The following is a 247,358-nucleotide window of genomic DNA, read 5'->3' as shown; positions in this document are numbered from 1 at the left end:
TAGGGGCTTGCTTCTTCTCTTTTGATTGATCAGCGTTTCCAGGAGGCGGGAGCCCAGTCCAACGGTTTCAGGCGGCAGTTGGACTTCTGTCCCTGAGCTTCAAGTTCGGCTCCGGGCTCGGTGGAGTGTTGTCTGGCGCCCACCTCCCCGCAGCTAGCTGAGGAGCTGGGGACGAAGGACGGGCGCAGGGGGACCCTCCTGAGGAGGGCCTGGGACAGTAGCTGCAGCCGAAAGTCGGGACGGAGACCGACTAAGGCGAGTGGCAGGCCGGTGGGAGAACCCCTCAAAAAGCTGGAGAAGACAGGTGCTGTAGCAATAGGAACAACAGCTCCCGTTCACCGAACCCTTTCGGGGTGCCGCGTTGTGTGCGTCATCTCATTGACTCCTGCTAAATAATCCTGCGAGGGAGCTGATTACTCCGCTGGTTAACCTCTGAGGCTCACTTGTCTCACGTCCCCCGGCGAGAATGGTCACTGCCGGGACTCTGACCTCGTTCTAGTGAGAGTCTAGCATTCGAGCTACACTATGATTAAGTAGGGTTGATCTTGTAGATGTGTGTGTGTGTGGGAGGGGGGGTCCTGATGTGATCACGTGGCCCTGGTTTACCTCATCCACAATTGAGGGGTTTTTGTTTGTTTTTGTTTTGGACTTGAATCTGATCCTGAAGGTTCACTCCGTTCATATTTTCAAGTCCTCAAACTTTGGGGCAAATGCATTTGCCTTCTAGGAAAGGGTATTTTAAAAATCGTCCTCATAATATCTTTGCCACACTGAACCAAGCCAGTTTTAAGTGCTTTACATGTACATCTAATGGAATTCTTGTAGCAAGCCCTATTGGACATTTACTGCTATTATTCTCACTTCACAGATAAATGAATTGAGGTTGGGAGAAGAAATTGATTTTCCCAAGATCTCACCAGGAGTAATTGTCAGAGCTGGAATTTGAACTAGGCCTGTTGCAGTCTGACTCCAGAGCCTAAACTCCTAACTCTTGGTATATACTGCCTCCCATCCCAACAGCTACAGGGTGCAGAGTGTAGGCGCACATGGTCCTGGGAAATCCTCATAGCCACCCCAGGAATAGGAATGGTGACAACACCCATTGGAGCAGACAACCAAAGCTCATAGTGCTGAAGACACTCATATCAGCTCATATAGCTGGTCTATGGCTAAGCAAGGAGTAGAATGAATATCACATAACCTTCTGAATCTGAAGTCACATTCTTAATCTTAACACTAGTCTCTTCCCATTTGACAGATGAAGAAACTGAGGTCCTGAGGAGAAATCAGAGCTGGAATTCAGACCCAGGTCTATCAGACCCAAGAGATTACCCCTCTGAACCACGTTGCCTCTAAGAAGTAACTGTCTGGTAGATCCTGACTTGGATCAGGTTAAGGAGTCCGCTTACACCAGCCAAACTTGTCTACAAACAATGAATTCATCTGGTCCCAACTTTGGCTCTAAAGGTTGTGGGCAGTGTATTTCACAGCCCCAGAACTTTGGGGGGCTTCTCACTGAGAGGCTCTAATCATAAACGTTACAATTTATTGAGCCATTTTTATGAGCTGGGTAAGCTGGAAAGCATTCTGCATGCATCATCCCACTGAATCCCTATAGTAATTCTAGAACATAATGACTGTTACCGTCGACGCCATTTTACAGGTGAGGAAACTGAGACCGGGGAGGGATGTAACATTCCTATGTTTACTGAGCTAGTGAAAGGTGGGGCCTAGATGGGAAGCCAGAGAACCTGATTTTAGAGCCCTCAAATATAGCTACCTAGCATACGCAGGCATAAGAAGGTGGAGTGAGGGACTCTGAGCTCTGGCAAGATGGACTAGGAAGGGTTATCGGCTTGGTTCTGGGGGTTGGACTGATGAGGAGAGTCAAATGAGGGGAGGGGAGAAATAACTGTTGCTTGTTGAGCACTGCCCCATGCCAGACCCTGTGTTAACTAAGCTGCAATGTATGTTGAGAAGCAGGGAGCTTTGTGCTTAAGAAACTTGACACTGGATCCAAATTGCCTGGATTCCTATCCTGGACCTGTTACTTGCTAGTTGTGAGACCTTTAGCAAGTTACTTAACCTCTCTTGGCCTCAATTTCTTCATCTGTAAAATGGGGATAATGACAGTAAACACCTTTCAGGACTGTTGAGAAGATTCAATGAACTAATAGAACGGTGACATCTCTTTTTATCTCCAGTGTCCTGAAACTGAGTTGCTTGCAATCACCATTACCCCTCCTTGACTTTGGCATAAACACTGAAAATTGAGGCCATTTGTGGAAAATCCTGGGGGAAGTGTGTTCCCAGGAGAGACAGCAAGTACAAAGGCCCTGAGACAGGCATGACCTTAGTACGTTTGAGATATACCAAGAAGTCTGGCTAGAGCTAGGCAGATTACTAAGACTCAGGAGCGCAGTTCAGCTGCACAGGTGTTAGATGTAAAAACAACCCTCTACTCTATGCTTGTTAGAGCATAACTTTTCCCCAAGCTTTGATGTCTGGAGAAACGCAAGGCCATGATTACTTTTGAGGTTTCAGGATCCAAGGCTGCTCAGGAATTTAGAGATGACACTTAGAACTCAAACCTTCTTGCTCTCCATCCAGGGCTTGTGTGTGGGGGCTCAGGAGACTTGCATTCACTCAAATATCTACTAAACTCCCAACAATGTATACCATCTGGGCTGAGTCCCGGAGAAGACTCAGCCCCTTTGAAATCTTCAGATTCAAAGATGTAACCTTCTAGAAAGGAATAATTCGACCTCAAAACATATCCTTCAAGAACCAAGTGAAAAGTGTAGCAACTAAAGCCCAGAAGGGACACTTAAGCCAGGCATGGGAGAGGGAGAAGGATGAACAAAGACTTTCCAGAGAAGGTGGTGGCACCAGAGTATATATATATTTTTGGGAGCACCTGTTAATGTCCTTGGTACAAAGTATATCATGGCAAGCAAGAAGAGACCAAATGTATGTGTACTTGGGCTGCCATAATAAAATTCCACAGATGGGGTAGTTTAAACGGCAGAAATTTATTTCTCACAGTTCTGGAGGCTGGAAGTCCAAGATCAAGTGGCCAGCAGAGTTGGTTTCTCCTGAGGCCTCTTTCCTTCTCACTGGGCCCTCACATGGCCTTTGCCCTGTGCATGCACACTCCTGTATCTATTCCTCTTCTTATAAGGGGCCATAGGCTGAACGTTTGTGTCAATTCATATACTGAATCCTAATCCCCACTGTGCTGATATTTGGAGAAGGGGCCTTCAGGGGATGATTAGGTCATAAGGGTGGAGCCTTTATGAATAGCATTAGCGCCCTTATAAAAAGGCCCCAGAGAACTCCCTTGCCCTTTCCACCATGTGATGTTACAGTAAGAAAACAGCTATCTATGAACCAGAAAGTAGGTTCTCACCAGATACCAAATCTGCCAATGCCTTCATCTGGGACATCCCAGCCTCCAGAACTGTGAGCTTGAGAAAAGTAGATTTCCATTGTTTATAAGCTGCCCAGTCCATGGTGTTCTACTATGCAGCCTGAGCGGACTAAGACATAAGGACACTAGTCCTATTGGACTAGGGGCCTCCCTACTCTTATTACCTCATTTAACCTTAATTCCCTCCTTAAAGGCCCTACCTCCAAATACAGCCACATTGTGGGTTAAGGCTTCCACATATGAATTTTGGAGGGGACACGGTTTAGTCCATCACACAGAATATCTTCCATTGGCCGGCTCACAGTCTGGTAGGGAGATGCGTATTATTTACTTCAGAGGGAGGGAACAGAGCAGAATGGTTAAGATGTTAGCTCTGGAACCAGACTGACAGGTTTGAGACCTGCCTGTACCACTCCTCAACTGTGTGAACTGGAGCAAGTTTCTTCTCCTTTCTGTGCCTCGAGAGAATCAAATGAACAGACACCCATGAAGTTCTTAGAACAGCCCCGGGCGCAGAGCAAGGGCTGATTAAATGTTGGCTATGGTTATTAGTTGCAAGTAAAACTTAAAACTATGCTACGTGCTCTGAAGAAAAATCACGAGATAGATACTTTAAGAAAGGAAAACAGAACTCTTAACCTGGCCAGGGTTTTCCGAAAGGCTTCCTGGAAGAAGTGATGCTTGTGCTAAGATTTTACGAATAATTACTAACCTGACTAGGAGAGGGGTGAGTCCTCCAGGCAGTAGGAAAATAGGTTCCAGAGCTCTGGGGTGGGAGGAAGCATAGCCCTGAAGTCCACTGTTGTTGGAGTGGAGACAGCAAAGTGAGGGGGAGCAGGGGAGAGTGAGGCTGGATGTGGTGGGCAGGGCCTGGCCTAGTAGGCCGTACTCAGGAGCGCTGGCATTTCCTAAGATCCATGCAAAGTCACAGGAAGAGGTATTTTTTACAGAGAAGAGTTTAACAAACCCTTCCTGGGAACCCTACGAGCACGGCCATGTGAACAAGCTTGAACCGGCCTGCTACAGACACATGGCCCAGTGAGAGCCATTACCCCAGCCACCTACACCAACTGCCAGCCAGCCATACACGTGAGGGGAACCACCTGAGACCAAACAGCCTCCAGCCACCCCACTAGCTGACTGCAGCTGCAAGAGTCAACCCAGGGGAGACCCACAGAAGAACTGCCTGGCTGGGCTCAGCGCAAATGGTCCCAAAGAATCGGGAGCTAAAAAATAATCATTTTAAGTCACTGTGTTTGGGGTGGTTAAAAAAGCTAACTGACATACCCCAGACCAGAGTAGTTTCTAGGCAACAAATATCACTTGCCTTGGTTCTGGATCTTGAAAATTGAAAAATTCGAGGGCACCTGGGTGGCTCAGTCTGTTAAGCGTCTGCCTTCGGCATCAGGTCGTGTTCCTGGGGTCCTGGGATGGAGCCCGCATCAGGCTCCCTGCTCGGCGGGGAGCCTGCTTCTCCTCCCTCTGCCCTCCTCCTGCTCCTCGTGCTCGGGCTCTCTCTCTCAAATAAAATCTTAAAAAAGAAAAAAAAAGTTGAAAAATTCCTTCCGTTTACAGACTTGTTCAATTTTCTGAATGAATTTATATGAGATGAACTTTAATGCCAGGGATCTTTTGATCATTTTTTCCCCCCAGCAGGACTGGAAGTAGCTCTTCAAAAAACAAAAAAGCAAAAAAAACCCCACTTGCTCTGTTTTGCATCTTTCTATTTCCATTTGCCGAGCATCTGAAAAGGCAGTCAGTTAAGGAAGAAATTATTCTATTTCATATTTTCAACACATCTCTTACTTGGGTTAAATGGTGTGTTCCTAGCTGGGCTCAAGAAGGTGCTGGAGGTGGCCAGCTACAATGTGGAAAAGAGTAACAGCCACCTGCTGGTCACAGCCCAGGGGAAACGGGAACAAAGCCCTGGACTCTGGAGAGAAGCCACTAATTTGCAATGTCCGTCTAGCGCCCCCTACTGACAAGACCTAACCTCATGCCCACTGACAAATACTGGAATTAAGACGCAATAAATGGATAACTGGCCCAGTGAGTGATGGGGTCCCCAAATACTAATAAAAATGACAGCGAGGACAATGGCTAACATTGAATTCTCAGTGCCTTTTGTGTCATTTATCTCTGAATCATCCGGGGAAGGTTTATGGGGAGAGAAGATAGTGGTCCTTTCTGCTCCCAGTGTCTGTTCATCTTTCCCTAGGCTCAGAGCCCAAGTCCGCTCTGAGTAGCCAACTTTTCCCCTGGCAGGCCAGGCCCGTTGGGTGGCGCTGAATCCATCTCTGTCCCAAGGCAGGCATGTGCCCCAGGGACTGTCAGTCTGAGCTCTCTCCAACCCCCACACATGGTGATGGAACAATGGACAATGGGAAATAATCCAGAGGAGGGGCCTTGCCACTTCTGGAAACTCAGACATCCAGACAGGATGTGGATGTGGTGTTGAAACGGCTTGCTTCTCTTCTCTGCTCGTTTTAAAATTTTATTTTTACATTTTATTTTTCTCCCTAGCACTTATTTCCTCTGACACGTGTATTTCCCTTCTTGGTTTTCTTGATCTCCTCTTTCAAAAGGTAAGCTTTTTTTTTTTTTTAAAGATTTTATTTATTTATTTGAGTGAAAGAGAACGAGAGACAGAGACCACGAGAGGGAAGAGGGCAGAGGGAGAAGCAGACCCCCTGCTGAGCAGGGAGCCCGATGTGGGAACTCTATCCCGGGACTCCAGGATCATGACCTGAGCCAAGGCAGTCGCTTAACCAACTGAGCCACCCAGGCGCCCAAAAGGTAAGCTTTTATAAAGGGGGAGATTGAGGTCTGATTTGTTCCCTGCTGAGTCCCCAGATCTAGACCAGTGCCCAGTGTGTGCCCATGTTAGGCAAGCAATAAATATTTGAATGTTGGAATGAGTCATGTTACTGGAAAGATTCACAATTTTACCACTCAGGACAGGGGCAGATGCAACTGCCCTCATCAACAGAGGTTCCTGGGCCCCTAGTCCCTGGGGCTTAAGGGATCAGTGACATTGTCTGCATAAGATTGGTTCCCACCAGAATGGCTCAGTCAGTTAAGCGTCTGTCTTCAGCTCAGGTGGTGATCCCATGGTCCTGGGATGGAGCACCACTTCGGGCTCCCTGCTCAGTGGGGAGTCTGCTTCTCCATCTGCCCCTCCCCCCAACTCATGCTCTCCCTCTCTCTCTCAAAAATCTTTTTTTTTTTAAAGATTTTATTTATTTATATGAGAGAGAGAGAATGAGAGAGAGCACATGAGAGGGGGGAGGGTCAGAGGGAGAAGCAGACTCCCCGTGGAGCAGGGAGCTCGTCAAAAATCTTAAAAGATTGGTTCTCGCTGGATCTGGAAAATTTGGTTCTTATAATTCTGCAGCACCTTGAACACCCAGGACTTTACATCATCATTCTGGAAGAATTTATGTAACAATGTAAGCTTTTTCATTTAAGAGAGGTTAACCCACATTGGACTCTTGGCGCTCACCCCTAACTCAGGATAAGCAAGGCCACACTGGGGAGCCAGTGACTTCAGCGGCCAGATTTTTCTGAAGATTGTTATTGCCTCCAGGTCTCCACTCTTCTGGGAAGCCTGTTCCCTGCTGTCTGCTCTGTCTCTGATACAGGACTCTGAGCTCAGTTCTGAGGGGACGACAACTAAAAATTCATTTCCCTACAATGTGTTAAGCCGTTTGGGTTAATACCGGTAAAAGATTTTTTGACAAATTCAGTGAGTTGGTCCTTTGATACCATGAACATTTCATGAGTTGGTTTCTAGTGAATTGCCCTGTGTCCTTATTTGCACTTCCGTCCTCAGCCATGTGTAATTTCTTTCTACAATCCAAATTGGAAGACATTTTGAAATTATGCCATCAGATAAAATATTTCAAATAATGACATTGGTCAGGTAGGTACTCTGAAAAAATCATGACGCAAGTGTGAGTATAACTTATTTTTAAACTATTCATTAGTTTTCAAAGTGGATCATCATTCCTGAATTAAGGAAAATCACTCCTAAAAATAAAGGACATTTCCCGTGCATACACAAACTTTGCCCTTTTTTTCTCCTTTTTTAGAGTTCTACAAATATAGAAACATACATTTAGTTTTTCTCAAACTTAAAAAAAATTTTTTTTATTTATTTGAGAGAGAGTGAGCACGAGTAGGGGAGGGTCAGAGGGAGAAGCCAGCTCCCCACTGAGCAAGGAACCCAATGCGGGGCTCGATCCCAGGACCCCAGGATCATGACCTGAGCCAAAGGCAGACGCTTAATGGACTGAGCCACCCAGGTGCCCCTAAACTTTTTATTTTGGAAGAATTTAAGATTTGCGGAAAAGTTACAAAGACAGTACAGAGAATTCTTGTATACCCGTCACCCAGGTTCCCCCAATGTTAACGTACTACATAGCCATGGTACAATAATCAAGAGCAAGAAATTAATATTGGTGCAAACCATTAACTAAACTCTAGACTTCATTTGGATCATGCTAGTTTTCCCACTAATATATTTTGTCTTCCAGGCTCCAATCTAGGATACCATGTTGCATTTAGCATACATTCAGTTTTGAGCCTTGCATTTTTCTCAGTGAACAATGTATCTTGGAAATGGTTTCATTTCAGCAAATGTAAATGTGGCTCCCTTTAAACGTAGCTGCATAGTATTCCATGGTGTGCAAATGAATTATATAACTCCTTCTCTTCTGACATGATTTAGGCTGTTTCCCAGGTATGGATTTTTAGTTATTCGTGTACATAGGTCTTTGCACACGCTTGTTAGTGCATTTGCAGAATAGATTCCCAGAGGGACAATCAGGAGGTCGAAGGGGTGAGAGTGTTACATTTTAGTGACTAAGGCAACCTGCCCTCATGTAAGGAGTATAAACAACAGTGGTTGTAGTCAGAGGTGTGTGTCTGCTTGATTGCTAGTACAGTTTATTCTTTCCATTCTATAAATCTTAGATGGGTCAAAGAGAGACTGACCCAGTGGGGCAGGAGAGGGAGATAAGCCTGGGCAGGGGGCAAGGAGACAGGCCATAAGAGCCCCTCAGTGCTAGGCAGAGGTGCTGGATGTTGTCCTGAGGGCACTGCGGAGCCATGGAGGGTTAGAGGCTGGATGAAGCCATGGACAGATGTGGTCATGTAGAGATGTGGTAGGAAGAGCCATCAAATGGCTACCTCTCCCTTGAATGGTCCTGAGAGCCTCACCTGGCCCTCATCTCTCTGTTTCCCTCTCACCTACAGGAGCAGGCATTTGAGTGGAGGGGTGGGGGCAGACATACCTGTTCTGCTAGGTGAGGTCTGCCTTGACCAGGCCACAGTGCTGCCAGTCCGGCTGAGTGAGCCACATTCTGCGTGTATGTGACCAGATGGAGCCAAGGAAGGCAGTGACAGATCTGGGCCAGAGGTGGAAGCCAGCCTCCCTGCCCTCCCAGAGGCCAGCTCAAGCCCCAGGCCCCAGCATTTGGGAAGGCCTGATCTGTTTTCACTACTCAGGTAAAATTCGAAAATGTTTAGCAGAATCATTCTTTCCTCAGTGCACATCTCATATCCCACAGTGACATTTTGATTAACATTTATTTATTGGTTTGGGAGGACAACAATAATCATCATAGAAAATTCGGAAAAACCAAAATGCCCAAGGAATGAAATAAAAATCCCCTGCACATATCTCCTCTTCCTTCATAACCAATGACAACCTTGGGGGACTTTGTTTTACAATTTTAATGCTAATGTGCACATATTTATATTTTTATCAGAAAAGTAATCATAGGGGCACTTGGGTGGCTCAGTCTGTTAAGCGTCTGCCTTCGGCTCAGGTCATGATCCCACGGTCCTGGGTTCGAGCCCCACATCGGGCTCCCTGCTCAGTGGAGAGTCTGCTTCTCCCTCTCCCTCTGCCCCTCCCCCTGCTTGTGCTCTCTCACTCTCTCTGTCAAATAAATAAATAAAATCTGAAAAAAAGAAAAGCAATCATACTTAGCATGCTCTTTTGTAATCTTTTTGCATTGAGTAATTTACCAAGTATTTTCCCATGACAAATACTCTTTTGCACTGTGATTTTTAAGGGAAAACCTGATTTTATGAATACCAATCTCCATTAATTCCACAAACACTCTTTAAAGACCCTCAGATAAAAAGTATCATTAACTCTAATGTACGCTGAGCCCTTGGGTTGAACATCCCTCAGCAAAAGCACGAAGCATATTCAAGTGTGACTTTACTGTTTAAAGTACAAGTATGGGAGTCACCTTGGTGAGTCAGCCTCTGTACATTAGGTATGGTGGAGCCCAGACATTTGCAATTGGAACTCACGCAGCCTCAGTGGATGGTATTTCTGCACTTGATTCTGATTACACAGAATTGAGAAAATTCCTGATTCACAATAAAAAGTTCTGTTAGTTTCTGAGCTCTTAGAATGAATGGGGTCCTATGCCCCAAGGTGGGAACTGTTAGAATCCCCATTTCACAGAGGGGCACACTAAGGCTCAGAGAGAGTAGTGGGGCTTGTGAGAAGCTGGTGAGGCCTCTTTGCCTCCTTCAGAGACTCTGAGTCACAGACGAGGTCACTGTGAACTTGCTCATGAGGACACACCTGAATGTAAAAGCAGATTAGGCCAGGGGCACCTGGGTGGCTCAGTTGGTTAAGCTACTGCCTTCAGCTCAGGTCATGATCCTGGAGTCCCAGGATCGAGTCCCACGTCGGGCTCCCTGCTCAGCAGGGAGTCTGCTTCTCCCTCTGACCCTCCCCCATCTCATGCTCTCTCTCCCTCTCTCTCTCATTCTTTCTCTCAAATAAATAAATAAGATCTTAAAAAAAATAAAAGATTAGGCCAGAATCCCCCCTTTCCTTGACACGTTTACAAGGCAGTCAAATACGTGCACAGGATCAGGGAGATTTTCATTCCAGAGCCTGCAGGAAAGCCAGTTAAGTCAGTTAACTGGGAGCAGCTCTTGTGTGTTAAAATTGGTGTGTAGGGGCGCCTGACTGGCGCAGTCCGTTAAGGTGTCCGACTCCTGATTTCGGCTCAAGTCATGATCTCAGGGTGGTGGGATCAAGCCCCGAGTCGGGCTCTTTGCTCAGCACAAGTCTGCTTGTCCCTCTCCCTCTGCTCCTCCCCCTGCTCACTCGTGCTCTCTCCCTCTCAAATAAATAAATAAAATCTTTTAAAGAATAAAAATAAATAAATAAATAATGGTGTGTATCACATCTACATGATGTTTTAAAATTCTGGCTTGCAGAGTAAACTATATGTTGTTCAGTACTTTAGAAACCACTTTTCTTGTTTTTGAAAAATAATAGATAATCTTTATACAAAATTTTTCAAACATAAAGATACATATGGAGTCCTTCATGGGGAATATATATATATATGATTTTTATAAAAATGCGATCAGTTACGTATCCCGTTCTGCTCCTTGCCTTGTTTACTTAACAACAGATCAAGATGATCTTTTTTTTTTTAAAGGAAAGGTTTTTATTTATTTTTATTATTTTTTAAAAAGATTTATTTATTTGACAGAGAGAGATAGCGAGAGAAGGAACACAAGCAGGGGGAGTGGGAGAGGGAGAAGCAGGCTTCCCGCAGGGTCCCCCCAGGACCCTGGGATCATGACCTGAGCCGAAGGCAGACGCTTAACGACTGAGCCACCCAGGCGCCCTCCATTTCTAAATTTTTATAATCTTTAAGCAGAAGGGTTATGAATGATTTTGGTGTTTTTTTTTAAGTATTCTTTTTTTTCCCATTTCCATTTTTTAAAACATTATTCTAAAAACATTGGCCCATTTCTTTAAAAAGAAAAGACCAGCCCTGAAAATGTATCTACAGGAATAAAAGTACTGCATGTGGTTTGCAAGTTTTTCTACTCTGCATCTCTTGGGAGATTTCTCCATGTTAGAACAGTACTTTTTACTACTGTGTGGTATTCTAGACTACAGACATAGCATAGCTAACTTAACTGGTCCCCTACAGAGGCTCATTTGGGTCACTGTAATGAATATCCTTATATATACTTTTCAATTATTTATACCATTATGACATCTTTTTGTATTGGCTCACATAGTTCTATCTTCTTCTTCAACAGCCACAGGGAATCCAGGCCAGGGATAGAACATGAGCTGTACAACCCACTCCCTGCTGAGGGATGTTTCCAATTCTTCATCCTAACAAAAAACCTCTTTGACCATTACAGATTTTTAAAAGTATATTTTAAGGGACCCTTGGGTGACTCAGTCGGTTAAGTGCCTGCCTTTGGCTCAGGTCATGATCCCACGGTCTTGGGATGGAGCCCTACGTCGGGCTCCCTGCTCAGCGGGGAGCCTGCTTCTCCCTCTCGTCCCCACTCGTGCTCTCTCTATCTCTGTCTCTCTCTCTCTCAAATAAATAAATAAAATCTTTAAAAAAATAAACAAAAGTATATTTTTAAAAAGCTGAAATCTGGCACCTGGGTGGCTCAGTCGTTAAGCGTCTGCCTTCGGCTCGGGTCATGATCCCAGGTCCTGGGATCGAGCCCCGCATCGGGCTCCCTGCTCAGCGGGAAGCCTGCTTCTCTCGCTCTCCCACTCCCCCTGCTTGTGTTCCCTCTCTCGCTGTGTCTCTCTCTGTCAAATAAATAAATAAATCTTAAAAAAAAAAAAATTAAAAAAAAAAAAAGCTGAAATCTAAATTCAGCTTTTGCAGACCATCTGCAGACCAGTGGAGTAAATGGGGACCCTGAGAAACGTCATTTGGTGGGAAAGGAAGCCAGGCCCTCTTGGCAGGGCCTAATTGCTATAAAATGGACGGAGGTTGGCCTGCTTGAGGGAGGACAACAGTGAGGATGAGATTCCTAGAGTGCTTGCTGTCATGCATCCCTTAGAGAACTTGCTGGAAGCTACAGCCCCTAGGAGGAGGTTATCTGCCACCTGTACCAGCCCAACTGTACTCTAATTTTCCTTTGATGGATCACCCCCACTTCCCAACACCATCCTTAGCAGTGGTAATAATTCAGGTACCCTCCTTTCCCCACCAAAGGATGGGCCTAGAGTCTAAACTAAAGATAGTGAGATTGAATCCTCGACCTTGGCTCAAGCTGTTGGGAGAGAGGCCTCTCTTGCTGCTCCGTGGCTTAGCTATCAAGACGCAAGTCTGGTGTTGCCAGGGGAATCCTGCCTGAGAAGGAAGCAGGTTTCCTGGAAACTTAGATGGAACTCCCAGATCTAGACGTGCCTGAAGCCAGCAATATTGACTCAGTTACATGAGCCAAGAATTCCATGTTATGTTTCAGTCAGTGCCAGTTGGGTTTCTGCCACTTCCATTCTTGTTCATTTGCCTTTGCCCCAGAAGAAAACAAATTGATTCATTCAACCAGTATTTATTGAATATCGATGCTCCTCCCTCTGCTGGGTGATGCTGGGGACAATAAAGTGACCATGACAGAGTTTGTCCCTCCCCTCATGGCAATCTCTGTCAACCAGAGAATAAACAATCACAAACTACTTAGCAAAAATGGCAGCACTTGCCATGAAGGAGGTGCTCGGGGAGCTACAACAGAGGCATTGGTGATTTGGGTAGTGGGATCCGGGAAGGGTCCCCTGAGAAAAGGACTTTAAGTTGACACTGAAAGATGCGCCAGGAATCAGCAGAGTGAAATGAGGTCAAGGGCTAAGGGTCCCTGTACACATGTCCAAGGGTTTCAGGGCACCCCCAAGTCTCAGCAGGGCTCAGAAAGTTGGTAAAAGAGAGAAGGAAGAGGTAAAAGAGAGGAAGGAGGGAAGGTTGAGGGAGGTGGGAAGGGGAGAGGTGAGGCAGCCATCCAGACCACAGCCGGAGGAAACAGGAACGGGAGAAGGAGGAGGAGGCCGAGGCGTGCACGTGGCCTTCCCTCCTTGTTCCTCACAACGTGGTGTAGAAATACATGGCTATCAGCATCACAGGGAGCTGGATGAGGAGGCAGTCAGGTGAGGGGCGCTCCAGCCCCACACCCACATCCCCCCCTCGCCCATAGGCTTCCCGCCTCTCACCGTCCACATCAGGATGGCAAACCCAAACCACGAGATACCCCACGTGTAGCTGTCGATGGCATGGCCGATGTGCTCGAAGCAGCCCTGGGTGGGGGGGAAATGGGGGTTTGAGGAAATGCCCAGTAGGGCTAGCACTGAGGGAGAGTCACTGCGTGCCCTTTGGAAGGTCACTTCCTTTCCCTCAGCCACGCAATGGGGATTGTGGCAGTGTCTACCCCCAGAATGGTTTTTGGGGAGCCAGGGGTGTGATGTTGAACCCAGGCCCCACGCAAGTAGGTACTACCCTGGCGGTGGCTATGACAGTCTGAGGGCAATTTTGTGCAGAGCTGGCTTTCCATGCTGCCCACAAGTTCCAAGGGTTTGAAATCTGCCTTTAGGTGCGGTGCAGTTTTGATACGTCCCCATTTAGGAAGGAGGCCAAGTGGGGCCTGAGCCTCACAACAGAGTCGCCTTCAGGTAGACCCCTGCCTCGACTTGGAAGCACCCACAAACTAAGGTTGAGGGTGCGCGTCCTGGAGTCAGGCAGGACTGAGTTGGGGGCCATCTCTGCCATTTGTTCGCTGTTAGGGCCTGGGAATGATTCTGGCTCTCTGAGCCTCAGTTTGCCCATCTGTGAGGTGACAATCTTGACAGCACTGGCCTCTGAAAGTGGTCGTGGGGAGTCCACGAAATGACGCATGTGTGCACTCTGCCCGGAGCTGGGCTTCAGAAATGGCCGTCGGGCTCTGATAGCCGTCGTGGTCGGTGCAGGTCCCCTCTCCGTGACACCTGATCTAAGACGTGTGGCTGAAGGGCCCCTAGGCAGCCGAAAGCAGCCAGAGGGACTGTTGGAACTGGTTTTCCTCCCAGTCTAACCTCCTCTGGTTTCTCTCTCTGCCTCTGCACTCACTGGTTAAAGCTCCTGAAATCCAGTCCCAGCTCCATCGCTCACTAGACAGTGAACTCAGTTTCATCATCCTTAAAATGGGCTCATTAATCATATTGCACCTCACAGGCCGTGGTGGGAATTAAATAAGACAAAGACTTAAAGCCCTTAGAAGAGTGCCGGGCACCACGTAAGGGCTCAATGCACGTGGTTACTATGGTTGTGGTGCTACCGCTGTGATTCCTGTTGCTCTTCTTCCCAGACGACCTGAGAAAAGTGGCAGGTGCCAGCTCAGACCCTGGGCCTCCCACTGACTTGCGGAGGGAGCAGGGACAGGTGGCAAGAGAGTTGAGAGAGCCGGAGAGACGGGAGAGAAAGAAAAAAGCCAGAGAGGGGAGGAGGAGAAGAAAGTGGGAGGCAGGACGAGACAGAAGGACCAGGGGGGCCAGACCGATGCACAGACAGGGGAGCGGCAGGGAGGGGACACACCTTGGTGAACAGGTAGTCTGTGTGGCCCAGGCGGCAGCCTTCTGCACTGAGGGGGATGAAGTTGCCAGTCCGCCGACAGCACAGTGGGGGCCAGGGGAACACCACCTCCGGGGTGGCTGCCCGGAAGGCTGATGTGAAGTTCACCCAGTCCATGGGCCCGGATGTGCCACAGCACTCTTGCTGGAGAGAAGGGGCGGAGGGGGGCGGGGATCAGGCAGGCTCTGGCTCAGAGAGGACAGCCACTCGCCTGAGGTCCCAGAGTGAGGAAGGGGCCGACTTCCCATGTCCTGGGCCTCGAAGTGGGGGGCGGGCAGTGTCTGTGCGTGTGAACAGGGAGCAGAAGATATTTGTCCCAGCACCAAGAGGCTGATGGGGGGTTTGAGTCAAACCCACACTTGTGACTCATTTTAAAATTCTTTTGAATTAGCTGTCAACAAAATCTGAGGTAAATGACGCCAAAAAAAGGATTTCTGGCTTTTTTCTGGCCCCTGTGGGTGTACAATTAGTGGCCCTGAATGATGAAAACATCGGCTCCTTCACATATGAGTTCCAATCCTGGCTAGTGGTATGACTTGAAACCAATTGGGACCTCACTTCCCCTTGGGTCCTCAATATTCTTCTCTTCTGCCATATCACGTTGGGTTTAATTAAGAATGTGGCTTCTGGGGCGCCGGGGTGGTGCAGTCAGTTGGGCGTCTGACTCTTGGTTTCTGTTCCGGTCATGATGGGTGGTGATCTCGGGGTCGTGGGGTCGGGCCCCATGTTGGGCTCCACACTTGGCACGGAGTCTGCTTGAGACTCTCTCTCCCTCTCCCTCTGCCCTTCCCCACCCCCTGTGCACGTGCATGTTCTCTCTCTCTTTCACTCAAATAAATAAGTGAATCTTAAAAAAAATAATAATAATAATGTGGCTTCTGGAAGCTGGTGGCCTGGGTTTGAATCCTTCTGGTTCTGTGACCTACCAGCTGTGTGACTTTATGTAAGCCACTCAAACTCTTACCTTGGTTTCTTGATGGCTAAAAAGCTGATCTCCCTTATGGGGTGGTTGTAAGGATTAAATAAGCTTTAAAAGTGCTTCCAACAGTACTAAACAAAAGTTAGTGCTCATTAAATGTTCATTATTATGATTAAGAAGGTATCTGTAATGGTTAAGAGCAGGGTCTCTGGATCCAGGCTGTCAGACTTTGATCCCAGCTTACCAACCATGTGACATTGGGCAAGTGATGTTCCCTTTTCCGTTTTCTGGGCCTGTCTACTCATCTGGAAAATGGCCATGACCAGCCCCACCCCCCAGAAGAACCACAGGAGTGGGTATCATCTACCAGTGGGCATAATGGGAGGCCCCTATCTACTTCTGTGGTCAGAGCCCCAGGTCCTCCAGCCCTCCCTACCCCCTCACCACCTCATCTCCTCATCCCCCCGCCCCGTTGTCTACCTCAATCATGACACGGTCCCAGAGGCGAGTCAGTTCCTGGCCCTGGTCTGTGTCTGCACTGTAGAAGGTCAGCATCTGCTTGGTAATCAGGGATGGGTTGGACACCATCTGCGGAGGTCCAGGAAGAACAGGGTCCAGTGGGGCCGTGGGGGAGGGGAGGTCAACCTCCACTCCATCCCCAGACTCAGACCCAGACCCTTGCCACTCTTGCCCCAAGTCATGCCCCTCCCCTGGCCTCTGCCCAGCTCACATAGTCGCGATGAGTGTAGGACGTGATGCAAGAGGCGCACTCAAAGATGTAGATGATGAGCATGAGCACCAGGTACTGGGGAGAGATGGAGGGAGAGACAGGGACCGCCCAGTCAGGGAGAAGCCTGCGGGGTCACACCCCCTCAAGGAAGGGTAGGACAATGTAAATGGTAGCATCTATGTGGTGGGTGTACACATTGTTCCCTGTTCAAGTCTTTCACCTTTTCTGTATGTTTGAAATTTTTTTATAACAAAATGTTAGGGAAAAAATGAAATCAACAAAATATGTAAAGTATTGCCTGAAATTACTATTGGTCTGGACGCAGTAAAATAAATAACTACTATAGGGGGAAAAAAAAAAAAGACATTCTTGAGACAACCAGAGACATTTGAACACAGACTAGGTACTGCAACATAGACATGAAGGAACTTGGGTGAATTTTGTAGGGCTTAACGGTGGCATGGTTGTTATGCATAAAAACAACAAAAAAGCTCTTTCCTCGCCCCTCACCCTCTCCCTTAAAGCAACAGGGGGTGGAATGTGGATACGCCAACACCTCTGCCAAAAGATAAGATGATGGAGCACAACATGCCCCACTGCTCTCAACAATGTCCTTATCACTCAGAGAAATGTGCACTCAAGTATCTATAGGTAAATGACTGGGTGTCTGGAATGCACTTCAAACACCCCAGAAAGAACAATGTGGGTAGGCAGAAGGGTGGAGCCGAGGGGACCAAGCTGGCCAGGCTGTGCTGTGGTCGATATTGTTGAAACCAAGTGACAGGTACGCAGGGTTCATGCCATTCACTCCACTCTATGTTTGAAATTTCCCATAATAATTTTTTTTTAATTCTGTGTCTTAGTTAATGACAAACTAATAGGGGAGACAGACACAGACACAAACCTTTTTTTTTTTTAACTAGTTGGCTGAGCTTTTAGGGCTTTGGTTAAACTGTTATGTCAGAGAATTACATGCAGGAAAGAAAGCAAAAGAGAAGGAAAAGACCCTTCCTAAGGCTCCATCTTACTCACAGTAAAGCCAAAGTCCTTATCAAGGCTGGCAAGACTTGACTGATAGGCCCACCTACCCTTTCCTGCCCTCATCCTCCATGCCCACCGCCCATGGTACCCCCCTTCTCTCCGCCCTCATTGCCTCTCCCTCATCCCCACTTGGCTCTTGGCTCTTGGCTCTTGGCTCCGGCCACACTGGACTCCCGGCTCCCTCTTGCTGTTCCCTCCCCCAGGAATGCTCTTCCTGCAGACACAAGGCACACTCCCTCACCTCCCCCAGGCCTCCCCTCCCACTTCCCCAGCTCCAAATCTCCCTTCCCTCCTCACTGTCCACTGTCGCCCCCATTGGGGGTATCCTCGCCTTAGGGCAAGGGCTTTTCTGTTTTCTCTCTAGATAGCCCCAGTGCCTAGTGCGGGATTTGGCCCATGGTTCTTGCTCCATCAACATTTGTTGATTAAATAAGCAGCTGCTCCCGGGTATCTAAGAGGCCCTCAACTATGGAGGACGCACAATGTTGGCTCTATGTCGGGGGACCGGGATCAGAACTCCTGCCTTCCCTATCACCTGGGCTGTTGGCTTCTTTGAGACCCAGTTTTCCTGTCTGGTAAATGGGCAGAGAAGCACTAATTCCAGAGAGCTGCTGGGGACATTGAGAGAGCTCATTTTCTGAACTGCTGAGCCTAGTGCCAGGCACATGAGCGGTCCTTGGGAAGCGTGGGTTCTTGCTGTGGTGGTTATCACTGGCAGAAATGAAGAGCAAGGGGGTGCTTGGGTGGCTCAGCCGTTAGGCCTCTGCCTTCGGCTCGGGTCATGGTCCCGGGGTCCTGGGATCGAGCCCCACACTGGGCTCCCTGCTCCGCGGGAAGCCTGCTTCTCCCTCTCCCACTCCCCCTGCTTGTGTTCCTGCTCTTGCTAACTCTCTCTCTGTCAAATAAATAAATAAAATCTTAAAAAAAAAAAAAAAAAGAAAAGAAAAAGAAATGAAGAGCAAGGCTCAAGCTGAACTGCTCAGGCTTAAATCTTGACTCCCGTCACCCACTCGCTGTGCAACCCCAGGTGACTTCACTTCGCTGAGCCTGTTTCAACTCTGTCAAATGGGCTCACCATGATGACGGTATCTCCTGGTGGGCTGTGAGAGTAAATGCACCCATGCATGTAAAGCATTTAGAATGTAATGAGCACTCCTGAAATGGCAGCTGTACTATTATTATTGTTGTTGTTGTTGTTTTGACAGAGCTCATGTGCACAGACTCTGGGGACCAACTAGCTGAGGTTCGCGACTCAGTCCTGCCACTCAAGAGCCGTCCTCCAGGGCAGAGCGCCCTTCCCTTCCTCTCTGTGCCCCAGTTTTCTCTGTAGACTGAGGGTAACAGCTGAGCCTGCCTTACTGGGTTATGGGAAGATGAAATAGAGTGACTGCCACGAGGCCCGAGTGTGGCACACGCTGGACACACACTCGCAGCTGTGCCGGCCGTGCTTGCAGTGACTCTGCGGTGACCATCTCTGTGCCCGCCCAGCCCCATGCCCTCCTCCTAGGGCCTCACCGTGAGGATCATGGACCGGCGGCGGCACAGTGCTGCGCCCACCCCAAAGCTGGCCACCACGAAGAAGGAGAAGCCGCAGAAGATGGCGATCCAGGCACCGGCGAAGACATCATCCTTGCCGGAGACGCCCATCAGTGGGTACACACGGTACTGGTCGGCTGTCACCCACACCGTCTCGGCAAACAGGGCCAGGCCCGACAGCTGGGCAGGGCAGCAGGTTAGAGAGGGCACAGCAGCCAGGGCCGCGGGACTCTCCCTGAGCAAGTTCCCCTCCTGAGCCTCCGCCGCCCTCTGTAAGGTGGGCACGTCCGAGGGACAAGGACGTCACCTTCCATGAGCAGGGACGGGGCTGGGCAGCGGCCAGAAGGGAAGGGCTGCCCAGCTAGATCCCTGCCCCCACCCACGGCCCAGCTGCCCGACACTTCAAGGATACCAGGAGATGCCACATGAGAAGCCCAGAGCGCATGACTGGAACAGAGGAGACGCTCCCTCGGTCACCCTGCCTTCCCTCAAACAGTGTTGTTATTCCCGAGCGGAGGAGTCTGGCCAGGGCCAGAGCAACTACAAATGCATCAACCCTTTGATCCAGCGATGCTGCTTGCAGAAATCAATCCTACCCATGCAGGAAAATCACAAACCCACAAGGTCATTCTCCGCACCTCCGTGTCAAAGGCACCACCATGCCGCACAAGGCAGTGCTCTGCAGGGGTGGAAAAGGGCGGGGAGGCTCTCTGAGGACTCACATGGAGTGGCCTCCAGACTATGGGAGCGGGAGAAACAGAGGAGCACAGAACAGGATGCAGAATGAGCTACATTTGGGACAAAAAGGGAAGAAAATAGGTTCCTATTTGTATGTGCTTAAAGAAATGTTGGAGAAACTAAAAATCTAGGTACCTATAGGGATGAGAGATGGGGAGCAGGGAGAGGGGAAGGCTTCTCAGTGGATACCTTTGACCCCAATCAAGCTAACCCTCATAGGGCACATAGTGTGTGCGCGCCCCGCATTAGTCCTAGTAACAGCTTTCTGTGTGATGATCCTTGTTACCCGCTGCAGGGCACTATTCCTGCTAAGGCCAATACAGACAGTAACCACACGTGCCAGACTCTGGTCTGAGCCCATGAATCCAATAACTCATCCTCTCGGCATTCCTATTTTCTCTCCACCTACAGATGAGAAAACCGAGGCCCAGAGAGGTTACGTTGCTGGCCCCAGGTCCCACAGTAGAAAGAGGCAGCGTTGGGGTTTGAACCCAGGCTGTCTGGCTCCAGAGCCATGTACAGGTATCATATTTTAAAAAATTAACTATTAATGAAATACTATGGTTAGTATTCATCATTATGGGAGTCCTGGGCCCTCGTCCCCACCCCCAGGCCTGGGCTGTCCCCTCCTCCCCACCCACCCACTGGGCTCCCAGCACCGGGGGAGGTCTCACCAGAATAATGATGTTGCCCACCACCAGCAGGCCCACCACAACCGGAGACCCTTTCTCCGCCTCTGTTGCTGCAGATGCCATGGTCCTGCCTGGGACACGTGAGCAGGAATGAGGCCAGGCAGAGGCCAGGATGGGAGGGCAGCCCCAGCCAGGCCCACCACCCTCCCTCCACACCCCAGCTGCCAGTGGATGCTCCCAGCTCTCTGCTGGGCCCAGACTGGTACTGAACGAAACCTCCCACAACCCTAATGGGCCATCTTACAGAAGAGGGAACCAAGGCTCAGGCAGGGCAGTTACTGGCCAGAGCTCAGTGCTGGGCTCCCTGCACCTCAGAGCTTCCCAGTTTCCCCTGCTCATCCAGACCCCCCGGAGCCCCTCCTCACCTTCTCTTTCCGAAGCCTCTGTGGCCAGGCCTTCCCACGGTGGCTCCCTATATATGCCCAGGCCCCTCCTTGGGCCAGTCTCCAGGAAGGGGGAAGGGTGTCTGGAGGAGGAGATAAGAGGTCAAGCAGGCCGACCAGCATGGAAGAAGAGTTTTATGAGCACCAACCACCCCCAACCCCAGTGATTTATAGACCTGAAATTCAAGATTGTGCTAATGTCTGGCTGCATGAGCAGGGTGATGTGCCCAAGGCTTCCGGCTCCCAGGCTGCCGCGGTGGTGGAGGAGGAGGCTGGGGTTGGGAGGGTGAGTGTACCACTTCATCTCTCTCCTTTGGACGTGGGCCTTCCTGGGAGCAGGGGAGAGATCCAAGTTGGATCCACATGTGAATCCTGAATCCCAGAACTGCGTCCTGTGCTGGCGGCTCCACATCTCAGGCTGGGAGCCCAGGGGGAGGTCCAGACAGAGACCCCAGCGGGCTAGGTCAGAGCTGGACCTAGACAAGGAGGTGGGGAGGAGATGAAGGGGCAGGAGGAAGGGCAGCTCAGAAGGCTGATTATATGGCCATAGGCTGAGGGGAGACAGTGGCTTGAGATGGGTGGGTGAGGGGAGTTCCAGATGAGTGTATAAGGGGGGGATGAAGAGAGTGTGCTAGAAAAAAGAGAGAGGGCACACGGAATGGCCTTAGTGGGAGAAAAGTACCCCCCCACACACCCATGCACACAGACAAAGCAGGGCCACAGTGAGGAGCCATAGGTGGAAATGTCTTCAGGCTGCAGAATCAGAGACCAAGGTTGAAATCCCAGTTCTGCCTCCTCTGGGCTGCGTAACTTGGTATGTATGTTTGCCCATCTGTAGAATGGGTATCATCGGCCGACTCGCCCCAGTAGCAGTGGGAACTGAGCGCAGGGATATGTGCAAAGGATGTCCTCTGGCTTGGAGTACAGCAAGAGGCCAGGCGGCACCAGCAATGCTCCCAGGGGCCCACTTTTCCTCCGATGGTGCCCCCTAGTGTCACAAGGCTGGTTCCTCAGGTGAAAATGGCTTGGGGCACCCGGTCCTTCCCCAGAACTTCTCAAGAACCAAGGCACTGACTGTGTTTTCTCTCTGAGCTGTAGCTCCCTTGGTGCATGTGAAATGGGCAAACAAATGGAACTTAAAATTTCAGTGTTAAGACAATGGCTTGGTAATAAAACACATGAGATGTGTTCCGATTAAAATTAAAATGAGTAATTTTTTAGCCAATCCACTTTAGATTTAAGATAGTTTTTCTCTGTTGATTTACATTTATATTAAGGAGTAATAAGAACATTTAAGTAATAACGTACATGACCTGTCAAGTACATTTTATGAGCTTTAGCTAAAATAACTTGGTAATAATAGGGCCATGCTAACAATATGAAATACTTTTATTTTCAAATAGTTGGTAACTGTTAGTAGTTGGAAGTTATATAAAATGTCTCAGCCTTTTGGCAAGATCAAGTGTAAAATGCCTGGTAAAAGCAAAAAGTTATCATCAATGGGGCATTACTGTCACCAGTCATAAAAGGGGTCCATTTTGTTCTAGTGTGATGTCAAAGCCTTTTTAAAAAAAATTTTAAATAGATTTTACTTATTTGAGAGAGACAGAGAGAGAGAGGGAGAGCACTGAGGGAGAGGGAGAAGCAGGCTTCCCGCTGAGCAGGGAGCCTGATGTGGGGCTCGATCCCAGGACCCTGGGATCATGACCTGAGCCGAAGGCAGATGCTTAACGACTGAGCCACCCAGGTACCCTGTTCTAGTGTGATATCAAACATTAATTTTCACTATTCTTTCTTCTCATTATATAAGCCAGTCTTCAAACAATACATGTTGAAGTGCTAATTACTTCCTTTAAAAAAATCACAATGCTGGGGTGCCTGGGTGGCTCAGTCAGTTAGGTGTCCGACTTTTGATTTTGTCTCAGGTCATGATCTTGGGGTCGTGGGATCGAGCCCCCCACCCACCTGTGTGTGCTCTTTCTCTCTAAAAAAATTTTTTTTTAAAAAGTCACAATGCCAAGATCTCCTAAAGAGGACTCTTGCCTATCCACGATTATCCTGTGATCCAGTCATTTGTCCCTGGGAATCCCCCCATTTCTGTCTACCAAATGCTCTGAATGTATTCATATTAGTCCCAAGCTGGAAACCACCCAAATGCTCCTTCCCAGTAGAATGGGTAAGTACATTATGGTACATGCATACAAGGGATACTATTCAGCAATAAAAGGCAATGAACTATTGGTACTTGCAACTACAGGGATGAATTAAACAAAACAAAACAAAACAAAAGCATTACATTAAATGAAAAAAGCCACATTCAAAAGACTGTAAATGTATGATTCTAGATATGAAGTTTGAAAACAGGCAAAACCAATCTAGGGGGATAAAAGTCAGGGCAGTGGTTACCCTTGGGGGCATTGTGACTAGAAGGGACAGGGAGGGGATTTCTCTTTCCTGGTTTGGACACTGGTTACATGGGCTGCTCAGATTGTGAAAATTTGTCTAGCTGTACAGATACGGTAAGTGCATTTCTCTGTGAATATGTATATATTCTTAATTACAATGTGTTCTAAAGAGGGTGAAACCTTTTCAAAGAGACGTATTTGATGTGTCAAAGGGGTGTTTTCCAAAGGGTGCACAAGAGCTGATTTTAGGCTGTTTATGGACTTGAAATGGTATGAACCTACGTAACTGATATCTAATGGGAAAATGATCTAGTTCTAATCCTCTAATCTCGATGGTGCCATTGAGAAAGGCTCAGTGGTCTGATGCTGTGTCCTAAACATCTCTCTCACCTTGCTTAGAGCAGGTCTCGGCAGCCTCAGTGTGTGAGTAGAATTGAATAATATATTTTCATTGTATTTATTTTCAAGACAAGACCAGAGACAACTTTATTACTACATTTGGGTCTCATCATCCTCCACAACCTTTGCACTGTCTTCTTCTTCAGATCTCAGGTGTCACTGCTTGAGTTAATTCCATACCCTCAGATCATTATTCCCCACAAGATATCTCTTGTTTTAAATTTAACTTATTCCCTTATATCCCCATATCTCAATCACTTTTGGTGCCCTCTACTGGTAAACACTCTAATATGTCCGCATGTATCTTTTTTTTTTATTATGTTATGTTAATCATCATACAATACATCATTAGTTTTTGTCGTTGTTGTTGTTAAAGATTTTATTTATTTATTTGATAGAGAGACACAGCGAGAGAGGGAACACAAGCAGGGGGAGTGGGAGAGGGAGAAGCAGGCTTCCCACGGAGCGGGGAACCTGATGCAGGGCTCGATCCCAGGACCCTGGGATAGTGACCAGAGCCAAAGGCAGACGCTTAACGACTGAGCCACCCAGGCGCTCCTACATCATTAGTTTTTGATGTAGTATTCCATGATTCATTGTTTGTGTATAACACCCAGTGCTCCATGCAGAACGTGCCCTCTTTAATACCCATCACCAGGCTAACCCATCCCCCCACCCCCCTCCCCTCTAGAATTATCAGATTGTTTTTCAGAGTCCATAGTCTCTCATGGTTCGTCTACCCCTCCGATTTCCCCCCCTTCATTCTTCCCCTCCTGCTATCTTCTTCTTTTTCTTTTTTAACATATAATGTATTATTTGTTTCAGAGGTACAGGTCTGTGAGTCAACAGTCTTACACAATTCACAGAGCTCACCATAGCACATACCCTCCCCAATGCCTATCACCCAGCCACCCCATCCCTCCCACCCCCCACCACTCCAGCAATCCTCAGTTTGTTTCCTAAGATTAAGAATTCCTCATATCAGTGAGGTCATATGATACATGTCTTTCTCTGATTGACTTATTTCACTCAGCATAATACCCTCCAGTTCCATCCACATCGTTGCAAATGGCAAGATTTCATTCCTTTTCATGGCTGCATAATATTCCATTGTATATATATATACCACATCTTCTTTATCCATTCATCTGTTGATGGGCATCTTGGCTTTTTCCACAGTTTGGCTATTGTGGACATTGCTGCTATAAACATCAGGGTGCATATACCCCTTCGGATCCCTACATTTGTATCTTTGGGGTAAATACCCAGTAGTGTAATTGCTGGATCATATGGTAGCTCTATTTTCAACTTTCTAAGGAACCTCCATACTGTTTTCCAGAGTGGCTGCACCAGCTTGCATTCCCACCAACAGCGTAGGAGGTCTCCCCTTTCTCCACATCCCCACCAACATCTGTCATTTCCTGACTTGTTAATTTTAGCCATTCTGACTGGTGTGAGGTGATATCTCATTGAGGTTTTGATTTGAATTTCCCTGATGCCGAGCGATGTTGAGCACTTTTTCATGTGTCTGTTGGCCATTTGGATGTCTTCTTTGGAAAAATGTCTGTTCAGGTCTTCTGCCCATTTCTTGATTGGATCATTTGTTCTTTGGGTGTTGAGTTTAAGAAGTTCTTTATAGATTTTGGATACTAGCCCTTTATCTTATATGTCATTTGCAAGTATCTTCTCCCATTCTGTCAGTTGTCTTTTGGTTTTGTTGACTGTTTCTTTTGCTGTGCAAAAGCTTTTTATCTTAAGTCCCAATAATTCATTTTTGCCCTTGCTTCCCTTGCCTTTGGTGATGTTTCTAGGAAGAGGTTGCTGCAGCTGAGGTCGAAGAGGTTGCTGCCTGTGTTCTCCTTTAGGATTTTGATGGACTCCTGTCTCTCATTTAGGTCTTTCAACCATTTTGAGTCTATTTTTGTGTGTGGTGTAAGGAAATGGTCCAGTTTCATTCTTCTGCATGTGGCTGTCCAATTTTCCCAATACCATTTGTTGAAAAGACTGTCTTTTTTCCATTGGACATTCTTTCCTGCTTTGTCAAAGATTAGTTGACCATAGAGTTGAGGGTCCATTTCTGGGCTCTCTATTCTGTTCCATTGATCTATGGGTCTGTTTTTGTGCCAGTACCATACTGTCTTGATGATGACAGCTTTGTAATAGAGCTTGAAGTCCAGAATTGTGATGCCACCAGCTTTGCTTTTCTTTTTCAACATTCCTCTGGCTATTCGGGGTCTTTTCTGGTTCCATACAAATTTTAGGATTATTTGTTCCATTTCTTTGAAAAAAGTGGATGGTATTTTGATAGGGATTGCATTGAATGTGTAGATTGCTCTAGGTAGCATTGATGACTTCACAATATTTGTTCTTACAATCCATGAACATGGAACGTTTTTCCATTTCTTTGTGTCTTCCTCAATTTCTTTCATGAGTATTCTATAGTTTTCTGAGTACAGATTCTTTGCCTCTTTGGTTAGATCTATTCCTAGGTATCTTATGGTTTTGGGTGCAATTGTAAATGGGATGGACTCCTTAATTTCTCTTCCTTCTGTCTTGTTGTTGGTGTATAGGAATGCCACTGATTTCTGTGCATTGATTTTATATTCTGCCACTTCACTGAATTCTTGTATGAGTTCTAGCAGTTTTGAGGTGGAGTCTTTTAGGTTTTCCACATAAAGTATCATATCATCTGAAAAGAATGAGAGTTTGACTCCTTCTTTGCCAATTTGGATGCCTTTTATTTCTTTTTGGTGTCTGATTGCTGTGGCTAGGACTTCTAATACTATGTTGAATAGCAGTGGCGATAGTGGACATCCCTGCCGTGTTCCTGACCTTAGAGGGAAAGCTCTCAGTTTTTCCCCATTGAGAATGATATTCGCTGTGGGTTTTTCATAGATGGCTTTTATGATACTGAGGTATGTACCCTCTATCCCTATACTCTGAAGAGTTTTGATCAAGAAAGGATGCTGTACTTTGTCAAATGCTTTTTCTGCATCTATTGAGAGGATCATATGGTTCTGGTTCTTTCTTTGACTAATGTATTGTATCACATTGATTGATTTGCGGATGTTGAACCAACCTTGCAGCCTAGGGATAAATCCCACTTGGTCGTGGTGAATAATCCTTTTAATGTACTGTTGGATCCTATTGGCTAGTATTTTGGTGAGAATTTTTGCATCCATGTTCATCAAGGATATTGGTCTGTAATTCTCCTTTTTGGTGGGGTCTTTGTCTGGCTTGGGGATCAAGGTAATGGTGGCCTCATAAAACGAGTTTGGAAGCTTTCCTTCCATTTCTATTTTTGGAACAGTTTCAGAAGAATAGGTATTAATTCTTTTTTAAATGTTGTAGAATTCCCCTGGGAAGCCATCTGGCCCTGGGCTTTTTTTTGTTGGGAGATTTTTGATGACTGCTTCAATTTCCTTAGTGGTTATAGGTCTGTTCAGGTTTTCTATTTCTTCCTGGTTCAGTTTTGGTAGTTGATACATCTCTAGGAATGCATCCATTTCCTCCAGATTATCTAATTTGCTGGCATATAGTTGCTCATAATATGTTCTTATAATTCTTTGTATTTCTTTGGTGTTGGTTGTGATCTCTCCTCTTTCATTCATGATTTTATTTATTTGGGTCCTTTCTCTTTTCTTTTTGATAAGTCTGGCCAGGGGTTTATCAATCTTGTTAATTCTTTCAAAGAACCAGCTCCTAGTTTCGTTCTGTTCTACTGTTCTTTTGGTTTCTATTTCATTGATTTCTGCTCTGATCTTTATTATTTCTCTTCTCCTGCTGGGTTTAGGCTTTATGTGCTGTTCTTTCTCCAGCTCCTTTAGGTATAGGGTTAGGTTGTGTATTTGAGACCCTTCTTGTTTCTTGAGAAAGGCTTGTATTGCTATATACTTTCCTCTTAGGACTGCCTTTGCTGCATCCCAAAGATTTTGAACAGTTGTGTTTTCATTTTCATTGGTTTCCATGAATTTTTTAAATTCTTTAATTTCCTGGTTGACCCATTCATTCTTTAGTAGGATGCTCTTTAGCCTCCATGTATTTGAGTTCTTTCTGACTTTCCTCTTGTGACTGAGTTCTAGTTTCAAAGCATTGTGGTCTGAAAATATGCAGGGAATGATCCTAATCTTTTGGTACTGGTTGAGACCTGATTTGTGAGCTAGGATGTGATCTATTCTGGAGAATGTTCCATGGGCACTAGAGAAGAATATGTATTCTGTTGCTTTGGGATGGAATGTTCTGAATATATCTGTGAAGTCCATTTGGTCCAGTGTGTCATTTAAAGTCTTTATTTCCTTGTTGATCTTTTGCTTAGATGATCTGTCCATTTCAGTGAGGGGGGTGTTAAAGTCCCCCACTATTATTGTATTGTTGTTGATGTGTTTCTTTGCTTTTGTTATTAATTGCCTTATATAATTGGCTGCTCCCATGTTAGGGGCATAGATATTTACAATTGTTAGATCTTTTTGTTGGATAGACCCTTTAGGATATAGTGTCCTTCCTCATCTCTTATTACAGTCTTTGGTTTAAAATCTAATTTGTCTGATATAAGAATTGCCACCCCAGCTTTCTTTTGGTGTCCATTAGCATGGTAAATAGTTTTCCACCCCCCTCACTTTCAATCTGGGGGTGTCTTTGGGTCTAAAATGAGTCTCTTGCAGACAGCATATTGATGGGTCTTGTTTTTTTATCCAGTCTGATAGCCTGTGTCTTTTGCATTTAGCCCATTTACCCTCAGGGTAACTATTGAAAGGTATGAATTTAGTGCCATTGTATTGCCAGTAAGGTGACTGTTACTGTATATTGTCTGTGTTCCTTTCTGGTCTATGTTGCTTTTAGGCTCTCTCTTTGCTTAGAGGACCCCTTTCAATATTTCTTGTAGGGCTGGTTTTGTGTTTGCAGATTCCTTTAGTTTTTGTTTGTCCTGGAAGCTTTTTATCTCTCCTTCTATTTTCAATGACAGCCTAGCTGGATATAGTATTCTTGGCTGCATATTTTTCTCATTTAGTGCTCTGAATATATCCTGCCAGTCCTTTCTGGCCTGCCAGGTCTCTGTGGATAGGTCTGTTGCCAATCTAATGTTTCCTACCATTGTAGGTTACAGATCTCTTCTCCTGAGCTGCTTTCAGGATTTTCTCTTTGTCTCTGAGACTCGTAAGTTTTACTATTAGATGTTGGGGTTTTGACCTATTTTTATTGATTTTGAGGGGGTTTCTCTGTGCTTCCTGAATTTTGATGCCTGTTTCCTTCCCCAAATTGGGGAAGTTCTCTGCTATAATTTGCTCCAATATACCTTCTGCTCCCCTCTCTTTCTTCTTCTTCTGGGATCCCAATTATTCTAATGTTTCGTCTTATGGTATCGCTTATCTCTAGAATTCTGCCCTCATGATCCAGTAGTTGTTTATCTCTCTTTTTCTCAGCTTCTTTATTTTCCATCATTTGGTCTTCTATATCACTAATTCTCTCTTCTGCCTCATTTATCCTAGCAGTTAGAGCCTCCATTTTGGATTGCACCTCATTAATAGCCTTTTTTATTTTGACTTGGTTAGATTTTAGTTCTTTTATTTCTCCAGAAAGGGTTTCTCTAATAACTTCCATGCTTTTTTCAAGCCCAGCTAGTTATCTTTAAAATCATCATTCTGAACTCTAGTTCTGACATCTTACTAATGTCCATATTGATTAGGTCCCTGGCAGTCGGTACTGCCTCTTATTCTTTTTGTTGAGGTGATTTTTTCTGTCTTGTCATTTTGTCTTCCAGAAAGTGGTCGCTTTTCTGTTCAGAGAGTTGTTGCTATTCTTCGATCTCCTGTTGAGTTCGTAGGTGTTCAGAATAGTTTGATCCCTATCCAGCTGAATTCCTGGGACCAGATGAAATCCAGGTCTCCTACCCACATGTATCTTTTCAGTTGGGTGTGCTCTTGTAAAATGGATACCATTGTTTTCTGTGCATGTATTTTCTTTTTTGTTGTTGTTAAGATTTATTTATTTATTCTTGGGTGGGGGGGAAGAAGGAGAGAATCTCAAGCAGATGTGGGGCTTGACCTCATGACCCTGAGATCAGGACCTGAGAGGAAACCAAGAGTGGAACGGTAACCAGTTAACTGACTGCACCACCCAGGTGCCCCACATGAGTATTTTCTGATTTACACACCCATGACTGTGTTCATTCTTTTCTCGCTTGGCACAGATTTTAGGATCCACCCACTACTCTGGACACATTTGAGTCTGCAGCTTCTCATGGTTGCTTGGGGCACCCCTGATATGCCCCCTCCACAATTTACTGTCTCGTCCCCAGTGAAGACCCTCAGGCTCCTTCTGACCCCCTCTGCCCCCCAACACCACTGTAAATAGTGCTGTTGTGAGAGCATCCACATGCATGGCCCTCAGACATTTCAAGATCTCTTTCCAGGGAGAATTGCTGGGTCATGAATATGTATGTGCCAGGTTGCTTTCCACAATGCTTGTCCCTTCCACACTCCCAACTGAGTTCGTGAGGGTTCCTGTACCCTTCCATCACTACTTGCACTTGGCACTATCCAGCTTTCTAGCTTTTGTCAGAGTAATTCCGTGTAAAGTGATACCTACCATGATTTTAATTCTCAGTTCTTTTTATTTTTTAAAGATTTTATTTATTTATTTGACAGAAACAGACACAGCGAGAGAGGGAACACAAGCAGGGGCTGTGGGAGAGGGAGAAGCAGGCTTCTGGCGGAGCAGGGAGCCCAATGCGGGGCTCGATCCCAGGACCCTGGGATCATGACCTGAGCCGAAGGCAGATGCTTAACTGACTGAGCCACCCAGGCACCCTCTCAGTTCTCTTATTACTAATGACTTTGAGCATCTTTTCAAATGTGTGCGAGTCTTGGGTTCCCACTCTCATGCATGCTTTCATATTTTTAATATAACATGCATATATTCATCAATATATAGAATAGTTCTAGATTTTCAGGTAAATTCTATATAAAGTGTATCTTACATATCTTCATGCAATTGACTTTTCTTACCTCAACATTAAGCTTTTGAAATTTATTCATCACATACTGTAGCTCTAGCTCATCCATTTTTTGCAAGAATACTTCATAGGTTAAGTTTCTTTTCCAAATTCATTTTGGCAAAGACATTGGGGAACAATGGCAGCACAGAGGTACGCAGGCCTAGCGACCATCTGAAGCCCGAAATTTGGGGACTAAGGTAATGAGCAAATTTAAATCTCAGATGCTCCTTGGCTCAGCTGAGTAGTGGAGGGCCTGAAAGGCATGGGTGGGCACGGGAGAGCTTCCAAAAAAGGGGGACTTTGGAGCTGGGTGGGGCCAGTGTGAAGTGTGGGATGAGGAGGAGAGAGAGAAGGCATGGGGAGACTAGGACGTGGTGTGAGGTGGTGAAGCAAGGAGGAAGGTGCTAGAGTGGCGTAGTCAAAAGGGCTTTTTAGTTTTTTCTCAAATTCATTGAGCACCAAGTACGTGATCGGGCCAGAACTAAGCCTCAAGGACACAGTGCACATGATGTTTCTCAGGCCCAGCCCTGTGTGGGGCCGTTCTGAGAAAACAGCGATGATCAGGACAGCTCAGTTCCTGCCCTCACAGGTTCACAGGAGAAAAGGGAGACAGACATTCAGCAGAGAATGACAGCCCAGCATGGTCAGGGAGATGCCGAAGGAACCCAGGCACTGAGAGAGGAAGCACAGGTCAGAGTTCAGGGCCACAGCAGGGAAAACAAAGGGTGAGCCCCATGGAGGCAGCTGACCCAGCCTGAGGTGTAGAGGAAGGCCTCCTGAAGGAAGGGGTGTTGGAGAAGGAGACTGAGGCCAGCTGGTAAAAGGCAGGAAAGAACATTCCTGACAGAAGACACATGGTATATACATACAATGGAATATGATTCAGCCTTCAAAAAGCAGATCCTGTGATATGAGACAACATGGAGGAATCTTGAAGACATGATGCTAAGTGAAATAAGCCAGTCTCAAAAGGACAAATAGTACACCATTCCACTTATATGAGGTATCTATAATAGTGAAACCCATTACAGCAGAGAACAGAATGGTGGCTGCCAGTGCTGGGGGATAGAGGAAATGGGGAATTGCTGATCCATAGGTGCAAAGTTTCAGTTATGCAAGACGCAGAAGTTCTAGAGATCTGCTGCACAACATTGTGTCTATAGTTAACGATATTGTATTATGGGCTAAAAATCTGTTAAAAGAGTAGATCTCCTGTTAGGTGTTCCTACAATAATAATAATAATAAAATACATTTAGAAGGAATATTTCCTCATTATGTCCACAATCTCGAAAGGAGAACAATGTGCTGAAAGCAGCTAATATTTAGAGAGCATTTCCAACACACCGGGCACTGTTCTGAACACCCCACATACAGCATCAGGCACAAGTCTATGCACCTAACATGTAGCATCTCATTTAATCTGTAAAACGGCCCTATGAAGGTGTCATTAATTTCATTTTATAGATGAGGAAACTGAGAGTGGTCAAGCAACTTGCTCAGAGTCTCACAGCTAGTAAGTGGTAGAGCCTGAATTTGAACCCAGGCAGTTTGGCTCCAGTGTCTGTCCCTTTAACCACGACACTGTACTGCTTCTCTGTGTGTATACTGCCTTTGCCAGATTATTTTCCTTTTTTTGGTTTTTTAATCAGAAGAATATATTCATGTATTAATTGTACAATTTGAAAAGCTTAAGAACATCAGATTGATAAGGCATGATCTTTAAGTACTATTACTAATGGAGAAAAGCAAGGTTCAGAACATCAGGAATAGCAGGCTATGATGGTGGACAGGCAGGTAGGAGGGAAGGTCTCCTTGCAAATGTATAAACTATCTTCAGAAGGAGACGCAAGAAACCAGTAATGGCAGTCCCTCCTCATGGCTAGAAAAGCTGAGGAAGAAACATATTTTTCCTGCATAGTTTTTGCACCTTTGAAAAGGTAAAGAGTGATATATCCAATGGTGAAATAGTTTTTCTATTCTCTTTCCCCCAAAGAACACTGATTTTGAAAACCACCCATGGACAAGAGCAGCTCTGTGGGAATCTGGGAGTCCAGCAGAGAAGTTCCCTCACACGACTGGCGCAAAACCCCCAAGACTGAATGCGTTGAAGAGAAACTCTACACAACTAGGAGTCAGGAAGCAGCTGGGAGAATGGCAGCTGGGGTCTTGGAAAGCACCAAAGGCACTTGGATCCTACTAATCACATTGCAGACATCAGGGAGACTGCCCGTGCCTTGCCTGTGGATCCCCTCAACAAATCCTAGGGCATCCCAGTGCTCTGCATGCCTCACCCATACACCCAGGCCCATTTGGTGGCTGACTCCCTGTGGATGCCTCTGAGGACTGTGAGAGTAAGTTTTTGAAGGTGGCTAGTGAGCATGTGCAGAAAGCCGGTTGACTCATTGGGACTGGGAGAAGGCACGCAAACTTGAGCAATCAGCACAACCCAAGGGAAAGCAAATGGGAGGCAGTCAGAGCTTGGTCTGGCTTTGCAGGATCAAGAGGAGGCATATCATCTTAAAAAGCGCCACACCCCCCAAGGATACACCCACCAAGGGGTATCCATAGAAAAGGTCTGAGAAAGCCTCAGAATCCCTAACAAAGCTGATGGAAGGTATTTCTCGCTTGAAGCCAGTCAGTAAGACTGGATAAGGTGACTGCTTCTACAAATGTGAACATGACGCAAGACTTCAAGGAACATGAAAAATCAAGGAAACAGAATCCTACTGAAGGAACACAATAATTTTCCAGTAACTGACCCAAAGAAAGGATATCTGTGATTTGCTTGATAAGGATAAGGAATTCAAAATAGTTGTTTAGGGGTGCCTGGGTGGCTTAGTTGGTTAAACACCTGCCTTTGGCTCAGGTCATGATCTCAGGGTCCTGGGATTGAGCCGGGCTCCCTGCTCAGTGGGGTGTCTGCTTCTACCTCTCCCTCTGCTCCTCCCTGCCTCACTCATTCTCTCTTTCTCTCTCAAATAAACAAAATAGTTGCTTAAAGGAAGCTCAGTGAGCTATAAGAAAACACAGAAGGACAATTCAATAAATCAGGGAAAAATATACACAAAACCAGAAATTTAACAGAGAGATAGAAGTCATTAAAAAGTACCAAAAATAAATTCTGGAGCTGAAGAATACAAAGAATGAAATGAAAAATGCAATACAGAGCATCAACAACAGACTGGATCAAGTGGAATAAAGAATGACAAAGAGTGAAAAAAGCCTGAGTGAACGATGGGATACCATAAAGATAAACCATGCATCAGTAGAGTCCCTGAAAGGGGAGAAAGGGAGAAAGGGGGATAAGCTATATTTACATCAGACAAAATAGCCTTTAAGTAAAAAACTGTAATGAGACGATGATGGTCATTATATAACAATAAAGGGGTCAATTCACCAATAGAATATAAAAATTGTAAACATACATGCACTCAGTATTGCAGCACCTAAATATATTAAGCATGTACTAACAGATCTGAAGGGAGAAATGGACAATACAATAATAGTAGGGGACTTCAATTCCTCACCTTCGACAATGGATAGATCGTCCCGATAGAAAATCCATAAGGAAAACACCAAATGGAACTAGCAGATATATACAGAACCTACCATCCAATAGCAGCAGAATACACATTCTTCACAGGGGCACACAGAACATTCTCCAGGATAGATTCTCTGTTAGGCCACAAAACAAGTCTTAGAAAATTTAAGAAGACTGAAATCATAACAAGTATCTTTTCTGACCACAATGTTATAAAAGTAGAAATTGATTACCAAAAAAACCCTGGAAAATTCACAAATATGTGGATATTAAACAACATGCTCCTGAACAACCAATGGGTCAAACAAGAAATCACAAGAAAAATTTAAAAAAATAACTTGAGAAAAATGAAAATGGAAATAAAACATACCAAAACTTATGGGAGGCAGCAGAAACATCTAAGAGGGAAGTTTATAGAGATAAATGCCTACATTCAGAAAAAAGAAAAATCTTGGGGCGCCTGGGTGGCTCTGTTGGTTAAGCACCTGCCTTCAGCTCAGGTCATGATCCCCAGGTCCTGGGTTTGAGCCCCACTCAGGCTCCTGCTCAGTGGGAAGTCTGCTTCTCCCTCTCCCTCTGCTGCTCCCCCTGCTCGTGCTCTCTCTCTGACAAATGAATAAATGAAATCTTTTTTTTAAAATTAATTTATTTATTTGACAGAGACAGCGAGAGCAGGAACACAAGCAGGGGGAGTGGGAGAGGGAGAAGCAGGCTTCCCGCCGAGCAGGGAGCCTGATGTGGGACTTGATCCCAGGACTCCGGGATCATGACCTGAGCCGAAGGCAGCCGCTCAACGACTGAGCCACCCAGGTGCCCCGAATAAATGAAATCTTGAAAAAAGAAAAATCTTAAACAACCAGCATTTACACATCAAGGAACTAAAAAAAATAAAGAAACTAATCCCAAAGTTAGTAGAAGGAAGGAAATAACAAAGATCAGAGCAGAAATAAAAAGGATACCAGAAAAACAATAGAAAAATCAACAAAACTAAGAACTTTTTAAAAAAAAGATAAAATTGACAAAACTTTAGGTAGACTAAGAAAACAAGAAGACTGAAATAAAAAAATGGAAAAGGAGACTTTACAACTGATAATACAGAAATACAAAGGACTATAAAAGCCTACTATGAACAATTGTATACCACCATATTGAACAACCTAGAAGAAATGGGTAAGTTCCTAGAAACAGACAACCTACCCACACTGAATCATGAAGACATGGAAAATCTGAACAGACTGATTACAAGTAAGGAGACTGAATCAGTAATAAGAAACCTCCCACCAAAGAAAAGTCCAGGACCAGATGGTTTCACTGATGAATTCTAGGAAACAGTTAAAGAACTAATACCAATCCTTCTCAAACTCTTCCAAAAAATTAAAGAGAAGGGAATATTCTCAAATTCAGTTTACAAAGCCAGCACTTGATACCAAAGCCAGGTAAGTACACTAGAAGAAAAGCAGACTACAGACTAATATCCCTGATGAATGTAGATGCAAAAGTCTCAACAAAATATTAGCAAACTGAATTCAACAGCGCATTAAAAGGACCATACACTATGATCGAGTGGGATTTAGCCCTGGGATGCATGGATGACTCAATACATGTAAATCAACAAATGTGATACACCACATAAACAAAATAAAAAGAGAACAACGATGGGATCATCCCAATACATTTTTTCACAAAAATGGAGAAAACAATCCTAAAATTGGTATAGAACCAAAAAAGAACAAGGATAGCCAAAGTCATACTGAAAAAGAATACAGCTGAAGGCATCACACTTCCTGATTTCAAACTCTATCAGAAAGCTATAATAATCAAAACAGCATGGTATTGGCATAAAAACAGATATACAGGTCAATGAAACAGAACAGATAGCCTAGAAATAAACCTGTGCATATACTGTCAATTAATTTTTGACAAAGGAGCCAACAATTTATCATGAGGAAAGGACAATCTCTTCAATGAATGGTGCTGGGCAAACTGGATAGCAACATGCAAAAGCGTTAAACTAGAACCCTATCTTACACCATACACATGATCTCAAGTGGATTAAAGACGTGAACATGAGATGTGAAACTGTAAAAATTCCTGGAAGAGAACACAGCGGTAAGTTTCTTGACATTAATCTTGGCAATGATTTTTGGGACTGGACACCAAAAGCAAAGGCAACAATAGCAGAAATAAATAAGTGGGACTGCATCGAACCAAAAGGCTTCTTCACAGCAAAGGAAACCATCAACAAAATAAAAAGGAAACCTATGAGACAGGAGAAAATATTTGCAAATCACATATTTGGTAAGGGGTTAAATTCCAAAACATGTAACGAACTTGTATTACTCCATAGCAAAAACAAAGAACTGCCACAAAAACCCAATTTAAAAATGGTTAAAAGACCTGAACAGATATTTTTTCCAAAGAAGACACACAAATGGCCAAAGGTACATGAAAAGGTGATCAACATCACTCATCAACAGGGACATACAAATCGAAGCCAGCGTGAGATAACACCTCACACCTGTTAGAATGGCTATTATTAAAAAGACAAGAAATAACCAATGCTGGTAAGGATGTAGAGAAAAGGGAACCCTGCGCACTGTTGGTGGAAATGGAAACTGGTACAGCCACTGTGGAAACAGTATTAAAGTTCCTTAAGAAATTAAAAATAGAACTACCATATGATCCCAGCAACCTCACTTCTGGGTATATATATCCAAAGGAAATTAAATCACCATCTTGAACAGGTATCTGTATTCCCATGTTCACTGTAGCATTATTCAGAATAGCCAAGGTATGGAAACAACCTAAGTGTCCACAGACAGGTAAATGGATAAAGAAAATGTGGTGTGTGTGCACGCACACAGAGAGGAATATCAGCCAGCCTTTAAGAAGAAGTAAGCCTTCCATTTGTGACAACATGGGTGATTCTGGAGGGCACTGTGCTAATTCAAATAAACCAGAAAAAAGAAAGACAAGTACTGCATGGCATCACCAAAAAAGCTCAGAGGAGCAGAGAGAATGGCAGTTGTCAAGGGCTGATGGGGGTGGTTGGCTGGGAATGGGGAGATGTTGGTCCAAGGGTCCAAACTTCCAGTTAGAAGGTGAATAAAGTTCTGGGATTCTAATTTACAGCATAGTGACTATAGTTGACAATACTGCCTGAAAGTTGCTAAGAGTAAATTTTATATATTCTCGCCACACGAATACACACACATGCAAAGGTAATTATGTGAGGTGATGGATGTATTAACCATCCTTATTATGGTAATCATTTCACAATACATACGTGAATCAAATCATATTGTATACCTTAAACTTATACACTATATGTCAATTTTATCTCAATAAAGCTGGGAAAAAAGGTTACCTGAGCTTGATTTCAGAGTTCAGGGTGTTCAACTGGTTCTGGCAGTGAGACAGCCCCTCCAACTGGGGGGTGGGGGAGGGAGTGGCAGTGGAGCTTATGGTACTTTCCAGCACTGTCCTGGACACCTCTACCCCGGCTCCAGCTTCCTGCTGTGCAGAAGCTATGCTAATGGTGGGCTCTTGCTCCTGGAGCATATAATAGTATGTTCTTGACATAAAGAGTTCCAGCAGGTACCTCCCGATTCCTCAACTTCTCAATTGTAGGGGAGGTAGCTGGGCCCTGTGGCATGCCTGTTCTTGAGTATTTTCTTGAGGGTCATTTCTGCAAACCCAGGCTACAGCCCGCTTCTCCAGATCTTCCAACTGTTAACCACTTTCGGAAGTCATCAATATTTCAGTATTCAGTATACTATCTCTAAAAAATAATAGCTTAAAACACAACCTCAGTATCATCATCACACCTAAAAAATTAACAATAATTCCTTAACATAATAAAATATTCAGTCAGTGTTTAAATTCCCAACTGTCTCATAAATGCTATTAAAACAGTTTGCTTCAAGGGCGCCTGGGTGGCTCAGCGGGTTAAGCATCTGCCTTCGGCTCAGGTCATGATCTCAGGGTCCTAGGATCAAGCCCTGCATTGGGCTCCCTGCTCAGCCACCCTCTCCTATGCTCTCTCTCAAATAAATAAATAAAATCTTTAAAAAAAAAAAGTTTGCTTCACAATGTCCACAATAGCCGAACTATGGAAAGAGCCCAGATGTCCCTCAACAGATGAATGGATAAAGAAGATGTGGCATATATACAATGGAATACTACACAGCCATCAAAAAATGAAATCTTGCCAACGACGTGGATGGAACTAGAGGGTATTATGCTAAGTGAAATAAGTCAATCAGAGAAAGACAATTATCATATGATCTCATTCATATGTGGAATTTAAGAAACAAAAAGGATCATAGCAGAAGGGAGGGAAAAATAAAACAAGACGAAATCAGAGAGGGAGACAAATCATAAAAGAATCACAGGAAACAAACTGAGGGTTGCTGGAGTGGAGGGGGTTGGGGGGATGGGGTAACTGGGTGATGGGCATTAAGGAGGGCACTTGCTGTAATGAGCAATGAGTATTATATAAGACTGATGAATCACTAAACTCTACCTCTGAAACTAGTAACACATTTGTTAATTGAATTTAACTTAAATGTTAAGTGAATTTAACTTAATTGAACTTAAAAATAATTAAAAAAAAAAGTTTGCTTCATTTAGGATCCAAATATTTACCTTTTTTTAAAAGATTTTATTTATTTGGGAGAGAGCATGAGCAGGGGGAGAGAGAAGCAGGCTCCGCATGGAGCAGGGAGCCCAATACAGGGCTCAATCCTAGGACCCTGGAATCATGACCTGAACTGAAGGCAGACATTTAACTGACTGAGCCACCCAGGCAACCCCCAAATATATACCTCTTAAATCTCTTTTAATCTATATGGTCTTCCCCTAATACCCTCCCTCCTTTTTTCCTGCATTTAGAGTGCATTTATTGAAGAAAATGGGTCATTTTTCTTGTAGAGTTTTCCAGAATCTAGTTTTTTCCAATTGCTTCCTATGATGCAATTTAACATATTCCACTGTCCTCTATTAATTCCTGTGAATCAGAAGTTGAATCTAGAAGCCTGATCAGATTCAGGTTTATTTTGGCAAAACTTTTCATGAGTGGTTATGAGTACTTCCGTCTGGAGGCACATACTATTCAGCTGTCTCTCTTTAGTGATATTTGCCGCCACTGACATCACCTTTAGATTCATTAGGGGTTGCAAAATGCTTATGTTTTAATTCTTTATTTTCTTCTTCGTTAGCTGGAATACCAGGGTTTTGTTTAGAGAGACGTGTTTAATTGTAAAGTTTGGCACACTCCAGCACCAGGTATGGCCTTAAGTCGAAGCAGCAGGATTTGAATATTACGCAGCGACCCCCATTCAGCCTCACACGGCGAAGAGGATCAAAAAGGCGACCATCAAACAGAAGAGCCCCATGGCCTCAGACAGGGCAAAGCCCAGAATGGCAAAGGAGAGCTGCTGCTTGAGACGGGCTCCTGGCACAGCCAATAATCAAGCTGCCAAACACTGTTCCAATGCCAGCCCCCCTGAACCAGCCATACCAGCTGTGGCAGCCCCAGGAGCCACCACCAGTCTGGAACGTGCGTCAGGCCACCTGGCATGGGGAACTGCTGCAGGATGGCTGTTTAGATGGGATCTCTGGCCTACTCAAGAAGGAGGCAGACATAGGCCTGATTAGACCCCCCAGTACAACAGTGGATCAGAGCCGGAAGGATGAGTACTGCCCCAGGGGTCTGCATTTTCAGTCTGCACTCCCACTGCCCCGCGCCCCTGCTCCCGCCACAGTGCTTGCCCTGCTCAAGGTGACTGGAATACCAGATTCTTTTTTTAAGATTTTATTTATTGGAGCGCCTGGGTGGCTCAGTCAGTTAAGCCGCTGCCTTCGGCTCAGGTCATGATCCCGGGGTCCTGGGATCGAGCCCCGCATCGGGCTCCCTGTTCAGCAGGAAGCCTGCTTCTCCCTCTCCCTCTGCCTGCCTCTCTGCCTACTTGTTCTCTCTCTCTGTCAAATAAATGAATAAAATCTTAAAAAAAAAAAAGATTTTATTTATTTATCTGAGAGAGAGAGAGAGAGCACATGAGCAGGGGGCGAGGGAGAGGCAGAGAATCTCAAGCAGACTCTGTGCTGAGACTGTAACCTGAGCCAAAGCCCAGAATCAGACATTTAACCAACTGAACCACCCAGGCACCCCCAGATACTTTTTTCAAGGTAATGTAAAAACCTATTGCAAAGCTACATTGAAGCCTGTAAAATGTTGGCTCACGTTGAATATAACGAAATACAGATGTGATACTAGGTCCAACTTCACTAGATCCAAATTCCTCCTATTAAGTCTCTACTTCCTATGACTTGGGAGGTTTCCGTTTTCTGCACTGAACCCTGATACAGATGCACTAAAAGGACACCCACACCCCCACAAAACAGCAGATGGCTGCAAGTGGCGGTGTCCTCACTCATAAAACAGGGGTCATAACAAAATCTATGGCTTGAGTTGTTAGAAGGCCAGAGAATAGGCAGGTAAGGTGCTCAGCACGGTAGCTTCAGAGTAGTTTTATAGCCTGCAGCTATACCCTAAGGGGGAGTGAGGAAGAAAGTCCTGTGCTCAACTGAAACAGGAGAGGTAGATGAGAACTGGTCTTGTAGCAGTCTCCTGCAAGAGACAGAGGTGGATGAGAAACTGCCTCACAGCGGCTCTTTACAAGACCGCCCATCTCCCTTCGTTGCAGGAGGAAACCCCAGGCCTTCTGCCAAAGTTCAGGCCAGACCACAGCTAAGTTTTCCCTACGTGGCTTATGGGGAGATGTGTAAGGCTGTCACGGTGCCATGGCAGAACCATTCATCCTAGAGCCCCCCCCGACAGGTCACTTGCCAATGACGAAAAGGGAAAACATCTTTCTGGAGGAGATAGCTGGTGGCCATCACCGTCCCCAGGGATCAGACTTGGCCATCACTATTGGGGCAACCAGGCATCATGTACCTCCTGACAGGAAGCAATAAGGAAGATACACAAGAAGGATTCTTGTAAAAAGTACTTAACCTGTACCTAATCAGGCCTTTAGAGCAAACTTCCAGTTTTTAAGAACTACAGATTGGGACACCTGGGTGGCTTAGTTGGTTAAGTGTCTGCCTTCGGCTCAGGTCATGATCCCGGAGTCCTGGGATCGAGTCCCACATCAGGCTCCCTGCTCAGCGGGGAGCCTGCTTCTCCCTCTGCCTGCCGCTACCCCTGCTGTGCACTCATTCTTGCTCTCTCAAGTAAATAAATAAATAAAATCTTAAAACACACACACACACACACACACTATAGAAGATGGCAGAAGCACCTAAATGACACCGTGAGAAAGCAATTAGGCAAATCTGGAGTGCGGGACACTACAGGACAGTTGGCCTGGCCTCTTAAAAAAACCCATCTTCTAAGAGCAGGTGGGGTGGAGCAGGGAGGCTACTGTAGAATTTAAAAAACACTAGAGACCTAAAAAACCAACGCAGAACTTGAACCTTGATTGGATCTTGGTACAGAACACAGCCAACAGTATAGAAGACTTTTGGGGCACAATTTGGGAAATCTGAGTATCAGACATTAGGGAATTAATGTTAGTCTTTCTTAGAAGTGATAATGGTATGAAGGAACACGTCATTTTTCAGAGATACAGACTTAAGTATTTAGGAGTGAAGTGTCAAGATGTCTGGAAACTACAGTTGACTCTTGAACGAGACATGTTTGAATTGCATGGGTCCACTTACCCACAGATGTTTCCCAATACACACACATGCAGTGCTATAAATGTATTTTCTCTTATGATTTTCTTAATAACATTTTCTTTTCTCTAGCTTACCTTATTATAAGAATAGTATATAATACATATAACATAGAAAATAACCGTTTTTTTTTTTTTTTTAAAGATTTTATTTATTTATTTGAGAGAGAGCACATGAGAGGGGGGAGGGTCAGAGGGAGAAGCAGACTCCCTGCCGAGCAGGGAGCCCGATGCGGGACTTGATCCAGGGACTCCAGGATCATGACCTGAGCCGAAGGCAGTCGCTTAACCAACTGAGCCACCCAGGCGCCCGAAAATAACCGACTGTTAATCAACTGTTATCAGTAAGGCTTCCACTCAGCAGTAGAAGCTACTAGTGGTTAAGTTTGTGGGGAGCCAAGTTATATGCGGATTTTTTTTAAATTTATGGATGGTTGGTGCCCCTAACTCTCACTTTGCTCAAGGGCCAACTGTACTTTTAAATGGTTTAGTAAAAAACACGTGTACACACCAAGTAAATATGACACAATATTAACAATTGTTAAACCGAGGTGGTGGGCTAACAGCAATTGTACTCATTGTCCACTTTTTCTGAACGCTTGAGATTTTCTGTAATAAAATGTTTAAGAGGGAATGTGCATTTTTAAAAATCTCTGCCGTCATAGAAATTACCTTCTGGTGTGTGTCGGGGCAATGATCAAGAGTGAATTAAGTAAAATACAGGGCATATTAGTGGTCAAGTACTTAAGAAACAAAAGGAGTGAAGGGCGGCAAACGTGTGTATGGGAGCTGAGATGGTAGGTCGAGGGGTCAGGGAAGGCCTGAGTTATATTTGAGGAAGACCTAAAGAGAGAGCCAAGTGGGTCTCTGGTGGAAAGGCATTCCAGGCAGGGCGAAGAGCAAATGCAAAGGTCTCCAGGTTGCAGACAGCCTGATGCATGTCGACGCTTCATTTGCTCACCCAGTTCCTGTCACCTTGAAAGGCCAGCATGGCAGGAACTGTGGGAGCAAACAAGAAGTGGTAGATCAGAGAGGAAACAGGAGAGCCCTATCAAATCTTTACCAAATCGAATACATATAATGTACATATTTGTAAATACTTGTAGATATATGGGCAGTCTCTGCAGGGGAATGCCCGGAAAACTGCTAATGGTGGCAGCCTCTGGGCAGAACTGGGCATCTGGGATCTGAGTAAGTTCCCTACATCTTTTCACTCGACTTCCTGTTTTATTTGAAATTTTCACCATGTTGAAGTTCTTTCTTATAGCCAACACATGACATAAGCTTCCACAGTTCCTCAAAGTCCCTGGGCATGCATGAGGGTCCTCTGCTTAGAGCCCTTCCTCCTCATAGGCAGATATTTCAGAAGATCCCTCCCCAGGGCCACTGTCCTTCAATACAAGAATCATCTCTCTGCTCATCTGAATGTGCTCTGGATAAGTCTGTCTCTCAACCATTTGAGTGGTCTTGAGGAAACACCAATCCAGCCACAACCTGATGCTCTAGCTAGTTATGCTGACTAGTCTGGTGGATGATACTCTGGACTATCATTGTGTGGCAATTTCTCTGGGAGCAGCAAGAAAATTTGGCCTACTTAAATGACTTTCCAATCATCACCATAACATTTAAGAGGTGGCCCAGAACAGAGGGAAATATTACACATTGTGCAGAAAACTGCTTATTAGGGACTCCCGGGTGGCTCACTCGGTTAAGCATCTGCCTTCACCTCAGGTCATGATCCCAGGGTCCTGGGATCGAGCCCCGCATCCGGTTCTCTGCTCAGTGGGGAACCTGCTTCTCCTTCTTCCTCTGCCTGCCCCTCGCCTACTTGTGCTGTCAAATTAATAAATCTTAAAAAAAAAAAAAAACCCTGTTTATTAGATATTAAAAATTTATCATTAATTTCTTAGATGTAATAATGGTAGTGTAATTATGTGTAAAATAAACCTGTGACTCTAAGAGACACATATACTTACTTATTTCTGGATAACATATGATCCCTAGGATTTACTTTAAAATCACCTAGAGGGGGAGGGGAATAATTAGAGGTGAAACTGACTGGTCATTTGTTGGTAACTGTTCAAGCTAGGTAATGGGTATATAGGAATTTTTATTATACTATTTTCATGTGGTTCAAAAATTACATAAGAAAAGTTTTTTGAAATTGTATAGATAATAAAGGGGAACATACAGATAAATTTTAGCACATCCAAGGGCTTGAGGCTATTCTGTATCACTCACTCTATTGTCTGGTATAGAGAAGGTGGTCAGTTTAATAACAAAACTTAAACAAAACAGAAAAAACCAGTCACCTTGAAGCCCCTCTTACTGGTCAAGGTATTAATTCCCACCACAGCTTCTTGCCCTATCACCTAGCTCTTTTACACATACGCAGTCTTACACTTTTCCAACAAGTATTTATTATTAGTTAAGCCATGATTCAGAATCCCAGGGCGGGGATCACCATGCACCCACGTCCCCCTTCACCTCCCTGGGAGAAGGAGGGAGGACAGAGGAGAGGTGGGTAAAGCCAGTTCAGATCTTCCCAGGAAATGTGCCTTCTGCCCGCCGGTCGTCCCAGGCTGACACCTGTGGAAAGACAGCCAGTGTTACCCCGTTCCTCTGTGGGGAAACCAGATGGGTGAACTCTGTCTTCCTCACTTTGCCCACCTGTTCAGTCGGTCAACAAGGAAGCCCAGTACTGCCACTGTTCCAGGAGTGGGGGAATCAGTAGTGACCCAGAAAGACAAGAATTACTGTCCAGAATGAACTGAGCCACTGAGGGGGTAGGGGGCTGGGGGGGGGTGCGGAGTAACAGGCAGAAAAATTCCACTTCACTGCAGGGCTGTCCCTGGGGAGACGTAGGACAGAGATTCAAGAGTGTGTGGCTGTGCCCTGTTTCAGGAACCCCAGAGTCAACACTCAATGATGTATGGCAGAAGAAAGGAAAGAAGAAATACTAGGCAGCTGTGAGGGGGGAAAAAAAAAAAAAGAGGCTGATCTATGCTCTGGCATGAATAGATCTCCAAGATATACAGTCAAGTGCAAAAAGATGCAAAACTGAATAGAGTGTGATCCTACTGTTGATCACAGATGTATGCATACATATAAACAATGACGGAAAGGCCCATATCCAACTGTTAACACTCCCCAGAAGTAACACTCTGCAACTTGTGGACCTTCCTATAGGCAGCCAGAGGCATATCCATTTAGACACACCCACTCACATTTATATGCCATATATTAGAGGCAGTGGACAAAAGCATGGATAAGGAAGACTGACTCTGAACCCCCACCCCATCACTTCCTAGCTGTGTGACCTTGGGCAAATTTCTCAACCTTTCAGGGCCTGAGTTTTTAATCATGCAAAATGAGGATAGTGATAATAGTATCCATCTCATCCCGTATTTTAGCATGTTTGCCCTCATAGGATATAAAGTGCTTACAAAGCAGCTGGCCCACGGTTAAGTGCCCATTTACACACATATATACAGACATGCACACACACATACCATATCACGAGTTCTACTCTGAAAAACATATACATAAATTGGGCCACACTATATAGATTGTCCTGCAACTTGCCTTTTCCCCAAGTCTTAGAGTGCTTTCTGTATTCTGTCACATAGGTCAAGATAAATGTGCCATCATTTGGGGTGCCTGGGTGGCTCAATCGTTGAGCGTCTGCCTTCGGCTCAGGTCATGGTCCCAGGGTCCTGGGATCGAGCCCCGCATCGGGCTCCCTGCTCAGCGGGAAGCCTGCTTCTCCCTCTCCCACTCCTCCTACTTGTGTTCCCTCTCTCTGTCAAATAAATAAATAAAATCTTAAAAAAAAAAAAATGTACCATCATTTATCTAACTTGGGTTGTTTCTGAATGCTCATTACAAACAATTCTGCTATGGACACATCCTTGTATACAAGCATCTTTGTAGGATGACCACGTGTAAAACTGCCAAATCTGCAGAGCTTTTTTTCCATTTTGAAAGATCCTGCCAAAATGACCTCAATTTATAATACCACTAACATTTAGCACAGTCAACCTTTATAATTCTTGCACCAGACTGCAAGGTAGAAATGAGCATCTCTCTGCTGTTTAAGCTGTGTTGTCCTGATGATTTGAATGGGGGATGGACATCTTTTCAAAAATGCCTGGGTTCCCCTGGATTCCCTCGCACTGGACTTGTACTGTCCATAGTCCACAGTTTTCTATGTGTGAATTTCTCATTCGCTGGGTTTACCTCTCTCTCTCTCTTTTTTTTTTTTTTTAAAGATTTTATTTATTTATTTGACAGAGACACAACGAGAGTTGGGGAGGGAGAAGCAGGCTTCCCACCGAGCAGGGAGCCCGATGCGGGGCTTGATCCCAGGACCCCGGGACCATGACCTGAACCGAAGGCAGACGCTTAACGACTGAGCCACCCAGGTGCCCCGGGGAAAATATTTCTTGCAGTGGAATTGTACACTGAAGTGTCATTTAAAAAAGCGAAAAAAAGGGGCGCCTGCGTGGCTCAGTCAGTTAAGCGTCTGACTCTTGGTTTTAGCTCAGGTCATGATCCCAGGGTCCTGGGATCAAGCCTCACATCAGGCTCCCTGCTAGAAGCTAAGCAGGGAGTTGGGTTTCTCCCTCTGCCCCACCCCTGCTCATGTTCTCGCTCTCTCAAATAAATAAATAAAATCTTAAAATTTTTATTCTTACTTCACCAAGTTTTTGAAATAAAGAAGCCAGGGCAGCCAGTATAAAGGGGGCTTTGCAGAATACATTTATAAGCCCTAACAAAGGGGACATTGCCAGCACCTGAGGGTAGGAACCACACAATCTGATGCTCCCAAGGCGAGGGCAGACCCAGGTCACAGAGAATGGGGTATAGGGCCAGCACGGGGACTGGAAGCATGCTTCCTGGCCCCCTGTCTAGCACAAACCTGATGCAGGCTCTGAGGGTGGAGGAGGGATGCTATGTACTTACAACATCAGCTTACTCAAGGTCATCCAGGGATAAGGGGAAATCCTTGAAGGGCACAGGGCACTCAAAGACACTTGAGACAGTGTGGCTGGAGAGCGGGGAGGAAAACCAGGCAAGCTGAGGGAGACTGCATTAACGCAATCTGTTCTCAAGAAATAAGCCCCGAAGGCATACATCAAGGATGTTTCAAATATACTGAAAAAACTAGAACATCATCTCCATCAAAAGGGAATCAGTTAAATAAAAGCATATGAAACTTACTAAAACAAGTAAGGCAGACCTATACGCATTATTATAAGAAAGGCTTCAAGACACATTGATTAGGTCAAAGTAGTCAAAGACCATATAGTATGACCCACCCATACACAGAAAGCTCCCCAGGTCTCTATGATTATTTTATACAGAGAAGAAGGTAATCAGCTAACAGTAGTTACCTCAGGGAAGGGGGGCTGGGGAGCACAAGAGGGCTCCTACTTTTATTTTACTGTACTGCTTACTTTTTTTTTTTTTAAGACTTATTTATTTGAAAGAGAGCTAGACAGAGCAAGAGAGCCCATCTGAATGGGAGGAGGGGGAAAGGGAGAGAAAGAATCTCTAGCAGATACCCCGCTGAGCGCAATTCTGGGCTCCATCTCATGACCCTGAGATCATGACCTGACCCGAAATCAAGTGTTAGATGCTTAACTGACTGAGCCACCCAGGCACCCCTGTTTTTTGTTTTTTAAATGAGTACTATGACCTGTAATAGTATCATTATTTTGGGCGCCTTGGTGGCTCAGTTGGTTAAGCGATTGCCTTCGGCTCAAGTCATGATCCTGGAGTCCTGGGATCGAGTCCCACATTGGGCTCCCAGCTCAGCGGCGAGCCTGCTTCTCCCTCTGATCTTCTCCCCTCTCATGCTGTTTCTCTCTCTCTCTAATACATAAATAAGTAAAATCTTAAAAAAAAACCCAGTATATTTTGATTCTAAGACACAAGGGCTTTTTATTTTAACATCTCTGAAATTAGCATGCTGGTTACATTCACTTCCAGCATTTTAAAAAAAGATTTGACCATCTCTCCATGTTTCTTGCAGTCAATGGGATTTTTACTTTGAAGAAACAGTACAATATTAAACATAAATTCTTTATTTGAAAAAGTGTATGACAGAGTATTAAATGGTGACAAAAGGTCTGGTCAGATCAGGGCTAAACAGACTAACTGCCTTATTGGGTCTGAGTCTTCTAGAGATGCACACTGAAGTAGGTAGGGATGAAAAGACATGCTTGGGATTTGCTTCAGAACACTTCAGCAAAGAAGAAAAGGGGACAGATGAAGGGAATGTGGAACAATCTTGAAACTATTCAATTTGGGTAGTGGGTATAATTGGGGGTCACTGAATTATTCTATTTTTATGTATAATTTGAAAATGTGCATAATAAAAAGGCAGAGAATTGCACAAGATGGTGAGCCCCACAGGGACGGGGAGCCAGCACTGTGTATCTATTTGTGGAGTTCACGGGCAAGAGGGATGTGCCGAGGAGAGGGCCCTGGTCGCCCTGGCTGAGAGCCCTGACAGGTTGAGAGTACCGGTGAACAGAGAGAAGGGAGGCAATTCCAGAAAGAAGACAAGGCCGAGTCCCATGGATGGCGCGATGCCCTGTCCTCCCTCTGCCTCTCCCAGATGAGCCCCCTCCAAGCTACCATACTTCTCTCTGCTAAGACCCCACCCCAGCGTCCCAAGGGCCCCAGGAGGTGGCACGTACCCAGGATATGGGGCAGAGGGACTTGTACACACGACGGTACCATTCGCACACGGAGACATCACCCCCTTTAGCAGTCATTGCCTTCTCACAGCGGTGGAAGTCTGTGGAGAGAGCAGTTCAGGGTCAGCCCGGGCCAAGGGCTAGAACACATTTTTTATCAAAACTCACAGAAATTGTCTTTACTTCACAACCAGTTACATACACACATACACCCACAAAACAAGTGTCACAAGGAATGTCTATTCCTACAGATGTACTGAAAAGGGCTAGACAGGCCTTGCTAAGTTGATTTTGCAACCCCTAGACAACTGTTTGACTTGAAAATTTTGGGGTCTGGAATGAGGGGGCAACATGAGGGGCATGTATGAAGTCCAAAACCAGGGCAAGGGAAGGGGAAGATGATCTTGGGGCTAAGATGCTGGCATCCTACAGAGGAGGACAGGAGGAGGATAATCTGGTTTTTTTAAGTAGGCAATTAATTAAAAAAAAGAAAATTACTCCAGGTATTCCACTCCTGGGCACATTCTCTACACAGAAAAGCATTCGCATGGACATCAAATTACATTTAAGAGAACGTTTATAGCATAGTCATTCATAAAAGCCCCAAACTGGAAAGCACACAAGTGTCTGGGAATACATGATGGAAAACTGTACACAATGAAAATGAGCAAACTACACGCCACAGCAAGGATGAATCTTCAAAACTGCTGAATGAAGAAACCCAAACAAAAGACAATATATACGATATTTGTCAAGGTCATCAAGAGGCGAACCTAAAAGCAGTGATAAAACCAAAATGTGATTGCCTTAAGCCGGCAGGGTAGCATCTCTGGTGCAGAGAGTAGGATGTTGTGTTTACGACAGGGCATGCAGTAGGCAAAGAAGCTCAGAATGCTGACAGGATCTAATTTTCTATCCAGGTTATAGTTACACAGGGGATTCACTTAAGTATTATTCATTTAGCTGTACGTTATATTTTATGTATTTCCTGTATGTATGTTAACATCTGTCTCATACACACACAAATAAATCTTAAAAAAATATATATATATATCATTGTAGGAATCAAAGTTTGTGACCCTGGCCCAGATCTTGGATCTTGAACACAGCTGTGATGAGGGGCATGAGCCTGGCAAAGTAGGATGTTCAGACGGAAAAAAGAGGCCTAGGATGTACAGATCCCCTAGGAGCAGGCAATAGGTAAACACCTTGAAGTGTAGGACCAGGAAAAGGTTCCGCATCCCTTCGCACCCCCGTGCCCTGCTTACCCAGGTAGTTCTGCCAGCAGTTCCTGGTCTGGTTCTGGTTGGGGAAGCGGCTGTCAAAAGGGGCAGTCTGGTAGTTCTTGATTTTGGTCTTGATGTCTTCTGCCATGGTGCTGATTCTTGGAGGCAAAGAGAGTGGATGTTGGCAAAAGTTCTTGGGGGCCTGGGCACGGGGATGTCAGCCCACCCAGACACAGGAGAATGGAGTAGGTAGGTGTGAACAAGCCACCACTTTCTCCCTCTCAATATATACACACAGAGGTGAAGGGTGGGGCAAACCCACACATCTAAGTGTGGCAGTTACAGCAGGGCTTGGTGGAGGGGGGTTACTACTTAGCAAAATCAGGTCTTATTCATTCCAAAATAACACCAGCTAACATTCACTGGTGCTTAGTCGAGGCCAAGCACTGTTCTACACTTTACTCCTGCAGCCACTCTAAAAGGTAGGAACTACTGCTATCACTGTTTCAGACAAGGGACCGGGCGTCTAAGTGACTTCCCAAGGTCATACAAGTAGAGGAACTGCACCCCATCATCGACAGAACCTACACTGCAGAGGTTCTTCATCTCTTTGGTGCCATGAACTCCTCAGGGGTCTAATGACTCTCTCTCAGAATATTTTTAAATGCATTAAAAAAAACTGCAGAGGATCACAAAGAACACCAGTTGTATGTAGCTGAGGGCTTACTGACTACCACAATTTTGAAGTAATCAAAAGTGGAAATGTATTCTGTGACATCTGCAACCATAATGTGATATGAGATGACCTGTGATTTTGATTGCTAATATTACTAAGGTTGTTGCCTCCAGTCCTAACTGAAGGAAATGCTACATTTCAATTACAGATTAAGAAAAATACAGATGTAATTTTTTCCCCATTCAAGTCCTTAGCACACCTTGCATTCTATTGATTTTGCAGACCCAGAGTTAAAAACCTGTTATAAAGTCTTTTAGGAGGTGACACGCAGTTTTCACCAGGGAATGTGAAACTGCCTCTATCCTAGAGAATTCGAAGAATAATGGGGTTACAAAGAAGTGATCAGGCCAGTGTTAAATTCAAGAGATCCAAGATAGTGATGGGGATCTGGGGAACCACAGCGTTGTATCTGGGGGAAAAGCACAGAGGGGCGTGGGGAGGGGGACGTAGAATACCAGCGCTGGGACCCAGATTTGTTCGGAGCAGTTGTTTTGCGGGGGGGGGGGGGGGGGGGGTGTTCATAGATGACTCTGAGGCCTCTCCAAAGTCCAAGCGGGAGGGAGGACCAGAAACTAGGGAGCCAGGCTGCGACCCGGGCAAGCCACGGGAGGCCACGCCTGCGGTCTGGTGATTGAGGGCACTACAGTCCAAACTACAGAATCCAAACCCTGGACACTGGCTGAGCAGCTTAATATCGCTGAGCTTCAGCTGCGCCACTGTCAAAAAGGGATCATTACAGGCCCTACCTCATAGGGCTGGAGGGAAAACAAAATGAATTAATAAAGTCACTTGAAATGTTACCTGGCATTAAAGAAGAGCTACATAATCGTTAGCTAGACGACTACTAACAGAACAGAACCCCAGGGACCAGGGAGGCCGGACGCCGCGGGCTACAAACGCACTTCGTTCTCGGGGAAACTAGAGTCCGGTTCCTCAATTCCCCAGGATAGGGTCCCAGCTACCCAAGCCCTCGACACTCACCTAAACACACCACAGCAACACCTCGCAGCTCAATGTGACCCTCAGCAAGAACGCCAGAGTCGGACCGGAAGCGGAATTAAGACCGGCCGGAAGTGAGGAGAGGCCGAGTAAATGAGAGTCTTCCGCATGGCTAGAGCGCCCTCGTGGAGGCCGTCCGCCAAGCCATTAAGGCCACGCCCATCCGGGCGAACCCCGAACTCCTATTGGGCTGAATGCCTGTTCATCATCACTCTCGGCCCAATCGTGAGCTTGCGTGGCACTTCGAAGGTCCAGTGGGGGCTTGAGACGCTGGTTACCGGTTCTCATCACCCTCCTGTTTTCACCTAGGGAAAAGAGTTTTGTTTCTTGGGGCTAGTTGTGGAGTGGGCCTGGGGAAAATATCCCAGCAGAAGTATGCGTATTCATGCAAGAATTACTTATTGAACGCTTACCCTGTGCCAGGTACTTCTGTAAGGCTTGGGGAAGCATCACTGAACAAAACACAAGAATCCTTACCCTCTTTATGCTTATTACGGTATCAATTGTTAGGGGTTTGAAATCGAACCAGTTTTTCTCCCAGGGTCATTTGCCACATTATAAGGAATACCCAGACTCCACGTCCCTGTTCATTATCTTCTTTCCCCAGGCCTCAGAAGGCACAAATTAACACAGATTTGGGTTCCTGAGGACTCAAACCAAAGTCCTGCATCATAGGAGGGGTTAAGAATAAAAGCTTGGGTCTGGCAGAAATTAATCCATCTCGGAAAGTGACACATCTATGCTTCTAGTCACAGAGGTAGCTCTGACTCTCATACCCCACAGCTGATCTGTCAAGAAATCCTGTTGGCTCTGCCTTAGCAATATATCCAGAATTTTCTCCGACATCTGGTTCAAGTCACAGGCACCTCTAGCCTGGGCTATTGCAGTAGTCCCCTCCCTGGCCTCCTGGCTTCCCCACTGCCCTCCACAATCATCCACTCAGCCAGAGGGGACCCTGTTAACACCTCAGTCAGATCACTTCCCTTTGGCCTAGAACCCTCCCCTTGGGTCTTGTCTGACTCTCTCAGTCAAAAGCCAAAGTCCTTACAAATGACCTACACAGTTTTGTCTCTCTTATACCCTCATTTCCTATCCTTCCTATCTTTCCTCCCACTGTCCCAGCCACACTGGCCTCCTCCTACTTAAACATGCAGGCTGACTTTCCTCTAAGGGCCTTTGCACTTGCTGTCCCCTTGACCTGCAATGCTCTTCCTGAAGCTGGCTCCCTCCCTCACCTCCTTCAGGTCACCTTGGTTAGTCCTTCCCAGACCAGATATTTAAAATGGGCATCTCGGGGCGCCTGGGTGGCTCAGTCGTTAAGCGTCTGCCTTCGGCTCAGGTCATGATCCCAAGGTCCTGGGATCAAGCCCTGCATCGGGCTCCCTGCTCAGCGGGAAGCCTGCTTCTCCCTCTCCCCCTGCTTGTGTTCCCTCTCTCGCTGTCTCTCTGTGTCAAATAAATAAATAAAATCTTTAAAAAAATAAAAAAATAAAAAATAAAATGGGCATCTTGTCAGTCCATGGGAGGACCATTCTTTTTTAGGGGCTCAGTGGTTCCCAGAATGGGGTAGGGTCTCCTTGGGGTCTAGATCGTAGTTCTATCACCCTCAGCTTGGAGTGGGAAGACAGGAGGTGGTTTGGGGGATCAAACCCTAGGCCTAATTTTCCTTAGGAAAAGCACCGGAAGGACACACATAAACTGTTTTTTGGAGTCTTGAGTCCTCTCTTCAGGAGGGACACGGTAGGTAAACTGAAAGTTAGTGATTGGGTCTGATTCCTTTACAAGTCCCAGCACAGGCAGGCACATACTAGGCCCTGTAGGGACTGAGACGATTCCTTTGAGAGAGCTTGTTTGGAGGTTCTAGCAGGGGAGCGCAGCTACTCGTATACCCTTGACCGAAGAACGGTCCTCCTCTATCGGGGAAGGTCGTCCTCTTCGACCGAGCGCGCAGCTTCGGGAGGGACGCACATGGAGCGGTGAGGGAGGAAGGGGACACCCGCCTAGCCAGCCAGATCAGCCGAATCAACCCTGGCGATCAATGGGGTGACAGATGTCGCAGCCAGATCGCCCTCACATCCTGAGACGATTCCTTTGAAAGTCCCATCACACAGTGAGCACACAAGTAGGTCCCCTAAGGGTCTGGGTGTGTCTTAGGGTCACACAGGCGGGGGGTGGCGGTGGCGGTGGGATGTGAGTGTGGTGGTGCACACTTAGAGTCCCTATTCGGTTTAGTCAGTATCCGTGGGAAGGATGCAGGCAGCACTCACGACTAGTTTGATGGGATATTTTTATTGGGTCGCTCCTCCCGGTCCACCCCCAGCGCAGTCCGGATAGGCCAGGCCGGGCACGCGGCCCCCGAAACGGTACGTGTACTTGCGCCCACCGCTCTTGCGCACGATGTCGCGACGGTAGTAGTAGCGCAGGCCTCGGCTCAGTTTCTCGTAGTTCATGCCGGGTTTCCTCTTGCGCTCACCCCACAGCCGCGCCACCTAGGACAGAGGCCCGGCTTAGTCTGAGAGGGCAGGAGGGGGCGGGGCTTGGCCACTGACGGGCGGGGCGGGGGGTGCGGTTTCGGGTACGATCTGGACGCGAGTTCGTCCAGGTAACTCCCGGCGGGGTTGAGAGGAGTACGAGCTGGGGGCGGGGCCAACTACTAGGCATACAGAATGGCCCGGCTAAATTGAACGGGAGGAGACCGGGGCGGGATTTGGCGCGCCTGGGAGGCTCCCCCACCTCTCTGGGGTCACACAGCTGGAACTCGCGGCTGTTGCCAGTCCAGCGGATGCAGTTGCTACGCTCCCCGTCTCGGAGAAGTTCCAGGAGGAACTGCCACAGCTGAATGGGACCTGCAGAGTGCAGACAGGTGAACACTCAGGCTTCCTAGCCCCAGACCATGTCCCTTCGACGACCCAGCTGTCGGGGCTCCCTCGCTTCGAAGGTCCAGGGGTCCAGGTCCTCCCAACTCGGGGCCCAGAAGTCCAGATCCCCTCCTCCTCGGGGCCCAAAGAGTCCGGATCCCTCCATATAAGAAACCCAAGAATCGGCCTCAGGGACCCACGCAGCCGAGGCCCCCAGCTCGGAAACTTAGAGGAGTTTGGCTGCCACACCTTGGTGACCCAGGCATCCAGACCCTCACCTCTTTCCTCTCACCTAATCCAGGAGCCTAGGTTCTGGTCTCCTGCTCCCTATTAGACTACCAGTGTCTCAGTCCTCTTCTCCCTCAGGACCCACCCTCACCGCCTTTCTCGGGCTCTTAGGTAACTAAGCCCCGCACCTTCCCTGCCAATTTCCCGGGTCCCGCCCTAACGCGCCTAGACCCCGCCTCACTGGAGTCTGGTGGGGCGGACTTCTCACCTCGGTGGTTATTTTTGGGGTAACAAGCCAAGGTTACGCCGCCCGACTGCTGGCTTGGTTCGGAGGACGTGGTGAGATCTGAAGTCTGGTACCCCTTTGAAGAGGTGGTGCAGTCCGTTTGCAGCCCCGAGACCCAGGAGGTGGTATAGTCTGAGCCCGCAGGCCCACCCAACGAAATGGTAGAGTCCGCGCTCGGCTCCCCGCGGAGGCCCTTGCCCCAGTAGGTGGGGCCGTCGAGGCCAATAGAACAGTCCCAGTTGGTGGAGCTGGCGGCGGCCTGGGCGCAGGACCACGAGTTGGTCCCTCCCCCGGAGATGGTACAGTTCTGGCCCGCAGCCCCCGCAGCACCAGCTAAGGGGGCGGGACCCAGGCCGGGAGGGGCGGGGCCCAGGGCCTGGAAGACGCCGCTCCAAGGGTCCGAGCCGGTGCACTCCAAGTCTGTCCAGTCTCCCGACCACCGAAGAGCCTGAGGGGCGGGCTCTGTGAGGAGTAACAGACCCCAAGTGAGGGGAGCACAGGTGTCCCGGTCCCCGGCCCCCTCAGGGGTTCTTGGGAATCTAAGCTCTCAGCCCTGGCGCCCTGGGCTCCCGGATCTAGGCCATGCCATCTCGAGGACACAGGGGTTCCCGTCCTAGCCCCGTTCCCCTCAAAGATCAAAGAGTTTAAACCTCTAGCTACGGTGGAGGACCCTAGTCCCCTCCTTACCCCGCCTCTGCGCACACACTCACCCGCCCCCCATGGAGCTTCTGGGTGCGGTAACGCGGAGCCCCAGTCCGGCTGTGGGAGCCCTGTGAGGGATAAGAACGAGCAGAGTTTAGGGAAGGGTGTGAGCAATGACTAGAGACGCCCCCTCGACCACTCACCCAGCAGTCTTTATTTGTCAGGGACTGAGTTATTGCCCCCAGCCCCTACTCACTCACACCTAGAACTCAGGACCCTGGCCTCGTCCTCTTTCAACCTCAGGACTTCAAGCCAGCAGCCCTCTCCCCCTTCAGCCTCAGGAGTCCAGGCACGCCCCCTTCCTCCCTCAGACCCAGGAGCCCAGCCTCTCACCTTCCTCAGCTCCCAGGAGTCCCAGCCCACAGTCACCTTTCCAGCGTGTCTCCGCTATCAGCGTGTCTCCGGGGAGCGCCAGTTCGGGGAAATAGAAGCCGAGTTCAGCTCCTTCTGCAGGCAATGAGGCGGGTAGGGCCGGGTCGGGGTCAGCGGAGGCCCCCACCTGTGCACCCTCCCCTCACAAGGACTCAGCCCCAGCAGCCTACCCAGCCCTGACAGCCTGTTCCCTGGGGGCACTTCCTGTGGAGACGCTTCATCCCAGTTCCAGATGTCCATGGATGCTCCTTGTGAATGTTCTGGACAGGGGAAAAAAAGGGGGTAAGGGGTGAGCTGGTGACACTTAGGGACCCTGGAGTCTGGGCCCCAGCTCTTGCTTCCCTCAGACCCAGGAGTCCGGGCCTTTTGCTCCCTCCTTCCCCAGGACCCTGGAATCTTGGCCTCCAGTGTCCCTTTTCTCAGACTAGGAGTAAGGGACCTCAGCCCTCCCCTCCCTCAGACCCAGGAGTCCAGGGCCCCAGACATTCAGTCCCCAGTTCATGGCTCACCTCTGGCGGGTTTCTCTGTCCCCGGCCAGGGGTCTCAGCCCCATTTCATACCATGTACCCCCTCCCCTGGGGGCCTGGGCAGGGGGGAATTTTCCGAGACGTCAGAGCCGGGGGTCGCAGCCGGGTCGAGTTGCAGGGCCCGGGGCGGGGCCAAGCGCCCCCCGCCCACCCCCCCCACCCCTCAGGGATGGCCGCCTGCCTCCTGATAGCTACAACTGTCCTGCTGCAGGGGTGGCTTGGACTTGGGACAGGAGCTTGGGGAACGGCGGGCTGTGAGAGACCCGGGGTGCGGAGGCGTGTTTACGGGGTGATGGGGGTGGAGCGGGGGGGTTGGGTGGCCAGGTTTTCCGTCTTGGGGACTTGATCCTACGACATGGGGGGTAGGGGGGAGGGCCTGGGGTCAGCTGGGCTGCGCCAGGCTTATCTGCAACAGGAAGGGGGATTTCCGGCCAGACCCCAGGTCCGCCAACGTCACAATCTGTGGGGGGACTGCGAGGCGGGGTGGAGGAATATGGTTGGGGGAGGCCAACCCAGGATCCCCTTTGAGGGCTTTGAGGACGTTCTGGGGCTGCTCTTGAGGAGTGTCAATCATGATAACACATCAACAATGTAAACAATAACCAGAGTAATTCTAATAGCTAACAGTTATTGAGGGCTCACTGCATGCCACCAACTGTACCAGGGGCCTTCATTTAATCCTTTTCTGAGGTAAGTACTAGTCTTCGTTTTATGAAAAGGGAAATTGAAGCGGACTTCCTTTCACTTCTCTTCATCTCCAGAATCCTATGCTGTAATAGTTTGAGACAAATGGGGGAAATTTGAGTATGAACTGAATATGAGGTATAGAATTATTCATTTTCTGAGATATGATTATGGTCTGAAAGATGTCTCTATAAGGAAATGAACACATATTCAGGGGTGAAGTATTACTTGTTTCAAATGATTCAGCAAAAAAAAACCCAACCCACCTGTATACGTGTAACATGTACATACATGCAATAGTTGGGACATAATTATACTAAAAAGTTATTTATCCAAAACTTCAAATATAACCTAGGTCTCCTGTTTTTTTTTTTTAAGTTTTGTTTATTTATTGGAGAGAGAGAGAGAGAATGCGAGCAGGGGGAGGGGCAGAGGAAGAGGGGGAGAGAGAAGCAGAATCCCCGCTGAGCGCTGAGCACAGAGCCCAAGTGGGGGCTCGATCTCACAACCCTGAGACCATGACCTGAGCCAAAATCAAGAGTTGATGCTTAACTGACTGAGCCACCCAGGTGCCCCTGTCCTGTAATTTTATTTCCTAAATCTGGTAACCCTAAACCTAGGTAGCTTGGCTTAGAGCCTGTGGTTGTACCCATCCTGCTGTATGTATTAGTAAGTATTTACCATTAAAAAGAACCTCTTTGATATGGGCATTTTCCAGTATTCACCCTGCCTGACCATTAACCACCTGCCATTCTGGGGGTGGGAGGACGGGGGTGTGGGCACTGCTCTTCTGTTCATGTTACATTAGGGAAACTGGGCCTTAGGAGGGAGAGGCACTTAATGGGTCACAGAGTGGGCAAGTGGGGAGTGCTGGGATTGACCTCAGCATTGGGGGAGCAAAGAGCCCCCAGGCATCACTGCTCCACCATCCATCCAACCCAGGGGCCTGCAGGGTATCCTGCTGATCCCCACCAGGCCCCAGGCCTCCTCTCCCTGAGCTGGCCTTTCTCCTGTGTGTGTGTCTGTCCATGGCTCTCTGCCCAAGTTAGTGTCCCTGGCTCTGGGTCTCTGTTGCACCAGGCCTGACTCCAGTGAGGCCTTGTGAGGCCATGTCACCCTCCCCATCTCTCTCCCTACTTCCTTATCTCTCCGTCCCCATTTCTCTCTTTGGGTTTTCTCCCCATGTCCCTTCCCATTGTACTGCCTTCACCTGCAGTTCTCACCTCTCCATCTTTGTCTCCCTCCCCATCTCTCCATCTCGGGCTTGCTACATCTCTTCATCTCTGTCCATCCGTCTCTCAACCCCGCCGTTGAGCTTTCTCTCCCTTTCCTCAGGAGGACTTAAGTGCACACATTTAAAAGCTTCCTTTCGGAGATAAACCGTAAGAGACTCTTAATCATAGGAAACAAACTGAAGGGTTGCTGGAGTGGAGGGGGGCTGGAGGTATGGAGTAACTGAGTGATAGACATTAAGAAGGGCACATGATGTTATGAGCCCTGGGTGTTATATAAGACTGATGAATCACTGACCTCTACCTCTGAAACCAATAATATATTATATGTTAATTAATTGAATTTAAATTAAAACAAACAAAAGGTTCTTTCCAGCAATCATTCCCTCTTCCCATCTCCTCCCTTGTCCTGTGACTGAAGTGAGCAGGGGGGGGTCAGAGCAGGAAGGGCTAGTGATGTGGGGGTAGGGATTGAGGGTCTTGGGGCTGGGTAGTCTAGCCCGGGTGGCAGGGGGCTGAAGGGCACTTCCTGTGAGGGAGGGAGGCCCTCACCCTTCTAACCAGACTGGAAAATGTGACGTCAGAGAGGGAGCAGTAAGGGAGGAAGGCGGGAACAGAGGAAATTTGACACCTCTCCCAGGCGACCAGCTTCCCAGAGGTCTTGGCATTGTTTCCTTCTTCCTCCCATGCCCCCTCTCAACCCAGGGTTCTGCTGGCTCTGCCCCTGGGAGACCCTCATCCCCTCCCCACGCTTGAACCACGCAGTCTCTCTCCTCTGCTTGGTACCTGCCCCTGCCTCCTTCAGGCCTCTAGTCCACAGCATGGCTGTGTCAGGGCTCTTTCTAAAGTGCAAATCTGATGCCAATCCCCTGTTTGAACTTGGTTCCAGCTTCTCAGGGCTTACTGCTGCCTTCAGGGTAAAGTCTAAGCTCTTAGTGTAGTGTTCAAGATCCTGCTTGGACACTTCTTCAGACAGGCAATGTCAAGCTTAGGACTGGGAAAAGAGAGGCAGGAGAGATCCATAGATGCAGAGAGAGAATAGAGACTCAGAGACAAGAAACAGAGGGGCACTCACAGAGACACTCACAAGGAAACAGACACAGAGAAGCACTCAAGGGAGTCCACACAGACATAAGGCAAAAGAATGCGGCTGGGGTTTGGCAGAGTGAAGAAACTGGGAAACAGTCTCAGAGATGCAGAGGGTGAGAACTGCAGAGACTGGGAGAGAATAACAAGAAGAGCATGAGACAGACTCAGAAGTGGCCAGTTCCTTCAGGAAGCCCTCCCCGACTCCCAGGTCAGCACCCTGGGCTCCGCATCCCAACTCTGACCACTCCGTGTGGCAACGGGCCTATCTGCCGCCATAGGACCATGAGCTCTGAGGGAACAGAATCCAGGACTGTTTCAGTCACCATGCCCCCAGTACTGGTGAGGCCTTCGGTGACTTTGCTGCATGGATGAAAGCCTGGAAAGCTGTGACCTCCAGAAGGGCAGGGCCCAGAAGACTCCCTACCTTGGTACTGAGAATACAGGCTGGAGTCAGAAGATAACTGGACTGAGTCTCGGCTAGGTTTTGGCCTAGCTATAGCCTCTGCTTTCTCCTCTGTGGAATGGGCTGCACTCAGCATGCACGTAAAAGAGGCTTCAGGAAGATGTGATGGGCGCACAGTAGGGATGGAAAAATGCCCATCTGCATGTTTGTCTAGGTAAACTTTTAAAGCCCCACACTATTTACTATTCCCAGATTGGGGGATGTCAAGTCCTGCTCCCCAAAGAGTGCTTCCAAGCCCAGCCAGGGACGGAAATAACGTAAATTTATTGAAACTGGTTTTGGAGAAGGTGGGTGGGTGGATAGTTGGGGATCTTCCAAAGATCTGGGAGAAGAGCCAGCGCCCGGCCAGGAGGGAGCGGGTGCCTGGCCACAGACCCTATCTCAGGCCCAGTTTCTTCTTCTCCTTCTGCTTCTTGCGTACCACATCCAGGTTCCGGTCCTTCCACATACTCTTGCGCAGCTTGATGGGGCGTGAGCCCACATACTTCCCTGTGGGAATGGAGGATTCAAGGTCAGACAAGGTCAGGCTTAGGCCTGATGCTGGTCAAACCCACGGTCCCTGAGAGAGGCCTCACCCACCGTTCATCTCACGCATGGCGCGCACGTAGTCGCTGGGGTCCTTAAAGCTGACAAAGCCATAGCCCTTGGTCTTGCCTGTGCGCTTGTCTCGGATCACCTTAGCCTTAAGGAAGGATGGGAAGCGGCTGAAGGCGCGTGCCAAGATGTCATCATTTACTTCATTGCCCAAATCCCCACAGAAGATCCGGAAGTCATCTGGGGTTGGGAAAGAGGAGGTCAGAAGATACAGAAGTCTGGCCCTGTGTCTGCCTTATTTAAATAGCCCCCCTGCTCTGGAGGCATCCCCCAAACCCTCCTCCCTCTGTATCCCCAGCAGTCTCAGGCTGGGGCCCTCTCCATAATAACAGCCAACATCTGTATGGTATTTACCCTGTGCTAGGCTCTTGGCTAAGTACTTGCGAGGTTTTAACACATCTGGAACTCCCAATGGCCCTTTTACCCCAAGGCACAGAGAAGTCATGTTACCTGCCCAAAGTTACTCAACCAGGTAGTGGCTGAGCTAGGACAAGAACTTAGGCACCTGGCTCCAGAGTCTTCACTTTTAACTACCTGCACTGCCTTTCCACACCCCAGGGCCATCTCGCCCATTGCCATAATGAAGGCTCCTCTGTCCTAGCCCTGGCCTCTCCTCTGAGCCCCTGGCATCCCTTGGTCTCCTGGACAGCTCCCCATGGATATCCCCAAAGCTCCTGACACCCGTTTGCTTTCTCTGCAAAGCCTACCCTAATTCCCCGAAACATGAACACGCTGTCTGATCCCTCTCCAAGGCTGACCTCAGCTGCCATTCCTGAGCATATCCCCTGGGCTGGGCCTGAGCCAGACCAAACACACTCAAGCCCAAAGCATCCCTTCCCTGACAAGGCACATGCTATTATTATCCCCTTGCTGGAGTGAGGAAAGGAGGATAGAAAGGCTAAGTGACTTGTCCAAGGTCACAGAACTAGGGTCTACAGCCTGCACTGACCACATCTAGGCTGACACTGCCATGCCCTGGCTTGGGGTAGGTAGACGTCAGGTCTGCTTCCTCAGCCAGCACTGTGGCTGCCCCACAGCCTCTGTGGTGATTAACGACACTCTCCCGGAACAAGTTAGACCGCCCTCAGAGGAAATGGTCTGGTAAACTCAGAGGGAGGGGTCCTCTACAAAACAACTGGGCTGGACACTTCAAAAAACTGCTATACACAAGACAAAGCGGTAGGAGGGAGACCATTCTTATTAAAAGATAATCTAGAGGGCACCTGGGTGGCTCAGTTGGTTAAGCGACTGCCTTCGGCTCAGGTCATGATCCTGGAGTCCCGGGATCGAGTCCCACATTGGGCTCCCTGCTCAGCGGGGAGTCTGCTTCTCCCTCTGACCCTCCCCCATCTCATGCTCTCTCTCACATAAATAAAATCTTTAAAAAAAAAGATAATCTAGAGACTGAAAACTGCATGCATCCTGATTCACAGGAAAAGATGGCTGTAACAGATGGTTTAGGGACAACTGGGAAAACTTAAAGGGAATATGAGATACCACAGAATGACCATTCATTTTCTTAGGAATGTTAATGATATTATGATATAAAAGAGACTGTCACTTTTCTTTTTCTTTTTTTTTTAAGATTTTATTTATTTATTTGACAGAGAGAGACACAGCGAGAAAGGGAACACAAGCAGGAGGAGTGGGAGAGGGAGAAGCAGGCTTCCCGCGGAGCAGGGAGCCCGATGCGGGGCTCGATCCCAGGACCCTGGGATCATGACCTGAGCTGAAGGCAGACGCTTAACGACTGAGCCACCCAGGCGCCCCTAGACTGTCACTTTTCTTAGGAGATGAATGTGGAGGTATTTAGGAGGGAAGTGATAACTTCATTTATAACTTGCTCCAAATGACTGAGCAAAATCCAGAAAAACCATACATACACATAGAAGGATAAAGTGAATACAGCAAAATGTCAATTGCTGAATCTAGGTGCTGGATATATATGGCTGTTCTCTGTGCAATTCAGTGTTAAAAAAATTTTTTTTAAGATTATATTTATTTATTTGACAGAGAAAGAGCACACCACACACAAGCAGGGGGAGTGGCAGGCAGAGGGAGAGGGAGAAGTCGACACCCCACTGAGCAGAGAGCCCGATGTGGGGCTGGATCCCAGGACCCTGGGATCATGACCTGAGCCAAAGGCAGATGCTTAACTGACAGAGCCACCCAGGCGCCCCCAGTGTTTAAAATTTTTCATAAGAAGCTGAGAGAAAAAAAATGCTCTTTTACCTTTAGCAAGCCAGGCCTCTCATGAATAAAACAGAGTTCAGAAAGTCCTAGGTGCCAATTGCCTCTACCACATTCTGTTCAGTGGTTAGGTGAGGGCCTGCCCCTCAGAGCCATAGTCTAGCCCTCCACCATGTAGGCAAATAACAGGGCCTGCCCTATAGAGAGGCGGCAGTTGTGGAGTGACCTGGTTTACCTTCCCTGTGTCTGCCCCAAGGAGGAGACCTTGGTGCGTCCTTGACTGAGCAATGCCTGGCCCTGCACTTGGGCCCCCTTACCTGCATCCCACTCCAGCAGGCTGGGGTCCTCCCAGCTGCTCCCAGCTGCTGTGCGAATGCACCGTTTCAATTTCTCTGGCTTTCCTTTCTTTTTGTCCTCACCCAAGGGCTCTGGGACCTGTAGAGGAAGGGGGATGGGGGGCAAAGGTCTTGGACCCATGTGTCCCTTTCAGGCTCCCCCACCTGCCTATGCCCCTCACTCTCCTGCTTCCATAATTAAAGAACTGGATGTACTTCTGAATGTGAGGTATCTGTGTCTGCCTCCTTCTCTCCCATGTCCTCCCAGCCCCTCCAATTTCCTGGGTCCCTCCTCCCTCCATCAGTAGAGGGCTACATGTGTTTCTGGATGTGGAAGGCCATGCGTTCTTGTCTGCCCTCCCCGCCCTTTCTACCTGCCTTCCCCCCGACTGCTATGCTCCCTGCTTACCTCAAGAGCCATGAGGCCAGGGGGTGGCTCAGGCCGTGGGGGCCGGGGTCGTGGACGCAGGGACAGGAGCTCAGGAATGCGCAGTGGGGGCAGTAGGCCTCGTACAACTTCCAGTGGGAGGGGCAGGGGTTCAGGCTCAGGCAAAGGCATGGCCAGGGCCAATGGCAGGCTGGGCCCAATGACCGCAGGGCCAGTGGGGGCACCTCCTGCCCCAACAGCCACCGCTGCGCTAGCCTCCTCCAGCCCGGCTGCTGCCGCCACCACTGCCTCTTCCTTCTCTTTCAGGCCCAACCCCAGGCCCAGCCCCAGCTCTCGAGGTGTTGCTGGCTCCTCCTGTGGGCAAGGGGAGACAAAGAAGAGCGCCCTTTCAGAGGCTCAGACCTTACTCTCATCCTGTACAACAAAGCAAGGGCCTGAGGCCAGAGAACAGACGAGACACCTAGACAGAGAAAGGAGTCTCTAGTCAGAAACAGACACAGGGACGAAGATACCAGGACAGAAAAATAGAGAGGGACAATCAAAAGAAAAATAGAAATATAGGGACAGAAACAACCCACGGCCTGTGTTTCTCTCTCTACTTTCCTCACAAAAAGAAACAAAAACAGATTAGGCACAAAAAGAAATAGAGGCTGAGACAGAGTCCGAGAGTGAGAAGGCAGACTTAGACATGGCCCATCAAGCCAGGATTGAGCATCTCCCCACCCTTCACACCTCTGTCCATGAGCTCCCTGTCCACACTTACCAGGGGAGGTCTCAGGGCAGCCATGGAGCCCAGGGGGGGCCCTGGGGCCCGAGCCATCGGTGGCAGCATCATAGGTGGTCCGGGGGGGCCAGGCAGAGGGGGGCCCACAAGGGCCTGGTGAGGGGGCCGCAGGGCCATAGGGCGGGGACCACCTGCTGCAGAAGAAAGAGCAGAATCTGTCAGGGTGTTAGTGGGGGAGTTGGAGGGCTTAGGGGGGAAGTTATGTGGCAGAGATGATGACCCTGGCCCCCTCACCTGCTCTCTGTAGCACGTGGGGGACGAAGGCCGGACGCAGGATAGGGGCCCTCTGGGGGGCCACAGCTGTGGGAGAGAGAGATGGGGGTGTGTGTCATGGGGGACCGGGGCACTTGAGGTGAGGTGTGTGTGTGTGGGTACTCTCAGCATCCAAGAGATCCTGGAGAAGAGTCTGGGGAACCTTCTGGGAGATAGAGATACAGGAGTCTTTACATTTGTTCATTCAGCAAAAATTTACCACTGAGCATCTCCTCTGGGTCTGTCCCTTTCCTGGACAATACTAGGGACACACTGAAAGACCCAAGGCTCTCAGGGAGCTCCTGGTCCCGGACAGGAGGGAACAGACCCATCATCAGAGAGTGACAGCCCAGAGTGATCAGGGCCAGGATGGGGTAAAGCCCAGGCAGGGTGATTGGAACTAGGAGGGGGAAGCCTGGGGAGTTGGGGGAGCCCAAAGGAGCCCTCTGACCTAGCCAGGGTGGCTAGAGGCTTCCTGGAGAAACAGACCTGTGAGCTGAAACCTAAAGGATAATAAAGACCCAACTGCCTTTGGTCAGGCAAAGGGTGACTAGAAAGACAACTGGCAAGGGGCACATTTACAAATAAAATTTTTTCCCAGTTCAGCTTAGTATAATTTTAATAGCAGAAGTTGAAATTTGGAGAGCATCATAAGAGAATGGTCAAAAGGTCAGTAGGCGTCCAAGCACAGCATTGTTGGCTGGACCATGGATGTCCTCCTGAGGACAGCAGGGAGCCACAGCAGGGCTGGAAGCTGGGCAGTGTGACCAGGTCAGATGTGCATTTTGATCAAGACCATACTAAAGAATAAAAGATGTTGAGATTTCTCAGACATCAGATAAAAAAAGTATAACAGGAATTAAGTAACACAACCAGCAACTTTGATCTAATAGAGATTGTACCAGAACTTTACAGAACATGTATTCTTTTCATACATATAAGGAAGTAGTGTCACAAAAATTGACCGTGTATAAAGGTCACCTTGACAACAAAAAGTAAGAATGACCTGTGGAGAGGACAGATCTTAGTTAACTTGATTCTGATTTAGTTAATAGGCTTTGGAAGATTATAGTTGGGTGACAGTGAGCAGGGGAGAAAAGGGAGGTCAACAAGAACACTGTGGGCATATTCTAGTAATGCTTAGGGCTCCTGAGGAGTATATGGGGGATCTCTCTGTAAGGGGCCAGGTGATGTAGGGTCTTGACTGCCAGATGAGGAGCTTGGTGCTTATTTGATGGTTTATTTATCCCATCAACAGATAGTACATAATGCTTACAATGTGGCAGGCACCAAGACTTTTGTCCCTCATGGAGCTTGTATTTTAGAGGAAATAAAAGGTGATAACCATAATGAGTAAATTGCATAGCTTGTTACAAGGCATTAAGTGCTATGGAGAAACACAGCAAAGAGTAGGGATTAGGAGTAATGATAAGGGGGTTGGTTTGCAATGATAAGTGAAGCCTTACTAAGGCCAAACTGACAAGTATATGATGAGGTTTGTGCTTTAGAAAGATGGTAATGTCAGAGCGGGGATGAAATGAAGTGGCTGAGTTAGCGCAATGATGTCGGCAAGATGCTGCAGTAGTCAAAACAAGAGTGCTTGGTCAAATGTGGGGTTCCCGGCCCAGACCTACCTGCTCGACGCAGGAACATAGCTTCTCGAGCCTCTGGACTGTCCAGGTGACTCCGATCACCAGGGCCAAAGCCAACTGTTGGAATGGGAAGAGACAAGGATGGTGGGAGGAGCGTCCCAGGCATCCCTTTTTATCACCCTGCCTGATCCCCTGGCTCCCTCTCCTCCACCACTCCTTGCTTACCTGGACCCACAAAAGGAGGGCCACCCACCATGGGAGGAACCACTGTGGCTGCAGCAGCTGCCCGGGCCTCCAGAGTCTGTTGGACCTGTTGGGGAGGAAATTGGGGTGAGTGCCCCCAAGGTGCCCTGGCTGGCTTACCCTGGGAGGCCAAGGGTTTCATTCTTTGCATTCTGTGTGGGGCTGGCTATCTGTTAACCTTAAGTCTAAGTTAAAATGTCACTTTTCAGGGAGGCTTTTGGGATCATACTAGTGAAAGCTGTCCTTAGCCCCTCCCAGTAGCAACTTTTCTTGTTATCCTGTTTCATCTTCCTCAATGCATTTAACACTATCTGAAGTTATGTCCTGCCTGTCCTTCTCATCTCCCATGCCTCCACCCTGGTCCAAGCCATCATTAACTCTTGCCTAGATGATTATGGTAGCCTCTTCTTCAGTCTCCTTGACTCTGCCTTAACCCCCTTCAGTCTGTTCTCCAAACACAGCCATAGTTAGTTAATATCTAAGTTGGACCATATTACCGCTCTGCTCAAAATCCTTCAGCAACATCCCATCTCAGAGGAAAAACCAAGGTCTTTATGGTGGCCCACAAGGCACTATCAGGTCTGGTCTCTATCACCTCTCTGTCCTCATCTCCTCCCACTCTCCCTCTTGCACGCTCTACTCTAGCCACACTGTTCTCTCTGCTGTTCCTTGAACATGTCAGGTATGCACCTGTGTCGTGGCTCTTGCACTGGCAGTTCTCTCTGATGGGAATGCTCTTCCCCTAGATATCTCCATGGTTCCCTCCATCATGTCCTTTATATCTTTGCTTAACTGCCACCTCCTCAGAAAGGCTTTCCCTGACCACGCTGATAAACCTCTGCCTTTCTTACTTTAGTTTGACCTGTCTTTCCCCAGTAAAATGTAAACCCCAAAAAGGTAGCGATTGTTTTTCTCTATATTATATTTCTCTATACTGTTATGTGCTTAATGCCTAGAATAGTGCCTGATGCATAGAAGGCACCCAATGATTACTGACAGAATAAACAAGTTTCATTTACTTCTTTTCCTTTTAGTAGTCTCTCTCCACTAGTCATACATAGCTTACTATTAAGCAGGTCAATGTGACTAATGAGATTGAGGAACTATTTAACTTAAATGTAAATTTTAAATAGATACAGAATATCTTTATCATTACAGAAAGTTCTACCAGACAACATGCTCTAGAATATAAGCTCCCAAAGGGCAGAAATATTGTTTGCTTAGTCGTTACTGTGTTCTCAGTGCCTGACACATAAAACATTTGTCATGCTAATCGATAAGTCAACATGTCAATAGCTCTCTGTATACAAACACTGCGTTCAAGGCACTGTGCTCTCTTATTTATATGCCTTAGCTCAGCCGTACCTGCTGGTAAGTGTTGGTTGCGATAATTGGGCGGATCACAGGAGCTGCTGGAACCTGCATCGCTTCTACCGTGGGGACCGTGGGCACCGCAGGCACAGCAGTTGGGATGCCGGTTACCGGAGCCCCCAGAACTTCCTGCTCAAACCTAAGGAGGCAAAACCGACACAACAGCTCAGGACCTCGCATTAATTCTGAAACGCTGGGTATACTGCGATAGCTCCTTCACCCCTTCTTACTCCCACCCCCACAATCCCAAAAGTCCCATTTCCCCATGACAGAGCCGCGTCGGGCTAATTTCGGCCTGGAGAATCCAGGGCTCGGTGGCTCTGACTCTGGGACGGCTTTTTATTGCGGGCCTTACAATGCCATCTCCGCCTCCATCTCCTTCAAGCGTTCCTCCCCGCTCTTGCCCGGCATGCCGGCGCCAGGGCCCGGAACCACAGGTCCTCCTGCACCCGGGAGTCCCGGGGCTGGCCCCGCCCCGGCCATCGCTGCTGCCGTCGCTGTCGCCACTTCCACCGCCTCGGCTCAGCGGCCTCCGCCAGTTCCGCGGTCTACTCTCTAATCTTGTCGGGGTTGGCGCCCGTGAATGACGTATCAGTGAAAGCGACGGGCGCTGGTCCATGACATCATACGGAGCGAGGCCAATGAGAATCTGGCCACACCTGGAGGGCCCACCCCGAGGAAGAATATAGACCAATCAGAGTGTCGGAAAAAGGAACCAATGAGGAGCCTGGTTCTAAGTATGTGCAGCTAAGTGAGGCGGCCACGCCTTCATTGGAGGAATAAGGGCTGATGAGAGCGCTGTAAAGTCGTTGGCCCGGTCCCTAAAGAGAAAACTGGACTTTTGAGAGCTCAGAAAAGTTCGGAGGCTCCGCCTGTGCCACTGAGGCTCCTTCCGGAAGTGTTAAAGCCCACTGAGGTCCACATCAGCCCGGGGCTGGGCGAGGCTAGAGAGTGGTGAATGCCGTGGCCTTGCAGTCGGTAGAGACACACTACCGGACAGCGACTTCCGGGAAGACAAGGGTCAGGATGTGGGAAGCGCAGAGGGGGCACCTGACCCAGGCTTTCTGGGGAAGGTGACGTCTGAAGATTTGCTAGATGAAAATGGAGATGTTCTGGGTGGGAAGAATAGTTCGTGTAAAGGCCGAGAGAGTGGTAAAATGCGTCACCTCATAGTCACGTGTGTGTAGGTTTGGTCGCTGTATCCTTTCTTGGGACACAGCTGATCCTTTTTGTAGTCTTCAATGTGTTTTTTTACGAATATTTAAAATACACAACACTAGGGGCGCCTGGGTGGCTCAGTGGGTTAAGCCTTTGCCTTCGGCTCAGGTCGTGATCCCAGGGTCCTGGGATCGAGCTCCCCATCTGCTCCCTGCTCAGCGGAGAGCCGACTTCTCCCTCTCCCTCTGCCTGCTGCTCCCCCTGCTTGTGCTCGCCTGCACTCTCTCTGTCAAATAAAATCTTAAAAAAGAAAAATAAATAAAATACACATTAGAAAAGAATGTAACAAACCTCCAGGTACCTCTCAGCAATTACTAATATTCTACCCTTTTTGTTTCACCTATACCTCTCATTATTATTATTACTATTATTATTTCCTGGAGTATATTAAAGCAAATTCCAGACATTAATAAATTCACCCATAAATGCTTCATGATAGATCTCTAACAGATAAGGACTATTTAAGAGAAAAGAGCATTTTCATACCCAAGAAAATTAATTTCTGGTTCGTTCCCGGGTTCGGCACCACAAAAACAAAAACAAATAAAAAACGAAAAGAAAAAAAGAATATTAATTTCTTAGTATCGTCTAACATCCAGACTGTTAAAATTTCCCTGCCTCAAAATGTCTTTGTATAAAATCAGGCTACAAATAAGGTATGCACGTTGCATTTGGTTTTTTGGTGGGTCTTTTTTTTTTTCCCGTCAAAACTTACTTTTACTGGCTGTCTTGGTTTCTTGAAGTCCCAGGTCTAAATCAGCAGTAATGAATGCTTTGTTAAAATACTGGCTTTTGGGGTGCCTGGGTGGCTAAGTTGGTTAAGCATCTGCCTTGGGCTCTTTATTACATCATTTTTGTCAGTATGGACTCACGGATATTTTATACTTTGGGTTATAATTCAATACTACTTTAGTTATTTTGTTGCCGAAATTGTTCCAGCATTTAAAATCTTCAGTCTTTTTTAATCTATAAATTTCCCTCCCCCGACTTTTTCTTCCTTCCTTCCTCCCTCCCTTTCCTTCTTTTCCCCCTCATCCCCACCTTTTTTGCCTTCTATTTGTTGAAGAAACCGGACCAGTTGTCCTATAGGATATCTTACATTTTGGGTTTAACTAATTATATTGTTTCATTTGTTCCTCACTGCCCTCTCCCCCTTTCTTATATAGTGTATTGACAGCTAGAAGCTTGATTAGATTTAGGTTTTATTTGGTGAGAGAATACGTCCTCCAAAGTGCTATTGTAATGTATCTTACTGTATTCTATCAGGAGCACATGATGTCTAGTTGTCTTCCTTTGGTGCCCTAAGACCGATCAGTGTCATCCTGCTCCATCTTAAGATGCCCAATCAACCTTTCCACTACTAGCTTTAGCAGCCCTTGATCATTATTTACCTGCATCTACTACTTTGTTGATATATGTAAAACAGTGGTTTTCAAATTTTATTATTCCCTGTAATGATCAGTTATTCTTTCATAAATAACTTCCCCCTTATCAAGAATTTGGTCACTTGTTCAGATACAGGAAAGACATGCTTGATTCTTTCCCTATTTTATGAAAAAAAAAAAATCAAAACGACTTGGTTCCTAGCACCCTTCAAAGGTGACCAGTGAGGTACTGTATGAACACTAATATGAACTTACATTTTCGAACATATTTCATTGCTTCAAATCATTGCAGTCGCTCTAGCTGCTGCTCAGAATGTCCCACCTTTGGCCAGTGGCAGCCACTTCAGACTGACTCCTGAGTCCTTCTGACTCAAACTCACTAGTCTTGGAGGACTTCCTTGCTTTCTGGCACATGATGCCTCATACTCATTTGCCAATTTCCTGTCCCAGACCTGGAATCAGCTGTTTCCCCAAAGATCCCTGGTTCCATCTAGTAAAAAATGGCATTTAGAGTCCACAATCTGGGGTTGGTTGCTCATTATTACTGGGTTATCATATTTAGACCTTTTCTGTGGTCTGAGCTAGGGAAATACATATTTTCTAGAAAGAGAAAAACCCACAAGTTCAGTCTGCTATTTCTTTTTTTTTAAAGATTTTATTTATTTATTTGACAGAGAGAGAGGCAGCGAGAGAGGGAACACAAGCAAGGGGAGTGTGAGAGGGAGAAGCAGGCTTCCTGCTGAGCAGGGAGCCTGATGCGGGGCTCGATCCCAGGACCCTGGGATCATGACCTGAGCTGAAGGCAGATGCTTAACGACTGAGCCACCCAGGCGCCCCTTCAGTCTGCTATTTCTAAGTCAAATGAAAGATTACAGGGTTAAAGTTAAAGTTTACTCCTTTGATTTGATACTTCATTTACGTTAAAAATTTTGGTCCTCAGCAGGGCACCTGGGTGGCTCAGCCAGTTAAACATCCGACTCTTGATCTCAGCTCAGGTCTTGACCTCAGTGTCGTGAGTTCAAGCCCCTCATTGGGCTCCACGCTGGGCATGGAGCCTACTTTAAAAAAAACTTGGTTCCCAGTAACATTAGCACAAATACTTATTTGCTTTAGTCAAGGATATAATTTCAAAATACATAATGTAGGTCTCAAAAATGTAAACTCTATATTTTTATCAAAATAAAAACCAGTGTTACTACAAACAAGACTAATACATGCAGTTTAAGATTGTATTGCAGTTCTTTTTCCCTTAGGATGCATGTACCACTGGAGGCATCAAGTGAAAGTACTATTTTATTTACTTTATTTTTAAGGATTTTGTTTATTTATTTGGCAGGGAGAGAGAGAGAGCAGCAGAGGGAGAGGGAAAAGCAGACTTCCCATTGAGCAGGGAGCCCAATGTGGGACTCAATCCCAGGACTCCAGGATCATGACCTGAGCTGAAGGCAGATGCTTAACCGACTGAGCCACCCAGGCGCCTTGAAAGTACTATTTTAATCTAACCTGGAATACTTCTTATCTGAATCAGTTGTGCCACCAACTTGATATAGTTAGGTTCGTTTGTTTGTTTTCAATTTTTAGGGATTTTTCTCACTTTTTTAAATTATGAAAAATTAGATGTTTCCACAGTGCAAAGTATGAAACAGTGTATATTCAGATGTTTAGCTTCCATCCCTGTCCCTTTTACCTTATTCTCTTCTCAACTATCTCAAAGTGGCAGACATTATCCTTAATACTTCAATATGCATCCTCTAAGAATAGTCTCCCACCTAAACACAATGCCATTATCCCAGCAAAGACATTTAACAAAGACACAGTAATATTCTCTAACATGTTTCCCATTCCCAATTTTCAAATTTCCTGTTGTCCCCAAAATGTACTTTCACTGAAAAAAATTCCATGGTTCAATCAAGACCCACCTTGCATTTGTCATGTCTCTTTTAATCTAAAGCAGTCCCCACCTGAGCCCCATTGACCTTTTGAAGAAAAGTCTAGTTGTTTTGTATATGGACCCCCAACTTGTATTTCACCCAGTATATCTTTGGGGTAGAATCCAAAAGTGGGATTGTTTAGGCAAAGAGTAAATGCGTATGTAGCTTTGCTGGAGATTGTCCCATAGGTGTTCCACATTGCCTGTCCACTGATGCACCAAGTGTTGTTTTCCCACAGCCTTGTCAACAGTGAGCTTCCAAAATTTTGGGTTTCCTTTTTTGCAGTCTGATAGGTGGAAAATGTATCAAAGTAGGATTTTAATTTGCTTTTATTATATTGAATTGGAGGGTATTTTCTGAGAATTGTCCGTTTACTTTGCCAACTCTTCTATGGACTTTGAATTCTTCTTTTCCACTTTGACATACACACGTGTGCGTCTGCACACACACATCCCTTTATGATATAAATTGCAAATTCCGCCCCCAATTTATCATTTTTTTATTTTGCTTTTTTTTTTGCCATGCAAAAGTTCTTTAAAAATTTTTATTTATTTATTTATTTAGAGTGTGTGCAAGCAGGGGGAGGGGCAGAGGGAGAGGGAGAAAGAGAATCCCAAACAGACTGTGCTGAGCAGGAGCCCAAGGCGGGGCTCAGTCCTACAAACCCGAGATCATGACTTGAGTAGAAACGAAGAGTCAGCCACTCAATTGACTGAGCCACCCAGGCACCCTGCAAAAGCTTATTTTTATGTTCTCATCAATAATTCCCCTACTGCATCTGGATTTTGAATCATATTTAGGAAAGTTTGCCCAACTTCTGGTTTATAGAGAACTTCACCTTCATGGAGCTCACATTCTGTTTGGAGGACAACAAAGGATAAATAAAATAGAACACAAAGTATGTTAAAAGATGTACTATAGAGAAAAATTAAGCAGGGAGGGGGGACAAGGACCCCCATGTTCAGTCTTGGCTAGGAGCCAAGATGAAGAGACGAGGGGAACACTAAGGTGGCACATGGGAAAGGAGATACGGTAAAGACATAAAGATGTCAAATCTCCCAGGCACCTAGGTGGCTTAGTTGGTTAAGCGACTGCCTTTGGCTCAGGTCATGATGCTGGAGTCCCGGGATTGAGTCCCGCATCGGGCTCCCTGCTCGGCAGGGAGTCTGCTTCTCCCTCTGACCCTCCTCCCTCTCATGCTCTCTGTCTCTCATTCTCTCTCTCTCTCAAATAAATAAATAAAATCTTAAAAAAAAAAAAAAGATGTCAAATCTCCCTCATTTGTAAAGTTATTGTAAACCCAACAAAACTCCCATCCGTGTTTGTATTTTTTCTGGAACCAGGCAGGCTGGGTATAAAGTTCATTTGCTAAGTTCAATTAGCAAGAAGAGACAGGGAAACCTCAAGAAATTAGAGCAAAACAGCAACCAGCCATTTTAGATACTAAAACACAAAACCTTTATAATTAGAACACTCCCAAAATTTTGGAAGCTCACTGTTGACAAGGCTGTGGGAAAACAACACTTGGTGCATCAGTGGACAGGCAATGTGGAACACCTATGGGACAATCTCCAGCAAAGCTACATACGCATTTACTCTTTGCCTAAACAATCCCACTTTTGGATTCTACCCCAAAGATATACTGGGTGAAATACAAGTTGGGGGTCCATATACAAAACAACTAGACTTTTCTTCAAAAGGTCAATGGGGCTCAGGTGGGGACTGCTTTAGATTAAAAGAGACATGACAAATGCAAGGTGGGTCTTGATTGAACCATGGAATTTTTTTCAGTGAAAGTACATTTTGGGGACAACAGGAAATTTGAAAATTGGGAATGGGAAACATGTTAGAGAATATTACTGTGTCTTTGTTAAATGTCTTTGCTGGGATAATGGCATTGTGTTTAGGTGGGAGACTATTCTTAGAGGATGCATATTGAAGTATTAAGGATAATGTCTGCCACTTTGAGATAGTTGAGAAGAGAATAAGGTAAAAGGGACAGGGATGGAAGCTAAACATCTGAATATACACTGTTTCATACTTTGCACTGTGGAAACATCTAATTTTTTGTAATTTAAAAAAGAAAAATCCTGGGCGCCTGGGTGGCTCAGTTGGTTAAGCGACTGCCTTCGGCTCAGGTCATGATCCTGGAGTCCCAGGATCGAGTCCCACATCGGGCTCCCTGCTCAGCGGGGGTCTGCTTCTCCCTCTGACCCTCTTCCCTCTCGTGCTCTCTGTCTCTCATCCTCTCTCTCTCAAATAAATAAATAAAATCTTTAAAAAAATAAAAATTAAAAATTAAAAAATTAAAAATTAAAAAAAAAAAGAAAAAGAAAAATCCCTATGAGAGTCAGACAGACAATAGACTTGGAGAGAATCCAGATACAGCCTGGTTAATCATGGACATTTAGCATATGAAGATGTGGCATCTCAAATCACCTGAAGTTTTACTTTATATAGGTGGGTAAGGTTTTACTTTATAAGTTGAAGAATAATTCACAGTGAAGTGCACAGACCTGAGTATAGCTAGATGAGTTGACACCTATCCCTACTACCTTCAACACGTAATCCATTTCCAACTCTAGAAAGTTCCCCTGACTCCTCCCTTGGTTGATCCCTGCTACCCACCTCTAGAGGCAACCACTGCTCTGAGAATTTTAAGAAATGCTGTTGGGATATATGTAAAATAAGACAAAATTGGATCCACTTGGATAAATTCCAAATGACTTCAGAGATTTTTTTTTTAAGATTTTATTTATTTATTTGAGAGAGAGAAAGAGAGAGAGAGAGAGCACATGACAGGGGGGAGGGTCAAAGGGAGAAGCAGACTCAGGAGCCCGATGAGGGACTCGATCCTGGGACTCCAGGATCATGAGCTGAGCCGAAGGCAGTCGCTTAACCAACTGAGCCACCCAGGTGCCCCAACTTCAGAGATTTAAATACAAAAAAGGAAACTACATAAAAACTAGAAGACCCCCCCCCCCGCCACTGAACACCCCCACCTCCTCAACCCTCACACCGGCATTTTGAGCTCAGGACCATTGCCTGAGCTCTAGCCTCCTTCCCACTCCAGCCCCGCACAAGGCCTCCTCAGATGCCCACGTGCGTCCCTCTCATTACCTTTACAGGGTGTGTGTAGCCTTCTATCTAAAGTTGCACCTCCTACAGCCTGCTTTATTTTTCTCCAGAGCTGTTATCTTCCAACATACCACATATTTTGCTCACTTAACTTGTCAGGGGTCTGCTTCCCTGTCCTAGAACAACTTCCTGAAGGCTGGGACTTTTGTCCATTTTGTTCAGTGCTGGATCCTCAGTGTTTAGAGCAGGTGCTCAATGACTTTTTGCTGAGGGTGAGAGTGATGAGAGGAGTTTCAGGGGGACCTAGGGTGGGGTCCAGAATACCCCATTCTCTTGGCTTTGATGGGATGAAAGGACAGGTCCAAGGCAGTTGAGAAGAACAGAAATGCCTGTGAGGAGGACAGCAAGTGTGGGTAGAGACAATGGGTTGACACATCCAGGTGATACTGTCTTCCAAAGGTCTCATGGAGGGGTGAATATGAAGCTCCTGACTCCTGTTGGAGGCCCCTTTTCATCTGCACAGTTGCTGCAGGGCGCCTTGGGCCTGGACCCAGCGCAGCCGCCACTGGGGCAGGGACAGGCCCTGGCAGAGCTCCTCGGACAGGGCGGCTTGGCCTGGCTGCTCCCACCTGGGGAAGGGAAGCGTCACAGGAAGGCTTGGACCTCTAGACACTCGGCCTCCCCCCCAACACCATGGCCTACTTGTCACCAGCTGCCCTCCCTCCGCCGCCCGAGTTCTGCCCGGTCCACCCAGCTCAGCACCCTGCCCCACCATCATATGCCTCTCTCACCAGTCCTCCACAACCCCCTGTAGCTTGGGGATTCGCTCCAGTGCTTTTTTCAGCAGGTTCTCCAGCTGCTTCAGAGCCTGCCCCAGATTGTCTTTTTGCTCCTTCTCCTGGGATGCCCGGATCTGCAGCAGCTCTGCAGGTGAGAAACCCAGGAGGCAGTGTTGAGTCCTCAGGCTCCCTGGTGCCTCATGGCCAGTAAGTCCCCAAGTCTCTAGTCACCTAGTCGTGACCTCAGCATCTCTCCCAAACCTCTCCCTCCTCCCAGGTCCTCATCTCGGAGGCAAGCCCACCATCCCCCCGGCCTCATCCTGGATACCTTCCTCCCTCCTCGACAGACTATCAATCTCCTTGGCCAATCCTTCCCCTTCTTCCCCCCTTCCCTACTTCTCCCTCAGCCTCCCTCCTAGGCTCCAGGCCTCAGCCTCCCATTCTGGTCCATTCTCTACATGGCAGCCAGAGTGATCTTTCTAAAGCATAAACCTGATCCTTTCCCTCTCCTACATGGAACCCTCCAAGGCTCCCCAGTGCCCCCAAGACAGAGTCTGAGCTCCTCAGCCTAGTACTTGAAAGTTTGCGCTATGTGGCCTCTGCTTACTACCAAAACCTCGCCTATCCCTCTGGGCCCACTCGAGACACCATCTTTCCTCCTGGAAGCCCTTCCCAGTGTTCATTGCTAGGCTTCCCAGTGTTCAACCCAAGGCTTCCTCCTTAGACTGCTACAGCCCTTCACTCCAGCAGTGTTTCCCCCTGGAGACATGACTGGGTCTAGTCCCTCTCCACAGGCCCCAAACAGGTCCATCTCAGAGCAAGTACAGATCAGCAGTGTAGTCAGAGCCCCTGGGCCTGAATCCTGGCTCCATTCCATCCTTGCCTCCAACCTCAGGCGTGACACTTGCCCTTTCTTCAGCCACTCCTGCGGTCGGGTGTAACATGGGGCAGGGGGCAGACTGGGGCATGCTGGAGTGGGACCTACAAGGCTTGTTGACAGGTTGAAGGTTGCGGGGGGGTGGCAGTTAGGGTGCTGGGAGGAAATAAGAATGACTCCTGGCTGGCCGGCTTTAGTAAGGAAAGTGGGGTCATTTATTGAGGGAAGGAAACGAGGCTGAAGAAAAACAAAACTGCTTTTCCGAACAGAGGGAACTATGTTCTGTTACATGTTAAAGCCCAAGATGCCCATGGGGTGGGATGATGCTGTGTCATGTCTTGGGCTGTTTCCACACATAGCTCCCTGCTCATTGGAGAGGGCAAGGCAGGAGCCCAAAACTCAAAGGCTCAAAAATGGTCTCTTCCTGCTTTGCTGATGGCGCCCCAAGTCATTTCTCATCAATACACCTCTTCTACCTATTTATCCTTTGATTCTGTGCTCTTTGCTTCTACCACTGGGATCCCTGGGGATGGGCAGCTCTGGCCTCTCTCCTCATTGAGCTCTCGGGGCCAGTAGCTGGTAGGTGCCTAGCAAGTCCTTCCTGAGGGAATCTAGCAATGAACAACTTTTCTGAGTTTCAGTTTCTTCATCTGTAAGTTGGGTCTTAATAATCCCTACCTTTGGGGGCACCTGGGTGGCTCAGTTGGTTAAGCATCTGGCTCTTGATTTTGGTTCAGGGCATGATCTTAGGGTTGTGAGACTGAGCCCCATGTTGGCCTCTGTGCTGGGCATGGAGCCTGCTTAAGATTCTCTCTCTCCCCCTCTCCTCCGCCCTGCTCCTCCCTCTCTCTCAAAAACAACAATAACAACAACAACAAAACATCCTACCCTCATTGTAAGGACTGAAAGAGACTGCACATGTGCAGATGAAATGATCGTAATCACACCAGAGACACGTAGCGCTTACTGAATGCTGTGCATTGTTCAGTGCCCTGTTTGGGTAACCGGACTGAGTCTTCCCAGCAACTCTATAAGGTACTATGATTATGCTTACTCCACTGAGGAGGAAACGGGAGGCACTGGGAGATCGCAAAGCAGGGAAGAGGTAGGGCTGAGAGGAGTTTAACTCCACAGCCTAGCTTGCCTTTTTTAAAAAATTAATTAATTAGGGGCGCCTGGGTGGCTCAGTCGTTAAGCGTCTGCCTTCGGCTCAGGTCATGAACTCAGGGTCCTGGGATCGAGCCCCGCATCGGGCTCCCTGCTCCGCGGGAGGCCTGCTTCTCCCTCTCCCCCTGCTTGTGCTCCCTCTCTTGCTGTCTCTCTCTCTGTCAAATAAATAAATAAAATAAAATCTTAAAAAATAAATAAATAAATTTGTTTGTTTGACAGAGAGAGACAGCAAGAGAGGGAACACAAGCAGGGGGAGTGGGAGAGGAAGAAGCAGGCCTCCCGCGGAGCAGGGAGCCCGATGCGGGGCTCGATCCCAGGACCCTGGGATCATGACCTGAGCCGAAGGCAGACGCTTAACGACTGACTGCTCAGGCGCCCCACAGCCTAGCTTTTAACTACTCACATATCCTACTGGATGGTGATACATGAGTACTTGGCAATTTAATGGGCAGGATCACCTGGTTAGGAGTACAGACACGTGTCAGATTGCCAGATTAAATGTCAGATTTAAATCCTAGCACTCCTACCTGGGCAGCCAGCAAGGCCTCCCATCTTAGTTCCTGCCTCTGTAAAAGGGGCAAATGGCAGCACTAACCCCATGGGGCTGCTGTGCAGATGAAACCAGTTAGCATGCTTAAAGCACTCAGTGCACAGTAGGCACTGTGTCAGCAATGGGTGTTTGGGATTTTTTCTGGAGGCTGATGACCCTGGGAATGGGCAGGGATGCCAGCTGTGAAGGCAGGGCAGGCCTTACCTTGGGTGGATGGTCCTGGTGGCAGGCTGGTCTTCACGTGGTGCAGATCCCAGCACCGGAGACTCCACTGGTCCTGGAGGAATAGAAGGTCCTGACGAAGAGAAGCGGCCTTTGGGAGGAGCAGTTCCGGAGCCTGGAGGGAGGGGGAAGGATGGTCACTTCGGGCGGGAGGAGGGGTGGGAAGACAGGTCCTAGGGGAGAGGCACTCACCTTCCCTGCAGGCAGCCCCAGTGTGTGGCTCAGCGCTATGAGGCTGGAGCCCCTCGGGGATGCAGGATGCAGCTGGTGGATGGATGGCAGGACCGTGGGCAGGGGCTGCAATCTGGAGGGATAGTCCAGGTTGGGTGGGGTACTTGGAGGGAGGCTTGGATTCCAGAGGTTCTGGGGGCTGAGAGGTGGCCTCAGGAGGCCCAGGAACTTGGAGGTGGGTCTGGGGACTAGGATTCCAGAGTGGGACGGAGACCTGAGGGTGAGGTCTGGCAGCTTGGGAACACGGGAGGCCTGGGATTATTTTTTTGGTGTGGAATCAGGGAGTGATAGTCACCCACGGGAGGGGACTTAGAGGTGGCTCCAGTCTTACCCTCCGGGGCTGTGCCGAAGCAGGGTGCCCAACAGAAGGTGGGGCAGATGCCGGGCTTCCTCCTCTAGACAGCGAAGCAGCTCCTGGCTCTGGGGTGCCACCGCCTCAGATGTGGGGACGAGTTTTCGCTGAACCAGAGCCAGCACCTGTGGGGAAGGAAAGGGATGGGAGGGGCAGCCTGGAGCCACCTGGCCCCATCTCTAGGAGCCCCAGCCCTACCCAAACCTTGCCCCAACTTCTCTCTCACCTCTGCAGGGCTCCGGCACAGGCGCGTCTTGCTGGCTGAGTTGCCCTTGATGAGAAGGCGGACCTGTTCCTGTGTCTCCTCCTGGGCAACCATGAGGCCACTGAGATAGGCGCCTTTTACTTCCCACCTCCCAGCCTCTGGCCCTGCCCTCCCCTTTGTACAGGTCCTGCTTCCTCTTGGGAGACTCACCCTGGGCCTCTCCTCACCACCAGAGGCCCAGTTTTAGATCCTAAGCCTCCCAGCCTCTCTCTGGCCCTCCATCAGGCACTGCCACTTCCCCCAAGGCCGGCCTCTCACCACCAGCTGGCGCCAGTGCAGGATCCGTTGCTGTTTGGCCTGTAGCTCCTGCAGCATAAGCTGCCGCCGCCCAGTCACCTCCTCCAGCTCCTGGCTCTGGGCACGCAGGGCCTTGAGCTCTGCCCACAGGCCACAGCCCCGGAGCCCCAGCATCAAGGCCTGCCTGGGGCACAGCAGAAGAGAACCAGGGAGAGGAAGATGACTAAGACTCCTAGCGGAGGAGGGAGATCAGATCTGTAAGGATGCACAAGGAGCCACAAACACAGGGAGACAAACCAGGAGAGCAGGGAGGCAGAGCTGGGAGCCACAGGGGCAGGAAAAGTCTAATATTCTGAGACCTCTGGGAAAGAGATGGCCTAGAGTCCTCTGCTGAGGGAGCCCCCTCACCTCTCGCTGGATCCCAGGGCACATTTCTTCACCTCCTCCATCAGGCCTTGGAGGCGCCGGGTCAGGATTTGATGCTCCTTCAGAAGGGGGCCCCGCTGGGCAACCAGCACACCCACGGCCCTCCACCCCTCCTGGGGCAGGAGTACAAAGTCAGGGTGGGCATCACCCCTGGGGGTGAGGGGATCAAGCAGGCCTCGGGATGGGAAGGGGATGAGGGATGGAGTCCTGGGAAGGATGCCTGGGGGTCACCTGGATGAGATGCACCATAGATGGCAGGGCCTGGCTGGAGTCTGACTGGTCTGGTACCTGGGACCTGGGGGTGGGGTAAAACCACTGAGGGAGGAGCCCTCCCCCCTCGCCCGGGCTCTTGGGGGTGGCCAATGTCAGCCCACCTGCCAGACTGGTCACTGGGTTTCAGTTCCACTCCCATCAGCAGGTGACTGTGCCTGGTCCTGAGTCTGTTCCGGCTTACCCATCCACCCGCCCTGCCCCGCCCTTAGAAGCACGCCACTCCATACCTGGCTATCTCCGTATCTCGGAGTCCATCCAGACTGCACAGGGACCGAATCTCTGCCTCCCGCTCTGCAGCCAAGTGCTCCAAGGAGGCCAGGACGTGGCCCGGAGGGTGGTTTGTCAGCAGTGTCTGGTGGGGGGAAGGGTGAAGTAGGGCCAGATTGGGGGCAGTGCTCTGAGCTGGGATCCATGGTGATGAGGTAGGGATCAAGAGTTAGGTCCTGGCACCCTGAGTTTTGCTCATGGGGCAGAAGGTGTGGTCCCCCTCACCTCCACTGAGCTAAGCCACTGCCGGTAGGAAGCTCCAAAGTAGTCATCTTGAGGGGTTCTGTGGGGTTGGGGAAGGGGACAGAGAATATTACAAGACACATCAACTCTCCCTCTACTGATCACCACTACCCTATAAGGTGGGGGGCTATCACTGCCCCCATTTTAAGGATGAGGAAACCAAGTCTATCTATGCCTGTTAGACTTCAGTTCCCCGCTTACACCAACTAGCTGGCCTTAGGGCCTTTCACATGTGCTCTTTGTCTAGAATACTGTCTTAACCTTTCACCCTGGCTAAGCCTCCTCACCGGAGAACCTGTCCTCCCTGACTGCTTAGGTGAGGAAGGTGTCTCCTCTGGGTACCTGGAGTCTCTCAGACTTCCCCACCCCCAACAGCCCTAACCACCCGGGTTGCCACTGTCTGTGATAGATTTGTCTCTTCCTTGTCCTAGCCTGGGAGCCCTGTCAGGGCAAGGCCTGGGGCTGACATAGTCCAGAGGCTGAGTGTCTGAGGAATTAACAGAAAGTAACTCCCCACTCAAAGCCCAGGTTCTTGGCAGGGTCTATGGAGCCTGGATGACACTCACGGGATGCTGCCTCCCTTGGACTGAGGAATTAGGAGTTTCTGCAAGAACTGGGTCCGGAGGGTGTAAGCTGTTCGGACATCACCCTGGGAAGAAGAGGATGGGGCATGAGGGGAACCCACAGGTCCACCTGACCTGACTCCCCACTCCTTTCCCCACAGCCCAGGACTCTTACCAGGACCACAGGCTCCAGGCCCAGGGCTGCTGATGTCAAGGGTCCAAAGGTTATATCTACTTTGGCCTTCCTGGAGAGAGAAACAGAGTTGGGGCGGGAGTCCCCGGGAAAAGGGAGCTAGAACAGATGTCTGTGTCTCCTCCTGCTGTAAGGCTAGTCACTGAGCCTGGATCTCAGGGGCCACCTCTAAAATCAGGCCACTGACCTTTCCTGGCTGTATTAGCTTCCTCACTGGCCTCTGCTCTTTGCCCCCTGCAGTCTGTTTTCCATCTAGTAGTCAATGATCCTGTTAAAACCTCAGACAGATCATGTCACCTTGCTGCCTAAAACCCTCGAAAACAATGTGATGTTTTCCCATCACACTCAGAATAGTAACAATTGGTATTAGGTATCTTCTAAGCACTCTGCATGATTTAACTCAATTATCATACCTACCCTATAAAGTAGGTTTAATATTATCCCCATTCCATAGAGCTTATGCACTGAGGCACAAAGAGGCCAAGTAGTTTGCCCAAGGTCACAGAGCTGTAAGTGGCCAGGCTAAGGCATGAACCCAGCCTTTGAGTAAAAATCTGATGCCTCCATGGCACTCTGTCCACCTCTCTGACGTCACCTCCTCGTGCCCTCCCTTTTGCCTGTGTAACTAAAGCTAAACTGGCCTCCTGGCTGTTCTTCCCATATGCCAAACTCGGCACCTCGGCTCTTGCTGTCCCTCTCCATGGAGATTCCTCCCCCAACTCAAATGTTACCTCCTCAGAGATGCCTTCTCTGACCACCCTCCCTGGAGTAGCATCTCTTTCGCCGTTACTATCATATCACCTTTTTATCATAGCACTTATCTCTCCCTGCAATTATACTAGTTTATCATCTGGCTCCTCTGCATCAGAGTGTAAGCTCCAGGAGGGCAGGGACTTGTCCCTTATTTACTGTTCTTTCCCCAGCACATTCCCTAGATATACAGTTGGCAACATTCTAAGCACTGGAAATATAAGTGGCTGAGATAAGAAAACTTTCTGACCTCACGGACTTTAAATCCTAAGGAGTGGAGCTCAGAATTTTGGAACCCAAGAAGGGTCAGGGTGGAGCACTGAGGTCTCTAAGGAAAATGTCTGCCTGCCCCGCCTGGTGAAGGCTGGTCCCTGGGCACCTGAGGCCCACCTCTCTATGTCCTGCAGACGTCTCAGCTGATTCTGCAGCTGCTGCATGGGATCTTGCAGCCCACGCTGCTGTCTTTGCATGGCCCCAGCTTGGGCCCGGAGGAGGAGAGCACGACGCTGGGTGTCTTGAATGCTCTGAAGGGCTTGCTCCAGGGCCATGTCTGGAGGAGAAACATGTGGCTATCAGCTGTTCCCCTACCCCCACTCTGTTGCTCATCTTCCCAGCCCCATAGGTCACCCTGAGCCTCGGTCTCTTGCTCCATCAGCTCCAGGCTCTGGTCTAACTCCTGGATCTCTGCCCGCAGGCGAGCAACAGTGGCTTCCAGCTCCAGCTTCCGACGGGCCTGGCGAGATCAGGTACAGAGTCAGATGCATGGCCTGGCTGGGTCTTGGCCTGGCCTGGCCTGACTGCTCTTTGTGGAGCACTGATCTCCTTGCCTGCACAGGTAGGTGACAGAGGGTTTATCGTAAGCAGTTTCTGTGTCTGATTCTCTAGGCCTAGAAGAACACTAGGGTACCATCTGGCCTCCTCCTTCCTCCTGGGATTGCCTCCCCTATCCTCCTAAATTGTTTCCTGTCTCTGACTGATGACACTACACCTCTGCCCCAGTTCTCACCTCCCCACTGAGCCCCACATCTAGGGGTCCCAAGGTCTTCTGGAAGCCTCCCCCTAGATGTCACCAGGGCCCCTTGCATATAATAGGTCCTACAATGGCTTCAGTATATCTCCCAAACCAGTCCCTTCTCCCATCTCCCCTCATCAGGTTGGATGCCTCATATCCATGTCCCCTCAACACCCAGCTCATGCCTGTCTCCCCTGGACTGTAAGCCCTGTGAGTGTGGGGATCAGGGCTGTCTTGTGACCCAGTGTCCCCAGCATCCCATAGCACAAGGCTGGGCCTAGAGCAGAAATCTACAAGTCCTCTTTTTGGATGAAAGAAAATATTGTAGGGGCGCCTGGGTGGCTCAGTTGGTTAAGCGACTGCTTTCGGCTCAGGTCATGATCCTGCAGTCCCTGGATCGAGTCCCGCATCGGGCTCCCTGCTCGGCAGGGAGTCTGCTTCTCCCTCTGACCCTCCCCCCTCTCATGTGCTCTCTTTCTCTCATTCTCTCTGTCTCAAATAAATAAATAAAATCTTTAAAAAAAAAAAAGAAAATATTGTAAGACATGCTTCTCACCTCTCGACTGTCCTGGTGGCCATACCTGAGGAAATGACAGGGGATGACAGGGACTGTCAGAGTTAGGGGATGACAGGGACTTCCAGGGGGATGACAGGAGGTGTGAGGCTGTGGGTGAAAACACAGCTGGATGGGACTAGGGTAAATAGGAAGGAAGAGCTTTTAGAACCAGTTACCAGAGTAGGTTTCCCCGGATCTTCTTGACACTCCTACAGTGGAGAGGCAGAAGGAAGAGGTGTTACTGTGGGGCTTGCCTGTGTCCCCTCCCCTGTCACAGCCTCCCTCATGTGGCCAGGCTCACCTCTGGCTGTGCACATGCCGCAAAACATAGGCCCAGATGTCGGCCCCCTGGCCCAGACACAGTCTGTGGGGAGAGTGTGTAAAGGTATGCCTTGGGTATCACACAGGGTGGTGGATCATCCTTATTCGAAGGGTGGTTGTGGTGGGTAAAGTCTTTACCAGGGAATTCTCACTTCTGGGGGGAAAGAGGGTCCATACTTTCTGGGGTGAGATATTCCCTCCTGGGGAGTTCTCGGTCACTGAACTGTGGGCTTCTCACTGGGTGTAGGGAAATTCTCATTCCCTGGTGGGGCGATTCCTTTCTCCTGGGAGAGGGCTATCTCTAGTCACTTCCAGAGGAGGGGGTGGGGAGTATACTGCCAGGAAGTGCTCTCATTACCAGATGGGGGTCATCACTCCTATAGATTCAACCTCCAATGGGGTGGTCTTTGGTGACTCGAGTCTCTGCACTGGTTAGGGTGGGTGGGGGTGGTAGGGTGTCGCAGAGACAGTCTCACTCCAAAGATCTTACTTCCACACAGGAAGCGGGCTTCGTTAACTCTCAGAGGATCCTCACTGGTGCCTCGGCCGGCCCTCACTCTGGGCGGTCTCACGGGGTAGGGGGTGGGAGTGTGGGGGTCACCGCCCAGGGGGGTCTTCACTCAACCCCGGATCCTCCTCCTGGACATACTACTGGGTGTGTGGGGGGGGCCGCCCTTAATGGTCATTCTCCCTGAGGCAGAGGAAGGCGGGTCTTCAGTGATCTCACCCCCAGAGACTATCTCCAGGGTTGGGAGTGCTCACACTTAGAGCGTCCCTCACCTGCGCAGCGTCGACTCCGGGGCTCGGGCTGCGACCGGCGCCCCCATCTCTTCCGTCGCCCAGCAACCCAGTTCCCGCGCTTCCTGCATTAACTCCATGAGAACTCGGAGCGTCTTCCCGCACCCTCTTCAAGTGTGGCGCCCGCCTCTGACGTCACGAGCGCGCCGGCAGTGACGCCATCGGTTGCCAGGCGGACTGGGGCCTCGCGGCTCCTCAGCGCGGCTGAGCCGTCCGGTGTCTCTCGCTCTGACGAGGGTGGGTCGCTTTGAGTGAAGATGAAAGGCGTGTGGAGAAACGGTGAGGCCCGTTCGCTTTCCTCGTCCTCCCGCTCACCACCAAGTGTCCCCTAAGAGGCAGAAGGTCCCAAATGCCTTCCTTGATGTTCTTGACAAAATGGGACTTTCATCCTAGGAGGCCAGGTGCTCTTTGATTTCAGAAACAGGGTGTTTCAGGTCTGAGTGAGGAATAGGGGGCGATAGCATGACCCTGATATCTCCCCGTCATGCATTCTTCCAGGTATTCGTTCGTCTTTACTATTCCATAACATTCGTGAGCCGACCCTGCCCCGGGGACACAGCGGTGGACGAGACAGCCCCAGTCTCCATGCTACGGAGCTCAGGTTCAGTGGGGGACTTAGACACATCACCATCATCAGGTAGGGATGGTAGAAAATAAGCAGCAGGAGCGGGGCCGGGGCAGTTTGGGACACACGGAATGTGAGGGGTCTGTGGGCTGCCCCAGAAAGCACTGGATACTGGGCCAGGAGTTCTGGAGAGCCTCAGACAGGGCCCTGAGAAATGGCAACATTCAGGGACATTTCACTGAACGTGCTTGCCTAGGTCACCACGCTGTCCTCAGTGTCTAGTCCAAAGCCTGACTCTCTAAGTAGTTATTCAAAAAGCACATGAGGGGAGAGGTGGTGGGGTGAGAATAAAGCTGGGGACTGAGGGAGGGGGATGGAGCAGGATGACGTACGGGGGTCGAGGGCAATGGTGGCCCATATAGGGCTGTGGAGCTGGGAGGAGACAAGTGGGTCAGGAGGTTGATTGGCTGTAGAGGGTGGGGCATCCAGCCTGAGGTCCAGGGCTCTGGGCTGGGGATTAGGTGGAGCAGACCTTGAAATGCGGATGTGAGAGAAGGGACAATTTGGGGGGAGATGCTGATAACAATGTGGGGCCCTGTGGGTGTGAGGAGTCAAAGGGACATCCAAGGGTTGGCTCAGTCTCTGGCCCAGGGACAAAGCGACCATGGGATCACCATTAAGATACCAAATTTGGGGGAGAAGCTGAGTCCAGCTTCAAGTGTTTCATAAGGGCTGAGAAGCAGAAGAGGGTGCCAAGGGCTGATGTAATCCAGGTGGGTTTCCTGGAAGAAAGAGCAGCTGCTACTCCACAGTGCCTAATTCTCAAAAGGTGCCATTTTGCTCAAACATTGCTATCCTTCTGCCTTTTGTGGGTGTTTTGCTATTAAAAAACAAAATCAATTAGACAGCATGTCTGCCATTGGTCTTTGAGCCTTTCAAGGGGCTTTAAAAAGTACTGGCTGTTAAGAGAATGAAAAGACAAATCACAGACTGGCAGAAATATTTGCAAAACACATACCTGATGATGGACTTGTATGTAAAATATACAAAGAACTCTTAAAACCCAACCATAAGAAAACAAAGAATCTACTTAAAAATGGACAAAACTTATGAACAGATATCTCACTGAAGAAGATGTACAGATGGCAAATAAGCATGAAAAGTTGCTAACCATCATGTCATTAAGGAATTGCAAATTCAAACAACAATGGTATGCCTCAACACACCTATTAGAATGTCCAAAATCCAAAAAATGACACCAAATGCTGTTGAGGCTGTGGAACAACAAGAACTCTCCTTCATTGCTGGTGGGAATGCAAAATGATACAGCCGCTTTGGAAGACAATCTGAAAAGGCAATAGACTCTATGATCACAAATATATAGCATTCTAGAAAAGGCCAAACTATAGAGACCAGTAAAAAGATCAGTGGTTGCCAGAGGATCATGAGGTGGGGGGTAGGGAAGGAAAGGTGAAACTATTTTGTATGATACTGTAATGGTGGCTACATCACATTATGCATTTGTAAAAAGCCAGAGAACTGTACAACACAGAGTGAGCCTTAATGTAAAGTATGGATTCTAGATAGTAATGTTTCACTGTTGGTCATCAGTTGTAACAAAGGTACCATACTCCTGCAAGGTGGTAATAATAGGGGAAAATGTGTGTGGAGGGAAAGGAAGTATATGGGAATTTTCTTTACTTTTTGTTTAACTTGCTGTAAGCATTAAGCTGTTCATGAAAAATAAAGTCTATTAAAAAAATAATGGTTGAAAGTTGGAATATTATTTAATGAAACATCTATAACCATAACCTAATGACAACTAATCAGATGCACCTTGAATGAAGCTATAACATAAAAGGATTCTCGGGGCGCCTGGGTTGCTCAGTCATTAAGCGTCTGCCTTCGGCTCAGGTCGTGGTCCCAGGGTCCTGGGATCGAGCTCCACATCGGGCTCCCTGTTCTGCGTGAAGCCTGCTTCTCCCTCTCCCACTCCCCCTGCTTGTGTTCCCTCTCTCGCCGTGTCTTTCTCTGTCAAATAAATAAATAAAATCTTAAAAAAAAAAAAAAAAGGATTCTGTATGTTTTGGAAGAAAGGCTAAAGCCAAATAAGAGATGGCTACTATCAGTTGCCCCTCCAACTCTAAAAATAAATAAATAAAAGCCACGCAGAGGTTATTAGACACATGCATTCAAGGTGCCTCTGCTCTCCCCAGCAGCCACTGACAGATCTTCTCACCACTCTCCTCCAGTCTCTGTGCTGTGGCTTTGTAATGTATCAGCTTGAGCAGGCTGAATGAACTGTATCTTAGAATTACCTTCTCCATATGCTTTCAGTTAGGATGCACCAATAGAGATTCTTGGGCAGGATTTGGAGGCAGAAGCGAAACAACTGCCATTTTGTAGATCACACAGGTTGTAGCCGGCTGGCTGCTAGCTCATCAGGTTTGCATAGGGCAGGGGCAGCAGCGGGCCAGCAATTGTTTCACCTTTTCCTGCGGCTTCTTCTCAACTGCTCCAACTCCTGGGCTGGGTGTGTCTTTGGCTCCATGATGAAGGATGCCAGCTTCTCCCGTGGATGCTCTTACCACCAAGGGCAGAGGCCAGCTTGTACCAGCTTGTCCTAGCTTCGCCCCACTTTACATCTGTCTTCCTTCCTAACTGCCTGCCCTGTGCACTTCGAGTGCCAGCATCAGACACCGAGACCACAATGTTGGGAACTGCTTCATAACTGCAACTGCATAAGGTTAAATCCCAGTTCATCTGTTTATCTCTCTATCTATCTATCATCTATCTATCTATCTATCTATCTATCTATCTATCTATCTATCTATCTATCTATCTATCTATCTATCTATCATCTCCCCTAGTGGTTCAGCCTCTCAGATGGAACCCTGATCCACTCTGTAACCAGGGACTCTTGGTGTCTGTGGAGTTATTGTTACCCTCAAGCTGCTGTTCATGGAGGAAGTTGGAGTGACTCTCCTCTTCCTCTCCTACATAGAAGAGGATGTTTTCTTCTCCATTCCCCAAAAGGTTGATGCAAAAATGTGAGATTGGCATCTTACTCACAGAGAGAAGTGGAAGTCATATTTGTATCCCCCACCCTGTTCAGTCTGTTCAATATACAAATGACAAAATGATTATCATCCCCAAACTGAGATAGTTAACCCGTGTTCTGCTCCTGATCCCTATTTGACAAGCTTCAAGCTCCCACATTAATGCCTGTAATTTGCTGCTTATAAGGTGTTCAAGGACCAGAATCCTCCAGGGGCTTGTTAGAAATGCAGAATCCCTTGCCCCTCCACTCCTGGACTTACTGAATCAAAACATGCATTTTGACCAAATCTGTCAGGGATTTGTATGCATATTAAAGCTTAAGTGCCATCTACAGGACATTACTTTGGGGGGATAAAACCTTTATTACCATTAATACCCAGAGATGGATTCTTATCATTGGCTTCTTGGATATAGAGTTTTAAAATTTGTGATGAATATCTGGCACATTTTAGACCATCCTGTCTCTAATTTCCTCATAACAGTTGGCTTTTTTATGACGGTGTCAACTGAAACATCAACTGGGCCAGCTGAGAGACCCAGAAGTTGAGTCTTAGAAAGTGAAGAGCTGGAAAGATTCGGCAGAAGTCACTAAGGTTACTGAAACACCCAAAGCAAGAACTCTGTACCAAGTATGTCCACACATACTGAGTAAAAGTATGAAATACACACAGGATTGATATACAGTAACATGAGTTTGGTGGTTTCTTTCCGGGATGGAGGGAAGAGGGAACAGAGAAGGGGGGAAGGGTTTAATTTGCACCTACAACATTTTATTTCTTTTTCAGAGAGAGACACAGCAAGAGAGGGGACACAAGCAGGGGCAGAGGGAGAGGGAGAACCGGACTACCCGCTGACAGGTGCAAGTATAGGAAAATGTCTACATCTGTGAAATGTGGGTGGCACGTGGGGTTCTGTTAGACTTGTTTCGCACAGTCTGTAGATTTGAAACCATTATCGAAATTAAGAAATTAAAAGTTAAAAAAAAGTGGGGGGAACATTCTAGGTGTCCTGTGGGTGGTGAATCAGAGGAGGAGACAGGCCAGGGCAGGGAACTGGGGCAGGTGATGACAGAGTTGAGGCTTAGCAGGGGCTGGTGGGAGAGATGATCAGGCTGAGTGGAAGACACTTACCCATAGGCCAAGCCCTTTCCAGAGAGGAAAGCAGTGTTCTCATTGGGACATTACCTGTCAAGGCTCCCTCCCTCCCACCTCTGGGATTGTCTTCCTGCTGTGCCCTCTACCTCCATCACCCTTCTTCATTATCTTCAATGGCTACCTCCTCCTCATTTTTTAGGTCTTATCTCAGATGTGCCCTCCTATGCAAGCCTTCTCTGACTGCCCCCCACCCACCCAGGTTGGTTGGATTAACTTCTCTGGATTCTCACGGCTGAGCCCAGTTGATGATGACAAATCCCAAAAACCCAAGGTAGTGTTTTTCCTCCCAGACAAGAAATAATCTTGGCTCATGTGATTTGGAAAGTGTCCTGGTTTCTTCTGATTCAGGTGAGGTCTGATCCAGCAGCTCAAACACTGGAAGGCAATTTTATTATGAGCAAAGGCTCTGCAGCCTGGCTCATTGGGTTTGAATCCTCATTCCATCATTCAGGCTAAACGATCTAGGGCAAGTCTCTCAATCTCTGCAGTCTCAGTTTCCTCATTTATGAATTGACAAAAATAATACCTGTTTTTAGTGTTGTTGTGGGGTCTAAATGAGACAATATGCATAAGCTCCTTGAGCAGTGCCTGCACACAGTTGAATGCTCAGTGACTATTGTGATGGGGATGATGGTGATGATGGTGGTGATGTCACTGGGGACCCAGTTTCTGGCTCCCCTTCCCAGCACTTGCTTCTTTTTTGGCTCCTCTTTCATCCTAGCAGTTCCAGGCTCTTCTGCCTGGTTGTAGAATGACTTACCCTGCACCATTTGAAGGGGAGAAAGATGTGGTTTTAGAGGGTGACATGGAAGAGGGGGGGCTGCTTCTTTTTACAAAGCTCCAGAAACCATTTTTCCAAGTCTCATTTGCTCAGACAGGGTCACATGCCCACTCTGAACCAGCCTGTAGCCAGAACGTGACTCCCAAACAGAATGACCACTACACTATACCTCCCCAGACTTGTTTCTCTCCCACTTCCCCAGATCACACAAGGGCAGCTCTGTGATTCCAGCTCCTGAGGCCAAAATTCCCTCTTTTTCTTACACCTATATCATGCATCAGCAATTCCTGTTTACCTTTAAAATTCATCAATGCTTTTCCCTTCTTCCCCACTCATCACCTCCCATCTGGAAAATCACAGGAGTCTCCCTGCTGTCACCTGTTCACCATAGTCTGCTCCCCTCCAGGGTCCTAGGGAGCCTATTAACACCTGAGTCAGCACATGTCACTTATCTGTTCAATGTCTCTGTTCATGTCACTCGGAGTAAAGTACACTCGCTTTGATCTTGCCTATGTTACCTCCCTGATTTCATCTCTAACTGGTCCCTACCTTACTTCACTTCAGCTATTCTGACCTCCTTAAAATAGCTCAGAAATATCGGATGGGCTCCTCGCTTGAGGCCTTTGCACTAGCGGTTCCATCTGCCTGAGACTTTCACCCCAGATACGTGTCTGGTTTCCTCTCTTAAGTCCTGCAAGCCTTTGCTAAAAAGTCAGATCCTAATTGGGGCATTACCTGCCTATCTATTTAAAACTATAGCCCCTCACCCATCTCCAATACTTCTGATCACCCTTGCCGTGCTTTACTTTTTTCCCCACAGTACTCTTAATATTTTTCTTACTTAAGCTTATCATCTTTCACACACCACCAGAATGGCAATGCAGGAGATGCACAATAAAACTTTGCTGAAGGAAAGAATAAGTGAAAGAACAACTCACAGTCCCATCTGGTGTGAGCCTGTCTTCTCCACTGGACTGCAGATGTCCTGAGGACAGTGATGGGATCTATGTTGGTCACTGTTGTGTCCCCAGCATCACCCAGTGCAGAGCCAGGCATAGAGGGGGTTGGAAGTCCTAAAGATAGACAGCCTGCAAAAGATGTCTACAAAAGATTCCTGTGAGCAGATCTTTGTCAGATGGAAGGTAAAGAACACGTGTTGCATTTCCTCTTCAGGAGAGCTGGAAAGCACCTATAAGAGTTCTTATAGGGAGGAGGAGAGAACCCCACCTGCTTTGGAGAGTGGGAGATGTGTGACATTACTCACTGCCACATTGGCCTCCTTTTTGTTCTTTGAATCTCCAACCTCATTCCATGAGCCGCTCTCATACTTGGGCTTCCATGTCTCAGCTCAAAGAACATCTTAGAAAGGCTTTCTTTTTCTTTTCTTTCTTTCTTTCTTTCTTTCTTTCTTTCTTTCTTTCTTTCTTTCTTTCTTTCTTTCTTTCTTTCTTTCTTTCTTTCTTTTTTAAGATTTATTTATTGAGAGAGAGCGGCAGGCAGAGGGAGAAGCAGACTCCCCACTGAGCAGGGAGCCCGATGTGGGGCTCGATCCCAGGGCCCTGGGATCATGACCCAAGCTGAAGGCAGAGACTCAGACGGAGCCACCCAGGCGCCCCTTAGAAAGGCTTTCTGTGGCAAAGCCAGCTAGGTGTCTATAGACTACCCAGTCTGAGACTACATTTTCCAGAGGCCCCTGCAACCAGTTGAGGCCATGAAACTAGTTCTGTCCAGTGGACTGAGAGTAAGAGGTGTGTGTCACTTAGGGCCAAAGCTTTATTTAAAAAAAAATTCCCCCTGGCTTACTGAGGTATAATTGACAAAAAAATGTAAGCTATTTAAAATGTACGACATGGTTATTTGATAAACATATACATTGTGAAATTATTACCACAATCAAGTTAATTAATACATCCATTACCTCACATAGTTACCTTTTTTTCCTTTTTTGGTGAGAACATGGAAGATATACTCTCTTAGCTTATTTTAAGTATATGATACAGTATTATTCACCATAGTCACCATGTTATACATTAGATCCTAAGATCTTACTCATCTTATAACTGAGTGTATCCCTTTAACAGCCTGTCCCTGTTTCCCCCAGCCCCTGGCAACCATCATTCTACTTTCTGTTTCTGTGAGTTTGGCTTTTTTAGATTGCATGTATAAGTGATACCACACAATATTTTTCTTTATCTGACTTATCTCGTTAGCATAATGGCCTCAAGGTCTATTTGTGTTGTTGCAAATGGCAGGATTTCATGTTTCTCATTGTTTCATAATATCTCTTTATATACATATATACACCAAATCCTCTCTATCCCTTCATCCATTGGTGCACCCTTGGGTTGTTTCTGTATTTGGGTACTGTGAATAATGCTGCTGTAATTATGAGAATACTGATGTCTCTGAGACAGTAATTTTTTTCCCCTTTGGATATATTCCCAGAAGCAGGATTGCTAGACCATGTGGTAGTTCTACTTTTAATTTTTTGAGGAACGCCCATATTATATTTCATAGTGGCTGTACCAATTTACATTCCCATCCAAGGGTGTATAAGGATTCACTTTTGGGCTGAGGATTTTAAGAAGCAAGTGGGGGTTCTCCAGTCTCTTATCTTCTGGAGTCCTTCAAAGGACTCTGAGCATTTTAGGAGATGGAATCACCAAGTGGAAGGAGCCTGGATCCCTAACTTAATACGTGGGCAACCAGAAATGCCCACTTTGGGAGGTTCTGTGAATGTGAAATAAACAATTTTGTGTACTACTGAAATGGTGGGCTTTATTTGTTACAGCCACTAGCATGACTCTAAACAATATACTTCTAGACCTCATTGTCCACTAGCTCAGTGTACCTCAAACTATTTGTGGTTGTGGAGTAGGACTCATTTTTTGATATCTCCAATCTGTCATGTACTGATTCTTTTGGTCTGTATCCTGTCCAACACAACAAGTCTATGGATTATATTCTTGGATGTCATGGCCATGTCAAATTTCTGTAAGTTTTGAAGTGCTTATTGGTAATTCTGCACTTCTCTTGTTGCAGACCATTAACAATAGTGGACCAGTAGTGGTACTACTTTAGCTTATTTATAAATGAAATATTACCCTGTTTTATTTCTCTCCTTATCATTTACCACTCCCTGTAATTATCTTGTTTATTTAGAGGTCTATTTGTTTATGGTATTCTTCCCAGTAGAATGTAAGCTCCTTCAGAAAGGAGTTGTGCTTATCTTGCTCTGTTGAGTTTCTAGCTCCTAGTACAGTGCCTGGTACATTGTATGTGCTCAGAAATTCTGTGTTGAATAATGAATAAATGACAAACTTTGGTGGTGAGGGGGAGAAGAGGCAACCATACCTGTTATAGAAGTTCTCTACAATTGTAACTTGACCTGAATTCCTATCAGTTCACTGACAGCTGCTTGACTCCCTGGCTTTCTGGTAGACTGTAAGTAACCGAGCTAAGGTCTGGCCTCTTACAACCCTCCTCTCTAAGTTTCCCCTACTAGAGATTAGACCACACTGGACTGTCACTGCCTGGTGATATGTCTGTATTCACCTAGTTTATAAGTCCTGAGGGGGGTGTGGTTGAATCTGAAGTGGTAACTGCTATATCCCCAGCATCATAGCATAGCCAAGGCCCTTGGTATGAATAGATTTATGGCATGAATGCATGATGTGAACAGGAGGGGAGACTGTCCTGAGGAAACAGTGCCCTACCCTAGCTCCACAGCCCTATCTCCTGGCAGGGTCCCAGGGTTGATCTTGAACTCTGGGCCAGTGGACTGCCCAACTGACCCCTTTTTTGCCCCATCAACTACCTCAAGATGCTGGCTCAGGCTGTCAACATTTAGCAGTCCAGACATGTAGAAAAGGTGTCCCATTTGGCCCAAATGGATACTTAGAGTCAAAGTAAGTAACACTGTTGTATATATTTGGTAGTTTGCTGAAAAGGTTAACGAGCAAGTAAGTCCATCATGAGGAAAATCAAGACGGTGAGTGTGACGAGGCTTCCCAAAACAATCCCCAAGACTGCAATGTAATAGACTTGGTGGGAGGTCTCGGCTGCCAAGGCTCGGTTATTCCATCTGTTGCTGTGCCTTGTCTGATTAGAGGGGAGAGGCAGGACAGGAATAGTTGGGCTTCAGTGGGTTATTGTAATGGGTGAGCTATAGAACTGTAAGGACACAGGGCAGGGACTTGAACCCATGGGAGGGACAAAAGAAAGAATTTGAGCCAAGGTCAAGGCCAGGATGAAAAGGGAGTAGAGGAGGAGAGGATTGGCATGACGCAGATTCCCACCTGAACAGAGAAGATCAGGGCTACAATGCCTATGGGAAAACACAGGAGGAAGGCGCAAATCGACAGGCACATGTGGTCTTTGGGGGGCTTGTCCTGCAAAATTTCAAATGCCTGTGGGCAGGGAGTGGGTCATGGCTCAGTATGGCTTTTGGACTGTGCTGTCCCCTCTGACTCATTTTCATGATAACTTGGCCCCTATAAATTCTTTGTTGACCTCCTTTAAAACCCCTACTGACTTCCCCTAATTCCTACCATGTCCCCTCTAACCTCTCATTATTCCCTTTAATACCCCTTTTACCCTGGATCTCCCAGCCCCCTCCACCCCTATGCTCTATAATCCCTGCCTGTTCCTAGTAACCCTTTCCCTGTCTCCTATAACCTCCTCCTTGTCTTCTAGAACTGCCTTGCAGGTCCCTACAGCATGTCTCCCTTGGCCCCTAACACCGCCCCTTCAAAAGCCCTTGCTGACTCTAATGACTCTCACTGGCCTCCCTGGAACCACAACTGAGCCACTATCGCACTTGGTTCCTATAACACCCTCATGGTCCCCGAAAGCAGCCTTTTTGCCCCTATAAAACACCTACTAAGAAGACCCTACTCAACACTTGAACACTCTCGCTTTCCATCTATAAAACCTTGTTCCCTCGTAAAGCTCTCACCCTATGAAACTGTGTATGTCTACAATACCTCTCTCCTGATCTCATTTGTAATATCCCTCACTTTCTCCCCATGAACCTGTCATGGTCTGTTATGAGCCTTACTGTTCCCCCATAAACTTCTCCCTTCCCTTTCTCCCCACCCATGGCCTCTCTGTTGGCTCCTCTAAGACCTTCTTTGACCAACTCTAAATTCTAAGTCCTCTCCATGTCCCCTTGTAGCCTCTTCTCTGTCCCCTTATAAAGGCCTGCTCTTTCTCCCTCTACCGCCTTCTCGCTACCTCTGAAACCAGAGTCCTGACCCTCTGAACCCCTCTTTCCTCCACTCACAGCAGCCTCCCCGTTCTCCTAAACCCGTGTTCCCTCTAAATAGTTCTTCTTGTAACACCCTCTCTGCCTCCTCCTGAGACCCTTCTTGCCCCCTCATTCAGCCGCTACTCACGCTCTCTTCCGCCCACCCTATCCCCCCATAAATTCCCTCCCTGCCCCTTCAAACACTCCCATTACGGCATCTGGGTCTGGGTACAAGGAGCCTCTCCCTCATTCCAACCAACTAGGGGTTACCGTAGAGACCATGCAGGCCCCGCCTCCTATCCTGTCTTTCTATTACTATTGGCTGGTTGAAGTTGCATGTAATAGGGTGGGGGAATCCAATACTCACATGGCTGCTGATTGGTCTGAAGGAGTTCAAGCTCTTCCTACTCTGTCAGGTGATTGGTCAATTCCAGGAGTTGTTTTTTATTAGTTTCGAAGGTGGTTTATATGTTTTGGATACAAGTCTTTTCTCAGATATGTGATTCGCAAGTGTTTTCTCTGGGTCTGTAGCTTATCTTTTTAATTTTTTAACAGTGTCATATGCAGAGCAAAGTTTTAAATTTGCATTAAACCCAAATTAATTTTTTTTCTTTTATGGACGTGCTTTTGTTGTCATGTCTAAGAATTTCTCTCTGCTTAATCCAGTGTCAGGAAGATTTTCTCCTATGTTTTCTTCCAAACGTGTGATAGATTTACATTTTACACTTAAATCTGTAATCCATATTGAGTTCATTATTGCATAAGAGGTGAGGTTTTCTTTTTTTTTTCTTTTTAAGATTTTATTTACTTGAGAGAGAGAGAGAGAGCAAGCGAGAGGGAGGGGCAGAAAAAATCTGAAGCTGACTCTGCACTGAGCACAGAGCCTGACCTGGGGCTAGATCACATAACTGTCATGACCTGAGCCGAAACCAAGAGTCTGATGCTTAACCGACTGAGCCACCCAGGTGACTGGAGGTGAGATTTTAGATGAGATGATGATGATGATTTTCATTTGTTTTTTTCAATTAATTAACACCATTAAAAAACCCTAGGGGCGCCTGGGTGGCTCAGTGGGTTGGTGTGGGACTCTTGGTTTCAGCTAAGGTGGTGATCTCAGCGTGGTGAGATGGAGCCCCCCAGTGGGACTCTAGCTCAGAGTCAGCTTGAGTTTCCCTCTCCTTCTCCCCATCCCTGCTCTGCACGCTCTCTCTCAAATAAATAAATAAATCTTAAACAAACAAACAAACAAAAAACAACTCTGGGGCGCCTGGTTGGCTCAGGTCATGATCTCAGGGTCCTGGGATAAAGCCCTGCCTCAGGAGCTGGGGCTCAGCTCTCCCTCTCCCTCAGTGCCCCCCCCGCCCCCCCCCCCCGGCCCCACGTTGTTTTTTTCTCTTACTCTTTCTCTCTCAAATAAATACATTAAAAAAAAATCTTAAACAAACAAAACAACACCCTATTCTTTCTATGATAAATTGCATTGACCTTTTGAAAATAAATTGGCCGTATCTGTATAGGTCTCTTTCTGCGCCGTTTATTCTGTTCTGTTGATCAATGTGTCTGTCCCTTAGCAAATACCACACTGTCTTTTTTTTTTTTTTTAAGATTTTATTTATTTATTTGAGAGAGAGAATGAGAGACAGAGAGCATGAGAGGGAGGAGGGTCAGAGGGAGAAGCAGACTCCCTGCCGAGCAGGGAGCCCGATGCGGGACTCGATCCAGGGACTCCAGGATCATGACCCGAGCCGAAGGCAGTCGCTTAACCAACTGAGCCACCCAGGCGCCCCCCACACTGTCTTTTAATGTAGATTTACAGTGATTCTGAAAGTCAGGTAATATGAGTACTCCAACTTTGTCGGTCTTTTTCGGAATTGTTTGACTATGTGTAGATCTACAAGTCTTTTAATAGGAATTGCATTAACGTTTCAGATCAATTCCGGGAGAGACGTGGAACCTCCTTTTCACCAGCATGGGAAGCCTCCCCATTTATTTAGGCCTTTTATTTCCTTCATTAGCAGCTGTAGTGTAAACACACAGCTGATACACATAATTATTTAGATTTACACCCAATTACTTGCTTTGTGAGAGCTATTGCAAATGGTATTATGATTATTATTTTTGATAGCTGTTATTTTATTTATTTTTATTTATTTATTATTTTGTATAGAAGTATAATTAACATACAGTGTTATATTAGTTTCAGGTGCACAATGTAATGATTCAGCAATTCTATATATTACTCAGTGCTCATCAAGATCAGTGTACTCTTAATCCCCTTTATCTATTTATTTAAATGAATTTGATTTCTGATTGTTCATTGCTAGCATAAGAAAACACATTGGATTTTTGTGTGTTGATATTACAAACTGTGATCTTGCTAAACTCATTTTATCAAAGAGGCTGAAAGTAAAAGGATGGAAAAAGATATATTATTCTAGAGTGATATTAATATCAGATGAAGTATATTTCAAAGAGTAATACTGGGGGGGTGCCTGGCTGGCTCAGTCAGTGGAGCATGTGACTCTTGATCTCAGGGTGGTAAGTTCAGGCCCCATGTTGGATGTAGAGACTACTTAAAAATAAAAAATAAAAAAATCTTATAAAAAAACCCCAAAGAGTAATACCAGGGAAAAAGAAATTTATTTCTTAATAATAAAGGGGTCAACTAATCAAGAGGACACAATAGTTCTACGTGTTTATACACCTAATAACAGAGCTTCAAAATATATAAAGGAAAAAACTTTAGAAAAATCTAAGCCTAAGTCAGCCTGCACTTATGGGAAATGCCTCACTGTCAAGGAAAACTAACATACACTAATTACAGCCTTCCAAATCCCTTCCCTTAGAAAATAGGACCTGATAGCCTTTATGAAAATCCCAGACCTCCTAGCCAATCATACCCTGTTTCCACATTTCTTCTTCTCTATAAAGGTCACTGTTGCCTAAAATCACTTGAGAAGGGTTTTCTCCTTCTTGAGAAGCACTGTATTCCCCCAACCCATGGATTGTCTCCCCTTGAATAAAGGACATAAAAGTCATTACTAGATTGTATTATTTTTGTCACTTGACACTAAAGTAGAAAATCTGTAGGGATACAGAAGACTTGAACAACACCATCAACCAACTTGACTGAATTGACATTTATAGAACATTCTACCCCCAAACAGCAGGCTACACATTATTTCCAAGTGCACCCAGAACAATTATTGAAATGGATCGGCTTCTTGACCATGAAACAAGTCTCAATAAATTTAAAAGAGCTCAAGTTATACAGTGTTCTCTGTGATATAAATGGAATTAAATTAGAAATCCATAACAGAAATATAGCTGAAAGATCTCCAGATATTTGGAAACTATTTGTATTTTAAAATTTCCTACAGTTCAAAAAAGAAATCAAAAGAAAAATGAAAAAGCATTTTGAACCGAATATAAGTGAAGACACAAAATGTAAAAATATGTGGGAGGTTGTCAAAGCAGAAGTTAAGGGGAAATTTATAACAATAAATGTCTGTTTTAGAAAAGAACAGTGTCTTAGTCCACTCAGGTTGCTATAACAAAATGCCATAGACTGGGTAGGTTATAAACAACAGAAATGTATTTCTCACAGTTCTAGAGACGGGGAAGTCCAAGATCAAGGTACTGGCAGATTCAGTATCTGGTGAGAGTGCCACCTTCCTCATAGACAATAGTCTTCTTAGCGTAATTTTATGGTGGATGTGGCAAGGGATTTCTCTCAGGCCTCTTTTATATTGGCACTAATCCCATACATGAGGGTTCTGCCCTCATTAGCTAATCACCTCCCAAAGGCTCTACTTCTAAGTTAGGGTTGAGGCTTAAGTGAATTTTGTTGAGATACAAACATCCAGTCTATAGCAAGCCATCTAAAATTAATGATGTCTGCTTCCTCTTTAAATATCTGGAAAAAAAGAAGAGAAAATTACCCTAAAAGTAAGCACAAGAGTCTTTTCAACAAATGGTGCTGGAAAAACTGGATATCCACATTGTAAAAGAATGATATTCAACTCTTACCTTATACCATCTATCAAAATTAACTCAAAGTGGATCAAAGACCTAAAAATAAGACCTAAAACTATAAAATTCTTAGAAGAAAACGTAGAGAAAACTTCATGACATCAGATATGTCAGTGGTTTCTTGGATATGACACCAAAACCAAAAATAAATAAATGGACTCTATCAAAATGAAAAAGTTCTATGCATCAAAGGACATGAAAGAATGAATAGGCAACCTATGGAATGGGAGAAGATATTTGCTAATCATATATCTGATAAGGGGTTAATATCTAGAATATATAAAGAACTCCTAGTACTTAACAAAAACAAAAATAACCTGATTTAAAAATGGGCAAAGGACTTGAATAGACATTTCTTCAAATAAGGTATGCAAATGACCAGTAAGCATATGAAAAGATGCTCGACATCACTAATCATTAGGGAAATGACAATCAAAATCACAACGAGATATCACCTCATACCCATCAAGATAGCTACTATTAAAAAAAAAGCAAAAGGGCGCCTGGGTGGCTCAGTCGGTTAAGCGACTGCCTTCGGCTCAGGTCATGATCCTGGAGTCCCGGGATCGAGTCCCGCATCGGGCTCCCTGCTCGGTGGGGAGTCTGCTTCTCCCTCTGACCCTCCTCCCTCTCATGCTCTCTGTCTCTCATTCTCTCTGTCTCAAATAAATAAATAAAACCTTTAAAAAAAAAAGCAAAAAATGACAAGTGTAAACAAGGTAGTGCAGAGAAATTGGAACATCTGTGCACTGTTGGTGGGAATACAAACTGGTATAGCTGCTATGGAAAAATAGGTGGTGGTTCCTTAAAAATAAAAAATAGAATTACCATACGAAGCAGCAATTCCACTTTTGGGTATATATCCAAAAGAATTGAAAACAGGGTCTGTAAGAGGTATTTGTACATCCATGTTCACAACAGCATTATTCACAATAGTCAAAAAGTGATACTAACCCAAGTGTCCATTGATGGATGAATGGATAAATAAAATGTGATAGAGTTTCTTAAGGTTTGCTTCCCTCTTTCTTTTTTTCCCCTTCCCATATGTTCATCCGTTTTGTTTCTTAATTTCCACATGTGAGTGAAATCATATGGTATTTGTCTTTCTCCAACTGACTTATTTCACTTAGCATAATACACTCTAGCTCCATCCATGTCATTGCAAATGGCAAGATTTTATTATTTTTGATGGCTGAGTGGTATTCCATTGTATATATATATATACCACATCTTCTTTATCCATTCATAAGTTGATGGACACTTGGGCTCTTTCCATAGTTTGGCTGTTGTTGATAATGCTGTTATAAACATTGGGGTGCATGTACCCCTTTGAATCTGCATTTTTGTATCCTTTGGGTAAATACCTAGTAGTGCAACTGCTGGGTCTTAGGGTATTCTGTTTTTAACTTTTTGAGGAATCTCCATACTCTTTCCCAGAGTGGCTGCACCAGTTTGCATTCCTACCAACAGTGTAAGACAGATCACTAAATTCTCCTCCTGAAACCAATATTACACTATATGTTAACTAACTAGAATTTAAGTAAAAATTCGAAAAAGAAAAAAAACGTGATAGATATCTTAAAAAAGAAGGAAATTCTGATATATACTATAACATGGATGGACCTTGTGTACATTATGCTAAGAAAAATAAGTGTCGGGCGCCTGGGTGGCTCAGATGGTTAAGCGTCTGCCTTCGGCTCAGGTCATGATCTCAGGGTCCTGGGATCGAGTCCCGCATCGGGTTCCCTGCTCAGTGCAGAGCCTGCTTCTCCCTCTCCCTCTGCCACTCCCTCTGCTTGTGCTCTTCTGTCTATCTCTCTGTCAAATAAATAAATAAAATCTTAAAAAAAAAAGGGGGGGGGGCGCCTGAGTGGCTCAGTTGGTTAAGCGACTGCCTTCGGCTCAGGTCATGATCCCAGAGTCCTGGGATCGAGTCCCGCATCGGGCTCCCTGCTCTGCGGGGAGCCTGCTTCTCCCTCTCCCACTCCCCCTGCTTGTGTTCCCTCTCTCGCTGTGTCTCTCTCTGTCAAATAAATAAAATCTTTAAAAAAAAAAAAAAAGAAAAAGAAGTGTCACAAAAAGACAGACACTATATGATCCCACTTATATAAGGAATCCTAGAGTAGTCAAATTCATAGAGACAGAAAGTAGAATGGTGGTTGTCAAGGGCTGGGAGGAGGAAGGGGATGGGGAGTTGTGTTTATTTCATTTTATTTTTTTTTAAAGATTTAATTTATTTATTTGACAGAGAGAGACACAGCAAGAGAGGGAACACAAACAGGGGGAGTGAGAGAGGGAGAAGTAGGCTCTCCGCTGAGCAGGGAGCCCAATGCGGGGCTCGATCCCAGGACCCTGGGATCATGACCTGAGCCGAAGGCAGACGCTTAACTGACTGAGCCACCCAGGTACCTTGAGAGTTATGTTTAATGGGTATAGAGTTTTAGTTTTACAAGATGAAAAGACTTCTGGAGATTGGTTGAAATATGAAATGTACTTTACAATACTGAACTTTAAAGATTTTAGGATGGTAAATTTTGTATTATGTGTATTTCACTACAGTTTTTAAAATGCCATTTACAATAGTGTCAAAAATAGTAAATACTTTAGGATAAATCTGACCAAAGGCATGCAAGATTTGTACATTGGAAACTACAAAACATTGCAAAGAGATTTTATTTTTATTTTTATTTATTTTTATTTTTTTAAAAAGATTTTATTTATTTATTTGACAGAGAGATAGAGAAAGAGCACAAGTAGGCAGAGAAGCAGGGAGAGGGAGAAGCAGGGAGAGGGAGAAGCAGGCTCTCAGCTGAGCAAGGAGCCTGATGTGGGGCTCGATCCCAGGACCCTGGGATCATGACCTGAGCTGAAGGCCGACGCTTAACCATCTGAGCCACCCAGGCGCCCCCCCCCTTTTTTTTTTAAATGCAAAGAGATTTTAAAGAAGGCTTGAGTAAATGGGAAGAGGTACCACATTCACAGATTGGAAGACACAAAATATTGTTAAGATGTCAATCCTCGAATTGACTTATAGAGTCCATGCAGTCCCAATGCAGGCTTTTTCTTGTAAAAGAAATTTCCAGGCTTATCCATAAATTCAGATGGAAATAAAAAAGAACTGGAACAGTCAAAACAACTTTGAAAAGGAAGAGATGGGAGAACTCATACCCTTTCACTTCAAGGCCTGTTATAAGGCAGAAATTAAGACAGTGTGGGATTAGCTTCAAGAAAGACAAATAGATCAATGGAAAAGGGCAGCCTATTCTTAGTTCAGAGATAGATCTTTTTTTTTTTAAAGATTTTATTTATTATTTATTTGACAGAGAGAGACACAGTGAGAGCGGGAACACAAGCAGGGGGAGTGGGAGAGGGAGAAGCAGGCTCTCTGCAGAGCAGGGAGCCCGATGCGGGACTCGATCCCAGGACTCTGGGATCATGACCTGAGCTGAAGGCAGTCGCTTAACCAACTGAGCCACCCAGGTGCCCTCAGAGATAGATCTTAACATATGTTGGCATTTGGGGTTTTTAAAATGCGCAAAAGCAATAGAGTGGAGAAGGCCAGTGTTTTCAACAAATGTCCTGGGAATAGTTGGGTATCCATATACGGAAGAATACACTTAGATGCATATGTTGTGCCAACTAAAAATGACCTCAACATGGATCCTAGATTAAATATAAAACCACAACCATAAAACTTCTAGAAGAGAACATAAGAGAAAACGAGTTAAGCAAAGATTTCTGAGATTCAACAACAAAAGCATGATGTGTTAAAAAAAAAAAAAAGGCAAAATTGGCCTCACAAAGTTAAAACTGCTCTTCAAGAGACATTGTTAAGGGGCATCTGGGTGGTGCAGTCATTAAGCGTCCAACTCTTGGTTTTTGGCTCAGGTTGTGATCTCAGAGTCATGAGATTGAGCCCCGTGTTGGGCTCCGCACTCAGCACGGGGTCTGCTTGAGATTCTCTATCTCTCTCCTTTTGCCCTTCCCATTTGTGCCCTCTCTCTCAAATAAGCAAGTAAATGAATATTTTTAAAAAGACACTGCTAAGAGAATTAAAAGAAAATATGGTAAAGGACTTGATTCCAAAATAGATCACAAACTCTCAAAACTCAATAATAAAACAAACCAATAGAAATGGGCAAAAGATTTGAACAAAAACTTTATCAAATAGGTAAAGGTGCTCACTATCATTAGCCATTAGGGAAATGCATATTAAAATCACAAAGAGACACCACTACATACCTACATTCTAATTATGGCTAAAATTAAAAAGAGTAATCATACCAAGTGTTGGCAAAGATTTGGAACTCTCATACTTGGCTGATAGGAATGTAAAATGGTACAACCACTTTGGAAAAACACTTCGGCAGTTTCATAAAAGCTAAACATACATCTACCATATGAGTCAGCCATCCCACTCCTTGGTATTTATCTAAAAGGAATGAAAGCATATATATCCATACAAAAACTTGTATATGAATGTTCACAGCAGCCTTGTGTGTGTGTGTGTGTGTGTGTAACTTCCTGGAAGTGTCCTAAAAGACAGATCCACTTTCCCTTCCTCTATCTCACTGCCTTGGATGCACGTATGATGGCTTTAGCAGCCATTTTGGGCTTTGTGGATGAGTGCCCCAGATTAGGGAACAGGAACAGATGGATGGAAGGAGCCCTACCTTGACATTTTGAGAGGCCTTCAGGCCAGTCCTAATCACCAAACTCCACACTTCTGTGTGAGAGGGAAATGCCCTCTACCTTGTTGAAAGTGCATGTGTGGTTTCCCACCTTGCCCCTGCTCTATTACTCGCTGCTGAACCTCAACCTAATTAATAGTTCACCTCACTGTTCTTCTGGTGCATGAGTCTGGGTCATCATTAAAAGAAAAAAGCCACCTATTTTACCAGAAAATGAGTTTATTCAGGAATAGCAGGGGAATTGTAATTCAGGACAAGCAAACTATGACGAATCTTAGGCCAGTCCTGAGAACAGGGGACAAGGGCTTACTTTTATAAGAGAAAGGGGGAAGCTGGGAAGGGCTGTTTCCCTGAGTTCTCATTGGCTGGGCTGCTGGGGGTGCTAGGAGCGAGTCTCCCTCCCGCTGGGATATGTAAAGCAAGCTTCTTCCTGTTGGGGAATGAATATTTGCTTCTTATGGCAAGTGGTAGTGGGTGACAGCCTTCTCTTTAGGGCTTCCTGACTCCATTTAAAATAAGGTTTCTTTTATTTATTTTCACATCAGCATCATTTTTTTTTGAACATTTAATTTATTTGTCAGAGAGAGCGAGAGAGCACAGCAGGGGGAGCGGCAGGCAGAGGGAGAAGCAGGCTCCCGCTGAGCAAGGAGGCTGATACAGGCCTGGATGGATAGCAGGACCCTGGGATCCTGACCTGAGCCAAAGGCAGACGCTTAACCAACCGAGCCACGCAGCGTCCATTCACGTCAGCCTCACAAAGTGTAGGGTTAACAGTCAAAACCAGCCAAAAGCCCTTGCAGCTCTGAAGTCTCGGGTATTTGCTCTGACTTGTAGGGAAAGCGCCGCACCCCCTGCCCTTGCTGCCCTGAGAGGCGCTCCGTGTCCAGCCCAGGCATATTTGGGCAGGGGCAAAGCTGGCTGTGCCGAGGAGGTTTCGGCCTTTGTAATGGAGAGGGAAGAAATGGAAGCCAGAGGCTTTACCACCTTTGCCCTGGGGGAGGGGGCAGCTGTGTCTGTCACGTCAGTTGCGTCAATTGCGTTTTAAGGACAGGCACTTACTACAACACAGTGTTGTTAACTATAGTCACCATGTTATATATTAGACCCTCAGATATTATTCATCTTATAACTGAAAGCTTGTACTCTTTTCCCAGACTGTCTTCGTATCTTCTTTATTCATTCATCTATTGTTGGACACTTGGGTTGTTTCCAATCTTGGCTATTGTGAATAATGCTGCAGTGATCACAGGTTGCAGATATCTCATTGATTTTATTTCCTTTGGATATGTACCCAGAAATGGGATTGCTGGATCATATGGTAGTTCTAGTTTTAATTTTTTGAGGAATCTTCATACTGTTTTCTATAGTGGCTGTCAAAATTTCCATTCCCACCAGGAGTGCAAAGGGTTCACTTTTGGGTAGAGAATTTTAAGAAGGTAGTGGAGGTTCTGCCTCAATTCAAAATACTGAGTCCTTAGAAGATGGTGGAATCACCAAGTGGGAGGAGCCTGGATCCTTGACTTAGTATGTGGGCCACCGGAGATGCCCACATTGGGAGGATCTGTGAGCATGAAATAGAGTTCTGTTGTGTGAGCTATGGAATTGGTGGGGTTTGTTATAGCTGCTAGCATGACCCTCAACAATATACCTTCTAGAATTCACTGTCTACTAGCCTAGTGCATCTCAAACTATTTGTGGTTGTGGAATAGGAGTGCCTATTTTTTGATATCTCCAATCTGTCATGGATAGATTTTTGGTCCATACCCTGTTGAACAAGACAAGTTTATTGATCATATACTTGGATGTCTTGGCAATGCCAAATTGCTGTTAAGTTTCACAGTACCTACTAGCAATCTCTACACTAATTTTGCAGATCATTAAGAGTTGGTTATGGGGTGCCTGGGTGGCTCAGTCGTTAAGCGTCTGCCTTCGGCTCAGGTCATGATCCCAGGGTCCTGGGATTGAGCCCCGCATCGGGCTCCCTGCTCGGCGGGAAGCCTGCTTCTCCCTCTCCCACTCCCCCTGCTTGTGTTCCCTCTCTCGCTGTGTCTCTCTCTGTCAAATAAATAAAATCTTAAAAAAAAAAGAAAAGAGTTGGTTATAATAGTAAGGTCAATCAGAAAGGGGTCTTATCTTGCTGTGTTGAGATCCTAGTTCCTGGCTCCTAATACAGTGCCTGTTACATCTTAGGTGATCAGAGTGTATTTGTTGACTTATGAATAAATCACAAGCATTACAGGTGGTGGTTTGAGGTGGGGAGGAGGCACCATACCTGGTATAAAAACTGTGTACACTCATAACCTGACCTGAGTTCTATCCAGTTCACCGACAGTGGCTCAACTCCCTGGTTTTCTGGTAGACCACAAGTACTCCAGGGCAGTTCTGCCCTCTTAAATTTCCACTACTTTGTTTTCCCCTATTAGAGATTGGACTACTCTGGACTGTCACTGTCTAGTGATATGTGTGTCTTCCACCCTGGTTTATAAATTCTGAGAGGGTGTGGAAGGACCTGAAGTTGTCACTGTTAGGTCCCCAGAATGAGGCAGCACAGCCAAGGCCTTTGACAGCATAGATTTAGGGCATGAATGCATGAATGTGGGCAGAGGGAGGCTACCCTGGGGAACCAGTGCCCCATCCTGTATCCCATGGCCCACATGCCTTGGCAGGATCCCAGTGTTGGTCTTGGGCTCGGTCCAATAGGTTCTCTTGAGCGACCACTTCCTTCCCCCATCAACAACCTCAAGTTGCTGGCTCAGGCTGTCACTACTTGGCAGTCCAGACATTGAGGAGCAGTTGTCCTGGGTTTGGCCCAAATGGATACTTAGAGCCAAGGTGACTGACACTATTGTATATATTTGGTGGTTTGTTCATGAGCTGAAGAGGTTACCGAGCAAATATGGTCATTATGATCACAATCCAGGTGTTGAGTATACCGAGGCATCCCAAAGAAATTGCTATGATTGAGAGTACGAAGGTTGTCTCAGAGGTCTCAGCTGCCAAGTCTGGTTCATTCCTATAGTTGTGGCGCCTTGTCTGGGTTTGAGGGGAGAAGGGAAATGGGAATAGATGGGCTTAAAGGGTTATTGAATGGGAGACAGGACTGTAAGGAACCAGGGTGGGAGCCTGAACCAACAGGAGGTTATATCATGGATGTAATTGGTTCAGGTTCAGGACCAGGGTGGAGAGGGAGGAGAGGGCAGGATTGATTTGACACAGATTCCCACCTGGGAAGAGTAGTACATGGCTGCACTGCCTAAGGGACAGCACAGCAAGTAGGCCAGGATCGACAGCACGAGGTAGTCATTCGGGGGCTCATCAGACATAATTTCAAATGCCTGGGGGCAGGGGATAGGTTATGACTCAGAATGACTTCAGGACTCTACTATCCTCTCTGACCACCTCCCGTTTCATGCTAATACATCTCTCCTTGGCTTTTATAACTCTTCATTGACCCCCTTTAAAACTCATACTGACTCTCTCTAATTCCTACCATGTCCCCTCTAACCTCTCATTATTCCCTTTAATACCTGCTTCTACCCTGGATCTCCCAGCCCCCTCTACCCCTATGCTCTATAATCCCTGCCTGTTCCTAGTAACCCTTTCCCTGTCTCCTATAAACTCCTCCTTGTCTTCTAGAACTGCCTTGCAGGTCCCTATAGCATGTCTCACTTGGCCCCTAACACCACCCCTACAAAAGCCCTTGCTGACTCTGATGACTCTCACTGGCCTCCCTGGAACCACAACTGAGCCACTATCACACTTGGTTCCTATAACACCCTCATGGTCCCCGAAAGCAGCCTTTTTGCCCCTATAAAACACCTACTAAGAAGACCCTACTCAACACTTGAACACTCTCACTTTCCATCCATAAAACCTTGTTCCCTCATAAAGCTCTCACCTTGTGAAACTGCATGTCTACAATACCTCTCTCCTGATCTCATTTGTAATATCCCTCACTTTCTCCCCATGAACCTGTCATGGTCTGTTATGAGCCTTACTGTTCACCCATAAACTCCCTTCCCCTTCCCCCAACCCATGGCTCCTCTAAAACCTTCTTTGACCAACTCTAAATTCTAAGTCCTCTCCATGTCCCCTTGTAGCCTCTTCTCTGTCCCCTTATAAAGACCTGCTCTTTCGCCCTCTACCACCTTCTCCCTACCTCTGAAACCAGCTCCTGACCCTCTGAACCCCTCTTTCTTCTACTCACAGCAGCCTCCCCATTCTCCTAAACCTGTGTTCCCTCTAAATAGTTCTTGTAACACCCTCTCTGCCTCCGCCTCAGACCCTTCTTGCCCCCTCATTCTGCCGCTACTCACGCTCTCTTCCGCCCACCCTATCCCCCCATAAATTCCTTCCCTGCCCCTTCAGACATCTCATTAGGGCATCTGGATCAGTCACTACCAAGGCTACCTGGAGCCTCTGCTTCACTCCAACAGGCAGGAATTACCATAGAGACCACGCGGGTTCCGCCTCCTATTCTATCTATTACTATTGGCTGATTGAGGTTGCATGTAATAGGGTGGGGAATCCAATACTGACATGGCTGCTGATTGGTCTGAAGGAGTTCAAGCTCTTCCTACTCTCTCAGGTGATTGGTCAAGTCAAACCGGGGCACGCCTTGTGGGGCTCGGGGGAAGCACCACTTGGAGCAAGAATAATGTAGGCTTAGGAGTCTTGGGTTGCTTCTAGCACCTTGAGAGTGGTCGTTTAACAGCTTGGAGTCAGGTTCTTTAGCAATAGGGGGAAATTGCGAGAATTAACATCTTTTCATGTGCATATTTGCAACTGGTACATCCTCTTTGGTGAAGTGTCAGTTCAAATCTATCTTTTCATTTTAAAAAATTGGTTTGTTGTCATTACAGTAAAATAGGGGGTCACTTACATATTTTGGATACAAGTCTTAGTCAGATGTGTGATATACAAATATTTGCTCTGGCTCTGTAGCTTATCTTTTCATTTTTGAACAGTGTCATTTGGAGAGCAAAGGTTTTTAATTTGAATTGAGTCTTTATTTTTTTACTTTTATGAATGTACTTTTGGTGTCATGTCTAAGAAATCTGCTTAATCCAGGGTCAGGAAGATATTCTCTTAATGTTTGATAGATTTACATTTTACATTTAGATCTATGATCCATATTGAGTTAATATTTATATAATATGAGAGGTTTTAGCAGAGATTATGTTTTGCATATGGTGGTCTCATTAATCTAACACCATTGGAAAAAAACCCTATTCTTTCTTCTATAAACTGCATTTGGATTTCTTTTTATAATAAATTGACCATATTCATGTGGATCTCTTTCTACACTCCTTATTCTGTTTTGTTGATCTAGTGTCTATCCATTTGCAAATACCACACTGTTTTATTAATGTAGCTTTACAGTGATTCTGAAAATCGGGTAACATGAATACTCCAACTTTGTTAGTCTTTTTTGGAATTGTTTGACTATGTGTAGATCTACAAGTCTTTTAATAGGAATTGCATTAACGTTTCAGATCAATTCCGGGAGAGACGTGGAACCTCCTTTTCACCAGCATGGAAAGCCTCCCCATTTATTTAGGCCTTTTATTTCCTTCATCAGCAGCTGTAGTTTAAACACACAGCTGATACACATAATTATTTAGATTTACACCCAATTACTTGCTTTGTGAGAGCTATTGCAAATGGCATTATGATTATCATTTTTTGATAGCTGTTATTTTATTTATTTATTATTTTGTATAGAAGTATAATTAACATACAGTGTTATATTAGTTTCAGGTGCACAATGTAATGATTCAGCAATTCTTTTTTTTTTTTTTTAAAGATTTTATTTATTTTTTTGACAGAGAGAGACATAGCGAGAGCAGGAACACAAGCAGGGGGAGTGGGAGAGGGAGAAGCAGGCTTCCTGCAGAGCAGAGAGCCCAATGTGGGACTCGATCCCAGGACCCCGGGATCATGACCTGAGCCGAAGGCAGACGCTTAACGACTGAGCCACCCAGGCGCCCTGATTCAGCAATTCTATATATTACTCAGTTCTCATCAAGATCAGTGTACTCTTAATCCCCTTTATCTATTTATTTAAATGAATTTGATTTCTGATTGTTCATTGCTAGCATAAGAAAACACATTGGATTTTTATGTCCTGATATTGCAACCTGTGATCTTCCTAAACTCATTTTATCAATCCTAGGAGGGGTTTTGTTTTTGTTTTTGTTTTCTGTTTTTTTTTTAATAGATTCCTTGGGATTTTCTACAAAGACAATCATGTCATCTACAAATAAGGGTAGTTTTATTTCTTCCTTCAAATCCCTATGACCTTTCTGGAATAGGAGTGTGTGGAATAGGACATGCTTGCCTTGTTGCTAATTTTAGAGAGAAAGCCTTCCCCTTCACAATTACATATGATGTTAGCTATAGGTTTTCTGTAGATGTCCTTTATCAGGATGAAGATGTTCCCTATTAGTCCTGGTGTGTTGAATTTTTATTGTGAATAGATATTGAATACTCCCAAGTGCCTTTTCTGCATCAGTTGATGATGTGGTTTTCCTTCTTGAGATGGTTAATATAGTGGATTGTATTGATAGATTTTCTTTTTTTTTTAAGATTTTATTAATTTATTTGAGAGAGAGAGAATGAGAGAGAGAGAGAGAGAGAGCATGAGGGGGGGAGGGTCAGAGGGAGAAGCAGACTCCCTGCTGAGCAGGGAGCCCGATGCAGGACTCGATCCCGGGACTCCAGGATCATGACCTGAGCCGAAGGCAGTTGCTTAACCAACTGAGCCACCCAGGCGCCCTGTATTGATAGATTTTCTAATATTGAGCCAGCTTTGCATTCCTGGAAGAAACCCCAGTTGGTGATGGTGTATATTCTATTTATATACTTTGTAATAGTCCCTTATTTTCCCTTTAGTGTCTCAGGGGCCTGTAGAGGTAGTCTCTCCTTCTTTTCTGATATTGGTCATCGTGTCTTCTCTTATTTTGTCAGTCTTACGAGAGGTTTATCAATTTTATCTGTCATTTTCAAGAACCAGCTTTTGGTTTCATTGATTTTCTCCATGGTTTCATTGTTTTTCCCTTGTCAATTTCATTGATTTTTTTTCACTTTTCTCTCTTCTTTCTTCAGTTTGTTTTCGTGGGGAGGGCATTATTTTGCTCTTATTTTTCTAGTGTCTTAAGTTGGAAGGTGAGATCGTTAATTTGAGACATTTCTTATTTTCTAATATGAGCGTTTGAGGTTGTACATTTCCTTTTAAGCACTGCTTTAGCTGCACCCCACATATTTTGATATGTTATATGCTTCAATTTTGATCAGTTAAAAGCATTTTCTAATTGCCCTTGATGGATGAATTACTTGCTTGCATGTTTTTCCCCCAGGTGTTGGGAAGTTTTCCTATTATCTTTCTGCTGTTGGTCCCTACTTTACTTTTATTATGGTCAACATGTTAGTTTTCTATTTCTGTGTAACAAATCACCATACACTCAGTGACTTTAAAAATAGCCATTCATTATCACACTCTTCTATAGGTGAGAAATCCAGAAACTGTATGGCCGAGTTCTCTGCTCAGGTTTTCACAAGACTGAAATGAATGTGTCTGCTGAAATGTGTTCTCATGTGGAGCTCTGGATGCTCCTCCAAGCTCGTGTGGTTGTGGCAGAAATCAGTTCTTTGCGGTTTTGGGACTGAGGCCATTGTCTTTTCCTTGTTGGCTATCAGCTAAGGTCTATTCTCAGTTCCTAAAGTCACATGCATACCTTGCTGTGTGGTCCTGTTCATCTCAAAGCTATCAAGGGAGAATCTCCCTCCATCAAAGTCTCTCTCACACTTTGAGTCTCTGACTTCCTCTGTCTCTGACCTCTAGACCCAGATAAAGGCCTTATGTGTTTAGGTTAGGTCCATTCAGATAATGTCTCTTAGAGTCAGCTGTGCCATATAACCTAACTTCATCACAGGAGAGATATATCATCATATTGACAGTCAGGGATTATATAGGATTATACCCCAGGAGCAGGAATATTGGTGGGGGGCGTATTAGAAATCTCATACCACAGTCAGATAATATAACTTTGTATGGTTTGCTTTGTGTGATTTCATATGCTTTTTATAATTTTAATTCTTGGAAATTTGTTAAAGTTTTTTAATGAGCAAGGATATGTTCTATCTTGATGAAGTTCCATGTGCACTTGAAAAGAATATGTATCTGCTGGGGCGCCTGGTGGCTCAGTCGGTTAAGCGTCCTACTCTTGATTTCAGCTCAGTTCATGATCTCAGGGTTGTGAGATCAGCACTGCATCGGGCCCCACACTGGGCGTGGAGCCTACTTAAGATTCTCTCTCTTCCTCTGCCCCTCCCCATCCCTACTTGCATGCGTGGGCGCTCTCTCTCTCTCTTAAAAAAAAAAAAAAGAGTATGTATCTGCCTTCTTTAGATAGAGTATTCTATAAATAACAGTTAGATATAGTTGGTTGATGGTGTTCAGATTTTATATATCCTAACTAATTTTCTGTTTATTTGTCCTATTAGTTATTGAGAGAGGAATGCAAAGTCTTCAACTATAATTGTGACTTTGTCTATTTCTCCTTTTGTCTTATCATGTTTAGAATGTATTTTGGCATTCTGTTGTCAGTGCTCATACTTTTAGGATTCTTATATCTTCCTAAAATTGTCTTTTTAATCATTATTTAATGTCTTTCTTTGTCCTTGTTAATTATCCTTGCCCTGACATCTACTTTGTCTGATAGTAATATAACCACTCATCTTTATTTTGGTGATGTTTTTATTTGGTAGTGTTTACATGTCTTTTTTCCACATTCTTTTTATTTAAAAGATTTTATTTATGTATTTGAGAGAGAGAAAGAAAGAGAGCGCACAAGTGGGGGGAGGGGCAGAAGGAGAGGGAGAAACAGACTCCCCCCTGGAGCAGGGAGCCAGATGCAGGTCTGGATCTCAGGACCCTGAGAACATGACCTGAGCCGAAGGCAGGTGCTTAACTGACTGAGCCACCCAGGTGCCTGATAGGTATGTACTGTTAAGAAAAAGAAAAACAAGTCATGGTATGTTGATACGTATGGCACTTGAAACGCTGTTGAATTTTAACTTTTAAAAGTTTATGTTTAATTTTAAACATGATAGTTTGTACTGTGCCAACATCAGTGCAGAGTGAAGAGAGCACCATGTATAACCCCTGTCGCAACTACTCAGCTCTGCTGTTGTAGCATGAAAACAGCCATAGATAATAAGCCAGTACATAAATGAATGAATGTGGCTGTGTTCCAGTCAGACTGCACATATTTGAGTGTACAATTTGATGAGTTTTGACCTATGTAGACACTTGTGAAACCATGACCACAGTCCAGATAATGAACACATCCATAACCCCAAAAAGTTTCCTCAAGCCTCTTTGAAATCCCCTTTTCCTGGGGAACCCTCCTACACTGTTGGTAGGAATGCAAGCTGGTGCAGCCACTCTGGAAAACAGTATGGAGAGTCCTCAAAAGTTGAAAATAGAGCTACCATACGATCCAGCAATTGCACTACTGGGTATTTACCCCAAAGATACAAATGAAGTGATCCGAAGGGACATGTGCACTCCAGTGTTTTTAGCAGCAATGTCCACAATAGCCAAACTACAGAAAGAACCTAGATGTCCATCAACAGATGAATGGATAAAGAAGATGTGGTGTATATATACAATGGAATATTATGCAGCCTTTAAAAAATGAAAATTTGCCATTTACAACGACGTGGATGGAACTAGAGGGTATTATGTTAAGCGAAATAAGTCAGTCAGAGAAAGACAATTATCATATGATTGTACTGATATGTGGAATTTGAGAAATAAGGCAGATGATCATAGGGAAAGGAGGGAAAAATGAAACAAGATGAAACCGGAGAGGGAGACAAACCATAAGAGACTCTTAATCTCAGGGAACAAACAGAGGGTTGCTGGAGTGGTGGGAGGTGGGAGGGATGGGGTGGGTGGCTGGATGATGGACATTGGGGAGGGTATGTGCTATGGTGAGTGCTGTGAATTGTGTAAGACTGATGAATCACAGACCTGTACCCCTGAAACAAATAATACATTATATGTTAATAAAAAGAAAAAAAAAAGAAATCCCCTTTTCCCTGTCCCCAACACTCCCTGTCCCCCTAACCCCTACCATCGCTAGGAAACCACTGATCTGCTTTCTGTAATTATAGATTAGTTTACATTTTCTAGAATTTTACATAAATGGAATCATATACTCTCTTTTGTTTTTTTTCACTCAACAATTACTGTGAGATTCATCCATGTTGTTGTGTGTATCAGTAATTCATTCCTGTTTATTGCTGCTTAATGTTTATTTGTATGAAAATACCAATTTGTTTATAAATTTACCTATTGATGAACATTGGGTTATTTCTAGTTTTTGTCTGCTACAAAGAAACCTTCTATAAACATTCACACACAAGTTTTTGTGTGAATGTAAGTTTCATTTCTCAGATAGAAATATCCAACAGACCACTTCTTGGGTTGCATATTTAGTTTTTTTTTTTTTAAGATTCTTTATTTGGGGGGGTGCAGAGAGAGTCCCAAACAGACTCCGTGCTGAGTGCAGAGCCAGTCACAGGGCTCGATCTCATGACCCTGAGATCACGACCTGAGCCAAAACCAAGAGTTGGACACCTAACTGACTGCACCACCCAGGCACCCTGCATATTTAGTTTTATAAGTAACTGCTAAATTTTTTTTCCAGACTAGACGTGCCATCTTACACTGCCACCAGCAATGTATGAGGGATCAGGTTTCTCTGTACCCTTGCTGGTATGTGATATTACCACTACTTTTTGTAAATCTGAGCTACTCTGGCAGATTTGTAGTGATATCACATTGTGGTTTTAATTTGCTTTACCTTGATGGCTAATGATGCTTAACATCTTTTTATGTGTTTACTTGCCATCTGTATATCTTCTTTGGTAGAAGGATGGGCATGTTTTTGTCCATTTTCTAATTGGATTTTAAAAATATTTGGTTTGGGTACGTGGGTGGCTCAGTTGGTTAAGCGACTGCCTTCAGCTCAGGTCATGATCCTGGAGTCCCGGGATCGAGTCCCGCATCGGGCTCCCTGCTCGGCGGGGAGTCTGCTTCTCCCTCTGACCCTCTCCCCTTTCATGCTCTCTCTCACTCTCCCTCTCTCAAATAAATAAATAAAATCTTAAAAAAATAAAATATTTGGTTTTGGTGCACTTTTTATATTTTTAATACAATATTGTCAGATATCTCCAAACATAGTTATATTGGGAGTTAGGGTTTCAATATATCAATTTTGTAGAACTACCTTACGATCCAGGACTCACACCACTGGGTATTTACCCCCAAAGACAAAAACTCTAATTTAAAGGGCTCCATGCACATCTGTGTTTTTTGCAGCATTATTTACAATAACCAAATTATGGAAGCAACCCAAGTGCTTATTGATAGATAAATGGATAAAGAAATAAAGAAGATGTGGTATATATATAGCACACACACATATACTGGAATATTATTCAGCCATAAAAAAATGAAATCTTGCCATTTGCAACAACGTGGATGGAGCTAGAGAGTATTGTGCTAGGTGAAATAAGTCAGAGAAAGACAAATACCGTATGATTTCACTCATATGTGGAATTTAAGAAACAAAACAAATGAGCAAAGAAAAAAAAAAGAGAGAGAGAGACAAACCAAGAAACAGATTCTGAACTATAGAGAACAAACTGGTGATTAGCAGAGGAGAGGTGGATGGGGGGATGAGTGAAATAGGTGATGGGGATTAAGAGTACCCTTACCATGATGATCACTGAGTCATGTATAGAATTGTTGAATCACTGTATTGTACACCTGTAACTAATATAACACTATATGTTAACTATGCTGCAATTAAAAAAAATTAATAAAGAAAGGTATCAGTTTTGGAGGGACACAATTCAGTCCATAGCAATGCTCAAGTTCACTACTCATCAGAGAAACACAAATTAAAGCAATAAGGAGCTATCACTTCTCACTCATCAAATTGACAGGAATTCATAGGATTGATGATATCGTGTGCTGCCAAGGAGGCAAAGAGTGATTCTTTCATACACTGGGGCTGGGAGTGTGATTTGATGAAGCCTTTGCAGAAGTCATCGTGGTGTTAGCCATTGAAGCGTCCAAAGCCCTTTATGCTTCAACCCTGCAATCCCACTTCTTGTACTCTATCCTAGAGAAGTACTTGCTCATGTGAACAGAGAAGCAAGCTCATGGATTTCTTTGCAGAATTGTTTGTGGCAGCCAGAAGATAGGAATAATCTTTAGATCAACAGGAAGGTCCTGATAGTAAAATTGGCAATCCCTGATGTAGCCCACCAGGCAGTTATTTTAAAAAGGGAGAGAAGGGGATGCCTGGGTGGCTCAGTTGGTTAAGTGTCTGCCTTTGGCTCAGGTCATGATTCCAGGGTCCTGGGATCAAGCCCTGCATCAGGCTCCTTGCTCAGCGGGGAGCCTGTTTCTCCCTCTGTCTCTGCTCATGCTCTCTCTCTCACAAATAAATAAATAGAATCTTAAAAAAAAAAAAAGGAGAGAAGGTTAGGGTAGGGGTTATCTTTTGTGGGTAAGTGACGGAAGAGGGCACAGAGGTCTTCTAGTCTGTGTCTTGTTTCAGGAGCAGGTTACTTAGATGTGTGTTTTGTGAAAGTTTGTGGAAGTTCATTGGTATACACATAAGAGTTGTACACTTATGCCCTTCAATAAAAACATTTTTAAAATTAGAGACCCAGTGTACTTTGATTTAAATGAGACTCAGATTCTCAAACTCTTCATTTAAATAAGAAATCCAGTTCTATCATGGGTTATTGGAGAGTGTTTTTTGAGTGGGGAAGTATTGTTTTTCTCTTTTGAATCTACACATCCATGGGTTTCATGCTAGTAATCTCCTTCCGATTTAACAAAGAAAATTCAAAAGTATGTCTTTCTTCCAGAAAATAAGGACATCAGTTTAAGTATTGTCACAAGGATGATACAATAAATGAGTCATCAGAATTGAAGACTGTAAGAATCACAATAATAGGACATGGTAATAATGTCACAGTCTTAGTGTCCTAAAGTTTGTTAAGTTTTCAAGGGTCAGAAATAAAATTTGCCAAGCTAGTTCATGGTGTAGAAAAATTTGCTCTCCTGCAGCTGCTTATTCTAGTGATACTCTCCTTGTCCTGCTCAGGATATCCTTATCCTCACAGGACACAGAAGGGCCTGCAGGTTCATTCCAGGGGCTGGAATCCCATGAGCTATCATTGAAGGAGGAAAGGCAGGTCTGAGAACATGGGAATGTACCCTTTGGACCAGAAGAGGACAGAGGGAGATTATGTAGAAGTGGAATACAGGGCATTCAGTGTTGAAGATCTTCAGTACTAACAGGGAAGGATAATCACTAGGTGCTTACCACCTAGTGGTAAGCAGAAAAACCGTGTGATGTCAATGTGTGTAGATGCAATGCACAGAAAGGTAACTAGAAAGAGTTACGACAAAATATTGACAGCAAATACCTTCAAGAGGGGGAAAATGATATCTTGACCAGCCATGAGGTGAGCTCCTCCATACTCTTTGTATTACTTGATTCTTTATGAGGATGTATTTATGTGAATGTTGTGTAAATTAAAAATCCCAAATAAAGAAATAAACAGGTTTCAAGACCCAAGGGAAAAAGAGAATTGAAAAGTTACCTGACCTGGGGTGCCTGGGTGGGTCAGTTGGTTAAACGTCTGCCTTCGACTCAGGTCATGATCTCAGGGTCCTGGGATCGAGCCCCAAGTTGGGCTCCCTGCTGGCAGGGAACCTGCTTCTCTCTCTCCTCCCTGCTCATGCTTTCTCTCACTACCTCTCTCTCTCAAATAAATAAATAAAATCTTAAAAAAAAAAGTTACCTTACCTACTTGACTGTGGGGAATTCTTCTGGAGAAATGGAAACAATTAGTGAAGAGCCACATAGATAACTGAGCAAATAAAACAAACAGTAGAGGAAGATGAGGATGAGCAGGAGGACGAGGGACAGGAGGGGCAGAATGTGGAGGAGAAGGCGATGGAGGAGAGGGAGAGGAAAAAGAAAAGGAAGAAAAATCTGAAGGATTGCAGGTAAATGGGTTCCTTGGCTGCTGAGTTAAAATATTAGTCCAGCAAGAGTATGTAATCAACATCATGGCCCAATAATGGAGCAGACTTATACAGGCATAATGAAATGCAAAGCCTATAATTTGAGTTAAAAATTGTGATCTTTAGTAGTGGGGAGAGAGAAGAGTGGGTAAAATTGTTAAATCTGCATGTTTCATTATAGTAATTCAACTGATGATGTTTCAAGATACAGGACTATAAATTTTGTTTGGTTTTATATTTACGTGGTGGTAAAAACCATATGAATGCCTGAGAGTGGAATACAGGTTAGGAGGAGTCAGAGAGCTAAAATGGAGAAGATTGCCTGGCTTTCAAAGTTTCCTAGCACAATGTGACTTTTTTGGACCTGGCTGTTCATGCTGACATCTGACTCCACATGGCTTTGCAGCTGAATGTGACAGGCCCAGCTTTCTGGGCTGGTCTGGGGAGGGACAGGGTTGACTGACCCTCTAGACCCACTAACACAGCAGACAACCCAGCATAATCCCCTCTCCAGATACACTCATAACATGGAGCATTGTCCCATAGGCACGTGTAATCCACATAGATACCCAGGGTCATGGAGGAGACACAGCATCATGTCAGCTAAGATTAAGGTTAACTCTGGACTAAGACCTTTCTTTGTTGTTTCCTTCACTCATTATTTCCTATAAACTGCCCAACAAGATGGGTCTGTCTGTTGGGCATGAATTTCAAGTAACAACCCCAGATGTCTGAGAAATGTAACTCTGCTTTCCTGCATCTTCACTGGTTAGGGTGGTTTGAGTTATGGAATAGATAGACCAGACACATGATGGCGCAACACATATTTTCTGCTCAACCATGGGAGGCAGTTGGGGAAAGAGTGACTGTTCCTAGAGTAGTTCAGAGACCAAGGCTGTTGGGAGTTCTTCCTCTCTATGACATGTGGCCTTCAAATCACCATGTGTGTCACTTGGCCAGTCAGCTAGGGGAGGAAGAGTATGGAAGAGAGTGCCCATGGGGTATTTAAAGACCAGGGTGGTTTGTGGCAATCACTTCTGATCATATTCCATAGAGCCAAAGACAGTCTCATGGCCACACAGGGGAACCTAGGACATGTGGCTGAGTAGTGCTCCCAGGAAGAAAAATTTAGCTTTGTTAGAGTTAGCAGTCTTTTCCACAGCTACTCAACTTCTTTTTCTTTTAATCCCCATTCTCCTGGCTATGGAAACTTAATTCTGCTAAATCTAGGGTTTCTGGGTCCGAATTTGGGTTTGTTCATGAAGTTAAGGTACCAGTAAGAATCCCTGGGTGTTTGTTGTCCATGGTGTCAGCCTAGATTTCTGTTTTCCTTCATTCTCGATGGCTCCCGTGTTATCCCTGGCTCCCCTCTGATAGTCACTCCCACCCTGGCACTTGGCATTCCTGTAGCCTCCACCTCCTTTTCACCAAGCTGAGATATGGGCTATCCTACTCGGCTGTCTAAGGCCGTTTCTTCCTAGACCTCCACACCATGCAGCATATTTTCTTTGTGATCTTGGAGCCTCTGTAGGACTTATTTGTGAGGAGGTAATGCAAGTGGTATCTGGGATCTTTGACACCTCACCCCTTCCTGAGACACAGGCCTCAGGGACCTCCTTAGGGATATACTTGCATCTAATCTCTCTTTCTCCACTTCCCCTATTCCATGAATAGGGACCATTTACCTTTGATTGGGAGAGAGGTGGTCTTCATCAGCTCTTCCACTAAATCTATTGTTTATTTCTTGAAGTCTTTCCATTTCCCCCCTAACAGTTTGATTTGGGGATCTCAAAAGCTGGAAATTTCTGTTTTCCTAGAAAAAGCAGGGATAGGAAACACAGCCCCAGCAAAACACAGATGCTAGCTCAGAAACACACACACACATGCATACACATGAAAAGCCGGAACATTCCCTTCATTTTTATTGGTTTAAATAAATATTTTTCTGAAAGAGCAGCCCAGTATCAAGGAGCTAAGCACATCCAGGGCATGAAAGTGAGGACCCCCAAGGTGGATGAAGATGGTTCTGGAGGCCAAGAGGATGAAGTAGTATGATGTCCTTAGGCTAGTGGGTTGCTTGGATGTTGAGTTCCTTGGCTGATAGGTTTCTTGGCTAGAAGATGTCTCAGCTGTTGGCTTCTTGCATGGTGGCTGATTTGGCTGGTTAGTGTCTTGGTGGGTGGGTCCTATTTGGGGTGGACCCATGGACTACTTGGCCTGACTTTCACATAAATAGGACATAGGCATAAATGATGCCTAAACCGATGAGTATGGCGAATACATCCAGCCAACCAGTTCGACCTGAGTTGATGTAAGCCTCTTCCCATTGGCTGTTCTTGTTGGCCTGCGAGGTCTGTAGGGACGGGAGCTTTAGATGTGGGCTCCTGAGTCCAGCCTTGTGACACCCTTGGGGAAGGGCTGGAGACCAATGGTCACTGAGGGGAAACCCCTACCCGGGTCCCAGGACGGAAGCAGGTGCAAGGGGCTGGTAGAGGGCAGGATGGGCCATGGCACAGGTATTGTTTTACCTTGTAACTGAAGAATACAGCTATTAATCCCAGGGGAGGGAAAAGAATTACAGCCAGGATGGTCAAACATAGGTAATTCGGGGCATAAAATGCCAGTTCTTCAGGTGTCTGTGTTTCCTCTGGCGGCTTCTCAGGGGCCCCTGCAGCGGGTGGGGCCCCTGCAGCGGGTGGGGCCCCTGCAGCGGGTGGGGCCCCTGCAGCGGGTGGAGCCCCTGCAGCCGGTGGAGCCCCTGCAGCCGGTGGAGCCCCTGCAGCCGGTGGAGCCCCTGCAGCCGGCGGGTCCCCTGCAGCCGGTGGGGCCTCTGCAGCCGGTGGGGCGCCTGCATCGGCTGGGGCGGGTTTTGGGGGCATGATCTTTCCACCCAAACAAAGACAGATCCCGAGTGTCTTGAAAACAGAGAGCCAAACCCACTATACCTCCCCTTGTTCTAACCCAAGACTCCAACGGTTAAAGGCACTTCTTCACAATGGAGAAACCAGCACCTCAAGTCCTGATTGGCTGTCTGCATAAGGGGGCGTGGTCACACGGTTCCCTCGTTCTCCGGGACTCTGAGCTTGGAGCCAGGTTCCATCCTCTATCAGGACATTGACTCCACCCGCCCTGATAGGGATTGGTTGGGAGCCATTGTAAGATCTGATCCTGGCTCCTCCTTGCTGCAGACCCCTATCTGCATGCCTCACAGGAGGGCTGTACCAGAGTCGCCTCTCAGAGAATGGTGGGAGAGAGGAAGTAGACAAGCTCAGTAAGAAAACGAGGAGATTTACAATCAGGAAGGAAGGAAAAGGAATAATGTCAATAATAGATTGTAAAATATTGAATTAGAAAAGAATTCTTTAGAGGCGCCTGGGTGGCTCAGTTGGTTAAGCGACTGCCTTCGGCTCAGGTCATGATCCTGGAGTCCCAGGATCGAGTCCCGCATCGGGCTCCCTGCTCGGCGGGGAGCCTGCTTCTCCCTCTGACCCTCTTCCCTCTCGTGCTCTCTGTCTCTCATTCTCTCTCTCTCAAATAAATAAATAAAATCTTAAAAAAAAAAAAAAGAAAAGAATTCTTTAGTCCATACTGACCAAAAGAGAGAGAAAGAAGGTGAAAAATAGGAAGGTGTTTTTTTTTTTTTTTTTTAAGATTTTATTTATTTGACAGAGAGAGACACAGCGAGAAAGGGAACACAAGCAGGGGAGTGGGAGAGGGAGAAGCAGGCTCCCCGCTGAGCAGAGAGCCCGATGCGGGGCTTGGTCCCAGGACCCTGGGATCTTGACCTGAGCCGAAGGCAGACACTTAACGACTGAGCCACCCAGGCACCCTAGAAGGTCTTTCTTAAAGTAGAATGCCATCTAATAAGTGTAGATGGAATGATGGAAATGGGAAATCACCATGGTGGTAGGCAGAATTCTAAGATGGCCCCAAGAGTCCTGCTCCCTGGTGTACACACACCTTTTCCCTGTTATTCATTCAAGTATTAATCTATGTGCTGCTGTGGAGGGATTTGGTACTTGTAGTTAAGTTCCCCAATCAGTTAAATTTAAGACAGGGAAAATATCCTCCATGGGACAACTGTAATCCAGTGAGTTCTTAAAAAGGACTGGGTCTTACTGGCAAAAATGATTCAAGGCATGTGATGGAGTGCAGTCAAGGGAGATTCTCCATTGCTATCTTGAAGATGGAGGAGGCCACATGTCAAGGAATGCAGGCAGCCCCTAGCTGAAGTGGCTCCCAACTGACAGCCAGCAAGGAAACAGGACCTATTTTATATCTTTAAGAGCAAGGATCTGAATTCTGTCATAACTGTATTTGTTTGGAAGAGGATCCTAGCTCCAAATGAGAATACAGACTGGCCAACACCTACCTGGATTTTGGCCTTGTGAGATTCTGAGTGTTCTAGAGAACCTAGACATTCTGATCTACAGAACTGTGAGTTAATAACTAAGTCTGAGGGCATTTGTTATGCATGATTAGAAAACTAGCAGCTATTTCTTTCTTTCTTTTTTTTTTTACTAGCAGCTATTTCAAGCACCATAGTAATTACTGACTCAGGGAAGAACTATCAATGGATGCTAATGCCACTGGGTTTTAGCTGATAGTTCCCTTTGCTGGTTGTTTTAGGGGAGTGGAGGATGTGAGGAGCCAATCTGTAGAGACTTGTAAGTGGGTAGGAGATGACACAGTGTAGTCCCCAAATATAGATTCCAAGGTGATTTGTCAAGGACACAACTGTATTGAAGCACAGGCGTGGACCTAGAAGCACCAAGAACAGCAGAAAGGGACATACTCCAGGGGTCAGGAAAGTCTTCAGGGACTGTCTTCGTGTGCATAGTCTTTCAACCTCCGCTTGCCACAGAAGAAGGGCCCTTGGGCCTGGAATACTTTTTGACCAAGAGCTAAAAAGCCCACACAGCCTTCAGGGTTCATCACCTCCTGTGGGAATATCTTTCTCTATTTCAGGCTCATTGTGTATTCCTTTGTTCCGCTTAAGTGCCTGTGCCCTGAGGCCCAACCCCAGCTTTTAGTATTTCAGACTCCATGAAGGAGGGATCAGGGTCTTTCTGCTGTGGTGCAAGAGGAGTTCATAAAGGCCGATTGCACCTGCTACCCAGACACCCACTGTTGGAGCTGATCCTGCTCTGTCTCTTCTTTATGTGAGTAAAAGTGTCTCATCCAGTGCTGGACTGTGTTGTATCTTCCTTGGCAACTCTGAGACCAAGATGCAGTGTGCAGAAGTGTTTGGACTTCTATTTCTAGTGGTTGGCATTGTGATGATCTTTGCTACCCTCCACGTATTTGGAGTCCCTCCTTGTATTGGTAGCTAGTGCGTGGTGTTCTGCTTGACAGAATGAATAATTAGCTCAGAGCATTTTAAGGGGCAAGGTGGATATTCCAGAGCAAAACATATGAGGTGAGGGGAGACAGAACTCATGGTTGGGTGGGATGAAGAATGCAGATTGGTTTCTGGCAGGTCCCATGGATGGTGGGAACCTTGGATTGGGGGTAAGGTCCTCTTGACTAGTGAATCTTTTGTCTGAGGTGGCTTTGATATGGTACCTTGTCTGGGTTCTGTATTTCTGAGCTCAGGTATCCCTCATCAGGTGAATCCTTTGACTGCAGTGCTCTTTAGCTGGTGGGTCCCTTGGCTGGAGGGTCACCTAACAAACAAGAGACTGAATGAACATAGAAGGTGTATTTATGTGCATGTAATAGCAGATAAACTCAGGAAAAGCATTTGACCTGAATAAGTCCTTGCTGTGTGTTTCTTGATCTATTGGGAGATGATGATGGAAAGAATGTGTGGCTTTATAGAATGAATTGAGAGTACTATTCAGGATCTCCATGAAGGTAACAAAGCCGGGACATCTTCCACCTTCAGTGCTCATTTCTGGGCAGAAATAAATATAGGAGTGGGGAATGGGTTGTATATTCTGGAGGTTAGGTCTTGGGCAGTGGTGACAGTGCCCAGTCTTCATAGTGTTGACAACAGCTGGGATTCCCAAGGGGAAGGTTATGATGACTAAAGACAGTGGACAGATTTGATGAATATTCCCTCTCTACTGTGTATCTCTTGTTTCCTGTTCTTTTTCTTCTTTCATTCTCTCTTTTACTTTTTTAAAATTTATTTGGTCCTCCTTTCCATGCATAGAAGCTTTCTTGGCTTGAGCAGTTGTGTTTCAATTTCCAGAAAGTAAAGTATTTGGCCGAGTCCTTAGGTAGGAAGGGACAAGCTACCTCTTTCTGAGTCCTAGTCAGCTACAAGTCTGAAGACATCACTTGCTTTTCCATGATTGAGATAGTCAAGTTCTGCCCCTATCTTTAAACTCCAGACTGGTCCATCAAACAGACATGCTGACTACTCACCTAAGTATGCCTAGATGACCTGCTTTCTGGTTGATTTTGTCTTCAGGGGGCAAGTCTGGAAAGGTGTGGGTCCCCAGGAAGCTTCCTCCAGCACCCTTGGTACCAGCTTCCCAGAGTGCCCCATGGCTCTGGGGAGTGGGAGAGGAAGGGAGATACCTGGGCCAGTGTTGGGAGAGAGCCAGGAAAAGTCTCTGCAAAGAGAGCATGGACAAACTTCTCAAACTTGAGATGTATCCTCTGGATTTAAGGGCAGGGAGGTGTTAATACCTTCGGTGAGGGCAATTTCAAAGGATCAGTGGGGCAGGTGCCATAATGTGGGACCCAAATGGTTTACAAGAAGAGGGGAGTGTAGGCAGAGTGTAGATAACACTTTCCAAAACTTTGGAGGTAAAAAAGAAAGGAGGGGCTGAGAAGAATGTGGGTTCTAATTTCTGGGGCACTAGGGGGTCAATGCCTGATTTCAGAGAGCCATGGATTGAGTATGAGGTGTGGAAGTAGAAATGATACAGACATTTGCTTCAAGAAGTTTGTTGATGAAGGGCCAAGAAAGGCAGGACTGGAATAGGAGCAGGGGAGTGAGAGTGAGATATATATATATATATTTAAGATGGGCGAGACTTGGGCATATTCTACTGGATGGAGATGCTGAAAAGATAGTAGCATGGTCCCATGTTCTGGCTCTCCTTTTGTCTCTGGAATTATGGATGAACCCACAAACAAAGATTCATAGTTTGAGGAGGTGGAGGGGTTACGGGAAGTGGGGTTTTTTTTTTGGTTTCATTTTTGGTGGGAAAGATGAGATAGACAACGTTGCCAGTGAGAGAGAGGATGGCGATGTGGGAGAGATGGTTTAGTGGGGCTGAGGACATTCATTTGTTGGCCCTGTAGCCTCAATATCAAAACAGGACCTGACACAAAGTAATTGCCCAATAAATGTGGACTGAATCAACATGCCTGGGCCTTGGAACCAGACTACGTAGGTTTGAATCTCTGCCATGCTACTAACTAGCTATGTTGCCATGTGCAAGTCACTTAATCTCTCTGGGCATGTTTTCTCATCTTTAAAATAGGGATAATAATGGTTTCTCCCTCATTTAATTATGAGGATAAGTAAATTAATGTATGTAAAATGCCTGGCACATAGTGAGTATTATATAAGATGGTGATGATGGTGGTGGTGGTGGTGAAGGAGGAGAAGGGGAGGAGGTAGGCAGAGGAGGAGGGGGAGGAGAAGAAGAAGAATGGGTAGGATTCAGAGCATGTGGGAACCATCCCTCACCCTCTTCATGTCGGGAAGTAGGGATGGAATGTGTGTGGATGCAGGCAAGATATTTATGAACCCTAGGCCTTAATCATAGATGGTTTCATTGCAAGGAAAAGACACCCCCAAAACTAGCTTAAGAAGGGAAACTTCTTGTAGGGTTACTGGGCCCTCTCAGAGGCATCTAAGGAGAGGATATTCAGTATAGCAGGCATATCAGTCAGAGTTCAGTCAGGACGACAGACACCATAGGTATTTGCAACAGAGGGGATTTGAAACAGAGGGTTGGCCACACAGGGATAGGAATCCTGTTAAGAGCGAAAGGTAAAGACTAAGGTAACTCCACTCCTACTCCTAGAGCTGGGAGGACAAAACAAAGAGGTGGTATTACAGGACTTAGAGAAGGGGGAGCTGCGTGGCTGATGCTCAGACCTCTGAAGATAAGGTACATCCTAATGAGTAGGTATTAGGACCACAAGCGGGTGAAGCCCTGCAGTTCCTCCAGTCTCCAGTGTGGGGCACTGCTGGCAGGTGAGGGCGCACAGGATAGCCCTTACTGACCGGCAGGGGAGCGTGACCCAACTAAGCGCTGACGATGACTCTAAAACATCAGTGCTCAAACTCTTTGGTTTCAGGACCCCTTTCACTCTTACACTTTTTGAGAACTCCCCAAAAACTTTCACTTAGGTGAGTTGTATCTATTGGTATTTTCTATATCGGGATTAAAGTTAGAAAAATTAAATATTTATTAATTTTGAAATAACAGTAAACAACCTTTGCATACTAATACAAATAACAGTGTTGTCATGAAAATCACTATATTTTCCAAAACATTTGTGAGTGGAGTGGCATTGTTTTACATTTTTGCAAATTTCTTTAATGTCTGGCTGAATAGAAGATAACTGGATTCTCATACCTGATTCTGCACTCAGTCTGTTGCTGTGTATCACACATCATGTCGCTCTTGGAAAACTCTGTATACTCATAAGAAAATGAGAGTGAAAAAAGCAAATTAACATCTGTGTAAGGAAAACCCCAGTAATTCCTTCTGTTTGCCTTCTTTACCATTCACACAGAATACTCCCCTTCTGACACTTCTGATCACCAAATGTGTAGGGATTTTTCTGACAGCAAGCAATTCTGTGGCACTAGCTGGATGTCCAATAATTTAATTCTGACACTGTCTACCTGAACATAGTCTCAGATCTCACAGGTTAAGGGCTCAATCCCTGAAGACTGCTACTTCTTTTCACATGCCAACTGCAAGTAGTAGGTACCCAGGTTACCCACAACTTCTGCCTGACTTGGCTACAAATTGGAGGTTCTTATGACCTCTTCCCCCTTAGGATCTCTGCACATAAAACTATACAACATGAGTGAAATATATTAGAGAAGACCTAAATACGAGGAAGGATTAGATCATGTTCATGGATTGGAGACCATATGGTAAAGATGTCAACTCTCCCAATTGATCTATAGAACCATTTTTTTTTTTTTGGTGGACACTGTTAAGCTAATTCTAAAATGTATATGGAATTCCAAAGCCCTAAGAAGAGCCAGGGCAATCTTGAGGAAGAAAAACAAAGTTGGAAGACTTACAGTAACAAATAGCCAGTCTTATTAGAATTTTATGTAACTAAAACATTGTGGTATTGGTGTAAGGATAGACATGTTGGCTAATGCAACAGAGTCTAGAAACAGACCCACATATATGTGAGCATTTGATTTATAGTAAAGGTGGCACTGTAGCTTAGTAGGTAGGGGATGTAATTTTCAATAAATGGTTCAGGGTGAATTGCATATCCATATGGAAATCATTTATTTTTTTAATTAAAAAAATATTTATTTGAGAAAGAGCACAAGCAGGGGGAGGGGCAGAGACAGAGGGAGAAGCAGGCTCCCTACTCGGGGCTCGATGTGGGGCTCGATCCCAGGACCCTAAGATCATGACCTGAGCTGAAGGCAGATGCTTAACTGACTGAGCCCCCAGACACCCCTGGAAATAATTTAATCTAGACCCAACCTCACATTATCTACAGAAATAAATTCCGGAATGATCACAGATCCGAATGTGGAATATAAAACAGTTGAACTTCTAGAAGATAGCGTAGAAGACAATTTCATGGTTTCAGACAAAGCACAGATATCCTAAATAGGACACAAAACTAAACATGAGAAAAAGGTTGATAAATTGGACTACATTAAAGTGAATAACTTCTATTCTTCTCAAAATACCATTACGAGAATAAAAAAGGAAAGTCCCAGCATAGGAAAATAATACTTGTGCTATTTATAAATGGCCAATGACTTATACCTTAAAAAACATGTAGAATATCTATACCTTAAAAACAGAAAGGTATTGGGCACCTGGGTGGCTCAGTTGGTTAAGCGACTGCCTTCGGCTCAGGTCATGATCCTGGAGTCCCTGGATCGAGTCCTGCATCGGGCTCCCTGCTCGGCAGGGAGCCTGCTTCTCCCTCTGACCCTCCCCCCTCTCATGTGCTCTCTCTCTCTCTCATTCTCTCTGTCTCAAATAAATAAATAAAATCTTTAAAAAAACAAACAAACAAAGGTATTTGGGGTGCTTGGCTGGCTCAGTCAGTGGAGTGTGCGACTCTTAATCTCAGGGTCCTGAGTTCAAGCCCCACATTGGGCGTAGACCTTACTTAAAAAAGATATTCAACAATTAGACAAAAAACTCAAGTTTTTGAATGAGCAAAGGATTTCAATAGACATTTCTCCAAAGAAGATACACAAATGGCCAATAAGCACATGAAAAGATGTTCAACATTATCAGTCATTGGAGAAATGCAAATCAGAACCACAATGAGATATCACTTCACATCCACTAGGATGGCTATAATAATGCCTTTTTTTTTTTTTTTAAGAAAAATAACAAGTGTAGGTAAGGGTGTGGAAAAATTAGGACCCTTATTCATTGCTGGTGGGAATGTGAAATGGTGTAGCTGCTTCTTTTAAAATGTAGGTTTTAGGGGTGCCTGGGTGGCTCAGTCTGTTAAGCGTCTGCCTTCAGCTCAAGTCATGATGCTGGGGTCCTGGGATATAGCCCCACGTCGGGTTCCCTGCTGAGCAGGGAACCTGCTTCTCCTTCTCCCTCTGCCACTCCCCCTGCTTGTGCTCTCTCTCCGTCAAATAAATAAATAAAATCTTTTAAAAATAAATAAAATGTAGGCTTTATTATTATTCAGGTATGGCAAAGCCAGCAGGTCAGGGCATGACTGCCATTGAAAAGATAGATGGTTATTCATAGTTCCAAAGAGGAGGGGGCACACCACACCACGCAGGGCAACAGGAGAAGTGCCAAGGTCAGCCAGGAGACAGAGGAGGTGAGGGGAAAACATGGGCAAAAGCCTTTCTTGTCTTTTTGGCAGGGCAAGCAGGCTAAAGATTGACTTGTTTGAATAATTTCGGTGGGCTCTGGATGTAGAGGCTGTCTCTAGCCATCTGGTACCTGGCCCCAGGTAACTAGTGTGAGGGATAATGGTCTGGAGTGTAAAAGCCCTGTGAGAGCCCACTAAAGGGCGTGGTTTGGGATAGGCTCTGGATTGGTTGGTTTACATATAAAAGGCATGCTCCCAGGGGAGTCATTTGCGGTCTCCAGGAATTAGCTAGCTCTGGGAGAAGAAGTTTTCCAGGGTCAGCAAGGCCCCGAGACGTCAAAGCATCAAAATAAAAAGACATGCTTAATACACTGCTGCAGAGAAGCAGTTTGGCAGTTCCTTAAACAACTAAACATAGAGTTATCAGATGAACCAGCAATTGCATCCTAGGTATATACCCAGGAGAAATGAAAACAAAACATTCATATCAGTATTATTCATAAGAGCCAAAAAGTGAAAACAACCCAAATGTCTATGAACACATTAATGGGTAAACAAAATGTGGTATTATCCATATGATGGAATATTACTCAGCCATAAAAAGGAATGAAGTATTGTTCTGTGTTATAATATGAATGAACCTTGAAAACATGCTAAGTGAAAGAAGTCAGACACACAAGACCACATAGTACATGACTGCATTGACATGAAATGTCCAGAACAGACAAATCCATAGAGACAGAAAGTGGATTAGCATTTGCCAGGGGGTGGGGGCAGAAATGGGAATGACTACTAATAGTTATGAGATTCCTTTCTGGGGTGATGAAAATGTTCTGGAATTAGACAGTGGTGATGGCTGCACAATCTTGTGAATATACTAAAATCCACTGAATTATCCACTTCAAAATGGTGAATTTTATGGTATGTGAATTATATCAATATATACATATATAACCCAAAAGGTAGACAACATAATTACAAAATGGGCAAAAGAGTAGAATAGCTGATATACAAAAGAAAATATAGGAGCGCTTGGCTGGCTCAGTTGGTAGAGCCAATTGATCTCGGGGTTGTAAGTTCGAGCCCCATGTTGGGTATAGAGATTGCTTAAAATTAAAAAAAAAATCTTTTAAAAAAGCAAGAATATAGAAGCTTCAGTTCCACTAAGAGGGCGAAGCCCCATTCCTCCCAGGTCTTCCCTCTGACGTCTAAAATCCCTGGACATTACCCAACAAATAAGGATAGGAAGACTCTGAAAGGGGTACTAGAGGAAAAGGACAGCCTAGTGATGTCAGAAATGGAAGAACCATACAGTGTTGAGTCTCCTGGGTTTATTCCTCCCCATATATCTTGCACAGGATGCCTCCGACCCAGAACTGCCAACAAGAACAGACATAAAGAGCACCAAAGAAAAGCTGTTTCCCGTAGCCAAAGGACAGAGAAAAGGGGGGCCTACCAACAGGAAATGTTTTTGGCAATACCTGCACTACTCCACCCAAACACCAACAGAAGATACCCCTCCCCCTCAACACACACACTCAATTCCCCATGGTTTTATTGGAGCTGAGTGGGGAACCTTCCATCCCTCACCTGGCCCAAGCAGATGACAACACCCTGATTGTCCAGCAGGGGCAGTATCTGTGGGCCCAAGCAGGGAGATGCTATCACATTCCCCCACCCAGGAGGCAATGAGAAGTAGGCTTGCACCACTAAGATTTAACTTCCTCCTCACTCCTCTGTCAGCAGGGCTAGTGAAGAGCTGAGACTTCACGGGTACAAATTTCCAGTTAGAAGGTAAATAAGTTCTGGGGATCTAATGTACAACATAGTGATTATATATTATATTTATATTATATATTATATTATCTCTCTCTCTCTCTATTATGTGCTTGAAAGTTGCTGAAAGAGTGGATCTTAACTGTTCTCATCAGAAAAAAACATAGTAATTATGTGACCTAATGAAGGTGTCAGCCTTTGGCTCATGTTATGATCTCGGAGTCCTGTGATCGAGTCCTGCATCGGGCTCCTGCTCAGGGGGATGTTATCCTTAAATACCTGACCTCAACACCGAGGTCATTAAAAACAAGTGAGAAACTCTCACAGACCAGAGGAGGCCTAGGAGTCATGACAGTTAAGTGCAAAGTAGAGTATGATAACAGAGCAAATATGTACAAGGTGTACAAATCAGTATCTCCCCAAAACATGATTCTGCTAAATATGTATCTTTCTCAGCTCATACTCTTAATTTAATATGCAAAAATGCTGCGTCAGTGAATTAAAAACAATAACTTTTTTTTAGAATTGTACAAAAGGAGGGGGCACCTGGGTGGCTCAGCTGTTAGGCGTCTGCCTTCGGCTCGGGTCATGATCCCAGAGTCCTTGGATCGCATCATCGGGCTTCCTGCTCAGTGGGGAGCCTGCTTCTCCCACTCCCACTCCCCTTGCTTGTGTTCTCTCTCGCGCTGTGTCTCTCTCTGTCAAATAAATAAATAAAATCTTAAAAAAAAAAGAAAAATTAAAAAAAATGTTTCAGTAAGTTGAAATGATTTTTAAATTATTTAGGTTATTTATTTATTCAAAAGAAACTGTCAATATGGCAATTCTCTCAGTTGAAAGGAAAATAAAGAAATTTTGAAAATATTATCGATGAGTTTGCTTTCATTAAAGCTAAGAAATTAAAACTGTAACAAATTAGTTATGAGTATAAGTAAAATATGTAAACTTAAAAATAATTGTATGAGTTTTAATATAACTACTTTTCTTTTTTTAAATATATTTTTAACTTTCATATTTTCAAAAAAAAACTAACCAGTTAAAAACATGTATATAATAGGGTGCACATTTTTCCTTTTGTCCCTGGCTCCAATGGCCAGGCAAGACTGTTTCTGGGGGCTTTAGTTTGGGGTGAAGTGAGTCAGAGGAGAAAGGGTAGAGCTGAGGTTTGTGAGGTCTGCAGGGGCCTGGTGATACAGGGTTGTATAGGGTAGGGGAAGAAGTGTGTCCTAGTGACTCTTAAGACCCCAGGATAAGAGTTGAGAGGACTTTGCTTTTCCTGGGGTGGGCACTGGATCTCAACCAAAAGATTAGCCAGAAAGCGGACAGACCATAGTCAGCCATGCCTTATCTCAGAGAATGCTCCTATGGAGTTTGGAAGTGGGGGCACCTCCCTGACACCTGCCCTGCTCATGCCTAGACCTAGCTTCTGCTTTGTGAGGGAGGTTCCTGGCAAATGAGGAACCTACTGCCTCCCACTTTACATTCTGTTCACGGCAGCCAGAGCTTCTCCACAATCTAAATCACATCTCATCTCTCCCAGATTTACAGCCTCTAGGAGGTTCCCGTGGCTATTAGGATCAAATGCAAACCCTCACTCAGATGTCCAAACCCTGCATAGTCTGCTTTCTACCCTCCTCACATCCTCCCCTCTTGACTCCCCCACTCCAACCACAGAGCTCTTGTTCCTGCTCCCAGAACACACAAACCTCACTCCCACCTCAGGACCTTTGCGCTCACTGTCCCCTTGCCTGGAACTCTTTCATTTCCCCCAGATGTGCTCTTGGCTAGCTCATCCTGCACAACTGAGCTCAAATGGCGCCTCCCTCTTCTGTCAGGCCTCCCTCCTTCCTTCTAACTATTACCATCATAGTCACTGGCCCATTCTGAAGTCCTCTGGGCTATTTGGCTCTTTATCTTCCATCTCCCCCATGAATTAACTCCAAAAGAACCATGGCCTTGTTTGCTTTGGTCACCACTGTTCCCTGGTGACTGAGCACAGGGCCTGACACACAGTAGGCTCCTAATTAAAATATGTCTAATAAATTCATAAATCCTGTCTTCTGGATGCATGGAACCAATCAGAGGTTCAATCACGAATATACCTGCCAGTGAGTGAGACCCACATATTTTACATGTTGAATCAATCAGGAGTTCAAGCTGGAGGATAAATGCAAATAAAGCTCCACCCAATTCTTTCAGCAGAAGAGGTTTTCCTAGGTGCCAGCCTCATCTTCAAGGGAACGAAGAAGAAATCTGAACTAAACACTTGGGACTCCACCCTTTCTATTTTAACAGCCAATCACATCGAGGAAACAAAGGGCAAAGGGAATATTGTTGAGCACAGAGACCACGCCCCATGACGTCATTCCCCCCATGGCAACTTCCAGGCCCTAGTTCGTTAGGTTAAGGAGAGCGCTGTTGAGAAAGAGTGGGAAAGTTAAGATCGGGGTAGGATCATGTGTGGACAGAGAGGGGGTGAGGAGGGAAGAGAGCAGGTTAGAGGATAAAGGAAGGGGACTGGTAGGGCACCAGGGTCAAATTAATGGAGGACAGAGAGGGGGCTAATGGGGGAATGGGAGAGGGTTATAGGAGGACTGGGAGAATTTATAGAGGACACATTGCAGGTTAAATGGGGGAGCTTATGTAGAGGGGTAAAGAGTAGTGGGGATGGGGTGTTGTTACAAGGATTCAGTGTCATCATAGTGGCAAAAGGCAAGGTCATAAGGAGACAAGAAAAAATTAAGGGAAGACAGGATTTAAACGAGGACAGAAACAGTGTTATGGAGAACAGAGGGCCTTTAGGTGTCAGGGAGGGTTATGGGGGACAGGAAAAATAAATCAAGAAGGGAGGGAAATCAGGCAACTCAAATTGCATTCTAGATAGAGGACAGTGAGGAGACATACTGGGACAGTGAGGTGGTGTGGGGGCCAGGCTGCCCTACCTTGGGGTGGTGTCACCTTTCAGGGCTCCTCTGACCTGCAGAGTTGGTTCAGCCTGGTCTCCATTCACTGAGGTCTCTGTTGTCCATTCTTCTGGCCACTGTGCTGAGACCCTTTCCCTGGCTGTGGTCATCTTCAATCTGCTGCTCTCTAGGCCCTCTAGGTCATGCCACAGAACCCTGGTGGTGAGATGTCCCTGGATCCCTGGGCTTGGTACCCTTGGTATACCCAAATTGACCATAGATGCATGGGTTTATTTCTATCTCAATTCTCCTGCAGTGATCTATATGTCTATCCTTATTTTTTTTTTTAAGATTTTATTTATTTATTTGACAGAGAGATACATTGTGAGAGAGGGAACACAAGCATGGGGAGTGGGAGAGGGAGAAGCAGGCTTCCCACGGTGCAGGGAACCTGATGCAGGGCTCAATCCCAGGACCCTGGGATCATGACCTGAGCTGAAGGCAGACACTTAACGTCTGAGCCACTCAGGCGCCCCTATATGTCTATCCTTATGCCAGTGCCATACTCTTTGTGATTACTGTAGCTTTGATCAAAGCTTTGAAATCAGGAAGTAAGAGTCCTCCAACTTTGTTGTTCATTTTCAGGATTGTTTTGGTTATTCGTGGTCCCCTGCAGTTCCATATGATTTTTAGAATCAGTTTGTCCATTTCTACAAAGAAGGCAGTTGAGGGGCCCCTGGGTGGCTCAGTCTGTTAAGTGTCTGCCTTTGGCTCAGGTCATTATCCCAGGGTCCTTGGATCAAGTCCGACATGGGGCTCCCCACTCGGTGGGGATTCTGCTTCTCTGTCTGCCCCTCCCCCCACTTGTGCACACTCTCTCTCTCAAATAAATAAAATCTTTAAAAAAGTTAAAAAAAAAAGAAGGCAGTTGAAATTTTGGTGGAGATTGCATTGAATCTGTAGAACAATTTGGAGAGTATTAGCATCTGAAAAATTAAGCCTTCCAATCAATGAACACAAGATATCTCAATTATTTTAAGTCTTCTTCAATTTCTTTAAAAGATGTTTTGTAGTTTTTAGGGTACAAGTCTTGTACCGCCTTTGATTAAATTTATTTCTAAGTATTTTATTCTTTTTGATGCTTTTGTAAATGGGATTGTTTTCTTAATCTCATTTTCAGATTGTTCACTGTTAGGGTACTAAAATACAATTGATATTTATATGTTGATCTTAGTATCCTGCAACTTCGCTAAAATCATTTATTAGCTATTGCAGTTTTTTTTTGTGTGTGTGTGTGTATTCTTTAGAATTTTCTAGGCAGGGACGCCTGGGTGGCTCTGTCGGTTAAGTGTCTGCCTTCGGCTCAGGTCATGATCCCAGGGTCCTGGGATTGAGTCCCGCATCGGGCTCCTTGTTCAGCAGGGAGCTTGCTTCTCCCCCTGCCTGTGCTCTCAATCTCTCTCTCTGTCTGTCAAATAAATAAATAAAATCTTAAAAAAAAAATTTTTTTTTTCTACGCATAGGATCATGTCATCTGTGAACAGAAATTGTTTAGATTCCTCCTTTCCTATTTGGATGATTTTGTTTCTTTTACTTGCCAAATTGCTGTAGCTAGAACTTTCAGTACAGTGTTGAACAGAAGTTGTGGGAGCAGATGTCCTTGTCTTGTTCCTGTTCTTAGTGGGGAGGCATCAAGTCTTTTATCATTAAGGATGGTGTTAGCTGTGGGGTTTCCCTACATGCCCTTTATCATAGGTTGAGCTAGTTTCCTTCTATTTCTAACATCCTGAGTGTTTTGTTTTGTTTTTTTAATCATGGAGGGGTGTTCAATTTTGTCAAACACTTTTTCTGTATCAGTTGAGATAATCCTGTTTTCTCTATTACCTTGATTGAGTTTTGTATGTTAAACCACCTTGCATTCCTGGGATGAATCCCACTTGCCCATGGGGTATAATCCCTTTAACATGCTGCTGGATTTGGTTGGCTAGTATTTTGTTGAGGATTTTTGCATTTATATTCATAGGGGATATTGGTCTCTTTTTCATTTCTCCTGATGTCTCTGTATGGTTTGATATCAGGGTAACATTGACCTCATAGACTAAGTTAGGAAGTATTCTGTCCTCTTCTCTTTTTTGGAAGAGTTTGGAAAGGATTCATTTTAATTCTTTAAACATTGATAGATTCACCAGTGAAGCTCTCTGGGCCTGGGATTTTCTCTGTTGGAAGTTTTTGTTGTTGTCCTTTGGTTTGGTTTGGTTTGAAACTGATTTAATCTCTACTTGTTATTGGTTAATTCAGAATGTCTGTTTCTTCATGAGTCAGTTTTGGTAGTTTATGGCTTTCCAGGAATTTGTGCATTTCATTTAGGTTATCTAATTTGTTGGCATATAATTGTCCATAGTATTCTCTTATAATCCTTTTTATTTCTGTAAGGTTGGTGGTGATGTCCTCACTTTTGAAAGTATTTCTGATTTTAGTAATTTGAGTTTTCTCTCTTTTTTTCTTGGTCAGACTAGCTTAAAGTTTGCCAATTTTGTTGTTCTTTTCAAAGAACTACTTTTGTTCATTGATTTTCTGTTTATTCTGTATTATTTATTGCCACTCCAATTTTTAGTATTGCTTTCCCTCTGCTTGCTTTGGGTTAAGTTTTGTCTTCTTTTTATAATTTCTTAAGATGGAGGGTTAGGTTGTTGATTTGAGATCTTTCTTCATTTTTAATGTAGGAATTTACAGCTATAAATTTCCCTATGAGCACTGCTTTTACCATATGCCCTAAATTTTGGCATGTTGTGTTTTTGTTTTCATTCACATAAAAGCATTTTCTAATTTCCCTTTGATTTCTTCTTTGACTCATTGGTTGTTCAGGAGTGTGTTGTTTAATTTCCACATATTCAAATTTTTCAGATTTTCTTCTCTTACTGATTTCTAGTTTCATTCCATTGTGGTTGGAGAACATACTTTATATTATTTTACTGTTTTTATATATATTTGGACTTGTTTTGATCTAACATTTGATCTGTCCTAGAGGCTGTTCCATGTGCACTGTTTCCATTTTTGCAATTGAGGTGTTGAAATATCCCACTATTATTGTTGGGCTGTCTGTTTTCCCTTCACTTTTGTTTTTGCCTTATATATTTTGGGACTCTGTGGTTAGGGGAATATATGTTTATGACTGGTGTATCTTTGATGGATTGTCTCTTTTATCATTATATATAATGTCCTTTTTTATCTCTTAATAATTTTTGTTTTAGGGTCTATTTTTCTGATATTAGGATAGTGACTCCAGCTCTCTTTTGGTTACATTTGTATGGAATATATTTTCCCATCCTTTCACTTTCAACCTATTTATGTCTTTGGCTCTAAAGTGTAGACAGTATATAGTTGGAGCATGTTCTTTTTTTAAAAAAAAATTATTTATTTATTTATTTATTTATTTATTTATTTATTTAGAGAGCATGAGCAGGGGGAGGGGCAGAGGGAGAGAGAATCTCAAGCAGACTCCCTCCCACCATCACTTTCTCTCCCCCCCTTCTCTAAAAAAAAAAAAAAAGGATTAATAAATTAGGGAAGTTTTTTGGCCATCATTTCTTCAAATATTCTTCACTCACTTTTCTTTCTCTCCTCTCCTTCTGAGACTCCTGTTGTGCATATATTGATACATTTGGGGTCCCACAGGTGTCTTAGGCTATGTTCATTTTTCTTCATAATTTTCTCTTTCTGCTCTTCAGCTAGGTAATCTCAAGGGATCTAGTTCAAGTTCAAGTTCACTGATTATTTCTTCTGTTTGTTCAATTCTGCTTCTGCATCTTTCTACTGAATTTTTCATTTCAGATAATGTATTCTTTAACTCCCAAACTTCTATTTGGTTCCTTTTTATGATTTCTCTGTATTGATACTGTGTATTTCACATTCTCATGGTTTCCTATAGTTCTTTGAGTATATTTTAAATAGTTGATTTAAAAATCTCTAGCTGATAAATCTAATGTCTGAGCTCCTCAGGGATGTGTCTAGTTCTTTCTTTTCTTTCTTTCTTTCTTTCTTTCTTTCTTTCTTTCTTTCTTTCTTTCTTTCTTTCTTTCTTTCAAGGGAGTGAGAGCATGTGTGCATGCTTGTACAATGTGGGGAAGAGGGCAGAGGGAGAGGGAGAGAGAGAGAATCTTTTTAATTTTTTTTTTAAGATTTTATTTATTTGCGAGAGAGAGAGAATGAGAGACAGAGAACATGAGAGGGAGGAGGGTCAGAGGGAGAAGCAGACTCCCCGCTGAGCAGGGAGCCCGATGTGGGACTCGATCCCAGGACTCCGGGATCATGACCTGAGCCGAAGGCAGTCGCTTAACCAACTGAGCCACCCAGGCGCCCGAGAGAGAGAGAATCTTAAGCAGGCTTCCCGCCAGTGTGGAGCCCAGCACAGGGCTTGATCTTACGACCCTGAGATCATGACCTGAGTGGAAATCAAGAGTCAGATGCTTAACCAGCTGAGTTACCCAGTCTCCCCATATTAATTAATTTTTAAAAAAGATTTATTTATTTTAGAGAGAGAGCACACACATGTATGTGCTCAGGGAGGAGGAGGGGCGGAAGGAGAGGGAGAGAAAAACCCAAGTAGATTTGGGAAAAACCCAAGCAGAGAAAAACCCATGCAGGGCATGATCTCAAGACCCTGAGATCACGACCTGAGCTGGAACCAAGAGTCGGCTACTTAACTGACTGAGCCACCCAGGCGCTCCTATTAATTTATTTTTTGTTTGTACTTGAGCCTTACTTTCTTGTGTGTTTGATCATTTTTTCTTGAAAACCAGATGTTTTGGATATCATGATGACAAATCTTGAAATCAAATTCTCCCCTTTCCCATGGTTTGTTGTTGCGGCTTATTGTAATGTTGTTTGTTTAGTGACTTTTCTGCACTAATTTTTGAAAAGTGTATTCTTTGTTGTGTGTGGCCTCTGAAGTCTTTATTCTATTAGCATAGTAGTCAGCTAATTATTTGACAGAGATTTCTTAAATACCTGAAGGCAAAATCAGAAATCTCCCAGTCTTTGCAGATGAGCTCTAGGTGTGTGGGGTGCATGCCCTCAACACTCAGGCAGGTAGTTTACAACTCTGCCTTCACCATCACTACTGCTTATGCAGCCCTAAAGGTCAGCCGGAGTTGAGAACTGAGGGTCTTCTCGGGTCTTTTCTGAGCATGCATCTAACCCTGGACAAACACGTGGACTTCTAGATTCCCAGGAATCTACGGGAGCTTTTCTACAGCTTATTTCCCAAGCATCTCATTCCCCAACTTTTCCTCCAAAGCTCTTTGGTTTGTCCAAAGCTATTAGGGAAATGCATATTGAAATTTTGATGACATACCACACATACCCATTAGAATGGTTCAAGTAAAAAAGGCGACACCTCTATGGCTGCTTCATCCCTAGGATTGTTCTCATTTAGAAGAAATAAAGGCAAACCTTTTGAGCTGGTCTTTCAGGGGGCCACCAGGACAGGTTAAAGCAAAAGCCAGATTAAGCATTTGCCTGGTTGCTGTAAATCCTCGATTCTGATAAAGTTGATTTTGACAGTTTTTGTTAGTTTATCCACTGCTTTCATGGAGGGATGGGATTGTGAAGTTCCTTACTCTGTCATTTTCATGGACATCACTCTTAGTATATAACCCTTTTTTTTTTTTAAGATTTTATTTATTTATTTATTTTGAGAGAGAGAATGAGAGACAGAGAGCATGAGAGGGAGGAGGGTCAGAAGGAGAAGCAGACTCCCTGCCGAGCAGGGAGCCTGATGCGGGACTCGATCCCAGGACTCCAGGATCATGACCTGAGCCGAAGGCAGTCGCTTAACCAACTGAGCCAACTGAGCCACCCAGGCACCCAGTATATAACCTTTTGAGAGTGGCTTCTCTCCCTCAGCCTAATGACTTTGAGATGTATCCAAGTTGTTGAGTGTATCACCAGTCTGTTACACTTAATTTCTGAGTAATATTCCAATGTATTGGTCTATGCAATTTGTTTATCCACCCCCTCATTGAGGGACATTCGAATTGTTTCCGTTTTTGGAGATTGTGAATAGAGTATTTGTAAATATTCTCATAAAACTTTGTGTGGACATGTTTCCATTTATCTAGAGTAAATACCCAGAAGTGGGGTTGCTGGGTCAATAGGATAAATGTGTGGTTTAACTTTATAAGAAGCTTGCAATCTGTTTTTACAGAACCCTATACTGTTTTTTCATTCCCACCAGGAATGAATGAAGGTTCCAGGTCTTCACGTCTTCACGAGCACTTGATATAGTTAGCCTTTTTTACTTGAACCATTCTAATAGGTATGTGTGGTATGTCATCAAAATTTTAATATGCATTTCCCTAATAGCTAATGATTTTGAATATTTTTTCTTCTGTGCTTATTTGATGTTCTTATAGTCTCTTTAGTGAAGGATCTGTTCAAATCTTTTGTTCATTTTTAAATTGCATTATTGGTTTTCTTCCTGTAATTCTGATACAAGTCCCTTTTCAGATATGTGATTTGTAAACATTTTTCTCCAGGCTGTTACTTGTCTTTTCAGTTTTTTTTTTCTTTTGCAGAGCAAATATGTTCAATTTCAACAACAGCCAGTTTCAAAATTTGTCCTCTTATGACTGTGTTTTTGGTGTCACATCTAAGAACTCTGTATCTAATCTCAGTCATGAGGATTTCCTTCTGTGTTTTCAAAAGTCTTATTATCATGTTTGTGTGTGTGGATTTCTTTAGGTTTATCCTATTTGGGATTCACTGAGGTTTTTAAATCTATAAGTTTATGTCTTTCACCAAACTTGGGAAGTTTAAAGCCATTATTGTTTCTTCCTTCCTTCTTCTTCTTCTTTTTTTTTTCCTATAGCATTCTTTCTCCCCTCCTGAAACTGTGATGACATGAATGTCAGACTTTTTGAAATTGTCCTACAGGTCTCTGGGGCTCTGTTAATTTTTCTTAATCTATTTTTCTCTATTGTCCAAACTGGATAATTTCTTTTTTTTTTTTTTTTTAAGATTTTATTTTATTTATTTGAGATGGAGAGAGAACATGAGCTGGGGGGAGAGGGGCAGAGGGAGAGGAAGAGTGAGAAGCAGGCTTCCCCCTGAGCAGGGAGCCCGATGTGGGACTCAATCCCAGGACCCTGGGATCATGATATGAGCTAAAGGCAGACGCTTAACTGACTGAGCCACCTAGGTGCCCCCAAACTGGATAATTTCTGTTTAACTGCCTTCACATTTACTGATTCTTTCCTCTATCATCTCTATTGACTATTGAGTTCATCTAGTGATTTTTTTAAAAATTTCAGCTATTGTGGTGCCTGGGCGGCTCAGTCAGTTAAGTGTCTACCTTCGGCTCAGGTCATGATCCCACGATCCTGGGTACCAAATCCTGAAATGGGCTCCATGCTCAGTGGGGAGTCTGCTTCTCCCTCTACCTTTCTCCCCTGCTCATGATCTATCTTTCTCACTCTCTCTCAAATAAATAAATAAAATCTTTTTAAAAAATACAAGTTATTGTATTTTTCAGTTCTAAAATTTCTGTTTGGTTATTTTTATAGACTTTCTGCCTTTCCTTTTATTTCAAGATTGTTCACCCTTATTTTTTGGAGCATGGTTATATGGCTATTATAAAATCTGTCTGATAATTCTAACATCTGGGTCTCTTGGGATTAATGTGTGTTGAATATCTTTTTCCTTGATAATTTGTTAGACTTTCCTAGTTTTTTCTGTGTAGAGTAATCTTGGATTGTATTCTGGACATTTTGTTTATATTACATGGATTTTTTTGTTTGTTTTAACAGATAGTAGATCCAATTAGATACATTCTTCCAAGTTCAGATCTGTTTTTTGTGGGTTTTGGTTCCAATGCAAGCTCAGCTTTTAGAGCTTTTACAGTGCTATGTAATCTTGCCTCAGGTGTTCACCACCTAGGGGTGAGATTTAAATAGCACTGAGACCTGGCAATGGCTTACCCCATAGTTCCATTCTCAAGGCCTTTGGTACATTAATACCAGATATGTGGTGATGGATGCACAACTCTGTGACTATAATAGCAGCCACTGAATTGTATACAGGCACACCTCATTTTATTGCACTTTGTAGGTATCATGTTTTTTACAAACTGAAGGTTTGTGGCAACCTTGTATCAAGCAAGTCTATCGACTCCATTTTTCCAACAGCACATGCTCACATCATGTCTCTGTGTTACATTTTGGTAATCCTCAAAATATTTCAAACTTTTTCATTACTATTATATTTGTCACAGTAATTTGTGATCAGTGATCTTTGATGCTTCTATTGTAATTGCTTTTGGGGGGCCACAAACTGTGCCCATATAAGAGGGCAAACTTAATGGATATGTATTGTGTGTGTTGACTGCTCTATCAACCAGCAGCTGTTCCCCCACCTATCTCCCTCTCCTCCATCTTCCCTATGTCCTGGGACACCACAGTATTGAAATTGGTTCAGTTAATAACCCTACAATGGCTTCTAAGTGTTCAAGTGAAATGGCTTTTAAATCAAAAGCTAGAAATGATTAAGCTCAGTGAGAAAGGCATGTTGAAAGATGAGATAGGCCAAAAGCTAGACCTCTTGTGCCAAACAGTCAAGCTGTGAATGCAAAGGAAATATTCTGGAAGGGAATTAAAAATGCTACTCCAGTGAACACACAAATGATCAGAAAGTGAAACAGCCTTATTGCTGATATGAAAAAAATTTTAGTGATCTGGATAGGAGATAAAACCAGCCACAACATTCCCTTAAGCCAAAACCTAATCCAGAGCAAGGCACTTACTTTCTCCAATTCTATGAAGGCTGAGAGAGGTGGAGAGGCTACAAAAGAAAAGTCTGAAGCTAGAAGAGGTTGGCTCATGAGGTTTAAGGAGAGAAGCCATCTCCATGACACAAACAAACAAACAAACAAACAAACAAACAAACAAAACCCCTGCAAGGTGAAGCAAGTGCTGATGTCGAAGCTGCAGCAAGTTCCCCAGAAGATCTAGCTAAGATAATTTGTGAAGGTGGCTATACTTAAGCAACAGATTTTCATTGTAGGTGAAACAGCCTTCTACTGGAAGAAGATGCCATCTAGGACTTTCTAGCTAGAAAGGAAAATTCAATGCCTGGCTTCAAAGCACAGCCTGACTCTCTTGCTAGGGGCTAATGCAGCTGGTGACTTTAAGTGGAAATCAATGGTGATTTACCATCCCCTCAAATCCTGGGGCCCTTAAGGATGATGCTAAATCTACTCTGCCTGGACTCTCAAATGAAACAAAAAGCTGAGATGACAGCATATCTATTTACAACATGGTCTAGAGAATATTTTAGGCCTACTGTTGAAACCTACTGCTCAGAAAAAAAAGATTCCTTTCAAAATATTACTTCCCACGGACAAGGCACCTGGTCAACCAAGAGCTCTGATGGAGATAGACAATGAGATTCATGTTGTTTTCACACCTGATGATAACGACGTCCATTCTGCAGCCCATGGATTAAGGAGTCATTGTGACTTTCAGGTTTCATTTAAGAACTGTATTTTATAAGGCTATGGCTGCCATAGATAGTGGTTCCTCTGATGGATCTGGGCAAAATAAATTGAAAACCTTTTGGAAAGGATCCACTGTTCTATATATCATTCTGACTCATGACAAGAAGTAAAAATATCAACATAAATAGGATCTAGGAAGAATCTGATTCCAACACTCATGGATGACTTTGAGGGGTTCAGGACTTCAGTGGAGGAAGTCACTGCAGATGTGGTGGAAACAGCAAGAGAACTCGAATTAGAAGTGGAGCCTGAGCATGGGACTGAATTGCTGCGATCTCATGATCAGACTGAAGGGATGAGGAGCTGCTTCTTATGAATGAGCAAAGAAAGCGGCTTCTTGAGATGGAATCTACTCCTGGTGAAGATGCTGTGAAGACTGTTGAAATGACAACAAAGGATTTAGACTATGACATAGACTTAGTTGATAAAGTAGCAGCAGAATTTGAGAAGACTGACTCCTTTTTAAAAAACTTTTTTTGAAAGATTTTATTTATTTATTTGTCAGAGAGGGAAAGAGGAAGCACACAAGCAGGGAGGGTGGCAGGCAGAGGGAGAAGCAGACTCTCTGCTAAGCAAGGAGCCCCATGTGATACTCGATCCCAGGACTCTGGGATCAGGGCATGAGCTGAAGGCAGATGCTTAACCAACTGAGCCACCCAGGCACGCTGAGGACTGACTCCAATTCTCAAGGAAGTTCTTCTGTGGGTAAAATGCTATCAATCAGAATCACATACTACAGAGAAATCATTCATGAAAGGAAGAGTCAATTGATGTAATAAACTTCAGTTTGTCTTATTTTAAGAAATTGCCAGGGGCGCCTGGGTGGCTCAGTTGTTAAGCATCTGCCTTGGGCTCAGGTCATGATCCCAGGGTCCTGGGATCAAGCCCTGCATCAGCCTGCTTCTCCCTCTCCCGCTCCCCCTGCTTGTGTTCCCTCTCTCGCTGTGTCTCTCTCTGTCAAATAAATAAAGTCTTAAAAAAAAAAAAGAAATTGCCAGTTATGCCAACCTTCAGCAGCCACCACCCTGATTAGTCAGCAGCCATGGACATGGAGACAAGGTTCTCCACCAGCAAAAGGATTATGAGTTGCTGAAAGCTCACATGATGGTAGCATTCTTTAGCCAAAAAGTATTTTTAAAATTTAAGCCATAGGGGCGCCTGGGTGGCTCAGTCATTAAGCGTCTGCCTTCGGCTCGGGTCATGATCCCGGGGTCCTGGGATCAAGCCCCGCATCGGGCTCCCTGCTCAGCGGGAAGCCTGCTTCTCCCTCTCCCACTCCCCCTGCTTGTGCTCCCTCTCTCGCTGTGTCTCTCTCTGGCAAATAAATAAAATCTTTAAAAAAAAAAATTTAAGCCATAAAGTATCTTAAAGTTAAGGTGTGTGCCTCATTATTTCAGACATAATGCTTCTGCACACTAAATAGACTACATTATAGTGTAAACATAACTTTCATATGCTCTGGGAAACCAAAAAATTCATTTGACTTGCTTTATTGTGATATTGACTTTATTGTAGTGGTCTGGAACTCAACCTACAATATCTCCAAGGGTTATGACTAATTTATGAGAATGTTCCTTAGTTTGCAAATAGAAATTTTTCTAAGTCTCCTATTTGTTTACTTCTGATTTTTTTTTTTTGTATGATTTAAGGAACTCTACATTTTGGAATTTCTATTTGTAGCCAGGTTCTTGATGAATTTTGTAAATATTTCTTTGACATAACTAGAGAAGGTGCAGTAACTACTTTAGGGTGTAATTTTCTATAATTATACTTACTAGTTAAATTATTCAAATCCTATATATATATATTTTGCATTCTTTTTCTACTTCATTTTCAGATTTTCTAAGAGGCATATTTAGATCTCACACTAAGGTTGTGGTTTTATACATTTCTCCTTGTATTTCTAGTGGCTTTATTAAAATTTCTTGTTTGTTGCTTTCATTTTCACAATGTAGCTGATATGTAGTTTACTACATAAATATTTTTGACAGTTATGTCTTCTTTTGTGCATAGCGCACATCCCCTCTTCCTTCTCATTTTAGTTATTCCTTTGAGCCCTTGGTTCTCCAAATCGTTTCATTTCTTTATTTGGATGTTTTCCCTCTTTCTCTCTCATGGGCTGTGGATTCCAGGAGAGCTGTGATCTTGTCTGCCTTAGTCACCACATGGTCCTCAGAGCCCAGTGTGGGCCTCGTGTACAGTAGGCTCCTCGTAGGACTATCAGTAAATTTGCCCATTGCACTTAGATCCAGTCTAGAAATGAGACCCACACACTATATGTTGAACCAATCAGGAGTTCAAACTGGTGGCAACAACAAAAAGTGTAAGGGGCTAACCCAGTCCCCTTGTTCATTGAATTTATTAAGAGGGCAGGAAGAAAAGGGAGTGACTAAGTAACCCCCCTTACACACACTGAACCAATCAGAAGCTGGGTCTGAGCACTTGAGACACTCTAACCTGAGCCCCTAATCTTAATGAAGTGGTGGCCCACGCCCCATGACACAGATCACTTGGACAGCCTCAGGAACTGAGAAGCCAAGGGAAGTCCTAGGGCCATTAACTAGGTTTGAGATGGGATAATCAGAAAAGAGCGGTGAGTTTAAGTGTATGTGGGTGGAGTGGGATGAGGAGAGTTTAGAAGAGGAAAGTGAAGCAGTTGGAGGGAGACATGGAAGGGTGTAATGGGGGTACAGAGAGGAATTATGAGAGGATAGAAAAAGGTTGAATTTTGTCATAGGGCCAGTAAGGCTATTATCAGGAACATGGAGGTATAGTGGCTTCTGGCTTGGGGCAGTGTCCGTTTTCAGTGCCTTTCTAGGCAGAGGGGTTGGTTCAGCTGATCTTCATTTCCTGGGAATTTAGATGTTCCCTGTCCGGGACCCATTTCCTGTCTGCAGATTCTGCCCACCCAGCGTCTCCTCCTCACACCAAGGTCAATGGCTACTATGACTGAGTCCAGGAACCTAGAGTTCAAGGCCACACCAATGCAGCCAGTCATCCTGATGTCCTTGAATCCCCCAGAAAAGGATTATTTGTTTCTCTCCATCATTTCCTTCTTCTTCTTCATTCTGCTGGCAATCCTGGCCCTCTTCTTCTCCCTCAAGGTGGGTACGATCTGGCTACCACCAACTCCCATTGCTCCCAGATATGCCTCCTCCTTCACTCCCTAGCCCCCTATTGCTCCCCAGGGACCTCTTTGTGTTCCTCCTGGGAATTTGCTCCCTCCTTCAACATCTAGATGCCCTTGTTCCTTCCCAGGATCCCCTTCACTGCTCCCCTTCCTTTTTCCACTGGGGGACTGAACCCTGCCCTTACCTCCCTCACATCACCATTCCTGGTCTTGCACTCCCCACTTCCCCCTGGGATGTCCCTCTCCATTTCCCTCCTCCCTTGGAAACACTCCCACCAGCTTGCTTTCATCCCCGCAGACTCGGCAAGCCAACTTTCATGGGAATCAGAGGAAAGCACAGATCAATTCCAGACTGGCCCTGGGCTTCATCATCTCAAGCATCCTGGTAGGCTCCATTATGATCATTTGCTCCATTGTGGTTGGAGTCCTGAAACGTAAAGTATGAGATCATATTGAAAGCTCACTTCCCTCAAAGAGTCATGAACTGCACCTTCTGGAGCCTTTGAATTCGGACATCAATAATCTACCCGTACTGGAGGAAGTCTCCCCTCCATTAGCATTTGTTAAGAGCAATAAAGTTTATGAGGAGGCTTCTGCTTTCTGCTCATATGCACATGTGTTCACGTGCTTTTGTGCATCTAATTCGCTGAGTACCACGGGGCTTATCCATATATTCAGTGAACATTTATTGGGCAATCACTATTGTGTGCCAGGCACTGTTTCAGACCTTAGTGATTCAGTGCTGATTCAGATAAATGAGGTATTTGCCTCTATAAAACTTACAGTATATTAAGAGGACACAGAAAAAAGTAAAATGTAAAGCAACAAGGTAGTTGTAGGTCAGCACTGTCTAATAGAACTTTCAGCAATGATAGAAATGTTCTGTAAGAGGGGCGCCTGGGTGGCTTAGTTGGTTGGGCGACTGCCTTCGGCTCAGGTCATGATCCTGGAGTCCCTGGATCGAGTCCCGCGTCGGGCTCCCTGCTCAGCGGGGAGTCTGACTCTCCCCCTCTCATGCTCTCTCTATCACTATCTCTCTCAATAAATAAATAAGAATCTTAAAAAAAAAAAAGCACTTTGGGGCGCCTGGGTGGCTCAGTCGGTTAAGCCTCTGCCTTCGGCTCAGGTCATGATCCCGGGGTCCTGGGATCGAGTCCCACATCGGGCTCCTGGCTCAGCAGGAAGCCTGCTTCTCCCTCTCCCACTCCCCCTGCTTGTGTTCCTGCTCTCGCTGTCTCTGTCTCTGTCAAATAAATAAATAAAATCTTAAAAAAAAAAAAAAAAGAAAAGAAATGTTCTGTAAGCCATTCTATCCAATATGGTATTTACTAGCCGCATGTGACTAATTTAGATTAAATTTGCCACAAGAGGTGAGTGGCAACTGTCCTGGACAGCACAGTTCTAGTGGTGGTCAACATTATGGAAAAAAAAAACCAGGATGAAATTGGGGGAGCCGGAAGAGGGACTTATTATGACAGAGTGGCTCAGGAAAGCCCTATGGGGGACCCAATATCTGAGCTGTGACCTGAAGTGAAGAGAGCCACAGAAACATCTGGAAGAGAGTTCTAAGCAGAGCAGTAAGTGCAAAAACTCAGGCAGGAAGGAGCCTGGCTTGTCCCAGGAAAAGAAAGATTAGTGGGACTGGAGTGAGCAATGAGACTACTACAAAGTAAGGTCAGAGGATGGGCAGGAGGCAATTCACAGCATGGAAGGTCACAGGAAGAAGGTTGGATTTTTTTTTTTAAAGATTTTATTTATTTATTTGAGACAGAGAGAATGAAAGAGAGAGAGCACATGAGAGGGGGGAGGGTCAGAGGGAGAAGCAGGCTCCCTGCCGAGCAGGGAGCCCAATGCAGGACTCGATCCAGGAACTCCAGGATCATGACCTGAGCCGAAAGCAGTCGCTTAACCAACTGAGCCACCCAGGCGCCCAGAAGGTTGGATTTTTAAATATGAAGTGAAGTCCTTAGAGGTATTAAACAGGGAGAACACAAATTTGCTTTTAAAAGACTGAGTTTGATGTCTAAATTGAATGTAAAAGGTCTCTAAGTGGGTTCTGGTACTAATTCCAATTATGTATGGAAGCAATTCTTGGACATCAGCTGGGTGTCCTACAATTCAACTCACTTCTGACACTATCTGCCCAGAGATAGAATCAGACTCCATAGGTTAAGGGCTCAGTCCTGCAAGGGTGCCCCCTCTCCCAGAGGTCAGATGCAAGCCTAGGTTTTTACTTGTACTTCTGACCCACTCTGGCTGAAAATCAGAGCCTCCTACAACGTCTTTGGGTTTGATTGCTTGGTGGCTCACAGAACTCAGAGAAACAATTTACCTACTAATAAAAAAGCCATATTGCTGGTTTATTATAAAGGGATAAAACTCAGGGACACCCGGGTGGAAGAGCTGTATAGGACAAGGTATAGTGAAAGACTGTGGATCTTCCATACCCTCTCTGAGCGTGCCACATTTCCTGAATCTCTATGTGTTCATCAACCCGGAAGCTCTCTGATCTTGCCCTTCTGGGTTTTTATGGAGGCTATATGACAGTCATGATTTGACATTGGCTTTTGGTGATTGGTTCAACCTCCAGCCCCTCTCCCCTCCCTGGAGTTTGGGGGGAGGTACTGAAGTTCGAACTCTCTACACACAGAGTTGTTTCCCTCCAACCAGCCCCCATCCTTAGGTCACCTAAGGGCTTTCCAAAAGTCACCTTATGAACATAACAAAAGCCACCTTGATTGCTTTTATCATAGGAAACTCCAGGGGTTTTAGGAGCTCAGCACCAGGAATGGATGGAAGACCAAGATTTTTCTTATTATAAATCACAATATAATATCACAGTCTCCTTCCATAATAGCTAGGGGGGGAAAGGAGAAACAAAAAATTCGTATCTTTTAAAGACAGCAAACAGCTGTGGATGCAAAGAAGTCTAAAGGAACTGCATTCCAGAACTAAGGAACTCTTCTTGCTTAAGTTGTGTGAAAATTAATAAAGGAAACTTCATTTTATTTATTTATTTATTTATTTTTAAGATTTTTATTTATTTGACAGAGAGAAAGACAGCCAGAGAGGGAACACGAGCAGGGGGAGTGGGCAGAGGGAAAAGCAGGCTTCCTGCGGAGCAGGGAGCCTGATGCAGGGCTCGATCCCAGGACACTGGGATCATGACCTGAGCCAAAGGCAGATGCTTATGACTGAGCCACCCAGGCGCCCCAAGAAACTTCATTTAAAATGGAGTCAGGGGCGCCTGGGTGGCTCAGTCAGTGAAACATCTGTGCCTTCGGCTCAGGTTATGATCCCAGGGTCCTGGGATCAAGTCCGGCATCGGGCTCCCTGCTCAGTGGGGAGCCTGCTTCTCCCTCTACCTGCCTCTCCCCATGCTTGTGCTCTCTCTGACAAATAAATAAAATCTTAAATAAAAAAATAAACACAACTGATTTTAAATAATTTAATAAATAAGTAAAATGGAGTTAGGAGGCCAGAAGGGGTAGCTCTCATGCCCTACTTCTTGTTATCAATTGTCCTTGTCAATTGCAGACCCCACAGGAAAAGTGGTACCTTGGAAATCAATACTACCTTAGCTACTACTTGACTATCAGGGCAGGAAGAAGAAAAGTTTCTTCCTCCCCTGGCAACAGCCCTGCCAATGAGAGACTCACAACTTAGCCAATGAAAAGGCACTGTACTTAGAACTCCGAAGGACCGTTTGTTTTTAACAGCCCCCCACCCCAATTTTCCTCTTTTCTCTGTAAAAGAGCTTTCCTCTCCTCTGTTCTCCAGACTTGCATATGGTTTTGTCATAGCTTGCTTGTCCTGAATTACAGTTCTCTGTTATTCCTGAATTAACCCATTTTTGCTGGTAAAATAACTGACGGGTTGGCAAGAATGACTGGTTAAAAGTCACATTCCTGGGAGAGGCTGAAACTGCAATCAGGTTAGGTATTAAGTCCTGATTTGCTGATGCGGGGCTTAGAACAAGTGACTCCATTTAGGGTTTATGGTTTCTTTCTTAACAAGACAAAGGTACCGATTCAATACAGTGGAGACAGGATAGTCTTGTCCATTAATGCTAAGGAAACTGTATTATCAATATAGGAAGAAATTAACCTTGAACTCTTCCTTATTTCATATCTTATTATTTTTTTTTCATAATCTCAACCTAGAACTGTATTGTCCAGGATGGTGGCCACAAGATTAATTCAGGATGGATCCTAGACCTAAATAAGAAAACTAAAGCTATCAAGTGTCTATGAGAAAACATAAAAGAGTATATTCATAACCTTTGGATAGGTAGACAAAAATTTCTTAAACAGGACACAAAAAACCTAAGCATAATATTTAAAAATGATCATTGGATTTTACAAATTTTAAAACTTCTTCTTATGAAAAGACCACGAGGAAAGTGAAAAGGCAAATCACAAATTGAAAAACAAAATGATATAAGATAAAAACAGGCCATCCATTTTTTTCTCCAATGGGAAAGATGTGAATGTGAATTTCAGAAAATATAATTTCCACACGGCCATAGCATGTGCAAGGTGCTTAACATCCTTAGTCATTAGGGAAATGCAAATTAAAACTACAGTGGGATACAATTATATACCCAAAGAATGGCTAAAAGTAAAAAGACTGATGTTATCAAATGTGGGCAGGAATGTAGGAATCCTGGTCACCTGGATGGCTCAGTTGGTTAAGTGTCTGCCTTCCGATAGGGTCATGATCCCAGGGTCCTGGGATCCAGTCCTGCATCGGGCTCCCTGCTCAGTGGGGAGCCTGCTTCTCCCTCTCCCTCTGCCACTCCCCCTGCTTATACTCTCTCTCCGTGTCAGATAAATAAATAAAGAAAAGAAAAGAAAACCAAGGGGCTTAGCCTAGGATCTTGCCCTGGGTGGAAGCCACTGGTTCAGCACCTTCATTTTGTTCTCTTTTTTGTGATTGGCTGACATACTTCCACCATCCAGATTATGCTGCCCCCCCCCCCCAGTCTTCTTTACCTACTAGCTGACAGTGGATAAAGACCTTCTTACTTTCTTGATTGGGTTGGCCCAGCCTCACTTCTTGATTCTGCCTTTGTTATTGGCTGGCAGTTGGAAGAAACTTTGACCAAAGAAGTCCCATTCCACCCCCCCAACCCCCCATCTATGAATTTTGGCTCCTGGATTGGCCGACTGGATCAAGAGGCCTATACCCCCTTGTTAACCTTAAAAATAAAACATTATTTTACCAGTGCAAATGGGTTATTCAGGAATAACAGAGAATTATGATTTGGGACATGCAAACTATGACAAAACCATAGGCAAGTCTGGCAAACAAAGGAGAGGACCGTTATTTTATGGAGAAGGAGGAGGAAGTTGGGAGGGGTTGTGTGTTTATTTTGAGAGAGAACCTGTGCCCCTGTGGTGGGGGTGAGGGGCAGAAGGAGAGGGAGAGAGAACATCTTAAGCAGGCTCCTCGCCCAAGGCGGAGCCCAATGCGGGGCTTGATCTCACAATCTTGAGATCATCATCTGAGCAGAAACCAAGAGTCCCACCCTTCAGGGACTGAGCCATCCAGGCGCCCCTGGAGGGGTTGTTTTGAACCGGAGTCCATTGGAAAAAAAGCATGAGTCCAGGGTGATGGTGGTTTCTCATTGGCTGAGTTGCGTGTGTGTGTGTGTGTGATTTCTTGTGGGAGATGCAACGTACATTCTTTTCCCCTTGGCGCCGGTAGTTGATGATTCTTTCCTGTTGAGGCGTCTTTCGTTGGGGTCTATAATTGGCGCGTCTTCCTGTCATTAACCTGGAGCGGTTCAGTGGGAGAGCTCACCCTTCTGGCCTACTTTTCACACCCTCGTCCTTGGCTTTTGAGCCCCGTTCTGAGCTTTTGCATGCGTCTCCATCCAAGGATATCTTTTCTAACTCCACTTTTCTCAAGCTTCTCTGCCAAGGTGGGGAGTGGGGGAGTTGGCCTGCCCTAGCCATAATATGCGGCCCTGGAGGTCTCAGGGTTTGTATCTGTGAGAGTTTTGCCTTCAACTCGCCCATGGGTGCCCTCATTCAGCAGCAAGTGAACCAGCTGCTGTGTGCTGGGCCCTGAGCTGGGCACTGGGGGCACTCAGGAATGCAAAACACTGCTGAACCCATCCTCCTTCTCGAAGCTCCCTTTTCCTTTACCTCCTGCCCTCCCTCCCCCCACCCCTTCCCGGTTCTTCCTATACCTTTCAGACTGTGCTTTTAGCTTCTTTAACAGCAGTGGCTCCCCTCCTTGCTCTTCTCCCCACCCTTGCCAGAGGCTGTCTCACCTCCCCTAGCTCACTCTACTCTTTCTGCACTGGCAAGGCCCTCAACACAGTTCCCAATTCCAACTTCTTCCAGAAGTTCCAAGTCCCAGTTGTCCCATAGCTTCCTGGCCCCCCAATTCCTACACAGGCTATAGCCCTTCCGCAAACCTACCTCTTCTCCTGGGTCCCAACCCCGGGGAGCCCTCTACCCCAGGCCAGACACCTCCTGCCCCAGCCCATGTCCCCATAGGAGATCTCCTGAGCCTCCCTTCCCCAGCCTCCTCCCTGGGCTTCTAATCTCAGCTTCCCCCTTGAGTGTCCTCCACATGACAGTGGGGGCATCTTCCAGACTCAGTCCTGGCCATGCCTGTCTTCTGATCAAACCTCAAATGCCTTCAGCTGCTCCTAGACTAAAATCCTAACTCCTCCCCCTTGTCCACAAGGTCCCACATGAACTGACCCCCGCCTTCACGTTGTACCCTAACCCTCCCCTCACTAACCTTATCCAGATTCTCCACCACCGCTCCTTGCTGACTCTCACTATCACCCTGTTCCCAGCTCAGGGCCTTTGTTCTCCCTGTTCCTTCTCCCAGATTATTCCTGGCTGTCTCCTCATCCTTGAAGTGTTACTTCCTCAGAGCCCCCTCTCCAATACCGTAGTCTATCAGCTTCCTCCCCTCTGCCTCTCTCCTCAGGTACCCTGTTATTTTCCTTCATGTTCTTCTCATTTGCCAGTAAAGATTCATTTGTTATTGATTACTTCGGGACGCTGGAGTGTAAACAGGACCATGACTGTTTTGTTCCCTGCAAATCTCAGGGCTTAACAGAAAGCTTGGCACATAGCAGATGCTCAATCAACATTCCGTAAATTATGGAACAGAGTATAGTCTTGATGGGAGGCCTCTTTGTGAAATGGTGTCTGGTGTGATTCTGTGTATTCACACAGGAGGAGTTTCTAGCCAGGCTGCTTGGGTTCAAATCCTGGCTCTGCCCCTTACTAGCTGTGTGAGTTTAGGCAAGTCGTAGAATCTCTCTGGGCCTCAGTTTCTTCACCGTAAAGTTGGGATAAATACAGTACCTTCCTCATAAGGTTGTTGTGAGCATGACATGAGCTCACACAAGTGACGCACCTAGGCCAGGGCTAAGGGCAGTGAGGTCTCAATGAGCATCACTCTTATCATGGGCTTCCTGTCATTGTGTCTTTTTGAGCCTGTCCCTCTACTTTAGGTTGGGCTAGTGTGTCTTTGGGGGACCAAGAGCATCATCCCAAGGCAGGACCACGTGTCCATGTCAGTATTTGTGGCTAGGATTGCTGCTGCATGCTGTGGAGTGTCTCAGGGACCCTGAGATTTATTTTATTTCTTTTAACAAAAGCTTATTGAGTGTCTATTATTTGCTGTTTGACATCAGTCAAAAAAAAAAAAAAAAAAGGCAAAAATCCCTGCCCTCATGGAGCTCACCTTCTGTCAGAGGGATTCGGAAAACACACAACCCAACAGGTAAGAGCAATGACCCAGTACAGGAGAAAACAATGGGGACAGAGGTGCAGGGGGACCCCAGGTCACAGTTTTAATTCGGCCAGTCAAGGAGCTCACGCTGGGAAGGCAACATTTGTGTAAAGACCTTGGAGGGAGAGAGGGAGCCATGCAGGTGTTGGGAGGAGAGCATTCCAAGAGGAGGGAAAGGGCACAGGCACAGTAGGGGACAGGAGGCTGTTTGCTGAGGCTGAGGCACCGCAGGGAGCCAGTGTGGCTGCAGCAGGAGGAGGGGAGGTCTGGGAGGCCCCACACCCGGGTTGGGTTTGGGCACCAGCGTGCAGACTTTGCTTTCAAGAGTCAGGTGGAGCTAAGGGAGGGTTCAGCCAGGAAAGCCCAGACCCCAGGGGTTCATAGGCTCCCTCTGGCTCTGGGTGGGGGGCAGACTGCAGGGGGGCAGGGACAGGAGCAGGGAGACTGGGGAGGGACTGGGGAGGAGGCTACTGTGATGTCCAGGCAGGAAGGGATGGAGGTGGGAGCCAAGAAGGGAGAGATGCTTGGGTTCTGGATGTGATTTTAAGATCCCAGATGAGGACAGTCAGGCAAATTTCTTGAGGGTGGTTGACATTTCCATATCTGGACAAACCTGGAAGAGGAGGAGAACACAGGAGACCAGGCTGGGGCCAGACCTTGTCCCTGACTCCTTGACCCACTGCCTGCTCCTGTACCAGCTTGAAAAGGAGGGAGAAGCAAGGTTCCTGCCTGCCCTGCCCCTCTCTTCAATCTTCCCGGGGCCTGGAGATGGCGGGGACAGGTGACCTGCCCAGGAGGCGAAGGGCATTGCTGAATCCACTATCTTATCGGAGAATCCAAACACAAACCAAAAGTCACGGTCACAATGAGTTCTTGCACTCAGCAAACACTTCCTGGGCTGGGTGATACAGGGCACACGGTGGCAACTGAGACATCCTGGATCCCGTCCTCAGGCGTCCAGGGGGGCGATGAGACGTCATCACATGGTGACCACCCAGAGTGGCCAGGCTCGTGATGGAGGAACTATGGGTCAGAGGGGTCAGGGCAGGGATAGGGAAGCCTAGGGGCCTCTGGGAGCCGAGGGGAGGTACCTGACACAGCTGGTACATGGTCCAAGGAGGTTCCCTGGAGAAAGGGACATCTGTGCGAGAGCACGAAAGATGAGGAGTAGCTGAGTGCAGGGAGGGCACAGGGTGAGTATTTATTTCAGGCAGAGGAAGCTTCATGGGCCAAGATATTGAAATGATAGTTTTGATAAACAGAAGGGCTGTGTGGGCTTCATCCCAAAGCATGGTGGGGGAAGGCACGGGGGAAGGAGGCACAGCCAGGGATCTGATCCTATCAGGCCTTGTAGGGCGCTGAGTCCCTAAAACTGTGTGGTCATGATTCTAGGAGACTCTTGTTCAGATTCCCCTTAAAACCCGCTCAGTATTCGCCAGCCATTTAAAAGTCTGTCCTCTGCCCTCTCTTTCTCAGGAAAAAGAAAAATTCAATTCTGACCATTAGGGTTTTTTTTTTCTTCTTTTTAAGGTTTTATTTATTCATTTGAGAGAGAGAAAGAGAGAGCACGAGCAGGGTGGGGCGGGGGGGGAGGGGCAGAGGGAGAGGGAGAAGCAGGCTCCCCTCGGGTTTGATCCCAGACCTTGAGATCGTGACCTGAGCAGAAGGCAGACGCTTAACCGACTGAGCCAGCCAGGCGCCCCTGTGACAGTGTTTTGAATGGAAAATGAAGAGATCACGGAATAGCCCTCGGGTCACTCCTTAAGCCTCTGGGTATCCTCCAAACGTCCACCCGTTCCAGACCACCTGAGACTCAAAAATGGGGCCTGTCCTGCCTGGGAAGCTCTGAGGAGGGCGCACGACCTGAATCTGATCATGAGCTGTCAGCCGAGCCAAACTGAGGGGAATTCTGCAACACAATGGACTGATACTTTCCCAAAATTTCAAGGTCATGAAAGAGGAAAGAGTAAAGAAACGTCACAGATTGGAGGAGACCAAGGAGACATGACGGCTAAGTGCAAAGTGTGATCCCAGACCAAGAAAAGGACATGAGACGGAAAGTGGGAAGTTCAAATACATTCTCCAGATTAGTTCCTAATGTCCTATCAATGTGAATGTCCTGGATTTGACCATTGGACCGCGGTTATGTGAGAGAGTGTCCTTATTCACGGGAGACCCGTGCCGACATATTCATGGAGAAACAAGCCTCCCGTCTCCAACTCAAGTGGGTCAGCCTGAGCTTTAAAAAAAAGAATCTATTCTCTCTCTCATCTCTCTAGAAACCACAAATTGGGAAAATCATTCAATTTAGCTGAAGGTCAGGCAGGCCTTTGTTTTACTACCCCTATAACTTGTGGGTCTGAAATATTTAAAATAAACCATTGAAAATTAACATAATAAAACTAAGAAATGAAAAAAAGAGGTGAGGGACCACAGATGGGGCAGAGAATAGAGAGGGACAGTCCCTGGTTTTGACAGAGGTCTGCACATATGGAAGGTCGGCCACCTGCTGCCAGTGACGGTGTCTCGGTCTCCCCCCTGTGACTTAGGTTGTGGAGTTCCCGAATCTGTGCAGACACAACCCCATATTTGCCCCAGGCTCTGGATGCTTGCAGGGGTAGAGGGCTAGTGGGCAGGGTGGAAGAGCTACAGAGAGCCAGAGACACCCGAGGAGCTCCCAATGACAGACTTCCCGAGGGCCTGCCCCATGTTCCAGGTTTGTTAGTGAATATTCCGCATTGGACAGTGTCTACTGACCATCTACAGTGTGTCTAGGGCACTGGTCCGGGTGCTGTGCATACAGCAGCCAACACAACCAAGTCTCAGTCTTCCTTCTAGTGTGACAAGGTTGACACCAAACAAATGAAAATAAAATACAGTGTCAGATTGGGACAAGGGTTGTAGGGGATGGGGCCTGATGGGGGTACGATAGTAGAAGTGAGGACTCTCTGAAGAGATAACATTTGAACTGAGACCTCACAGCGAGAAAGAGCCATGCGGATATCTAAAGAAGAGAGCACCAGGCAGAAGGAACTGCAAGTGCAAAGGCCCTGGGGCAGGAATGACCTTGACCTGTAGGAAGTACAGCAAGAAGGCCAGTGTCAGTGGAACTGTAGTAGAGACTGAGCCAGGAGAGGTGAGCCAGGGCTAGGTCTTGCAGGGATGATTTTGGAATTTATTCTGAGGGAGAAGAGATGCCCCTGGATGGTTGTAAGCAGGGGAGTGACGGGACACATGGTGTTTCACAAGTGCGGCTCAGAGAGATGAGCGGACTCCTTGTAAGGGCAGACTCATTGTCGGTGTGACTTCACCCCACCTGCCTCCTCTCTGGGCTGGGATGACCAGCTGGGTGGCTGTGGGGAGGAGCTTGGGCTGCTCAGCAGCTTAGCCTTTCCCAGGTGACCTTCCCCAGGAGAGAAGGACGTCGCCCCGGCAATTATCTTATCAGACACGTCCACCTTGTGCGGCCCACTCCGGAGATATCAAGAACCCGCCATTCCAGCAGTCCAGCCCCTCACTGCTACCCACAGAGGTCCCTGCCTGGGGGACCTCAAACCTGGCACCAATACCAAGATCGGGCCAGGAGCCTTGGACCCATCTTTTCCTCTACTTTGCACCTTCCTTTCCCCATCCGGGCAGGTTGGGGTGGAGACAGGAACCACAGAGCTGTGATGGCTACAGTGGAGGCGTGGGGCACCTCTAGGACCCTCCCTGAACTCCTCCAAGCCTCGGTTTCCCCCTGTGCACAACGGGAATGATAGTGCTGCCCACATGGGGTTTTGTTGTGGGGACCCCGGAGGTCACATGTGTGCAGTGCCTGGCACATACTTGCCGCGGCTGCTGAGAGGTCTGAGTTCTTTTGTCAGTGGCCCCAGGGGAGAGCCAGGCTCTGGGGTCGGACCTGGGCTGGAATCCTCCTCCCGACACTTAGTCATCACAACTTTATTTTTTTATAAAGATTTTATTTATTTATTTGCAAGAGAGAGAGGGAGCGAGCACGAGCGGGGGTGAGGAGGAACAGAGAGAGAGGGAGAGAAGCAGACTCCCTGCTGAGCAGGGAGCCCGACGTGGGACTCGACCCCAGGATCCTGGGATCATGACCTGAGCTGAAGGCAGAGGCTCAACAGACTGGGCCACCCAGGCATCCCAATCATCGCAGCTTTAGAGCAAGTCCTTGATCTCTCTGTGCCTCGGTTTCCTCATCTGTACAACGGGGGCTAATGAGAGAACATAACTTTCTAAAGGGCTGTTGTGAGGAGCTAAGGAAACATTCACACAACGCTCCCTGGGCAGACCGGGGACACAGGAAGTCCTCCCTAAACAAAAGGGAGCCACTATTGTGAGCACCCTCCCGCTCCAGGAGTCGGACATGGGCAATGTGGCCTGGAAGAGGACACTGCAGCCCAGCTACCTGGTTCTGAGTCCCGACTCTTTCCCATTGTAGCTTGGGGACAACAGGCGAGTGACTTACCCTCCCCGCACCTCAGTTTCCCCATCACTATGGTAGGGGGAGGTAAGAATGGTCCTCGCCTCAAAGGATTGTTGGGAGGTTCCATTAGTTAATACAGGAAAGCCCCCAGCCCAGTGCTTGGCACATAATGACCACCATGTTTGCTATTCTTGTTGTTGTTGTTGTTACTATGGACCTACTCAGTGGTCCCCTGATCTCAGTGGCAGGTGGAGATGGGTCTGGGCAGGTTGGGGCAGCCCAGTAGGTAATGCCTGTGCTGCTTAGGCCTGGAGGTCACCCCAAGGAGCCCCGCAATCAGCTCTAATCGGGCCAGTCTTGCTCCACCCCTCCTTCCCTGGGTATATCAGGGCTGGTCCAGACCCTAGGCTCTGTCTCGGCAAAGGAGGGTGGCTGCACCGGGCACCATGGGGAAGGCAGTGAGTGGGGCCCCGAGTCAGGGATTGGGGGGATGGAGGCTGGAGGGGTGTGGGATCTGATGCCTCCCCCCTCCTCCCATCCCCAGGAGAATTACGAGATGTACTCAGTAGAGCTGGGTCCTGGCCCTGGTGGGGACATGGCTGCCAAGATGAGCAAGAAGAAGGCGGACAAGGGAGCAGGCAAGAAGAAGGAGAAGCTGGAGAACATGAAGAAGGAGATGGAGATCGTGAGCATGGGGCTGGGGGGCTGAGTGGGGGCAGGAGCGTGGCCGGTGAGAGCTGGACAGTGAGTGTCCTGCCCCCCCCCCCCCCCCAGAACGACCACCAGCTGTCAGTGGCGGAGCTGGAACAGAAGTACCAGACCAGTGCGACCAAGGTGAGCTGGGCGCAGAGGGAGGGGTGTGTGCAGAGAAGGGGTGGGGAGAGTGACCGAGTAGGAGAAGCAGATAAAAAGAGGCAGAGAGAGACAGAGAGACAAAGCGATAAGAGAGAAACAGAGCAGAGACCACAGGGAGAGAGAGCCAGGCAGAAAGATGAGAGAGACACAGGGGAGGCCGGGGGGGGGGGGGGGTGCGGGGAGGAAGGGGCCGGACAGGGGCGAGGACGCACACAGAAGTGAGGAGGAACAGGACAGACGGGGCAGGGTGGGGGGAGGAGACAGAGGAGCTGCCCCCGTGAGCGCCCGCCCCGGCCCCCCATCCCCAGGGCCTGTCTGCCGGCCTGGCCGCTGAGCTGTTGCTACGGGACGGACCCAACGCTCTGCGGCCGCCGCGCGGCACCCCCGAGTACGTCAAGTTCGCCCGGCAGCTGGCGGGCGGGCTGCAGTGCCTCATGTGGGTGGCTGCTGCCATCTGCCTCATTGCCTTTGGCATCCAGGCCAGTGAGGGTGACCTCACCACCGACGACAATGTGAGTGGCAGATGCTGCTGGCGGGTATGGGACACGGGGACCGGGGGTTGGGGGGCGGGTAGAGGACATGGAGCATGGGCTCAGGATGCGGGGGACACAGGATGGGGATACGGAGACGTGGAAATGCAGTCAAGACATGGGGTCATGCGGGGATGAAGGCCACTGGGATGTGGGGCAGCCCCAGTGACACAGGTCCCAGGGGACCCGGAGAATGGGTCTCAGATATGGAGGACACAGGTGGGGATACAAGGACATAGAAACGCGATCCTTAAGATGGGAGACCAGGAAACAGAGGGCATGGGACAGACCAAGGGCACAGGGGGCATGGGACTCAGACATGGGACGCAAGGGCATAGGGACGTAGGGGACACAAGACTCAGGACACAGCGCCAAGAGACAGAACACAGACAAGGAAGCAGAGACAGAGACAGAGAATATTGAAATGCAGGACAAGAGGCCAGAACAAGGGACATGGGGACTTAGGGACATGTGGCATTGGACAGGGGTTTGAAAGCCACAGGACATGTGACACAGGATGGGGACTTAGAGGTACACAGACACGGGGAGACACTGGACATAGGGACTTGGAAATTGGCATATGATCGTGGAGCCCACAGAGTATGAAGTGGAAGCTCGACAGCACACAAACATGGAAATGGGGACACGGCCTAGGGTGCCCAGAGGACGGCAAACAGACGATGGCAACACAGAATATGAAAGCTGGAGCACAGGGGGTACAGGGCGTGAGAACATGAGGAGACAAAGGCCAGTGACACGCAGAGCACAAGACTTGGAGGACACAGGAAAAGGTGCATCGTGCCATGGGGCACAAGCCGCAGGCCATGGGGACATGGGGGAGGTAGGATCCGGGACCTAGAGAATATGGGACACAGAACACTGAGAATACAGGGAAGCTGAGTATGGGACATGAAGAACACAGGAACGGGGGCCCCAGGCCCCAGGGAATAGCGCATGTGGCTTTCTAGCAGAGCAGGGAAAACCCCAGGGGTGAGCCCAAGAACACCAGGGGACAGGGAGCAGGCGGGGGGGGGGGGGCTTGTGCAGAGACCTTCCTGCCTCTTCTTATCCACCCCCTTCCCACCTCCACCCAGCTGTACCTGGCCCTGGCCCTCATCGCTGTGGTCGTGGTCACCGGCTGCTTTGGCTACTACCAGGAGTTTAAGAGCACCAACATCATCGCCAGCTTCAAGAACCTGGTGCCCCAGGTGGGTCCTGCAGACTGGTCACTTCAGTTCCGGGTCTGCACCCCCGGGGGGAGGGGCACGCAGGGAGGCTCCTGGGTCTGTGTGGGCTCTCCCACCAGGCCCAAGCTCCTCTGCACCTGTGGCCTCCGGCTCACCCCTTAGGTTCTCAACCCTCCCCCTTTGCCCCTCCCCACGTTCCCCTGCACTCAGCGACCTCCACCCCCCCTCCCCCGCCCCACAGCAAGCAACTGTGATCCGGGATGGGGACAAGTTCCAGATCAACGCGGACCAGCTTGTGGTGGGCGACCTGGTGGAGATGAAAGGTGGGGACCGAGTGCCAGCCGACATCAGGATCCTCCAGGCGCAGGGCTGCAAGGTGGACAACTCGTCGCTGACTGGAGAGTCTGAGCCGCAGACCCGCTCGCCCGAGTGTACCCACGAGAGCCCCCTGGAGACCCGCAACATCGCCTTCTTCTCCACCATGTGCCTTGAGGGTCTGTGAGGTCCCTGCCTGCCCACCCTCCCCAAGCCAACCCCGCTGCCTGCCCTGCCCCTCTTTGGCCCATACTGAGCCCCACCGCCGCACCCCCTTCGGTTCCCGTGGCGGGCACCCCCCTCCGCCCGGCCGGCCCTGAGGTGCCCTGTTGGCCCCGCTGGCAGGCACAGCCCAAGGCCTGGTGGTGAACACAGGTGACCGCACCATCATCGGGCGCATCGCGTCCCTGGCATCGGGAGTAGAAAACGAGAAGACACCCATCGCTATTGAAATCGAACATTTTGTGGACATCATCGCAGGCCTGGCCATCCTCTTCGGCGCTACATTTTTTGTGGTGGCCATGTGCATTGGCTACACCTTCCTTCGGGCCATGGTCTTCTTCATGGCCATCGTGGTAGCCTATGTGCCCGAGGGGCTGCTGGCCACTGTCACGGTGAGTGGGGGAGACGGAAGAGAGGTGCAGAGAGCTGGGAGGCTCGTCCATCTGTCTGTCTGTTCACCCAGGATTGCCTCCATCATCTCTGGCCGTCTCCACCCACTCACCTCCCCCCCACGCACCTTCCCTCAGCTATCCTCCCTACCCCCCATCCCTCCATCTACCCATCCGTTCAGCAACCACTCACCGAGGCCACTCTGGGCCACACCGTATACTGAACGCTGAGGACTCACAGGTGAACAGGCCGCATCTTTGACTGGAGGAGGCTGAGGTCCAGCGTGGGCAGCCCTCAGCAGTCAGCATCCAGAGCAAGGCCAGCCCCAGGGGAGGCTCAGAGGATGTTTGTTTTCTCGGTGTGGTTGTGTTGATGAGAACTTACAGAACCTCCGCTTGGGCAGCTTAGTGAGGGGCCTGGCTATGTTCCTCTGGGCCGATTGGGGAGGCATCCCAGGTGGCAAGCACAGGCTGAAGAAAACACTGAGGCAAGAAAAGCATGGGTTTTGCGGAGGGATGCTGTGTACGTAGTACGGTGGCTGGGGTCAAGGCTCCCTGCGCTTCTCACCCCTTCTGGCAGGTCTGCTTGTCCCTGACAGCCAAGCGGCTGGCCAGCAAGAACTGTGTCGTCAAGAACCTGGAAGCGGTGGAGACACTGGGCTCCACATCAGTGATCTGCTCTGACAAGACAGGGACCCTCACTCAGAACCGCATGACTGTGTCCCATCTCTGGTTCGACAACCACATCCACACGGCTGACACTACGGAGGACCAGTCAGGTGTGGGGGTGGGAGGAGACGGGCCTGGGGCAGGATCTGCTAGATGGTAGACTTGGAAGGGAGCTCTGAGGTTACTGAAGGCAGCCTGGGGAGGGCTTTGCATGAATGGAGAAGGGGCTCCTTCCCGATAGGGGAGAGGGTCTATGAAGCTGCAGGTCTGCGAAGCGGCTTGGTATCGGGGGTCCTAGGAAACTCAATACTGTGTCTGGAGAGAAGGCTCCGTCCAGGGGTATGAGGAGAGGTTTGGGTCCCACCCAGGTCTGGGAGGGGACCCTGTCCTGAATCTAGAGGGAGGGGCTCGGTTCTGGTATGGGAGAGAGCTGCTCCGGGCCTGGGGCCCGCGCGGAGCCCCCTCCCGGCCCCAGCCCGGACGCCTGGCCTCCAGGGCAGACGTTTGACCAGTCTTCGGAGACCTGGCGGGCGCTATGCCGCGTGCTCACCCTGTGCAACCGCGCTGCCTTCAAGTCCGGCCAGGACGCGGTGCCGGTGCCCAAGGTGAGACCCCGGGGGGACTCCGGGGGATGCCGGGAGCCTGGTGCAGACAGGTTCGCCCCTGACACCGCCCCCGCTTCCAGCGCATAGTGATCGGGGACGCGTCCGAGACGGCGCTGCTCAAGTTCTCGGAACTGACGCTGGGCAACGCCATGGGCTACCGCGAACGCTTCCCCAAAGTCTGCGAGATCCCCTTCAACTCCACCAACAAGTTCCAGGTGTGCGCCCGCCGCGCCCGGCCCCGCCCACGGCCTCCCCCCGCCCACTTCGGGCCACCCCCACACGCAGCGCTGGCCTATCGCGGGGCTTCTCTCTCGGTTTCCGCCCTCTCCATAGCCAACCCCCACCCCCACCTCCCGCCCCGCCCACAGCCGCTGCCCACCTATGGGCAGGCCACACCCACAGTCCCTTAGCGGGTGGGCTCACCGCCAGCTCTTAGGCCTTCCGTGGGGTAGCTCGCAATCCAAATTCCGCCCCAGCCCATCTCCGACCCTAATTCTGTCCATTCCCAGCGCCCAGGCTCCTTACTGCGCCCCTAACCCTCATCCCCCACCAAGGACTTGCTCAGCCCGCAAGCCCCTCACCCCCAGCCACGCAGTACCCTCCCAAAGCTCTACCCGCGGCGCCTTCGAGCCGTCAGCCCCGCCCCTCTCCCAAGCCCCGCCCCCTTGCCCGCCTCCTAGACGCCGTCCGCTTCCTCGCCCGCAGCTGTCCATCCACACACTGGAGGACCCGCGGGACCCCCGGCACGTGCTGGTGATGAAGGGCGCCCCCGAGCGCGTGCTGGAACGCTGTAGCTCCATCCTCATCAAGGGCCAGGAGCTGCCGCTGGACGAGCAATGGCGTGAGGCCTTCCAGACTGCCTACCTTAGCCTGGGAGGCCTGGGTGAACGCGTGCTTGGTGAGCCCCCCAGGGCTCGGTGAGCCCCCACAGTAGATGGCGAACCTGTGGGCGAGGAGGAGCTAGCACAGACCCCGCCCAACCTTCCCAGCCCAGCCTTCACCATGACCTTTCCCATCCCCGGCTGACAGCTAACCTGCCCAAGTGCACACACTCACCTTTGCCTTTCCCTGTCTCAGTCCTGACCCCTGTCCATCCTCAATTTCTACCTTGACCCAGCCCCTCCCCACCTGTCCTCCCTGAGACCTTCCCTAGCCTGACCTGACATCTGTTGGTTTTTCCCAGCTCTTGCCCCAACTTTGACCTGCCATCGCTTTTACTTCCACCTTTCAGTGTCCTCCTCTTGACCCTTTGACCTTCCCCAGTCCCTGCCTCAACTCAAGACTTCCCAATCCCTGTCCTGACCTCTGATCTCCCTGAACATTTTGTCCTGACTCCTAAACTTCCCTAACCCCTGCCTCAACCCTGGGAGGCACAACTGTGGTTCAATTCTGGATCTTTCGTCTGGCAAGAAATATCCCCTCTCTAGACCTCAGTTTCTCTGTCTGCAACATGAGCATGCTAATAGCCTCACAGGTTGGTTGTGAGGACAGACTCACATCATGTGAAGGATTCAGCACAGGGTCAGGCATGCACAGGTGCTTGGTGTGAGGGGCCTGGTTATTTCACTCGTCACCTGGCCTTGCTGGGCAAGGGTCTGCCCAGGACTCCTCTCTGACTTCCCTGTTTTCTGGTCAGGCTTCTGCCAACTGTACCTGAGTGAGAAGGACTACCCGCCTGGCTATGCCTTCGACGTGGAGGCCATGAACTTTCCAAGTAGTGGCCTGTGCTTTGCGGGACTTGTATCCATGATAGACCCACCCCGGGCCACCGTCCCTGATGCTGTGCTCAAGTGCCGCACGGCAGGCATCCGGGTATGCAACCAGGGAGAGGAGCAGGCAGGGGTGAGAACAGAGGACAGCAGTATTTGGGGGTGAGGAACCCTGTGACAGAGAACTCCCTGAAAGTGGTTTGAACCAAAAAAGGAATCTTATCGATTCATGAAACGGAAAAGTTCTGGGGACTGAATTGTCAGGTATAGCTGGATCTAGGAGTTGAGTGTCATTAGGAATTTGCCTTTCTCCATGGCTTGGTTCTACTTTTCTCTCTGATGGCTTTATTCTCAAGGGACTCGACTAGTCCCTTTATTTTGGTCGAGAAAAATGACCACCCCCAGAAGCTCAACCTACATCCCACCTGTTTAGCCACCCCACAGAAAAAAGAGTGCCTCTTCTGCTATTGTCCCAGATTGGGTCACATGTTCCTCTCTGAACCAGTCACATGGCTGGGGTGGGTACCTTGGTTGACCAGGTCTGGGCTTACTTGCCCATTCTTGGCCAGAGACCTCACTTCAACCCTGGTTCCTGAAGACAGATTGGGAGTTGGGGAGCCAAGGCTGGGCAAACAACACCCACGTCCTCCCCTTGGTCTCTAAGGCCTATGAGAGCTGGGCTCTAAGCTTATTCCTTAGCCCCCCACCTCTCGTTTACTGCTCTGCAGTCATGCTGGCCTCCCCGCTGCTCCGCCAACAGTTCAGGTGCGTTCGCACCTCAGGGTCTTCACATTGGCTGTTCCCGCTGCCAGGAACACCCTTCCCTCCGTTTTTTTCTCTCTCTTTTTTTTTTAAGATTTTATTTATTTATTCATGAGAGACAGAGAGAGAGAGAGAGACAGAGGCAGAGGGAGAAGCAGGCTCCCCATGGAGCAGGGAGCCCGATGCAGGACTCGATCCCAGGACCCTGGGATCATGACCTGAGCCGAAGGCAGACACTTAACCGACTGAGCCACCCAGGCGTCCCTCTTCCCTCCATTTTTTATGTGGCCAACTCTCTCGCCTCTTTCAGGCCTCTGCTCAGATGTCACCTTCTCAACAAAGCTTTCCCAGGACACACTTAAAATCGACACCTCTTTTTCCACCCAACATTTGCCATCCCCTTTACTCAGCTTAATTTTCCTCTCTCCTAACGGGCTGTATCATTTGTCCCCTTAGTTTGCGTCTCTTCTGTCTCCCGCGCTAGAGGGTTGGCTCCATGAGAACAGAGATTTTCGTCTGTTTTGTCCTTGACATTCAGTGGTTGAATAAGCAAATGGGTCTATCAGTAGATGGTCAGCAGGGAGGACGAGGAGAGTGGGCTGCACTGAAGGCATCAGGGTCTGATGGTCCCCTCCCCAACAGGTGATCATGGTGACGGGTGACCACCCCATCACGGCCAAGGCCATTGCGGCCAGTGTGGGTATCATTTCGGAAGGCAGCGAGACGGTGGAGGACATCGCCGCCCGCCTCCGTGTACCTGTGGACCAAGTCAATAGGAAGTAAGCCCCTGCTGCCCTCGCCGTGGTTCTTCCCACAGCCTGCGCAGACTGAGGCCCTGGTGACCCCCCCCCAGGGATGCCCGTGCCTGCGTCATCAATGGCATGCAGCTGAAGGACATGGACCCGTCAGAGCTGGTTGAGACCCTGCGTACCCACCCTGAGATGGTGTTTGCTCGTACCAGTCCCCAGCAGAAGCTGGTGATTGTGGAGAGCTGCCAGCGACTGGTAGGACTCTGATGAAGGAGGCGGGCCAGTGGGCTGGGCTGGCCCGGGGGTGGGCCTACCCCTGACCACCCTGCCCCCCCCCCCCGCAGGGGGCCATCGTGGCTGTGACGGGGGATGGTGTCAACGACTCCCCAGCCCTGAAGAAGGCCGACATCGGCGTGGCCATGGGCATTGCCGGCTCGGACGCTGCCAAAAACGCGGCGGACATGATCCTGTTGGATGACAACTTTGCCTCCATTGTGACAGGCGTGGAGCAGGGTCCGAGCAGGGGCGGAGACCGGGGAGGGGAGAGGGGCGGCGGCGTGGGCACAGGAAGAAGCGGGCAGCGAGGAGGCTGAGGCTCTCCCCGCCCCACCCCCCTGCAGGCCGGCTGATCTTTGATAACCTGAAAAAGTCCATCGCCTACACCCTGACCAAGAACATCCCCGAGCTGACGCCGTACCTCATCTACATCACTGTCAGCGTGCCCCTGCCCCTCGGCTGCATCACCATCCTCTTCATAGAGCTCTGCACCGACATTGTGAGTCTCCGGCCCCGCCAACAGCCGTGATGGGCGGGGCCCGCAGACGCTCTTGGACACAGGGTGCAAAGGCAGCCAGACGGGGACGCGCAGGTGGACCCTCAGGTCGGCTTAGACCTGCGGACTCAGAGAAGGACCCTCAGACACACACACACACACAATCTGGCGACGCTTGCATCGTGTCTTCTCTGGGTCAGGCAGACACTATCTCCCTTAACTCTGTACTCATGAACACTCTGTGGGAGGGGCTTTATTCATTTATCGTCCCCATTTTACCAATGAGCGAACTGAGGCCCAGACAGGTTGAGCGGCTTGTCCCAGGTCACACAGCCAGTAAGTGGCATGCTGGGATTGGAGCCCAGGCAGTCCGGGGCGCTGGGGCCTCTGCTCTTGACTGGTCTACTCTGCGGCCGTTCCACCGTGACGGACGGATGGGGTGGGGGATAGGGAGGACCTGGGGGCACAGAGACAGAAGAGCTGCAGAGAGAGTGACAGGGAGAGATGGGGGACACAGGGACACAAAAGCAGAGACAGCCACAGAGAAAGAGACCAGAGACAGGGACACAAAAACAGTAAGGGGGAGAGGGGGGTGGGGAGGGGAGGTACATGCAGATGTTCCAATGGAGATGGACGGCAGGTCAGATGTGGACACAGCTGTGGACGGACATGGCACCACGGCCTCGTTGGAGGGCCAGCTGATCCATGCTATCCGGGCAGGTGTGCCCGCATGGTCACCTGCCTCCCAACCTCAGTCCTGTCTCTGTCCACTGGGGCGGTGGGGGGAGGGAGGGGAGCCTCCTAGCATGTAGGGGACGGGCAAACCCTTAACCCTGGCTCCTTCCGCTCCCGGCCAGTTCCCGTCCGTGTCCCTGGCATATGAGAAGGCAGAGAGTGACATCATGCATCTGCGTCCACGGAACCCGAAGCGCGACCGCTTGGTCAATGAGCCCCTGGCTGCCTACTCCTACTTCCAGATAGGTGAGTGCCTGTGGGGCCGGGGAGCCCCAGGTTCCCTGCAGGGCTGCTCGCCTGCCTTGGCATCTCTCACAGGGGCTCTGGCTCGTGCTGAATCCCCGGGTTGGCATTTGATCCTGGGTCTCTGCTGTTCTCTGAGTCCGAGTCTGCTGTGATCCCCGTGTCCCTTCTCTGTCTCTCGGCATGTCTCTGTCTCTCTCTGTGCCTTGTCTCTTGCGTCCCTATTGATCTCTCTTGGGATCCTTGTCTCTGTCTCTCCATGTCCGTCACTCACTGTGTACTTGTGCCCTTGACCCTCTCTCTGCGGGTAGCTCTCTGTGTCCCTATCTTTCCATGTCCTTGTCTCTTTCCATGTCCCTGTCTAGGTCTCCATTTTTGTCTCCCTGTGTCACCTTGCCTGTCCCCCAGGTGCCATCCAGTCATTTGCTGGCTTCACTGACTACTTTACGGCCATGGCCCAGGAGGGCTGGTTCCCACTGCTGTGTGTGGGGCTGCGACCATACTGGGAGAACCACCACCTACAAGATCTGCAGGACAGCTACGGCCAGGAGTGGGTGAGCCCCGGCCTCCCGCCCCCGGCCCGTGGCTCCCTCATTCCCAGTGCCACCTTCCCTGTGGGTGGCCCACACTCAGTCGTCCGCATGTGACGGAGCTCAACTGGAGCATCCCAGGTCCCCGGACTCTCTGCCGGTTCTGGGGCCTCTCCCACCACCATCTTGAGCTCCACACTCCTGCCACTCACCCTGTTCCGCAAAGGCCCTTCTGGCCCACGTCACTTATCTTGGCCATCTGCCCGGGCACCGGAGTCGCTGGACCTTGCAAATTCTGCCCTAGCAGTCCGACTCCCTTCTCCCAGGTGCCTTCCTGTGGGTGTGCGGGAGAGCCTGCCTCCCTCCTTCCTCGTGAAAGCAACTGGCCTGAGCTACCATTTGCCCAGGCGCTGACATCTAATCTCTGCAAGGCCAAGATCTCCAGCCGCCCCCCACCCCCCGGGGTCCTGCAAACCTGGCAGTCGGAGTCTCTCTCTTCTCCCCGACTCCATCCTCTGCTGGGAGGGGCTACGGCCGCAGGCCCTCCCCATCGGGCTCAGGCCGCTTCTGCTCCCCTCCGGCCCGCAGACGTTCGGGCAGCGCCTCTACCAGCAGTATACCTGCTACACCGTGTTCTTCATCAGCATCGAGATGTGCCAGATCGCCGACGTCCTCATCCGCAAGACGCGCCGCCTCTCCGCCTTCCAGCAGGGCTTCTTCAGGTGTCCCCACGGCCCCGCCCCGCCCCGCCCCGCCCCAGCCCCGCTGCAGCTCCCACCGGATCCCCACGAGGGCTCACTGCAGCCAGCAAACGCGCCGGCGCCAGGTGCTGCCGGGCCTCGTCCACCGCGGGCCGGCTGCTCCCACCACCTGCCTCCCCCGCCCCGGCCCCTCCGTTTTCATCCACCAAAGGGGAGATGTGACAGGACCCCCGTCCACTGTCAAAGCGTCCCCGCTCCTCACGGCCTGGCCTTGTTCTGCGCCCGCCGGCCTGAGCCTGTCCCACCCCGCCTGCCCGCAGGAACAGGATCCTGGTGATCGCCATCGTGTTCCAGGTCTGCATCGGCTGCTTCCTGTGCTACTGCCCCGGAATGCCCAACATCTTCAACTTCATGCCCATCCGGTGAGGGGCCGGGAGCTGTGAGTAGAGGGACGGGCACAGGGACACAGACTGGAGGGTAGCCTTCACCTTGTCGTCTCGCCTGGGCCTTCAGGTACCAGTGGTGGTTGGTCCCCATGCCCTTTGGCCTCCTCATCTTCGTCTATGATGAGCTTCGGAAACTGGGAGTTCGCTGTTGCCCAGGGAGTGAGTGTGGAGACCGAGGGCCTGGGGGTGGGGGCTGGACCATCCTCAGAACAGCTGCCCTGACCTTTGACCTCCGAGCCCTTGACCCTCCATATCAAGCCTCCGTTGATTCGTACCTCAGAGCCCCTGGTGCCCGTGACCCACATCCCGCAGCCCTGAGTCTCCTTTCTCTCCCTCCCAGGCTGGTGGGATCAGGAGCTCTACTATTAGAGGGCCTGCCGCCTTCAAGCCATCCTTGCAAACCCCACAGCAGAGGTGGGGGGCATGGGACCCTCTGGGCAGCCACCCGAACATCTAAGCAATCAAGCCCCAGCACCATCCGTGTCTGCTCCCGCATCCCACGGCACCCCAACCTTGGAGAGACCTCCCCACTCCCCTTCCCCATCCACAGAGAGCACCCCCCCCCCCCGCCCCGGCAGAGCCATCCCTGGGCCTGGTGCTCTGAGCTGGGCAGGGGGGCCTGGGCAGGGGGTGGGAGCTGGGCTCCTTTGAGCCAGGTCTGTCCTTCGCACTCCAGGCGGGCAGGAGGGCTGCCTGTGGGACCTTCAAACACGCTTGTGCTGAGTGACAGAAATAAACTAGCTCACACCGACGATGCTTTTATTTGGTGCCAGGTCCTGTCCTAAGTGTCTTTCCTGATCCCCTTTGATCTCCCACAGTCCTACAGCTTGTTCAGGGCTGTATCTCAGTTCCTCAAACACAGCCTCGTGCATCGTAGGTACGCAACGAAACCTTCCTGGGGGAATGAGCCTGGGGTGACGGCATTCCCAGTCACCCCCAGGAGCGGGGCCTTCACCGCCCCACTCGCCTAGACACCACCTCTGGGCTCCCTCCCCAGCACGTTCTTGATCTCTCCTTGGCAGGCTCCTTGACACATGGTGTCAGAATCTTTCCTACCTCAAGCTGCCCCCCACCCTGCCTCCCCCTTCGCAGGTGTCTCCACTCTGGTCCCACCAATTTGCTCCTCTGTTGCAGTGGGACTGAGTCTAGAGGCTGAAGTCCCGGTCCCCTCCTCACACCTCTCTCCCCTGAAAAGTTAACTCCCCAACTGCTGGAAACTGCCTGACACTCCCCCCACCTCCCACCCCTCCCCAGCCCCTTCCTCACCTCTCTTCCTTAGTATGAGCCTCTCTGGCGGGACCCCTCCCACCACAGCCCCCCTCTGCTGCCCCCATGGCCTCAGTTCTGTCTCTGCAGTGGCTCTCCACCCTGTATGACCCAGGGACCCCCAGTAGCCTCTGCATCATCCTCCAAACCTGCTCCTTCCACTGTCCCATCAGTGTGGTTCCTTCTCCCTGGGAAACGTGGTGAGCCCTAAACTCCCTGTCTTTCCCTGGCCCAGGATCCTCCATGGTTTGTCCTGCCCCTGCTGACTGCCAGTTTCACAAGCCACCTCGATCTTATTCCAGCCAATTCTTGTTTCACTGGAAAAGTCAGGCCTGCTCTCTCACCGCATAGGCTCTGCCACCGGCTTTTCCTCCTGCCCCAACAGCTCACATCTCCTGTCTTCCAGGCCCTCCAGGTTGGGCCCCCAGCCCGTCCCTGACCTGGTCTGTGCTCCCTCCACTTCAACCCTAACTGCTCTGGTCTCCCTGAGCCCCACATAAGCTGGGATTATTCCACATAGTTGGTCACCAGCAGGGGCTCCAGCTCAGAGTCCCTGCTCAGCAAATAGTTGTTGAAATCACTTTTGCAACCCTCACTTGTCCCCATACTGGTCCGAGACTAGGCGGGCATGGGACGGAGGTGTGGGAGCACGATCCTGTCACAGGCCACCCCGCTGGGCTGGGGGAGTGCCCATATACTCCATACTCCATGCCCAACCAATTGTTTGCCTCTCCACCTCTCCCCCAAGACACCTGTGGACCCAGTCTCCTCAAGGGACAATGAAAAGGGGGCAGGGCTAGGTGGTGGCTGCCCCACCTGAGGGCAAACACTCCCTCGGCACACACACCAAGACTCACAGCCGTTTGTGCTCCTGCTTTCCCAGTCCAGGGTTAAGCAACAGTATGGCAGGACCTGACAGCCTGGAGGGAAGGAGGGAGGGGGCACTTGCCCTATCCCTCGCCTTGGGGGATCCACTGGGGCTGGGAAGCACCTTCCTGGGTGGGCAGGGTTTGCATCAAGGTGGAGCATAAACGTGATATTCAAAGCCCCGCTTCTGACACGTGCCCCTCAGACAGGGCAGGGAATGGGGCAAGCAGCTGGCTCCACTAGGACAGGGAAGGGCTAGGGTGGTGTTGGAGATAGAGAGCCCGTGAACTTGACAGGTTGATCTGTTGACCTTCAGTCCTTGGAATGTGCATCCACCCCCCCCCCCACCTCGCCTTGAGAGAGTGATGTGGGTCTACTAGATGGTATATGTGACTAAACCCAGTTAAGGCCCTGATCTAAACTTTTAAGATTTGGCAGGTGGGTGCAGAGATCTAGGTGTCTTACAACCCAATGAAAAGCCTTGAAAAGTTCCCTTGCTTCTTAAACCTGCCACCTACCAACGTGGAGTGGCCACCTTTCCCCTTCTGCTCTCTGCATAAGGGGGCTGGTTTCTGATTGCACCTGAGAAGCTCCCAAGGAGTTTGTGAAACAAGAGGTAGGGAGGGCAGCATCCAGGACAATATCCAAATTGGTGGGCTCAGCTACTGTGCCAGTCGGCTGCAGCACTGTCTGGACCCCACCCTGAGAAGACTCTAGCCAGGATTTGATGTGAGGACTACAGAACCAAACCAAAGCACTGAAGAGCTCAGAATAGTAAGTCTACCCTCAAGAGCAAAACCCAGAGTTCAGGTGGTTGGACCGTTCAATATGCAATGGGGAGTCTGAGACGGTTGTAGACAAGGAGGGTGCACTAATAAAACTGGGATTTCAGACAGATCCCCCTGGCTGCCATATGAAGGGTGGATCAGAAGGGGAGATTGGGCTGAGAGCCTAGGAGGTAAGCAGCCAGAGAAGGGCCATGTTAAGGCTGAGAGGAAAAGCCTCCCAAGAACTATATTCCTGGATTCTAGCTTCCTTCTATCACCTGTTACCCGAGGGCCCTGGTCTCTGCAACTGCTCAATGATGATCTATCTAGGTGGCTCAGTCGTTAAGCGTCTGCCTTCAGCTCAGGTCATGGTCCCGGGGTCCTGGGATCGAGTCCCACATCGGGCTCCCTGCTCTGCGGGGAGCCTGCTTCTCCCTCTCCCACTCCCCCTGCTTACGTTCCCTCTCTTGCTGTGTCTCTCTCTGTCAAATAAATAAATAAAATCTTAAAAAAAAAAAAAAAAGAAAGAAAGAAAAGATGATCTATCTACTCCAAGCCCTTCTATCCTGGGAAGATGAGGAGCCCAGGAACTGCTGTAGAACACAGAACAAACCAGTTCTGTGTTGGCCAGTTTCCCAGCCTGTCTACCTGGCTTCAAAGCCAGAACAAGGGCCTCTAGAACCCGGTGAACGTGGTATTGGTAGACAGTTCCAGAGAGAGCGAGAGATGGAGGCAGAAACAATGTTCCAAGCACTGTTTACTTCACTGAAACCTGGAGGCGGGGAAAGGGTATGTGAATGTCTGGGGCACCAAGCCTAGGAGTGCACGTTGACAACGGCGACATAGAGGGCCAGGGTGCTGAGGGCCAGCAGCCCTGTCACCACTGCCCGGGCCAGCAGTGCTGTCCAGCTGCCCAGGGAACAGAGGTGGACGAAGGTCCTGTGGGGAAACATCACCATGAGAGAAGGAGAACAGATAAGCCACCCCCATCTGGACCCACCCTCAAACCCCGCGCAGCTCACTCCATGACAAAGGCCTTGTAGACGCTGAGGAACATCAGCAGGAGTACTGCTGGCCGAAAAGTGTGGTACAGGTCGTAGCGTGTTATCATCCAGACTTGGGCAGATGCGACGATGTAATGGACCTGCAGGGAGGCAGGAAGTCAGGGCCAGGCCTCGGGGGGAGGGCACAGCCGCTGGACAAAGGTGTGTGGGAGAGCAGGACTGCGTACCAGACTGATGTTGGAGTCAATGCTCATCTGGATGTACTTCCAGTCAAACTCAATGCCCCGGGCTCCAACCCACAGGGGGATGCAGCTAAGGAAGGCAAAGGGAGGGATTCTCCAGCACCCAAACACCCTCAGCACTCAGAATCTGAGCCCCCGCCCTCCAGCACCTCCCTAGAACCCAGGCGTCCTTTCTCAGGAATCTGGGCTCCAGGCTGCTGCACACACCGGGACATAATGAGCTCGGCGGTGGCCCAGCCCAGGGCAGCAACCATGATCTTGTACTCCCCCTTGCCTGCATTCCGGGACATGACAAGGTTTAGGCCTATCAGGTCTGCCACATCCACGCTGGCCTTCATGAACTCCTGTGGGTCAGGTTGAGGCTTGAGTGAGCACAGGTGCCAGGGGGCCCCTTTCCTGCACTCCCTCCCCCTTCCTTGCCCCACTCACCCCAATGAAGTCATAGATGCCGCCTTCCCAGGTGGGAAAAAAAGTGGCCAGGAACAGCATCTGAGAACAGAAAACAGAGATCACTGCAAGGAGAGGAGAATAAACCAAGTGGATTATGTAGGAAGTCAGTGTGGATGTGGAGGGTAAGGCTCTGGGGTTCAGGGGAACCCTTGCGGAGAGGGACCACCAGAAGGGGGACGAGATTACAGGATCAGGGGAGAGAGACGGTTGGGGTCTGAAGTCTGGGTTCTGTGACCCAGGCGATCGGGTCAGGCATGGAAGTGCCGGAGCGAGCTACCCCAGCAGGGTTAGCAGCACAGTGTGGACCCTGGCTTACTTCGCGCCGCCTCAAAGTACAAAACGCTCCACCACACAACTGAGTTTTCCCAATTTTACTAAAGTGCTACACAAAAGTTGCTTGGAGACCTCTCCCCAAGTTCCGCCCCTTCCGGAGCACGTCTTCCAGGGTATTCCCGGGGGGGCCCGGGCGCCCTCACCTTGCACAGCTGCACGAAGAGGTAGGTGACCCCGGCCTGCACGCACTTCCAGAAGGCGTTGTACTCAGACCTGCAGGAGCGGGCGGTGAGGCTTAGCCCGGGCCCGCGCCCTCCCGCCCGCAGGCGCCCCGCACTCACAGGCCGCTGCACTTGTAGGTGATGAAGTAGGGGAAGTAGGCCAGGGCGAAGCAGTTTCCGAAGTGGAACAGGGTCATGGCGCCGGCCGCCCGGGACCCGCCGGAGCGCGGGTCTCACCCTCCGCCCGCCTGGCGCCGGAGCCCGGGGCCTGGCGCCCACCTGCCTCCGCCGCGACCCGCGCGGCCTGCTGGGAGCGGGAGGCCGGCCGGCGCCGGCGCCGGCGCACTGACGTCACGGCCCGCGGCCGGCCCTCGGAGCCTGCGCGGCCCCAGTGCGCCGGCGCGGAGCCAGGCTCGGAGGCGGGGCGCGGTGGCCGGTGGGCGCAGGTGGAGCGCGTCTCCGTGCGGGGCGCGCCGTGACCCCGTAGTGACCGGCGCAGACACACGGGCGCGGCTGTGAGCATTCTGCTTTTTTATTTCCCAGCAGGGCGCCCTCCTTCCCCGGGGGAGGCGACAGCGGGAACGGGAGGTACGGGTTCCAGCCGGGAGCCCGCGGAAGCGGAGGAGGGGCCGTCCTGCTTCACTGGTCGCGGCTGAACATGTAACGGAGGAGGTCCACCACCCGGTGACTGTAGCCGTATTCGTTGTCGTACCTGGGGAGGGAGGCGGCGGGTCAGGGGAGTCCCTCCCGACCGCTCCTGGCCCGCCCCCCACGCCCCCGGGCCCCTGCCCCCTCACCAGGAAATGAGCTTCACGAAGTTGTCGTTGAGCGCGATGCCGGCTTTAGCATCGAAGATGGACGAGTGGGTATCGCCCACAAAGTCCGTGGACACGACCTGGGCATCGGAATTTCAAAGATAAGCGTGGGTCGCGGAGCAAGGTCCTCCAGGAGCCCAGGCCCCGACTCTTAGGCACATGGGCACATCCCTTCATCTACGGTATCTGGTGGAGCCCTGCTTGTGTCCAGGTTCTGGGGACCGTGTGAGGAAGGCACGCGGGGGCTTCGCCTGCGGCCAAAGGACGGAGACCGCAGACACGCTGACGCTGCACCAGTACATGCTGGCAATGACGCCGGCCTTCATCGTGATGGTGGGCCGCATAGAGGCCCTCTTGGAGGGCACACGGTGAGGCTGGGTCTGGATGTCTAGGAGGATCTGGTCACCTCGGGCCCTCCGCAGTGCCTGACGTGGAAGGAGCTACAGCATAGAGGCCCTGAGGGATTGGCCTTGGTGGTGTATGAGGCCACAGGGGAGGGTTTTCAGGAGTGGGACAATGTGATCTGCTTTCCGTAAAACAAGAGGTCCTGGTGGCTGTGTGAGAGCGGAGCTGCAGGAGCTAAAGCAGAGACAGCACCAGAGGATGGCACGACTGGGAGCAAAGGCATGGTGGGGGAGCCACTGTCTTGTTCACTAAGCTTGTATTGAGCACCTGCTGGGGTGCCAGGCCCCGGGACAATCAATGGCTGGAGCCACCGAGTCCCGAAGCCCCTGCTTTCTTGTGGTGTACATGCTATAGCAGGGCCAACAGGGACTATGGAATGAAATTTCAGGTAAGGGAAAGGGCCAGGAAGAGAATATCTTTCTGAGGACAGAAACTGAAGTAGAGACTTGGAGGAGGTGAGGGCAGATTATGTGGCCACCTGGAAGAAAAGCTACCCAGACCAGAGCAACAGCAAGTGCAAAGACCCTGAGGCAGGAAGAGCAGACCTTCCCAGCCCTGCAGTCCCTGTCTTGATACATGGTGAGCGGCTCTTTGGTAAGTGGAAAATCATGTTTCCTCCCCAGAGGGCTCCTCCCATGGTCCCCCTCCTCAGTCCCTACCTCATCCTCTGTGTAGGCAAGGATGCCAGCCATGGGCCCTTGGGCTGCTGCTTTTATGGCGTCTTTGATGGCCTCGTACGAGGTAGGCTGGGCCAGGCGGCAGGTCAGGTCCACAACAGATACATCTGGGGTTGGCACCCGGAACGCCATTCCTGTCAGCTTCCTGGAGAATCCCAATTAGGGGTGGGAGTCAGAACCCAGGACCTTTCCATCCATCCTACGTTGTCTCTACTTTCCCCTCAATAGACACTTCAGGGATTGGGGGCCAGTCCAGTCCTCCTGGGGTGTACCCCTGACCCTGGTGGCAGCTTTCTGCCCTCATACCCTTTGAGGTCTGGAATGACTTTGCCAACGGCTTTGGCAGCCCCTGTGGAGGCTGGGATGATGTTCTGGTGGGCACCCCGCCCGTCTCGCCAGGCCTTCTTCGATGGCCCGTCCACTGTCTTCTGGGTGGCAGTGTAGGAATGAACTGTGGTCTTGGGGAAGAAGAAGGCTGGGGTGAGCCCTTCCTCCTCCAAAGCTCCCCTGCCTTGTTTTCCCAGGCCTGAGGTGGTGACCCAGGTGTGGAGGCTGGTGGGACCACCACAGACCACAGGAGGGCCATGTGCAGGCCAGGGTCCAGCCCTGTTTGCAAGTTGCCCGGTGTTTTAAGAGACTTCACCACTTGGCTCTTCCTCCCGAAACCGTCTCTCCTTGTTCACCCCACACACTAAGCAAGTCTAGGAAGGAGAGGTAGAGTTTCCCTGCCACCCCTCCTGCCTCAGCCGCTCTCTCCAACTCACCATCAGCCCTTCCACGATCCCAAACTGCTCATGGATGACCTTGGCAAGGGGTGCCAGGCAGTTGGTCGTGCAGGAGGCATTGCTGAAACGGCGCGGGTGTGCAAGGGCCCTGTGAGGTGAGTCGCAGAGCCAGCCCGGCACCCTCCCCTCCCTCTCGGGTGATGCACACAGGCCTGGTTTTGTGGAAGTCAGGTTGGGGATGAGTGGGATCACTGGGGGTGCCCCAGAGGTATGGCTGGGGAAGCTCCCCAAGCGTGTTCTCCAGGAGTCCTACTGTTCTGTTAACATGAGGGCGTTAGGGCTTTGGGAAGGGAGGTGTGAAGCAGCACCAGGGGTCTCCTGGGAGTGGGGGTGAAGAGAGGGAGGCTGGCATTTCCTCTGGGTGCCACCCACACACTTCAGAATGTTGCTGCCCGTTACCTGACAACTTTCATGGAGCCAGGATCATAGTTCTTCTCGTTTACTCCCATGACAAATATGGGCGCATCGGGTGAGGGTGCAGAGATGACCACACGCGTGGCACCAGCCTCGATGTGGTCCTAGAGGAGGAGCACAGGTGTCAGGGGGCCCTTCGAGTGCCACCTCCACACCCCCTCTCCCCGCGCAGCCCTGGGCATCTGTCCCCCACTTACTGAAGCCTCCTGTAAGGACAGGTACACGCCTGTGGACTCCACCACAAAGGGGTTCCCGACAGACTTCCAGGGAATATCTCGGGGCTGCTTGCTGTGGAGGGGTGGCAGCGCCCGAGTCAGTCTCTTCCTGCACGGCCTGGCCTTTGCCGTCATGGCCTTCAGTGTTCCAAAGGCTGACTGGACGCCTTCCTGCCTGGCCTGCAACCGTCTCCCCCCCCCCGCCCCCCCCGCCAGGCCAACATCCTAGCTGTTGGGAGTCCACCCTGCTGGTCTCCCCTTTCATCACTGACTCCACCTTGCAGGCCACTTTTCTCTTCTTGACTCGACCGCCCCTGTTGTGCCTTCCTGACTCAGGCCTCTGCCCCCCCAGTGGGACCATCCCTGACTGCTCCCAGCCCAGGTCGGGCCCATTCTACCTGTGCTGCTCAGAATGCACCCCAGGAAAGTGAGGCCTGTCCCGCTGCTTCTGGTCCCTGCCCTGGCAACCTCCCCACTGTCCTTGCCCCTCCTTACCACGCGGCTCCTGCACCAAGGGCCTGCTGCCGGAGCCTGGGCAGCTCCCCGAAGACACGCTGCATCCCCGGGAGCAGCTCCCGGGGGGAGGACTGAAGCCTGAGGCAGCCCCCGGGCCAGCAACGGATAGTGGTTTACATTGGAAAGGGAAAGGAGGGCCGCCTGGGTGGCCAACTCTTGGTTTCCACTCAGGTCATGATCTCGGGGTCATAGGATCGAGCCCCGTGTTGGGCTCCCTCTCAGCCTGGAGTCTGCTTGGATTTCTCTCTCCCTCCCCCCCGTTCTCTTTCTCTCCTCAAATAAATAAATAAATCTTAAAAGAGAAAAAGAGGGAAAGGAGATTTTGTTTCCTGTTTGAGAAGTTCACATTTCTACTCGATAGCAAATGTTTGTATTTGAAACATCAAACATCTAGATGTTGTTTACTGCTTGGCTTTAGCCAACAAGCAATAAATGACTTTTTTCCATCACAGGGTTTATCACAACAGTGGTGGTTCTCTGATGATTTGTTAGCATCTGTCTTGGCTTCTAGACCACTGTATGCCACTGAGCCTGCTCCCGCCATAGGGTTTCAATCAGTGTTGGTGGGTTTTGTTTGTTAACCGTTCTACCCAAGTTTACCGAACACCTGCCACATGCCCATGTTCTAAGTGCTGTACCTGAATTGACCCCTTGAATCCTGGTGAGCTGCGGGGTAAGTACTGTTACCGGCATTTCTCAGAGGAGCCAGCCCCAGGGCAGAGGGGAGGGGAAAAGCCGGCATCCTAGAAGACCCCAGCCCCTTCTCTCGGCTGTCCTGGGCGCTGCCCTTCTGCCCAGAGGGCTGTTTTGAGGATTCCGTTCATTCATTCTTCCAGGAAGTATTGAGTCTCCCCAGAGTCTGCGGTGCCAAAGCAGTGATAGCGACGCGAAGCGAGAGGGCCCCCCTGGCGAGGAGGCTGTGGCTTTGCGGGGAATGCCCTTCCCAGTGTCCCCACACACCTGGGACCTCCGGCTTGCTCTCTGCTACCGCTGTGGGGGCTGTGAGCATCATCCCCATCAGATGCTCTACGCAACTGAGGCCAGGACAAGTTCAATCTCTTGCCCAAGGTCACCCAGCTAGGAAAGGGCGGAGTAGGGGTAAAGCATGCAAGCAACATGGCTTGTACTGAGTGCCCGGAGAACACCGTGTAGGGACGGTGGAGTGCTGCTGGAGTCACCAGAGAAGCAGCACCTGGGTGCGGGGTGCCCGTTGAGGGGGCAGCCGTGTGGGGACCAAGAAGGCAGGGAGAATGCCCCGGGTGGCAGGAACGCCCGGCCAAGTACCGAAAGGACGGGATGGCTGAGCAGCTCTGCTGGGATTGTGTTTGGTGTTAAGATTCCAAACTTGGGTCCAGCAGCTTCTCATCCGCGTGGAGTCTCCAGTCCCCGCCTCCACCCGCCCTCCCACTCCCACACACAGCGCTGAGCACCTCATCACAAGCCCTCCTGCCTGCAAGTATAAGCCGCAGGGCTGGGAGAGGCTGCGCCCCAGGGCAAGTTCCCCGGGGGGAGTGCGTGGGAAAGCGCGTGCCGCCCAGGGTCCAGCAGTGGCTGCTAATTCACGTTAGGAAGGTAAAGTACGGCCCGGGGCTGGCCGGGGCTGGCCAGAGTGGGTGGGATGGCCGGAGTGGGTGGGATGACTGGAGTGGGTGGGATGGCCGGAGTGGGTGGGATGACTGGAGTGGCTGGGACGGCCAGAGTGGGTGGGATGGCCGGGGATGGCCGGAGTGGGTGGGATGGCCGGGGATGGCTGGAGTGGGTGGGATGGCTGGAGTGGGTGGGATGGCCGGAGTGGGTGGGATGGCCGGGGATGGCCGGAGTGGGTGGGATGGCTGGGGATGGCCGGAGTGGGGGGGATGGCTGGGGATGGCTGGAGTGGGTGGGATGGCCGGAGTGGGTGGGATGGCCGGAGTGGGTGGGATGGCTGGAGTGGGTGGGATGGCCGGAGTGGGTGAGATGGCCGGAGTGGGTGGGATGACCGGAGTGGGTGGGATGGCCGGAGTGGGTGGGATGGCCGGAGTGGGTGGGATGGCCGGAGTGGGTGGGATGACTGGAGTGGCTGGGACGGCCAGAGTGGGTGGGATGGCCGGGGATGGCCGGAGTGGGTGGGATGGCCGGGGATGGCTGGAGTGGGTGGGATGGCCGGAGTGGGTGGGATGGCCGGGGATGGCCGGAGTGGGTGGGATGGCCGGAGTGGGTGGGATGGCCGGAGTGGGTGGGATGGCCGGGGATGGCCGGAGTGGATGGGATGGCTGGAGTGGGTGGGATGGCTGGAGTGGGTGGGATGGCTGGAGTGGGTGGAATGGCCGGAGTGGGTGGGATGGCCGGAGTGGGTGGGATGACTGGAGTGGGTGGGATGGCTGGAGTGGGTGGAATGGCCGGAGTGGGTGGGATGGCCGGAGTGGGTGGGATGGCCGGAGCGCGTGGGATGGCCGGAGCGCGTGGGATGGCCGGAGCGCGTGGGATGGCCGGAGCGGGTGGGATGGCCGGAGCGGGTGGGATGGCCGGAGTGGGTGGGATGGCTGGAGTGGGTGGAATGGCCGGAGTGGGTGGGATGACTGGAGTGGGTGGGATGGCCGGGGATGGCCGGAGTGGGTGGGATGACTGGAGTGGGTGGGATGGCCGGGGATGGCCGGAGTGGGTGGGATGGCCAGAGTGGGTGAGATGGCCAGAGTGGGTGGGATGACTGGAGTGGGTGGGATGGCCGGAGTCGGTGGGATGACTGGAGTGGGTGGGATGGCCGGAGTGGGTGGGATGGCCGGAGTGGGTGGGATGACATGGAAAGGCAGGGGGCAGCGCATGGTGTTGGGGGCCGCAGCAGGAGCTGGGATTTTATTCATGGAGGTATGGGAAGCCATTGGAGGGTTTAAATACGGGAGTCACCAAGGCCAGTTGATGTTTTTAAAAGGCCTCTGGCTGCTGTTTAGGAACAGGGTGGAAAGGGTTGGCTAGATGGCAGTGCCATTTCCTGGGGAGGGAGGTGACTAGGTTTGGGGGTTGAAGGAGAATCAGAAGATGAGTGTTAAACATATTGAGTTGACATGCCTGTGAGAAAACATGTAAATGTGTGTTAAAAGTATTTTGAGTAGAGTGGGACACCTTTTTAGATTAATGCTTTTTTAAGCATTTTAGGGGTCAGGGACTTCTCTGGGACCCCTCTCTGCCCCAGTACCCAGAGGCAAGCGTGCACACAATTTGGGGGATTCTGGACTCAGGCCTCCACCCCCCAGTGTGAGAGGTTGGAATCCCATTCTAGTCCTCCGCACAGCCCCAGTGTTAATCTGCTGCAGGCATGCTTACCACTGGAAGACGCTGATCTCCTGGTTGTCCACCACCAGTTTTCCGTTCCTGTACTCCACAGTCCCCTTGTACCGGCCATGGGTGGAGTCATATTTAAACATGTACACCTGTGGGCGACAGGAGGGCTCCCAGTCTTGGGTGGCCAAGGGTGGAGGAGCCAGCATCCCTAGGGAGTCCCCATCTTGGTGAAGGTTTCACATGGCATCTGGGAGCCTTCCACGGAGCTCTCCTCCCCACTCTGGTCCGCCTTTCCCAGTTCTCCCCTCTGCTGGCCGCTCACCATATATTCCGGGTCAATGAATGGATCGTTCACTGCCACCACCTTAACACCCTTCTCCATGCAGGCACGGAGCACCAGGCGACCGATGCGTCCAAATCTGTCCAGAGACAAGGGTGGTGGGGGTTGTGCTCAGAATCCTCGCCGCTGGCAGGCAGAGGAGGGGATGGGAGAGAAAGGGATAAGGGAGGAGGTGCACCCTAGGTGGCTGGGGGGGACTCCTCAGTCTGGGGAAAGAAGGCAAAGTGCGGGCACTGTCCTCTCTTGCCCAGATGTCCTCTTCAGCCTCTTAACCGCTTTTCCTGCTTCCTCTACCCATCCATCGCTCCCTCCTATTCCTGACCTTGTAGCTGGATCGATCCTCTTAGAACTTCAGGTCAGAGTATGTCACTTGGCCTGAACACCTCCATGGCTCTTAATCAGTAAAACCAGATCCAGACTGCTTACTGCCCCTGCCAGCTTCCCACCTCCCTCCCCCTTCCTCCCTTGCTTGCTCCGCATACTGACTTCCTCCCCGCTCTTTGTGCGCTGAGCTCAGAGCTGGCTACCGCTGTGCTCCCCATTATCACTGGACTTCCACACTGTTCACAACATGCATCACTGAACTGTTGTGTTCCTTCTTTGATTGCTGTCTTCCCACCGGAATGTGAGCTCTCTGAGGGTGGAGCCCTGCCTTTTCCCTGTGTTTCTTAAGGGTGGGCAGAATGAAGGCGCTGATGGTAAGAAATGGGGAGATGCCCCAGGCAGCCACCAGAGGAAAGGCCGGGCCCTAAGACTTCAGGAATGGCTCACGCTAGGGCCAACTCACCCATTGATGCCCACTGTCAGCTTCTGAACCACAGCAGCCTTCTTAGGTTGAGGAAGTGGGGATTCCTCCTTGACTGGCTCAGGTTTGGGCTCTGGCTCAGCCTGGGGCTCCTGCTCTGTCTCAACCTTGGGCTCCGGTGGGGGTGGTCTTCTGGTCACTGTTGGGGGTTGGGTGGGGGCAATGAGTTGTGCCATCATGGTGGGAGAGAATGAACCATTTTGGCCACTCAGAACCTGTTGCTGGCTCCTGGCTCCTGGCCCCTGGCGGCTAACCATCTAGCTGTTTCCCCAACCTACCTGATCCACACAATGAGTAGGGGTGGGCTTGCTTTAAAATACCAATGCCAGGGCCCCTTCCCCGGAGAGTCTAACTCAGTGCACATGTCTTTTTAACAATCACTTGGGGTCATATTGTCTGTGCCTCAGTTTCCTCCTCTGTCAAAGGAAGATGATAGTACTTCTCTCTGAGAGTCACCGTGATGATTAAGTGAGGTGATAGAGGTAATGCTTATGAGAGAGTCTAGGAAACAGTCCACTTACATGAGTATTTCAAAGATGGTTTCCCAAACTCGTCTGATAATTGTTCTAACCCAGCGGACCCCAAGCTGTTATGATAAGAACCCCGGGGTAGGCCTCTTCCCAGGGAAATCTGATTCAGTGGGTCTACACTGAGGCTCAGGAATCCTGGTTCTAAAAGCACTCCAGGTGATTTTCATCCTCAGAGTAGTTAGGAAATAGAGGAAACCCACGCCAGCTTCTACCTCTCCAAACCTACACACTCCCACTCCCGGACTGCATTTGAAACCCCCACGCGCTTGGAGGTGTGCGAGCCGGGCTGCCCATAAGGGCCTGAAAGAGGGGGGGGAGACGTGGAGTCCGCAGTTAGATGCGGGTTGCCGGGGGGGGGGGGGGGGGGGGGGGGGGGGGGGGGGCGCTGGCCAGCAGAGCGTTTCCAGCTGGGAATCAGGCCTGCCAGCTGTGTAGTCCTGAGCAAGTTAATGACCTCTCTGGCCTGTTTGCTGGTGCCATGTCTGACCTTCTGCCTGGGGGCTACTGTGAGGACTCAGATCACACCACCCAGTAGGTGCTGTTGTCAACAGAGGGAGGAAGTTGCTACCAAGAGTATTTGTGAGGAAAGGAAGAGAGGAGAGGTTGGAGTTGGGCTGGAGGAGGAAGGCGGTTGCTCTTGGCGCCAGGGTCAAAGGCACTGGGAGGTGGTGGGGCTAGAACCATGGGCCAGCTGGTCTGTGGGTCCGCCTGGCCTCCAGGGGCTGCCGCAGACCACGTGGCCTGAGCCTGGGCTGTGGGTTTCCTGCGGCAATACCAGTTCCTAAAGGTATTTTTATTTGAGGCAATGACCCTGTGGTTTTGGGGACCCTAGGATGTTTGCGTTCCTGGGTGGGGCGGTTCTGCTTCCACGATCACGAAAGGGGGAGATTTGCCCACGGGGGTTGAGTGGGAATCTGAGCCCACTCCTCGACCTTTCAAAAGAAAACTCAGGTGGTTCTCCTCTCCCACCTTCCCCCAGGCTTCCTCTCTCGTCCCCGCCAGTCCGGGGTGGGGTGCCTGGGCTGGAGGAAAGCTGCTGCACTGGGAAGGAAGAGCCTGAAGGGCTTCAGTGATGCAGCATCACCTGGGAGGTGAAACAAGAGCGCAGGCGCGCTCTCCTCATTCGGATGCCGCTCCCATTTCCGGGGCGCCGCCATGGGCTAGGTGCTGGGCGGAGCTCTTGGGTGCACCAGCTCACTGAGTGCTGTAAGGCATGCGCTAGAAACCCACCATACAGAGGGGAAACCGAGGCCCGAGGTCACAGAGCAAGTGCTGAGCAGGGAGGAGGTTCGCAGCCGGGCGGGGCGCTGCTTCTTGGGGGTCCCTCCCACCGCCCCCGGCCCTGGCGTCCCGCCCACCCCGGCCGGCGGCCAGTGCGGGAGCCGCGAGGGAATGCGGGCTGCCCTCCAGGCCGACCTGGGTTCACCCGGCTGGTGTGTGTGCGCACCTCGGGCTGCATGGGGCAGGGCTGCCCAGTGGGAGCCAGCAGGGGACTCTGAGGCCCAACTCTGCTCTTCCGGTGCTGAGAGCCCGAGGGAGGCGGCTTGCGCTCTCTTACCTCTGGTGGCCGCTCCGTGAGTGGGGACAGTAAACACACTGGCCCCCCCGGGGGGTGCGCGCACGCCTGGAATGTGCTTGGCGCGGCCCTGGCAGGTTGCTAGCACCCAAGAGGACAAAGCCCACCAACTCCTGAGCGGCCCTTTGGCGCTGGGCGACGGGAGCGTCCATCCCTAGAAATGCGCCCTCGTAGACGCGGCGCCGGCCCCTGCTTCCGTCCTTCCAACGCTTGCTAGCGGCGGCAAGGCAGGTGGAAACCCGCTCCCTGGCCCGCCACCATCGCCACAGAAACCACTGGGCGGGCAGGGCAGGGGTAGGGAGGGTGGGGCGCGAGGGAGGAGGGAAGGGGCGCCTCAGTCCACCTCCTGCCCCTGCCTCGTGCACATGGCGAGGCGGGCACGCGCGCTGCAGGGGCTCCCGACCGCCCTGTCTCCCCTTCCCCGGGGTCGGCCCGTCGCCTCCCTCACCCGGGCACGGCTGTCGCAGCAGCTGGACAACGGTGACATTGGTGAGGACGATATCGCGTTTCGACATGGCCTAAGGTCTCATGGCCTAGCCTCCCGGGGGCCGCCGCGATGTTACTGCGGCGCGGGGCGCCTGGGCTAGTGTGGCCGGAGCTTCTCGCTGTGACGTCACAGTGCCCAGTGATGTCACAGGGGCGGCGGCCAAGAGCGTGACGTCCGCGTGCCAAGCCCCACCGTCCCCAGGCCACCCGTGGCGTCTAGCATAGAATCCAGCTTTTTACTCTGGTCCTCAAGGCCCTATTCTCTCCCCCTCCCCTTCCTTCTCCCTGGCTCTGGGCTGCTCCTTGGCTAGTTAGCCACCCTGGCTGTTTTCTCTTGCCTGAAAAGCCCTGCCCTGTCCTTGCTCGGGGGCCTCCTGGTTTCCCTCCGGTTCCACCCTTTCAAGAGGGACCCTCCTAACTCCCCATGTAAAGTTCTCTCCTTCCTCCATCACTGTCGCCATGGCCTTCACCCCCTCAAATCTGCTCATCTTCCAGAAGCCTCCTCTGACTTCCCTTCCTGGGTTAGATGCTCCTATGTGCAAAGTTACTCTATGGCTACCCTCTCTACAGTTTTTGTTTTCCTCACAGCATATGTCTCTCTCTCAAAATCATCCTGTTTATTCGTTTTCTTGCCAGTTGTCTCTGCCCACCAGACTGTAAGCTCTCAGAGGGCAGAGTGCTTGTCTACCTTCACTTTTGTATCCCGGTGACTAGAAGGTTTGGCGCCTGCAGGTGCTCACTCAGACGCCAGAATGCGTATATAAATATCGCCGCCTCCCCTGTCTTCTGACTCCCAATCTTAAATTTAACTGACCTCCAAGCCAGATCCTCTCACTGCACCCTGTTCTTCTCCTTGTGGCTTTTCATGTAGTTTGTCATGATCTACTTACTGATTTACATGCTCATTGTGTCCCGTTGTTCAGCACGGGGCCTCTGCTGCCACCTGGAACTGCCTGGCACAAAGCAGCTTCTGGGGAAGAACAGGACAGATGGCTCTTTCCTCTAACGCACTGGGGGTGGGGGCTCATTTGCACATCTGTGATACACAGGCGCCTTCACCTGCAGGGCTGGCTGACACACAGCTGTGACCAAGATTTAGGGGGTGTGGGGGTTTGGGCCAGGAAGGAGTCATTATCCCGGACAGAGGTGTGGAAGCAAGAAGGGGCAGAATGACATAACCTCTTCCTTCCCTAAGTCTTCACGGGAACTCAGTTCACCAAGCACCCACAATGGGACAGGGTGAGGGTGAGGGTGAGGCTCTCCTGCTTGGATGGTCCAGAGAGGTGGAACTGAAAATAAATCGGTGTACAGATGGGGAATTTCAATGGCCCAAGACCAAAATGCAGGTATTAATTAAACAAAGGGGGAGAAACTTAACACATATGATGGGGGTTGGGGAGAAGCGGGGCGTGGAAAAGCACACAAATAAAACCAGGACTAAAAAGGGATCAATTTTGTACAACTTTACAATAATAGATGTGAAAAGCTAGATGCAATTAAAAATTTTCTTAGAAAATATAAAGGAGCACCCCCGGTGCAAACAGAAATGGCAAATCTGAGTAGGCCAATAACAAGAGAAGAACCGGAGTTAAGATCTATCCTCCCCAAGGCTGATTCAGATCCAGATGACTTTATGGGCAGGATCTGCCAAAAAGCATCGGGAACTGGTGCGGGTCCTATCCAGAGTGGGGAAGTCAGGTGGCAGTTCTCACGCGGAGGGGTTCTGGGCAGGGCATGTGCTCCAAGGCCCCATGAGCTGGCCAGCACACTTCCTGGGAGTGCTCTGTGGGAGGGCCCTGATGCTGGGCCACGGAAACCTCCACTCGCTCTGGAAAGGCAGCAGGCTCACATTACCCAAACCAGCGGAGGGCGGCAAAGAAAGGACAACTCCAGGCCAATCTCTTATGGGGACAGATGCCAAAGTCCTGAATCAATTAGTGGCAAATGGGAATTGGATCTAGAGGGACCCGGGCCCGGATGACAGAAGACGGCAGGATGGGCCGAGAGAGGGGTGGAAAGAGAAGATGGGAGTACATTTCAAAAGGAGAAACCCCACCTCTCCATCTCAGGATGGATTAGGATTCTGCAGGTCACCACCCACCCCTCCCCACCCTGCAATCCCCTGGCATGGGAAACTCCCTCATTTAGGCACTGGACAAGGGCAGGAGAGCCACACCTGAGGTTGCCCAGGGATTTGGCTTTGTCCCTGGAGCGTGAAACTGGGAAACAGATTTAATGAGCTCAAGCTTGGAGAGGTGGCGTGATTAGTCACCCTCTATAGGCAGTGCCTAGAAATGGCAGAAGTTCCTGGATCTCTGGGCCTGGGTGTCCAGGACCTGGAGTGGAAGTGTGGGTCTTCTGACGGGAGTGGGCCTGGTCACCCTTGTTTGAGCAAAGCCTGAAAACACATGCAGATTCTCACCACACCCGAGCACCCACACACATACCTCTGTCACCCCTGCTGGCTCACACCCTACACATTCCTTCCCACCTGCAATCCCACCTCCACCCCCTGTCTGTCTCTCCCTTTGGCACCCAAACCCAAATATCTTTCATCCCTGCACCTAACTTACCCACCCACTGGCTCTTGTTCTTCTGGTCTCGGCCTGCTTCTAGCCCCAGATAGCTATGCTGCCACAAGACCTCCCAGCCACCACCTGTCCTTCCTTCTGATGACCCTCTTCATGCCCAGGGTAGACTCCCAGCCGTTCCCCTCCAACCTATGCCACCATGTCAATGCTTGGGGCTTTAGGTTGGGACCAAGGAGGCCCCAGGGGGAGGAAGGAAGGAAGGATGAGCCCCTGGCCTCCAGCCCAGGTTCTGGCTGACAGTCTCCCACTGCCCCAGGTCTTCAGCCCCTCCCCGTGGCTGCCCCAACTGGCTTTTCAGGAGACACTGCGTCCTGTCCCAGCTCATGGCAATCGGTCCTCTGCCCTTGCCCAAGGGCTGGGAAGCAGGAGGCCAAGGTCCCGGCTCCAAAATCTATAAGCCTTCCCAAGGGGCCCCAGGCTGCTCTGGGGACCCAGGCACCCTTCTCTGCAGCACCCTCTGAGACCCAGGCTTGGCCTGTCTTCCCGGGGCTTCCCTTAGCAAGCATACTATGTGTGCTTACATCACATACCTTTTTGGAGTGCTTCTTTAAATCCATCCATTTGTTCAATCTATAAATATTTACTGAACCCCAGGTAATGTTCTAAAAATTGGGGATACAGCAGTGACCAACACAAAAGCCCTGTCCTCTGGAAGTTTACAATCTGATAGATGAGGCAGACAGTATAAAAGATAATTTCGGATCGTGGTGCTTATAAAAACAAAAGGATGGTATCACCCAGGATAACTGAGAGATGGCCAAGGATGGTGGTTTTTTTTTTTTTTTTTTTTTTTTGTGGTGACATTTGAACCAAGAACAGACTAAGAAAGAACCCACCATGTGAAGATGTGAGTTCTGCTTTCCAGGCAGAGAGGACAGCATGTGCAAAGGCCATGAGGCGGGAATGAGCCCGGTATATCTGAGGACCAGGGAGAAGACCTGTGGGGCTGGGACGTAGTAAGCGTAGGGGGGTGGCAACGAGAACAGTGAGTCTCTGATGACTCCCTCAACTCCCCAAGGGTGCTCTCCTCCCCCCTGACTGAGCCTCCCATCTTCCTAGACTCTTCCTGCTGGGGAAACTGGATCCTTCGATCCCCTGAGAGGAGTGAAGAACTAGGCCTGGGTCCTGGGGATGGGGGTGATTGAAGGTGAGGTTGGGAGAGAGGAGGCCTAGATAGTGGGTGAGGAATGAAAAGAGGAGGTGGTTGGAAGGGCAGACATCTGGGCTTTGGGGTGGAGGGCCTGAGCTGGGCAAGGAGCAAAGATGCCACGTGAGTGTTCTCCATTCATGACTCACCTCTTCCTCCTCCTCTTCATTGCTCAACTCAAGTTCCCTGGGAAATAGGTCCCTGACTGGGGACCAAGTCAGTGCCTCACAGGGGTAACTGAGTCATGAGGGGTGGAGAAGAGAGAGGGAGGTAGAGTATAAATAGCAGCTTTGCTTCCCCGGCTCCTCTCTGCATCCTCCCCACCCTTCCAACAACATGCACCTTGCCAGTTTGGTTAGCTCCTGCTCCCTCCTATTGCTATTGGGGGCCCTTCCTGGATGGGCGGCCAATGATGACCCCATTGAGAAGGTCATTGAAGGAATCAACCGAGGGCTGAGCAATGCAGAGAGAGAGGTGGGCAAGGCCCTGGAAGGCATCAACAATGGAATCACTCATGCTGGAAGGGAAGTGGAAAAAGTTTTTAATGGACTTAGCCACATGGGGAGCCAGGCCGGCAAGGAACTGGACAAAGACGTCCAGGGGCTCAACAACGGCTTGGACAAGGTAGCCCATGGGATCAACAGTGGCATCGGACAAGCAGGAAAGGAGGCAGAGAAATTTTCTCATGGGGTCAACAGCGCTGCTGGACAGGTTGGGAAGGAGGCAGACAAAGTGATTCAGGGGGTTCATCATGGGGTCAACCAGGTGGGAAGTGAGACAGGGTGGTTTGGCCATGAGGTCCACCATGCTGCCGGGCAGGCTGGGAACGAGGCGGGGAGGTTTGGCCAGGGGGTCCACGATGCTGCAGGGCAGGTTGGGAACGAAGCAGAGAAGTTTGGTCAGGGGGTCCATCATGGGGCTAACCAGGCTGGGAAGGAGGCGGAGAAGTTTGGTCAGGGGATCCACCATGCTACTGGGCAGGCTGGGAATGAGGCAGAGAAGTTCGGCCATGGGGTCCATCATGGGGTTAACCAGGCTGGGAAGGAGGCGGAGAAGTTTGGCCAGGGGATCCATCACGGGGTTAACCAGGCTGGGAAGGAGGTGGAGAAGTTTGGCCATGATGTTCATTATGCTGCAGGGAAGGCTGGGGAAGAGGGAGACAAAATAGTCCAAGGGATCCATCCTGGGGTCAACCAGGCTGGGAAGGAGGTGGAGCACTTTGGCCAGGGAGTTCACCATGCCGTTGAACAGGCTGGAAAGGAGGCAGACAAAGTGGTCCAAGGGGTCCACGATGGGGTCAACCAGGCCGGGAAGGAGGCAGAGAAATTTGGCCAAGGGGTCAACCACGCTGCTGGCCAGCCTGGAAGGGAAGCGGAGAAACTTGGCCAAGGTGTCCACCATGCTGCTGGCCAGGCTGGGAAGGAGGTGGACAGGTTGCAGCAGAATGTTCATAATGGGGTCAACCAAGCCGGCAAGGAGGCCAACCAGCTGCTGAATGTAGGTGAACAGGGGTGGGTAAATGGGGAGAAGGGGCTGGGGGAGGGAGAGGTTAAGCCCTTGGGACATTTGGGTAGTCCATGTAGCCTTCATTCAGTGAAAGAGGCTTGGGGAGCTCTATGATCACGTTCCCTTTCTTCCTCTCCATCTCCTTACAAAGGAGCTGGTGCTCAGCTGGTCAGATGGATCAAACCATCTTGTCCGCAAAGCCCTAGATCAGACAGTGAGAACCTTTGCACTTCAGGGAGCTGCCCTCCTAGTTGAGGAGGTGTAAAGAGAGGAACATGAAGCCTCTCCTGGGGAACAGGAAATGATTACTGAGTCAAGATCTTGTGCGGTGCAAACAGAGTGAGTGTTGAGAAAACCCAGAGCATCAGAGTAAGCATGAGGAATGGCTTTGGGAGATAAGCCCTATTCTGTTTAATTTTCCTAACAAGCCTCTGAGGTAGTCAGGGTGAGGATGCTGACTCCCTGATTCTCAGATAAGGAGATAGAAGTGAGGTTTTAAGGGGATTTGCCAAGGTCAGGTGGCTAGTGAGCAAGTCTGGCCAATCACAGGTCAGGGTTCTTTCTCTTCCCCCCACACTGCCTCATCGGAGGAGGTCTCCAGGAGGATTTCTGTAGAGGGAACATTTCTGTAGAGGTAACAAATACTGGAGGCCAGGGGGAGGCAAGGGGTGCCATTCACAGTGGGCCAGGCACCAACGATGGGCTTGGGCAATAGGAGAAGGCTGACCCCTGCCTGCCTCAGTTCCCCACTCTCCAATCTCCATGAGGAGTCTTTGGGACACCATCTGGAGGACTGGCCCAGCCCTGGAAGCCGATAGCCACACAGGCCGCAGGCAGGGGACCCAGGGATGGGTGGGTGAAGAGGAAGGGACTCCACAGAAAGTGTGCACGGTAGAGGAATGGGCTCTGAGTCAGACGGCAGGCTTCACTGGGAAGGAGTCAGGAAGGGGAGGTTTGTTATGGGATTCAAAGCTGGCCCAGCAGCAGCAAAGGCACGGCTGAGTATCTGAGGGGAAAATGAGGACAGGGATCAACCGAAGTTAGGGACCAGGCCAGAGAGGGTATAGAAGGGGTAGAGCTGAGGTCGGGGCTGAGGTTAAACTATGGTTCTAGGATTTGCGTGGGTCCTCTGGGTTCCCTTTCCAGTTTCCATTCAGGCCCTTCTCATTGACTGAGGGCATTTCATTCACTGAAATAAAAGGGAATTGGGGGAAGACTAGTCAGTAGGGGCAGACATCCTTCCAGGCTTTTCTTCCAATCTCACAGAATTCCCACAGCGACATGGGCTTTGGGTTTTCTTTCTGGATAATGAGGGGGTAGGGGGTTAGCTTCTGCCTCCCACCCTGGCCCCAGTCACCCTAGAGGGCGGTAGGTCACCGGGGAAGAGGAACCTGGGAGATCCTCAAGGGCTGAGGGGTTGTAATGACAGTCTGGCCTTTGTCCGCAGGGCACTCATCCAGGCGTTTCCACCGGCCAGCACGGAGGGGGCGCAACCACAACAGTAACATCTGGAGTAAGTTTCCCAGGGCACAGCAAGGACTCAGTGGGGGGAGGGAAGGCCCTCCTACGATGGCGGTGGGATGGATGCTGGTGACCAACCCTCTTGTCCTTGAATTCCAGGCCTCGGTCAACAAGCCCTTCATCAACATTCCAGCTCTGTGGAGGGTGAGTGCCCAGGAGGTTTCAACTTTCTGCTCTCTGTCTCTGGAGACAGTCTCACACTCCCTTCCCACTGCCTGTCCATGGACAACTTCACTGTGGACAGACTCTCAGCCTTGCAGACACCATCCAACCTGTTTCCCAGCTCTGGCCTTTCCTTTCTTCACCTGCTTCCCTCATACCCTGCTTTCCTCTTCTGGCTGCTTTCCATTCCCGCTGAGGCAAACGCAAGCTGGCAAAACAGACCCCCAGAGGCCAGCGAGGGAGGCACGCTGCTGAAACCATCCCCTCCATGTGCTCCGGCTTCTCATCGGCTTCCCTCCGATTCCCTCCCTACCTCAACCCACTGTGAGGCCCTCTGCTGCCTTACAGCAGTATGCTGGGGGGTGGGAACCTGCAGCTCTGGGCTTTCCCTGGCTGACGGGACCCCCCAGTAGAAAGCCTCCTGGGGGACCCTGGTCCCTACCCTGGGCCCAGAGCAAAGTCCAAGCTTTGCAGTTTTCTCTTTGCATGTAGTGCATCACTGCATGAGCCTGGGGCAAAAGGAGGAGGGTGTGGAACAGCCCTTGTGGACGGTGCCCGGAACCCAAAGGCACAGCCTTGTTTATTCCTGGGCTATGGGGGTGCCAGGGGACCCTCTGAGGCAAAACAGACAAGGCTTCTTGGCTCCTCCACAGGGTCCTGGCACCTCTCCCTGGGAGGGCTGGCTCCCTGTTCTTCCTGAATCTAGGAGGCACTTTGCTGAAGACATTCTGCAGAACATAAGCAACCCCTGGGCCTGAGAAGCTAATGCCCATGTCCCCCTCATTTCCCTAGGGGACGTGAGGGCAGAGGTCTTGGTTCCCTCAGGGCTGTGTTCCCTGCATTCATTTCCTCTCTCCTCTCTTCCAGAGCGTCGCCAACATCATTCCCTAAACTGATGCACTGGCCTCCCTCAGCAGACTGACATTCCTGTTGTCATACTAGCTGAAATGACCCGGAAGAGCTGGGGGCGGGGGGCAGATTTCCTGAGTCCCGGGAGGAGGCTATACTGGGGTTTGTGAATAAATATGACACATTATACTCTCATCATGGTCCACTGTGCTCCCCGAGGAGGGGTGGGGGGGGGGAAGCTTCTCTTTCCTTGCTATTTTGTGGAAGGAGCTGGGGGCTGATGCACAGGAGGGCTGGGCTGGAGATTTCGGGCAGGTCAGATGTAAGAGGGCTCTCACGGGGACAAGCCAGGCTTCGCTAGTGGGCAAAATCCATGCGTGCTTGGCACTAAGGGGAGCATCTGTGCAGAGAAGGCCACTTCAGGCCAGCAGTAGGGGCAGAAGCAACAGCGAAGAGAATGGCGGGAACCTAGGTGGAGCCCAAGGGGGTGCATCCTCATTTGGGGGGGTGTGGCACCAAAGGAATAACAATGGTAACTTGTAATTGTTGTGCAATGCTGGGCTCCCTGCTGGGTGCTTTCCACGCATGACATCACCGAATCCTACCCCCCCCCCCCCCCCCCGCTTGGGTAAGAGGTTCTGTTATAGAGAAGCTCATGGAGGCTCCTGCAGGTTAAGAAACATGACCAAGGTCACATAGTCAGGAAGTGGAGGGGAAAGGACTTTGAGCTACAAAGCATATTCTGAAAATACAGTCTTCCTTTTGGCATCAAGCAGTGGGGAATGGTGCAGAGGGGAAAGGAAGAGATACATGTGGGAGGTGCTTGCATGGGGAGGAGCACCAAAGGCCCAGGGGGAAAGCACCCTGGTGACAGGAGGGTGGGCCCCTTTATGACGGACAGGAATGGGGACAGAGGGCCTGGTTTTCAGATGCATGATAGCAGCGACTGTTCACTAAGCACTAGCTAGCTTCCAGTACTGTGTGAAGAGCTGAAACCATTTAAGCCTCTCATAACCCAAAGGCAGAAGCCCTCTTGTGATCCCCATTGTATGGATGAGGAAAACGGAGGCTCAGAAGGGCCAGGGCCCTGGCTGTCCACTGCCAGAACCTGACCTTTCACAGTTGCCTAGAAAGTCTCTAGAAGGCTTGCCATCACTGGCCTGTGTGCCAGGAGATGTGCATTCCTAGTAGGACCATGTACCTGTGGGCAGCTTCCTTCCCTTCTGGGGGCCACAATTTCCTTCTATATACGTGTGTGTTTGTGTGTGTGTGTGTGTGGGGGGGGTTGTCTGCAGGGGAAGACTACAAACACGGCTTCCAACACCAAAATTCCATCAATTGTGGGACCAAAAATAAGAGGCCAAAAATTGCCCTTGGGGAATTTACAGGCTTCCCAGGGTATACAAGGTGCATAAACAGAATATGAAAACAAATATGAAGCAATGCATCGATAAGAACTAGATGCCACTAGGAGGGGTGGGGGTGGGGGCTGTATGTGCACAATAAAGGTGACACTCCTGAGACTTCCTGTTCACTGAATTTTTCCTGATTTGTAGAATACCATTATTTTTATGACCTATGGTCCTTCCCTTCCCCTACGATATTTTAATTTGAAAATATTTCAAATGCACAATAAAGATGAGTTTTATAGTGAATACCTGCGTAGCCACCCCTTACAGTCTACCATTAACATTTTACTCTCCTTGCTTTATCACACGTCCATCTGTCACATATCTACCCATCTAGCCACGCATCAATACGTTAAATGGTAATTGTCCCTTTCCCGCATTTTAATAAACAAGAAGTATTCATTCACATCACACATTTATTGAGGGTCTACTCTGTGCTGGAGCTCATTTCATACAAACTGGAGTCGTCCCTTCTGGAAAGGGCATATTCTAGGCAATCTCTCTTTCCCGAAGTAAAAGCTTTCACCAATTTTATTTGTACGCACATTTTCTTGCTGGGTTTACTTGGATGGGGGTCCTGAAAGTGTCAAAGTGATATGGGATAATCCTATGTGTGTGTGTGTGTGTGGGGGGGGGTGTCAATCTTGGGAGGCTCCTGGAAAAGAACTTAGCCGGTTTTCAAGGGTAAACGAGGCACGGCTCACTTCTGCCTCGGGGTCTGATGTGCACCTCCCTCTGCTAGGAATATTCTCTGTGTCCCTCTTTCCCCCTGTGCTGGTGGCTCCTTACCCTGCAGGTGTGGGCTGTCTTGACCACACCACCCACACAAAGGGCCGCCTTTCCTATTCTCTGGCCTGGCACACTGATCTTTTTCTTCACAGTGCTATGACAATGTGTAATTATATATTTACTCATTTAATGTCCATTTTCCCCCTAGACTAACATGTTCCAGAGGAGAGGCCGAGGCCAGGCACACATGGCTGGCAGCTAACAGAGGGGAGGCTCTCTTTTATTGGGTGCTGACTATGTCTGTGCTGAGCACTTACGGACATGATTCATTCCATCCTCTCGAGCTCCCCGTGAGGCAGGCACCATGATGGTCGCCCTCCCAGACTGAGGCCGCCCAGCTAGGGAGTGGTGATGGCCCGGCTCCTCCTAGTCACGAGCACTTCCCTGCTGCTGGTCTCTGCTGGTGGCTGAGGTGGCCGGCCTCCCTGGGACCCTCGGGGAGGGGGAGGGAGCTACTTCAAAATAAGTCCTCTTTAAAATTAAGTTTCTGCCTTCAGGAGGTGCATGCGTGCCTGTGTGTGTCTCACAATTAAACTGCCAAGAAAATACTCCAACATCAACGTGCCCACCACTAGCAAGAACACATAGTCGGTGCACAGGAGCATGCCAGGCATTGTTCTGAGCACCCCGCCAGGATTCCCTCACTTCACCCTCGCATTCCTGCCTCTGACAGACAAGGAAACCACTGCACAGGTGGGTTAAGATCACAGCTAGTAAGGGGAGGAGTCAGGATTTGAAGCTCGGCGGCAGGATAGGTACTGCGCACAGGTGGATCAGCAGATGCCAGCTGGAGGCTCAGGATACCACCGAGGGGAGCAGAGACACCACCCAGATCCAAAGCCCCATCTCCTCTCTCCATTTGAGTCCAGCCTCTGTCCCCCCTACTCCGAAGCCTCCTCCCTGGTCTCTGTACCCACCTCCTGCCCCCTGCCCCCCAGCCTATTCCTCAGAGGGACCCTGTTAACACTGAGTCAGACCATAGCCCTCCTCAGTCAAAACCTTCCCCTGGTTCTACTTCATTCAGAATAAGAATCAGAATCCTCACAATGGCCCCAAGTCCCCCTGTCTGGGCCGGTTTCTCTTTGACTTCAACTCTTCCCATTTCCCCCACTGCTCCAGTCACAAGTGGTCCTCAAATAGAGTAAGTAGGTTCCTACCCCAGGGCCTTTGCACTGCTGTCCCTTCACTTGGGATACTCTATCCCCAGACATCCTCATGGCTCACTCTCTCACTTCCTTTGGGTGTCAGTTCATAGGTCACATCTCGAAGAGGCTTTCCTGGTTACCCGATTTAAAATACTCTGTCTTCTCTAGTCCCTCACCTCCCTGTATTTTTCTTCATTAGTGCTCACCACCTGATACATTTATTGTCCAACATCCTCACAATGAATATGAGCTCCCTAAGGAGAGAGATTTAGATGGTCTTCTTCCACACTGTATCCCCCGTGCCTGGAACAGGTGTGACACACAATAGGTACTCAATAAATACTTACGGAATGAATGAAATAGTGACTTAGAAAAGCTGAAATCAGAGGACATGAGGTCAGGCAGGTCAGATTTGTGGACACCATTAGGTACAAGAACAAAGGAGGCATGGATGTAGGAGAAAAAGCTGTTTGGAGTCAGACAGACCTGGGTCATATTCGGACAGCACCATTTTACCACCATCTCTTTTAAACACGCTATTATGTATGTGTTTACCAGCCCTGGGCCTCAGTTACCTCACCTGTAAAATGGGAATGTCTACCCTCCCCCCGCCCCCGCCCCCGCCCCCGCCCCGAGGTTGTCATAAGGATTAAATGAGATCACGCATGTGGAAGCACTTAGCCTTCTACTTGGTTCACAACAGGTATTTCATAAATATGCCTGCAGACCACGTGAGGTGACCTCTCAGGTCCAGAGATGCCTGAGGGTAGTTTTCTCCAGAAGGCAGAGCATGGGAGTGCATGGGAGAATCCAGCTGGTTCAGGAACATGGCTTTGAATAAGTCTGAATCACACAGTGAGAGCCGGGTCCTTTTCTCAATTTTCTCTGAAACTTTCTGATTATGTTAGAGATGAAGACTCAACTTCTGTGCTCCTGTGCCTTGACTACCTCCCTCATACTTGCCAATCTCCTTTTTTAACACAGGACCCGCAGCCAGCTATCATGTAATAGTGTTGTGGGCTTCTATGTTTTCTGGTACTTTCTCTTTATGGGCAAGTGATCCTGGCTCTCCACTTACAGTAGCAACATAAAATATGCTTAAGAAAGTAAGCTGGCTTAAAGAAAAATACTAGTAACAGAGCTGGGTCAGGGGGCAGATACATACCACGGTGAAGGTGGTATCCCATGAGGGAAGTGTGGGAAGGAGTCTCTGAGGCAGGGAGCGCTCTACCTCCAGGCCCATGGTCCTGCCCTTGGACGTGGAAGCAGCCGGCTCGGGCCGAGGTGTCCATCAGCAATCCAGAGGCCTCAGATTTACTCCTGTCCCCTGCCCCTGCCCTTCATAAGGCCCCAGGGCAAAACCACCACCAATTCAATCCAGAGAAGAGTGAAGGTTTTGACAAGCAGGGGAGGTCTGAGACAGATGACGGAAGAACGTGCTGGGAGCAGGGTTTAGGAGTGGAGCAGGCCTGGGCTTGGCTTTGGTTCTACCACACACCACCATCCCCCTCTGAGCCCCAGATTCTCTGTCTCTAAACGGGGTAATACTAAGACTATCTGCCAGGGCGGTGTGAGCCTTAAAGCGCTTAGTCCGGCGCTGGGCACACAGAGCTGTGGATAGACTGGAGCTGCATGGATGATTACGATGATGGTTACCATCACCACCATTATCACGGTCATTAAAGAGAGGTGGAATAACAGGGAGGTAGGAGGTGCCCAGGACAGACCGGGATTGTGTTTACGCGGTGAGAGGTGTTGGATGTTACAAGTTGGGGTGCGGGTGCTGGGGTGGAGAGAGACTGACTGAGAGACATTGGGAAAGGCAGATAGATATTGGCCCCTCCTAACTTGGTGATGAGTTTCAGTGATACAAGGCCAGCGACAGGTGGGAGGCCCAGGGGCCCTGGGAGCAGAGAAGCAGCCAGGTGCTGGACAGGGGTGAGATGGGGAAGATGCCTGAGCCCTGTGTCCTGAGCTGGGACGAGGAGAGGGCCATGCTGCTGACATAGGGCCCTGGAAGGGGGTGGGGTAGGGGGCTCGCGCTGACCCCTCCTCCCTTGCTGGTGCCGCTAGGCCCTGGGGAGACTGGGGGGTGGGTGGGGCGAGCAGCAGTACCAGTCCTCTCAGGAGGCTCTGAGCTCACACACGTGCCCCTGTGGGCCAGGTAAACAGGGTGGGTGCCTGGGTCAGCTGCTCCCTCCCACTCATCCCCTGGGGGTGGCTGGCCTGGCCAGTTCCCTGCTCCACACCCAGCTTTCTTGGCCAAGAGCAGCCCCAGTGCTGAGACACCCTGATGACCCCTCTCAGGCTGGCCACTTCCTTCCTTGGTACCTGGGGTCCCCACGGAAGGCAGTCTCACAGCTCCCAGACTCTCTGTGGGCTGCAAGGTATGGAAGAGTGTGAGGACAGTCACCTTTAGGTGGCAGTATGGGAAGGAAGAGAGATGGGAGAGAAAAAGGCCACCAAAGCTGAGAGAGCAAGGCCAAGAAAGGGCAGCTGCCTCTCATCCCGGTGCCCCTAAGCCAGGCTGGCTTACACCTCGGGTGGGTCCTGCCCCACTGGGCTCCCTACGTTTGCCTCCTGGTTGGGTCCCGCCTGTTGTTCCTTTCTCCTGAGACCCTCCACCCCATCACCTCTATGAGACACCAACCAACTATCTCCTCAGATGTCCCCATCCCCACCCTGCACCCCAAATTCCTGGGGTTGGGAAATTGGAACACTTTTGCACCTGCCTTATCCCATTTCGTCCTCCCTCCCTGATCCTTGGGCTCCCTCTCTGTTTCAACACAGACTCTCAGACTCACAATTACAGCTCATTACCCTATCCGTGGCTGGCCCTGAGTCACGAGGGAGGGACTCTGGGCTACCCAGCCCTGTCACCTTCTCCCAGGCCACGGTATAAGGAGTAGCAGCAGGGAGGAGACTCTGGGAAGGCAGGGGAGCCTGGGAAAGGAGAGAGAAGGCTGCGGACTTAGAGGGACGGAAGAGTAAGGAGGAAGAGCACAGAGGAGGGCACACACAGACACACGGAGGGGGAGGAAGGGCAAAGAGAAGAAAACTCGGGTGGGAAGAAGACGGGAGGAAGAGGAGCAAGGCAGAGATGAAGTCACAGGGCTCCCTAGCCTGCCTCCTGCTGGCCCTGTGCCTGGGCAGTGGGGAGGCTGGCCCACTGCTGAGAGGAGGGGAGAGCGCTGGAGCAGGTGCTGGGGAGGCCGTGGGACATGGGGTGCGAGACGCCATTGGACAGGGGGCGGGAGACGCCATTAGCCATGGAGTCGAAGAGGCTGTTGGCCAAGGGGCTGGACAGGCAGCTGGCTCCGCAACCAGGGAGGTCATGGGCCACGACATGGGGGAAGCAGCCCGTGCCCTTGGAAACACTGCGGGTGAGGCTGGCAGACCGGCTGAGAACATCATTCGACATGGAGGAGATGCTGTCCACAGCTCCTGGCAGGGGATGCCAGGCAGCAGCAGTGCTTGGGTGAGTAGCTGGCAGCTGGGTGTGGAAATGGGACACTGTGGGCAGTTGGGTTGAGAATCTTGGGAATCAGCTGGAAGGATGACTGGGTCTCTTATTTGTGGCTATCTGGGGTGGTTTCCCTCCATGTGATGATGCATCCTTCTACCACACTGGGGTCTCCTTCTACCTGTCTCTGCCTATGTCCTGCTGTGCGGCGCCGCACCCCCCCCATCAGAGAGGGGCTAAGGCACACACACTCAGTGCAGGTGTGTTGCCCTTGCAGGGAACCAATGGCCAGCCTCCATCTGGAGGCTACGGCATCTTTGGCTCCCAGGGTGGCTCTGGAGGCCACAGCCAGGGCAATCCTGGAGGGCCAGGGATACCCCCGAGATTCAGATGGAAGCTTTGGAACCCACTCTCAGGGAGGCCCCTAGGGCCAAGAAAGCAATAGAGGGTCTTTCAGCTCGGCCACCAACGCTCGGGTACAGTAACCACCCCAGCCCTGAGGCTTGCAACCTCCTGCCCTTCAAGCCCACGCTCTCCACGCCTCCCTCATCTTTTTGTCCGTACCCACACTCAGCCTCCTCCTCTCTGCAGGGGACTGTGGTCCAACCTGGTTACGGCTCCGTGAGAGGCAGCAACTCACACACAGAGGTAAGGGGAAGAGTCGGGAAGAAGAGGGTGTCCGGGTGCATGTGACAGAAAGTAGGAGAGATGAAGAGGAAGGAAAGAAGGATGGGGGGTTGAGGTACAAGGCAGACTGGACAGGGAAGAGATGGGCCAGATGATGAGGCCAGGAAGAGGGGAGGGAAGGGGGACGGGCACGTGGGGAAAGAAGGCCAAGCCACAGGAAGCAGGAGAGCCTGGCCTGTGGTGATGGCTTTGACCCAAGCCTGGGAACTCACCCGTCCCTGGAAACTTTCCTCCACAGTGCACCAACCCCCCACCATCCGGCTCAGGCGGAAGCTCCAGCAGCTCGGGGGTAAGGGGACAGGCAATCAGAGGCGTTTTGCGCGGGGAGTAGACAGAATGTCGGCTCCCTCCAACTGCGCACGGGATACGCTGGAGCCAGAGAGGGAGGCGAGGGAGGGAAGCCAACACTCCTGATGTTCTCACTCTGGTCTCTTCCTGCCCCTTAGGGAGGCAGCGGCGGAGGTGGTGGCAGCGGCGGTGATGCCAGCAGAGGTGGCAGTGGTGGTGGCGGCAGCAGCAGTTACGGGTCCAGCTGGGTGAGTTCTGCTCCTCTGCTCGCCATCCTGGGGCTCCTCAGCTCCTGCCCCCCCCCGCCCGGCCCCGCCAGGCAGGGCTCCCGACACAGCCGGGGACGCCTCGGCACAGGTGCCTGGCCTGCGACGGCCCGCTCGACTCCCTTCCGCTCCACTGCACGCGGTGGGGACGCTCTGCCTCCTGTCTAACTGACTCTCGCGGCCGCAGGGCAGATGTGACTAGAGAGGGGGGTGGCAGAGGGGAGAAGACAGCTGGACACAGGAAACCAGGCACCGGCTTGGGAGGCTCCCAAGAGAAGGGGGGCAGGCGTGTCGCACACGCAGAGACAAGGACACGTACAGAGCTGTGGTGTAGGTGACGCCGATAAATACAGGGCACATGAGGCCCCTCTAGAAGGGCTGACGGGGCCGGGAGGGGACCACGGCCTGGCAGCCACAGAGGGTGGCTCTCCCACAGAGGGGGCCCCACAAAGTGGGAGCACAGTTGGCTTCCTTGGGTATCTGGGAAAGGTCTGAGGCAAGAAGAGGGAAGTAACGAGAACAAGCCAGGTCACGTAAGCTGCTTTAATTTACTGCTCCTCATACTACCTGCTTTCCCTCCCAATCTAGGACCGTTCCTTAGAAAATTCTAGGAATTTTGATCAAAGCGACTACTCAAGCTCCCAGGTAAGGACTCTCGGGGTCCCTTCTTCCTCTTTCTAGGTCCCAGGAGAGGGAGGGGTGAGGAGAGGCAGGGGGCGAACCGAATGAGCCCCTAGATGCCAGGGTCAAGGCTCTAAGATGTTAGGCTCCAGAGGCTTTTTCACTTCAGGCATGTGATGGGGGGAGAGGACAGCAGCTCAGAATCCCCAAACTGTCCCACATTTCCAAATACACTTGGCCACACCTGTCCCTTGTGCTCCGAATAACTTCCTCAGTGGCTAGCTGGCTCAAAATGGGAAGAGATGGAGGTTGGACAGAAGGGAGTAAACAAATCATAACACCCTGGCAACTATCTGGTTCCCGCTGAGTCCCTTTAAGACGCTGTGTGGAGGGGCGCCTGGGTGGCTCAGTCTGTTAAGTGGCTGCCTTCGGCTCAGGTCATGATCCTGGGGTCCTGGGATTGAGCCCCACGTCCGACTCCCTGCTCAGCAGAGAGCCTGCTTCTCCCTCTCCCTCTGCCTGCCTCTCTGCCTACTTGTGCTATCTATCAAATAAATAAATAAAATCGTTAATAATAATAAAAAAAGTTGCTGTGTGGACTCTTGCTTCCCCTCGTAGGGACACAATACCGGCTCTTCCTCGGGTAGCAGTGGCGGCGGAAGTGGCGGCGTAAATAAACCCGGGGTGAGTGTCGGCTGAGCATACACTTTCACAGATTGGCCTCCTTTCCCTGAAGGGGAGGGGAAATAAGGGGTGCTAAGGCCCCTCGGATGATGGGGGAGCTGGGAGAGCACCGGCCAGAGCTGAGAATGGGCTGAGGTGGGGCGGCTGCGGGCTAGCAGTGTGGGGGCTGGGATTGGTGTCTCCGTGGCAACAGAGGGAAAGCTGTCTCTGTCTCTCTCACAGTGTGACAGCCCAGGGAATGAAGTCCGCATATCCGGAGGATCTGGGGGTCAGGTGAGAGCCAAACTTGGGACTGTGCCCACTCCTGCTTGGCACCACTCCTAAGGCTAACCTCCATCCCAGCCCCTTCCGTGGGGAAGAAACCAAACATATACTCCTACAAATATTAACAATCTCCAAAGTAATAATTGCAAATCCTTATGTGATGTGCCTCACTTTATACCGTGGATGGGGCTGTGAAAAATTACATAGAAACCAGTCCTTTTTAGAAACAATCACTTCAAACGACCTACACCCACCCGGCCAGTGAACAGAATACCGTGACCTCTTTGATAGCATTTGGAAACTGGGTTTGGAATGGGTACACTTCCCTCCTAGTCATTCTGGAAATCTGGTCTTCCTGTCAGCACCTGCAGCACTGACAAGAGGAAGTGTTATGCTAAGGTCCCCACGAATCACCTAGAGGTCTTGTGAAAATGCAGGTTCTGAGTCAGCAGGCCTGGGGTGGGGCTGAGATTTGGTTTCTACCAGGTTCTGGGCAAGGCCGATGTCCGCTGGTATGCACGCAGCCGATGGGGAGAAGGCTCTCTGAATATTAGGCTCCTTGGATATTCAGGATACTAACCTCTATGGGTAGACAGGTGTTAGGAAAGCTCCCAGCTTGTAACTCTTTTTTAGTGTTTTGTGTATCAAAGTCTTAAATATGTAGTCAAATATACCAATCTCTTCTTCTACGGTTTCTGCTCTTGAAAAGAAAAAGGCCTCTATTTTCTTCTAGAACTACTAATACATCTATACTTTCATTTTTTCTATTTAACTCTTTAATATATCTGGGCTTTACTTTGCTGTATACAATCTAGTCCCATTCCTCAGTTCAGCTAGACTTGCCCCACACTTTGGATCAGAGCTATGTGCTCTCTAATGAAGGGAAAACCAGATAAAAACAGGAGGGAGGGACCAGCAAAGTATAACTAAGTGCCCCCTGCACCCCCCTAGATATTTAACTGGTGTTCCCAGCCACACGCATTGAATTATTTACACCACTGATGTACAATGTCACTTGTAAATACCTTCATATTTTGGGAAAGCTTCTGGGAGTTCTATTTGGTTAAACTGACTCATCTGTTCTGTGATGCTGCTTTCTTTATGGTACATTAATATTTGCCAGTACAAGTCCTCCTTTGTTGCCTGTCTTTTCCAGTGTTTTCTCACCTATTCTTTTTTTTTTTTTTAAGATTTTATTTATTTATTTGACAGAGAGAGAGAGATTGCGAGAGCAGGAACACAAGCAGGGGGAGAGGGAGAGGGAGAAGCAGGCTTCCTGCCGAGCAGGGAGCCCGATGCGGGGCTCGATCCCAGGACCCTGGGATCCTGACCTGAGCCGAAGGCAGACGCTTAACGACTGAGCCACCCAGGCGCCCTCTCACCTATTCTTAAACATTTATTCTTCCAGATGAATTCCAAGATTATTTTGACCAGTTCCAAAAAAGAATTCCATGAGGATTTTTAGAGGAATTGTATTAAATCAGTACATAAAGGTGCAGGGACGGACCTAAGATCTAAAACAATGATCTCTGTTGCACTGTCTCATCCCTCAGGGCTTTGGAGGAGGACAGGGAGGCTCTGGTGGCTATGGTGACATCAGGGTAAGGAGATGACCGGCCTTGAGAGTAGAGACTGGTGGCGGGAGATGGGATGGAGGTCAAGTTTGCAGCAGCAATGCTAACAGTGCAGATAGTCCCGCACCGCAGGCTGGTCTTGATCTTACCTCGGGGAATTCATCTCAGTCCCGGGAAAGTGGGACTCAAGAGGCGCCTCCCTCTAACTTAGGAGGAGAGGAACCAGATGACTTCTGTGCCACCTAGGCTCCTGCTGACTCTCCAGCCAGCGTCCCCTTTCTGACCAATGCAACACTTCCGCCCAGACTGTGTCCCGCAGTCTGAATCAGTTTAGTCCAACAGTCTGGCTGGCTTCTGCCTCAAAACCAGGGGACAATTCAGATACTTTTGTGGCAAAGGCCCTTCCTACTGGATTTTGGGAAGTTTGCAGAAGTGAATATAAAGAGATGGTTATGTTGCCAATAAGTATTGTAAGTGAGCAATAACCCAATCCACAGGAAGTTGAAACAAGATTTGCCAGGGAGAAGAGCCTCTCTTGGGGCTCTGGGAAATCTTCTGCTGTGTTTGTGCCTCAGTCCCCTGATTCAGGAGTCCCTGGCCCACATCCTACTATCCTACTCTCTCATCCTGCATGTTCCCTGCTTCCTCAGTGACTCTTCTCCATTTTCTCTCTCCGCAGGAAATAAGAAAAGAGGGCAGTCGCCTGGTTGGGGGCCCCCAAGACAATTATCAGGTAAGCAGGGATGGCTTTAGGAGAAGGGGTGGTGGAGTGTGGGGACAGAATGCTAAGGGATGGGGAAAAGAAACAGAAACATCAGTATCTTCTTGCAAGCTGCTCTCTGTGGTGAGTGACCACCAGGAGACCAGACAGGGGTCTGGAATCCCTGTCTCCTTGGTTCATCCATTCTCTCCCTTCTTCAAACTGTGATCATCACTGTGTATTATCACTGTGAGGGGAAACATAGCCATAAGTAACAGGAGAATGGTCAAGGGGCTATTTTTGGAAACCATACTTAAGAAGTGTTGAGAAGTGGAAAGCAGTGACCTCTGAGTTAGAAGATGGGGGTTCAGAGGACAGCTGTCTCACCTGTCATCTGTGCATCTTCAGGCAGGGCAGTTGACCTCTCTGAGTCTGGGCCTCCTCTTGGGTAAAATGGAAACTGCAAAACCTACCTTGCTCAACCCCACAGTTACTGCAGAGCTTTCTGCATCATAACCAGAGCAAGGTGGTTCAGGATCCGGACACTGGAGTCTGACAAGGAGACAGATCATGAGGCACGCTGCTGGACAGCTCTGAGTTTGCTTCCCTCATCCGTCAAGTGGAGATGTCTCCACACAGGAAATGTGGCCGGATAAGGCACTGTGCTAGGCAGACGGTGGGGCTGATTACACATTAGCTCCCAGCAGTGTTTTGGGGACAGGCTCTGGGGGAGGCAGAATAGGAATATGATTCAAGGGACTGGGCAGGGTTATTCTAGGAATAAGTGGCAAATCATTCCAAGAAGGTGGGGTTTCCTAGCTGCTATGTGACAAAGGAGAGGAGGTGGCTTTACACAGAGTACACAGAGCTTGAGCAAAGGCAGAGATGGTGGGCCAGGAGCCAGGCTGATAGGTGGTATGCATGACAGGAGGCAGAGGGCTTGAACAGTAGTCCCTCCTTCCTACCCAGAGGCAAGGGTCCAGTAAGAGGTGACGCTGTCAGTGGGATCAATACCTTGGTGAGTGGAGGCATTGCCCCACCTTTGGCCGGGACCATGGTGTCAAGCAATCCCTGCCTCCCCTCCTGACCCCCAGAGCTTCTGCCCTTGCCTTTTGCTCACAGGGTGGGTTCCTACTCTCATCCCCTTTCTTTTCGGTTCCTTAGAACTCTCAGACGTCTCCTGGGCTCTTCAACTTTGACACTTTCTGGAAGGTGAGTTCATGCAAGATCTCTCTGCTCACTCTTTGGAAAAGCAAAGCTCTGTTCCTCTGCCCTTTAGGCTGAAGTCCTCTTTCCAGAAGGACCGAACATCAGATGGCCCTTGACCTCTTGCCTGGAAGCCCTGAGCCAACATTACATTACGTCACAACTCAATTTGCCATTTTCCATCTTTTTTTTTTTTAATCTCTGCAGAATTTTAAATCCAAGCTGGGTTTCATTAACTGGGATGCCATAAACAAGGTAAGGGCTGGAAGGCCATCTCTGTGGGATCTCTGTGGGAGAAGAAAACAGAAGAAAGCTAACTGCTAACCCCCCGAGTGGGGAGCTGGGGAAAACGATGATGGCACTGGAAGGGTGTTTTGTCCAGTGCTTAAAAAAAGGACAAAAACAAAGAGGAAGGAGGCAGAGCTGAGAAGAGGGGGTGGTTTGGAAACAGCTGGGAGTCCAGGATGAGGAAGGAATGGGCCTCTTTCATGTCTCAGTGTGCAGACTGAGCAGGCGTGAACCTCAGTTTCTCCAACAAGACCTGGAAGATTAAGGGGAGAGTGAGGAGGCCTAGTCCTCAGGAAACCAGAGAGGTAGCAGAGGCAGGGTAGGGGGCGGACTGAACAGTCAGGAGGTGCTAAAGGCCCCCAGGAGGACTGACACTGAGAGAGAAGGGAAAGGAAGCAATTATGTGCCCAGTGCCTGCCGCGTGCCAGGCATTCTGGACCCTGGGTGTGCATAAGTTTAGGAGGCACTTGGGGCCCAGAACCCCTCTCTCCTTCCCCCCCTGCCCACCCCTCCCATGTTCAGGGGGAACCTGGCCAGGCTGATTTGACACCTGAATAGCAGACGTGCCTCCAGAGCAAAGGCAGACCAACAGCGCGAACAAACACCAAAGGCAGAAGTTGCAATTGACGGCCCACTGATGTGCTTTGTTTGATCCATTGTTGTTGTTTTTTTTAATTTTAAAGACACTATGAATTAGTTGCCAAAGTTTAAAAACTGAGAGGTTTATAAAACACTCGGAATTCTGGCTTCTCTTGAAAAATGAGGCAATGGGGGGCCCTCTTTCCTTGAGCTCGAGCTCCTCTGACAGACAAGAGCTGACTAGAGGCTGCTTCTCTCCAGGTGCCAAAGGCTGCTGCCCGGCACAGTCACCCCAGCAGCTGGGCTTCGGACCCTTACCATAAAAGAAGGAAGACAAGGCTCCCTGCCCTCTAAAACTTGTGGGGGAGACAAGGTGGTGGTAGACAGGGAGGTGAAGAGAAAGCCCTACTCTCAGGCAAGGCCAAGTCTGCAACTCGGGGAAGAAGGTGGGAGAGTGAAAGATGTGGGAGGCAGGTTCCCAGGCGCAGCGCGGTGCAGGTTTGGATGAACTAAAGGAGCCAAATGGACTGTTTCTGCTTTATTAATTTTTTTTAAAGATTATATTTATTTATTTGTCAGAGAGAGCACACAAGCAGGGGGAGCGTCAGGCAGAGGGAGAGCAGGCTTCCTGCTGAGCAGGGAGCCCATGCGGGGCTTGATCCTGGGACCCTGAGATCATGACCTGAGCGGAAGGCAGATGTTTAACTGACTGAGCCACCCAGGTGCCCCGACTGTTTGTTTTAGAGAGAATGGTCTCTGATAGGCGGGAGGCTCTTTACCATGGACCTGGGGTAGACGAGGCCCCAGAGCACGAGAACTTAGGGTCAGAGGCACAGACTGATACTTCCTGGGGGCCAGGAAGGCAGTGAACATTCTTGCACATCTGGGTGGGTGGGGCAGTAAAGGGAGCGCTCACAGTTAGGCAGGATCCATTTGGGGCAGCTCCCCCAGGAGCAGATCTAGGGAGAGGGGCAGGCCAGAGACGGGCAGAGAGGAGAACAGAAGGCCCATCGCCTTCACAGGGAGGGAGCTGAGCACTGGGGCCAGAGTGAGCAGGGACAACAGGGAGACTCTACGTAACAGTTCTTGGCAAGTATGAGGTGTTTCATCCCAAACTGGAATATCTGGATTTGGCTGGATGACAGCCATGGGCAAAAAGATCCCTGCGGATTTCAGGAGCAGAGGCCTAATCCACCCCTGACTTGGCCAATTAGGCCCTGAATTCTTATTCCTTGAGCTCCCTCTTAGAACTTACTTCTTTGCCCAGGACCAGAGGAGCTTTCGCACCCCATGACCTCCAGACAAGGTGCTACCAGATGGATGGGAACCCCACACCCCTTAAAACCCCACTACCCCACCACTAATCTCAACCCTTACCCTTGAAATAAACCGTAGCTGCCTCACACTCCTGGTCTCTGATCCTTTCTTACGTCTCCACTGTTGTTCCAGGGGGTTTGGAAGGGTCAACCACAGCCCCATAGCTTCGGCAAATGGGCTGGGGTGGAAGGGCAGGTAAGAAGGTGGGAAGCTCTGGGGGCAGGTCCCAGTCCTCAAGGTTTGGCTGCAGTGAGGTTCTGCCAGAGGCTGGAGAAGCAGGGAGAGTGAAGAGTGTGGTGTGTGTGGGGGTGAGGGGAGCTGGTTAGCGGCTCCAGAGATCTAATCTCTCTCCCTCTGCTTCCAAAAGCAGTTTTCTGGTGTCACTAAAAGACACCCAGCTTCCCCTCAAACCTTAGGCACAATTACATTCTGAAGGCTGAGCGATGGTGGTATCAGGAATAGGGGTGTAGGTGAGCAAGGGGCCGTGCTTCCTGCTCACCTGCACCCAACCTTTCCTCTACAGGGCCAAGTCCCACGCCCCAGCACACGCGCCCTGCTCTACTTCAGCCGACTCTGGGAGGTAGGAGAACTCTCACTTTTCAGAGGACTGGGGATCTGGTCATCTGTCCCTCTCCCCACCTCCTCAAGCTCCAGCCCACCTGTCACAAAATTCGCCCTCTTTTCATTTTTGAGATGGGTAATCTCACCCGAATACCATCAGAAGTGCTAACACCCTCAACCTCCGGTACGCTTATCTTCATCTAACCCCAAACCACACCCAGGCACCAAAACCCGTTCTTGCACAGGAGCTTAAAACTTTCCAACAAGCTGCCACACTCCCTGCTCTGAGGCCCACTCCTGTCTTCTCCTCCCTCTAGGATTTCAAACACAACACCCCTTTCCTGAACTGGAAAGCCATTATTGAGGTAAGGGTGGCAGAACCTTTCGTTTTGGGATCAGGAAGCCCAAATCTGGGGACATGGGATCTGGGCTCTTGGCAATGGCTTGCATTCAGTCCCTGTTGCTTACCTTCCCTGCTGAGGGAGGCCACCTCCCTCCCTTCCCACTCTCCTCCCTTTCTGCAACACTAAGTGGGGGTGGGGTAGGAGAGAGGAGCCGGTGAGTCACTAGAGAAGGAGTAGGGTGGGCAGTCCTCCCCGGGATAAAAGCTGAAGCCAAGGGCTGGGGCCTCCACAGGCACAGGAACATGAAGCCAGCCACTGTCTCTGCTCTGCTGCTGGTCCTGCTGGGCGTGGCCTGGCTCAGGGGGAGCCTCAGCTGGGTGGGTACTGCAGGGTGAACAGGCAGGGGACACGAGGTGGGGAAGAGAGGAGCCTGGAGCTGGGGTCAACGCTCAGAACTGGGAAAGGGGTGTTAGGGAGGAAAGCTGAAAGGAAACAGGAAGCACGAGGGGAGCAGGTCAGGCCATGGTTAAGCGTGAGCAGGTGCAGAAGGTCTGAATATCTGGGTTCTGGGAAGGAGGGGTCCTGCAGAAGGCCACATCTTAATTCTTCATGGCCAGTGGCCTTTGGGCACTGACGCAAAGGTTGCCCACTCACTCATCTGTGTGGACCAGGCACAGGAGGCTGGACAGGTGGGGCCACGCAAAGGGGGAGGTCAGGGCCCTCCAGGTGCGTGTTGTCATGCACTCATGAATGACCAGTGTGGCCATGTCGTCTGATGGAAATCTGATTTTTAACTGTTCACAACTAATTTAATTTAAAAATGCAGGCCAAGCAAAAAATGCCCGGAAGCCTGTGGTCAAGCAGTTTGTGACCTCAGTGTTAGGGCTAAGAGTGGGGCTAAAATTCAATGGGAGTTAAGTCACAGTTAGGAGGAACATCCTAACCCTGTGTGTATGTGTGTGGGGGGGGGTGGGAATGGGGGTTCCAAGTGGAGAAGTGGTGGTTGCAGAAGCTAAACTCTCCTGCTGCTGAGAATTTTCCACTTGCCCTGACTGGGGGTGGGGGTGCGGGGTATGGCCCATGCACTGGTGCTGTGTCTCACGTGGCTTGATGGGCTTTCTTGCATTTCTCCCCTTTCTCTCTCTCCTTCAGCCCAGTGCCAATCTAATCACCTCACTTTGCCTCTGTTTGCTGATGATAACAGCCCATCCTTCCAGGAACCCTATGGGAACAGTGTTTGTGAACAGGAATTATAGGGCTAAGGAGGGAGCAGGGTTTGGTGTCGGCAGAAGGTGGGTTGGGGCTGAGGTGCCCTGTCTGCCCCAAGGGAGCCGTGTGGGCACCGCTCACTTGCCATTCCTGCTCAGTCCCAGGCCGGCCTGCCGAAGCTCCAGATGCACAGGTGCGGGTGGGGGTGCCTCGCTCCCCTACACTGAGTGTAGAAATCTGTCCTATATCTATCGGGGTCATCAGTGTCCTCTAGGCTCACTGCCTTCTCTGGAGGCACTGCTGATCCTGGACCATGGAGAGGGGTGTGGTGGGGTGCGTGGGTGCTGGTGCTCCCACAGGAGGGCAGAGCCTAGGCAGCAGGCTGCTGGAGCCCCGTGAGTCTGGCAGGACCCAAAGGACTTTGGACAAGGACACCCTCATGGCGGCTCTCTCCCTTCCAGGGTGCTGATGCGTCCTTGCTCCAGAAGAGGTCGGGCAGTGCCGGTCAGGTGAGTCGCTCTGCCCTCAGACTACCTTTGATGGCCCCAGGTCCCTCTCGGTCTGGTTCTCAGGGCTGGCCAATCTGAAATTCACTTTCCTCCACACCCCCATTCTGTTGTTTTCTCAGTCTGGCTCAGGATGGCAAGAGGTGGCCGTGGTGACTTCTAAGGTAAGACATCTGCCACCTGACCACCTGATTTAAACCTCACTCATGGGGCGCCTGGGTGGCTCAGTCGGTTAAGCATCTGCCTTCGGCTCAGGTCATGATCCCAGGGTCCTGGGATCGAGCCCCGCATCCGGCTCCCTGCTCAGCGGGAAGCCTGCTTCTCCCTCTCCCTCTGCCTGCCACTCTGCCTACTTGTGCTCTATCTCTCTCTCTGTCAAATAAATAAATAAAATCTTAAAAAAAACACAGAAAACCTCACTCATTTCCTTGGTCTCCTGCCTTCATCTCCCGAGTAACACTTGAGGAGCTGGGAGAGGTACCAGGGAAGGAGAAGGAAGGGCCATTTGGACTAGGACTATAAGAGAGGTGAGACTGTGGGCTCTGGCTGGCTGAAGGAAGATTCTATAGAAAAAAATGCATGACACAAGGAGGGAAAGCGGGGGCTTAGAGACAGGTCTGGCCCAGGCCAGGAGCCAGGGTATTTATTCCACAGCAAAATGCCCTCATCCTTTCTCTTCTACCAACACTCCCCTCTCCCCGCCCCCTCCCCACCCTGGCTTTTTTCCACAGAACACCTATAACCAGCAGGCATACCCTACTCCCTCTGGTGGGCAGTACTCAGCCAAGATCCCCTCTAAGGTAAGACTCTAACTGCCCTGTTTCCCCACTGGGGTCTCTGCATGGGGGGTGAGGGAGGTAGGCTTTCACGGCCAGGCTTAGCTGAGGCCGAATCCTGTTCATTTTGAAAGTCATGTCTCGCCCCTGTGTAGGGAGACTCGGGCTCCCTGAGAACCATCTGGAAGTGGAGGGTGGGAGGTTCAATGTTCTCCACATCCACCCACTCAGAAAAGGTTACAAGGGGGCAGTAGCTATGTCACATGCCCTGGAGAAAACTGGGAACCAACATCCTCTCAAAGAGTGATATACAGCTCTAAAAAAAACTCACATGACACACAGCCAAACTAGCAGCCTTCCCATGTAGTAGTGTCTGCTCTCTCCACCTCTTTAACTGCTGACTTTCGTGGGGGTTGGGGGGAGGGAGGGCGAGAAGGGGGCACACTAACACTTAGGGGAGGCTTGCCCAGAAACTTGTGGTTGGTGGGAAAATTAATGCTTCGTTCCACAAAGGAAATAACAGAAAAAACAAAACAAAACAAAACAACCCTGAGACTTTTGTTTCGTTCAGTTGCAAAGAAAGCAATCTTATAAATTCAGTAAATGAACATGCTAAATACTAATTTTGCTGGTGAAGAAAAAACAGGTGCTATTTCCCTCCATCTCTCAGAACAAGGAAGCCCCTGGCCTCAGGGACAGGACTTCTGCTGAGAGATCAGGAGTCACCTCCTGACTGGAAGCAGGTAAAGAAGCAGCTAACACTGCCTGTGGGTATCCACTCGCCAGTGATTTGTGGCCAATTTCTATCCATCCACCTAGCAGGCAGAAGGACACCTATCTACCTATCTACCTTCTGTTCACTCTGCTTGGCCAGTGTGTGCTCATCTTGGGTAAATGTACTTAGGATGATAAATCTGCTTTGAAAGAAAGTCCATTCAGTCCATAGTCAGACCCAAGGACTTCCGAGATAATCTGGGTCTGAGCCTGCCCCTGGGCCCCGAAGACATGGCAGAGGTCACTGTAGCCCCACATCACCTCCTCTGATCTCTTTCCAGGGGGGAGCCACGCCTTCTTCCTCGGTGAGTAGTGGGGCAGAGAAAATCTGGCTCCTGAGAGAAGGGGTCTGGGGCCAGAGGGTATGCAGGGCCAGGGCCATGGCCATGGCCACTCAGACGTTCTCCCTGAGGCCAGGGCCATGGCCATGGCCACTCAGACGTTCTCCCTGTCCTGTAGGCTTCCCAGGTGCGCCCTGGCCTGCTGCAGTGGGTGAAGTTCTGGTAGGTGAGTGTCAGAGTGAGCAGTGCAAGCCTGCATCCAGGAGCTGAGGCACAGCCACTCCAGGGGCAGGGCTGGGATCTTGGCATTCGCTTTGCTTTGGGTGGATGTTCTAAAGGCATCGAGGAGACCCCAGCGTGGGGCGTGGAGAAAGACTCATCAGGAAATGACCAAGGACACTCGGAAAGCACCCTCTGAGCGCTGAGTGGAGGCCTGCCAGAGGCAGGGCCGTGCAGGGACAGCCATAAGGGGAGGTGGAGGAGAGGGACAGGACAGAAGGGTCTGGGGTAACTGCAGAGAAAGGCTCAAAGGCAGGAGGAAGTGAGTCACCAGTGGGGAAGGGGCAAAAGATAAACTTGGCAGAACCACAAAATCTGTTTCAGGGAGAAGCAGGAGTAAGGGAATGCGCAGGTGAAACAGGTAGGACACCAAAAAACTGGCAGCGTAGAGGCTGGATGAAAGGATACCCGGTTTCAACACATTCAGGAGCAGCCACATTCTACTGTTTGCTCTTTCTTTTCTTCTAGAAAATTATTTCCAATCATAACTGAGGTCCTGAACAACATCAGCCATCAAGGAGCTCAACTGTGCCCCACCCCCAACTCTCTCCCTGTGTCAGGCTTGGTCTGGGTGCTGACACCTGCTTTTTCCAGGTTGAACCTGGTCTGTCTGTCCCTCGTTTCTTCCAACTGAACTATGGGGTCTCCTTGTCCAGAAACCTCATCGGATAAACCTGCCACTTTCTTCACCTACTCTGTTTTGTGACCTGAAGTCACTGTGACAATTCTTCAGGAGAAGTTTCCTACTTTGGGATTTCTTTGTGGAAATAAAACATGAATCTTATTTCCTTAAGATTTCTCATGCCGTGTTCTTTCATGTTATCCTGATGGCCCGGATCAGGGAGAATGGAAGTGATCTAGGGGCAGATAATGTGCCTTCCTGCTGAGAGTGGTATACCAAATGGGGGACTGAGAGAGGTAAGACCTGGGTGGTCCTGACAAGCAGTAGCTAGCTGATCTCACTGTGCCTCAGTTTCTCCATCTGTAAAACATCATCTTGGCCCAGCCTGCATCTGAATGCCATGCTCCTGAAGCTGAGGCACTCAAAGGTGTTTTGCTAGCCTGAAAAGGCAACAGGGAAGTCATTCACCTTAGGAGGTGGCAGTAAAGAGGCTTTTCAAGAGAGGAGGCCAGTCCCAGAGGGCTAGGAAGGGGGCAAGAACAGGGGCCAGGGGCTAGCAGAGCACATGCCTCAGCCTTGTAAACACACGGAGGTATGGATGAGGCCATGTGCTTAGGAAGTTGTGGGCAAGCGGCTCATACCCAACCCAGTGCCTTATCATATGCAGTGGCTCTGTGTCTCTGGGATGCAGAGGGGGTGGCAGAAACTTCTACTCCATTAATGTGCCAAGGAAACAGGCAGGGGTTCTTGGCTCAGGCTGAGGCCAGGCTTATCCCAAGCCTAGGAACTCTGCAGACAGGCCTGGAGAGTCTGCACTTAAGAGTCTCTGAGTCAAAGTCCCATCAAGGCCATATAATGTGCCCATATTAGGGAGCCCTCACCATTCATCCCCGACATTCCTGCAGGGACCCAGGAAGTAAAAGGAGGACAGGAAGCACCCTGCTAGCGTAGGTGACTCCCTCGGAGACTCTAAGTTCCCTGAGGGCACAGCTCCTGTTTGCCTTGGTCATCGCTCCATCCCCAGCACTGACCACAGGGCCTGACAAAGGGTGGGCCTCAAATAGTTGATGAAAAAATGAAAAACAAACAAACAAAACAAAAACAAAACCAAAAACAACCTGGTCCAAAATGAACTTGGGGAAACTGTCTTGATCAAACCCATCTGGATCAGAGAAAGATGAAGACTATTCCTTTGCTCTGCATCCTACTCTCACTTTTGTCCTTAAATTGGGGCTACTGCTTTGGAGACATACCTCATTTTATCGTACTTTGCTCTATTGCATTTTGCGGATATTAACGTCTTTTACAAACTGAAGCTTTGTGGCAACCCTGCATCAAGCAAGTCTATTGGGACCAGTTTTCCAATAGTATTTGCTCACTTCACATCTCTTGTGTTACATTTTGGTAATTCTCTCAATATTTCCAACTTTTTCATTGTTATTATATTTGTTATGGTGATCTGTGGTCCCTGATCTTTGATGTTACTATTGTAATTACTGTGGGGCACCACAAACTGCACCTATATAAGACAGCAAACTTAATCCATAAATGTGTGTGTTGACTGCTCCACTGGCCGTTCTCCCATCTCTCTAGTCTCCTTGGGCCTCTCTATTCCCTGAGACAACAATATTGAAATTAGGCCAACTGGCGTGCCTGGGTGGTGCAGTCAGTTAAGTGTCCGACTCTTGATTTTGGCTTGGGTCCTGATCTCAGGGTCGTGGGATCTAGCCCCATGTTGGCCTCCACGCTCAGCAAGGAGTCTGTTTAGGATTCTCTCTCCCTCTACTCCTCCCCTACTCTGGAATAAAGAAATAAATCTTAAAAAAAAAGAAAAAGAAAAAGAAAAGAACTTAGGCCAATTTATAATCCTACACTGGCCTCTTAAGTGTTCAAGTGAGAGGAAGAGTCGCATGTCTCTCACTTTAAATCAGAAGCTAGAAATAACTAAGCTTGGTGAGGAAAGCATGTGGAAAGCTGAGACAGGCCGGCAGCTAGGCCTCCTGCTCCAGCTGGCCATTCGTGAGTGCAAAAGAAAAGTACCTGAGGAAATGAAAAGTGCTACTTTAGTAAGCACATGATTGATCAGAAAGCAAACAGCCTTGGTGCTGATATGGAGAAAATTTCAGTGGTCTGGATAGAAGTTCAAACCAGCCACAACATTCTCTTAAGCCAAAGCCTGATCCAGAGCCAGGCCCTGACTCTCTTCAATTCTGTGAAGGCTGAGAGAGGTGGGGAAGCTGCAGAAGAAAAGCTGGAAGCTAGCAGAGGTGGGTTCATGAGGTTTAAGGAAAGAAGCTGTCTTCAAGACATTAAAAAAAAATCACAAGGTGAAGCAGCAAGTGCTGATGTAGAAGCTGCAGCCAGTGACCCAGAAGATCTAGCTAAGGTCATTCCTGAAGGACTTGAGCAACAGATTTTCAATATAGATGAAACAGCCTTCTACTGGAAGGAGATGCCGTCTAGGACTTGGAAAACTGGCGAGAAGTCATGCCTGGCTTCACAGCTTCAAAGCACAGGCTGACTCTCTTATTAGGGGCGAATGCAGTTGGTAACTAAGTTGAAGCCACTGCTCATTGACCATCCTGAAAATCCTGGGGCTCGAAAGAATTATGCTAAATCTACTCTGCCTGGGCTTTACACATGGAATAACAAAACCTGGATTACAGCACATCTGTTTACAACATGGTCTACTGAATATTTTAAGCCCACTGCTGAGACCTACTTCTCAGAAAAAAGGGATTCCTTTCAAAATATTCTGCTCACAAACAATGCACCTGGTCACCCAGGAGCTCTGATGGAGATGGACAATGAGATTCATGTTTTCATGCCTGCTGACACAACATCCATTCTGCAGCCCATGGATCAAGGAGTCATTGTGACTTTCAAGTCTTATTACTTAAGAAATATTTTGTGAGGTGGGCCGGAAGTGGGCCGGGGAAGCGGGAGGCCCAGCGGGCAAGATGAAGCGGGCAGTGGACGAGATGTTCCCTGAGGGCGCCGGGCCCTACGTGGACCTGGACAAGGCAGGAGGCAGCACGGGGCTCCTGATGGACTTGGCAGCCAATGAGAAGGCAGTTCATGCAGACTTTTTAAATAATTTTGAAGATCTGTATTGTGATGATATCCAGTGAGATGCTGTCCAGCAGTGCGTGTGGTCATGTGTGTTACGAGGTGGTGTGGTGGAGTTCCTCAGAGGACAATTTCAGATAGTCCTAAAGAACTCATGGATGTTACTTGAAATTAAGAGATGGTTAACCAAGAAAGAGAAGGATGGTTTTAACTATCTGCATGAGGCCCACTTATCTCTGAATGTGACCAACTTTTGTCCTTCAATTAAAAAGCGATGGCATAGGGACGCCTGGGTGGCTCAGTCCGTTGGGCGTCTGCCTTCGGCTCAGGTCACGATCCCAGGGTCCTGGTGATCGAGTCCCGCATTGGGCTCCCTGCTCTGCGGGGAGCCTGCTTCTCCCTCTGCCTCTGTCTCTCATGAATAAATAAATAAAAAATCTTAAAAAAAAAAAAAAGCAGCGATGTCATAAAAAAAAAACACAACATTTTGTAAGGCAATAGCTGCCATAGTGGTTCCTCTGATGGATCTGGGCAAAATAAATTGAAAACCTTTTGGGAGAGATTCACTGTTCTAGATACCATTAAGAATATCTGTGATTCATGGGAGGAGGTCAAAATATGAACATGTACAGGGGTTTGGAAGAAGCTGATTCCAACCCTTGTAGATGACTTTGAGGGGTTCAGGACATCAGTGGAGGAAGTCACTGCAGATGTGGTGGAAACAGCAAGAGAACTCGAATTGGAGGTAAAGCCTGAGCATGGGACTGAATTGTGTGATCTCATGATCAAACTGAAGGGATGAGGAGCTGCTGCTTATGAATGAGCAGAGAAAGCGGTTTCTTGAGTTGGAATCAACTCCTGGTGAAGATGCTGTGAAGATCGTTGTAATGACAACAAAAGATTTAGACTATGACACAGACTTAGTTGATAAAGCAGCAGCAGAGTTTGAGAAGCCTGACTCCAGTTCTGAAGGAAGTTCTACTGTGGGTAAAATGCTATCCAAAGGCATCACATATTACAGAGAAATTGTTCATGAAAGGAAGAGTCAATTGATGCAGCAAACTTCAGTTTGTCTTAAGAAACTGCCACAGTCACCCCAGCCTTCAGCAACCATGACCCTGATCAGTCAGCAGCCATGGACATTGAGGCGAGACCCTCCACAGCAAAAAGATTACACTTTGCTGAAAGCTCACTTGATAGTTAGCATCCTTTAGCAATAAAGTGTTTTTTAAAATTAAGATATGTATGTTGTTTTTTTTAAGGCATAATGCTATTGCATACTTACTAGACTACAGTATAAACATATTTTTATGTGCATTGGGAAACCAAAAAATTCTTTTGACTCAATGGAGTGCCTGGGTGGCTGAGTCAGTTGAGCATCCAACTCTTGGTTTTGGCTCAGGTCATGATCTCAGGGTCCTGGGATCAAGCCCTGTGACGGGCTCCTTGTTGAGCGGGGAGTCTGCTTGAGGATTCTCTCTCCATCTCCCTCTGATCCTCCCCATACTCGTGCTCTCTCTCTCTCTAAAACAAATAAGTAAATCTTTAATAATATTTTAGAAATAAATTTAAAAATTCATTGGACTTATTTTATTGCATTACTTGCTTTATTGTGGTGGTCTGGAACCCAACCTGCAATTATCTCCAAGGTGTGCCTGTCCTCCAAGGTGTGTCTGTCTTGGATTTCAGCTGTGCAGGGAGGGCCTTGTAGTACCTCCTGGAAGCCACAGGGAGGAGAACCCAGCTCTCCCCAGGGAGACACTCAATTCTTTGGCTGACTGACAGCTAGCTTCCTGAAGTGTGGGTGATGAATCAGAAAGAGCTGGAACTCAGGTCTCCTGGAGCCACTCCCTGAGGGACAGCAGGAGACGTTGAGGTGGTCAACATGGTTCTAGACTGTCAGGGTATTCCTGGTCCAAAGGGCTCAAGGCAGCCCTTTAAAGTTCAAAGTGCCACCTGAAGCAGGCAAAGGCCCTCTGGTGTAAAGGACTCTCTAATAAAAGGGCAGGATGTCCCTTTCTCCTTCCTGGACCTCTGAATCTGCCTCTGACTTTCATTTTTCCCTAAAATCCATTCTCCCATGACAGCCAGGAAGGATCCATGCTCAGAATCCTCCACAAGTTTTTCAGTAGCCATAGAATGAAATCCCAACTCCTCATGGTGGCTTAGAGATGATCCAGCTCCCGCCTCCCTCTTCCTTGTCAACCCAGACCTGCTGGGAGAAGCTCTCAAGGAACACCACTGCTATCTGTCCCCACAGCTCAAGGTCTTCAGAAGACTGGAGCTTTAATTACTTTAGGTCTACATTCAAATGTTCCCCCACCCAGCCAGTGGAACCAAGGATACCTCCCCGATCACAATCACATTGCACCTGTTTTATTTTCTCCCCAGAATTGTCATTCTATGAAGTTATCTTGTTCCTTAATTAAAAAAAATTAGATTATGATCTGTCTTCTCCACTGGAACATAAGCTCCCCAGGACAGGTATCTTATCTATCTTGAATTCCCAGTGCCAAGAGCCAAAATAGCTGCTCAGTATTTGTGAATGAGAGGATGGGAGGAGGGATCAGAATTCAGTGGGATTGATCCAGGAAGTCTTCCTGGGAGTTTAATAAGCAAAGGATACACAGGGACAAAAAGTGGGTGGCAAAGGAAGAAACCAGACCTGCTGGACAACGTGGCTGCTTTCTGGGGTGTGATAGTAACATTGGCAGAGGCACAGGAAAGGAAGGGATAGGGATGCCCCGAATTCTGCCTCCCAATACCCCGCACCCCAGCTCCTTTTCTCTTCAAAGATTTTAGGCTTTTCACCTAGGTGTTCACCAAGGTCCCAAGGCCCCAGTGTGCAGCCCTTCAAATCCCACATTCCCTCTCTGAACCCACGAGGCTGGCTCCCAGCCCCTAGGTGTGTCTGTAATGTAGCAATCAGGGCTGGGCCTTGCCTCCTACCCACACTCAAGTTCTGGCAGATATGGGGTGGGGTGGGGGCAGGCCTGTGGGGAAACAGGGGTTTATTGGTATTCTCAGAGAGGGAACTAGAACATCAACTGGACTTGGAGATGGGTTGATGCAGAGCCAGGCTGTGTGACTCTGCCTGACACCATTAACCCCACGTGATGCATCCAAAGAGCTGCTGAAATCCAACGATTCTCCTCCCACCCATCACCCAAACTGCTGGGATGGTGAGAATCCCCTCCCCTTCTTCCCCCCCCTTGCCCAACCATGGGACACTGGGCACGCAGGAAACACAAACCCACTGAGGCAGTACAGAGATGCTACGTTCTAAAGTTAGCACATATAGCATAAATCATGTAAAGCCAAGACTGCCCTTGAAGATCCATCAGGAAGGTACCAAGTGGAAACAAAGCTGTTGAGCGCAGCCAGTTCTCTTCTCCAGTGCGAGAACGGATTTCTTCGGTTGTGCACATTGTGTTCAGGGGCATTATACAGAAGTACCTATCTTTAAACACCAGAACTGTAAAGCCAGAACTAGAACGAGTCGATGGTCTTTAAACTCACACTTGGTGCAACAAGGTGCTCCAAGAGGCACCTGGAGTCCGAGGCAATGGCAGGTTCATTTTGGGGCATACACTCGTGGAGGGCCCTTAATCTCTTAATTTTCTGTGTTCATTTTGCCAAAAGTGTACAGGTTAACTCACTGAAATTAATGCATATATGCTTGGAGCTGCCACCTAGGGCTATGCAGGCTGCACGCCATGAAGGGACACCTGGGAAAGGGGACCAACGGGGGCTAAATGCAGCTTGCCCCCCAACTCTCAGGGCGTGGGTCTGACTCACGCAAGGCACTACGTGGGCTGGTGAGGTCCTTTGGAGGACACGACTCCACAGTACAGCACAGGCGCAATCCAGGTGCAGGCCCTGGACTCCCGGGTTCTCATGCTGGCCTTGCCATATACGGGCTGTGTGACCTTGGGTGAGTCACTTAACCTCTACATGCTGTGGTTCCCCAGCCTGTAGAATGTGAATAATTATAGTACCTACCTCATAGAATCACGGTGCTTTTTTCAATGAGATCATTCATTTAGAGCACTTAGTACAAGGCCTGCCACATAATAAGATATCAATAAACTGGCTAACATTATCAGCAGCATTAGCATTCAGTGGAGAGGAAAACACTGGGAAGTCAATTTGTTACAAAAGAACTCTAGAGCTAAACAGATGATGGTGTTTGGCTCATCTGTTGCTTTGGATCACCCAGGCCAAAGTGCTCCTCCATTAGCATGCCTAAGTGGAGGTGATTATACAGTATCAGTTCTCCTTTGTCCATTCTTCTTTCCCTCTGCTCCCAGAGTTGACCCTATGGCTGACAGAATGGTGGTTAATGAGCTCCTTCAGTCACTGTTAATTATTTAGGAAGAATCCATTACACATTAAAAACTTGTGTCCTCCAGAAAACCTTTTGAGAGGCGCTCCACCCGCCTCAGGCAGTTGTTGCTCATCCCCTCCAGCAGCACTGACTGTTCGCCACAGCCCCTGCCACCTGGCCATTTGTGCTTAGTGAGTGTTCCTCGAGCCCTGTCTCCTCAGGTAGCTCCGCAAAGCAGGAGGTGCTATTATAAAGACAGAGGAGGCCTCTTGAGCCTACAGAGGGGCCGAGAGTGGGCTGTGGGGGCAGCATGGGAACTGAAGAGAAGCACCAACTTCTGGGGTTCCTGAAGATCGTTCATGAGTGCCATCTGTGTGTGTTGCATCAGGTTGGGGTAAAGAGGCCTGCTCTCAAGTAAGGTCTTGCTTTGTCCTGGCAGTGCCAGTCTACTTCCCTGCCCCTCCCTATGACACCAGGAACCGGCTGGGCCACCTGAACCTCATAGTAGAGAAGGTAGAGAAGGTGGCTTGATTAGAATATTTTGTCACTTTGAGGTGATACAACTCCCAAGTTGGGGGGTGGGGCAGGGCGGTGGGATAAACTCCATGAAATGGAGAAGGCACTCAGAGTTCAGGACCTAGATCCTATCTCCAACTGGGTATCTTTAAGAGCTATTTTGCATTTTTGTTGTTTCCCCCGCCCACATCTGTGTTCTCTATTCCTTGTCTTTGTTCAAGACAGTCATCTCTCTGAAGACCCAAGAGTAAAAGATGGGCAACTGGATAACAGGAGGGGTCCAGCCCCAAAGGAGGAAAGCGTACAACTTGGTGGAAGGATGCTTGAACCCTAACTTATCCAATCTAACAAATGCTTGCTCCGCCTGTCCTCTGTCTAAGGCATGGTGTAGGGGCATATAAAGGTGATTAAGATATAGTTCTTAGTTTCAAGGAACTTAATATTCTAAGAGAGAAATAAGAGAAGAGCATAAGTTATCCCAGGTACAATGCCAGAGAGAAACAAACAAATTGCTATGGCAATTCCAAGAAGGGAAGGGTATGGGGAGTTGGGGGGGGGGGGAAGTGAGGGATGATGGGAAAAATCAGGGAAGCTTCATCCAAGATGGATGTTGTGTTCTGAGAACTAGAGATGACAGAAGGGCATTTTAGAAATAAGCAAGAGCACGGGAAGATGCTTGGAGGACCAAGAAGGGTTTATTTGGTAGGGAGTCCAGTTTGGCCAGAATGTGGGGTCATGTGCAAAGGAGTAAAAGAAGTCAGAAAGGCAGGTCGAGGCCAGAGCATGGAAGGCCTTCACTGCCAGTCTAAGGAGTTTATACATAATTGGGTAGGGTGGGGAAAAGCCCGAATTATAAGAGCAGAATGAAGGATATAAGGGAAAGAGACAAAGGCGAAAGGAGAGGTTGCTTGGGTGCCACTGCCTATCCTTTGGAGGGACAGGTTCAACCTGTCTCCATCCCAGCTCCATTGGCATGAAGCACCCCATTGCCATCTCACCTTCCTAGTGCCTGAGGCAGAATGTGCATTGAGAAATTCAAGGTAAGTGGGGAACAGTCTACACCTCCCTTCCCAGAGCCCCAGGGGTGGGTGATGGGATCTGGGGGTGAGTCAGTGGGGAGGGGACCCCATTTCTGCTCACATCCACCTCCCTGGGAATATAAAGGACAAGCGGTGAGGCCCTGCCTCAGAGCACCCCAAACTTGACACCATGAAGATCCCAGTTCTTCCTGCTGTGGTTCTTCTCTCTCTTCTGGCACTCCACTCTGCTCAGGGGGCTTCCCTGGGTAGTTCTGAGGTGAGCACATCACCTGGATTCTCTTTCTCTTACCTATTACCTTGCTTAGTCCTCCATTTCTTTTCTTTCTTTTTTTTTTTTTTAAGATTTTATTGATCTATTTGAGACAGAGAGAATGAGAGAAAGAGAGCACATGAGAGGGGGGAGGGTCAGAGGGAGAAGCAGGCTCCCTGCCGAGCAGGGAGCCCGATGCGGGACTCGATCCAGGGACTCCAGGATCATGACCTGAGCCGAAAGCAGTCGCTTAACCAACCGAGCCACCCAGGCGCCCTAGTCCTCCATTTCTTTACCTTCAATGCATTACTGGATGCATGGCTCCTATTTTTGGAGATTATCAGAGGCTGAATGAAAAGCAGGGGCTCTGAGGAAGGGAAGAAAGGAGGAAGTAGACAAAACATTCCCAGGAAGACATGTAGATGGAGGTGCTTTATTTCTGGAAGGGATGGTGAGAGTATAGGCAGAGGCTGGACAACTGAATCCTGGGAGGAGACAGGGGCTGGGGTCGTCGTCTGGGCTCAGCTTCACCTGTGTTTCGTCTGTCTCCCAGGGAATGGCTTCCAGGTGACTGGGAGCTCCCTACTGTCTCTGGAGCCTAGGCCATAGCAAGGATCCTTAAGAGGTAGTCTCTAGTCAGGAGGAAGCTGGAGGCCCCTCTCTCCCCATCTTCTCCCAGGTTGGGGGAGAGTGTCCATGCTGGATTTAAAAGTCTGAGATGGCGTCACATACACAATTGCTTGGGACCCAAGCAAGTGAAGTCAGTGAGCAAGCAGGCTGGTAGGGCCCCAGGGAAGGTGGAGTGAACCTGCCCAATCTAAGAAGGGACAGTCTGTATACCTATCTGACTGCTGCTAAGCAGGAAAATGTACCCAGTGTGGCCAGAGTTTTTAAATTTTTGGGAGAAACCAGAAATCTGATTTATGTATTCTTACTAATTAAAAATGTTTTATTCAAATTAAAAAACAAGCCAAACTACTATGAGAGCTAAACATTTGGGTCTAGCCTATAGGATACCCATTTGTGACCTTTATTGTGGAAAGGAAGAAATAAGGGACAATGAAGCCAGGCAACTAAAGTAGGGAGAACAAGATGGGGTGCACTGAGGTCTGGGGCAGTGACTACACGGGGGAGGGAAATGGTGACTCCGACTTTGGTGGCAATAAAGTCACAAAGCAAGCCAACCTCAATCAATTAAAGGCAGGCAGGGCACCTAGGCAGCTTGGCTCCTACCTGTGTGCTAATCTCCCCCACCCAGCTCTATGGGTTAAGTGTAGGAATCTCAAGAACACCCCAAGTCAAATGCACAGCAACACTAGCCCGATTTTCTTGGGAGGAGTCCTCTCTTCTCCACCCCTTGCACCTGCTGCCTACCATGGATGCAGGCCTGGGCTTTTAGCTTCTCTGTCTCACACACACCACTCTCCAATCTCTCCTCTTTGCCTTGCTGTCAACCATCTGTCTTACTGGAACAGAGCAGGCTATCTGAGGCCCTGTGGTGGAGAATGGGCTATATCCTTGGAGACTGGCCTATGGAGGAAGGCAGGGCTGGCAGAGATGGTTTGGGGACAAGGACTCGCCATTATGTGATCCTTTGGTTTTCTCCCCTTCACCTTCCAGGAGGAAACCACCATTGATAATTATGCGGCAGGCCCTGAGGTAAACACCCCGTTTTCCCACACTCCAGCCTGAGTCTGTGCCCTCTTCTGTGCTCCTCTGCCACTTTCTTAACACCCTGTCTGTTTGCCTAGGCCTTTAACACTAACTTCCTGAACATTGACAAGTTGCGCTCTGTAAGTACCATTCTCCAGTGCTGACCCCCACCCCCAAACATCCACACCATAAAGGAGACCAATGCCTTAGTCAACAGCTTGCAAAGCCGCCGTGGACCCCTCACCTTTTCCAGGGGGCTGCGGGCTGAGCTCTGTCCTCCCCTGGCACTGACCCTCTTCTGGTCTCCCTGTCTCCACAGGCTTTTAAGCCCGATGAATTCTTGAACTGGCACGCCCTCTTTGAGGTAAGTGCGTGGGCACCCCTTCTCCTTGACTGTCTGTGGTCTCTCCAGCATAGGGTCCACACATTCTAGTTCTAGCCCTTTTGGTTTTTTCCTGAGCTGTAGGAGGGAGTAACTGCCCTGCTTGACAGAAGAAAGTTTCTTGAGGACGCTGACATGGCCACACCTATTTTCCTAACATGGCAGTGGGGGAGCAGAGCCACAAAGACAATTCCAGAAAAGGCAGAACTTAATCAGACAGGAGTTTATTTGAGTCCCTTTATCATCTACGAAGAAACTGAGGCCCTAAGTTGGGTGTCTTACTGGCACTTAGAGGGCGAAGTCAGTGACAGCACAGGCACTGGAGCCTACATCACACGACTCTGCACGTACTTCTACGTGTCCTCACGCAAATCTCTCTGAACCTCAGCTTCCTCATCTCTGATGTGGGCCTGCCAGTACCTACCTCAAAAGGTAGCTGTGCAGACCAAATGAAGGCATGCCTGTGGAGCAGGTAGTATAAGGCAGACACAGAATAAGGGCTCAGGAAAAATTAGTTCTTCCTGTAATTGTAAATGATAACACCATTGCCACTACCGAGAGCTCATTCACTGAGTCTTTACTGATCCGTGTTCACCTGACTTGTATCACATCACTCTCATTCTTTTTTTCTCTTTTAGTCTATCAAAAGGAAACTTCCTTTCCTCAACTGGGATGCCTTTCCTAAGGTAAGAGGCGGTGGGCAGTACAAGGACAGAAGTTGGGGATGGGGGAAGAAGTCGACCATCTGGGAGGAAGGGTGAGGATGGGTAACAGAGGATAAACCGTCCTCTCACTAAAGCTAAGGGAAATCTCAGCTACTGTAGAGAATGAGAACCCAGATCAAGGCAGGGATTCCTTTCTATCTCTGCCCCATGCTTCCTCATGGAGGACTCCAGCTCCCCGCACCCAAGGGTCCCCAATCTGACCATACCCTCTCTCCCTCCAGCTGAAGGGTTTGAGGAGTGCAACTCCTGATGCCCAGTGACTGTTCCCTTCAAGACCAAGCACTGCTGATACCCACTGGAAGAGGGGCTAGTGTGGGCTCTGGTCACCATTCTATAAGTGCTCTCTCTGGGCTCAGTAACACCAATAAAATGTTTTCCAATCTACCAGCTTCTGTATCTGTGTCTGTCCTTATCCCATCTGGCTCTAGAAGGGGATTAGGATGAAGTAGGCTCCAAGGCTCGTAGGCAGAAATCTTGAATTCTGAGAGGGTAGTAAGCAGTGATGTAGGAGGAAGTGGGGAGCGCTTATCAAGATGGCAAAAGATGCCGTGTCTTACTTTCTCGGTACTGGCTGATGTACTTGGGGAACATGACTCTGTGAGTTATTTACTAAGATTTTCAAGGAATCAAACCTGCTTCCCTCCCTGAACTACTGGTACCTTCCCCACCTGCCTTCTGAGAACCTGATTCCCTTGGTGGGGGCAATTTGGTATAAGAGAGCTGTCTGGAATCCCAGGCTCAGAAGCCAGCTGAAATCATATGAGCCCATCTAAAATCCTTTTTTAAGAATTAGGTAGGTTACAAATAAAGAAAAGTAGTGATGTGATCCTGGGCCTTTCTAAACCTCCACTTCTTTATCTGTGCAATGAGAGTGGAAATAAACAAGAATGATAATAACTACCCTGTGGTGGTGTTATGAAAGTCAAAAGAGATAAGGTATGTAAAGCCCCTTGCACAGGACTGGGCATATGGTAGGTGCTCGACAATGACGCGTTCCCTCCATTCCCCCAGAGAGCTGCCCCAGTGACCCAGATTCATTATTGACTCCCTCACCAATTCATCCATCCATCCATTTACCGCAAAGGTCTTGAAACATGTAACGGATTCCATCTCAGTTCTGCACATGTATTCTGTATGGAATCTCTGTGTCTGCTCTGGGTACTTAAAATGCTGACTTAGTTGAGATTATTTCTGGTTTCTCTTGAGAAATGGGAAAATTGGAGAGCAATGGACTTGAGATTGGCTTAAATCCAAGTAACAGCTGCCCTCTTTACAGGATGTGGTGCCAGATCAGTAAAATTTCCCTTGGCAAGTTTCACTTATTTACACTGCCTTTTGGCCTCTATCAGAGACTGAGTTTGCAAACTGTGGCCTGTAGCTTACTTGAGGAAGTGGACTACAAAGGGAAATTAAACTTGGGTGGGGAAGCAAAAACTTCCTTCTTCCCTCTGAAATTCTGTGGCTGGCCTAAGAATTAAACTGACATAAGACAGATTAACAGGAGAAAAGCATACAAAGTCATTTAATATATTTTTACACTTATATAGGAGTCTTCAGAGGAAAAAGGAAGACTCAAAGGAGCCATTAGACCCCAAAGCTTATGTACCTTTTTATGTAAGGATGTGACGAGACAAAGGGGCTTGGATTAGGGGCAAGAAGTTGTGGGAGTGATTAGGATACATAGGGGAAACTAATGGGAGATAAGGGTTATTTTAGTATGTTTGTTTGTACAGACTGGAATTGATTCCCAGACTCTGCTGATAAGAATGTTCTTCTCTTCCTGGTACAGGGAGGGCACCTTTCTCAAGGAAAATTTTATGGTAGAAAGGGCAAGGTCAGAGAGCCCTTCCTACATCTGCTATTTCTCAATTGCCTTCAGTTTAAAATAATCAATATGCAAAAAGCAGTGTATTTTGGGTGGCATGTTCTGAACCCTTTACTTGGCTCCTGCTTCCAAAGAGCTTCCAGACTAGACAAATAAGACATGTACATGTTGCTTATACCCCTTCCTTCTGGTTAACTAAAAATCATAGACATATACACAAACAGGAAGCAACTTATAAATGGGATCATTGACAGAAAAGAAAAAAAAATGGAGGGTGCTCACGTACCACAATCAATTAAAATATTTAGCAAAGATTGAATGCTCATAATTGCAGTGATAGGAACTAGAGTAGAGGAAGAAGGTGGGGAGATCCTCAAGATGTATGTATTGAGTGGCTAGGTTTTAGGGGAGGCCAAGAGTCAGCACACACAAGTCACGAGCATCTTTGAGATAAAGCAGTAGTTCTCAAAGTGCAGACCTTCGATCAGCAGCATCAGCATTACATGGGAATTTATAAGAAGCACGAATCCTTGGGCCCCACCCCATATCTATTAAATCAGAAACTGGGGATGGGGCATAGCAATCTGTATTTTAACAGGCTCTCTAGATGATTCTGATGCACTAAAGCTTCAGAACCACTGAGAAAAGGAAATTCAGAGAATGATTAATATAAAATTCGGGACCATAGTTACCTCTCAGGGGAGAGACCATCATGTGATAGGGGAAGGGCACCCAGAGGGGGCTGGTGACAGAAGGCTTCTACTGTTCATGTTTTTATTTTTTCCTTAAATATATCATATTGGAGGAAAAAAAGAAATCTTTTCCTTCTACCCTTCTAGGTTTTGGCTAGGTCTCTGTAACAAAAGACAGATTAACAAGAGAAAGGCATACAAATTTATTTAATATAAATTTTACATGACATGGGAGACTTCCTAAGAAAATGAAGACCTGAAGAAGTAGTTAAAACTGTGTGTTTTTGTGTTGGGTTTGGCGAAGAAGAGTGGAAAGTCATGGAGAAATGTGATAGGACAAAGGGGGTATAAACTCAGTGTGGTAAACTGGGGGAAACTCCGCAAGGCCTGTTCATTCAAATTCCTCTTGGGGGAGGGTGTCCTCCCTCCTGAAGATAAAGATGATCCTTTCCTCAGGGTATAGGGAGGGTACTTCTCACATGAAGGTCTTAGGACCTGCTTCAGGGGAAGGTCAAAGAGTCCTTCCTGCACCTGTTTTCTCAAATTCCTTCAGCTGAAATATTCAGTATGCGGGGCACCTGGGTGGCTCAGTTGGTTAAGCGACTGCCTTCGGCTCAGGTCATGATCCTGGAGTCGCGGGACCTCCCTGCTCGGCAGGGAGTCTGCTTCTCCCTCTGACCCTCCTCCCTCTCATGCTCTCTGTCTCTCATTCTCTCTCTCTCAAATAAATAAATAAAATCTTAAAAAAAAAGAAAGAAAGAAATATTCAGTATGCTGAGGCACCATATTTTGGGGTAGCATGTCCTGAACTCTGTCAATATACGTTTTATACACACATATATGTAATGTTTCACAATAAGATATTACTAAAACAAGCAAATATCTTTGAGTAACTTGTGAGTGCTAAGGGAATTACAGAGAAAAGCAATAATTTGAGTCTATGAAGACTGGAATCTTATGGAGAAAAAAGAAGCGTAGACATGTTTGTGTAAATGAGTGATGGATATACTCTAGATCAAATGAAACTGACAATAATATACCAACATGGGCCAGGTAATTCAGAGGATTCAAAGAATGGAAGACGAGACCTCCCCCCCATTCCCTGTGAAATGTGTAGGATGAGGAAGAAGCCAGGATGGAGTCACACTTCACTGGATACTTCACACAAACCACAAATGTATCTTGGGATAATGCCACCCATTAAATGGGATGTAGAGACACATGTTGAGATATGAACAATCACTAAGATATAGTAAAATGAAAAAAGAAAGCAGCAGAGCAGTGTGAGCAATATGTTGGAAAAAAAAGAGATGGTAAAAATAGATGTTCTTACATGCATAAAATAGCTCTAGAATAAAACTCAAGAAGTAACAGCTTTCACCTCTGGGGACTGATGTACTTTCATTGTGAGTCCTTTTGGATTTTATGAAAAAAATTTTTTTATTCTGTGCACTCTTACATATTCAAAAGAATATGTTAAAAATGAAGACTCTCTAATACGACAAACAAACAAGCAAACAACCCTTTGCATTTTAAGGTAACAGCGCCCAGCCCATGAACTGGCCCAGACTGGGCACTTCTTATTTATTTTTTTTGTTAAAGATTTTATTTATTTATTTGAGATAGAGAGTGAGAGAGAGAGAGAGCATGAGTGGGGGGACAGAGGGAGAGGGAGAAGCAGGCTCCCCACTGAGTTGGGATCATGACCTGAGCTGAAGGCAGATACTTAACTGACTGAGCCACCCAGGTACCCCAGACTGGGTATTTCTTACTGAATGAATGAAATCAATTTCCTATACATTCACCATACCTCTTTGCTACTGTTTTTTTTTTTTAAGATTTTATTTATTTATTTGACAGAGAGAGTACAAGCAGGGGGAGTGGCAGGCAGAGGGAGAAGCAGGCTTCCCACTGAGCAGGGAGCCTGACCCAGGGCTCGATTCCAGGACCCTGGGATCATGACCTGAGCTGAAGGCAGACACTTAACTAACTAAGCCCCCCAGGCACCTCCCCCTGTGCTACTTAAAGTGTGGTCCTTATTGGTGGGGTCTATACCACAATGAGATACCACCTCACACCAGTCAGAATGGCTAAAATTAACAACTCAGGAAACAACAGATAGTGGTAAGGATGTGGAGAAAGGGGAACCCTCTTACACTGTTGGTGGGAATGCAAACTGGTGCAGCCACTGTGGAAAAAGTATGGAGGTTCCTCAAAAAGTTAAAAATAGAACTACCCTACAACCAAGCAATTTGCACTGCTAGCTATTTGTCCAAGGATACAAAAATACTGATTCAAAGGGGTACATGCACCCCAATGTTTATAGCAGTAATGTCCACAATAGTCAAACTATGGAAGAGCCCAGATGCCCATTGACAAATGAATGGATAAAGAAGATGTGGGGTGTGTACGTGTGAGTGTGTATCTATATCTATCTATATCTATATCTAGTGGAATATTACTCAGCCATCAAAAAGAATGAGATCTTGCCGTTTGCAACAATGTGAATGGAACTAGAGGGTATTATGCTAAACGAAATAAGTCAGTCAGCAAAAGACAAATAGCATATGATTCCACTTATATGTGGGATTTAAGAAACAAAACAGATGAACATAGTCCTGGGAAGGGAAGGAAATATAAAATAAGATGAATTCAGAGACGGAGACAAACCATAAGAGATGCTGAACTCCAGGAAACAATCTGAGGGTGGCTGGAGGGGGGGGGGGACGGGGGTATGGGGTAACTGGGTGATGGGCATTAAGGAGGGCACTTGATGTAATGAGCACTGAGTGTTATATGCAACTGATGAATCACTAAACTCTACCTCTGAAACTAATACTACACTATATGTTAATCAATTGATTAAAAAAAAAAAAAAGGTGTAGTTCTTAGACCAGCAGCATTAACATCACCTGCCTTGGGAGAAATTCAGACTCTCAGCCCACACCAGAGCTAAGGAATCAGAATAGGCATTTTAACAAGACATGCCCCCTCCCATGGTTCGGATGCACAGTGAAGTTTGAGAAGCACTGCCTGAGGCATTATGTTAAGTGCCGTGTAGAAATGCCTTCTGAGAGCTTATGATCCAGCTGAAGATAAAGGAAGTACACAGATAGAAAGTGCTGGATGCTACTAGAAAAGATGTGTTTAAATTGAGCAGAATGGAGAAACCCCTTTTGAGTCAGGGTAAGAACACTAGGGGAAGTAACTTTTGAGCAGGGCATTAACGATGGGACTAAAAAACAACGGTTTGATTGATTTCAGTCATATGTGGAATTTAAGAAACAAAGCAAATGATCATAGGGGAAAAAAGAGAGGCAAACCAAGAAACAGACTTTGCTATAGAGAACACACTGATGGTTGTGAGAGGGGAGGTGGGTCGGATGCACGATGGGGATCAAGGAGTGCACTTGTGACGAGCACCGGGTGTTACATGGAAGTGTTGAATCACTAAATTGTACACCTGCAGCTAATATTACACTGTATGTTAACTAACTAGAATTTAAATAAAAACTTAAAAAATAAATCAACAGCAACAACCTCTTTGATTACCTTCAGAGGCTGCTGAGAACCAATTCATGATTTTGAGAACTGATAAATAAGGGGAATGGCTAAAGCATTTATCCTCTTTCTTGTATAAATGTACCTCAGGGCAAACCAATAACTTTTCTTTATACAAGGATTTGCAGCTAATAAATGCAGATGGAATAATAGAACTATAATATCACCATTTTTTTGCAAGATTTAATAAAATAATGGACTGAGGCTGGCATCACTGACTGCTAAAACTGCCTGATGAAAGGCTGACAGGGAACTTTAGAGTGGTGGGTCGGGCTGACCCCCTGTGAACCCATGGATCCACCCGACACTAAAAGACTTATAAGGAGACCTGTCTCTGCAAATCTGATACAAGAGAAGGGATGGATCACTGTGAAGTATTCTGGCCACAAGTCAACCCCAAATCTGACTAAACCTCTGGAATCTAGATCTAACCACCAGTTTGCAGGGGGGAAAAAGTACAGAGGAACCTGGTAAAGGGTTCCAGGGAGAAATTAGCAACGCCTCCCCTCCCCTCATGGCCTGCATTTCCCATGGGAAATTCTAGAGATCTAATAACTCTATTTCCTTAACAAAAATATTGTAGGAAAAAAAGAGAAAGGGGGGAAGGAACTTAAAGATAAAAACAAATTTAAACAAATTAAGGAGCAGATCATGTAAATGCAATGTATAGATCTTGTCTGTATCCTGATTTGAACAAATCAACTAAAAAAAAGATTCATGAGATGATAAACTGAACACTGACAGATTGATACTGAGAAATTATTCATCTTTCTCCGATGTGAAATGGTACTGTAGTTATGTTTTTAAAAAAGAATCTTTACCTTAGAGACACATAATGATGAATTTACAGATGAAATGATAAACTGGGATTTATTCTGGTGGGGTGAGTAGGCTGGGGTATATACAGGAAATAAGGTTGGTAACTACTAAAGCTAAGGGATGGATACATGGGGGTTCATTATACTAGCTTTTCTAACTTTTGTATATTTCAAAAATTTCCCTAATAAAAGTTTTTAAAAATATTTTTTAAAAAGCATACCTTCATACTTTAGGAGCAAGGGAGAGGACAAAGGACAAAAGATGGTCCCCATTCACGGACAAAGCTATACACATTGAACTGATAGTGTGGGATCCCGGCCTGGGACGCTGTAATTCAGCTTGGCTATTGTGGAGGTGTTGAAGGCTAGAAAGGCAGGTTGGGTCAGATGATGGAGGGCATGAATGCAAGGCTGAGAGATTTCCACTCCATCCTGTGGTCAGTGAAGGTGGTCATAGCCACAGCCACAACTGCAACAGCTACCCTTATTTGGTTGTTATCACGAGCCAGGCTGTATGTCAAGTGCTTTGCATATATTATCTCAGTTGATCCACATAACAACGCTGGTAGGTTGGTATCATTTCCCTATCTTACAAATGAAGAAACTGAATCTCAGAGAGATAAAGTAATTTGTTTAGGCTCACGCAGCCAGTACCTGGCAGAGTCAGGATTAAACCCGCCCACACCTACAATATTACCCCCAGTTTAACTGCACTAGTCCTAACTTTGTTTGCTTTATCTACAGGGGTTCCATATAAGATTTTGTTGGACAAAATTCTTCCATTCCTTAAAGAAAGATTTGGAAACCACTGCTGTGCATGATGGACACAGCTGCTGAAAGCATTAAGGCAGTACTGCCTAGTGTTTAGATCACAAGGTTTTTGTTTTTTGGGGGTTTTTTTGTTGTTTTGTTTTTAAATCAGTCAGATGTGGTTCAAATTCCATTCCTACCATTTTATTAGCTTTGTGACTTCCATGTGGCCATACTGTCAAGGCCTCAGTTTCTTCATTTGTAAGGTGGGAATAATACCGGTACTTCATAGGAGTTAAGAAACACTCAACAAATATTAGCCCAACTTCATTCATATTAACAAATGGCAGCTGTTCTTATTATGCTATACATCTCATCTCCAGTCAGATCAGGACCCAGACAGATTCATACTTGGAGAACTGATATTCATGTCTGCATTCATTTGCTTTCTTCAAGCAGATGAAGAAACGGAAGCTCAGAAAGGTGAAGTGTCTTTCCCAAGGGCAGCCTGGGAGGACATAGCAGAGCCAAGTTTTATACCCAGGTTGTTAGACTCCAAAGCCGTAGACCTTTAACCATTTTAATTTCCTGTCTCCATAAGACATAAAAAGCTCCCAGGTATTGAGGGCCCACCAAGTGTAAGCTACTGTGTTAGGTACTTCACCTTCATGTTCTTATTTAGTTCTTAGAACTTTATGAAGTACCATTATCATGTCCATTTTACACAAAGGAAAGTAAAACTCAAAGGAGAAAAGCATGGCTGGGTTTACCTTGCTGTCACTGAAATTTCTTATCAAAGTCCTGAATGATAGAATCAAGACTGAGGTACAAAGTTGTGGATATGTGCACCACTATCCTCCTAAAGATATGCTAGAAACTCTTCATGTATACACAAAGAAGTAGGTATAATGATTTTCACAGTAGCAATGCCTGCAGGAGCTTAAAGGTGGAAACCACCTAAATGTCCACCAATAAGAGAATAGAAAACTAAAATATGGTATATCCATCCAGTGGAATGGTAGGTATTCAACAGTAAAAATGAGATAGAGTTGGGGCACCTGGGTAGTTCAGTCGGTTGGGCATCTGACTTGATTTCGGCTCAGGTCATGATCTCAGGGTCGTGGGATGGAGCCCTGTGTCTGGCTCTGTACTCAGCAGGGAGAGTCTGCTTGAGATTCTCTCTCTCCCTCTGCCCCTCTCCTCCATGCGTACTCTCTCTCTCGCTCTCTAAAATCAATCAATTAATCAATCTTTGGAAAAAAATATTTTATTTTTTAAGTAATCTCTATACCCAACTCAGGGCTCAAACTCATAACCCCAAGATCAAGAGTCACATGTCCTACACACTGAGCCAGCCAGGCGCCCCTGTAATGTTTTAATTCTTAAAACAATCTGAAGCAAATAGGTTATGCAAAATGTTAAGATGGATAAAACTAATGTGTACACCAGGCTTTGTCAGTACGGTTTATCATATTTTCCTGTATGTATGAAAAATCTCATAATCAAATATTTTAAAGCAATGACAACAAAGACACTTTAATTTCAACCTGCCCAGAGCCATTTCAGCCATGAGGGAATTCTGTGGCTGATACAGCACTCCTGGTGCTACCCCCTCAGCACATTTATCATCACTAAAAACACCTACGATTTGTTATCTTTTTTTAAAAAAATATTTTATTTATTTATTAGAGAGAGATACAGCGAGAGAGGGAACATAAACGGGGGAGTAGGAGAGGGAGAAGCAGGCCTCCTGCAGAGCAGAGAGCCTGATGTGGGGCTCGATCCCAGGACCCTGGGATCATGACCTGAGCCAAAGGCAGATGTTTAACAACTGAGCCACCCAGGCACCCCTACAATTTGTTATCTTTATATTACTCTAGAATTGCACTGTCCAATGCAGCAGCAACAAGCCACATGTGGCTACTGAGCACCTGAAATGTGACTAACCGTAACTGAGATATGGGCATTTTGCACACATCAAACTTTAGACATTACAAAAAAAAAAGAATATAAGTATCTCACTATTATTTTTTGTATTACATACTGAAATAATACTTTGGATATATTAGGTTCAATAAAATATATTAAAATTCAAATTAATTTCACCTGTTTCTCCTTACTTTTTCAAATTTGGCTACTGGAAAATTTTATTTGAGAGAGAGAGCGCAGGAGAGGGGGGAGGGTCAGAGGGAGAAGCAGACTCCCTGCCGAGCAGGGAGCCCGATGTGGGACTCGATCCTGGGACTCCAGGATCATGAACTGAGCCGAAGGCAGTCGCTTAACCAACTGAGCCACCCAGGCGCCCTGACTACTGGAAATTTTTAGATTACTCATGTGGCACACATTACATTTCTAGTAGATAGAGCTGGCCTAGAAGATGGTCAGTCCCATGAGGCTCATGGGAACTCTTTTCTTTCCCAGTGTATGCCTAGCATGCAGTGCCTGGCACAGAGTAGGTACTCAAAAACACTTGTGAATCGAATGAAGGACTGGTTCTCTTGTCCGAGCCTGTGCCTACATCTGGGCATGCTTAATCAATCAAGCCTCTGTCAGAGACTGCCAAACTCCCGCTGAGAGCCCCCTCTCCAAGGTACCACACAATCCTGGCCCTATAATAACGGCTCAAATATCTCCCACAGCAAGAACCTCCCTTCATATGATTCTCTCACTCCCTCTCCAATAGGCAAGGATCCCTACCTTAAAGTCCCAGAGTCTCTCTCCCCTCTGATGCCCCAAATTCCTGATAGGATGTGTGGTCACAGGGACACTGTGACAGTCTCAGAGACCCTCCCCCCCCATGACACACCTCATTCCCCACACACAGCGTTCCTCATCACTCATTCCTAATGTAGCATCAGGGATCAATGTCCCTCCAGCACTGGCGACCTGATGAGAAGATCCTTCAGGGCCTCCAACTATCCACAGATCCCCCTTACAGCTTATTCTCAGGATAGCCCTCCTCATGAACGCCTAACAGAACATCTGGGGTGCCGCCCCTATGGAAGCAAGCGACAGGAAGACTAACTTTTGACTCCTTATATTATCCCCAAATGAGATTATTTAGCGAGGCAGGCTGACCAGATTGAGAGATCGGGATCTCATTCACCATACTACTTAAAAACTATGTCCCATTACCAGGCCACCTTGTTAATTCTTATAACTAAAATCGTCTTCACAATCCTATTGCCCTAGATATACTTTTGTGTAATTCGTTCCATGTAAACCTTTAAAACATGGCGCAATGTTTTAACAAAGCATGCTTTGGTATTGTGTGTTTTTTTTTTTTTTTTTTTAAGACTTTACTTATTTAACAGAGAGAGACACAGTGAGAGAGGGAACACAAGCAGGGGGGAGTGGGAGAGAGAGAAGCAGGCTTCCCGCTGAGTAGAGCGCCCGATGCGGGGCTCGAACCCAAGACCCTGGGATCATGACCTGAGCCGAAAGCAGACGCCTAACGACTGAGCCACCCAGACGCCCCTTGTATTGTTTCATTTCTTGATATACATCCAAGAAGTCCCCCCAAAGTCTCTTCTGACCTCAGAGAATCCCTGAGGTCCAGCTCCCTCCCCGCAAAGACCCTGCTCAGGAATGAACCCTCCCCTTGAAGCCCAAACTTACAGTTCTTATATCCGCAGTGGAGAAGTCAATTTCCGGTCTCAACTTGGCTTCGGCTTCAGACACCAACACTACCTCCTCCTCCGCTCGCCCTGCTCGCTGGCCTGGGCCTCGAGCTTTGCCATCCGGGCCCATCCGCTTCTTGTCAGGAGGGACACCACAGCCTTCAGTCGTCGCACCAAGCGCTTCCCTTCTTTCCCGGTGCACTTCCGGTTGGAGCTAACCTGCGCATGCTCCCTGGCTCTGGCGTCCCTCCTCTGGCGCTTTCCGACCCATTTCCGGTTAAAAGAGTGGCTGGCCCAGGAGCTTGCGCTGACCCGGTATCTCACCAGTTTGGGTTTAGCGTCTGCCACAGGAAGGCATCTTCAGGCCTCACTTGAGAACTGCCTGCCCTCTTTCTCGGGATACAGGCCCTGAGGGGTGCGTGCACACCGAGAGGTACAAAACAGGCGGGAAAGCTGAGATGCAGTTTGAGGGGGACACTGGGGTTCGGTCCTGAAGTGGGAGCCTGCGAGCCCCACTTTGAGGCAGCTCAGAGCTCCTCGTGACCCAGAAGGCAGAGAGGAGGGATGGAGGAGTACCAAAAATGTTCTCTCTCTTTTAATTAATTAATTATTTATTTAAAAGATTTTTATTTATTTACTTGACCGAGAGAGAGAGGGAACACAAGCAGGGGGAGTGGGAGAGGGAGAAGCAGGCTTCCCGCGGAGCAGGGAGCCCGATGCGGGGCTCGATCCCAGGACCCTGGGATCATGACCTGAGCCGAAGGCAGACGCTTAAGGACTGAGCCACCCAGGTACTCCTTTCTCTCTTTTAAAGTCTGTTACAGGTTGAGGTGATAATACTTTGAACATGTTAAATTAAATAAAATATGTTAATGTTAATCCCATCTGTTTCTTTTCTGTTTTAATGGGGCTGTTAGAAAATTAAAAATAGCTTACATTATATTTTCATTGGACAGTGCTGGGTTGATAGGACACATTGCAAAGCTCATAGCCCAGTGACTGGCACATAATGAATGTCTGATAAATTCTTTGAGCACATTTTTTTTTGCAGATTGCTTCCTTGTGAAAAAGCTTTCTGGTTATCGAGGATGAAGCCGTGAAGAAAATAAAACTGCCTGTGGTGCTCAGCTCTAACTGGGGAGACACACAATAGGTAAGTGAATACAGAAAGAAGGCACTTTCAGATCATGATAAATAAGTGCTGTGAAAGAAAGAAAACAAAGGCAGTGGAATAGCCGGAATTGGCAATGTCTCTTTAAGGTGTCAGGGAGGGCCTCTCTGAGCTGGTAATAGTTGAGCTGAGGCCTGAATAACTAACCGAAAGGGGCTGCCCATGGAAGGCCTGGGGCACAGGAACTCCAGGCCACGGGAACAGACTCTCCAAAAGCCCTGAAGCAGGAATGAGGCTTCTATAATTGGGGGAAATGGAAAATAGCTCTTGTTCGCAGGAAAAAAGTAGTAGGAAGTGAGCCTGCAGAGGTGGGAATGTGGTGTCCTGTAGGTCACCAGGCCCCAGTAGGCTCTAGCCGTTGGTATTCGAAACATGACAGGAAACTTTTGCAGCCTTCTCCACCTAGTCTTGCAGGGAATCAAGCCCTGACACTCTGAGGCATCCATTACATGCAATGAAGTAGGTCATCTATTGTATTAGGGAGAAAAAGCTAGTAGCTAGTATCATCTTTAGGAAAATTGAGAAAACAATCACTCATACCATTCTCTAGAGGGCTTGATTCTCTCCTAAGACCCTGAGAAAGGCTGCATGAGAGGATATTTAGCAACAGATTTGAAAAAGACCACGTTGACTGCAGTGTAGAGAGCAAATGGGATAGGGGCCAAGAGGAAGGAATGGAAGCATGGAGAAATGTGGGGAGCCTTTACAGTGGCCCAGATAAGAGTTGGCTGTGGCTTCCACTGGGGCAGAAGTAGTTGGATAGTGAGAAATGAGCATGTACCTCGGCAGCTAGAACCAACTGGACCTAGTGGATTAGACATGGGGAGGGAAAGGAAGGAGAGGAAGGAGTCAAGGGTAACTACTGAGTTTTGGGCCTGAGCAACTGGGTGGGTGCCAGTGTCGTGTGTGAAAGGTGAAATGACATGGGGTCACTTATGTCAAGGGGTTTTAAGATGGAGCTGGGAAGCCATTAAATGGATGGGCCTTATGTGCTCCCACTGGTGAAACCCATGAACTTTTGAATTGGGCCAAACTACAAATATTGCAAGGACTCAGCCTGAACACTTGCAACAGTAAGAGGCTTTGCTTAATAATAGCCTTAGCAACTAATTATATTCAGTTAAGATTATTTTTTTGTCACCAACACCAATCAAAATTCTTTGTAAACAATATGTACAAGCATTCCCTTTTGTCTTTAAAAACCCTTGACTTTTGTTCCCAGGGGAGGAACACAATTTTGGTTGCTACCCAAATCTCTGCTCCCTGAATTGCAAATAAGTGCTTTTTTGTTGTTTTTTGGTCCTTTGTTTGTTTCAGAGAGAGAGAGTATGCACACGTGTGCACGTGAGGTGGGGGAGGGGCAGAGGAAGAGGGAGAGAGAGAATCCCAAGCAGACTCCTTGCTGAGTGTGGAGCCTGATGCAGGGCTCCATCTCACCACCCTGAGATCATGGCCTGAGTGGAAATCAAGAGTTGGACGCTTAACTGACTGAGCCACCCAGGCACCCCTAAGTGCTTTTGTTTTATTTTAGCTCTGTCTCTTTTCTTGGTGGATACGTGTACAGTGATTTGGATTCCAGTCCCAATTCTGCTGGGTGACCATGGGCAAATAAGTGGCTTCCTTTCTGTTGAGCCTCAGTTTCCTCATCTATAAAATTGGGATTGCCATGGGCGTCTTTTTTAAAAGTTTATTTATTTGAGAGAGAGAGAGAGAGAGAGAGTACGCGCACGCGCGGGGGATGGGGGGAGGAGCAGAGGGAGAGAGAATCCTAAGCAGACTCCGAGCTAAGGATGGAACCCAACTCGGGGCTTGATCTCACGACACTGAGATCACGACCTGAGCTGAAATCACGAGTCAGCTGCCTAACTGACTGTGCCACCCAGGCACCCTGCTATGGAGATTTGATGACATTATGCATGAAGAACACAGGTCTGGCCCATGGTAAGTACTTAAACTGTTACTATTTTCAGCATGATCATTCCTGCACGACTAGCATACTTAGTAGGTAAAAGCATGGGCTCTGAAACCGGTCAGACCTGAGTTGAGTCCCTGCATTGTTATGTGACCTTGGTGAGGTCTTCACATGCCTGAGCCTCCGGTTCCTTTTCTGTAAAGGGGGTGAATGATAATACCCTCCTTCCAGACACAGTTGTGAGAATTCAGTGAAGTCTTAAATGTGAAGTTCTTAGCGCTCAGCATAGGACATAGTAATTGCTCAGTAAACAGGGTCTAAATGCTGGACTAATTTGAGTTTTCTTCTGTATTTGGGGAGCAGAATTATTACTTAAACTAAGTCTTTGTATTTTTATCACAAAATAATGCCTGTCCACTGAAAAAACATAAACAGTACAGAATTATGTTAAGTAGCGGATGCAAGTTGACCTACTTCCCCTTCCCCTAACTCTTTAAGTAACCACTGTTGTCTGCTGCAGAGCCTTTCAGAATTTCACATGCACACTCATGTGTGCGTGCATGGTCACACTCTGCTTGGGGAGGCGGTATAAGATAATGGCTGAGAGTTCAGATTCCTGAGTCACACAGGCCCAGGTGGTGGTCCTACCCCTTCCACTTCGTTGCTGTGAGATATCGGGCAAGTGATTTAATGTTCACTCTTACGTCTCAGTTTCCCTTTCTGGAAGCAGAAAAGTCAGGCAGTACCGGTTGTGCTTTTGTAAGGAGTAGCTGAATGGTGTGTGCGGAAGGATTAGCACTGTCCGCGTGCATGAGGGTCTCTGAACACGTAGCTGCTGGTACTCTATACAGGCATATACTTCATCTGTGCTTTTTTTTTTTTTTATTGCACCGTGGAGATAACTGCATTTATTTTTACAAATTGAAGGTTTACGGCAACCCTGTGTCAAGCAGATCTGTCGGCGCCATTTTTCCAACAGCATTTGCTCACTTAGTGTCTCTGTGTCACATTTTGATCATTCTTGCAATATTTCTAACTTTTCCTTTTTTTTTTTTTTTACTATGTTCAGTCAGCCACTATATAGTACATCACTAGTTTTTGATGTAGTGTTCAATGATTCATTAGTTGTGTATAACACCCAGTGCTCATCACAACACGTGCCCTCCTTAGTTACCCATCACCCTGTTACTCCATCCCCCACCCCACCCCCTCTGAAACCCTCAGTTTGTTTCCCAGGGTCCATAGTCTCTCATGATTCGGTAACTTTTTCGTTATAATTATATTTGTTATGGTGATCTGTGATTAGTGATTATGACTCACCGGAAGCTCAGATGATGGTTAGCATTTGTTAACAATGCAGTATTTTTTAATGAAGATATGTACATTGCTGCTTTTTTTTTTTTTTAGACATAATGCTATTGTACACTTAATAAGCTACAGTATTCTTTTTATATGCGCTGGGAAGCCAAAAAATTCATTTGACTTCCTTTATTGTGGTGGTCTGGAACCAAGGCCACAGCATCTCTGAGGTATGCCTGTGTTTTTATTTTGAGATTATAGATAATACTGTTTTCTTTATACCCTTCTGCACCTGCTCTTGTAGCTTAATAAAATGTCTTGAACCCCTTTCCACTCCAAGACTTGATTTGTTATAGGCTTCCAATTCCTCATCCTTAAGTTTCTGCTTCTGAGAGATTCCTAGCTGCCTGTGAGCAACAGGGGCCACACCCTCTGTGGTTTATTTGTTAGTTTGTTTTTCTGGGAAATATGATCAGCCCAAGAAGAAAAAGCCTGTGTTGATGTTGGAGGTTCCCCAACTAGGTGACCCAGCAGAATTACCCTACGGTGAAGCCTAATTCATGTGCTCATAGCTTTCATTCATTATTTAGTATCTATGGAAGGCAGCCCCCAAGATGGCCTCAGTGATCTCACCTTCTAATATTCACACTCTTGTGTAATTCTCTCTCCCTTTCAGAATGGGCTGAGCAAAATGGTGGAAGATCATGTTGATGATTAGGTTTATAAGAAGGCTACTTTCTGTCTTGTCTACTCTTGCTTCCTTGCTTACTTGCTATGGTGGAAGCCAGCTTTGTGGAGAGGCCCACATAGTAAGGAACTGAGGGAGGCCTCCAGCCCACGGCCAGTGAGGAACTGAGGCCCTCAGTTTAATAGCTTTCAAGGAATTGAATCCCATCAACAACCACATTGTTACTTTGAATATTTTCAAACATGATCAAAAGTAGAGGGAATAGTACAATAGAACCTAATTTATTCATCACCCAGATTCAACAGTCATTGAGATTTTACCATATTGGCTTCTTTCATTCCTTTTCTTTTCTCTGCTCTTAAAGCAAACCATGGAATCATGTCATCCTACCTTCTTATGCTTTTTATATACCTCAAAAAATTAGTTCCCTTCTTTCCCTTTAAGATGAATAGACAAACAAGAATTACCAGATATCTGATGAAAACTTTTAACATAAAGGAATAGAGACCCATCCCAGAAAAGCAGCTTGGAGCAGGGAAATGAAAGTTCCTCAGGAAGATCAGAATGGATATTAAAACCATGAAGCAAGACTAAGAATAAAAGAGAATGCTTGGAAATGAAAAGGGAGAGCAAAAAGGAAAAATTACATAGAAAGGCTGGAAGATAAATCTCACCAAAAGTGGAGCAAAAAAGTGGAGAGATCAGGGCACCTGGGTGTCTTGGTTAAGTGTCTGACTCTTAATTTCGGCACAGGTCGTAATCTCAGGGTCATGAGATCAAGTCCCACAGTGGGCTCCACGCTCAGCAGGGAGTCTGCTTGAGAGAGATTCTCTCTCTCCCTCTGCACCCCCCTCATACTCTCTCTCTCTTAAAAAAAAAAAAAAAAGTGGAGAGCTGGAAAATAGGAGAGAAGGGAAAATTAGCAGGTCAGCTGAGGAGGTCCAATATGCCCCAACTGATGGGTCTTCAGAAAGAGAGAAGAGAGAAAATCAAAGCAAGGAAATAACCACAACATGTTTTAAGAGAAGTTCCCCAAACTGAAGGATATTATTTTGCAAATGGAAAGAGCCCATTGAGTGCCTAGCACAAAAGGATGAAATTTTAAAATACTTGTGAGAAACATAAGGCCCCTACAGGTTTCCAGTGAGAAAAAGGCCACAAGCAAGGAATCAAAAGTGTTTTGGGAATTTTCCACAAGACGGGAAGCTAGAAGGCAGTATTGTGATGCCTTGAAAATTCTGAACAAAAATATTTCCAATCTAGAATTCCACATGTAGTCCTTACCAATTAAGCATGAAGGTAGAATAATTTCTGACGTGCAGAGCCCCAAAACATTTACTTTCTAAAGAAGCTGTTGGAGGGCATGAACCAAGGAAGAGAAAGAAGAGCAGAGAAGCAAAAAGCCTCTCAAGAGCATCCAGGGGCTAGCTATATACCTGGCATAAACGGCCACCAGTCCACATGGGAGCAGGTCAGAAAGTTCTGGGAGAGATTTCTTCAGATACCTCTGAAGATACCAATACCTCTGAAGGTATTGGCAAAGAATTTGGGAAATATGTATGTAGAAAAGTAAGCAAATGAAAAATAAGGCAATAATTAATTCTAGGGGATGGGAAGAAGTTGTGTGGGGTAGAAGAGTAATCCTGGTGTACTATAGAGCTCCACTATTTACATAGTCACAATACTGTAAACATTGAATATTGTTCTAACACAGTTATTTTATTGCTGTTTATTTTTAAATAATTTATTTGAGAGTGAGCGAGCACAGGAGGAGGAGCAGAGGGAAAGGAACAAGCAGACTTTGCCCGGAGCCTGACGCAGGGCTCGATCTCATGACCCTGAGATCATGACTTGAGCCGAAATTGGGAGTTGGACGCTTAACTGACTGAGCCACCCGGGTGCCCGGTTCTAACACAGTTATGATATAATTGGGATATCGAGTGGGAAGGTACATGTGTGTTCATGTATTGGGGAGAGCTAAATCCTAATCTGCTATTGGGAGAAATTAACAGATAAAACCTGATATGAAAAAATGAAGAAGTAGAGGAATGTAAAGTTTTTCTTTGAAACACAAAGGATGTATCATTAGTTGAAAAGAGGTGAAAGCCATTGCCTCCAGGAAGGGGTAAATGTCCTGGGTGGGGTGAGAGGATGAGGGATGCTGTTTTTCATAGCAAACCATTTGACTCATTAAAGTATGTGTATGTGTATCTTTCATGAAAATAACAAGTAAGACAAAAATAGATGATCTCAGATTGTGGTAAATGCAGTAAAGTCAGTAACTCGGGATAATGGAGTGAGTGTATCAGAGGGAGGCACTTTTGGAGTGGGTTGAGGAAAAAGTCCAGCGAACAAATGAAATGTAAGTCACAGACCACCTGAAAGATGAGACTCTGCCACTGTGAGAGCTAGGGGAAGGGGACCCCAGGAAAAGAGAACAGCCCTGCAAAGGCTCTGAGGCCCGAAAGATGAAGTGGGAGGGAGGGGGTATGGGAAAGGGAGAAGAGCTTGGGCAGATGGATGAGTATGAGGTCCTGCAGGGCCTTGCCAGCCGTGGGGAGGGTGGGAGGTTTATTCTGAGAGCCAGGAGAAGCATTTGGAGGCAGAAGCATGCTTTGCAGAAGCATGGCCTTACCTTTTAAAAAGATTGCCTTGTATAAAGGTGTGTGAACATCTGTCAGACACTGTTCGAACTGTTTTGTATATACAACATTAAACTCATTCAGTCCTCACAGTAATGTGATGACTTACGAGCCCCAGCCCCTTTTCTTAGTTAGAAAACTAAAGCCCAGAGAAGTCGAGATGCACAGCGCAAGCCTGAATTCAGACCCCGTCACCATGCCCTGCTGCCTTCCTGGAAAGCCCCCTGGCTGGTCCAGCAGAGGATCAGGACTAGATCCAGTGATTCACAACCCTCTGAGCTTCCCAAGCACCTGGGGAGCTTTAACAAAATAAAACCCAAATGCTCTGGCATTTTTGGAAGCTCCTTGGGTGGCTCCAGAGTGCAGCCTGGGTTGAGAATCATTGGACCGGAGGCTTTCTGCGATTCCCCAAAGTGGCACGATTCTGTCCTCATACTGCCATTTCTGCTCCAGGCCAGTGGATATGGGGACAGCATGGGAAGTTTCTTGGTTACCTCCATCTCATCCTCAGAGCCCAGGCATCCCGCCTCTCCTCGGCCACGGCTCCGTCCCAAAAGCTAGATTTCCATGCTGGTCTCCGCTCTCACACTCAGGCGTCTGTTCCACATCTGGTTCCTTTCTTTCCTCAGAACCTCGCCAGTCAGTCTGTCCCTCCCTCCACAACTTTCTATACCCCCAAAACTGCCCACAGCCTGGATCATGTTTTCTGCCCACCTTTCTCTTCCACAGTGGGGTAACGGATTGAGAGAGTGAAAGAGTGTGTGCATCTCATTTTGAGAGGGAGTCTGGGGTCCCAGAGCTGGGGTCAGAAAACCATCTTGATGAGGGTTGGCACGGGACACTTTACATCTCTGGGCCTCAGCTTTTCTTGTTAAGTAGGGAGAAGACATCTGCTCTGCTGCTGCTTTTTTGTTTTGTTTTTAAAGATTTTATTTATTTATTTGGGAGAGAGAGTGCACAAGCAGGCAGAGAGGGAGAGGGAGAAG

General features: G+C 48.2%; 13 protein-coding genes, 1 long non-coding RNA gene and 1 pseudogene across 31 annotated transcripts; 6 read left to right on the top strand and 9 right to left on the bottom strand.

Moving 5' to 3' along the window:
* Window positions 1-12,117: 12,117 nt before the first annotated feature.
* UPK1A (uroplakin 1A) lies at window positions 12,118-24,323 on the bottom strand. Of its 5 annotated transcripts, XM_054511363.2 has the most exons (8): window positions 20,857-24,323; window positions 20,474-20,562; window positions 19,041-19,241; window positions 16,485-16,559; window positions 16,235-16,342; window positions 14,800-14,979; window positions 13,446-13,529; window positions 12,118-13,362 (listed from the first exon to the last, which is right to left on the bottom strand). In XM_054511363.2, exons 2-8 carry the CDS (start codon window positions 20,552-20,554, stop codon window positions 13,318-13,320), a joined length of 774 nt encoding a protein of 257 aa, XP_054367338.1. In that variant the 5' UTR covers window positions 20,555-20,562; window positions 20,857-24,323; the 3' UTR covers window positions 12,118-13,317. The 5 variants fall into 5 exon arrangements, 4 of the variants coding, with proteins under 4 accessions (XP_054367338.1, XP_054367337.1, XP_054367336.1 ...); XM_054511362.2 differs by having other exon boundaries at window positions 12,118-13,529; XR_010408062.1 differs by having other exon boundaries at window positions 13,300-13,362; window positions 13,446-14,979.
* Window positions 24,324-38,867: 14,544 nt separating this feature from the next.
* LOC135362847 (ATP synthase F(0) complex subunit C1, mitochondrial-like) lies at window positions 38,868-44,204 on the bottom strand (annotated as a pseudogene). Its single transcript, XR_010408203.1, has one exon. The product of XR_010408203.1 is annotated as an ATP synthase F(0) complex subunit C1, mitochondrial-like (transcript).
* A 146-nt stretch (window positions 44,205-44,350) lies between these two features.
* LOC123855560 (cytochrome c oxidase subunit 6B1) lies at window positions 44,351-50,041 on the bottom strand. Its single transcript, XM_045891292.3, has 3 exons — window positions 49,929-50,041; window positions 48,661-48,761; window positions 44,351-44,542 (listed from the first exon to the last, which is right to left on the bottom strand). Exons 1-3 carry the CDS (start codon window positions 50,032-50,034, stop codon window positions 44,489-44,491), a joined length of 261 nt encoding a protein of 86 aa, XP_045747248.1. The 5' UTR covers window positions 50,035-50,041; the 3' UTR covers window positions 44,351-44,488.
* On the bottom strand, window positions 44,351-60,185 carry ETV2 (ETS variant transcription factor 2). Of its 2 annotated transcripts, none has more exons than XM_064581220.1 (10): window positions 58,502-60,185; window positions 56,238-56,327; window positions 56,029-56,142; window positions 55,704-55,763; window positions 54,976-55,455; window positions 54,355-54,467; window positions 53,889-54,110; window positions 51,604-51,926; window positions 49,929-50,044; window positions 44,351-44,542 (listed from the first exon to the last, which is right to left on the bottom strand). In XM_064581220.1, the coding sequence occupies exons 1-7, from the start codon at window positions 58,557-58,559 to the stop codon at window positions 53,910-53,912; spliced, it is 1,116 nt and encodes a 371-aa protein (XP_064437290.1). In that variant the 5' UTR covers window positions 58,560-60,185; the 3' UTR covers window positions 44,351-44,542; window positions 49,929-50,044; window positions 51,604-51,926; window positions 53,889-53,909. The 2 variants fall into 2 exon arrangements, with proteins under 2 accessions (XP_064437290.1, XP_064437291.1); XM_064581221.1 differs by having other exon boundaries at window positions 56,065-56,142.
* Window positions 60,186-60,303: 118 nt separating this feature from the next.
* Window positions 60,304-68,402, bottom strand: RBM42 (RNA binding motif protein 42). Of its 4 annotated transcripts, none has more exons than XM_045891288.3 (10): window positions 68,167-68,402; window positions 67,806-67,950; window positions 66,423-66,507; window positions 66,240-66,314; window positions 64,588-64,653; window positions 64,333-64,508; window positions 63,591-63,923; window positions 63,164-63,281; window positions 60,642-60,836; window positions 60,304-60,551 (listed from the first exon to the last, which is right to left on the bottom strand). In XM_045891288.3, the coding sequence occupies exons 1-10, from the start codon at window positions 68,292-68,294 to the stop codon at window positions 60,439-60,441; spliced, it is 1,434 nt and encodes a 477-aa protein (XP_045747244.1). In that variant the 5' UTR covers window positions 68,295-68,402; the 3' UTR covers window positions 60,304-60,438. The 4 variants fall into 4 exon arrangements, with proteins under 4 accessions (XP_045747244.1, XP_045747245.1, XP_045747247.1 ...); XM_045891289.3 differs by having other exon boundaries at window positions 64,333-64,487; XM_045891291.3 differs by lacking the exon at window positions 64,588-64,653 and having other exon boundaries at window positions 64,333-64,484.
* A 6,265-nt stretch (window positions 68,403-74,667) lies between these two features.
* Window positions 74,668-85,650, bottom strand: HAUS5 (HAUS augmin like complex subunit 5). Of its 2 annotated transcripts, none has more exons than XM_064581219.1 (19): window positions 85,491-85,650; window positions 84,691-84,753; window positions 84,566-84,598; window positions 84,390-84,414; window positions 83,449-83,554; window positions 83,212-83,371; window positions 82,054-82,123; window positions 81,882-81,964; window positions 81,298-81,355; window positions 81,033-81,157; window positions 80,764-80,827; window positions 80,515-80,645; window positions 80,128-80,290; window positions 79,831-79,908; window positions 79,584-79,729; window positions 79,214-79,325; window positions 79,004-79,136; window positions 76,215-76,347; window positions 74,668-76,052 (listed from the first exon to the last, which is right to left on the bottom strand). In XM_064581219.1, exons 1-19 carry the CDS (start codon window positions 85,586-85,588, stop codon window positions 75,935-75,937), a joined length of 1,899 nt encoding a protein of 632 aa, XP_064437289.1. In that variant the 5' UTR covers window positions 85,589-85,650; the 3' UTR covers window positions 74,668-75,934. The 2 variants fall into 2 exon arrangements, with proteins under 2 accessions (XP_064437289.1, XP_064437288.1); XM_064581218.1 differs by having other exon boundaries at window positions 74,670-76,052; window positions 79,831-79,911.
* Window position 85,651: 1 nt separating this feature from the next.
* ATP4A (ATPase H+/K+ transporting subunit alpha) lies at window positions 85,652-171,858 on the top strand. Its single transcript, XM_064581217.1, has 25 exons — window positions 85,652-85,787; window positions 86,007-86,145; window positions 147,265-147,471; window positions 147,796-147,882; window positions 160,238-160,378; window positions 160,468-160,527; window positions 160,857-161,060; window positions 162,173-162,286; window positions 162,507-162,759; window positions 162,926-163,194; window positions 163,772-163,970; window positions 164,356-164,465; window positions 164,546-164,680; window positions 165,171-165,363; window positions 166,102-166,277; window positions 167,579-167,715; window positions 167,790-167,940; window positions 168,030-168,198; window positions 168,306-168,460; window positions 169,315-169,438; window positions 169,844-169,989; window positions 170,554-170,687; window positions 170,987-171,088; window positions 171,180-171,271; window positions 171,453-171,858. Exons 3-25 carry the CDS (start codon window positions 147,304-147,306, stop codon window positions 171,479-171,481), a joined length of 3,348 nt encoding a protein of 1,115 aa, XP_064437287.1. The 5' UTR covers window positions 85,652-85,787; window positions 86,007-86,145; window positions 147,265-147,303; the 3' UTR covers window positions 171,482-171,858.
* PMIS2 (PMIS2 transmembrane protein) lies at window positions 121,389-124,002 on the bottom strand. Its single transcript, XM_045892142.1, has 3 exons — window positions 123,960-124,002; window positions 121,693-121,832; window positions 121,389-121,517 (listed from the first exon to the last, which is right to left on the bottom strand). Exons 1-3 carry the CDS (start codon window positions 124,000-124,002, stop codon window positions 121,389-121,391), a joined length of 312 nt encoding a protein of 103 aa, XP_045748098.1.
* Window positions 171,859-174,751: 2,893 nt separating the features above from the next.
* On the bottom strand, window positions 174,752-176,537 carry TMEM147 (transmembrane protein 147). 2 transcript variants are annotated; one of them, XM_045890351.3, is made up of 7 exons: window positions 176,323-176,534; window positions 176,185-176,254; window positions 175,688-175,747; window positions 175,466-175,602; window positions 175,244-175,328; window positions 175,035-175,156; window positions 174,752-174,951 (listed from the first exon to the last, which is right to left on the bottom strand). In XM_045890351.3, exons 1-7 carry the CDS (start codon window positions 176,397-176,399, stop codon window positions 174,828-174,830), a joined length of 675 nt encoding a protein of 224 aa, XP_045746307.1. In that variant the 5' UTR covers window positions 176,400-176,534; the 3' UTR covers window positions 174,752-174,827. The 2 variants fall into 2 exon arrangements, with proteins under 2 accessions (XP_045746307.1, XP_064437554.1); XM_064581484.1 differs by lacking the exons at window positions 175,244-175,328; window positions 175,466-175,602 and having other exon boundaries at window positions 176,323-176,537.
* A 304-nt stretch (window positions 176,538-176,841) lies between these two features.
* Window positions 176,842-187,053, bottom strand: GAPDHS (glyceraldehyde-3-phosphate dehydrogenase, spermatogenic). The gene is made up of 11 exons (XM_064581485.1): window positions 186,987-187,053; window positions 184,415-184,571; window positions 183,610-183,706; window positions 183,330-183,436; window positions 179,496-179,586; window positions 179,284-179,402; window positions 178,864-178,945; window positions 178,406-178,557; window positions 178,082-178,244; window positions 177,000-177,097; window positions 176,842-176,914 (listed from the first exon to the last, which is right to left on the bottom strand). Exons 1-11 carry the CDS (start codon window positions 187,051-187,053, stop codon window positions 176,842-176,844), a joined length of 1,206 nt encoding a protein of 401 aa, XP_064437555.1.
* Window positions 178,077-180,344, top strand: LOC135362864 (uncharacterized). Its single transcript, XR_010408251.1, has 2 exons — window positions 178,077-178,163; window positions 178,624-180,344. It is a non-coding gene; the product is annotated as an uncharacterized LOC135362864 (long non-coding RNA).
* On the top strand, window positions 185,443-194,995 carry SBSN (suprabasin). Of its 2 annotated transcripts, XM_064581482.1 has the most exons (5): window positions 185,448-191,386; window positions 192,014-192,259; window positions 193,716-193,781; window positions 193,889-193,933; window positions 194,819-194,995. In XM_064581482.1, the coding sequence occupies exons 1-5, from the start codon at window positions 191,099-191,101 to the stop codon at window positions 194,840-194,842; spliced, it is 669 nt and encodes a 222-aa protein (XP_064437552.1). In that variant the 5' UTR covers window positions 185,448-191,098; the 3' UTR covers window positions 194,843-194,995. The 2 variants fall into 2 exon arrangements, with proteins under 2 accessions (XP_045747243.1, XP_064437552.1); XM_045891287.3 differs by having other exon boundaries at window positions 185,443-192,259.
* Window positions 194,996-200,186: 5,191 nt separating this feature from the next.
* DMKN (dermokine) lies at window positions 200,187-215,717 on the top strand. 5 transcript variants are annotated; one of them, XR_006793559.3, is made up of 20 exons: window positions 200,187-201,621; window positions 202,198-202,254; window positions 202,532-202,582; window positions 202,740-202,829; window positions 203,436-203,492; window positions 204,087-204,152; window positions 204,375-204,425; window positions 205,970-206,017; window positions 206,670-206,723; window positions 207,855-207,902; window positions 208,104-208,151; window positions 210,604-210,660; window positions 210,959-211,006; window positions 212,656-212,703; window positions 212,823-212,864; window positions 213,432-213,500; window positions 214,147-214,219; window positions 214,532-214,555; window positions 214,710-214,757; window positions 215,279-215,717. XR_006793559.3 is itself a non-coding variant. In XM_045891283.3 (19 exons), exons 1-18 carry the CDS (start codon window positions 201,244-201,246, stop codon window positions 214,755-214,757), a joined length of 1,284 nt encoding a protein of 427 aa, XP_045747239.1. In that variant the 5' UTR covers window positions 200,196-201,243; the 3' UTR covers window positions 215,279-215,713. The 5 variants fall into 5 exon arrangements, 3 of the variants coding, with proteins under 3 accessions (XP_064437553.1, XP_045747239.1, XP_045747242.1); XR_010408250.1 differs by lacking the exons at window positions 214,147-214,219; window positions 215,279-215,717 and adding an exon at window positions 213,111-213,227 and having other exon boundaries at window positions 214,710-214,752; XM_045891283.3 differs by lacking the exon at window positions 214,147-214,219 and having other exon boundaries at window positions 200,196-201,621; window positions 215,279-215,713.
* Window positions 215,718-217,432: 1,715 nt separating this feature from the next.
* On the top strand, window positions 217,433-219,688 carry LOC123854996 (COP9 signalosome complex subunit 9-like). The gene has a single exon (XM_045890350.3). The coding sequence runs from the start codon at window positions 218,393-218,395 to the stop codon at window positions 218,561-218,563; it is 171 nt and encodes a 56-aa protein (XP_045746306.1). The 5' UTR covers window positions 217,433-218,392; the 3' UTR covers window positions 218,564-219,688.
* Window positions 219,689-224,537: 4,849 nt separating this feature from the next.
* KRTDAP (keratinocyte differentiation associated protein) lies at window positions 224,538-227,778 on the top strand. 2 transcript variants are annotated; one of them, XM_045890348.1, is made up of 6 exons: window positions 224,538-224,640; window positions 226,255-226,293; window positions 226,386-226,427; window positions 226,607-226,651; window positions 227,308-227,355; window positions 227,616-227,778. In XM_045890348.1, exons 1-6 carry the CDS (start codon window positions 224,554-224,556, stop codon window positions 227,652-227,654), a joined length of 300 nt encoding a protein of 99 aa, XP_045746304.1. In that variant the 5' UTR covers window positions 224,538-224,553; the 3' UTR covers window positions 227,655-227,778. The 2 variants fall into 2 exon arrangements, with proteins under 2 accessions (XP_045746304.1, XP_045746305.1); XM_045890349.1 differs by lacking the exon at window positions 226,386-226,427 and having other exon boundaries at window positions 224,554-224,640.
* Window positions 227,779-247,358: the final 19,580 nt, after the last annotated feature.

The sequence above is a fragment of the Mirounga angustirostris genome, unplaced genomic scaffold (genome assembly GCF_029215605.1).
Source record: "Mirounga angustirostris isolate CCGP_5_RB_7025 unplaced genomic scaffold, mMirAng1.0.hap1 SCAF_16, whole genome shotgun sequence".
In the NCBI taxonomy this organism is placed as follows: Eukaryota; Metazoa; Chordata; class Mammalia; order Carnivora; family Phocidae; genus Mirounga; species Mirounga angustirostris.
Note: the sequence above shows the minus strand (reverse complement) of the source record. Positions and strands in the feature narration are given on the sequence as shown.

What these genes read in the sequence shown, in the direction of transcription:
- PMIS2 (XM_045892142.1), bottom strand. Translation starts at nt 124,002, where the DNA reads ATGCACACGAAGACAGTCCCTGAAGACTTTCCTGACCCCTGGA. An exon ending in AGACTTTCCTGACCCCTGGA is followed by an intron (nt 121,833 to 123,959) that starts GTATGTCCCTTT and finishes CACCCGCTGCAG; the next exon opens with GGGCCCCTGAGAAGCCGCCA. An exon ending in CTGTATTCTTCAGTTACAAG is followed by an intron (nt 121,518 to 121,692) that starts GTAAAACAATAC and finishes CCGTCCCTACAG; the next exon opens with ACCTCGCAGGCCAACAAGAA.
- RBM42 (XM_045891288.3), bottom strand. Translation starts at nt 68,294, where the DNA reads ATGGCCGGGGCGGGGCCAGCCCCGGGACTCCCGGGTGCAGGAGGACCT. An exon ending in ATGGAGGCGGAGATGGCATT is followed by an intron (nt 67,951 to 68,166) that starts GTAAGGCCCGCA and finishes TTGCCTCCTTAG; the next exon opens with GTTTGAGCAGGAAGTTCTGG. An exon ending in CAACCAACACTTACCAGCAG is followed by an intron (nt 66,508 to 67,805) that starts GTACGGCTGAGC and finishes CCTCCCCAACAG; the next exon opens with GTCCAACAGACTCTGGAGGC.
- UPK1A (XM_054511361.2), bottom strand. Translation starts at nt 20,554, where the DNA reads ATGGCATCTGCAGCAACAGAGGCGGAGAAAGGGTCTCCGGTTGTGGTG. An exon ending in CCTACACTCATCGCGACTAT is followed by an intron (nt 16,343 to 16,484) that starts GTGAGCTGGGCA and finishes GGACCTCCGCAG; the next exon opens with ATGGTGTCCAACCCATCCCT. An exon ending in GGGACCGTGTCATGATTGAG is followed by an intron (nt 14,980 to 16,234) that starts GTAGACAACGGG and finishes CCTTCTCTCCAG; the next exon opens with CAAGAGTGCTGTGGCACATC.
- HAUS5 (XM_064581218.1), bottom strand. Translation starts at nt 85,588, where the DNA reads ATGGAGTTAATGCAGGAAGCGCGGGAACTGGGTTGCTGGGCGACGGAA. An exon ending in CGAGATACGGAGATAGCCAG is followed by an intron (nt 80,828 to 81,032) that starts GTATGGAGTGGC and finishes CCCCACCCCCAG; the next exon opens with GTCCCAGGTACCAGACCAGT. An exon ending in GCCCTGGGATCCAGCGAGAG is followed by an intron (nt 80,291 to 80,514) that starts GTGAGGGGGCTC and finishes GCTGTGCCCCAG; the next exon opens with GCAGGCCTTGATGCTGGGGC.
- DMKN (XM_045891283.3), top strand. Translation starts at nt 201,244, where the DNA reads ATGAAGTCACAGGGCTCCCTAGCCTGCCTCCTGCTGGCCCTGTGCCTG. An exon ending in CAGGCAGCAGCAGTGCTTGG is followed by an intron (nt 201,622 to 202,197) that starts GTGAGTAGCTGG and finishes TCCTCTCTGCAG; the next exon opens with GGGACTGTGGTCCAACCTGG. An exon ending in GAAGCTCCAGCAGCTCGGGG is followed by an intron (nt 202,583 to 202,739) that starts GTAAGGGGACAG and finishes CCTGCCCCTTAG; the next exon opens with GGAGGCAGCGGCGGAGGTGG.
- LOC123854996 (XM_045890350.3), top strand. Translation starts at nt 218,393, where the DNA reads ATGAAGCGGGCAGTGGACGAGATGTTCCCTGAGGGCGCCGGGCCCTAC.
- ETV2 (XM_064581220.1), bottom strand. Translation starts at nt 58,559, where the DNA reads ATGAAGAGATGTAGCAAGCCCGAGATGGAGAGATGGGGAGGGAGACAA. An exon ending in AGAAGCTCCATGGGGGGCGG is followed by an intron (nt 55,456 to 55,703) that starts GTGAGTGTGTGC and finishes TACTCCTCACAG; the next exon opens with AGCCCGCCCCTCAGGCTCTT. An exon ending in CCCCAAAAATAACCACCGAG is followed by an intron (nt 54,468 to 54,975) that starts GTGAGAAGTCCG and finishes TGCACTCTGCAG; the next exon opens with GTCCCATTCAGCTGTGGCAG.
- TMEM147 (XM_045890351.3), bottom strand. Translation starts at nt 176,399, where the DNA reads ATGACCCTGTTCCACTTCGGAAACTGCTTCGCCCTGGCCTACTTCCCC. An exon ending in TCTTCGTGCAGCTGTGCAAG is followed by an intron (nt 175,748 to 176,184) that starts GTGAGGGCGCCC and finishes TTCTGTTCTCAG; the next exon opens with ATGCTGTTCCTGGCCACTTT. An exon ending in TACAAGGCCTTTGTCATGGA is followed by an intron (nt 174,952 to 175,034) that starts GTGAGCTGCGCG and finishes GTTTCCCCACAG; the next exon opens with GACCTTCGTCCACCTCTGTT.
- SBSN (XM_045891287.3), top strand. Translation starts at nt 191,099, where the DNA reads ATGCACCTTGCCAGTTTGGTTAGCTCCTGCTCCCTCCTATTGCTATTG. An exon ending in CCACAACAGTAACATCTGGA is followed by an intron (nt 193,782 to 193,888) that starts GTAAGTTTCCCA and finishes CTTGAATTCCAG; the next exon opens with GCCTCGGTCAACAAGCCCTT. An exon ending in ACATTCCAGCTCTGTGGAGG is followed by an intron (nt 193,934 to 194,818) that starts GTGAGTGCCCAG and finishes CCTCTCTTCCAG; the next exon opens with AGCGTCGCCAACATCATTCC.
- KRTDAP (XM_045890348.1), top strand. Translation starts at nt 224,554, where the DNA reads ATGAAGATCCCAGTTCTTCCTGCTGTGGTTCTTCTCTCTCTTCTGGCA. An exon ending in CTTCCCTGGGTAGTTCTGAG is followed by an intron (nt 224,641 to 226,254) that starts GTGAGCACATCA and finishes TTCACCTTCCAG; the next exon opens with GAGGAAACCACCATTGATAA. An exon ending in ACTGGCACGCCCTCTTTGAG is followed by an intron (nt 226,652 to 227,307) that starts GTAAGTGCGTGG and finishes TTTCTCTTTTAG; the next exon opens with TCTATCAAAAGGAAACTTCC.
- ATP4A (XM_064581217.1), top strand. Translation starts at nt 147,304, where the DNA reads ATGGCTACTATGACTGAGTCCAGGAACCTAGAGTTCAAGGCCACACCA. An exon ending in ACGCGGTGCCGGTGCCCAAG is followed by an intron (nt 164,466 to 164,545) that starts GTGAGACCCCGG and finishes CCCCGCTTCCAG; the next exon opens with CGCATAGTGATCGGGGACGC. An exon ending in CTACTCCTACTTCCAGATAG is followed by an intron (nt 169,439 to 169,843) that starts GTGAGTGCCTGT and finishes CCTGTCCCCCAG; the next exon opens with GTGCCATCCAGTCATTTGCT.
- LOC123855560 (XM_045891292.3), bottom strand. Translation starts at nt 50,034, where the DNA reads ATGGCAGAAGACATCAAGACCAAAATCAAGAACTACCAGACTGCCCCT. An exon ending in CTGCTGGCAGAACTACCTGG is followed by an intron (nt 48,762 to 49,928) that starts GTAAGCAGGGCA and finishes CTCTCTCCACAG; the next exon opens with ACTTCCACCGCTGTGAGAAG. An exon ending in CCCTCTGCCCCATATCCTGG is followed by an intron (nt 44,543 to 48,660) that starts GTACGTGCCACC and finishes GTCTTTCCACAG; the next exon opens with GTGTCAGCCTGGGACGACCG.
- GAPDHS (XM_064581485.1), bottom strand. Translation starts at nt 187,053, where the DNA reads ATGTCGAAACGCGATATCGTCCTCACCAATGTCACCGTTGTCCAGCTG. An exon ending in GAGATCAGCGTCTTCCAGTG is followed by an intron (nt 179,587 to 183,329) that starts GTAAGCATGCCT and finishes ACCCCTCCACAG; the next exon opens with CAAGCAGCCCCGAGATATTC. An exon ending in TTCGTGAAGCTCATTTCCTG is followed by an intron (nt 176,915 to 176,999) that starts GTGAGGGGGCAG and finishes CTCCCTCCCCAG; the next exon opens with GTACGACAACGAATACGGCT.